The sequence below is a fragment of the Drosophila navojoa genome, chromosome X (genome assembly GCF_054131105.1).
Source record: "Drosophila navojoa isolate 15081-1374.11 chromosome X, UAZ_NAV_1.0, whole genome shotgun sequence".
NCBI classification, from domain to species: domain Eukaryota; kingdom Metazoa; phylum Arthropoda; class Insecta; order Diptera; family Drosophilidae; genus Drosophila; species Drosophila navojoa.
In genome coordinates this window covers 30,952,505-31,240,862 of record NC_142895.1, presented here as the reverse complement: position 1 = coordinate 31,240,862, position 288,358 = coordinate 30,952,505, and the positions used below count along the sequence as shown (strand labels likewise).

The 288,358-nt window shown below is 39.1% G+C and overlaps 5 protein-coding genes and 9 long non-coding RNA genes across 18 annotated transcripts in view; 8 read left to right on the top strand and 6 right to left on the bottom strand.

Annotated features, from left to right (window-relative positions):
• LOC149090834 (uncharacterized) overlaps window positions 1-3,355 on the bottom strand; it is a 177,718-nt gene extending 174,363 nt beyond the window's left edge. The window contains exon 1 of the long non-coding RNA XR_016197474.1: window positions 3,245-3,355. This is a non-coding gene — a long non-coding RNA (uncharacterized LOC149090834). The remainder of the gene's footprint in view (window positions 1-3,244) is intronic.
• An 18,640-nt stretch (window positions 3,356-21,995) lies between these two features.
• On the top strand, window positions 21,996-29,249 carry LOC149090833 (uncharacterized). The gene is made up of 2 exons (XR_016197321.1): window positions 21,996-24,425; window positions 29,099-29,249. It is a non-coding gene; the product is annotated as an uncharacterized LOC149090833 (long non-coding RNA).
• Window positions 29,250-52,347: 23,098 nt separating this feature from the next.
• Window positions 52,348-57,212, top strand: LOC149090832 (uncharacterized). Its single transcript, XR_016197279.1, has 2 exons — window positions 52,348-52,474; window positions 54,325-57,212. It is a non-coding gene; the product is annotated as an uncharacterized LOC149090832 (long non-coding RNA).
• Window positions 57,213-63,618: 6,406 nt separating this feature from the next.
• Window positions 63,619-216,111, bottom strand: X11Lbeta (amyloid-beta A4 precursor protein-binding family A member X11Lbeta). Of its 3 annotated transcripts, XM_089264596.1 has the most exons (15): window positions 214,272-214,425; window positions 101,885-101,931; window positions 76,648-78,431; window positions 76,015-76,224; window positions 75,683-75,939; window positions 75,123-75,620; window positions 74,324-74,825; window positions 74,045-74,257; window positions 73,334-73,624; window positions 72,032-73,219; window positions 70,004-70,134; window positions 67,546-67,551; window positions 66,621-67,388; window positions 64,466-64,606; window positions 63,619-64,403 (listed from the first exon to the last, which is right to left on the bottom strand). In XM_089264596.1, exons 3-15 carry the CDS (start codon window positions 78,413-78,415, stop codon window positions 64,332-64,334), a joined length of 6,045 nt encoding a protein of 2,014 aa, XP_089120722.1. In that variant the 5' UTR covers window positions 78,416-78,431; window positions 101,885-101,931; window positions 214,272-214,425; the 3' UTR covers window positions 63,619-64,331. The 3 variants fall into 3 exon arrangements, with proteins under 3 accessions (XP_089120722.1, XP_089120720.1, XP_089120721.1); XM_089264594.1 differs by lacking the exons at window positions 63,619-64,403; window positions 64,466-64,606; window positions 66,621-67,388; window positions 67,546-67,551 and adding an exon at window positions 215,971-216,111 and having other exon boundaries at window positions 69,409-70,134; window positions 214,272-214,322; XM_089264595.1 differs by lacking the exons at window positions 63,619-64,403; window positions 64,466-64,606; window positions 66,621-67,388; window positions 67,546-67,551; window positions 214,272-214,425 and adding an exon at window positions 215,971-216,068 and having other exon boundaries at window positions 69,409-70,134.
• LOC149090831 (uncharacterized) lies at window positions 98,216-99,783 on the top strand. The gene is made up of 2 exons (XR_016197518.1): window positions 98,216-98,561; window positions 98,794-99,783. It is a non-coding gene; the product is annotated as an uncharacterized LOC149090831 (long non-coding RNA).
• Window positions 101,658-177,172, top strand: LOC149090828 (uncharacterized). Its single transcript, XR_016197471.1, has 2 exons — window positions 101,658-101,744; window positions 177,128-177,172. It is a non-coding gene; the product is annotated as an uncharacterized LOC149090828 (long non-coding RNA).
• Window positions 111,724-112,691, top strand: LOC108658243 (uncharacterized). The gene has a single exon (XM_018110898.3). It carries the CDS (start codon window positions 111,874-111,876, stop codon window positions 112,630-112,632), a length of 759 nt encoding a protein of 252 aa, XP_017966387.1. The 5' UTR covers window positions 111,724-111,873; the 3' UTR covers window positions 112,633-112,691.
• LOC149090830 (uncharacterized) lies at window positions 158,945-160,332 on the bottom strand. Its single transcript, XM_089264147.1, has 2 exons — window positions 159,197-160,332; window positions 158,945-159,141 (listed from the first exon to the last, which is right to left on the bottom strand). The coding sequence occupies exons 1-2, from the start codon at window positions 160,151-160,153 to the stop codon at window positions 159,130-159,132; spliced, it is 969 nt and encodes a 322-aa protein (XP_089120273.1). The 5' UTR covers window positions 160,154-160,332; the 3' UTR covers window positions 158,945-159,129.
• On the bottom strand, window positions 163,815-164,513 carry LOC149090829 (uncharacterized). The gene is made up of 2 exons (XR_016197437.1): window positions 164,363-164,513; window positions 163,815-164,326 (listed from the first exon to the last, which is right to left on the bottom strand). It is a non-coding gene; the product is annotated as an uncharacterized LOC149090829 (long non-coding RNA).
• LOC149090825 (uncharacterized) lies at window positions 205,011-250,496 on the top strand. The gene is made up of 2 exons (XR_016197472.1): window positions 205,011-205,328; window positions 248,943-250,496. It is a non-coding gene; the product is annotated as an uncharacterized LOC149090825 (long non-coding RNA).
• LOC149090827 (uncharacterized) lies at window positions 227,126-230,354 on the top strand. The gene has a single exon (XM_089263889.1). The coding sequence runs from the start codon at window positions 227,156-227,158 to the stop codon at window positions 229,004-229,006; it is 1,851 nt and encodes a 616-aa protein (XP_089120015.1). The 5' UTR covers window positions 227,126-227,155; the 3' UTR covers window positions 229,007-230,354.
• LOC149090826 (uncharacterized) lies at window positions 245,859-246,712 on the bottom strand. The gene is made up of 2 exons (XR_016197438.1): window positions 246,333-246,712; window positions 245,859-246,073 (listed from the first exon to the last, which is right to left on the bottom strand). It is a non-coding gene; the product is annotated as an uncharacterized LOC149090826 (long non-coding RNA).
• An 8,966-nt stretch (window positions 250,497-259,462) lies between the features above and the next one.
• On the bottom strand, window positions 259,463-260,565 carry LOC149090824 (uncharacterized). Its single transcript, XR_016197378.1, has 3 exons — window positions 260,169-260,565; window positions 259,724-260,110; window positions 259,463-259,648 (listed from the first exon to the last, which is right to left on the bottom strand). It is a non-coding gene; the product is annotated as an uncharacterized LOC149090824 (long non-coding RNA).
• Window positions 260,566-267,162: 6,597 nt separating this feature from the next.
• Window positions 267,163-288,358, top strand: part of LOC108657947 (uncharacterized) — a 24,290-nt gene continuing 3,094 nt past the window's right edge. Inside the window, exons 1-6 of one of the 3 annotated variants that reach the window (XM_089264575.1) lie at window positions 267,164-269,420; window positions 280,337-281,955; window positions 282,334-282,690; window positions 283,926-284,127; window positions 285,366-285,529; window positions 285,602-287,481. In XM_089264575.1, the coding sequence (XP_089120701.1) occupies window positions 267,772-269,420; window positions 280,337-281,955; window positions 282,334-282,690; window positions 283,926-284,127; window positions 285,366-285,529; window positions 285,602-287,481 (5,871 nt within the window). In that variant the 5' untranslated portion in view covers window positions 267,164-267,771. Of the gene's footprint in view, window positions 269,421-280,336; window positions 281,956-282,333; window positions 282,691-283,925; window positions 284,128-285,365; window positions 287,482-288,358 lie in introns of all 3 variants that reach the window. The other 2 variants (XM_089264574.1, XM_089264573.1) reach the window with 2 other exon arrangements.

Sequence of the window (288,358 nt, the reverse complement as noted above, 5' to 3'; positions counted from 1 at the left end):
CGCTAGGTGGGGAGTTCATACCTACTAGTGAATGCGTTAAATATTTGGGTCTTACGCTGGATAGAAGGCTTACATGGCGCCAGCATATCAAGATTAAACGCCACCAGCTGAACCACAGGCTTGGACGACTGTACTGGCTTATAGGGAGGGAATAAGTGATAAGGGAATACAAGGTTATGCTGAAACCAGTATGGACATATTGTCTACAAATTTGGGGAACGGCCAGCAATTCCAACGTGCCAATAATCCAAAGAACAGAGCACTAAAAATAATCACCAAGGCTCCGTTCTACATGAGGAACAGGTACCTGCATCGCGACCTCAACATCCAGACAATCCACCAAGCCATACGTCAAACCTCAGAAAAATACACAACAATGGCTGGATGAACGCCAATCCACTCGCCATTAACCTCCTCGACAACAGTCAACATTTGCGTCGCTTGAGGAGACCTCATCCACTTGACCTGCCTTTCAGAATAGAGCATACTATTTAATTAATTCAACCCTCCCTACACCCCCACCACATAACTAATTAAGTAGCGCCCTGAATGTGTACTATCCAATTTATTGAATGTTCAAGAAAGAACAGATTATAAATAACCCATTGAAAATGGGAAATGAGGGTATAATGGTTTTGTTAAAATGTATGTAACAGGCAGAAGGAGGCGTGGCAGACACCACAAAGTATATTCTTGATCAGAAGATATAAGAGCTAAAGATTTCAAATTTGTTTGTAAATGTCCGTATATATCGCGCGCATATCGAGTGTACCAGTAAAAAACGATAACTCATTCCGATATTTTTTATCGATAAAAAACCTTGTTGAAGATCAGTTATAAAATCATATCTCTCACATCCTTAAAGCGTATATACAATTTCGGTTTTTGTTAAAATTTGCCCCCACCCCTATATCCATCCCCTCACCATCATATTTGTAAAAGGCGTACTTCAAAAACTAGAAACTTGTGCTTCGGAGTATACACACAATTAAACAATATAATTACGTTCTGAAAGTTGCATTATGATCGTACGTCTAGAATATATTATTCAACAAATAAATTCTCAAAATATTGCCAACACTGCAGCGCAAACCAAGCGCAATCGCCTGTATATGTGCGTGTGTGTGTGTGTGTGCTTGTGTTTGTTTTTATGCGTGTGTGTGCTTGTATGCGTGAATGTGTGTGTGCGTGCGTCTGTGCGAATTATTATTGAAATATCAGTTGCTCGAAGGGTTCAGGGGATCTCGTAGTCGAGAAGTGTCGACTAGAGCTTTCTCACTTGTTTGAAGTTAAAAGTGTTATGCCCTGATCTGTTAATGCTTTGTGTTTAGAAAATCTACAAGTTAGTTTGTTTCGTCCATTTTCTTTTCTGAATACAGTGTCGCCTGAGTCTACAGTCGGGGGCTCTTGTCTATTTTGATTGGCTTTTCGGATTCTGAATTTCATCTTGTTCTTTAGTTCTTCGGTTATTTTGAGATAGAGGTTTGCTTGAAAGGGGTTTAGTTTCTGTAAATAGTCATGCTGGTTGTCGAAGGTTGAGTCTTTGTTGAATAGATGGGTTCTACCTTGAAACACTTCGTAAGGCGTATATTTAGTCGCTGAAGGTATAGCTTTATTATATGTGATGAAGGTTTCAGTTAGAATCTCATCGTGGTCGCTGTGTTGTTGAAGCTCTTTCTTGTTGTTTATGATTATGCGATATATTTCAGCTAGGGTTGAAGGTAATCTCTCGACTGGGGAGGTGCTCGAGGATTGTTGAAATGAGGTAGTGCGGAGTTCAATAGAATATTGAGTACAAAAATCGTTATTGTATTCTATTTCGTAATCGTATTCTAATAACTGCAGTTTCCATCTAACTAGTTTCGAGTTGGGTTCTTTTAACCATGTTAATGGTCTGTGGTTTGTAACTATTTTGAATTTTTGGCCATATAGGTACGGTCGAAAATGTTTCGTAGCCCACATAATAGCTAAAATTTCTTTTTCTATTGTGGAATAATTTAGCTCAGTATCGGTTAAAGTTCTACTGATTAAAGAAATTGATCTTTCAGTCCTGTTCGAGTCTTGTAATAGCACGGCACCAATTGCAACATTGCAAGCGTGATAAATTCGTTACTGAGTTTTACGGAAGATTTGCCTTTTAATTGCTGGGTCAATGGTTTCGTGATATTAGCAAAGTCTCTAATAAACTTACGATAATAGCCCAACAAACCGAGAAAAGTTTTTATTGGGATTGGAAAACCCTTTATCGCTTCTATCTTTTTATACCTTGAACCTATTGAAAATGGGAAATCAGTCTCCAAATTTTAAACATATATTAAGGTGCATTTTACCCCTATATCCACCCCATCACTAACATAATTATAAAATGTGTATTTCAAATACTAGAGACTTGTGCTTCAGTATATACATATATAAATGTGGGATTCCCAAAAGTTGCAGCATCCCTGGCAGATGCACCAGAGAGTAATTCGGAGTTAAAGCAAGCTTAGAGTTAGATGAGCCATCGCTAAGAAAGAGAGTCGTAAGAAAGTCGTCAACTAGAGCAGTTGCGCAGCGGAATTAGATAATGAAGAACTGAAGTCGTGAAAGTCAAATAGAGGTCACATGAAGTGATCGAAATCGCACATAAAGATCGCGTTATGCGTTCAATTACTTAAAATATATACGAGTGTAACTAAAACTAATCCATAATACTAAATGAAATATATTGTAGACATTTATTGCGAAACTCGCCATAGTTATAATTAAGAGGAAATCGTAAAATTGACTTTTAATCTGCTCAATAAATAATAAATCCTACAAATTGGGGGCTCAACCGCGAAGTTAACAATTATCACAAAAGTATGAGCGAGACAGAAGATACGCTCAGTGCCATTTTTTAAGTTGCTTTACAATTCAAATTTTGCTGATACGCAGGCAGATACGCAATCAAGAACGCAAGCAAGGTGGCTGTGCGCTACGATTGATACCGAAGTTGGCGCTGAGATTCATCGTTGGAATCGCAGGCGGACCATCAGGGCAAGAGGAACTGGACGCAACCGATCAGCAACGCAAGCAAGGTGGCCGTGCGTGAGGACGAAGTGCGTCGAGTAAAGTTAGAAGTGTATCAGTAAATTGTGCAGTTTGAGTAGAAAATCTAAAGTCATAGCAGCGAGCAATTGTAAGCAAGCAAAGTTATAAGTGTTAAGTAACATAAAATAATCTGTTAATCTAGCATCAACTAACATAACATAGTATTTGTTACTCGATATGCAAATTCACAGCTGATTGGGCTGCTGAATAATTTAGAAACCGAAAGAAAACAAGTGCCGAATTTATAGTTAAGTAAACTAATTAATAATTGCGATATGGAACGAAACGAGATCCTAGGGCTTGTTATTAGCCAATTACGAGGCAAGTTAGAAGAATTACAACTGAGTACGGCTGGACGAAAGGTTGAATTGCAGATCAGGCTTTTAGAATATTATGGCTTGGGAGCGAAGGAGGAGGACTCAGAGGATGAAGCAGTGAATGCAAGTCCATTGGCGCGTAATTTTGAGCAAAGCAGATCGTGGTTTACACTTAAAGATGTCGAAGATAGTGTAAATAAGTTTGATGGCTCGAGTTCAATGGATGTAGAGCAGTGGATTTCAGAAGTTGAAGAGTGTGCAGTTACAGTTCGGTGGTCAGAGTTGCAGTTGTTCGTGTACGCAAAGCAATTACTTGAAGGTGCTGCTAAGTCGTTTATTCGCAGTCAGAGAGGTATCAATAACTGGGAAAAACTGAAAACAACATTGATAAGCGAATTTGAGGTAAAAGTGACATCGGCAGAAATTCACAGAAGGTTGAGAAAGAGGCAGCTGAAGAAAGGGGAGACCCTTCAGGAATATTTGTATGCATTGATGGAGATAGCTAGGAGTATCGATCTAGATGAAGATAGCTTGATCGAGTATTTTGTTGAAGGGATACCAGATTCTAGGATAAATAAGACACTTTTGTACCAAGCTCGATCGATTAAACAGTTAAAAGTACAGTTAGAGAGTTATCAGAGGCTGTGTAATGCAACATCGAATACTTTCGTTACAAGAAGTAATGCAATCAGAAGAGACTCTTCAGAAAAAAAGCTGTAAAATGTTTTAAATGCGGCGCCGACTCGCATACCTTGAAAAATTGTGTCAAGAAAGAATTTTGTTGTTTTAAATGCGGTAAGCCAGGACACCGTGCAGCACAGTGCAAAGGTGAAATCGTAAACGAACCAATGAAATCAGCAAATCTCGTGAACGAAGGCAATTTAATCAAAAAGATGTCGAGTACATTTACGCCTTCCGGATTAGAACTGAAGAATATAGTTTGTGGTGCAGTGATTTGGAAAGGCTTAGTCGATACTGGAGCAGATCTGTGTCTCATGCAAAAGCGCGTATATTGAAAATTAGGAATAAGAAAATTTTCAGGCCCTGGTAAATCTTTGAATGGTATAGGTGATGGTCAGATTCTGACATTTGGAAGCTTCGTAGTAGAAGTGAGTATTCGATTCAAAGGTTTCTTAGAGACTAAAAACTACATAAGCATATACGCTGCATCGCAGGCAGCCGAATATGGACTTAAAGCATAAACGAAAGAATGTCCGTTACAATTAACAGAACCTAACATGAGAATAATGTTAGCAAAAGAGATAGACATTCATAATTTTAACACTCCCCCTCAACGCAATGTCTACTTTACAAAAATGTATCATTTTAACCCTAACATTCCTGTGAATTTCTCATGTTTAACTTTACATAAATTCTTCGTTAATACATCTGATATCATTTCATCTGTGGGAATGTACCTTATATCTATTACATTATTTTTGTACATTTCCCTTACAAAATGGTACTTTATTTCAATATGCTTGCTACGCGAATGAAATTTTGCATCTTTAGCAAGGCATTGTGCGCTCTGATTATCGCTATAAATCAGCACCTTTGCGATTGGCCCGAGCTCCATTTTGGTTATCAATTTTCTAAGGTATACCGCCTCCTTGGCTGCCGTAGAAAGTGCCACCTACTCGGCCTCTGTGCTACTGAGAGCGACTGAATTCTGCTTCTTTGACTCCCAAGAGACTGCTGCTCCAGCAAGGTAGAATGACCAACCCGTAAATGACTTCCGGTCGTCACTGTCGCCAGCCCAGTCTGCATCAACAAAACAGTGGATAGGCACACCCGTTTTGTTATAGTGTAGTCTCAAATCTGAGGTACCTCTTAGATATCTCAATACCCGCTTAGCTGCAACCTCATGCTCCTTGTGCGGATCTGCATTTCTCTGCGCCAGCTTAGCCACAGAGTGTATTATATCTGGCCGTGTAGTCAACGCCAAATACAATAACGAACCAATGAGCGATTGTTTTATCCACCTGGCCGCAGTCAACATCATCGCACCTCGTCTGGAAGCCAATTTCCAACGGGGTAGCGCTTGGCTTGCACTCTTGCATGCCGTAATCCTTCAGCAGGTCTTCAATGTACTGCTTATGGCCTATGGAGAGACTACCAGTCTTTCCATTTCGCTTAATCTCCATTCCCAAAAAGTAGTGCAGCTCACCACCATCGACCACATCGAATTTGTTTGATATGAGCTGCTTAATGTGGGCCACATCTTCTTCTCTGGTACATGCAAGTAAAAGATCGTCAGCATATACAACAATAATATTTAAATACCCTTTGATTTTGTTTGTATAAATGCATGGCTCACTAGCACATGGAACGAAACCAATCTCCAAAAGAGTGCTCTCCAGCTTTTGGTTCCACTCCCGACCGCTCTGTTTCAAGCCGTACAACGATTTCTTCAGCTTCAGTACGCGCTTGGGATAATCAGCGTCGATAAAACCCTCTGGTTGTCGCATATACACGTCATCGTGTAGCTCGCTGTTCAGGTATGCTGCAGAAACATCCATCTGATGCATCGCCGATTTCCAGTCTTCACAATGTTCTGATCGAAATGCCTCACTAACACATGTGGGGACAACAACATTTCGAGCGTCTAGTACATTCAGAACATTGTACTCCTTTCGTGAACGACCTGAACGCCCAGTGCGAACAATTCGGGGTCTCCCTGGACCTCTTCTTCCTGTCACTTGCTCCTCCTCAGCATCTTCTTCGTTATCACTTTGCCTCTGCCTATCAATAGCTGGACTTTGCTGCTGCTCATCAGGGTCGTGACTTTCATCATTTTGCTCGCAATCAAGTTTTTCCCCTGGCTCAAGGATTAGCACATCTGACTCACGTGATGATCCTTGGTCGTGCTCCAATCCTTTCCTGAATTTGTGCTCTAAAAACACAACATCTCGGGGTAACACAACGCTTCTCTTGACAGGGTTGTACAGACGATAAGCTTTGGCGGTTTCAGAGTAGCCTACCAGTATATGCTGCTCGCCTTTTGCTGAAAACTTGTTTTTATGGTTTTTATTTAATACAATGGCTTCCATACCAAATACTCTTAGATGAGAAACGCTCGGTTTTTTCCCATACCAATCCTCATATGGAGTTTTACCAATCAAAGCTGCGGTTTCAGCCCTATTGCGTATATACGCAACCGTCATTATCGCCTCGCCCCAAGAAGATTCACTAACTCCAGTGTTCTGTTGGCGCGTTCCGCCACACCATTTTGTTGTGGAGTGTGGGGAACAGTTAGTTGTCTTTTTATACCATGGCTCAATAAGAATTTTTCAAATGTACCGCTCAAGTACTCACGCCCGTTGTCGCTTCTTATGGCCTTTATGCGTTTTCCAGTTTGATTTTCAGCTAATCTTTTAAAATCCTTAAACTTCTCGAACACATCACTTTTATTTTTTAGCATGTATACCGACATATAACGCGATTTATCGTCAATAAATGTTGCAAAATAACGCGCTCCACCTTGTGATGTCGTACGCATAGGACCACAAATGTCTGTATGAACTAAAGCTAGTAATTCTTTCGAGCGATTTTCTGACACTTTGGGAAACTTCTTCACGCAAATTTTGCTTTTTGCACACGTTTCGCACACAAAGTTATTTGTATTACACACACTAGCTGTAAGTCCATTAACTATGCCCTGTTTAATCATTTTGTTTAGGCTATCAAAGTTTGAATGACCGAACCGATCATGCCATTTCACCAACTGAAACTACCTTTTTCATACTACTTTCAAATAAAAGCAAATCGTTATGTTTTTCTGCAACTAATGACCCTTGGCTAGTTGCAGAAAAACCGTCTTTAACAAACACTTTGTTTTTCTCAAAAATTACTTTTAACCCTTTTTAAGTTGCTTTTGACACAAATATAAAATTGCATTGCAATTCTTTCACATATAAAACGTCGGCCAATTCGATCGTTTTATTTTTCCACTTAATCAACACATTCCCGCAACCTTCAGTTTCTATGTAATTATCGCCTGCTAGTTTTATTTTCTCTCTGTGCTCACGCATATTAATAAACATTGATTTGTCCGCACACAAATGAGCTGTAGCACCACTGTCCACACACCAGACATTTTTTGTCAATTGGATTTTTCCAAGAAAAGAGAACATCGAAAAAACCGTTTTACTGTTCTTTTCCGTCGTTTTTTCGCTTTCGTTGTATTTATCAACCTTTCTCTCTCTTAATCTGCACTTCGCCGCGAAATGCCCGTTTTGCCCGCACAACCAACACCTCACGTCTTTCGGGTCTTTCTTTGTCTTGTTCCTTTTACCGTTTGTTGGACGCGAGGAAAAAATTTTATTCTCGCCCTTTTCACCTACTTCGCCTATGTTGCGCCTCTCCTTCTTCCAACAATTTGATTTTTAGAGCGCTAAATGAAGGCAATGTGTCCCGTGTTTCGATAGCGACTACGAAATTGTCCAACTCTTCATGTAAACTTGCTAGTAATATTATTACAAGCATTTCATCAGCCACCTTCACTTGTATTTCATATAACTTTTCTACGACATTAAAAAAATTATCCAAATGTTCACGAACACTGTCTGTAGCTGACATTTTCATATACAACAATTACTTGAATAACTGTACTTTACGCGCGGGTCCCGAAGGCATGTGGATCTCGGACAATTTTGTCCAAGCTTCTCTCGCGGTTCCACAATGCGTGCTACAGTTTATCTGCGATGCTTTTACAGACAACAAAATGCTAGCTAGAGCCTTCTCATCTTTGCTATCAAACAACGCTTTCTGTTCCACTGTATCGTTCTCATTTTTCAATAACCGGCCACATGTCACCGACCACAAGTCAGAATGAATTAACAGACTTTTCATCTGCACTGACCACGCACTATAGTTTTCACTATCTAGTTTCTCAATTGCAAACATTGAACTCATTTTGCACAAATTAGTTTAACACACGCTTCAACTAATAAATCGAGTCTCATATGTGATTTTTCCAATCACCAGCACAGCTTTCACTTTCCGCTGCCTGGGCCCATAACCTATTCGATTCAAAGGTTTATTAGAGACTAAAAACTACATAAGCATATACGCTGCAGCGCAGGCAGCCGAATATGGACTTAAAGCATAAACGAAAGAATGTCCGTTACAATTAAAAGAACCTAACATGAGAATAATGTTAGCACAAGAGATAGACATTCAGCGTTGTTTACATACATAATTTTAACAGTGAGGATAGACGATATAAAGATAAATATCGAATTTCACGTCGTACCAGATGAAGATATCCCTTTCGAGGCCATTCTTGGCTGAACAATCCTAAGTTGTGTCGATTTAGTAGTGACTGAGGGTGGAACCATATTAAAATCTAAAGTTAATCAAGTATCCGCTGAAAAGGAAGTTGAAAGTAGTTCTTGCTCAGCAGTGCTAAGGGAGTTTAAAAACATGTACATGCTCAGTTTAGATCAGTATGTTGGAGCAGTGGATCTAGAGTTGCCACACTTGACTAAATCGCAACAAGAAGAAGCGAGACGAATAGTAGATTCTTATCATCCGATCAAAAATCCAAGCTCCCCGATTAAGATGAAAATTTTGTTAACCGATAATTTGCAGGGTATCGACATCCGAGACGAATAGCCGACTGCGATTAGAAGATCGTAGATAAACAAATAAAGGAGTGGCTAGCGGAAGAAATTATTAAGCCTAGTGTTTCAGAATATGCTTCTCCGATTGTGCTAGTTTCCAAGAAGAATGGTAAAAAGCGCTTATGCTGCGATTACCGGAAACTGAATGAGAAAGTGATCCGTGATAATTTTCCAATGCTGAATATGGAATGGGTGATAGATAAGTTGCAAGAAGCGTCGGTATTCACTACATTAGACTTGATTAATGGATTTTTCCATGTTCCAGTTGAACCAAGTTCGCAGAAATACACTTCGTTTGTTACTCAGAAGGGGCAGTATGAATTCCTATATGTACCTTTTGGAATTTTGAATTCCCCAGCAGTTTTTACAAGGTTTATAATGTCAGTTATGAGTGAACTAACCAAGAATAACGAGGTCGTCGTTTACATGGATGACGTCATCATTCCGAGCGTTAGTTTGGATGAAGGCGTGATGAAGCTCAAGAAAGTATTGAGTGTTGCAGAGAAAAGCGGTTTACGTATAAATTGGTCGAAGTGTCAGCTATTGCAACAAAGAGTAAATTTTTTAGGATATATCATACAAAAGGGTACAATAAGTCCAAGTAAGGAGAAGGCACAAGCTGTATCGAATTTCCCAGAGCCACAAAATAGGAAGGCTATTCAGCGATTCTTAGAGCTCACTTCTTATTTTAGAAAATTCGTCGAAGGGTATGCATTAATAGAGAAACGATGTAGCGTTTAAATTTAAAGAGTTAGAGCATGTCGCATTTGAGCAATTAAAGGCAGCGTTGTCAAATGGACCAGTGTTGAAACTGTATAATCCGAAGTTTGAAACTGAGATTCATACAGATGCAAGCAAGTATGGATATGGGGGAGTATTATTACATAGAGACCCCGAAGATTGTTTGTTTCATCCCGTTCAGTACATGAGCCGGAAGACTAGTGAAGCTGAAGAAAAGTATGACTTTTATGAACTAGAAGTTTTAGCCGTCATGTGTGCTTTGAGGAAGTGGCATGTGAATGTGCTAGGCATTAAGTTCAAAATTTTAAGAGATTGCAATGCATTCACAATGACAATGAAAAAGAAAGATGTTCCTTTGCGGGTAGCCAGGTGGGCAATGTATTTACAAAATTTTGATTATAGCATTGAGCATCGTTCCGGAACAAAAATGCGTCACGTTGATGCATTGAGTCGTGTATCATGTTACATGTTGAGTGATAGTTTATTGCATCGTTTAAAAGAAGCACAACTGAGAGATGAGTGGATTAAGATCATAAGAAGCATTGTGGAAGAGAGAAGTTATGAAGATTTTTATATAGAGAATGGAATATTGCTTAAAGATCCAAACCGCAGATTAATTGTTGTTCCGTCACAGATGGAAGTCGAGATCATTCAGATCGCTCATAAGCAGGGACATTTTTCATCCGCAAAGACTCAGGATCTAGTCGAAAGAGACTATTTCATTCCGAAATTGAAAGAAAAGATAGTCAGCGTTGTTGGAAACTGTATAGAGTGCATAATCTTGAATGCCAAGAGTGGAAAGAGAGAGGGGTTTTTGTCCTCGATTGATAAAGGTGATAGACCATTGTGTACCTATCATATCGATCACGTGGTGCCAATGGAGGCGACTAATAAACGTTATAATCACATTTTGGTCGTGGTAGATGCTTTCTCAAAATTTTTTTGGCTATACCCAACTCGCAGTACAGGTGTCGAGGAAGTTATTTCATGTTTAGAAAGGCAAGCTTCGGTGTTTGGAATAGTGTCAGATAGAGGAACGGCGTATACCTCGCACATCTTTAAAGATTATTGTCAGAACCAAAGCATTACGCACTTGCAGATTACTACTGGTGTACCTCGTGGAAATGGTCAGGTAGAGAGAATGCATAAGATAGTCGTACCAATGCTTTCCAAGCTAAGTCACGATTGCCCGGCAGGCTGGTACAAGCATCTTGGGAGGGTTCAGCAAATAATCAATAACACCGCACCAAGAAGTACTAAAGTGTCTCCTTTTGGAATTCTAACAGGCTTAGAAATGCGTTTGCCCGACGATCTTGAGTTGAGGAAATTAATTGATGAATGTTTGATCGATGAGTTGAGTGTTGAACGATCTAAGGTGCGGGAACGAGCCAGAGAAAATATACGAGAGTTACAGGAAGAAAACAAACGAACTTACAATCTGAGGAGGAAGGCAGAAACTCAGTACGATATCAATGATTTGGTAGCTATAAGACGTACCCAATATGGTACTGGCTTAAAACTAAAAGGAAAATATTTAGGACCGTATAAAATATTAGAAAAGAAGGATCACGGCAGATATGAGGTGGAAAAGGTAGGAATCGGAGAAGGACCACATAGAACGACAACAGTAGCGGAATATATGAAAATGTGGGATTCCTTCGGGTCGAAGGACTTGTCAGAAGGGCCGAATGTGGGATTCCCAAAAGTTGCAGCATCCCTGGCAGATGCACCAGAGAGTAATTCGGAGTTAAAGCAAGCTTAGAGTTAGATGAGCCATCGCTAAGAAAGAGAGTCGTAAGAAAGTCGTCAACTAGAGCAGTTGCGCAGCGGAATTAGATAATGAAGAACTGAAGTCGTGAAAGTCAAATAGAGGTCACATGAAGTGATCGAAATCGCACATAAAGATCGCGTTATGCGTTCAATTACTTAAAATATATACGAGTGTAACTAAAACTAATCCATAATACTAAATGAAATATATTGTAGACATTTATTGCGAAACTCGCCATAGTTATAATTAAGAGGGAATCTTCAAATTGACTTTTAATCTGCTCAATAAATAATAAATCCTACATATATATAATAAGACCGACGTTATAGTTTAAATAAAAAAACATGTATTTCTTAAAAAACTTATAACGGAGTTCAATTATTCTTACGCGATGTAAGAGTGGTCTTAGATCTGAATTGAAACTGAACTGATGATTGAAAATTGGTTTGTCTTATATAGCTAGAAATGTATATCGATGGTGGCGTGATTTTGGTGAAGTGAGTGGCCTTATCGCTGCCAAATATGCTGAATATGCAGTTCCCACGAGAAGGGTTCAATGCGTTGGAGTGCGACTTGTTTACATGAGTGGGCGATCGGATGATTGTTTCTAAGCGGACGCTTGGGCGATTTGTTTATAAGTGGCCGATTTGTTTATGAGTAGTTGCTAGGGCGATCGTGGCTCTGGTGTTGAATTACTTGACCTTATGGCTATTTCATGTCTTATGATAATTTGCTTAGATACTGTCTTAAATTTAATGATTACAAATAGTATTAGACTTATAATAATAATTATAAAAGTTGTAGTGATTATAATATTGAATGTCTTATTATATTTAATATTTTCTAAAACTATTTGCTTTGTTTGTAGTAATGATATTGGTTCTGTTTTTGTGATATTATTTGTTACATAGATAGTTTGTGTGTAGTCTGATAGTGTGCTTACAATTGAGATGTTATTTATTTGAAGGCTACAATCGTATATCTTAATTATGTTATTACCTTGAATATTAATATTATTTGTATTACAATTTTGAGTGATTTTTGTTTTTGGGTAGTTCCAAGTTACAATAATGTTTGGTTCTATATAATTAATTTGGTAAGCTTTAAATGTTTTGGTATATTTGCATTCTGCTGATGTTTGAGTTATTATACTACTTATACATTCGTTTGTTTCTTGTTTTTTTTTGTGGTTTTTACATATGCTTTATTATTTAATGTGTAGTAAATCTCATAAGTATTTTCAATTAATGTGTTATTTTGATCATCTGGATAAGGCAAAATCTTATAGAGTGGGGTTTCGGTTATTTTTTCGGCACATGCGAAATTATAAATATTTCATTTGTGTCTGATTTAAACCAAGTAGAAGTTTTTATGTTTAGAATTTTTTCAGAACTTATATCTAACATATGCTGATGTTGTAAGAGTTTGGGATTGAAAATGCCTAGTCTGGTTAGTTGCATGCCTAATTCAATATCTTCTATGTATTCTGTGAAATGTTCTATGTTAAATATGAGATAATCTAGTTTTTTATCTGCTTCTTGTGGGATGGTTAAGTTATTGAGCAATTCTATGTTTTTGTTTACTGCGTCTATTAAATAGCTTAAGTTATTGTTTTGTGCTAACTTGTTATTTTTTTGCTCTAATTCTTTTTTGCCGTTTGGTCTAAGAAAAAGATATTTATTTACTGTTCCTATTGCATTTATTAAACCTCGTTTATTTCTTTTAACAATTTGTATACCACTCATTTGGCGATTTAGTTTTTCTATTAGGTACTCTATGTGGGTAAAGTCTTTGAACGATTCTGTTTGTTTAAGTAAGTTGTTATATGTATTTTGTATTTTTGTTAGGTTTACTGTTAAGTAATGGTATTCGTAGTCCGATGGTAAGTCCATTGTTCCTGTTTTGAAAACTAGGTAACCGTTTGGTGCTTTGATTGGGTTGATTTCGATACTTTGATTTAGAGTAGGGGATTCCATTGATAAAAGTGATAGTAATAACATGGTGATTTCTGAAATTAGGTGTCGAATTTACTTTTGTTAGTCTCCTTTTTTCTTTTGAATTTTGATTTATAATGTGTGGTTTGTCTTCCTCTATTAGTTTCTATGTAATGTTTTACGTCAGTTTGCGTTATTTGACCTGTTTTCTTGAATGATGTAGATGTTTTAGTTTTAACTAGAGGGGCGTGTTTGTAGTCTGTGTCTATTTCGAAGTCGATTTGGTTTTTGTTGAGATTTTTTATTTGATTCATCTTGTTTGCTTGAGTGTCATATTCAGGTGTACCTGCGTATATAAAAATGTCTGCTGGGGCTATGTTCGTTGTCAAGTGTTTTGTCTTATGGTTATAGATGTATAGAATGGTTTAGAATTTCATCTGTTTGTTTTCTATGTCTGATTCTGTATTTATAATTCTTAGTTTTTCGTTAATTGTACGGTGAAATCTTTCTATGTCGGAAATACCATTTTTGCTAGTAGTGATATTGATTCTTACTTTTTCAGATTGTAACCAAGCTTGGAGAGCTGCGCATATAAATGCTGAATCTTTGTCTGCTTTGATTTCGATGGGTTTTCCCATGTCATTGAAAATTTTTATGATTGCTCATTTAGTTTCGAGCCAATCACGACTGTTGATTTCTACTAAGTTTCCGTATTTCGAATATATGTATGTCAATGCAAGATAAAAATTATTTGTTGTCGAATAAATAAAAGTCCATGATGTATTTGTTTTGGTGGTCTGGAAAGTAATATTTTTCTCTGAACCAGTTAGTCGTTTTTGTAATACCGGAGTGGAGTAATTTCTTATGATCTGATAGGATTATTTCTTTAAATTCTGCAAAAGTTAGGATATCTTGTAATTTTGATGAAGTTCTTAATGTTTTCGTTCTACTATCGGGACTTATGATTTCAGCGTAAGCTTTTTGGAATTTCGGGAAATCTGAGAGGTGATGAAAGTATAATGCATTATTCTTTAAACAAAGATATTCTTTGATTATGTCGTTGGCAAGTGTATCTGTCATTTTTATACCCTGAACACATTGAAAATGGGAAATCAGGGTATAATGGTTTTGTCTAAAAGTATGTAACAGGCAGAAGGAATCATCGCAGACCCCACAAAGTATATATATTCTTGATCAGCACGACGAGCTGAGTCGATATAGCCCTGTCCGTCTGTCCGTCCGTCCGTCCGTCCGTCCGTCTGTCAGTCTGTCCGTATGAACGCCGAGATCTCAGAAGATATAACAGCTAGAGAGAAATTTTGAAATTTTGTGTGCGTACTCGTGTCTACCATACGCAGTACGAGTTTGCTTTATTTTTTCGATAACTCATCCGATAACTTTTTTATCGAGAATAATCGAAAAATTGATTTTGTTTTTTGAGCCTCATCGGAGTATTATTAGACGTGGAGACTTCAGATTTACTGTGTATATACATATGATGAATACAAACATTTTGTAATCAACTGATTTTGGATACCATGCCCCCTTCGCCCCCAATTTGCAAAAAACGTATTTCAAGTACTAGAGACTTGTGCTTTGTAATGTACACACATTTTGACCATATAATTACTCCCTAAAAATTTCATTAAGATCGTGTGTTTACAAAAGAAGTTATTCACCAAGTAAATTCTCATACTATTGCCCACAATGCAGCGCAGCCCAAGCGCAGTCGCTGCTTACTGCGCAGTTAGCAGAGCGCGGGCGCGTGAGGGTGGATGCATGTGTATGTATGTGTGCGTGCCTAAATGAAGTGCAGAATGATAAGGAGGGTTCAGGGTATCTCCTAGTCGAGCAGTCTCGACTTTCTTCTTTTTGTTTAATGGAAATAATGTATTATGTCGATTTTGTCTTCGTTATCTTTTATGAATTCAATTTGTCTGTCACTTATCTGGCTTAAAGGTCTTTCTGAAATAGGTATTAGGTTTTGGTTGTCTTCCTGAGCACTTGAATGGTTGCTCGGGAGCTGCTAATTTCTTCTCCTAAAAGATTTTCTTCTTTTCCTGGTAGATATCTAATACTATAGTCGTATTCGTTTAATTTAATCTTCCATCTTTGTAATTTCATGTTTGGTTCTTTTATGTTGTGTAGCCATACTAAAGGTTGATGATCGCTTAGAATTGCGAATTGTCGACCGAAGAGATATGGTCTGAAATATTCGGTAGCCCATACGATGGCTAATAGTTCCTTTTCTATTGCTGAATAATTGAGTTCATGACGTATAAAGTTCTGCTTGCGAAACAAATTGCTTTGTGGTCCTGTGAGAGGACTGCTCCTATAGCTACATTACTTGCGTCTGTGGTTAGAGAGAAAGTTTTGTTGAAATGTGGATAAATTAGTATTGGGTCATTTGTAATAAGTACTTTCATTTTCTCGAAGGCTGAGATGAAATCTTGATTGGATTCCTTTTTCAATCCTAGAATCAGTGGTTTTGCTATTTTGGCAAAATTTGGAATAAACTTGCGGTAAAATCCGCAAAGACCTAGGAAAGATTTAATTTCTTTAGGTGTCTTTGGAATTGGAAAATTTATTATAGCTGCTACTTTTTCGGGGTTAGGTTTGATTCCTTCTGTTGTTATTATATTATTCATACATCTTTGGAAGGTTGCAGGGGCGTTTTTTAACCCGAAAGGCATACAGAGTGAATTCATAATGCCCTTGTTTCGTTGAGAATGCAGTTTTTGCGATTGATTGAGGGTCCATTTGAATTTGATGGAAGCCCTTTGCTAGATCGATAGTGGTAAAATATTGGCATTTGCCGAGTTTATCAAGGTTTTCATCCATGATGGGTATTGGGTATTTATCATCTATTGTGACTGCATAATTAATGATAGCTTTGGATGCCGAGAGGCACCTAATAGTATATCGTAACTGTCTGAGAAATTGTGACAATAGAATTTTTGTATAGTGGGGCAGAGTTTGCTACTTGCGAATGAAACGCTTTTATTGAGTTCTATTATACCTTTAATGGTTTGGACTTTTAGATGTTCTTTAGTTTCTGGGAAATTGAAAAAGTTTTTATTAACAAGATTTATGGAAGAACCTGTGTCTATTATGCATTTAAGGGGCGTATTATTTAAGATGAGTCGGATGTAGGGATTTGTTCGGTTGGTGTTATTGGTCTGGTTTGATCCGAAGCAGATTGATGAAAATTTTCTGACCAGTCCATTTTAGTCTGTCCTCTGTTGCTTTCTCTAATTCGTTTAGTTAGTTGGTTAGGGAAGGGACTTTGAGTGGTCTTTTGATAGTTTAGAGGATTTTGTTGTTTTTCGTGATTTAATTTGTTACGGAACTCAGTATATAGCTGTTGGTTAGTAGGATTATTCTGTCCTGCTGAAGTGGATTGTTAGTTATTTTGTTTGTAATTCGTTTGAGTTTGAGTTGGTTTGTAATTTGTTTGAGTTTGATTTTGTTTAGAATAAGTTAGGAATCGGTTGACTTTGAAGAGTACTTAGGTTTGTCTGCGAAACTATTTTCATATAAGCCTTCTCTTTGGGCTACTTGCTTTAAATTAGACACTGTTGAAATATCAAACTTCGCTAAAGTCATATAGAGTCTATCTAGTAACTTTCTAGTAATAGTTTCCTTTACAGTATTATTCATTGCATTTATATAAAGTGTAGCATTGGCGGGATCGCCTTTTAACGTTAACTTATTTAAAATTATGTATGTCTTATGTTCTAATTCTTCGATAAACTTACGAAAGCTTCCATTGAAATCGGTGTTGTATGAACGCCGTAGAAGTTCCTCGCAAGGTGTGTGAGTTTTGAATTCACTAATCAAGGCGGATCGAAGGCTAGTCCCACCTGCGGTTTGTGTGAGTTGTGCTGCTCCAGTTAGTAGCATCTCGATGGTTCCATACATTAAGCTATGCTGGCGGACGTCCTTTGTTGGATATAGTTGCATTATGTAGTTGATGCGTCTGATGAAAGCACTTAATCCATTGGTGTCGAATATAGGCACCTGCCTTAGAAGAGTTAGGGCCTGATTGAGGTGGGTCTCCAACCATTCCAGAGTCATGGTGGAGCCGTTTAGTAGGTTCTTAAGCACTTGTTTGTTTGAGAGTTTTTTTTTTAAATAGTTAGCTTATATACCCAGACTCATGCATAATTTCAACCCTTAAATCTAATGTATCTATTGCTGTGTGTGTAAGGCTCAGCATTGGGCTATTACATATTCTTATCTTATCGCTGAGTGTGTAAGACTCCGCGTTGGTCTATTAACTATTCTTATCCTATCGCTGAGTTTGTAAGGCTCAGCGCTCGTCTCCTTCGTAATCTGACTCTGGGGTTGCAAGGGTTGGTCTTCATTTGTATATTTATGCAGTCCGTACATGTGGCCCTTATCGCTATCACAGCGCACTACCTGCTAGTCGCTGAGTGCGTCGGAGGCATGTATACGATCATCGTATATTCATATGTTCATGCCTGAACCTTCTGCGGGGGGCCAAGTGTGTGACTTCCGGAATTGCTGACTGTGGAAATCTTAATAATATACAGAACAAATACAAATTTGATAAATGTTAATATTCTTGACGAAATGATCATCAATCCAATCCTTATGTTCGTGCCTGAACATTCTGCGGGGCCCAGAGTGTGTGACATCCAGATAAACCGAGTGTGCCACCAGTACCTTGTACTCTTGCTTGGGTGGCGGCTCCCATGCCAAGTGAAGTTGAGCCTCTTTGAAGAACTTCCGCGGCTTTTGGGTGTCATCATTTGTTGCATTAGTATAGCTGAGTGCATCTGTTGAGGAAGTTGTCAATCGTTTCATTGTTGCCGAAGCCAAAGCCTCCAAATGGTAGATATCCTTCGTTTGATCCTGATGCTTCAGAACAGATATTGATTCGCTTGTAGTGGTTATGGTTGTTTCCCTTAAAATGTTGCTGCTACTTCCAATTGAATCTCTTTCCGATGTAATTGTACTTACAGTTTTAGTGTCCACAGTTGGTAGCGCTGCTGTGGTCATCACTGGAGAGTTTGAGTCGGTATTGTCGCTGTTCTCTTCACCTGCACATCCAGCCGCTGTTGCAGTCTCCGCAGAAGTTTGCTCTTCCGTCGTGCGGCCAACTATGGAAATATCATCCATTGGTCGAACTTTCAATTGGATATCTGTTGATGTATCTTCAGCGATACTCAACGTCGATGTCGAAGTTGTGGCAGAAATTCATTCTCGTCCTCATCTTCTATGCCCTCCGAATCCAATATCGGAGTTGGTGGAGCCCAGATCTTCTTTATTGGTCTCTTGTCTTCACCCAGCTTTGTTTTTGTTGTTACTACTTGAAGTTTATTTTCTTGTTCTGTAGATTCAGCTATAATTCTTCCCATGTGTGGGCTTGCCGGCGGGTTGAAATCCCATTTTAGCAAGTGTATCTGTCATTTCTATGTATGTTATATTTATTTTTGTTTTATGGAAATAATGCATTATGTAGATTTTGTCTTCGTTACCTTTTATGAATTCAATTTGTCTATTATATAAGTTTAAAGGTCTTTCTGAAATAGTTATTAAATTTTGATTGTCTTCCTGAGCACTATGAATGGTTGCTCGGGAACTGCCAATTTCTTCTCCTAAAAGATTTTCTTCTAGGTTGATTCTAGAGAGGGCATCTGCTACGTGGGTTTCTTTTCCTGGTAGATATTTAATAGTATAGTCATATTCATTTAATTGAATCTTCCATCTTTGTAATTTCATGTTTGGTTCTTTAATATTGTGTAACCATACTAATGGCTTATGATCGCTGAGGATTTGGAATTTTCGACCGAAGAGATATGGTCTGAAATATTTGGTAGCCCATACGATGGCTAATAGTTATTTTTCTATTGCTTTGTGGTCCTGTGAGAGGACTGCTCCTATAGCCACATTACTTGCGTCTGTGGTTAGAGAGAAAGTTTTGTTAAAATCTGGATAGATTAGGATTGGGTCATTTGTTATGAGTACTTTCATTTTTTCGAAGGCTGAGGTTAGTTATTTCAATTTTGGATTCCTTTTTTAATCCTAGAGTCAGTGGTTTTGCTATTTTGGCCAAATTTGGAATAAACTTGCGGTAAAATCCGCAAAGACCTAGAAAAGATTTAATTTCTTTAGGTGTTTTGGGAATTGGAAAATTTATTATAGCTGCTACTTTATCGGCATTAGGTTGGATTCCTTCTGTTGTTATTATGTGTCCTAGGAATTGTGTTTCTTTTCTTAGAAATTCGCATTTGTCTAATTAGAGTTTTAAATTGGCTTTGCGTAATCTGTCAAATACCTTTTTTATGGAAGTTAAGTGTTCATCTAGTGAAGTTTAGAATATGATTATGTCGTCGAGGTAAACTAGACAGTCTTTGAAAATTAAGTCTTCTAAAAGGTTATTCATACATCTTTGGAAAAGGTAGTATATCGTAACTTATCATATTTAGCCTCCAAATCGGTAAGCGTTGACTGGACTTTATTCCAGAGGAACTCTAGCGTTTCTTTGCTGTCTAGAGCATCTTCCTGGTTGCTGATCTTAATGTTGGCCTGCACTTCTTCAATGTGCAGGCATACTCTTTGAACTCTTTTGTCCAAAAGGCTAAGCAGCTTCACCATTGGACCATTCGAATAAAAACATCTCATGCTTTGATGTTTCCGGTCTCGTTTCCCAGCTATAAAGTTGGGCTGTGTCTATGGCGTGATCGGTAACTTTGGTCCTCATTTCTGCCATTATGCCATCAAATATTTCTCGTTAAATATTGATGGTTGACGACACAGTTGTTTGCTTATTGTAGATCCATTGGCTTTTCCCGTTGGAGGCTTTTTTGATTCGATCACTAGGTTGATCTTGCTGTGCCTTGACTCATAGCTTGGGTTGGTAAGCCAATGCAAAAATCTACAATTATTTAGAACTTCACTTTGTACTAAACACAAACACTTTTCCTTGTGGACTGCATCGAAGCATTAAAATACTTAATCCGGCTCGAGGAACCATGAACGAATACACTTGACTAAGATGGTGTTTAGTTTCGTATTGATCTTTATTATTCTGAGCCTGGGTTTATATACCCAGACTCATGTATAATTTCAACCCTTAAATCTAATGTATCTATTGCTGAGTATGTAAGGCTCAGCCTACTATTACATATTCTTATCTTATCGCTGAGTGTGTAAGACTCCGCGTTGGTCTATTAGCTATTCTTATCCTATCGCTGAGTTTGTAAGGCTCAGCGCTCGTCTCCTTCGTAATCTGACTCTGGGGTTGCAAGGGTTGGTCTTCATTTCATCAGCGCTCGTCTCCTTCGTAATCTGACTCTGGGGTTGCAAGGGTTGGTCTTCATTTGTCTATTTATGCAGTCCGTACATGTGGCCCTTATCTTTTCACAGCGCACTATCTTCTAGTCGCTGAGTGCGTCGGAGGCATATATACGATCATCATATATTATATGTTCATGCCTGAACATTCTGCGGGGGGCCAAGTGTGTGAATTCCGGAACTGCTGTCTGTGGAAATCTTAATAATATACAGGACAAATACAAATTTGATAAATGTTAATAAATATAATAAATAATACCCAAAAACAAAAATCAATCAAAATTGTAATACAAATAATATTAATATTCAAGGTAATAACATAATTAAGATATACGATTGTTGCCTTTAAATAAATAACATCTCAATTGTAACCACACTATCAGACTACACACAAGCTATCTATGTAACAAATAATATCACAAAAACAGAACCAATATCATTACTACAAACAAAGCGAATAGTTTTAGAAAATACTAAATATAATAAGACATTCAATATTATAATCACTACAACTTTTATAATTACTATTATAAGTCTAATACTATTTGTAATCATTAAATTTAAGACAGTATCTAAGAAAATTATCATAAGACATGAAACAGCCATAAGGTCTGTAATGGTTGCGAATCTCTAAGATTGCAAATTGCAGCGCATATCGTTTGCGACAACATTGTCGCCTGCGCTGCAATGCAAGAGAGAGAGAGAGAGAGAGCGGAGCTTTAGAGATCGAGCTTTCGCTAAGCTTACGCTAAGCTTACGCTAAGCTTACGCTTTGCTCGCTCGTCGGAGACAGTGGGAGAAATCCACTCAATCACATCCCGATACCCAAAGCTTCGCTGAGAGCGAAACGCCGAAATAGAGAACACTGGAATGTGGGCGTATAAAAAGCGGCCACATTGCCAGCTCGATCTTTTTCCGGCCCACATTTGCCACAAAACACCTTTCGTGTAGAGTTCTGCCCAACTCCAATTTTTCATAAATTTTGTTATAATCATCATATATATACATATATAGTTAACAAAAAAAAAAAAAAAGACAAATTTTGCTTACAAAAAATTGGCAGTCGTAAAAGAATCTGGCCCACCGTGACCAGCTGAGCTGGTCGGTTAATGACTTTGGTGCGCGCAGCCGCACGCGTTTTTATTAGTGGAAAAAAAAAGTGTGCAAGCAGACCCCCAGGTATTTAAATTAAATTTAAACTTAGTTATTTGTAAAGACTAAGTCGGTTTTTTTATATTTCGCAGCCTATATAATAACCCTAACCTCTCGGCCAGCAGAAGGCCACATGCACATATGCGCTGTGCAGAGGTTAGGGCTATATAAAAATAGCCACCAAAAAAAAAAATCTGTCCCCAAACCAAAAATGTACAGCAGATCGCAGAACGGCGAGGGATTATCGACGACAATAAAATATAACTAAATATTAGTAAATGTGCGGTTGAAAAAAAAAGAAAAATTAGAACAAGAATATATATATTTGCATGTGTGCGCAATGTGTATGTGACGAAAAAAAAAAAACAAAAAAAAAAAACTACAAAGACAATTCCATCAAAGTGAGCGTGCATAAAACTGCAAGTACACAGAAAGAAAAAACTCTAGATGCTTAACTAAATACTCGTTTTTTTTTAAGAGCTAATTATGCATATATAAAAGAATTATATATACCTATCTATATAAATATATATATATATAGAAAAAAAAATTGAAATTAAAAAAAAAAAAAAAATCTAAAATCATGATAATGCACCACCTAAGATAATATTCAATAACACCCACATCCTCCATATAGCAGCAGCAGCAGTCACCAAAAGAAAGGCCTTTCAGCGGTGGACATAAACAAAAAATGAACTGTGAGTGCTAAATTAACCCTTGTCTTCCCCTCCCTATCACGTCCCCGAAACCTATAATGAAATGAAACTTAATAAATAATTAAAGAAAAAACCAATAGCAAAAGTTGGAAAAAAAGAAAAAAAAAAAGAAAAAAAAAGGAAAAATGTTGAATAAAGAATGAAATACAAACTATGAAATAAGAACTATGAATTAAAACTAAATTTGTAAATTTATACATTCACTGATATTCCCCAAATACCTAAAATATGATTTAACATTTTCTTTATTATATTCCTATACTATTATATTATTATATTATTATGTTACTACTATATTGTTAACCTTTTATTTCACTTATGGTTTTTTTTATAGTATGTAGTTTTTTTTTCATTTCACACATGCGAACTAAATATTATCCACATGCACATACATATATATAAACACAAGTAAGCACGGAAAAAAAAACATGAAGCGACAGTAATTAAGTATAAATGCAAATGTAATAGAATAGTTAGTTAGAATAGTTAGAGTTAAATTAACGAATAAATGTATCTTTTAGAATTTTTTGAGTTTACTTAATGGATTAGTATGGTAGGCTAGGAGTATAGCGTTGGCATAGACGAGAGAGAGAGTCGAGGCAATCTTTATTTGGGGATCTTCACCAATCGGTTAAAGCTGAAGATCATGGTTGGGTTTGGGTAAAGACAGCGAGAAGCCAACACCACCTCGGCTTCCGCGTCTTTCTAACTGTCCGTGTTTGTTTCGTTTTTTTCTTGTTGTCCGAATGTTTGTGATCGATAGGAATCCTAAAAATTTTAAAGTTTGTGTGTATTGGTGACGGTTTGGCAAGACCCACCCCCCCGCCGACAGAGCTAAGGGAACCAGAGGATTCCGCCCGCCATTACCCGATCCACGTCTTGTGTATGTTTGGTTATGTATGTGTGTATGTATGTATGTATGTGCACGAAGATCGCATTCATACCCGAGCATGAACATTACATAAATTTTATGGCGCCCAACGTGGGGCACTGTGAGTTAATACGCTTTCAGTGAACCAAAATTTTTCTTGTATGGCCACTTCTTCTATATGGAGTAGTAGTCATACAAAACACCCCTTTTGTGAGAATATTAGTTGTCTCAGTAGCCTGTATTGCTGAAATAGACTTAGACTTGGTTGGTCTAGCTATCGCAACAGTGACTGCTGAGAGGAATAGATTTGTTTTCATAGGTACTACGAAGCTGCTGGATTCAAGCCTGGATCGCAGACCGAGACACCTTGAAGAATCTTTCAACTTAAATGAATTAAAGCATCTCTGCTTTGGAAAAGAACACCTTCCCTCACAATTGTAGCTCGTTTTTGTTTGCTGTGGATGAAGCCACAATTCAATCTAGTTCTAGAAAAACTTCTCTAAATAATTCCAGAATATTGTGTATTCGGCCAGGATACCAATACTGATTATCACTGGAGGGTATTCTTTACTTAAATGAAGAATGGTAGAAGCCGTAAGCAATGCTAGTTGTGTGTTGATAAGTTGTTGTCGTTGCGTCTTTAAGTGTACTATTGTCTGGAACTCGGAGATATGCTGCCTGTGCATTCCCTTGCCGAATAGTATAGTTTTTGATGGTAGCGATAGTCAATTTGTAAATACCTGCTAGATTTAGTTTCAATAGCCCAAAATGAAATAGTTCGGAACAGTTAGAACTAATAAGAATACGTCGATTCTCTCTCTCTATGCCATTAACAGTCAAATTTAAACACACATTTTAGTAACTATGCCAGTTATAAATACACCGCCGCACGTCGCATCTGTAGGTAGTACAGAGAACAAATGCGCACTATGTGCGACAGAAATGGATGATACATATCCTTGCTATTTGTTAGCGTGTCAGCATATTTTCCATAAAAACTGCGTGGAAGCGTGGTTAACAGAAAATACCGTCTGTTATACTTGCCAGACACCAATAGATAAGCAGCAAATGAAGCTAGTAGTAGGCAACTGCTCACCCCCTCGGAGGCACGAGATAGCCCCACCACCAGCACCAGTAACTCGTCGAGTTACAACTAGAAATCTTGCCAGAACTTTAGCATTAGCAGAGGCCAACAATACAGCTAATGTACAAGAAGCTGCCTTGTTGAATGCTAGTGGCGCACAGTCATCAGCTTTAGATGCGAGTCAAAGCCCGAGTCAGGCTGAAGCTGCGCGACCCAGAACTACTAGGGGACGACCCAGAGCAACTCGACCATTCCGTGGCGCGAATCCTCAAAGATCACAGCAACCGGACTACAATGTTATTCAGAACATGATTGAAGAAACAGTCACTAGGGTCATGTCCTCGTTAGCCATAAACAATCGCCCTTCGCCAATCGAACCATTGCCGGTAGCGAACAGTCGCGATTCCCCATCAATAGGCGCTTGCTCCTTGAATAGTCGAAGGATCGTTGACATTATGCAAAAGTGGGGAGTTCAATTTGATGGTTCATCAGATGGATTAGGGGTTAATGAATTTATCTATCGCGTTAAATCGTTAACAGATGAGACCTTAGATAGTGATTTCACAGGCATGTGCAAGAATATGCATGTGTTATTTACTGGAAAGGCTCGATCATGGTATTGGAGATACCACAAACAAGTTGATCATATTATTTGGTCTGACCTCTGTGCATCCCTTCGTCAACAGTACGATGATTATCGGTCAAGCTTTATGAAGATGGAGATGATCAGAGCTCGAAAGCAAAAACCAGGAGAGTCCTTTTCAACTTTTTATGAATCTGTAGCCTCTCTTATAGATAAATCTTCACTCAAGGTAGCAGAAGAAGAATTAATGGAAATTTTAAAGAATAACTTACTCCCTGAAATACGCGAGAAGCTATTATATCAGCCAGTTCACTCGGTAGGACATTTACGCCGCTTAGTACAAATGAGCGAAAATTTAGCGTATGAGACTAGCTGTCGTTTTAATCAGGCAAAGCCAGTAGTACAGCGTAGACAAGTTTATGCTGTCGAAGAAATAGCTGATGATGTAGAAGGCGATCCACTAGATGCAGAGCTTGCAGCTATACGCGCCTCTCATCAGAAACTTCGTTGCTGGAATTGCGAAGAAATAGGCCATATCTGGGAAAATTGTCTATCTGAACGTCGCATTTTCTGCTACGGTTGTGGACAGCCCAATGTATATAAGCCACAGTGCAAAGTCTGCCTACAGAGACAGTCGGAAAACCGGCAGAAGGCATCCGTCAGCCGGATGCCCACGAAAATGTAGAACCCAAAAGCACAGATACAGATACACCCGAGTTGCAAAACTTGCACTCGAATACGTCTGCAATTCGTTTTCGTCCCTACGAAGAACGCTTACAAAATTATGTAGAGGTTCGAAATCGAATATTTCAAGATAACCCGCCTGCTATTAGCAAGCGAACTCAAAGATTAAAGACATATTATACAGAGGTAAAGAAAAACCGGAATTTGCAAATATCTACGATTTTCAATAATGCAACCGACCTTCGTAGCTATGCTGAAGTTTCGTTCTTAAATTATACAGAACTTGGTCTGTTAGATACTGGAGCAAATATTAGTTGTATAGGTTCGAAATTAGCAACACAAGATTTTTCGAAGTTGTCAGAGTTTAAGCCTATAAAATCGAAAGCAAAAACAGCCGGAGGCGAAAGTCAAACCATTATTGGATATTTAGACGTAGAATTGACATATAACTCTGTCACCAAGCCAATGACATTATATATTATTCCCAGCATAAAGCAGAATCTCATTTTAGGACATGATTTCTGGAAATCCTTTCGTCTTGCACCAAACATTATTAATGCTATCGAGATATCTGATACAAGCAAGAATGATTCCCACGAACAGTCATATCCTTTAACGAAGACAGAGATTCAACAACTTGAGCTAGTAAAAGGATTATTTCCAAATGCATCTCATAGTTTGGGGCGTACAACACTTATAGAGCACCATATAAATATTGGAGACGCAAAGCCAGTGAAACAAAGATTCTATCCAGTCAGTCCCGCTGTAGAAAAGCTCTTATATCAAGAAATTGATCGAATGCTTCAGTTGGATGTTATTGAACCTTCTGTTAGCTCTTGGAGTTCACCTATGCGCCTCGTAGTAAAGCCTAATAAAGTTCGCTTATGTTTAGATGCTCGCAGACTCAATGATGCTACTAAAAAGGACGCGTATCCTTTGCCCAGCATTGATGGAATATTTTCGCGATTACCTAAAGCTAATCTTATTTCGAAATTAGATTTGAAGGATGCTTTTTGGCAAATTAAACTCACTGAGGAGTCTAAGCCTTTGACTGCATTCACAGTCCCAGGCCGCCCTTTATACCAGTTTAAAGTTATGCCTTTTGGTTTATGCAATGCCCCCTCCACAATGTGTCGTTTAATGGACCAGCTTATTCCACCAGATCTGAGGCATTGTGTGTTTGGATACCTGGATGACCTTTGTGTCGTCTCAGAAGATTTTCCATCACATTTATCAATTTTAGTCCGTCTAGCAGATCAATTTCGAAAAGCGAATCTAACTCTGAACATAGATAAAAGTCACTTTTGCGTTACAAGCATTAATTATTTAGGCTATGTAATTGGAAGTGGAGGTATTAGCCCAGATCAATCTAAAATATCTTGTATAAGTAATTGGCCACCGCCCAAGAACTTAAAGCAAGTTCGTGGATTTCTAGGAGTGTGTGGGTGGTACAGACGATTTATACATAACTTCGCAGATCTTACTTGCCCAATTACTGACGTACTCTCAACAAAGTCAAAATTTGTATGGTCTCCCGAAGCACAAATGGCTATGGATAAGTTAAAGAAAGTATTGACTACTGCTCCCATTTTAACAAATCCAGATTTTAGCAAGAAATTTTATTTACATTGCGATGCAAGCGATTTTGGTATTGGTGCCGTGCTTGTGCAACTCTCAGATACAAATGATGAAAAGCCAATCGCATTTATGTCGAAAAAATTAAGTCGCTCCCAACGCAATTATAGTGTTACCGAGCGCGAGTGTCTCGCAGTGATACTCGCAATTGAGAAGTTTCGATGCTATTTAGAACTGCAAGAATTCGAAGTGGTTACCGATCATTCTAGCTTGCTTTGGCTTATGCGCCAGCAGAATATCTCTGGTAGACTAGCTCGCTGGATTTTCCGTTTACAGCAGTTTAAATTTACTTTTAGTCATCGAAAAGGTAAAGACCATGTAGTCCCAGATGCATTATCTCGATTAAGCGAAAATGAAATATTAGAACTTGATATGAACCCGATTATAGACCTCACATCAAATGCTTTTTCAGAAGACTCTTATTTAGATCTCATAAAGAAATATTCTGAGCAAAAGTCTCGATTGCCCGATCTGAAATTGGTTGGAAATTTTTTATACGTTCGTACCGAACATGCAAATGGTCAGCAAGAACAAGAAAAACTATCTTGGAAGCTATGGGTCCCCGAGAGTCTTCGAGCAAGTGCTCTTAAACAAGCCCATAATAGTTGTACTTCAGCCCATGCCGGAATGCAAAAGACCATAGAAAAGCTACGTAGGCATCTCTTTTGGCCAGGTCTAGCAAAAGATGTGAGAGACTATATTCGTTCATGCGATACTTGTAAAGAAAGCAAAGCCCCTAATTATACATTGAAGCCCCCAATGGGTGATCATATCCCCTCATATAGGCCGTTTCAAAGACTTTACATTGACCTCCTTGGACCATATCCTCGTAGTAAACAAGGTCATATAGGGTTGCTTATAGTTTTGGACCATTTTAGCAAGTACCATTGGCTATGTCCATTAAAGAAGTTTACATCTGCAAAGATTCAAGAGTATCTGCTAAAGCACATATTTCATAGTTTTGGGGTCCCTGAAACTATCGTTAGTGATAATGGCACTCAATTCAAATCGAAAGAATTTAACGCCTTTTTGACGGAATTAGGCATCAAACACGTATACACCGCTCTTTACTCACCACAGAGTAATGCGGCCGAACGTGTAAACCGATCTTTGTTAGCAGCGATTCGTTCATACTTGCAGAACGATCAAACTGAATGGGATGTTCATCTCACGAGCATTTCATGTGCGTTACGCTCAGGACTGCATCAATCGCTAAACTGTTCGCCATACCGAGCACTTTTTGGACTCGATATGATAACACACGGAGCGGACTATAAATTATTAAAAGATTTGCATTTGCTCCAAGAGCCAATAATCCCGATCTCTAGATCCGACAATCTGGCTCTATTGAGACACGATATCCAGATCAATATTCGTCGAGCCTACGAACGAAACGCAGGCCAGTATAATCTTAGAGCTAAATCGGTTACTTTCAAAGAAGGACAAGAAGTCTTCAGAAGAAATTTTGCTTTGAGTAAATTTTCGCAAAATATTAATGCCAAACTAGGACCACAATTTCTAAAATGCCGAGTCAAGAAAAAGCTAGGAAATTGTTACTATCTGCTTGAGAACCTGCAAGGCCAAGAAGTAGGTACTTACCATGCCAAAGATATTAGAAGCTAATTCCCGCTAATATACTGTCTAACGTGGTATATTATCGGGTGGTGTAATGGTTGCGAATCTCTAAGATTGCAAATTGCAGCGCATATCGTTTGCGACAACATTGTCGCCTGCGCTGCAATGCAAGAGAGAGAGAGAGAGAGCGGAGCTTTAGCGATCGAGCTTTCGCTAAGCTTACGCTAAGCTTACGCTAAGCTTACGCTTTGCTCGCTCGTCGGAGACAGTGGGAGAAATCCACTCAATCACATCCCGATACCCAAAGCTTCGCTGAGAGCGAAACGCCGAAATAAAGAACACTGGAATGTGGGCGTATAAAAAGCGGCCACATTGCCAGCTCGATCTTTTTCCGGCCCACATTTGCCACAAAACACCTTTCGTGTAGAGTTCTGCCCAACTCCAATTTATCATAAATTTTGTTATAATCATCATATATATACATATATAGTTAACAAAAAAAAAAAAAAAGACAAATTTTGCTTACAAAAAATTGGCAGTCGTAAAAGAATCTGGCCCACCGTGACCAGCTGACCTGGTCGGTTAATGACTTTGGTGCGCGCAGCCGCACGCGTTTTTATTAGTGGAAAAAAAAAGTGTGCAAGCAGACCCCCAGGTATTTAAATTAAATTTAAACTTAGTTATTTGTAAAGACTAAGTCGGTTTTTTTATATTTCGCAGCCTATATAATAACCCTAACCTCTCGGCCAGCAGAAGGCCACATGCACATATGCGCTGTGCAGAGGTTAGGGCTATATAAAAATAGCCACCAAAAAAAAAAATCTGTCCCCAAACCAAAAATGTACAGCAGATCGCAGAACGGCGAGGGATTATCGACGACAATAAAATATAACTAAATATTAGTAAATGTGCGGTTGAAAAAAAAGAAAAATTAGAACAAGAATATATATATTTGCATGTGTGCGCAATGTGTATGTGACGAAAAAAAAAAACAAAAAAAAAAAAACTACAAAGACAATTCCATCAAAGTGAGCGTGCATAAAACTGCAAGTACACAGAAAGAAAAAACTCTAGATGCTTAACTAAATACTCGTTTTTTTTTTAAGAGCTAATTATGCATATATAAAAGAATTATATATACCTATCTATATAAATATATATATATATATATAGAAAAAAAAAATTGAAATTAAAAAAAAAAAAAAATCTAAAATCATGATAATGCACCACCTAAGATAATATTCAATAACACCCACATCCTCCATATAGCAGCAGCAGCAGTCACCAAAAGAAAGGCCTTTCAGCGGTGGACATAAACAAAAAATGAACTGTGAGTGCTAAATTAACCCTTGTCTTCCCCTCCCTATCACGTCCCCTAAACCTATAATGAAATGAAACTTAATAAATAATTAAAGAAAAACCAATAGCAAAAGTTGGAAAAAAAGAAAAAAAAGAGAAAAAAAAAGAAAACAAGTAAGAAGACTCTAGTCGAGACTGCTCGACTAGGAGATACCCTGAACCCTCCAAGCTGATATTCTTATCATTCTGCACTTCTTTTATGCACGCACACATACATACACATGCATCCACCCTCACGCGCCCGCGCTCTGCTAACTGCGCAGTAAGCAGCGACTGCGCTTGGGCTGCGCTGCAGTGTGGGCAATAGTATGAGAATTTATTTGATGAATAACTTTTTTTGTAGACATGCAATCTTAATGAAATTTTCAGAGCGTAATCATATGGTCAAAATGTGTGTACATTCTAAAGCACAAGTCTCTAGTACTTGAAATACGTTTTTTGCAAATTGGGGGCGAAGGGGGCGTGGTATCCAAAATCTGTTGATTACAAAATGTTTGTATTCATCATATATATATACACAGTAAATCTGAATCCTCTATGTCTAATAGTATTCCAATGAGGCTCAAAAAACAAAATCAATTTTTCGAGAATTCTCGATAAAAAAGTTATCGGATGAGTTATCGAAAAAATAAAGCAAACTCGTACTGCGTATGGTATACACGAGTATGCACAAAAAATTTCAGCTCTCTAGCTCTTATATCTTCTGAGATCTCGGCGTTCATACGGACAGACGGACGGACGGACGGACGGACGGACGGACGGACAGACGGACAGGGCTATATCGACTCAGCTCATCGTGCTGATCAAGAATATATATACTTTGTGGGGTCTGCGATGATTCCTTCTGCCTGTTACATACTTTTACACAAAAACATTACACCCTGATTTCCCATTTCCAATGGGCTCAGGGTATAAAAAAAAGGAAAAATGTTGAATAAAGAATGAAATACAAACTATGAAATAAGAACTATGAATTAAAACTAAATTTGTAAATTTATACATTCACTGATATTCCCCAAATACCTAAAATATGATTTAACATTTTCTTTATTATATTCCTATACTATTATTCTATTATATTATTATATTATTATGTTACTACTATATTGTTAACCTTTTATTTCACTTATGGTTTTTTTTTATAGTATGTAGTTTTTTTTTTTCATTTCACACATGCGAACTAAATATTATCCACATGCACATACATATATATAAACACAAGTAAGCACGGAAAAAAAACATGAAGCGACAGTAATTAAGTATAAATGCAAATGTAATAGAATAGTTAGTTAGAATAGTTAGAGTTAAATTAACGAATAAATGTATCTTTTAGAATTTTTTGAGTTTACTTAATGGATTAGTATGGTAGGCTAGGAGTATAGCATTGGCATAGACGAGAGAGAGAGTCGAGGCAATCTTTATTTGGGGATCTTCACCAATCGGTTAAAGCTGAAGATCATGGTTGGGTTTGGGTAAAGACAACGAGAAGCCAACACCACCTCGGCTTCCGCGTCTTTCTAACTGTCCGTGCTTGTTTCGTTTTTTTCTTGTTGTCCGAATGTTTGTGATCGATAGGAATCCTAAAAATTTTAAAGTTTGTGTGTATTGGTGACGGTTTGGCAAGACCCACCCCCCGCCGACAGAGCTAAGGGAACCAGAGGATTCCGCCCGCCGTTACCCGATCCACGTCTTGTGTATGTTTGGTTATGTATGTGTGTATGTATGTACGTATGTGCACGAAGATCGCATCCATACCCGAGCATGAACATTACAGGTCAAGCAATTCAACACCAGAGCCACGATCGCCCTAGCAACTACTCATAAACAAATCGGCCACTTATAAACAAATCGCCCAAGCGTCCGCTTAGAAACAATCATCCGATCGTCCACTCATGTAAACAAGTCGCACTCCAACGCATTGAACCCTTCTCGTGGGAACTGCATAGTCAGCATATTTGGCAGCGATAAGGCCACTCAATTCACCAAAATCACGCCACCATCGATATACATTTCTAGCTATATAAGACAAACCAATTTTCAATCATCAGTTCAGTTTCAATTCAGATCTAAGACCACTCTTACATCGCGTAAGAATAATTGAACTCCGTTATAAGTTTTTTAAGAAATACATGCTTTTTATTTAAACTATAACGTCGGTCTTATTATTATATATATACATATATATATACTGAAGCACAAGTCTCTAGTATTTGAAATACACATTTTACAATTATGTTAGTGATGGGGTGGATATAGGGGTAAAATGCACCTTAATATATGTTTAAAATTTGGAGACTGATTTCCCATTTTCAATAGGTTCAAGGTATAAAAAGATAGAAGCGATAAAGGGTTTTCCAATCCCAATAAAAACTTTTCTCGGTTTGTTGGGCTATTATCGTAAGTTTATTAGAGACTTTGCTAATATCACGAAACCATTGACCCAGCAATTAAAAGGCAAATCTTCCGTAAAACTCAGTAACGAATTTATCACGCTTGCAATGTTGCAATTGGTGCCGTGCTATTACAAGACTCGAACAGGACTGAAAGATCAATTTCTTTAATCAGTAGAACTTTAACCGATACTGAGCTAAATTATTTCACAATAGAAAAAGAAATTTTAGCTATTATGTGGGCTACGAAACATTTTCGACCGTACCTATATGGCCAAAAATTCAAAATAGTTACAAACCACAGACCATTAACATGGTTAAAAGAACCCAACTCGAAACTAGTTAGATGGAAACTGCAGTTATTAGAATACGATTACGAAATAGAATACAATAACGATTTTTGTACTCAATATTCTATTGAACTCCGCACTACCTCATTTCAACAATCCTCGAGCACCTCCCCAGTCGAGAGATTACCTTCAACCCTAGCTGAAATATATCGCATAATCATAAACAACAAGAAAGAGCTTCAACAACACAGCGACCACGATGAGATTCTAACTGAAACCTTCATCACATATAATAACGCTATACCTTCAGCGACTAAATATACGCCTTACGAAGTGTTTCAAGGTAGAACCCATCTATTCAACAAAGACCAACCTTCGACAACCAGCATGACTATTTACAGAAACTAAACCCCTTTCAAGCAAACCTCTATCTCAAAATAACCGAAGAACTAAAGAACAAGATGAAATTCAGAATCCGAAAAGCCAATCAAAATAGACAAGAGCCCCCGACTGTAGACTCAGGCGACACTGTATTCAGAAAAGAAAATGGACGAAACAAACTAACTTGTAGATTTTCTAAACACAAAGCATTAACAGATCAGGGCATAACACTTTTAACTTCAAACAAGTGAGAAAGCTCTAGTCGACACTGCTCGACTACGAGATCCCCTGAACCCTTCGAGCAACTGATATTTCAATAATAATTCGCACACACGCACGCACACACACATTCACGCATACAAGCACACACACGCATAAAAACAAACACAAGCACACACACACACACACGCACATATACAGGCGATTGCGCTTGGTTTGCGCTGCAGTGTTGGCAATATTTTGAGAATTTATTTGTTGAATAATATATTCTAGACGTACGATCATAATGCAACTTTCAGAACGTAATTATTATTGTTTAATTGTGTGTATACTCCGAAGCACAAGTTTCTAGTTTTTGAAGTACGCCTTTTACAAATATGATGGTGAGGGGATGGATATAGGGGTGGGGGCAAATTTTAACAAAAACCGAAATTGTATATACGCTTTAAGGATGTGAGAGATATGATTTTATAACTGATCTTCAACAAGGTTTTTTATCGATAAAAAATATCGGAATGAGTTATCGTTTTTTACTGGTACACTCGATATGCGCGCGATATATACGGACATTTACAAACAAATTTGAAATCTTTAGCTCTTATATCTTCTGATCAAGAGTCTGCGGGGTCTGCCACGCCTCCTTCTGCCTGTTACATACATTTTAACAAAACCATTATACCCTGATTTCCCATTTTCAATGGGTTATTTATAATCTGTTCTTTCTTGAACATTCAATAAATTGGATAGTACACATTCAGGGCGCTACTTAATTAGTTATGTGGTGGGGGTGTAGGGAGGGTTGAATTAATTAAATAGTATGCTCTATTCTGAAAGGCAGGTCAAGTGGATGAGGTCTCCTCAAGCGACGCAAATGTTGACTGTTGTCGAGGAGGTTAATGGCGAGTGGATTGGCGTTCATCCAGCCATTGTTGTGTATTTTTCTGAGGTTTGACGTATGGCTTGGTGGATTGTCTGGATGTTGAGGTCGCGATGCAGGTACCTGTTCCTCATGTAGAACGGAGCCTTGGTGATTATTTTTAGTGCTCTGTTCTTTGGATTATTGGCACGTTGGAATTGCTGGCCGTTCCCCAAATTTGTAGACAATATGTCCATACTGGTTTCAGCATAACCTTGTATTCCCTTATCACTTATTCCCTCCCTATAAGCCAGTACAGTCGTCCAAGCCTGTGGTTCAGCTGGTGGCGTTTAATCTTGATATGCTGGCGCCATGTAAGCCTTCTATCCAGCGTAAGACCCAAATATTTAACGCATTCACTAGTAGGTATGAACTCCCCACCTAGCGAGACTTGTGGGCATGCACCTCTTCTCATAATGAATGTTGTGTGTGCCGATTTGCTGGTGTTGATCGTTATACACCACCTTTTCAGCCAAGGGCTCAGTAAGTCCAGTTGGGATTGCAAGATCCTGGATGCAGTCACAGATGACTCCGATGTGGCCCAAAAAGCGGTATCGTCAGCATAGATCACGATCATCAGTGAGGGACTCCGTACCACTGGAACATCTGCAGTGTATAATGTGTATAGCACCGGTCCAAGCACGCTGCCCTGAGGTACTCCTGCGCAAACCTGGAGAATGTTGGAATCCTCTTAGCCAACTCTAACAAAGAATATTCGTTTTGTGAGATAGCTCTCCAGAAATAAATAGTACGGCGCAGGCAATTGGTTTTTTAATTTAAAAAGCAGGCCTCGGTGGCAGACTCTGTCAAAGGCTTATTTCACATCTAGAAACATGGCAGAAGAGTAGATTTTCTATTCCAGCACCTCTAGGATACAGTTCACCCACCACTCTGTGGCACTGCTCAGGAGTTTCGTTTTTCACACTAAATCCAAATTAGTGGTCTGGTATGATTTCCTTTTCAGCCAGTATAGGGAGCACTCTACGGCAACAGGCTAATTGGCCTATAGGAACTCAATTGTTGTTCTGGCTGGGATAAGCACAACTACAGCACATTTCCATTGGGTAGGAAAGTGGCCAAGTTGCAAACACCTATTGAAGATTTTTGCTAAGGCTGCCTAGGCACTTTTTGGTAACGCTTTGATAGGTGCAGCTCCAATGTTGTCACACCCTGCTGATTTCGGTGCTTTAAACTCCTCTGCTATTTCTATAAGCTCCTCCGGTTCAACCTCAGGAATAGGCCAGTCAACTTGGCATGGGGAGTCTATAAAGACTTCTTCACTCTCATCTATTTCCTCTGCTGAGCAAGTCACGATTGGGGTGAATGTTTGGCGAAGATGCTCTCCAAAAGCATTGGCCCTGTCGGCATCACACCTGAGCCATTGTCCATTAGCATCCTGAATGGGAACTCCTCTTTTAGCTGGTGTCTTGTTGACAGCATCTCCTTGTTCAAGGTTTTCGACGAACACAGAAAGCGCTTCAGTGCGAAGGTTTGCACGGAGATCTTTCAATTCCCTGAAAGCTCTGTTTAGTGCAGTTTCATCAAGCGGGTTGCGTGTGTTTGGCCAGACTCTACATAATCCCCGCTTTTTTCGTACCACCAATGCTACCTCAGGAGACCAAAAGTGGCGTTCCCTTTGTGGATGCAGGTTTGGGTTATGCCGTCTGGGTGGAGAGGCCACGGATGCCGCTTCAATATTCGTGCTCCTCCTAAATACCAGTGTTGGGCCCCTATTAAGTTCTGTAGGGATGTAAAGCAGTAGCATTACTGCGCAATGATCAGAACATAGATCCAAACAGTTTTTGACATAGACTCTGTTGGAGTCTATGCCCTTGATGAGGGCTATATCTAGAACGTCAGGTATGCATGCTGGATTAGTTGGCCAAAAAATAGGTTCACCAGTTCGCTCTGCACACGTCCGAGAAAAGCTTTTCCTTAAGGGTTTGAGAGTCTCGATCCCCACCAAGGATCTTTAGCATTTAGATCCCCCGAAGCCAGGAATCTTGGCCCCAGGTCCAAGAAGTATTGTTTCAGCATTTGTTGTGTAACTGCATGAGGCGGTGGGATATAAATAGCGGCTAGTGTAATATTCCCAGGGGACTTCGATAGAAGCTAAGGGTACACATTTTATGGCTTGTTTTATTATTTTTACAGACCCTCCTCTAGCTCTGCCATTAGGAGTATTCGCCACTATTGTATCATATCCATTGATTTGAAAGTGTGTTTGTGCGTTAAAATGCGCCTCGGATATTAGTGCAACATCTATGCACTGTGTTTCAATAAATTGTTCAAATTCTGGCCCTCTTAAGCAGAGGCCGTTAGCATTCCAATGGACGTTGCGAAGACTTATTTGCATAGCTTCGTTATGCCAGTCGTTAGTAACTGCGTTAACTGTCCGAATTGGTTAAACATTTTCACCATCATGGCTTCCATCCGTGTTAAGATAGAGTTGACGTTTACGGTTTCATTGGAGTAGTTATAGCTGTTGTCGTTGTTGTTGCTGGCACTTTGTGTGTGGTTTTTGCTGTTCACATCTCTCAATAAGTTGGCAAAAGTTACTCCGGCTTTTATGAAGGCTTGGTTGGGCGATTGGTGAATTGTTGAGGGCGTTGGGTGCGTTGGAGTTTTATTTTTTGGGCCATTTCGCTGTTTGGCTGCCAGATATACCTTGCATCCTTTGTAGGAAGCAGTGTGTGCCTCTCCGCAGTGCAGGCAGTTGGGTGTCGCATTACTAGTTTTGGTGCAATCAGTCGAGTTGTGCTCTCAACCGCATTTAACGCACTTAGCTGGGAGACGACAGTATCGTTTGGTGTGTCCAAAGTCTTGGCATCGGTGGCATTGAACTAGGTCATCAGATTTCCTAGGTGGCTTGATAGTTACAACTGCGTCGCATAATCTGTTTATTTTGAACGCTTCCTTGTTGTTGGATTTGGGTTCCAGGTTCACAAACAATGTGGAAATCGGGGTTTTGTCGAATCTGTTCATTGCAAATGCAATGTCCCTCACATCATGCCCTTTGTTGTAGAGTTCTTCTTTGTTGATATTAATAGATTCAGTGTGATGTAATCCCTTCACGACGATTCGATACGCACGTTCCGACTTTGGCTGGTACGTGCGAAAGCACAGCTCGGATTCATCCAAATAATATTGAAGATTCTTAAAACACTCTATATTGTTGGCCATGATACGGATTCGGCCTTCTCGTCCTCTTTTATAGCAGAAGCGATCTGGTCGACTCTTTTAAATCGTCGACTATTTCCTTGATGTTAGTAATGTCCGGCAAGAATATTAGCGGTGGTCTTGGCATAAGAGCCTCGGCAGTTGTTACAGCAGACTTTTTCCTAGTTTCAGCTGATTGATCATCAACATTCTCTTCGTCAGTATTTGCAAGAAGTGCAAATCTATTTGATTTCCTCGAGGTACTAGCAGTTTCTCCGAGCGCTTCCAATTCACGAGCAGCGTTGGCTCTAGCTGCTGCTCGAGGCATTGTCTTACTATTATTACTGCGTCTTATTTACCCTGGTTCAAACGACATTTCGGAGGAGGAGGATTTTTTTTTTCCTTCAGGCGACTTTCCAGCCATCATTGGGTGTTGGAGAAATTCTCCTTTTATTGGTCATTTAAACCTTAATAGCCTGCCAGGTTGGTTTGGCGCGGTTATTTGTCAAACACGTGACCCCTTCCTCTGTCGTGCTACCGACAGCGATGGGGCGAGATCCAAAGTCCAATATTCCGCTTACAAGGTGCTTCTAGTGGGAAGGGATGGCATTAGTACAGCCTGACTAGTCAGAAAGGCTAAATTTATGGTGTGATTAAATCAGCCAATCACAATACTGCGTCTGTGTTCTCGCTCTCAGAGAGCGCAATCAGTGTGTAACAGTGTGTAAATCCTCCCCTCGAAAAGATAAGCTGCGTGCGTTCACCGCTCACAATTAGGCACGTCTGCACACGTCAAGTGCACGGATTTAACTGATTGCATAACATTTGTGCACAAAAATTTGATTACCTACAATTTTCGGAAAACAATAAAGTCTTGATAAAGTCCTTGATAAATTTAGGAAATGTAAAATTTGTTGTAACACATAAATACTTAATCCACAAAATTAATTTACAAGACTCGTTAAGTAATATTAAAAAATTCGAAATTTTTCTAAATGAACTTACGAAATCGCATCTGTCTAATGAAATTGTAAAGTCTATCAAAACTAAACTAAAACTAAACCAAGTAAAATCGAAAATATTCTCACTACCTAAGAATAGAACCAAAAGGGGCGTAATAAATGGGTTTGGCAATGTAATAAAAGTAGTCACAGGCAATATGGATGCCGATGACGACATAAGAATCAATAACAAAATTAATGAATTGTCAAAAAATAAAAACAACATAATAAATAACATTAACAAACAAATTATTGTCAATAATGAAATAGAAACTAGATTTAAGAACATCTCTCAACGTATTAATAAGGAACAAGACATAAATAACAATTTTATCAGAAATTATAAAAATAACATATTCAAAACGATAAATGATGAGCATAATGAAATCCATCTACTCAAATTTACAGAAAGAATTAACGTGAATATCGATATACTTTACAATCACATTAATAATATTGTCGAAAGCGTTCTGCTAACCAAATTAAATATAATACCTAGGTTTATATTAAACGAAAAAGAGATGGAATTAATTTACAAAAGTATTAAAGAAAAAGCAATCGAAATTGAATCAGACGAACATATACATATATAGTTTGTTAAATTTAGAAACTGAAATTAATGACACGATTGTTAGCTTTAAAATTAAGATACCAGTTTTTGACAAATACATTGTTATTACACATTGTTCCATTAGCCGTAAATAACTCCAAGATACTAATTGTACCAAATTTTGCTATCCAAAGCCAAGCGGCCAATCTAAATACTTTAACAACAAATGCACGAAAATACATAAAGCATTCATTTGCGAAGACTCCCCAACACCAAACAACCTACCGGATCAGCAATGCCTAAAAGGCATAATATACAATCAATCGTCAACATACAATAGCAGAGACATCGGCAACACAGAGGTAATTCAAGGTCGAACCAAACTACTACTACTTCTACTTCTACTACTACTATTACTACTTCTACTTCTACTACTACTACTACTACTACTACTACTACTTCTACTTCTACTACTACTATTACTACTACTACTACTACTACTACTACTACTACTACTACTACTTCTACTTCTACTACTACTACTACTACTACTACTACTACTTCTACTTCTACTACTACTATTACTACTACTACTTCTACTTCTACTACTACTACTACTACTACTACTACTTCTACTTCTACTACTACTACTACTACTACTACTTCTACTTCTACTACTACTACTACTACTACTACTTCTACTTCTACTACTACTACTACTACTACTACTACTACTACTACTACTACTACTACTACTACTACTACTACTACTACTACTACTACTACTACTACTACTACTACTACTACTACTACTATTACTACTACTACTACAAAGTGTATGTTAAAGACAGTAACAATGACAATTGGCTGTTTGCAGAAAAACACTATAACTATTTGATTTTATTTGAAATTAGCATGAAAACAGTAGTTTCAGCTAATGTAAATGCAAATATGAATCAATTGGTGAAATGGCATAGTCGGTTCGGACATCTAAATTTTGATAGTCCAAATAAAATGATCAAACAGAGCATGGTTAATGGACTTCCAGCTAGTGTTTATAATACAAAAAAATTACTAGCTTTAGTTCATACAGACGGTGGAGCGCGTTATTTTGCAACATTTATTGACGATAAATATCTGGTTGTACATGCTGAAAATAAAAGTGATGTATTTGAGAAATTCAAAGACTTTAAAAAATTAGCTGAAAATCAAACTGGAGCCATAAGAAGCGACATTTGAAAAATTCGTATCAAGCCATGGTACAAAAAGACCACCAGTGCACTAGTGGAGATGGGGCGAAGTATGATGGTGCATGCTGGAGTTGGTGAATCTTTTTGGAGCGCGGCGATAATGACGGCTGCGTATCTCCGCAATAGGGCTGAAACTGCAGCTTTGAACGGCAAAACTCCATATGACAATTGGTATGGGAAAAAACCGAGCGTATTTTATCTTCAGGTTCAGGTCATCCACGAAAAGAGTACAATGTTCTGAATGTACTAGACGCTCGAAATGTTGTTGTTCCCACATGTGTTAGTGAGGCATTTCGGTCTGAACAATCTGAAAACTGGAAATCGGCGATGCAGAAGGAGTATGACAGCCTGAAATATATTGTGACATGGAGTTAGGTCGATCTTCCTGCAGGCGACAAAATTATTGGTTGTAAATGGGTTTTTACCACCAAGCGTGTTGAGCATTGCAATGTCCAGCGTTTTAGAGCTAGATTAGTCGCGAAAGGGTGTGGACAGCAATACAGAGTTAACTACACGGAAACGTTCTCTCCAGTTGCACGTTACTTCTGAGTCAGATTAGTGATTGCGTTAGCTGTCGAGCGCGAGATGCACCTGCATCAGATGGATGTCTCTGCAGCATACCTGAACAGCGAGCTATTCGATGACGTGTATATGCGACAACCAGAGGGTTTTATCGACGCTGATTATCCCAAGCTTGAAACAGAGCGGTCGGGAGTGGAACCAAAAGCTGGAGAGCACTCTTTTGGAGATTGGTTTTGTCCCCTGTGCTAGTGAACCATGCATTTATACAAACAAAATCAAAGGGTATTTAAATATTATTGTTGTATATGTTAACGATTTTATATTATTGTATATGTTGACGATTTTATACTTGCATGTACTAGAAAAGATGTGACCCACATTACGCAGCTCATATCAAACAAATTTGATGTGGTAATCTCCACATAGGCCATAAGCAGTACATTGAAGACCTGCTGAAGGATTACGGCATGCAAGCCTGCAAGCCAAGCCCGACTCCGTTGGAAATTGGTTTCCAGACGAAATGAGATGATGCTGACTTCGGCCAGGTGGATAAAACACGCTATCAATCGCTCATTGGTTCGTTATTGTACAATATTTGGCGTTGACTACACGGTCCGATATAATACACTCTGTGGCTAAGCTAGCGCAGAGAAATGCAGATCCGCATAAGGAGCACGAGGTTGCAGCCAAGCGGATATTGAGATATCTAAAAGATACCTCAAAGGAAGTCCTTTACGGATTGGTCATTCTACCTTGCTGGAGCAGCAGTTTCTTGGGAATCAAAGAAACAGAATTTGGTTGCCCTCAGTAGTAAAGAGGCCGAGTACGTGGCACTTTCCACGGCAGCCAAGGCGGCGGTATACGTTAGAATATTGATTAACGAAATGGAACTCGGGCCGATAGTAAAGATGCTGCGCATATTCAAATAAAATTCCATTTTGTAAGGGAAATGTACAAAAATAATGTAATAGATATAAGGTACATTCCCACAGATGAAATGATATCAGATGTATTAACGAAGAATTTATGTAAAGTCAAAAATGAGAAATTTACTGGAATGTTAGGATTAAAATGATACATTTTCGTTAAATAGACATCGCGTTGACAAGCAGTGTTAAAAATATGTATGCAAACACCGCTGAAAATCGATCTCATTTGCTAACACTATTCTCATGTTAGGTTCTGTAAATTGTAACGGACATTCTTTCGTTTATGCTTTAAGTTAATTTTTCAACTGCCTGCGCTGCAGCGTATATTCTTATGAATTTGTGTACCTTGAACCCATTGAAATTGGGAAATCAGGTTATAATGGTTTTGTGTAAAAGTATGTAACGGACAGAAGAAATCATCGCAGACCGCATAAAGTATATATATTCTTCATCAGGACGACGAGCTGGGTCAATATAGCCCTGTCCCTCTGCCCGTCCGTCCGTATGCATACTCGTGTATACCATACGCAGTACTAGTTTGCTTTATTTTTCCGATAAATCATCCGATAAATTTTGTATCGAGAATAATCGAATGTACACACATTTTAACCATATGAAAGTTTCATTGAGATTGTACATATAGAAATTAAATTATTCAACAAATAAATTCTCATAATATTGCCCACACTGCACCGCAGCCCAAGCACAGTCGCTGCTTACTGCGCAGTTAGCAGAGCGCGGGCGCGTGAGGGTGGATGCATATATATGTATGTGTGCGTGCATAAAAGAAGTGCAGAATGATAAGAATATCAGCTTGGAGGGCTCAGGGTATCTCCTAGTCGAGCAGTCTCGACTAGAGTCTTCTTACTTGTTAGGCTTGTGCTACGAAAATATGGGAACATAAAATCATTTCTCTTCCTGCGCTCGACCGAGATGGTCGATTGTTAAACGAAAGATCCCTCTATGCTAAATGTTTCCCTTGCTCTCTCTCTCTCTCGATGCTCTCTGCTCTCTCAAATGTGTATATGTGTGTATGCATGTGAGCACAAGCAGCTGCTCTGAGCTGCCAGCTCACGAAAATGGAAATTTCTTCGCAGCAAGAACCCATGCCTTCCCTTCTGTGTGAAGAGTATACCGAACTTATCAAACCGTTTGCCAAGCTCGTACAAATATGTATATGTGTTTTCGATATTATTTGTGGAAAGGGTATGAAAGCGTTGGTGCTCATAGTGAAAATGCTTTCGCGACGAGCCTGCACGCACACACTCTCCCTTGCTACATGTACTATGAGCATTTGTGTGCCTGTGTGCGAAGCTCTTGCTGCCAGTAGCAATTTTAAATCCCAGCATTTGCATTTGGTTGATCTTGTGAAGTGCTCACAAACATACATATGTATGTATGTATGTATGTATATACATTTGATTGTGTGTGTATGAATGGGATCTGAATCGAACAATTGTGGGATATCACTTGTAGAAGCATTTGTATGCCTATGTGCTCTTACATGTCGTGTGTGTATGTGCCTGTGTGTATGCATGGGACGTAAACATTGGCTGCCTACCTCAACTAAGAATTGACTGAATGATTTCGGGTTCGAATTGAAGAGGCGCGCTTATACATTTTTATGTAAGTAGCTGATTAACTAAAGTGACAAATGCACTTGCCAATACTGTTTATAAGTTTTTTTTACTTGCATGCTTCTGTGTATGCTTAAGCGCTCCCACACTAGAGTACTAGTGATTGGGGACGCTGTGTTAGGTTCTTGTGAATATATAACAACTTTGTGTTCAATTAAATAATATATTTTATATAATTTGGAACAATACGTCTAAACTCTCTCTAGTCCGAATATAAACTGAACTAAATCTGTTCTACTCGTTAGGTTCTCCCCTTGAATGTCTGACTGGACTCTCCAGCCTCCTTAGATTGTCGAAAGTTTTAACTCTTCCCCATCTAAATATCTGTGTCTTTTCAGTTTACCACTTACAATTTTTCCTTAATAAAATTAAAACAAACTGATCAATAATAAATTTTAGGTTCTGGCAGCAAGGATGGGTGGGGGAAAACCATTCCGTATCTAAAGATAATTTTGCTGTAGCGTGCATGCAGTACAGAACAATTTTCTCTTTAATGCGAGCGATGTATGGCTTCTTTTCGAAAATAGTCCTAAATGTTTCGAAATGCAGCTTTATCAAATTGTAAAAATGGTCGGAAGGGGCCTTCAATTTAAGATATCTACTTATATAATTAAAAGTTTTATTGAGTATCAAATACTCAGAGGAACACTGCATTTCGTCTGATAATTTTAGAAGATTTGTACAAACTTCGCAATCAGTGTTTTGCATCAGTTTGTACAGTTGTTGTTTGGTCAGTGGTACAAATGTATGGTAATTTTCGTTGATAGCTTTCGGTCACACCTATTGTAGATTCTTAAGCGTTTGCTTACATTACAAAAGCGCGCTAATTAGCATTCTAAGAATTGCGATTGATTTCTGGATTTTCTAGCTGTTATTGTAGTTTTGTCAGATTACGCTCTGTTATTACCTTATTGTATTTTAGCTACCAGATTGTCAAGCAAAGAGATAGCCTGGGTGCTTAAGACGTCGCAAGTTATGTTACAGCGGCGGAGGTTCAAAACCCCTGTTGTTTGTTGTTGTTTTTTTTTTTATACCCTGAACCCATTGAAAATGGGAAATCAGGGTATAATGGTTTTGTTAAAATGTATGTAACAGGCAGAAGGAGGCGTGGCAGACCCCACAAAGTATATATATTCTTGATCAGGGCGACGAGCTGAGTCGATTTAGCCCTGTCCGTCTGTCTGTCCGTCCGTCCGTCCGTATGTTTGAACGCGTCGATTTCAGAAGATATAAGAGCTAGAGACTTCAACTTTTTTTAAAATGTCCGTATATATCACGCGCATATCGAGTTTATCACTAAAAAACGATAGCTCATTCCGATACTTTTTTATCGATAAAAACCTTATCGAAAGTCAGTTAAATAATTATATCTCCTACATCATCATAGCTAGAGTGTCCAAATATATATTAAGACGTATTTTATACAATTTCGGTTTTTGTTAAAATTTACCCCCCGCCCCTATATCCACCCATCACCCTCATCTTTGTAAAAGTCGTATATCAAATACTAGAGACTTGAGCTTCGGTGTACACATACATTTTAACATTATGATTACGTTCTGAAAGTTTCATTACGATCGTACGTCTAGAAATTAAATTATTCCACAAATAAGTTCTCATAATATCGCCAGCACTGCAGCGCAACCCAAGTGCAATCGCCTGTATGTGCGTGTTAGTGCGTGTGTTTGTTTGTATGCGTATGTGTGTGCGTGTGTATTCGCGAATTATTATTGAAATATCAGTTGCTCGAAGGGTTCAGGGGATCTCGTAGTCGAGCAGTCTCGACTAGAGCTTTCTTACTTGTTTTCATACATATTTCGTTTTTTATAAAATAGATATTTATTTTTGATGAATAATTAAACATTTCTTTATTTAATATGAACTATAACAGCCAAGTGCTGGTACGCTCAACTTGTCCGTTCGTTTGCTTACTCAATACTAACATAAGTGTTGGGCCAAATTCACTTATCTTATTGTTAACTTGAATTGTATACCTATATTTTTACATTTGGGTTCACCCTAATTACTCTATCTCTCTTGCGTGGTGAACTCTTATTACTTGCATTAATTCGCCTAGCTCTAAGCAAGCTGCGCTTGCTCATACGTTTGTACTTTTAGTGTATATCAAGAACTCTACGAATAAACGTTGCACCTACGATGCGCTGAATTTCATATACGGCTCATTTGTTTAGTTAGAACAGCATCCCCATACTCTGAACTCATGCTAGACAGAAAAACGCTTCTGATCTTACATTTTGGCGCCCAACGTGGGGCCTTGCTGTTCAAGTTCCGTGCAACGCATTTAGAGTTATAATTTGGCTTATGTACAGACATATTCTGCATACATACTTCTGTGCATAAGTGGGATATATCAGCATACAAGCTATTAGTTGTGCATGCACTCGCTTGCCTTGCTGTTCGCACCGGTCATTCGCTTTGGTTGACTTCGCTGTCGCTCTGTGACCCCCGTCGTCGCATCACCGAGTCATCTTCTTCGTTTCGTCAATCTCTCGCAGCAAAGCAGCTTCTGCTTTGCAATCTTCGTCACTTCGCTACCCCTACGATCCCCCCGCGATCGCAGCAGCAAGTTATTGGCAGTGCGCTTACCATCATATTCGTCAAACGTTTGGATAAATCATATTCGTCGAATTCGAAATACATAAGTGCGGTTAATCACAAACGCACTTACATACACATATACATATACAATTCACCGCTGGAATTACTCTTCTCACTTGATATTATTGAGTGAAACTCATCGCCGAATTTCTGCAAGCTCAGTTGAGTGGAACTTGTCTCTTGCATTATTCGTCGCTCTTATATTCATCACGCAACATTAGCTCAGTTGAGTGAAATTAGTCACTTGCATTTTTCTTCGCGCTAATAAATATTTTGTGCAATTTGGGTTTAACTCTGGTAGTGAATTTGATCATCGTTATTTAAATAAACCCATAAAGTTGTTGTTGATCGAATAATGTCTCTGGAGAGCCTTAAAACACAGCGCGCGAATACTCGCCGCAATATTAGCCGCATCCGCAATGTTGTCGATCCCAAATTAAGAGAAGGGAAATCTGCACCAGTTCAAGCTGAATTAAAGTGTCGCTTGGAAATTTTGGAAGCTTACTTTAAGCAAGCAATGGTATTGCAGACTCAATTGAAAAGGAATGTTCGACCAATACAGGACGCACCGGATTGGAGGAACTGTATGTAGAAATAAAGGTTTGCATTACAGAGCAACTCACGGAGGATATACACGAATCAACATTCGCTGCGGTATCTGGGCCCACATTCTTATCGTCGGCCAAGCTGCCCAGACTTGCGTTACCTACATTTGATGGCAATTATGCGGACTACAAGAATTTTAGTGCGCTATTCAACCAAATGGTGGATCAACAGAACAGCTTATCAAACATCGAGAAGTTTAATCAACTAATCAGCTGCTTAAAGGGACCAGCATTAGAAACGGTAAAGGCATTTCAGATCACACCTGAAAACTACCGAAAGGCACTTGATCGCTTGAATCAACGCTACGACAATCCAACATTAGTGTTCTTGGACAATATCTCGTCATTATTTATGTTCAAGAGTGTATCAAAGTCAAACAGCCACGAAATTCGAAGTTTGATTGACAACTCTACAGCATTGTACAACTCGCTAAAATCATTAGGCAACGAGGCACAAATCGCACAGGCAATGTTAATAGCCATTGTTATGGATAAGATGGACATGGAAACTAAGCGCAAATGGAACGAGTCATTGGATTATTCCAAGTTGCCTACGTGGGATTTATGTGTACAGGTAGTTGAGAGGCATTGCCAATATTTGGAATCATGCGGTAAGTCCGAATCGAGCCAGGCCCGTACAGCGACTGCTAGCAAACCACGAAGCCAGACAACCACGCGACATGGTTTGTCTTTTAATTGTTCAACTCACTCATGTCCTCTTTGTCTTAGCTCAGAGCATCGAGTCTCACGTTGCAGTCGACTTCAAGAGATGTCGGTTGCAGAGCGCTATGAAGCAGCGAAACGACATGGTCTGTGCCTAAACTGTCTTGGCAAGGGCCACCAGGCATCCAAGTGTCCTTCTACTCAACGATGTCGATGTTGCTCGAGACTTCATCACAGCTTACTACATCGAGAGGCAGCTGTGAGTAGATCGACAACTATGTTGCCCAGCGGCTCGAATTCAAATGATGTGGTGACACATACACACACCAATCGAACAGACCAAGTCATTCTAGCAACGGCCATCGTTGAGGTCATGGATGCATCTGGAAACTACAGGATCGGTCGTGCTCTATTGGATTCTTGCTCACAGGTGAACTTCATCTCAGAACAGTTCGCACAAGCACTACGCTTGCCAAAGGTCAAACGGCACATGCGAATCTGTAGCGTTGGTGAGTCACACACATACATCAAGTTTGGCACTTCGGCCACAATCAAATCACGCTTGGAGGATTTCAAGATGCCCATTGATTTCTGCGTAACGTCACACATTGCCTATCAGCCAGAATTGGACATCGACACTTCATCATGGAACATACCGAAGAACACACCTTTAGCTGATGAGAAGTTTCACAAAACTCGTCATATCGATTTACTTATTGGCACCGAAACATTTTTTGAAATTCTTGCAGTGGGACAAATCAAATTGGGTCCCAACCTTCCTATGCTTCAGAAAACGTTACTTGGATGGATTGTGTCTGGACGCTATAAGGGAGGACAGCAACAGACGCACTGCTACTCGCTCTCACAGGAGGAGTCAATAAACAACAATTTGGAACGACTCTGGCGTATCGAAGACTTGAGTAAACCAATCGACAAGTTCATACCTGAGCAACTGCAGTGCGAACAAATGTTTACTCGCTCTGTACGCCAACAAGCAGATGGTAGAATTATTGTTCGGCTACCATTCAAGGATGACCCACGACATCTAGGATCTTCATACGAGTCTGCTAAGCTGAGATTCGAGTCACTGGAACGGCGCTTAAATCGCAATCCCGAGTTAAGGGCAACATACATAGCATTTCTGCGCGAATATGAAGATTTAAATCATATGAGTTTGGTACACTCACCAAGGCTTGACGAGCCACATAATTACATACCACATCACTGCGTCTTCAAGCCAAATAGCACTTCAACGAAGCTCAGAGTTGTCTTCGATGCCTCAAATCGAACTTCATCGCAACAATCACTCAATAATTTGCTAATGGTTGGACCGACTATTCAGACTGATCTATATACGCTTCTGCTACGCTTTCGAACGTACAAATATGCACTGACTGCAGATGTTGTGAAAATGTTCAGGCAAGTATTGGTGGACTATCGTGACCGCAAGTTCCAATACATTCTTTGGAGAGATTCAACAGACAAACCACTACGGACATATTCACTAAACACAGTCACATATGGTACGGCCTCAGCACCATATCTCGCCATACGCAGTATGAAATATTTGGCTGATCTACATATGCAAACTCACAAATTGGGATCACAAGCTATAAATTCATCATTCTACGTGGATGACTTTCTTTGTGGGCATGACACAGCAGAAGGCCTGCAACAACTCAAGGCAGAGGTCATCGAAGTACTTGGCAAGGGCAAATTTGAATTAGCAAAATGGCATTCGAATCATCCGGACTTTGTCGACGACAGCACGATCAAAGATTTGAACCTAGAAGATGGCTCAGTTACTAGCACATTGGGCTTAGCATGGAGCCAACGTCTGGATGTGTTGCTATTTGCCTTTCGACCCAAATGCTCCGTTGATGCAATCACCAAGAGGACAATTTTATCTGTGGCATCTTCACTTTTTGATCCATTGGGATTGGTAGCGCCAATCATTGTGACAGCAAAGATCATTCTACAGGAACTGTGGATAGTTAAATTACAATGGGATGAGTCTGTGCCGCAAAACCTTTATTTAGCTTAGAAATCGTTTGCTGCATCACTTACTTCACTAGAGTCGCTGAAAATACCTCGATTCTGTATGCAGCCGAACACCAAGGAGTTGCAGTTGCATGGATTCTGTGACGCTTCCATACGTGCATATGGATGCTGCTTTTACGCACGCACAGTTGCAGCGGACGGCGAGGTTCAAGTTCACCTGATCACGTCAAAGTGCAGAGTAGCACCAACTCGTAAGTTATCGCTACCAAAACTGGAACTCGCTGCTTCTCACCTACTGGCCCAACTCTACGTGAAAATCAAGGGGATTTTCACATCGAAACAAACCTATCTGTGGAGCGACTCGTCGATAGTTCTTCATTGGATACAGCAACATTCGTCGACACTATCAACCTTTGTTGGAAACCGCGTTTCTGACATACAAGAAGCTACACCGGACTGTCATTGGAGACATGTCCCAACTAAATTGAATCCCGCCGATCTGGTCTCGAGGGGGTGTACACCCATCGAATTGAACGAATCAATCTGGTTTATGGGGCCGGCGTATCTAAAGCAGAGCTCAAACACTTGGCCAAGAGACAAACATCATGAACCAGATCCTGCGATTGTAGCACTTGAGATGCGCAAGTCAGCTTTCAAGGCTACGACGGATATCAACCATCTACTCGACACACTCAGAAACATAAGTTCGCATCGTCGTTGTTTGCGAATTGTTGCTTGGATGCTGCGCTTTATACACGCGCTTCGGAAACCCGTTGAGCTGTCTACGCCCTCGCTATCACCTCAAGAGCTACAGCGTGCATTTAATTGCATTATTTGGAATCTGCAGCAGCAACACTTCGCAGATGAAATTCACGCTTTGAACAAAAATAGGCAAATATCAAGTCATATAAAATTTCTAAATCCATTTTTACAGATTACAGACGGATATCAACTATTAAAGGTTGGCGGCCGTCTCGAATTGGCAAATGCTCCGGAGGTTCAGAAACATCCAATCATACTTCCCAGCAAAGATGATTTTGTTCGTCACTACGTGCAGTTTCTTCATGTGCAACACTATCATGCTGGCTCAAAGGCACTTGTCGCGCTAATTCGTCTGCAATTCTGGATCGTAAATGCTCGAGACCTGGCTCGCTCTATTGTCAGAAGGTGCGTGCACTGTGTGCGCTACAAGCCAAGGTTGCAACAGCAACTCATGGGAAATCTGCCTGTAGAGCGATTGACGCCATCGAGACCTTTCGCTCACTGTGGAGTTGACTTTTGTGGACCAGTCAACGTCTATCTCCGCATTCAGGGCAAGGCTCCTCGCAAGGCCTACATTGCCATATTTGTATGCTTCGCCACCAAGGCTGTGCATATCGAAGTGGTATCTGACCTTTCAACGGATGCTTTCTTAGCCGCGTTGAGGCGCATGATTGCACGACGAGGATTGCCTGTGGATATATTTTGCGACAATGCCACGAATTTCACTGGAGCAAGCAATCAATTAAAGGAACTGCGAACCTTCTTCTTCAAGCAAGAAAATCAACAGTCAATTATTAGTTTTTGCACAAATGAATTCATAAACTTTCGTTTCATCCCACCCAGAGCACCACACTTTGGCGGCCTCTGGGAAGCCGCAGTTAAAAGCGCCAAGGGGCTTATGACGCGCAGCCTTATGAACGCCCGCTGCACGTTTGAGGAATTGGCCACAATCACAGCAGAAGTAGAAGCCATCCTCAACTCACGCCCACTCACACCACTATCATCAGATCCAAGCGACTTGGGTGCTCTGACACCTGGTCACTTTCTAGTTGGAGACTCCCTGCGAGCATTGCCTGAACACAATATAGAAGATGAACAGTTGAAATCTTTGGATCGCTGGCGTTTGATAACTGGTATCAAACAATATTTTTGGCGACGCTGGTTGACAGACTACTTCAATGAGCTGAACGTGCGCCACAAGTGGACCAAACCATCACCCAGTATCTCTATCGGGGACATGGTTCTCATACATGAAGACAACGTACCTTCTCAGAAGTGGATAATGGGTCGCATTACAGCTACAATTCCTGGACGAGATCAACGAGTACGAGTGGTAGATGTCCGCACTACCAAGGGCACAATCCGGAGACCAGTTCACAAAATAGCGATTCTTCCTGTCTCTTGAAAGACTTCGTCATTCAATGGGGCCGGGATGTTGGGCCAAATTCACTTATCTTATTGTTAACTTGAATTTTATACCTATATTTTTACATTTGGGTTCACCCTAATTACTCTATCTCTCTTGCGTGGTGAACTCTTATTACTTGCATTAATTCGCCTAGCTCTAAGCAAGCTGCGCTTGCTCATACGTTTGTACTTTTAGTGTATATCAAGAACTCTACGAATAAACGTTGCACCTACGATGCGCTGAATTTCATATACGGCTCATTAGTTTAGTTAGAACAGCATCCCCATACTCTGAACTCATGCTAGTCAGAAAAACGCTTCTGATCTTACAATAACTTTATCGACTTACCCGATAATTGATCTCGATGCGGCTCTTCATACGCCGATAATAATGAAAGCTACAAATTATGCTAAAAAATGACAAATATGCTAAAAAATGATAAATGTGCAAAAAAATGACAAATGGTTTCTCAACATCCCGCCCCCCCCTGAAACTCCATTTCAGAATGTGGTAGAGCTGCTATCTTCGTGATGGGTCGTATAATCTCTCCAGAAACGACCTTGAGTTTAACTGCCCGTACTAATCCATCCTCTCCTGGGTACACTTCGATTACGCGTCCTAAGTTCCATGTTGCTGAAGCGTATGCGAATCCTTGATGAGTACAATGTCTCCAAGGGATATGTTAGGCATCTTGGTAGACCATTTTGGTCGTTGCTGCAATGCTGTTAAGTGTTCCTGCTGCCAACGTTTCCAAAATCCTTGAAGCATTGCCTGAGTATGTTGCCAATATCCCAAGCGATTGGTTGGCACCTCTGCGTAGCTCCCATCTGAAACTGCAGTGTACGTCCGTCCGATCAAGAATCCAATTTCTGTGTCCGAAGTTGCGCATAATGGACGGGAGTTCACGACTGCTTCTATTTGTGTAAGCAGAGTGCGCATCTGTTCAAATGTAATCACTGTGTTTCCGATCACTCGTCGCAAGTGTAGCTTCACGGAACGTACAGCAGACTCCCATTTTCCACCCCAATGTGGAGTATATGGTGGGATGAAATTCCACTTGATGCTTTGCTCCGCCAATTTCCGCGCTACCACTTCATTATGCTCGCGTGAAGTATGTAGTTGTGACATCTCATTTAATGTGCGCTTAGCACCGACGAAGTTACGTCCATTGTCGCTGTACATTTCGGCAGGCTTCCCACGGCGGGCCATAAAATGTCTGAGGGCTGCCAGAAAGGTGTCTGTGCTTAGGTCAGTTGCCAATTCTAGATGATGTGCTGATGTCACCATGCATACAAAGAGACAAATGTAGCCCTTCTCTTTACGCGGGTTGCGTCCCTTGTGTACCTCTAGCAAGATAGGTCCAGCATAATCGACTCCAGTGTGTTCGAATGTAAAGGCCTGCCGCACGCGAGTGGCAGGTAAGTTAGCCATAAGCTGCTGTGTAGCATGATGACGCTGCTTGAAACAGTTTAGACATCCATGCGTGATTCGTCGGATGAGGTTTCTGGATCCAAGTATCCAGTACTTCTGACGAATTATAGCAAACATTGCCGAAACTCCAGGATGAAGGTTGAACTGATGCTCATGCTTCAGTAACAGCTCAACTAGTCGATGATGGTTAGTACAATTGGGTGTTTGGCATCTCTAGATAGGTAAGAGTTTTCTAAGCGTCCTCCAACTCGAATAAGGCCATCCTGGTCAACAAATGGAGCTAACTTGCTCAACTTGGCACGGTGCTGCAGCGGTTGCTTCTTCAACAAGCTCTGCCGATCAACATCAAATGCGTTTTGTGCTTGCCCTAGACAAAACTTTCGTGCTGCGTCAATTTCATGGAATGTCAAGGCTGCTGAATGAAGTGAGTTTCTTGATCGGACGCGATGTACAAAGCGCCGGACGTATGCGATGATTCGAATCAGTCGCAGCCATGATGATACTCTAGTAAGTAAAGCATCAAAGGGGGACGATGCCATGTCCTCCGTTACCGTTGGCCTTGAATTCCGCTTCTGCTGCTGGCGGCACGATGGAACAGCAGAATTTTGATCGTCGAAGCATCTCCAAACACTCCTGGGAATCATGTAGCCAGGACGGTCCCTTCCACCATAAGTCAAATTTAAGAAGGTCACCGGCGAGCATTCCTCGGGATGCACAATCTGCAGGATTTTCCTTGGTACTCACATGCCTCCAAGCGTCCCGTGGGATTGTCTCGAGTATTTCTGCCGTACGATTGGCTACGAACATCTTCAATTTACAGGGTTGATTTGACAGCCAGGACAATACGATTGTAGAATCGCACCATGCATATACCTTCACTTCCTTCTTGCCCAAACTAGCTTGAATTGCCTTAACAAGTCTAGTCAGGAGTAGAGCTCCACACAGTTCGAGGCGTGGCAGCGTTGCTAGTTTTAAAGGTGCGACGTGAGTCTTAGCAGCAACAAGATAAACTCCTATAGAGCCGTCACTATACTCAACTCTGCTGTAGACGACCGCAGAGTAAGCCTTAAGCGAAGCGTCTGAGAATGCATGTAACTCGATGTGATCCATGTGACTGTCTATGAAGCGAGGTATCTTTAGTTGTTGTAAGCGACGAAACGTCCTTGCGATACATCTGCCAAGAGTGCGCCTGTTTCATCGGAAGTTCAGAGTCCCAATCCAAATCAAGCAACCAAAGTTCTTGCAGTAGAATCTTGAATTGGACTACCACTGGTGCCAAAATGCCCAGAGGATCAAAAATGTGTGCTACATCCGATAGCACTTGTCGCTTTGTACAGCTTGCAGTTTCCGATAATACAATGTTGTATGCAAGGTTGTCTTCTCCAGGATCCCAATGTAGTCCTAATACCTTTGATGTTGCTGTTGACATGTTGACTCTATCACCTTGCGCGGTGCATAGTCGTGTGCTATTCGAGATCCATTTTCCCAATTCCAATTGCGCACCTTCACAATACCACGTGACATGAGTGCAACCAGCTCAGTTTGAATGTCAATAAGTTCTTCCTCTGTCATGGCTCCTGTTAATACATCGTCCACATAGAAATCCTCAAGTAATATCTTAGCTGCTCTAGGAAACTCATGCTCGTGGTCCTTGGCAAGTTGTTCTAACACCCGGACTGCGAGGAATGGCGCAGACGCAGTCCCGTATGTAACTGTGCAGAGTTTGAAGTGTTTCAATGGTGCTGATGGATGTTCTCTCCATAATATTCGTTGAAAGTCCTGATGTTTAGGTGCAACCAAAATTTGTCTAAACATCTTCACAATACCAGCCGAAAATACAAACTTGTGCATTCGAAACCTCATGCATACGTTAAACAGATTGCGTTGTATCCATGGACCAATATGAAGCGCATCGTTTAGAGACCGACCATCTTGGTCTTGAAATGAGCCATCAAATACCACACGCAGCTTTGCACCTAGCACCGGATGGTGCGGCATGTAGAAAACCTTCTTCGAAGTGGCGTCTTCTTCCGCATCTACCTCCTTCATGTGATCCAGTTGTATGTACTCCCTCATAAATTGCAAATACTTCGATCGTAAAGCTGCATCCCTCATTAAACGACGCTCAACTGCCAAGAAGCGAGACTTGGCTCCATGATAGGTGTCTGCAAACTCTCGGTTTCCTTGCGTGAATGGTAGCTCGACGATGTATCTCCCTTCGGCATTACGGGAGTGTGTTTGGACGAAATGAGTCTCCACTAACTCATCTTCTTTATTGGCAGATGTGCACGAAGGATGTTCTTCCAGTTCCCAAAACCGTTGCAACAATGTGTTGATGTCCATGGTAGCTAGGAGTGACGTAGTTGTAGTTGTACACGCTCCTGCCACTGATGTGATGATCCATCCAAATATTGAATCAATAGGAATTGTGTTCCCCTGGAGATTACACAACTTATCTCCAGTAAGAACCGTCCAAGTGTGATCGTTGCCAAGTAAAATGTCGATTGGAGCGTTGGTATTAAATGCGGCGTCTGCCAGGGTGTGGCCGCTAAACATAGAGAGGTCTGCTGCATTTATAGTTTCTCTCATCAGTGTCGAAGTAATATTTCCAAGCACGTGTGCCTTGACCACAAGAGATGCATCTGACACTCGCGACTTGATGTGTAGTGAACAGAGCCCTCTTGTTGTTTCTGCCTTGATTGATGATATTCCAGATATAGAGATGCGAGAGTGTGAACGGGCCAGACCCAATGTCTGGATACACCGTTCCGAAACGTAGGACAACTCCGAGCCGCAGTCCAATAATATGCGGCAAACAACGTCTTGTCCTCGAGAATTGCGCACATACACCTGTGCCGTTGGCAGTGTACTTCTCATATTTGCACCCTTGCCACCCTTTGAAGTATTAACGGCGTTCGTCAGTGCTACTACTGTGCTAGTACCTGATGCCTCATTTGAATCATCCTGCTGATGTTGCTGTGGGTCACCTTTGTCCTTAGTGTTACGTTGGTCGAAGTGCAAGAGTGAGTGATGTCTGCGCTTGCAATGCTTACAAGATGACTTCGATGTGCAAGCGCTCACTCCATGGCCAAGTCTCAAACAATTAAAGCACATGTGTTTGGACTTTGCAAAGGCATATCGCTGCTGAATAGATAAATCCAAAAATTGTGTACATGCCATCAATGCGTGTTCCTTGTTGCACCTTGCACAGCGCTCTGAAGTGGCGAGTAGCGCATGTGCGTTCCTGGTACCTCTGTCCTGTCTAGGCTTGCTGCTTGTCGTAGTTGCAGATTGACTGAGCTCCAGTCGATCACAACGTGCATCCAGGAACTTGAGCAACTGCGTTATCGGAGGATTTCCTATATCTTGACTCTTTTCATACCATTCACGACGTGTGGTGTCATCAACCTTTGCCATGAGCAAGTAAATCAGCCAACAATCCCGATCCGTTTGTCCAGAGGCGTCTAATGCCCGAATTACGGTACCAGCTTCGTTTGTTAGCGATCGAAGCGATGCTGGGTTTTGATCCGCAACCTTGGGCAGTCCAGTAAATGTATCCAACAACACGTTTACCAAATAGCGAGGCTTCTCGTACCGATCAACTAATGAATTCCAAGCTATTTCATAGTTGGCATCGGCTAAGGACAGATGCTGAATAAGTTTCGCAGCTTCTCCTTTTAAACAAGATTTTAAGTGATGATACTTCTGGATATTCGTCAACGTTGTCTTGCTGTGAACGGCACTGTCGAATAGACCCTTAAATGCGTGCCATTCCTTATATTCTCCATCAAATGGTGTGATATGAATCCGTGGCAGTTCCCAATCCTTCACAGATGGTCCTGCGCCTTGCTGTGAGCCTGACGGTGACTCGTTATCCACCTGCTGTGGTAGCAGTCGTTGCATTAAGGCCTCCATAGTCTCCATTTGCATCTGCTGCATTTGTTGCATTTGCATCTGAGACTGTTGCTGTAATTGTTGTATTCGTATATGAGACTGTTGCTGTATTTGTTGTAAAATGCCTTGGATGGGAGAATTATCTACTTCCCCAAGCACATTAGATGTGGTATTGGCTTCTTCCAGTTTGTGGGGTTTGTACTCAGCATGCAATGTCTTAAGAAGAGCACAAGCTCGTTCAAAGCGCTCCTCATATACATTGTTGTCACTTGCTGGATCCACATATCCCTGCACATCTTCATATTTATAAAGTTCGTCACCAAGGTTGACAAACTGCTTCCAAACTTGAACCAGCGTGTCCAATTTTGTATCAATATCATAGAAGGTGCAGCCCTCAGGTGGATGCTCCGCATATCCAGAAATACGGGTAATTGTTGCCTTCAATCTACCTCTGGCTCCCAGTAAAGTACGTAGATTCTCCATTGTAGCGTGCTGCGTTGCCAGCAGTCAATCCAAGTTGTCCAAAATAGCCAGGTGTTAAATTAATGTGATGAAATTGCTGCGTCTCTAGCAGCCGAACAAACCATTAAGACAAATCACCGCAATTTTCCAATAGTGCGTACTGCGTATTACCACTAACCAGAGAACACATAGACTAGACAACTAGTGGAAAGCTTTTTGCACGCTTTTTCTGGGACTTTAGCGCCCCAGACTGCTTTGAATTCGCTCGGCGAATTGCTTTTAGGCTCGAGCAACGAAAATATACGAAAGCACAATCATTTCGCTTCACGCGCTCGACCGAGATGGTCAAATGTTGAACAAAAGATCCCTCTATGCTCAATGTTTTCCTTGCTCTCTCTTTCTCGATGCTCTCTGCTCTCTCAAATGTGTATATGTGTGTATGCATGTGAGCACAAGCAGCAGCTCACGAAAATTGTTCAACATTTGACCATCTCGGTCGAGCGCGTGAAGCGAAATGATTGTGCTTTCGTATATTTTCGTTGCTCGAGCCTAAAAGCAATTCGCCGAGCGAATTCAAAGCAGTCTGGGGCGCTAAAGTCCCAGAAAAAGCGTGCAAAAAGCTTTCCACTAGTTGTCTAGTCTATGTGTTCTCTGGTTAGTGGTATTACGTATGATGCCAAATATCGATACGTAATTCCAAGAATTTGCAATTGCTGCGTCTCCAGCAGCAAAAACACTACAAGACAAACACGTCACTTTTCCAATAGTGCGCGCTGTTTCCAACAACTCCAAGTGAGCATTCAGTAGCAATGCCCAACGGATCCGGCTCGAAGGACCAAACTTATGATGAATAATTAAACATTTCTTTATTTAATATGAACTATAACAGCCAAGTGCTGGTACACTCAACTTGTCCGTTCGTTTGCTTACTCAATACTAACATAAGTTTATCGACTTAACCGATAATTGATCTCGATGCGGCTCTTTATTCGCCGATAATAATGAAAGCTACAAATTATGCTAAAAAATGACAAATATGCTAAAAAGTGATAAATGTGCAAAAAAAATGACAAATGGTTTCTCAACAATTTTATTCTTTTTTCTAATTGAACAATTTTATAAGTTTAAATTTGTTTCTTCTTAAATAGCCCTCATATATGTGTGTACGCATATATGCATGTATATGTATCTACATAAGTCTGCACGCATATGTACGAGCTCATTTGTATGTGTGTATGTATGTACTTATAAATGCATACTCTAGCGTTGAAATGAGACTGATTTGTTTTTGCTTTGTTTTTGAATTTATCATCCGCTACTCTGGCTTTCTTTTCTATAATGCGTCATAACAAGAATCTCATTTTTGGATTTCATTATACCCTGAACCCATTGAAAATGGGAAATCAGTGTATAATGGTTTTGTTGAAATGTATGTAACAGGCAGAAGGAGGCGTGGCAGACCCCACAAAGTATATATGTATATTCTTGATCTGGGCGACGAGCTGAGTCGATTTAGCCCTGTCCGCTTGTCTGTCCGTCCGTCCGTATGTTTGAACGCGTCGATTTTAGAAGATATAAGAGCTAGACTCTTCAACTTTTTTTTTTAAATGTCCGTATATATCACGCGCATATCGAGTTTATCACTAAAAAACGATAATTCATTCCGATATTTTTTTATCGATAAAAAACCTTATCGAAGATCACTTAATTATATCTCCTACATCTTTCAAGCTAGAGTCTCCAAATTTAAAACGTATATTATACAATTTCGGTTTTTGTTAAAATTTACTCCCCACCCCTAAATCCACCCCCTCACCCTCATCTTGTCGGATATCAAATACTAGAGACTTGTTCTTCGGTATACACATACATTTTAACAGTATGATTACGTTCTGAAAGTTTCATTACGATCGTACGTCTAGAAATTAAATTATTCAACAAATAAGTTCTCATAATATTGCCACACTGCAGCGCAACCAAAGCGCAATCGCCTGTATATGCGTGTATTTGTTTGTATGCGTGTGCGTGTGTGTGTGCGAATTATTATTGAAATATCAGTTGCTTGTAGGGTTCAGGGGATCTCGTAGTCGAGCAGTCTCGACTAGAGCTTTCTTACTTGTTTTAATTACAATTATTGATAGTAGGTGGTAGCGCTGTCGGCAAAGGCGCCGGATAAATTTGTTATTTTGACAAACATGGCTTGGGTGCGAGTTCAAATCCCACGGAAAAATCTTTTTTGTAAATTGCAAATTTTGTTATTTTAGCTTCTTTTATATTTATTAAATATTTAAATTTTATTTTTAAATTTTTTAAAAATCTTTCCTTCCGTGTTATCAATGCTTATTAAGCCTATTTGTATATACATGTACATAGCTCAAGTATATAAATGCCGCAATTTGATACTACAAATGACGATTTCCAGGCCCCTAGTGGCCGTAGACATCTCATTTTTGGCCAGTTCTTAGAAAGAGCTAACGGTAACATATATGCGAATGAATGAATGCTTACACTCAAAAAATGTGAAAATTACAGGGTATTTTTCGATATGCCACGCCCCCAAAAAAGGCGTGACAATTATTTTTGGGGCATCGATAGAGGAGGTTCCCAGTAACTCAACTATCCAAATTTGAAGCTTCTAGCTCTTAAACTGTAGGAGATATAGTTTTGCGGTTTGCCACGCCCTCTTTGGGCGGACATATATCCACTATAGCTTGTTGGACTTGGGAGGTCAACTCGCGTATATATACCAAATTTCAAGTCTCTAGCATCAATAGTGCCTAGAATATAGCCAAATTAAAAAAATCACTATATCTTCAGGTCCAATTTGCCACGCCCCTAGTGGGCGTAGACATAAAATACAGTGTTATCTGATTTGCCACGCCCCCAATGGGCGTAGATATATCCACCATAGCTTTTTGGTCTTGGAGGGTCAACGTGGATCTACATACCAAATTTCATGATATCTGGTATATCGGAAAATGCATTTTCCGATTTGCCACGCCTCTAGTGGGCGGATCGGGAAAATTTTAACACTTTAGGAGTTATACACGAGTATGTGTTCCAAATTTCAAGTCTCTAGCTTCAATAGCGGCGAAATGAACTGCGTTCATACGGACGGACAGCAAGACGGACATTGCACAAAACCAATATACTAATTCACTTCGTGAATGAGTATAAAAAAAAAAAAAACATTTTAATACTTCGACAAAACGACTAAATACCCGAAATATGGCAAAATTCCCCATAGCGCACTGCAGCGCAGCCTAAGCGCAGTCGCTGCTTACTACGCAGATAGAAGAGCGCGGCGGGCTACTGCGTGAGTGTCGATTATATCAGCTTGGAGGGTTCAGGGTATCTCCTAGTCGAGCAGTGTCGACTAGAGCCTTCTTACTGGTTCTTTTATAATCTCTCGCTTTCTTTCTCTGCGTTCTTTATCTCGCTATCTTTAACTCTTCTCCTTCTCCTTTTCATTTTTTTTTTTTTATTTTGCGTTCACACCTTCTTACGATAAAGTGCAACATTTTTATACCCTGAACCCATTGAAAATGGGAAATCAGGGTATAATGGTTTTGTTAAAAGTATGTAACAGGCAGAAGGAGGCGTGGCAGACCCCACAAAGTATATATATTCTTGATCAGGACGACAAGCTGAGTCGATTTGGCCCTGTCCGTCTGTCTGTCCGTCCGTCCGTCCGTCCGTCCGTCCGTGCGTCCGTCCGTCCGTCCGTATGTATGAACGCGTCGATTTAAGAAGATATAAGAGCTAGAGACTTCAACTTTTTTTTAAAATGTCCGTATATATCACGCGCAGATCGAGTTTATCACTAAAAAACGATAACTCATTCCGATATTTTTTTATCGATAAAAAACCTTATCGAAGATCACTTAAATAATTATATCTCCTACATCTTTCAAGCTAGAGTCTCCAAATTTAAAATGCATATAAAGATGTATTTTATACAATTTCGGTTTTTGTTAAAATTTACCCCCCACACCTAAATCCACCCCCTCACCCTCATCTTTGTAAAAGTCGTATATCAAATACTAGAGACTTGAGCTTCGGTATACACATACATTTTAACATTATGATTACGTTCTGAAAGTTTCATTACGATCGTACGTCTAGAAATTAAATTATTCAACAAATAAGTTTTCATTATATTGCCAACACTGCAGCGCAACCCAAGCGCAATCGCCTGTATATGTGAGTGTGTGTATGCGTGTGTTTGTTTGTATGCGTGTGTGTGTGCGTGTATTTGTATGTATGCGTGTGTGTGCGTGTGTGTTTGCTAATTATTTTTGAAATATCAGTTGCTTGTAGGGTTCAGGGGATCTCGTAGTCGAGCAGTCTCGACTAGAGCTTTCTTACTTGTTAATTTCTTAGCCCATGAAAAATCTGTAAGCATTTATCATCAATGCTCTTTCCCTCGCTCTTTCCCTCGCTCTTTCTCACTTTTTAAGTATCCTTTTCACTCAATCTCAATCTTCCTTCATTTCTTTTTCCCCAAGAATCGATTCACTAGTGAATTACGTACCATTTAAGAAATCATATATATAAAAAAGAAAGTTTCTTTTTTTTTGGTTCTTCGTTTGTTTATTATGCTTAATATTTGGTTTGACTCTTGTTACGCATGCGATTATACATATGTATATAATTTACTTTATTGTGGTTTTTAGTTTACAAATAATCATGATTGCTCCTTATATAATTTCTATGCAATTTGTTTAATAAATATGTCCATATATACCCATTAATTTTATGCATACACATACATAATGTATACATATAAACATGCATGAATAATTTACACCACGAGAAAAAAAGTAAACAGTTATCCTCTTATATATTTGTTTATATGTTTCCTATAATAGTTGCTGCTGCGTTAGTTTTTACTATTTCAGTGTATCTTTTTGGTTTTGACTCACTGCTGTATGCGCCTTAGCCGGCTGAAGCTGTATAAAGCTACATAAATATACATATACATATATTGATTTATTTATGTGTGTATATATATGTTTGAATATATTTTGGTTTTCAATTTTTATTAAATTTAATTTTTTTGTTGTGTTGGTGGGCGTGGGCATGGCAACCCCGTCAACCGGATCAAGCCAAAATGCAAACATGTCACTTGAAAATTTCTCTATATTTTAAACACATTGTTATTATTCAATATAAATAGTTAATTACATTCAGTTATCTTCTTTCTATTTTTTATTTTTGTCGAGCGAGTATATTACATCATGCCAATATATGTTTGCTTATCGGATATACATATATATATATATATATATATATATATATATATATATATATATATATATATATATATATATATATATATATATATATATAATTTATTATTTACTTTGGTTTTACATTTTTCATTCTATCAACTTATTTAAAGAGTAGTAGCACAATGTTTGGACGAAAATGGTTGAAATCGAAGCGCCTAGTATCAATAGCTGTGTGGGCGTGTGTGTATTTCTGTGTCTGTGTAGTGGTAAGCTTTATAATTTAACCAAGTCCACAAGAGTTTGAGAGTCGGAAAATAAATATACATAAGTATGTACATATATAGCTAAAGCGGCTCAAGTCAAGGTCAATTTTTAGGCCAAAAATCTGTAAAGCGCTTTACATTGAGTATTAGGATGTATCTTATACACACTTGCTGTATATAGACATTTATTATATGTATACATATGTATGTACATACATACATATATGTATGTGCTAAGGCTGATGGAAAATATGTATGTATGTATATGTTAAATATATGTATAGTTACATAAATATCATATATGTATACATCATATATACGATTAGCCCCGACCCTCCTCCACCCCTTGATTCTTTTTATACAATATGGTGATTTAGCATATATGTATATATACTAAATATATATATATATATATATATATATATATATATATATATATATATATATATATATATATATATATATATATATATATATATATATATATATATATATATATATATATATATTTTTTTTTTTTTTATTTATTTTTTTTTTTTTATATAAATCGCAGTTAAATATCTGCATGTGTTAAAGCTTTAAGCAATGTATTATATGTATATGTATTTCTGATGTGCCATGAAGCTTTCTTGCGCGCATTTTTTCCTGAAAATGCATATTCAACGGTATTTATGTATGTGATATTAAAAGCGGGCACGATAGTCAGTGCGTAAGAGGTTGGCAAACACCTTAACTTTCACTGTGTTCTGTACGATGCTAAGGACGTTTTCATAAAAAGGTCATCGTGTTTATATTGGTAATAAATATACATACATATGGATATATTTTTTCATTTATGTATTTCCCCAACAATCGCAAGGGAGTTGCAACAAATTCCCTGCTTGTTATTAACTAGTGTTCTATGGTTAGTGCTAGTGTTCTAAGCTTTGCAAACTGGCGTGGAAATTCACTCATTTTCAATAACCTTACTTTTGGACTTTTATTTTTTTATTTATTTTTTTTTTAAATTTTTTTTTGGTAATGTTTGTAGGTATACATATGTACATATACATACATATCTGTTATTTGCTTGCAGTTCATGTACTGGAACAAAATATTTACTCTTGTTATTTCTCGTTGAATATATGTACATACATACATATATATTTTGTAACTCTTTCCCACTGTAATATTTAATCTAGAGTAGTCAATAAAATAAATAAATAAATAATATGTAAAAAAAAATATTAAAACAGCAAACAAAACAAAGCGTGCACAATCGATAGCTAATAAGAAGGTTCTTATTGCCTATCGATAGACATAGTTTAAATGTATATGGGGTTTTCCTGGCCTGTCAACAAGCGAAACATTGAAGTGGGCATCGTTTTCATGAGGATCTGTTAATGATAACGAATGCATTAGAATTACAGATTCAAGCATTTCCGTGCTCTGCTCTTACCTCGCCCACCGATGTGGCCAGCAAATTGACGATCTTCTCGTGCGGCACAGCCACCACGCTCTGGTTGTTGATCTCGATGATTCGATGACCGACACGAACCCCTCCTCGCTCCGCAATGCCACCACGGAGAAGACTGCAGATCTATAAGTGAAATATTGTCAGTCCATACATCTTAACACGCACACCCAAGCTTTCCTTCTGTGAGAATTGAATATTAACCATTGCACTATGGTCCAGATTTAGTTGTTATACTCATTCACGAAAGTGAATGTCTGTCTTATGAAAGCAGATTATTTCAGCGCTATTGAAGCTAGAGACTTGAAATTTCGAAAATAAATATACATCTCCGTTAAATGTTAAAATAGCGACAAATGGGGATGGGTTTTTAATTTTCCATTCAAGATTAGACTCGAAAGTACAATCTGGATCAATTAGTTGCTTTCAGCAGGAAACAGCTTATTAGTTATTGTCCACAAAACACGGAGAACGCATATCAATTTTCTGAAAAACTACTTACTACCACTAACCAGAGAACACATAGACTAGACAACTAGTGGAAAGCTTTTTGCACGCTTTTTCTGGGACTTTAGCGCCCCAGACGGCTTTGAATTCGCTCGGCGAATTACTTTTAGGCTCGAGCAACGAAAATATACGAAAGCACAATCATTTCGCTTCACGCGCTCGACCGAGATGGTCAAATGTTGAACAATTTTCGTGAGCTGCTGCTTGTGCTCACATGCATACACACATATACACATTTGAGAGAGCAGAGAGCATCGAGAAAGAGAGAGCAAGGAAAACATTGAGCATAGAGGGATCTTTTGTTCAACATTTGACCATCTCGGTCGAGCGCGTGAAGCGAAATGATTGTGCTTTCGTATATTTTCGTTGCTCGAGCCTAAAAGTAATTCGCCGAGCGAATTCAAAGCCGTCTGGGGCGCTAAAGTCCCAGAAAAAGCGTGCAAAAAGCTTTCCACTAGTTGTCTAGTCTATGTGTTCTCTGGTTAGTGTTACTACATAACACAAAACTTAGATCCTCAAAGTATTCATAAAATACTGTAGAAAATTCTGTTGTTCCGGATTTGCCACACACCTACTGGCACAGGCACCTTTGGTCAGTTCTTAGCACGAGCTAACAGCACGGTAACCTAACTGTAAGATTTGAATGCTTACGCTCAAAAAATGTGAAAATTACAGGATATTTTTCGATATACCACGCCCCTATTTTTTTGGGTAATCGATAGAGGAGGTTACTAGTAACTTAACTAATGCATTTTCCGATTTGCCACACCCCTAATGGGCGGACCGGGAAACTTTTAAAACTTTAACAGACGGACAGACAAGAAGAAGATTGCCGAAAAACCTTTTCGTGACTGAGTATAGAATTCAGTAACTTAAAAGTTACATTCATGAATATCTACCCAAATACAACTGCACACATACATACATATATGCTTGAACGGTTCATGCTTAAGCATACGTCTAACTACTACATAAATTTGGAAAATTCAAGTGAAAAAGAGCTGCAGTGTGATTCTGATGACGATGGGGATAATAAAAATAATAAATGAGATGAAGAAGATAATGAAATCTGAATAAGTAAGCAATTGAATAGAATAGCAAACAAAAAATATTTCTTTTAATTCTACTAAAAATATGTTTCGTCCAGTTTGCAAGAGTGTAAAATGAATTTCGGATCATACAACTAAATTTTTCAACTTTACGCCGAAAAAAAATTATTTATTATAGACCATAGTGCATGGGCAGGAATTAAGTTAAATAAATTCGAAACAGCTGATAATTCATTTATTACCACGCTAAGTCTTTGATTTGTGTCGTATGTAATGAATAAATGGACATAATTAGATTGTCTTATTTCAGGTAATATAAAATAATATATAAATACAACTTAAGTAGTTAAAGATTTATCTAAATGTATGGGATTCTTGTTGTCAGCAAGATATTCTTCTTCGTTTATGAAATCAGTACGATTACGAACTCAATCAGGCAAGTTATGAGTCCATTAATCCCATGTTTCGTCAGGTAGTCAGTCTGTCAATTAGTTACAGAATAAGTCAATGTGTCTCCAGGCAGATCGGAGGAAGTGAATCAATCAAAACTACTATTATTGTAATTAAATGTTTTCAGCACTTACCACTCCATTTTGGACGCTGAATCCGAGTTGATATTTGGTCTCGGGCCGCTTGATCTTGACCTCGACGACTGGTGCACAGGGCACAACTGTGAATTTGACAACGGTCTGGGTTTTGGTATTCTTGATGTATGTTTGGCAGGTGGAGAGCGGCAGACCGACCAGACTCAGTCCGTTGATGGCGATTAGCTGATCGCCGATATTCAATTGGCCGCAACGTGCCGCAGCCCCAGAGCTCATTAGATTCGCAATGACGACTGTGGGAAGCATGGAGCCCCAGCCGCTTTCGACAATAACCACTCCAAGTATTTCGCCCTTGGCCTTGGGCACAACTACCTCTTTTTGTAACTCTTTTTTGGCGAAAATCTCGAGCTCATCACCAAAGATTTCCTGGCTGTTAAGCACTTCCTGGTAGTCCATTTCCTTAACAAACCGGTGATCCTCAATGCCATTGGCCTTTAAGAACTCCATGTACGCCACTTGGAAGGCCTGCCCGATTGACTGTGCTATGAACTGCGCCTCGTCGCTCTCAAACACATGGCATATCATTTTGGGTGTGCGATTTGGTTTTGGTGCATCATCAATATCCTGCGGCACGAAACGTCTACGAGCCATCAGTACGACCAAATCCCCAATGTCGGCTATATATGAAATAGTGCGCAGCGCATGATCCATCATAATCTCCTTGAGATCGGTGTTTAGCACCATTATTTTTTCCGTCGAGATGAACAAATCCACCTCTGTACTAGGCTGAACATCGCCATCCGGTGCCTGTTTAGAATAGTTAAAGTATATATAGGTTAAGTCCATATATCGGTTGTCGTAATACAGAGTTTCCATAGTGTTTCGCCCAAAGACTTGTTTAATTTGCAGCAAAATAGATCATATATATGTTCAGCTTAAATAAATTATTCTTAATACTACTTACCAGAGCCTTTTGTATGCGATTTTATATGGATGGCATAACGTGAGTTCGTTTAGCAAATTCATCACATTCAAAAGTAGATTGGGTTGTTGCGTCAATGTACATGGCGACAAATTGATGTATGGAAAAAATTATACAAACTGTTCATGATTGTTCATCTTCAAATATATCTAGCCATAGTTAACTAAATAAGTAACTTATCAATTTAATGAATTATTGTTTCGAAAATTTTATACGAACCGGTAAAATGAATATATGTAATATTAAATTGAGTGAATATATATATAATTATTGAAATCGGATACCTGCTACCTGCTACCAATTGCTAAAATTTTATTGAAGCCCCATTTCATTTAGTAGAGACTTGGACTTCAGCTAAGACAATTATTGCATGGGATGTTATTATTACGCTATAAAATTAACGTTCGGAAAGTACACCTAGAATATTGTAATAGCTATAGTCGTTTCCTTGAAAGCACCTGTTACGTAAAAAACCCAATTATATGTGTGTATTGAGTGTTGCTGTTATGCATTTATTAAAGAAGCTTAATACTATTGAAATATTAGCTATCCGCTAGGATCCAGGTATCTCTTCCTAGTCGATCGCTGTAAATTTATATAAAGGTTAAAGATGCCCGAAAAAATAGAAGAAAATATTTTCAAACCGTTTCTGTTCATATACAACAAAAGTTAAATAATAGATCTATCTTATTTTTTGTATGCTAAAAATTGGAATTGAAATTAATACTGATACATATTTATAATAGAATCGATTGTTAGAATATTAAGTCAAATAATTAATATCATAAAGTGACCTTTTTATACCCTGAACCCATTGAAAACGGGAAATCAGGGTATAATGGTTTTGTTAAAAGTATGTAACAGGCAGAAGGAGGCGTGGCAGACCCCACAAAGTATATATATTTTGATCAGGGCGACAAGCTGAGTCGATTTGGCCCTGTCCGTCCGTCCGTCCGTCCGTATGTATGAACGCGTCGATTTCAGAAGATATAAGAGCTAGAGACTTTTTTTTAAAATGTCCGTATATATCACGCGCATATCGAGTTTATCACTAAAAAACGATAACTCATTCCGATACTTTTTTATCGATAAAAAATGTATATATCCTACACCTTTCAAGCTAGGGTCTCGAAATTTAAAATGTATATTAAGATGTATTTTATACAATTTCGGTTTTTGTTAAAATTTACCCCCCACCCCTAAATTCACCCCCTCACCCTCATCTTGTCGGATATCAAATACTAGAGACTTGTGATTACGTTCTGAAAGTTTCATTACGATCGTACGTCTAGAAATTAAATTATTCAACAAATAAGTTTTCATTATATTGCCAACACTGCAGCGCAGCCCAAGCGCAATCGCCTGTATATGGGAGTGTGTGTGGTTACGTGTGTTTGTTTGTAAGTGTATGTGTGTGCGTGTGTTTGTTTGTATGCGTGTGTGTGTGTGCGTGTGTTTGTTTGTATGCGTGTATGTATGTATGTGTGTGTGTGTATGTGTGTGTGTGTGTGTGTGTGTGTGTGTGTGTGTGTGTGTGTGTGTGTGTGTGTGTGTGTGTGTGTGTGTGTGTGTGTGTGTGTGTGTGTGTGTGTGTGTGTGTGTGTGTGTGTGTGTGTGTGTGTGTGTGTGTGTGTGTGTGTGTGTGTGTGTGTGTGTGTGTGTGTGTGTGTGTGTGTGTGTGTGTGTGTGTGTGTGTGTGTGTGTGTGTGTGTGTGTGTGTGGTGTGTGTGTGTGTGTGTGTGTGTGTGTGTGTGTGTGTGTGTGTGTGTGTGTGTGTGTGTGTGTGTGTGTGTGTGTGTGTGTGTGTGTGTGTGTGGTGTGTGTGTGTGTGTGTGTGTGTGTGTGTGTGTGTGTGTGTGTGTGTGTGTGTGTGTGTGTGTGTGTGTGTGTGTGTGTGTGTGCGTGTGTGTGTGTGTGTGCGTGTGTGTGTGTGTGTGTGTGTGTGTGTGTGTGTGTGTGTGTGTGTGTGTGTGTGTGTGTGTGTGTGTGTGTGTGTGTGTGTGTGTGTGTGTGTGTGTGTGTGTGTGTGTGTGTGTTTGCTAATTATTATTGAAATATCAGTTGCTTGGAGGGTTCAGGGGATCTCGTAGTCGAGCAGTCTCGACTAGAGCTTTCTTTCTTGTTTTGTATACGAAAGTCAAAATCAAATCAGGCAATTACAAATTTGCATGTATATATATCAAGAAGCAGGACGAAATGATTGTAATGAATGTTTAAAGTTGAGCCTAGGTTAAACCTTAACAAAACTAAACTAGCACTAAGAGATTCATTGAACAATGATAAAAGAGAGTAAGTAATACATATAATGAAATTTATGTGGCTTTGCGGGCTATCCACATAAGTAAGGAAGCCACATATATATCGCTTATCTTATATCATACTTTATCATACTTTTGTTTATGCTTAAGTTAATTGTAGGTAATATATGTAGGTTGTTCACCTTGATGCGAGACACGGCTTCCTCAGCTTGCATCATTCGTGTTGATTTTGTGGGTTGACCCTCGCAAACCAACTGCGTGGAGCCCAAGTATTTAGCCCGAAATAGAACGCCTTCGATGAGCACTGCACCGCCTATCAGTCGAATGAGTGTTTTTGTTGTTGTTGATGGAACAGAATAAATCGATTAGTAAACCAAGTTATATGTGAAATCGTATATTCTGGGTACATATAAATGTCGCGAGGACGTGTGTGTTGCTGCACTTCCAAAGCTAATAAAATATATACATACATACATACTATATGTTTATAGTAGGATCTACAACTAGGATTGTTGAAAATATATCGATATATTAAAAATATTCGATAGCTCTATCTATAACAACTAACATTAGATATAGAACGCATATACATTAAAACAAGTACGTAGACTCTAGTCGAGCCTGCTCGACAAGGAGATACCCTGAACCCTCCAATCTGATATTCTAATCACTCTGCGACTACGCTTGGGCTGTGGTGTGGGCAATATTATAAAAATTTATTTGTTGAATAATTTAATTTCTACACAATTTTAATGAAATTTTCAGATCGTAATCATATGTTCAAATGTTATGTATTCCGAAGCTCAGCGCCATTCACAAAGGTGTTAGTGAGGGGGCGGATAAAGGAGTGGTAAATTTTAACGAAAGCCGAAATTGTATAAAATGCATCTCAATATATATTAAAAATTTGAAGACTCTAGCTGGTCTGTCTGTTCATATGAACGCCGAGATCTCAGAAGATATAAGAGCTATAAGAGCTGCTCGTGTATAATATATCATAGTTTTTCGATAACTCCCCCGAAAACTTTTTTATCGAGAATAGTCGAAAAATTGATTTTTGTTTTAGAGCTTCATTTGAACACTTTCAGACCTAGATACTTCAGATTTACTGTGTATATACATATGATGAATACAAACATTTTGTAATTAACGTATTTCAAGTACTAGAGACTTGTACTTTGGAATGAACATATGTATGTACATGTTCACCATATGATTACGCAAAATAAATTATTCAACAAATAAATTCTCGTATTATTGCCCATACTGCAGCGCTGCCCAAGCGCAGCTATGCGTGAGTGTTGATGCATATGTATGTACATACGTACATATGTACATATGTACATATGTATGTGTGCTTGGGGGGTTCAGGGGGGACTAGGAGATATCCTGGTCGAGCAGTCTCGACTAGAGCTTTCTTATTTGTTATACCTTGAACCCATTAAAAATGGGAAATCAGGGTATAATGTTTTTGTTAAAATTATGTAACAGGCAGAAGGAAGCGTGGCAGACGCCACAAAGTATATACATATGTATATTCTTGATCAGGACATTCAAACTTCTTCTAGCACATTCTTAGAATCACATCAGCAGTTAGTTTCGTTTAGTTCTGCTAGATGGCGCTGTCAGTTTTGCCACCACATTTTTAAAGAGTGAAGTGGCGTCCTGATCACCGGTGGGAAGCTCAATCGAGAAGTCCAGGGTTCGATTCCGGACCGCCGCACTTGATGTTTATTTTTTAATTGTTTCAAAATATTTATAGATTTAATTAAATGAGTTTTCTATTTCTCTTATATTTTTTATAAAAATCGAAATTGAAATTTTAGCCATACTATATGTGCGTTTTTATTAGTTTTGTTCAGGGTAGTATCTAGTCGAGCACTCTCGACTAGAGTTTTCTTACTTGTTTACTTTGTAGTACTCACGAAAGGTATATGAAAAGGTATGTATACTGTCGATAATAGTTTTAGCCGCATAGTAATGTTTTTAAGACTATTTTTTATTTAATAACCTATGCTACGGCAAGGGTATAACAGTTTCGGCATACCGAAACTAGTATATATTTTGGTCTTGTTTTCAGTTTTTCTTTGCTGTTCTATGCTGTTATGGCTCGTTCTGCTTGAGCAATGAAGAGTAACAGCGTATATAGATTTTGATATTGATGTCTAAAATTGCCACAATTGAACGACAGATATACCCAAAACATTTACCTTCTTTGCTCTTACTCTTTTTCACTTTTTTCTCGCCGCTGTTGCTGCCCGCGCCGCTTCCGCTACTGTTGTTGCTGCCAATGGCAACGTTGTTGTTGTTGTTATTATTAATGTTGGCGGAGCCGGTGATGTTGCTAGTGCCATTACTTATAACAGCATTGGCTACACCGCTGGCAACAGCCACAACGCCCGCGCCATTGCCCTCACTTTCCGTGTTTGCCTTGGCAATACCCGTAGCCGACCGCTCCAAGTCTCCGCCATTGTCGGGACTACCGTTAGACGGTACTACGCCAGCAGCTACCACAGCAGAGGCTATTACATCAGCAGCTGTTGTGGCTGTCAAGCCACATATATCATGCCCAGCACCGGATACATTTATAGGTGATTTATGGCTGTGCTCTGAAGAGTTGCGTGAATCGCTGCGCTGTGCGGTTCCTGCGCTAATACCGACGCCAATTCCGACACCGATACTACCACCGACCAGATCGAGCAGCTTGCTAGCCCCCGATCCGCTTAGGCTGGTCGAGCTCTTTGGAGGAACCGGCGGTGGCAGTTCGGGAGTAGAGCTGAGTAATGCATTATATCCGTTACGCATCTTAGTGCTGGGCGTCTGCTGTTGCTTGGGCGATATTTTGGATAGCAAAGAGCTCCGTGGCTTGCGATCCCAGCTTTTGTTCTCATTGTAATAGCCCTGGTCGTCCAGACGCTGATGGCCCAGTAGGCGATCCGTTTCGAGATCCGTGTCCACATCTTCTTCATCAGCACTGTGATTCTTCGAGTGGTTGTCGGAGCTCGATTCGAGCAGTGCCTTGCCATCACTTCCTTCCAGATGCCGTGACAGCCATACGGGCGAGCTCATTACAGGCGATGGCGAGCGTTGCACAGGCTGCATGTTGCTCCTTTCTGGTATGTGTGGTGGTCCGCCAGCCCCACCAGCACTACTAGTTCCACTACCGCCCACGCTATTGCTGCTACAATTGCTACCAACGCTACGTGGCTTTGCAGTGCCACTACCATCGCCTATGCAGGCTGTTGGTGAGCTACGTTGCAACGTCGACTCGATGGCCTTACTGCTCTGCCCGATAATTTGCAGCAGATCAACATCGGTGTTGCAATTCGGCTTGCGATGCGGTGCTGGCGCTGGTGGCGGCGGCGTCATCTGCACCATGTCTGGACGATGGAAAACACCTGTGAAGCATTGAGAAGAATAATATTGATTGACTGCAGTTTTTAAGGTAATATATTCACAGCTTATCTTTAAGTATTTTTAATAAATAAACTCATTTCTTTTTATTTACTTACTGATAGAGTAGAGGGAGTCCAACTCTGGATCTATGTTCTTAAACACTTTGCTATTGCTATTGCTGCTGGGGCTCTGGCCGAGCAGTTCTCGTTGGTGTGACAGCAGTGATGGTTGCTGCTGGTGTTGTCCTTTACTGGGACTCGTGTGACTTAGCTGATGGCCGACCTCGTTGCTGTCTATGGAGACGGTCAGGTTGTGCATGCTGTTTAGGCTGTTGTTAGCTGAGATCCGTTGCATATCCATTAGCATGGAAATGCCGCCGCCAATGCTGGTGCCTGTGCTGAGATTGCCTTGACTCTGATCCTGATTCTGATCCTGACCCTGACCCTGACCCTGACCCTGACCCTGACCCTGACCCTGACCCTGACCCTGACCCTGACCCTGACCCTGACCCTGACCCTGACCCTGACCCTGACCCTGACCCTGACCCTGACCCTGACCCTGACCCTGACCCTGACCCTGACCCTGACCTTGACCCTGACCCTGACCCTGACCCTGACCCTGACCCTGACCCTGACCCTGACCCTGACCCTGACCCTGACCCTGACCCTGACCCTGACCCTGACCCTGACCCTGACCCTGACCCTGACCCTGACCCTGACCCTGACCCTGACCCTGACCCTGACCCTGACCCTGACCCTGACCCTGACCCTGACCCTGACCCTGACCCTGACCCTGACCCTGACCCTGACCCTGACCCTGACCCTGACCCTGACCCTGACCCTGACCCTGACCCTGACCCTGACCCTGACCCGCATTTGCTTGGACACCTAGCTGTATTTGGTTCTTGTTATTATTGTTCTCTGTGTCACTTGTGTGTCCCGAGGAGAGGCCATCCTCCAAAACGGGCATAGCCGAGGAATAGTACTTGGCATAGTTTGAACAAGATGTGGACACGCCGCCATTCATCTCGCCTGAGAGGCCTGTGATTCAGATTGGAAAGTAAATGCTATAGTACTTGTAGGATAGACTAATAGCAAGATATTTACTGTCAAGGTCGCCGCAGTTGGAATCATAGTCGGTGGTCTCCGGCGAGTAGCGATAATTATGAGTGCCGGTCAAGCCAACACTCACGCCCTGGCCACCGCTTTGACCCAAGCCGCTGCCACTACCGGTGCTGAGTAACTGGTTGTGGTTGAGCCCATCCTGTTCGCCCTCTCGTTCGCCGCTGCTGCGACTTGCTGATTCAAGGAAAAAGTCAAAGTCCCGCATTAATGGACTGCCGCTGTAATGTCGTGGCATCTGTGCGGGCCGTGATTGCAGCTGCGCCTGTAGTTGTAACTGCGACTGTGTGTACGTGCCATAGACATGGCGATCGGATGTATGTGGCTGTTGCATCAATTGTACTTGTTGATGTTGCTGACGATAATCCTGTTCGATATGATCATCCTCGTCCTCTATCTCCTCGTTTTCGTCACCTTCCTCTGCGTCGCCATCCAGATCCTCCTCCTCGTCACGTTCAAAGTTTCTGTGAAATTCGTATTGTATGTCCTGCATAAATACAAATTCAAAGTTTAATTATACTGTGATTCAGGTTAAATACTATATATACACATATATACCACCCCCTTCAATCAAACTTACAAAGAACGTATTTCAAATAAACTTTAGATTTGTGCTTTGGCAAATAAACAAATTATAATGTAATTGTCACCTCGCTGGGTGTATGTGTGTGCATGTGTATGTATGTGTAAAGATATTTGAACATCAGCTCTTTGCAGGGTTGAGCAGACTAGTTGAGCAGTTTTGCTTAGAGCGCTCTAACTTTATAATTTCTTGTATACGTACAATACTGTCCACATCGCTGCCATTCTCCAAAATGGGCTGTTCGTCGTTCGACGGACACTTGAAGAACTCTTCTAGTACTTTGCGCGTCTCCGAAAATTCGTAGAGGTAATCAAATGTTGAAGATTTGGTGTGCAGGCCTAATGGACCTGGAGTTGTATCGATGGCCGAAGAGTTGCTGGCAATTTCTGTTGTTGTGGTTCCCGCCAACGTGGTTGTTGCTGCTATCGCGGTTGGTGTTGGTGCTTCGGGTGGCGGTGAAGTGGCCGCACAGCTCGTGAGTTCGTTGGGCGTGGCCGTAATGAGTGCCTCTGGCGTAGTTAAGTCGGATATGGTGCCAATTTCAGAGACATCATTACTTGTATCTTCGGCATTGTTGTCACTGCATCCTGCCTTGTTGTTGTTGTTATTATTGCTATGGTTACTACCATAGTTATAATGCTGTTGCTGCGGCTGTATGGGGGAGCTGCTGTGCAGCTCACGCGGTGACGATAGTATGCGCTGCAAGAATATATGCAATAATAAATGAAAACTGAAGGGATTTTAAAAATGGCGAACCTTACCTGTGGGAAGCCGGGGCGAACAGGATATGCCTGTGGCTGTTGCGACGGCTGGCACTGGGCAAGCGCAGCAAGTGCTGTACGAGCCGATGTCTTCTGGAAGGAGTTGGCTCCAATTGTACTGCAACTGATGGGCTGCAGAAGTGCCATTGTTGGCGTAGTTGCAGTTGCTTTTATTGTGTCAGCTGGTGGCTCAGGCTCGTCTTCAGCGGAACTGTTGCTCATCGCAACGCCAATGCGTCTTGGGGAGCCCTCGTATTCTGCGGTATTGTGAGACCAGTTGATCAGCTGTTTTAATATATACATAAATATATGTGCATGATTGGCCTACTCACCTATGATGCCATGACGCGACTCAACGGCCAGCGTGTAGTTGCTTTCCAGCTGCCAGGCTTCGTCATCATCCACCATGCGTCGCGTAGCTGGCTCAAACATGATATGAGCGTGATCTTGGCTGCCTGGCTGGGTTTTGTTAGCTGTTTGCTGCTTGCTGCTTTTGATCTCCCCTGGCAGTAGGGCGTTCGATTTGGTCGTTACCCGTAAATCTGTTGAAAAAACATGAGAATGAGTGGCGAAGGAATAGCTCGCAATTAATATTGGAGTTAATATTGAATTAAATTTTGGAATTAGTTTGGAACTGATTTTGGACCTCAGAAACTTTTTGGTCAGGAAATTAATACATGATTTTAATTTAATTTAATGAATTCGTGGTCATCCCCATTAAATGCAAGCTAATAGACCGGTAGGACTTGAAGGCATAAAGGCAGTTGAATTAACTCATACATGTTATTGAATTATTACAATTGAAGCATAATATTATTAGTATATAAATTCCCCAAAGAGGGAAGGACGACAAGCTGGAAAAATGTACTCAGGCATAGATTAGATTAATTAAGTATATGCCTATGAAGAATCTAATTGTTTGTTGATCAAAACCGAAAGTTATGTTGATGCTGTCAGCTACTTACGTTGCCAACTCTCTGAGGTATCGGCTACTCCATAGCTGCTGACAGTTGATTCATTGGCAATGCTGTTAATCAATCGATGATCTCGATCATTGCTGTTGACGTGACGTTTACATTGTTGCTGCTGCTGTTTTTGTGCTGAAGCAAGGTGGGTCAAGTGGTTATCGCGAGTTGTATGCGCATCTTGCAGTTGCAGATGCCGTTGCTGTTGTTGTTCTAGCAGCAATTGTTCATGTTCTCGTTCCCTATCTCTTTCGCGTTCACGTTCTTCACGCAACCTTTGCTTATGCTGCTCACGCGGCTCACAATCGGTTGGATGCTGATCTAGGGACAATTTGCTGCCATACAGATAGTGGCTAGCCAATGGAGTTAGCCCCTCGGCGCACGGATTGCTGGTGCTAAGCGTCGGCTGCTGCTGCGTATCAAAAGCAGCAGCTGACAAGTTGCGAGTAACGGGACTGCGACCCGCACGTAAGGAGCGTGGCGCTTGAATGTTCTCCGGTTGTGACTGAGATTGCGATTGCGATTGCGACTGCGTTTGCGTTTGCGACTGAGCTTGTGTTTGCATTTGCCTCTGTCCGATGCTATATAATTGAGGCGCAAGTTGTTCCCTTTGTTGATGATAGGCTCGTCGTGCCGAGGCGTACATATGCTGTTGTTCGTGATGTTGCTGCTGCTGCTGCTGTTCTTGCCGTTTCTTCTGTTGATACTCATCATGATAATCCGTAGGCGATTTCAACAACGAGCTAGCACGTGTAGTGGGCGGCTCCCAGTAGTTCTCCTTGATAAACGGATTTTGACTGTTTGATGTAGTTCCGTTTCCGATGTTGTTGCTGCTGCTGTTGTTGCTGGAGGCGTTGAGTAGCGCATGATGTTGGTGTTGCCTGTTGACTGATAAGGCGCTATTCCGTTTTCGCGGCATATTTGTATAGCTGTGGCTACGCCTTGTATCGCCCGTGTGATAGTAGAAGGATGCGGGATATGGCGTCTGTGGCACCGATTCTTCAATAAACTGTTGCTGCTCTGGTGGCTTGAGTAATCCCTCGTCCTCTGTTAATAGAATACCGTCGACGTTCGTATCGCCACCATTCGCTGTAAAAGCTGGCGGTGTTGGTAATGTCAGTGGTGCGCACAAAAATGGATTTGTCGATATGCGCGGCGTGACCGATGACAGCGACTCCGATGAGCGGGACGAAGTTGAATGCGGTGGAGGAGACTGTGTTATTATGTTCACACTTTTATAGTAGCTAGGCGTGCTGATGGACGTGACAATGGGTGGGCTGCTTCCAGTTATCTCTGCTGTTGCTGCTGCTACTGTTGTGTTGTTCAAATTTACATCAACACTGGCTTCATGTTGCTGTCGATTGCTACTGCTCGACAGCTGTTGCTGTTGTTGTTTGGGTCGGCACTTGGGAAATAGCAAATTTATTTGATCGTCCAGCGGTGGCGAAGGCGAGAGCAGCGCTTGTGATAAATTCAATGGCTGCTGTTGTTGATAGCCGCTATTGCTGTTGGAGGTGTTGCTGCTGTCACAGTCGTTTTCCAATCCGCCGTGCGCGTAATGATTGCGCTGCTGAGCACCAGCTGCGACTGTAGGTGATGGGGCTTTCAGGCGCTGGTAGCTGCTATTGCTGCTACCGGTACTGCTGTTATGAGGCGGTTGCTGTTGTTGGTGATGTGGCTGCAGGTGCTGCTGCTGATGATGATGGTGATGATGATTAGTGCTACTAGTTGTTTGTCCAGCCAATGTTGTCAATGTTGTGCTGACCATTATTGATGCCAATAAACTGAAAATAGAGAAGCGAAAATCAATTGATGAGTTTCTTAGCTTTACCATTGAGCATATGTTGCAAAATGCAAAATGAAATAAGGGGCAAACAAACTATGGTTAGCCACTGACATACTCCCATGTCGTTTTGCTCATACGCTTCACATCCAGCTGGCAATTGTTTTAATAAACACAGGCACACTTTTAACCTTTTTCATGCCCCAGCGGCAACAGGGCGTGTTGAAATGTATGTAACAAGCAGAAGGAGGCGTGGCAGATCCCACAAACCATATCTATTCTTGGTCAGGGCGATGAGCTGAGTTGACTTAGCTCTGTCCGCCTGTCATTCCGTATGTTGAACGCGTCGATTTCAGAAGATATAAGAGCTAGAGCTTTTAAACATTTTTTTTAATATCCGTATATAGTTTAGTGGTATGTCTAGACTAGTTCGTTCTTCAAGCCAGTTCTTAAATACATTTATGTTTGTTTTTGCATTTTTTTTTCCTGTAAGGTCTCTGCTTGAAACAAACTGTAGATCCGTAGGTCACAATAATTGGTGAATGATCAGAGCTCAGATCGAAATTCTCCTCTATTTTAAAATTGTTCTGCGGTAGTCCAGAATACACACTTAAATCCAGTAAATCTGGGATCTTATACAGATCATTTGGCCAATATGTTGGCTTTCTGGTAGATAATGTTGAATAACTATTCACGAAAGTGAAATGAGTATATTGGTTTACGGCGATGTCCGTCTGTCCGTATGAACGCTGTCTATTTCGGTGCTATAGAAGCTAGAGACTTGAAATTTAGAACATGTGTATCTCAAATTTATAAAATGTTGAAATTTTCCGAATCCGTCCACTAGGGGCATTGCAAATCGAAAAATGCACTTTCTGATATGCCAGAAATCATGTTAGTTGAAGAGCTAGAAAGCTGAAATTTGGTATGTAGATCCGCGTCGACCACCCAAGATCACCAGCTATAGCGGATTTATCTCCGCATATTGGGGGCATGGCAAATCGGATAAATCTGTATCTTCCAAAATTGTAAATCTAGAATGCTAAACTTTTGCACGTGAATTAATGTTTCGATTCTTTATATATAGGTGATAAAATTATATATCAACGCCTACTAGGGGTGTGACAAATCAGACCTGAAGTGAAGTGATTTTACAAATTCTGCTATATCTGAGACACTATTGATGCTAGAGACCGGAAATTTGGTATATATACGCAGGCTGACCACCCAAGGATTTATCTCCGCCCAAAAGGGGCGTGGAAAACCGCAAAAGTTGATATCTCGTCAGCTTAAGAGCTAGAAGCTTCAAATTCAATAATCTCCTCTATCGACTTCCCAAAAATAATTATTATGGGGAGTGGCATATCGAAAAATACCCTGTAATTTTCACATTTCTTTAGCGTAAGAATTTGAATTTAGGTTACCGTTAGCTTGTTCTATGAGCCGGGCAAAAATGAAGTGTCTACGCCCAGTAGGGGCGTGGCAAGTCGAGAAAAACTGAACTTTCTACAGTATTAGAGCTAAACTTAGCTACTAAATTGCTGATGGAATGTAAATAATTTCAAATTTTCAATGGGGCAGGGTATAAAAATCAAGCAACAACTATTGCCAACTGCAATGAGAATCACGCTGCTAGCTAAAAAGGTTGTAAAATTTACCAAGAGATCAACATAAGAAAATCTAGCGTACTGATCGTGATCGACTGACTGCAACAGGCAACATACAAGCAAAACCAAATCAAGAGAATATATACTCAAATCAAGTTAGCTATGCACAAGCACTACGAGGAGAGACAATTACATAAAAAAATCAGAACTGGACAGAATCGAACGACTAGTAAAACAGTCTGAGTTTACACCTCAAATACAAAATATTGGACAGCATCAGCACAAATATAAAGCAAGCTGTTGCTGGTGGCGACTCTAATGCTAAACACCCCTGGTGAGGTTTAGTTTTGTTGAAATGTATGTAACAATCACCAGGCGAGGCAGTCCGTCTGTCTGTCCGTCCGCACGTCTGTAGTGCACTACAGCGCAGCTCAAGCGCAGTTAGCAGAGTGCGTTCTAATACGTGCGTGTGTGCCTAAAAGAAGTGCAGAGTGATTAGAATATCAGATTGGAGGGTTCAGGGTATCTCCTTGTAAGCAGGCTCGACTAGAGTCTTATTACTTGTTTAACGTCGATTGATTTAACGGAATTTAATGAAACTTTCAGCACGTGTTCTACATACTCTATTGAGATTTTAACATAATTAAACAAATGCCAAATCATTCACAATTGCTGTACTGGTATCTGACCTGCACTGCAGAGTTTGCTGAATTTGGAGCCGGTATCCAACATTTTAAATGTTGACCAAGAAATCCTAAAAAAATTTTATATAATATTAACTGCTATCTCTTGCGGAGCATAAGGTAAACTCTGGGAAATTTAAAGTTCTGTATTAGAAAGCATTCAATTTGTGTTTGTTATACTATATTATATATATAATATTTTTGCTCTCCAATGCCCCCACAATATTTTGGTGCATGGGTAACAAATAATGGACACCTGTATCCAGTTAGGGTTTTAGGAGAGCACGCAACTGAAGTCGAAATAAAATGTACAAAAACGATCGAAAATCACATGCTAAGAAGTGCAGGCGATTACATAATATAAGTGGCGTATTCAATAATGCACTAGACTTATCTGACCCACTTATTTAAGGTCTCAGTTTGAAAGAAGGAGCTCGTTGAATGAAAAAAAGAGAACTGCATACAGAAGTTATTGCACTTCTAGAGGCAAATAGTTTTGAGCCTTCTGAAACTATATGCCTCTAGATTAGTTAGCGTATAAAAGTTTGTCTGGGATTAGAATTTTTGTTGCGAACCGTATGGACGCTATAAGCGAAAGGGGTGTGGGCGTGGCTCTATTTTAAAAATACAAAATCTGAAATTATAAAAAAATCGTATTAGTATGTATTTAAAATTTCAAGCTTCTATGCCAAAAATTCGGGCCTTTTATCCATAGTGCAATCTGTATCTAAAAATTCCCATTGAAAATGGAAAATCAGAGTATAATGGTTTTGTTAAAAGCACTGTGTGTGGATGATGAAAGTGTGTGCTTGTTGCTCTCGCGTGAACTGCTTGCGGCGTAACATGCTGTTCTTACCGGCACTCTATATTTGAGCTACCATTTGGCATGCAACGGCCTCTAGCATTTGTTGTATGGCTACCCCATACTATGGCCCATGAATTAAAATCTCTTGCTACCGTAGTTACCGTATCGGCCACGTACGAGCCCATTGAACGAGAACATTCGAAAGTACCCACAACATAGGTTTGCCATTAGGTCCTACAGTGATGAGGTTCACTGAAAAAGGCTACGTCTATATATTTTTCCCTTATGGTCTCTAGTGGATCTTTGGCAGCAATACAAAGATTTAAGTTAGCTGTGTATCTGTGTATAATCAGAAAAAAAAGAACTTAACGATCTTAACTGAAATTAAATATACCCTGAACCCATTGAAAATGAGAAATCAGGGTATAATGTTTTTGTGAAAAAGTATGTAACAGGCAGAAGGAATCATCGCAGAACCCATAAAGTATATATATTCTTGATCAGCACGACGAGCTGAGTCGATATAGTCCTGTCCGTATGAGCGCCGAGATCTCAGAAGATATAAGAGCTAGAGAGCTGTGTGCATACTCGTGTATATCATACGCAGTACGAGTTTGCTGTATTTTTTCGATAACTCATCTGATAACTTTTTTATCGAAAATAATAGAAAATTTGATTTTGTTTTTTTAGCCCCATTGGAATACTATTAGACCTGGAGACTTCAGATTTACTGTGTATATACATAGGATGATTACAAACATTTTGTAATCAACAGATTTTGGATACCACGCCCCCTTCTCCTCAAATTTGTATAAAACGTATTTCAAGTATTCGAGACTTGCGCTTTGGAATGTACACACATTCTGACTATACAATTAAAATGAAAATCGATAATTTCATTAAGATTGTTTGTCCACAAAAGAAGTTATTCACCAAATAAATTCTCTTACTACAGTCGAGTCTCGATAATTCGTAATGGTAAGGGAACCGAATTTTTTACGAATTATAGAGGTTTTCGATTTACCGAGGTTTCCATTTAACGGGGTGTAAGAAATCAAAATACGAATTGAAGGGGTTTTTATATTTAACTTTATTACAACAATTTTAACTTATTAAAAATAAAAGTAAATTAAATACACTTTCATTTCAATATTATGTAACTAAAAAAAAATTTTTCAATAGCTGCTATTATGTCTTGTTTTTGAGAAATTGATAGTGTTTTATGAGAACGGTTGCTTGCCATTTTTACGTCTGCACGCTTCAAATAAAATGAGCAAACTAATGTAAATCCAATAGAGAGAACAACGAAATTTCGCACATGAAGCGACATAAAGGCGCCATGCATAATAGTCTGCGAGATCTCATGTGTAAGGTTGCAAACAAAGCTGAAGACAAGACAAGTTGCATAGTGCGAAAAAATTCGTTGTCCAAACAGCAGCGGTTGAAGCTTGCGTTTCGTCTTCATCTTTATCTTCGACTCAGCACGCACTGTTTGCAGCCTAACGTTAGTTTAACAGAAAAACCAAGAATTACGAATTACAAGAGGTCTTTTTTTCAGCGCAGCCCAAGCGCAATCGCCTGTGCGTGTGTGTGTGTGTGTTTGTTAACACTAGAGCTACAGCTGAATGGATATCATGACTCTTTTAATAAGCAAGGCTTTTTGGGATATAATAAATATAACATAATAGTAAGTCTCTCAACTGTGTTTTGTTGCTCAATAGTAGCTTGTGGAAATGTTTCCGAGTTCTGTTAAATACAGGCGACATGACAAACTCGGAATGACTGATACTGCACTGCAACAACAACTGTGGCCATGCTGATGGCGAGGGCAATAAATCAAAGCCGATTGCAACTGCTGTTAGAGCCAAACCTGCCAGCGACAACGGAAGGGCGCGAGTTACCCGCCAGTCACTCTACCACACACAGATATACATATACGTACTCACTCACTTACTTGTGCACACGTGTATAAGCCGCAGAGTGACCACTTTTACATATATATATATACATGTATGTACATACTCACTGCTGCTTGTCCTTAGCATGAACACGAATAAAATTGAGTGTATTGTTCATTCTTGACGTACCAAGACGTGTTTCAATTTATGTATAATATTGATAGCTCGCGCAGCGAGCACTGCCCATCCGAAGTGGTCCGCTGCGCCAGGCCCCAGGCTCCAGGCCCTAGGCCCCAGGGCAAGGGGCTATGGGAGCTATGACCGTCATTACGGCAGGACAACGATCGGGCGCGTGTGCCACGTGTTGGCTGGATGACGGGCTATGTAGGGAATTGCGGCCGTCTATGATGACATAATTATGCAAAAAACAAGTAAGAACGTTGCAGTCGGGCGTTACCGACTACGGAATACTCATTCACACCTCATAAGCAATTTAGTAGCAAAGTTTATCTCTAATACTGTAGAAAGTTCAGTTTTTCTCGATTTTCTGGTAACCTAACAATCTAAATTTGAAGCTTCTAGCTCTTAAGCTGTACGAGATATCAACTTTTGCGGTTTTCCACGCCCCTTTTGGGCGGAGATAAGTCCGTGGGTGGTCAGCCTGCGTATATATACCAAATTTCCGGTCTCTAGCATCAATAGTGCCTAAGATATAGCAGAATTTGTGAAATCACTTCAGGTCTGATTTGTCACGCCCCTAGTAGGCGTTGATATAAATATTTAGCATTCTAGATTTATAGCTTTGGGAGTTACAATTTTATCCGATTTGCCGCGCCCCCAATGGGCGGAGATATATCCGCCATAGCTGGTGATCTTGGGTGGTCGACGCGGATCTACATATCAAATTTCAGCATTTTCTGATTTGTCACGCCCCGAGTGGGCGGATCCGGAAAAGGTTAACACTTTATAAATCGGAGATATACACGAGTGTATGTTCCAAATTTCTCTAGCTTCAATAGCGCCGAAATAGACTGCGTTCATACGGACAGACTGATAGACGGATAGATGGACGGACGTAATAACCCGGTACTTTCAATGAAAACACTTTATTTTCAAAATAATAATATATATAAATATTTCCGCTCCAATGTGGCCGCTTCGCTTGTCACAAATGTACTAAAAACTAAATCCGAATAGAGAGAGAGAGGTAATAATAGATTATAAAGAAAGAGAGTTAACGGGCTCTGCTTTGTAGGCGTCGATTGCTGTTTAGCATCTCGGCGCTGGTTCCCACAACGGACATTGCACAAAACCAATATACTCATTTCACTTTCGTGAATGAGTATAAAAAGTGTTGACTGTGCGAGCGAGACAGACCTTTTGAGTGCGAGTGAGTGAGATAAACTAGTCCGGTCAAATGCACGCAAGCTACCATGGAGCTGGGCTCGTGACACGAGAGTGAAAGCGATAATCGATGGAACTAGATATCACGTTGCAAAGAAAGATCCCACTTATTTCGCAAATAACCGTTGAACTATGACCGTTACCTAACGTCTGCCAATGCATGTATTTTATTGACAGTCTCAGAACAAGGTCAGAGAGTAGCAGATAGCGTTGGTTCTTCATTGAGTTCGTTCCCAACCGGATCCGGAGTTTGGCTGAGTTTGGTTGAGGCAAAAAGTTTTTTGTGTTTGTTTTGGTATGTATGCGAGAGCCGTGTTCGCTAAACACATCGAAGCAAGAGTGAATTGAGTGTGTTTATGTTAAAATTGTTAACAGGTTTTTGATAGCTATGCCCACATGTGATTATTACGATATTTATCTAGTTTCTATAAATAACCGAATCGAATAATGAACACAAATTATCGTGTGTTAAAACAAACATGTAATATCCACTATTCAGATTTTTTATACCCTGAACCCATTGAAAATGGGAAATCAGGGTATAATGGTTTTGTTAAAAGTATGTAACAGGCAGAAGGAGGCGTGGCAGACCCCACAAAGTATATATATTCTTGATCAGGGCGACAAGCTGAGTCGATTTGGCCCTGTCCGTCTGTCTGTCCGTCCGTCCGTCCGTCCGTCCGTCCGTCCGTCCGTCCGTCCGTCCGTCCGTATGTATGAACGCGTCGATTTCAGAAGATATAAGAGCTAGAGACTTCAACTTTTTTTTAAAATGTCCGTATATATCACGCGCATATCGAGTTTATCACTAAAAAACGATAACTCATTCCGATACTTTTTTATCGATAAAAAACCTTATCGAAGATCACTTAAAAAATTATATCTCCTACATCTTTCAAGCTAGAGTCTCCAAATTGAAAATGTATATTAAGACGCATGTCATACAATTTCGGTTTTTGTTAAAATTTACCCCCCACCCCTAAATCCACCCCCTCACCCTCATCTTTGTAAAAGTCGTATATCAAATACTAGAGACTTGAGCTTCGGTATACACATACATTTTAACATCATGATTACGTTCTGAAAGTTTCATTACGATCGTACGTCTAGAAATTAAATTATTCAACAAATAAGTTTTCATTATATTGCCAACACTGCAGCGCAACCCAAGCACAATCGCCTGTATATGTGAGTGTGTGTATGCGTGTGTTTGTTTGTATGCGTGTGTGTGTGCGTGTATTTGTATGTATGCGTGTGTGTGTGTGTGTGCGTGTGTGTTTGCTAATTATTATTGAAATATCAGTTGCTTGTAGGGTTCAGGGGATCTCGTAGTCGAGCAGTCTCGACTAGAGCTTTCTTTCTTGTTAAAACTTTCTTTCCTTTACAGAAAAGCGAATTTTTTTTTTAGCACACGCCACACCCCATCCCTAGGAAAACGGGTGAGCCTCCATTTGTAGTCGTGTGGGTGACTGCGGCCACTTCCTGAGGATTGCATGTCGGATTACGAACATGAAACATGCAATTTATTTTACCTACATTTTTATTTTGCAATTACGCGAAACGCAACCGTGCATGCAGATAAACTGATCCAACAAAACTCTATACTCCTTCTACAGTATATTAATAATATATAAACTATAAATTTATTAAGCTCTTATTTCCTTATAAACAAGTATTGCACAGTGGTTCCGTCCATAGGCCAAAAATCAAAAAGTCGTAAAATAATATGACCGAACGCACTCTCATTGTCTCTAAAATGCTCCAACTTCTTGATTGCAAACAAGTTTTTGCGGGAATCTAACGGGATTTTCTATTATTAGCATTGAAAGCTTCGTAGCGAAGTGAATTTTTTATTACACTGTGAGGAGCAATATAGGTATGCACGTATTAATGTATATGAACGTACGTATTTGCTGTGCGTTTATATGCATATACGTGCATATATATGTTGCTCCACACAGCGACGCGAATACGGTAGGAGCGACCCTCGCACTGGAAAGGGGGTCAAAGTCCTGTTAGAGGCGGTCTCTTTCGCTCCTACAGATTCAGCAATGGGTTCGCGTCGCACGCACGACGATCATCGGGGACCGTTAGCCGAGGTGCCGTTCGTGCCGGGTGATAGTAGTGATCACTTTCACTCGCAGGGCACCAACGGTACTTCGGCCAATGGGAGGCTGCCACGCAATTTGGCGGGAAAGTGGCGTCACCCGGATCACGCCACTTTACCGTTTCTATGGGCACGAGCGGCTGAAAGGCCCCGCTCCAGAGCCGAACGGGCCCCGCTATCACCCGAAGCAGGGCCTGTGGCTGGGCTATAAAAGGCCACCGGCGGCTCCATACGAGGGTGGATAGGCTGGAAATGTTTGAGAGGCTGATATGTTTGAGAAAAGTGAGAGGCTTGAGAAAAGTTTGGTGATTAAAGTGATTAGTGAAAGTCAACGCGAGTGGTGAATCAGGACTCCCAGGACTTCAAAGGACAGCAAGGACATCGTGGGAACAGCAAGGACATCGTGGGAACAGCAAGGACAACCAGTGGGAATCCTTGCGACAACAAAAGAGGCAATCAGCAGCATCAGCGGCACCGATCAGGACATCGGTGCATATCAGCGGCTTAAGCGAGGCCTGCACATCTGAGTAAGTTCGCGTAGCCGTGCGCAAGAGAAGTGTTTGTGAGCGAAAACGAAGCTAGTGTTGTGCTGTGAGCGAGTGGGATAGTAGGCGAGGCCTGCATATCTGAGCGAACCGCCAGAGTTTTGTTCAGACCGAAGTCCTGGCGTTTCCCGAATCGTCCCGGTAACTAGCGTGTTTTTAGCACAATACTCTCGCAGCCGGAGTGCGTTGAACCAGCGCTCGGTAGGTGTGCTTCGCTAAAGCCAACCAGCGAGTCAGCATAACTTTAAGTGACGTGTACATTTTAACTTATTCAAGAGAATATATTTACGCTATAAAACCTAAAATCACAAGTGACTAATTATTATCGCAGGGGCTTCAACAAATAAATTTGTTGGCACGAATCCACAGTCAGCTGAAACTAGCCCAGCTTAGACTCGGGATAAACCGAAGGTTCGTTACAACACCAAAGGCAAACATTAAAATGGTAAAACGTTTGATTGATTGGTCCAAATTATTTAAAATGGGATTTAGAGTTGAAGGTATTTATTATGAATTTATAGCTTAAAAATTATATTAACAAATAAGTTCTTTTTGAGAATTTGTTTTGAACAACCAAAATAGCTGTTTTTAATGGGAAGATACTTTAAATAAAAAAAAGCCGGACATTTTTGAAAATCGGACAAAAAAGCATATGTTTTTTTTTTCTAATTTGATTGATGTAAATATATTTTTAACAGCTTGTAATCATGGCAGCATTCCTTCAACCGCCCCAAGACGTATCTGTGAAGTTTTATAATATATATGCATATGTTTTACCTGATGCTTGAAACTGAGTTAAGTATTGACAAAACAGTATTGACATCACAGTATTGACAAAACTAAAATAAAAACAAAACTAAAATAAATCAACATTTTTCACTATTTGAAAATTTGTCGGCAACCTTTAACACATAAATTATTGTACTACACACTATCAATTGAGTTGCATACATTTTTTTAATGCATAACATTTGAACATTATGATTATCTTCTGAAAGTTTCATTAAGATTGTAAGTCTAGAAATGAAGTTATTCAACAAATAGATTCTCATAAAATTGCCCACAGTGCAGAGCAGTCGTTGCTTACTGCACAGTTAGCAGAGCAATTATTATACGTGCGTGCGGATGCATGTGTATGCATACATATGTGTGTATAAAAGAAGAGCAGTCTCGGCTAGAGCACTCTTACTTGTTTTTATACCCTGAGCCCATTGAAATTGGGAAATCAGGGTATAATGGTTTTGTTAAAAGTATGTAACAGGCAGAAGTAGGCGTGGCAGACCCCACAAAGTATATATATTCTTGAACGGGGCGACGAGTTGAGTCGATTTGGCCCTGTCCGTCCGTCCGTCCGTATGTATGAACGCGGTCCGTGTATATCACGCGCATATCAAGCTTATCACTAAAAATCGACAACTGCTCTCGATATTTTATTATCGATTAAAAACCTTATAGAAAGCTGGTTATATAATTATATCTTCTACACCTTTAGAGCTAGAGCTTCCAAATGTTATATGTAGATTCATGTCTATTTTATATAATTTCGGTTTTTGTTAAACTTTACCTTTGGTCATACGGTCGGACGGACAGGCGGAGGGACAGACAGATGGACATGGCTAAATCGACTCAGCTCGTCGTCCTGATCAAGAATATATATACATACATTTTAACAAAACCATTCTACCCTGATTTCCCATTTTCAATCGGTTTAGGGTATAAAAAGGTCAAGTCTCTAGCTCTTAAATAGACGCGTTCAAACATAGGGAGAGACGGACGGACAGACAGGGTCAAATCGACTCAGGACGTCACCCTGATCAAGAATATTTGTATGTACAATGTGGGGTCTGCCACGCCTCCTTCTGCCTGTTACATACATTTTAACAAAACCATTATTCCCTAATTTTCCATTTTCAATGGGTTCAGGGTATAAAAATCAAATCGTAGGTACTCTGCTCTCATTCAAATATTTCGACTGTGTAACAAACGAAGAAAATGCCACTATGTCTGTCTAAGCCGCTGTGTCTTTTTACTTTTATATTGTACTTCTATCTATATTAATATTGTTCAGCTAAAAGGTAACACGACATTCTTTGACTATATCTTCAGGTCCGATTTGTGACTCCCTTAATGGGCGTAGACATATAGTTTTTTCATTAATCTTTATAGATCTATAACATAAGCTCACATATAACTTGGCATATCTGAAATTGCATTTTCCGATTATAAAGCATAGGGTTTTACACAAAAATATCAAATTGATCATGATGAAACATTTGCTCCTGTTACTAGGATTTCTAGTTTTTGAGTAATATTTTCCATTACAAATCAATATAATATTGTGTTAAAGTGTTTTTCTTAATGCTACACTGAAGGAAGATATAATTATGAAAATTCTTCAAGGAAATATTTGCAATAATGTAAATGTATGCAAATCAAATAAAGCTATTTACGGGCTTAAATAAGCAGCAAGATGCTGATTTGAAGTGCTTGAGCAGGCCTTGAAAAATTGCAAACTAAACAATTCATCAGTTAGTCTCTGAATATATGTACAATATAATGGTGGTACAAAAAAACAGTATGAAAACTCTAGTCGAGAATGCTCAACTAGATACTACCTTGAACCAAGCTAATAAAACCGGTCATTCCGTATGGTTCAAGTTTCAACTTTGATGTATTTAAAAATATAAGATAAATATAAAACTCATTAAATCACCTATATATATACATATATGTTTAAACAATTAAAAAATTCGAACCCGAATCTTCTTTATCAAGCCCCGCGCCGCTAGTGACAACTCCACCCCGCTTGTGAAAATCATGATGGCAAAACTGAAATAGGTTCACTGCTGCAGCGCCCTCTAGCAAACATAAACCAAACTGCTGATATGATTCAAAGAATGTGTTATAACCAAACTAATAAAAACGCTCAGTTAGCATGGTTGAAATTTAAACTTCTATGTATTTAAAAATATAAGAGTAATAGAAAACTCATTTAGTTAAATATATAAATATTTTAAAATAATTATAACAATTAAGAAGGCTCTAGTCGAGACTGCTCGACTAGGAGATACCCTGAACCCTCCAATCTGATATTCTAATCATTCTGTACTTCTTTTATGCACATATATGTACATACACATGCATCCAAACGCGAGCATAAGCCCGCGCTCTGCTAACTGCGCAGTAAGCAGCGACTGCGCTTGGGCTTCGCTGCAGTGTGGGCAATATTATGAGAATTTATTTGTTGAATAATTTAATTTCTAGACGTACGATCCTAATGAAACTTTCATAACGTAATCATAATGTTCAAATGTATGTACATTCCAAAGCACAAGTCTCTAGTATTTGAAATACGTTTTTTACAAATTGGGGGCGAAGGGGGCGTGGTATTCAAAGTCTGTAAGTTACAAAATGTTTGTATTCATCATATGTATATACACAGCAAATCTGAAGTCTCCAGGCCTAACAGTGTTTCGATGAGGCTGAAAAAACATAATAAGTTTTTCGATTATTCTCGATAAAAAAGTTATCGGATGATTTATCGAAAAAATAAAGCAAACTCGTTTTGCGCATGGTATACATGAGTATGCATGTCGAGCTGCAAGCTTTCGCGCGTCGTTCCTCGTTGCAGCGATCACCGCAGCAACAACAGAGGGCGCTGCCGCAGCCGTCGACCTTTAATCAGTCCACAGTGGCTGAGTGCCAGGCACCCAACTCACTAAAAGAAGCGTTAGCCCAAATAGGATTTACGTTAACGCTTAAAAACTGCGAGGTGCAGACCATGCCGCTCCAGAAAGTATTGGAGAAAGCGAGCACTAGCGCGATCTCAGGTAGCAATACGCCCAAGCGGTAGAGGGAAGCTGCCACCGATCAGAGGAAAACACTCACAAAAAAGCCGAGGCCCAATAAAGGCGCAGCGAACCCAAAAGAACCAATGGCTCTACAGGCTACAGCTGAAAATTCGAATCAGGCAGGTCGACAGACGAACCCAAACAGCTGGACAGTCGTTAAAGGACGCGAGCCCATCCAAAAACGACCCACAAGTGCCGCAATCGCGATTTCAGGGGTGGGTGGTTGCAGCTATGCGGACATGCTTCGTGTAGTCAAGACCGACCCAAATCTAAAGCATCTGAGCGGCGACGTTCAAGGCAAAAATGGGGTAGCCACACAACAAATGCCAGAGGTCGTATCCTACTGGAGATCTTCGCGATACTAGATGTTGCCCTGCTCAACACTGGCCATGAGTTCACCTTCAGTCGGGCTGGATACGGATCTGTAATTGAGATTACTTTTATCACTTCATCCCTTTTTCGGGAAACAACATGGAGCCATTGCGATAGCTATACGGTCAGCGTTCATTCAGTCCTTCTGTTCATAATAGGTGAGCCACCTGCCAGGGTGCTAACCTTGTGGAGGGAATCGTATAGGTTGGATACTTTTGATCCCGCGGCCTTTTCAGTGGCCATTCAGTCGCTGGGAACAGTTGGTAATGCTGAGGCCAGAGCATGCCAAATGGTAGCCCAAATTCAGAGTGCCTACAATAGCAGCATGTTACGCCGCAAGACAACAAGAGCCTACGTATTGGTGGAATACACAAATAGGTGACATTCGATACAAATGCATCCAGGCGAGAAGAAGCTACCAACGAGCTCGCGGTAGGTCTACTTTTCACGAAAAACAGTTATGCAGCTAGAAGACAGTTGAAGAAGGCCATTCGGGCAAGCAAAAGAGAATGCTTCTTAGAATTGTGCGACCCTTGGGGCAGGGCATATAAGATTGTAGTTAAGAGACTATACGCAGGTAAACAGATGGAGCCTACGGATCGTCTGGAGCTTAAATCGCTCCTTCCAGAAAGATTAGGCTCCATTCATGCCCCTGAGTCCTTGTCTGCTAACCAGGGCTCAACGAGCACCCACATTGTTTTTGTTACGGACGAAGGAATATTAGTAGTTCTCAGAAGTCTTAGATCTAACTCAGCTCCAGTGGCGGATGGGATCCTAAATCGTGCGCTAAAGCTAGCCCTCGTCTTGCACCCAAGTACATACGTTTCCCGAGCTATGCATACAATGCATGTTTAATTCAGAAATCGTTCCCTACAGCATGGAAAATCCAGAATCTCTCACACACCACGGGAAAGGTGTTTGAGAAACTGATTTGCTCTAGACTGGAGACTGCTATTACTAGTGTCTGTCACCAAATCAATATGGTTTCCGGAAGACCCGGTCAACAACAGACCGCCATCCAGGGCACAAGATGAAAGCACGGGACGAAGCAATACTGCATTATTGCGACTCTCGACGTTAAGAATGCTTTCACCACAGCTAGTTGGGATATGATACTGGATGCGCTGTCACAATATAATATCCCTAAATATCTAAAAGAAACAATAAAGAGCTATTTCAGAGGAAGATCACTGGTATAGAACACGGGTGAGGGTCCCCAAGCTCATACAGTGTCAGCTGGAGTATTCCAAGGCTCAGTGCTGGAGCCTCTCCTGTGGAATGTCATGTTAGACGGCGTACTGCGCGTGGAACTACCAGCAGGTGCGCACACCATTGGCTTTGCTGATAATATAGCTGAAGTCACCATAGGCAAGGAGCTTAAAGATACAGAGGATATGTGCAGCGAAAGGATCAATCGCATACGAAACTGGTTGACAGGAGCTGGGCTCGTGCTAGCGGCGCACAAAACGGAAGTCGCAGTCGCAAAAAAGTGGAAATTGGCAATAAAAAGATAGGCAACGTCACCATCGCATAAAAGAGGGCGATAAAGTATCTTAGCGTCATGTTAAACACAAGATTAACTTTCCGCGAGCACTTAAAATATGTGAATATGTAGAGCTCTCCCATGAATTATGCTTAACACGCAGGGACGTAAACACCAACGACGTCTTCTTCTAATAAGCGTCATTGGGTCAGTCATTCTCTATGCTGCGGCAATATGGTCAAGAGCGATGGCAACGCTGAGCTACAGCCGGGGCATTTACGCGACCTACAGACTGAGCGCAATCAGAGTCAGCTGCGCTTTCAGGACTGTTTCCGATGACGCGTCGCTCTTCATAGCCGGCATGGTGCCACTGGAGGATTTGGTCGCCGAAACCCTGGAGCGGAATTAATAGATTCAGTGTGATGTAATCCCTTCACGACGATTCGATACGCACATTCCGACTTTGGCTGGTACGTGCGAAAGCACAGCTCGGATTCATCCAAATAATATTGAAGATTCTTAAAACACTCTATATTGTTGGCCATGATACAGCTTCGGCCTTCTCGTCCTGTTTTATAGCAGAAGCGATCTAGTCGACTCTTTTAAATCGTCGACTATTTCCTTGAAGTTAGTAATGTCCGGCAAGAATATTAGCGGTGGTCTTGGCATAAGAGCCTCGGCAGTTGTTACAGCACACTTTTTCCTAGTTTCAGCTGATTGATCATCAACATTCTCTTCGTCAGTATTTGCAAGAAGTGCAAATCTATTTGATTTCCTCGAGGTACTAGCAGTTTCTCCGAGCGCTTCCAATTCACGAGCAGCGTTGGCTCTAGCTGCTGCTCGTCTTGTCTTACTATTATTACTGCGTCTTATTTACCCTGGTTCAAACGACATTTCGGAGGAGGAGGATTTTTTTTTCCTCCAGGCGACTTTCCAGCCATCATTGGGTGTTGGAGAAATTCTCCTTTTATTGGTCATTTTCACCTTAATAGCCTGCCAGGTTGGTTTGGCGCGGTTATTTGTCAAACACGTGACCCCTTCCTCTGTCGTGCTACCGACAGCGATGGGGCGAGATCCAAAGTCCAATATTCCGCTTACAAGGTGCTTCTAGTGGGAAGGGATGGCATTAGTACAGCCTGACTAGTCAGAAAGGCTAAATTTATGGTGTGATTAAATCAGCCAATCACAATACTGCGTCTGTGTTCTTGCTCTCAGAGAGCGCAATCAGTGTGTAACAGTGTGTAAATCCTCCCCTCGAAAAGATAAGCTGCGTGCGTTCACCGCTCACAATTAGGCACGTCTGCACACGTCAAGTGCACGGATTTAACTGATTGCATAACATTTGTGCACAAAAATTTGATTACCTACAATTTTCGGAAAACAATAAAGTCTTGATAAAGTCCTTGATAAATTTAGGAAATGTAAAACTTGTTGTAACACATAAATACTTAATCCACAAAATTAATTTACAAGATTCGTTAAGTAATATTAAAAAATTCGAAATTTTTCTAAATGAACTTACGAAATCGCATCTGTCTAATGAAATTGTAAAGTCTATCAAAACTAAACTAAAACTAAACCAAGTAAAATCGAAAATATTCTCACTACCTAAGAATAGAACCAAAAGGGGCCTAATAAATGGGTTTGGCAATGTAATAAAAGTAGTCACAGGCAATATGGATGCCGATGACGACATAAGAATCAATAACAAAATTAATGAATTGTCAAAAAATAAAAACAACATAATAGACAACATTAACAAACAAATTGTCAATAATGAAATAGAAACTAGATTTAAGATACATCTCTCAACGTATTAATAAGGAACAAGACATAAATAACAATTTTATCAGAAATTATAAAAATAACATATTCAAAACGATAAATGATGAGCATAATGAAATCCATCTACTCAAATTTACAGAAAGAATTAACGTAAATATCGAAATACTTTACAATCACATTAATAATATTGTCGAAAGCGTTCTGCTAACCAAATTAAATATAATACCTAGGTTTATTTTAAACGAAAAAGAGATGGAATTAATTTACAAAAGTATTAAAGAAAAAGCAATCGAAATTGAATCAGACGAACATATACATATATAGTTTGTTAAATTTAGAAACTGAAATTAAAGACACGATTGTTAGCTTTAAAATTAAGATACCAGTTTTTGACAAATACATTGTTATTACACATTGTTCCATTAGCCGTAAATAACTCCAAGATACTAATTGTACCAAATTTTGCTATCCAAAGCCAAGCGGATAAATACTTTAACAACAAATGCACGAAAATACATAAAACATTCATTTGCGAAGACTCCCCAATTAGTTAATCTAAATAGTGCGAGTCTAATCCCGCAAACCTTATCGTAATGAGCTTGAACTGGGAGTGGATTTTGTAGTAAATTGTGTAATTCATACAATAGAGTAGGTTCGTCTCTCTTGTCTGCACAATGCAGCAAGAGTGCGTGAACGAATCACTAAACACGTAAGAGGACTCTAGTCGAGACTGCTCGACTAGGAGATACCCTGAACCCTCCAAGCTGATATTCTTATCATTCAGCGCTTGGGCTGCGCTGCAGTGTGGGTAATGGTATACGAATTTACTTGGTGACTAACTTCTTTTGTAAACATACGATCTTAATGAAATTTTTTAGGGCGTAATTATATGGTCAAAATGAGTGTACATTCCAAAGCACAAGTCTCTAGTACTTGAAATACGTTTTTTACAAATTAGAGGCGAAGGGGGCGTGGTATCCAAAATCTGTAAATTACAAAATGTTCGTATTCAACATATATACAATATACACAGTAAATCTGAAGTCTCCAGGTCTAAAAGTGTTCAAATGAGATTGAAAAAACAAAATCAATTTTTCGATTATTCTCGATAAAAAAGTTATCGAGCAAACTCTTACTGCGTATGGTATACACGAGTATGCACACAAAATTTCAGCTCTCTAACTCTTATATCTTCTGAGATCTCGGCGTTCATACGAACAGACGGGCGGACGGACGGACAGACGGACAGGGCTATATCAAGAATATATACACTTTATGGGGTCTGCGACGATTCCTTCTGCCTGTTACATACTTTTACACAAAACCGTTATACCCTGATTTCCCATTTTCAATGGGTTCAGGGTATAAAAACGATAACTCATTCCGTTATTTTTTATCGATAACAATTTTTATCGAAAATCAGTTATAAAATTATAGCTCCTCTTTAAAGCTAGAGTCCCCTAATCTAATACACACATATATTAAGATGCATTTTATAAAATTTCGGTTTTTGTTAAAATTTATCCTTCACCCCTATATCCACCCCTTCATCCTTGCTTCGGAAGATACACACATTTAAACATTATGATTATGTCCTGAAAGTTTCATTAAGATTGTACGTCTAGAAATTAAATTATTTAGAATATAAATTCTCATAATATTGCCAACGCTGCAGCGCAGCTCAAACGCAGTTTATGTGCGTCTGTGTGTGTTTGTGCGTGTGCGAATTGTTATTGAAATATTATTTGCTGGAAGTGTTAAGGGGATCTCGTAGTCTTGACTCTGTTACCGACCGGTTAAAAACTGCGAGGTGCGAACCCAGTAGAAGCAATGGCTCTATGGGCTGCAAATCAAACCAGGCAGATCGACAGACAAATGCGAACAGCTGGGCCTAAACGCTGTTTCAAATGCCTCGATTATGCAAGGGCAAGTGCACCTGTTTCAGATGTGGAGAGATGGGTCACAGTGCAAAAGCATGCACCAAGCCACCAAAATGTAGCCTCTGCGTCCGGAAAGGTGAAAAGCAGACGGACCACTCTGTGCGTAAAATGAAATGTTAAGGTTCCTTCAGCTTAACTTAAATTATTCAATGGGTTCGTACGTGGCCGATATGGTAACTTATAGGTCTACAGTTGCTACCGGGCCCCAACATGCAGCTCAGTGAATTCACAACGGTGCTTGACGAGCTTGCCGAAGATGCTAGAGGTCGAAAGGCCATTATAGCAGGAAATTTTAACTAATGGGCGTAAAAATGGGGTAGCCACACAACAAATGCCAGAGGTCGTATCCTACTGGAGATCTTCGCGATACTAGATGTTGCACTGCTCAACACTGGCCATGAGTTCACCTTCAGTCGGGCTGGATACGGATCTGTAATTGACATTACTTTTGTCACTTCATCCCTCGTTCGGGAAGCAACATGGAGCCACTGCGATAGCTATACGGGCAGCGATCATACGGCATTTCTGTTCACAATAGGTGAGCCACCTGCCAGGGCGTCAACCTTGTGGAGAGAATCGTATCGGCTGGATATTTTTGATCCCGCGGCTTTTTCAGAGGCCATTCAGTCTCTCTCTCAACAAGAGCCTACGTATTGGTGGAATGCACAAATGGGTGACATTCGACGCAAATGCATCCAGGCGAGAAGAAGCTATCAACGGGCTCGGGGTAGGTCTACGTCAACTCGGGCAAGCAAGAGAATGCTTTCTAGAGTTGTGCGACTCAGCCGAATATGACCCTTGGGCAGGGCATATAAGAAAGTTGTTAAAAGACTATACGCAGGTAAACAGGTGCAGCCGACGGATCGTCTGGAGCTTACATCGATTGTGGAAACACTCTTTCCAGAGAGATTAAGCTCCATTCATGCCCCGGAGTCCGAGTCTGCAAATCAGAGCTCAACGAGCACTCAAATTGTTTTAGTTACAGACGAAGAAATCTTAGTAGCTCTCAGAGGTCTTAGAACCACCACAGCTCCAGGGCCGGACGGGATCCCAAATCGTGCGCTAAAGCTAGCCTTCGCCTTGCACTCTAGTACGTTCGCCGAATTATTCAACGAATACTTACTACAAGAGACGTTCCCTACAAAATGGAAGACCCAGAACCTGGTATTGCTAGCCAAGGCTGGCAAACCACCAGACGAGCCATCATCATACAGACCGATCTGCCTCTTAGACACCATAGGAAAGGTGTTTGAGAAATTGATCTGCTCTAGACTGGAGACTGCTATTGCTAGCTCCTAGGCGCCATAGGCCTATCACCAAATCAATTTGGATTCCGGAAGGCCGGGTCAACAATAGATGCTCTAGAAAAAGTTGTTGGCCTGGCAACTTCCGCCATCCAAGGCACCAGATGGAGGCACGGGACGAAGCAATACTGCATCATCGCGACCCTGGATGTTAAGAATGCTTTCACCACAGCTAGTTGGGATATGATACTGGATGCGCTGTCACAATATAATATCCCTAAATATCTTAAAGAAACAATAAAGAGTTACTTCAGAGGAAGAACACTGGTATACAATACGAGTGAGGGTCCCCAAACTCATACAGTGTCAGCTGGAGTACCCCAAGGCTCAGTGCTGGAGCCTCTCCTGTGGAATGTCATGTTAGACGGCGTACTGCGCGTGGAACTACCAGCAGGTGCGTACACCATTGGCTTTGCTGATAATATAGCTGAAGTCACCATAGGCAAGGAGCTTAATGATACAGGGGATATATGCAGCGAAAGTATCAATCGCATACGAAGGTGGTTGACAGGAGCTGGGCTCGAGCTTGCGGTGCACAAGACGGAAGTCGTCCTAGTAAGCAGTCGCAAGAAAGTAGAGACTGCCAATATAAGGATAGGCAGCGTCAGCATCGCACCAAAGAGGGCGATTAAGTATCTTAGCGTCATGTTAGACACAAGATTAACTTTCCGCGCGCACTTAGAATATGTGCATAAAAAGGCAGCTGATTCTTGTACAGCTCTCTCAAGAATTATGCTTAACACGCGGGGACCTAAACAGCAACGACGTCTCCTTCTAATGAGCGTCATTAGGTCTGTCATCCTCTGTGCTGCTGTTGCGATGGCAACGCCGAGCTACAGCTGGGACATTTGCGCGATCTACAGACTGAGCGCAATCAGAGTCAGCTGCGCTTTCAGGACTATTTCCGATGATGCGGCGCTTCTCATAGCCGGCATGGTGCCACTGGAGTACCTGGTCGCCGAAGCCGTGGAGCGGAATTCGCACGCGCATGTGCGACACAACGCTACCAGGACGAACAGCATTGCACGATGGCAAAGGAAGTGGAATAGCTCAGCCAAAGGGCGGTGGACGCACAAGCTCATCCCGGAGCTCAAACCATGGGTTAACCGCAAACACGGCGAGGTTAACTTCTATCTTACGCAGATCCTCTCGGGCCATGGATGCTTTCAGAGATATTTGAAGCGCTTTGGTCACGAAGGAACTGACGAGTGCCCCTGGTGCGGGCGAGGGCATGTGGAAGACGCCAACCACATCCTTTTCGTATGTGGACGGAGGAGAGGCGTTGTCTAGAAGAGGCACTGGGCCGCTCCATCAGAGCGGACAACATAGTCAACGTCATGCTGGAATCGGAGGAAGCTTGGGAACTAACAAGCACTTTCGCGGCCACAGTGAAGATAGAGCTGCGCAGGTTCGAGCGAATAAGAAGACGAGCTGTACCAGGCTAATGTAGCGCATACTGCTTGCGAAGCAATGCTTTACGGCCGTCTCGCAAGCATCGCGCGCTATCCGAGCCAACACTCTTGCAACTTGTTGTATAATAAGATTGTAAATAAACGAATATAAAAACAAGTAAGAAAACTCTAGTCGAGAGCGCTCGACTAGATACTACCCTGAACCAAACTAATAGAAAAGCACATTTAGTATGGTTCAAATTTTAATTTCGATGTATTTAAAAATATAAATTAAATAGAAAGCTCATTTAATTAAATAAATAAAAATTTTGAAACAATTAAAAAAAAAGAATTACGACACGCTCTGGGTTTGAACCCGAGACCTCGTGATCAAGCGCCGCGCTTTCTACCTTGACGCTACCCTTCTGTTTTAATTCTCATTGTCAAAACTGAAATAGATTCACTGCTACAGCGCCATCTACCAAATCTAAGTCAAACTAACTGCTGATGTGACTTTAAGAATGTGCAAGAACAACCAAACTAATAAAAATGTTAAAATTTCAATTTCGATTTTTGAAAAAATATAAGAGAAATTTAATCACAAATATATAAAAGTTTTGAAGCAATTAAAAGAAAACTACAATACGCCCAGCAGGATTTGAACCAGAGACCTCGCGATCAAGCGCCGCGCTCTCTACCATGACTCCACTTCTCTGTTATTATTTGCAATGTCAAAACTGAAATAGATTCAGTGATGCAACGCCATCTAGCAGAACTAAACGAAACTAACTGCTGATGTGATTCTAAGAATGTGCTAGAAGATGTTTGAATGCATTTGTGCACACGTATTGGAAAACTGCTGTTGCTGCAGCACGTGCGTTTGTTAATTGGCCAAACATTTTGTTATTTTTTAACGTCGATTGACTAAACCGAATTTAATGAAACTTTCAGCATATGATCTACATATTCTATTGAATATTTGGCATTTTAAAAAAACATGTCAAATCATTCACAATTAGCTATACTAGAATCTGACCTTCACTGGGGATTCTGGTGAATTTGGAGCCGATATCCAAAATATAACAAAAACCGAAATTGTATTGCATTGGAATATATTTTTAAAATTTTGAGACTATAGCTCTAAAAATGTAGGAGATATAAATTTATAACCTATTGCGCTTGGGTTGCGCTGCAGTGTTGGCAATATTATGAGAACTTATTTGTTGAATAATTTAATTTCTAGACGTACGATCGTAATGAAACTTCCAGCAAGTAATCATAATGTTGAAATGTATGTGTATACCGAAGCACAAGTTTCTAGTATTTGATATACGACTTTTACAAAGATGAGGGTGAGGGGGTGGATTTAGGGGTGGGGGGTAAATTTTAACAAAAACCGAAATTGTATAAAATACATCTTAATATACATTTTAAATTTGGAGACTCTAGCCTGAAAGATGTAGAAGATATAATTTTTTAAGTGATCTTCGATAAGGTTTTTTATCGATAAAAAAGTATCGGAATGAGTTATCGTTTTTTAGTGATAAACTCGATATGCGCGTGATATATACGGACATTTAAAAAAAAAAGTTGAAGTCTCTAGCTCTTATATCTTCTGAAATCGACGCGTTCAAACATACGGACGGACGGACGGACGGACGGACAGACAGACGGACAGGGCTAAATCGACTCAGCTCGTCGCCCTGATCAAGAATATATATACTTTGTGGGGTCTGCCACGCCTCCTTCTGCCTGTTACATACATTTTAACAAAACCATTATACCCTGATTTCCCATTTTCAATGGGTTCAAGGTATAAAAACAGTTATAAAACTATACATCTTACATCTTTAAAGCTAGAGTCTCAAAATTTAAAATGTATATTAAGATGCGTTTTATACAATTTCGATTTTTGTTAAAATTTACCCTCCACCCCTGTATCCACCCTCTCACCATCATATTTGTAAAAGGCATATTTTAAATACACATATTTAGGCATATTTAGACACTTGTTCATCGGTATATGCATACATTTAAATATTGTGATTACGTTCTGAAAAATTCATTAAGATCGTACCTCTAGAAATGAAATTATTCAACAAATAAATTCTTATAATATTGCCAACACTGCTGCGCAGTGTTGTAGTGCTCTTTTTGTACGACTGCATCATATTCCAGCCAAATGTTGTTTGCTCAACTGGAGGCTACTTTTCAGCTTTGGCTCCAACTCCCGAATATCTACATAATCTCCTATATGTATGTTATGGTGAATAACTTACCGACAGTATTTGAATTACAATATGAAACAAGTCGATAGCGTCGACACCTGGAAAAGACGGTAGGGAAAATATCATTAGTAGAATATAGGGCAACAAGATCGGGTAGTTCAAACGCCAATACCTTTCAATCGTTTTTATACCCTCAACGCATTTTAAAATGGTTTTATTAAAAGGATGTAGTAGGAAGGAGACGTGACAGATCTCATAGAGTTTATATATATATTCTTGATCAGGCTGACGAGCTGAGTCGATTTAGCCTTGTCCGTTTGTCTATCCTTCCATCCTCCGTATGTATGAACGCATCGATCTCAGCATATATAATAGCTAGAGACTTGCAGGGGCGTTCTTATACGTGCGTTTGTATGCATGTGTATGTATGTGTGCATAAGAAAGTGCAGAATGATTAGAATATCAGATTGGAGGGTTCATGATATCTCTAAGTCGAGCAGTCCCGAATAGAGCCTTGTTACTTTTTTTTTTATACACATTCACGAAAGTGAAATGAGTATATTGGTTTTGTGCAATGTCCGTCTTGCTGTCCGTCCGTCTATCCGTCTGTCCATATGAACGCAGTCTATTTCGGCGCTATTGAAGCTAGAGAAATTTGGAACATACACTCGTGTATATCGCCAATTTATAAAGTGTTAACATTTTCTGGATCCGCCCACTAGGGGTATGGCAAATCAGAAAATGCTGGAATTTGATATGTAGATCCGCGTCGACCACCCAAGATTACCAGCTATGGCGGATATATCTCCGCCCATTGGAGGCGTGGCAAATCGGGTAAAACTGTATCTCCCAAAGTTGTAAATCTAGAATGCTGAAATTTTGCACGTGAGCTAATGTTTCGATTCTTTAAAGATGGGTAGAAAAATTATATATCAATGCCTACTAGCGGAGTGGCAAATCGGAACTGAAAATATAGATTCTTTTTTTTTTAATTCTGCTATATCTTAAGCACTATCACTGACCAAACAACACATAGACTAGACATGTAGTACAAAGTTTTTCAACACCGAAAAATCTGTCTAGCAGGTCCCGGCCAACTTCGTATTCGCTCGGCTTGGTATTGGCTGGCTCGGGTAATGAAAGATAGCACGACGAAATCAGTGCGCTCTAAGCACGCAAACGAAATGGTCATGTATGCGCTTTTCGTTTTTTGTCTTACTCTCCCTCTCTCTCTCTAACTCTCTCTCTCTCTCTGTGGGCTCTCAAATCATGAAGCTCAGCAGCGCACAAAAATTGAAATTCCTTCGCGACGGTCCCAGCTCTTTTCTATTGAATGAAGAGTATACTGAAATCTTAAAATCGTTTGCGACATTCATGCAAACAAAATGTTAGCGTTTCGATATATATTTATGGGAAGGGTATGAATGCGTTGAGGCGCATAAAGAATATGATCTCGCGACAGGCATGCACACACACACTTGTAGTCCCTTGCTACATGTATGAGCATTTCTGACCTGCGTGCGTTACTCTTGCTGCTTGTAGCAATTTTAAAGCCCAGCATTTGCATTTGGTCGGTCTTGTACATGTATCATTTGATTGTGTGTGTGTGTTCACATAGAATGCGATGCTCACAATTATGGAATAAATAAATTTACCTATTGAAGTCATTAATTTATAAAAACAATTGTTTCAAATAAGAATTTGTTTAATTTCATATCATTAATATAATTAGAAATAAAATAATTAATATTAAGTTAGTAGCTGACCTACATACAAGCGCGCCTCTTCAACTCGAGCCCTAAATTGGTCAATTAATTCTAAGTTGAGGTAGGCCCACGCCAATGTTCATGTCCCATGCATACACATATGCACATACACACACGTACATGTAAAAGCCCACAGGCATACAAATGCTTCTACAAGTGCTATTCCATAATTGTGAGCATCGCATTCTATGTGAACACACACACACAATCAAATGATACATGTACAAGACCGACCAAATGCAAATGCTGGGCTTTAAAATTGCTACAAGCAGCAAGAGTAACGCACGCAGGTCAGAAATGCTCATACATGTAGCAAGGGACTACAAGTGTGTGTGGGCATGCCTGTCGCGAGATCATATTCTTTATGCGCCTCAACGCATTCATACCCTTCCCATAAATATATATCGAAACGCTAACATTTTGTTTGCATGAATGTCGCAAACGATTTTAAGATTTCAGTATACTCTTCATTCAATAGAAAAGAGCTGGGACCGTCGCGAAGAAATTTCAATTTTTGTGCGCTGCTGAGCTTCATGATTTGAGAGCCCACAGAGAGAGAGAGAGAGGGAGAGTAAGACAAAAAACGAAAAGCGCATACATGACCATTTCGTTTGCGTGCTTAGAGCGCACTGATTTCGTCGTGCTATCTTTCATTACCCGAGCCAGCCAATACCAAGCCGAGCGAATACGAAGTTGGCCGGGACCTGCTAGACAGATTTTTCGGTGTTGAAAAACTTTGTACTACATGTCTAGTCTATGTGTTGTTTGGTCAGTGGCACTATTGATGCTAGAGACCAGAAATTTGATATATAAGTTAAGCTTTCCCACACTAGAGCGCTAGTGATTGGGGACGCTGTGTTGAGTTCTTGTGAATATAAACAACTTTGTGTTCAATGAAATAATATATTCTATATAATTTAGTAACAATAGATCTAAACTCTCTCTAGTCCGAATATAAACTGACCCCAAATCAGTTCTACTGATTGGGCTCTCCCCTTGAATGTCTGACTGGACTCTCCAGCCTCCTTACATTGTCGATAGTCTTAACTTATATTTACGCAGGTTGACCTCCCAAGTCCAACGAGCTGTGATGGATTTATCTCCGCCCCAAGGGGGCGTGGCAAACCGCAAAAGTTGATGTCTCCTAAAGTATAAGAGCTAGAAGCTTCAAATTTGGATAGTTAGGTTACCAATAACCTCCTCTATCGATTCCCCAAATAATATTATTACGTCTCTTTAAGCGCGTGGCATATCACAAAATACCCAGTAATTTTGTCATTTTTTGAGCGTAAGCAATTTAAGTGTCTACGCTCAGTAGGGGCGTGGCGAATCGAGAAAAACTGAACTTTCTACAGTATGCAGTATATAGAGTATTCTGCAGTTGGTAACGCCCGATTGCAACGTTCTTACTTGTTTATACCCTGAACCCAAACAAACAACGGTTAGCCACTGACATCCTCCCATGTCGTTTTGCTCATACGCTTCACATCCAGCTGGAAATTGCTTTAAAACACAGGCACACTGTTAACCTTTTTCATGCCCCTGCGGCAACAGGGCGTGTTGAAATGTATGTAACAAGCAGAAGGAGGCGTGGCAGACCCCACAGGGTATATATATTCTTGATCAGGGCGACAAGGTGAGCTGATTGTCCGTCTGTCTGTCTGTGCGGCCGTTCGTCTGTCAGTATGTAAGTAAGATATAAAAGCTAGAGACCTGAAATTGTTTTTCCTAGGTCCGTGTATACCAGTCGCTGTCAACTGCGCAGTTAGCAGAGCGCGGGCCTTTACGTGTATATGCATGTGTATGTATGTATACATAAAAGAAATGCAGAATGATTAGAATATCAGAGGGTTCAGGATATCTTTCAGTCGAGCAGTCTCTTGTTTCTCTTGTTGTCGGACTATCTCTATGAGCCTATCAGAACGTGATCATAAGATTAAAACAGCATGTTTTATTTGCAGTGCGCAATGCTCAACACACTATATTATCAGTACTACTAGAGATATCGCATACCAATGTATGTATATATGTATATCTTAAAGAGAATTCTACTTTCTTAATTATAAATAGCAAAAGGAACAAAAGTAACAATAATAATAAAGCTCCTATACGAAAGTTCATTCAGTGGCTTGTGCCACGGAGCTTTCTATGTATGGATCGCCTTCCACAGAAAGCTCTCTTGGCACGGATCTCCACACCTACCATTCTCCGCCTTGCTCAAAATTGAGAGATAACTTTGAGTATTACTTATATTTTTATTTTTGTTGCAGATGTGAAAATTGTTTTTGCGAGAAAAAAAAAAAAAAAACAAAACTGAAGTTATTATTATTATTAAACCAAAGTTATTCATCACCTACGATAATAAGACTTGCATCGGTTGATTTGGTGCGATCTGCTTAGCCTTACGCACGTAAAAGCGCATCGCGAAAGAGACATTCTTTAACTTTCATTTTCATGAGGTTTTCTATTTTTTTGTTGTTCCCCAAATAATTATGTTATCGCATATGCCATGTGTCATCTATGTAAATAAATATCGTAGCAGAAAAGGTATATTTTCTTAGCCTAAACTTTTGAATTATTGTACTTCAAAACAAGTAAGAACGTTGCATTCGGGCGCTACCTACTGGGAATACTCATTCACAGTCCGTATACATGATGCTATGTTTACAAAAAGGCACTTATTCTTATTTCAAATTTAATTTGGCTTTAAAAAAATTGAGTACAAAACAATTATGCTTTTTGATTAAATTGTAGCCTTTGGTAATTTTTATCGAGTAATCGATAATTATTATATTGATCGTACACTTTTTGAGTACAAATGTATGGTAATTTTCGTTGATAGCTTTCGGTCACACCTATTGCAGATTCTTAAGCGTTTGCTTACGTTACAAAAGCGCGCTTTTTAGCATTCTAAGAATTGCGATTGATTTCTGGATTTTCTAGCTGTCATTGTAGTTTTGTCAGATGACGCTCTGTTATTAGCTTATTGTATTTTAGCTACCACATTTTCAAGCAAGACGATAGCGTAAGCATGATGCTATGTTTACAAAGGGGCATTTATTAAAACAAATTTAACAAGAATTTCATTTTTGGATTTCATTTTAATTACAAATGTTGACAGTAGGTGGTGGCGCTGTCGGCAAAGGCGCCGGTTCAATTTGTTTTTGTTCTTTTGACAAACATGACTTGGGTGCGAGTTCAAATCCCGCGGAAAACTCTTTTTTGTAAATTGCAAATTTTGTTATTTTAGCTTCTTTTATATTTTTTTTATTTTAAAATTTTATTTTTAAATTTTATAAAAATCTTTCCTTCCGTGTTATCAATGCCTATTAAGCCTATTTGTATATACATGTACATACATAGATAGCTCAAGCATATAAATGTCGCAATTCGATACTACAAATGCCGATTGCCACGCCCCTAGTGGCCGTAGACACCTCATTTTGGCCAGTTCTTAACGGTAACGTAAATGCGAAATTTGAATGCTTACGCTAAAAAAATGTGAAAATTACAGGGTATTTTTCGATATGCCACGCCCCCAAAGAGGCGTGACAATTATTTTTGGGGCATCGATAGAGGAGGTTACCAGTAACTCAACTATCCAAATTTGAAGCTTCTACGCCCCCAATGGGCGTAGATATATGCACCATCGCTTTTTGGACTTGGGGGGTCAACGCGGATCTACATACCAAATTTCAACTTTCTAGCTCTTCAACTAACATGATTTCTGGTATATCGGAAAATGCATTCTCCGATTTGACACGCCCCTAGTGGGCGGATCGAGAAAATTTTAACACTTTATAAATCGGAGTTATACACGAGTATGTGTTCCGAATTTCACTTCGTGAATGAGTATAAAAATAAAAACTGTACTGTATACAAATGCTTCTACAAGTGCTATTCCATAATTGTGAGCATCGCATTCTATGTGAACACACACACACAATCAAATGATACATGTACAAGACCGACCAAATGCAAATGCTGGGCTTTAAAATTGCTACAAGCAGCAAGAGTAACGCACGCAGGTCAGAAATGCTCATACATGTAGCAAGGGACTACAAGTGTGTGTGGGCATGCCTGTCGCGAGATCATATTCTTTATGCGCCTCAACGCATTCATACCCTTCCCATAAATATATATCGAAACGCTAACATTTTGTTTGCATGAATGTCGCAAACGATTTTAAGATTTCAGTATACTCTTCATTCAATAGAAAAGAGCTGGGACCGTCGCGAAGAAATTTCAATTTTTGTGCGCTGCTGAGCTTCATGATTTGAGAGCCCACAGAGAGAGAGAGAGAGGGAGAGTAAGACAAAAAACGAAAAGCGCATACATGACCATTTCGTTTGCGTGCTTAGAGCGCACTGATTTCGTCGTGCTATCTTTCATTACCCGAGCCAGCCAATACCAAGCCGAGCGAATACGAAGTTGGCCGGGACCTGCTAGACAGATTTTTCGGTGTTGAAAAACTTTGTACTACATGTCTAGTCTATGTGTTGTTTGGTCAGTGGCACTATTGATGCTAGAGACCAGAAATTTGATATATAAGTTAAGCTTTCCCACACTAGAGCGCTAGTGATTGGGGACGCTGTGTTGAGTTCTTGTGAATATAAACAACTTTGTGTTCAATGAAATAATATATTCTATATAATTTAGTAACAATAGATCTAAACTCTCTCTAGTCCGAATATAAACTGACCCCAAATCAGTTCTACTGATTGGGCTCTCCCCTTGAATGTCTGACTGGACTCTCCAGCCTCCTTACATTGTCGATAGTCTTAACTTATATTTACGCAGGTTGACCTCCCAAGTCCAACGAGCTGTGATGGATTTATCTCCGCCCCAAGGGGGCGTGGCAAACCGCAAAAGTTGATGTCTCCTAAAGTATAAGAGCTAGAAGCTTCAAATTTGGATAGTTAGGTTACCAATAACCTCCTCTATCGATTCCCCAAATAATATTATTACGTCTCTTTAAGCGCGTGGCATATCACAAAATACCCAGTAATTTTGTCATTTTTTGAGCGTAAGCAATTTAAGTGTCTACGCTCAGTAGGGGCGTGGCGAATCGAGAAAAACTGAACTTTCTACAGTATGCAGTATATAGAGTATTCTGCAGTTGGTAACGCCCGATTGCAACGTTCTTACTTGTTTATACCCTGAACCCAAACAAACAACGGTTAGCCACTGACATCCTCCCATGTCGTTTTGCTCATACGCTTCACATCCAGCTGGAAATTGCTTTAAAACACAGGCACACTGTTAACCTTTTTCATGCCCCTGCGGCAACAGGGCGTGTTGAAATGTATGTAACAAGCAGAAGGAGGCGTGGCAGACCCCACAGGGTATATATATTCTTGATCAGGGCGACAAGGTGAGCTGATTGTCCGTCTGTCTGTCTGTGCGGCCGTTCGTCTGTCAGTATGTAAGTAAGATATAAAAGCTAGAGACCTGAAATTGTTTTTCCTAGGTCCGTGTATACCAGTCGCTGTCAACTGCGCAGTTAGCAGAGCGCGGGCCTTTACGTGTATATGCATGTGTATGTATGTATACATAAAAGAAATGCAGAATGATTAGAATATCAGAGGGTTCAGGATATCTTTCAGTCGAGCAGTCTCTTGTTTCTCTTGTTGTCGGACTATCTCTATGAGCCTATCAGAACGTGATCATAAGATTAAAACAGCATGTTTTATTTGCAGTGCGCAATGCTCAACACACTATATTATCAGTACTACTAGAGATATCGCATACCAATGTATGTATATATGTATATCTTAAAGAGAATTCTACTTTCTTAATTATAAATAGCAAAAGGAACAAAAGTAACAATAATAATAAAGCTCCTATACGAAAGTTCATTCAGTGGCTTGTGCCACGGAGCTTTCTATGTATGGATCGCCTTCCACAGAAAGCTCTCTTGGCACGGATCTCCACACCTACCATTCTCCGCCTTGCTCAAAATTGAGAGATAACTTTGAGTATTACTTATATTTTTATTTTTGTTGCAGATGTGAAAATTGTTTTTGCGAGAAAAAAAAAAAAAAAACAAAACTGAAGTTATTATTATTATTAAACCAAAGTTATTCATCACCTACGATAATAAGACTTGCATCGGTTGATTTGGTGCGATCTGCTTAGCCTTACGCACGTAAAAGCGCATCGCGAAAGAGACATTCTTTAACTTTCATTTTCATGAGGTTTTCTATTTTTTTGTTGTTCCCCAAATAATTATGTTATCGCATATGCCATGTGTCATCTATGTAAATAAATATCGTAGCAGAAAAGGTATATTTTCTTAGCCTAAACTTTTGAATTATTGTACTTCAAAACAAGTAAGAACGTTGCATTCGGGCGCTACCTACTGGGAATACTCATTCACAGTCCGTATACATGATGCTATGTTTACAAAAAGGCACTTATTCTTATTTCAAATTTAATTTGGCTTTAAAAAAATTGAGTACAAAACAATTATGCTTTTTGATTAAATTGTAGCCTTTGGTAATTTTTATCGAGTAATCGATAATTATTATATTGATCGTACACTTTTTGAGTACAAATGTATGGTAATTTTCGTTGATAGCTTTCGGTCACACCTATTGCAGATTCTTAAGCGTTTGCTTACGTTACAAAAGCGCGCTTTTTAGCATTCTAAGAATTGCGATTGATTTCTGGATTTTCTAGCTGTCATTGTAGTTTTGTCAGATGACGCTCTGTTATTAGCTTATTGTATTTTAGCTACCACATTTTCAAGCAAGACGATAGCGTAAGCATGATGCTATGTTTACAAAGGGGCATTTATTAAAACAAATTTAACAAGAATTTCATTTTTGGATTTCATTTTAATTACAAATGTTGACAGTAGGTGGTGGCGCTGTCGGCAAAGGCGCCGGTTCAATTTTTTTTTGTTATTTTGACGTGGCTTGGGTGCGAGTTCAAATCCCGCGGAAAAATCTTTTTTTGTAAATTGCAAATATTGTTATTTTAGCTTCTTTTATATTTATTAAATATTTAAATTTTATTTTTAAATTTTATAAAAATCTTTCCTTCCGTGTTATCAATGCCTATTAAGCCTATTTGTATATACATGTTCATACATAGATAGATAGCTCAAGCATATAAATGTCGCAATTCGATACTACAAATGCCGATTGCCACGCCCCTAGTGGCCGTAGACACCTCATTTTGGCCAGTTCTTAACGGTAACGTAAATGCGAAATTTGAATGCTTACGCTAAAAAAATGTGAAAATTACAGGGTATTTTTCGATATGCCACGCCCCCAAAGAGGCGTGACAATTATTTTTGGGGCATCGATAGAGGAGGTTACCAGTAACTCAACTATCCAAATTTGAAGCTTCTACGCCCCCAATGGGCGTAGATATATGCACCATCGCTTTTTGGACTTGGGGGGTCAACGCGGATCTACATACCAAATTTCAACTTTCTAGCTCTTCAACTAACATGATTTCTGGTATATCGGAAAATGCATTCTCCGATTTGACACGCCCCTAGTGGGCGGATCGAGAAAATTTTAACACTTTATAAATCGGAGTTATACACGAGTATGTGTTCCGAATTTCACTTCGTGAATGAGTATAAAAATAAAAACTGTACTGTAACAAAGAGTGAAATAAATTGAAATTGAAATTTTATTTTTGTATACACTATTTATGAATATAGGATTCTCATTTTGATGATAGATTAAGATCGATTGGTGGCTAATTAGTAATTGTCAATCTATGTATTTGTGTCTAAAGGCTGCAGTGCTGTGTCAATCGGTATAAAAATTCGCTCAGCAGTTGAGCAGCTTGAATGAGTGAGTCATGGTGGAGAGATCCAGCTCAGCTGCAGCAGTGCAAAAAGTAGGAGTCTATGGCATTTATTGTTGTTGTTTTTTATCAACAAACGACAATGCAATACTAATGCTACGCAGGCGTAACCATATATCAACCATTTATTTTATTCCGTCAAGCATACTATTAACAAATTTGTATTTGTCCCATATATTATTAAGAAAGAAAGAGGAAAAGCAACAATTACTGGATGTTACACACTGCCACTTCTTGCTAATATGTGGTTTTTTGTTCAGTAAAGTTGGCTTTTATAAAGCAGTTGAAAGAGTCTTAATCAGGTTATGCCTAATACTTCATATAACTTTCAAATTAAATACACTTGCTTTGTATCCCTGTAAAACTCAATAGAAGATCAAAATCTTTTGAAAGTATTACGCTATTCTATTTCTCTCGCGGTTGTATCATTAAAAATAGGACTTTCTTATGGATAGGCAAGCTTATTCTTGGCGCCAGTTACCATATCCGGGCGATCAAAGCGACACCCAATGGGTAGAGCCATGCATGATCGTCTTGTGTCAGGATGGGAATATCGACGAAGCAATCGTTCCGCTTTTGCAAACTTTGTACGAGCCTATTGGCAGGAATCTGATTGGGGCTGTGTTTGTGCACGAGACGATGCGGGAAGAGCTGATCGAGAAGGTGCGTGATCGGATGACTGTGATGCATCGTCAGGTGAAGAGCCATGATTTCTATTCCAAGGCGCTGCTTCGTGCCGAGTGCCTGGGCGCCGAGCTGATTGCCATGATGAAGCCTGATGACATTGGCTTCAAGTACAGCATGGTCGAGGGTTCACCGCTTGTCGTATGCGACTTCAATCAAAGCTATTTCAGCGTTAATCATCCCAGCACTGTGGTTACCCTGCATACATTCCGCCACACCCAGGAACTGATCGAGTTGGCTGCCAAGGAGAAACTGTCATTTGACAGCGCTTCTATCTGGTGCCCGAAAACGGCAACTGCCTACGAGATGGCCCTGATTCTTTCTGTACCAGTTATTCACATCAACTGCGCAAGAGTCAGCTTGTTGCCCATTGCCGAGAAGTACAAGGACCAGGAAGCTCATTCAATGCTCATGGGCGGATATCATTTTGAGGTGGTAATACAGAAGAATCGCGGCAAGATCATTGTCTTTCCGGCACCAGTTCAATTGTTCTCCAAGTCCCAGAACCTCGCAAAAGCTTAGTAGTCCAACCAATCAATGAATCTAGTATGTGCTTTTTGAAATATGTATCTGTTGAGTGTTTAATTATCTCTCTCGTGCGTCATTTGAGTAGCTTGAATGGTCACGAGTCGTGCAAATGCTTTTATACTTGAGTGCAACTCTATGGTTGATATGCTTACAATATGCTTACAAGTGGCTGTTGCACTGCTCTAACCACTCACCTTCTCTCCATACCAGCAGTAGTTGCGATTGCAAACTGCCAGGCCGTTACTCATGGCTACGATTTACACAATGAGTTTTACTTAACTTTTGCGTCACTATAATTTGCTAACCGTTTGGCGCAGCCTTTATGCAAGTGTATGTGGGTGTGCTTGATGTAGGTACTTGCTCGATTGCATTTTTTTCTGTGCCGTTTACCTTCATGTTCCTCTTCTTTTGCCACTTTTGAAGCTCATATTGCTGTAATCAAGCGCCTACTCGAATAGGCCCACTCTGCATCCAGTTGCAGTCGCAATTGGAGCGCCTTTTGTTGTAGCTGCTTCATTGACGATGGTTTTCGGCCACCTACTTTTGTAGCAACGTCAAACGCTATGAATTTAGATTCTGTATTTGTGTTTCGGTGTGTATGTATGTGCAGATATGCGAGTGTAAGTCAATTCTGAGTGTGCTAGCGCCCAAAACGTTTTTGTTGTTTCGCCATATTCATTCAATGTGGCAGCTTTTATTTTTGGCTGGTAGCAGCCAGCTTGGCTGTTGAGTAGCGTTTGCTTCGAATCAGTTATTTTTCTGCTGATGGAAGCGGTACTATATATATTATTATACCCTGAACTCATTGAAAATGGGAAATCAGGGTATAATGGCTTAGTTGTATGTAATGTACATACATATGTAAATCTATGCAACAGGCAGACCCCATAAAGTATATATATTCTTGATCAGGGGGACGAGCTGAGTTGATTTGGCCCTGTCCGTCTGTCTGTTCGTCCGTCTGTATGAACGCGTTGATCTCAGAAGATATAAGAGCTAGAGATGTTTTTTTTTTAAATGTCCGTGTATGTTTACAGCCTGTATATCGAGTTTTTCACTAAAAAGAGATAACTCATTCCAATATTGTTTTATCGATGAAAATCCTTATCGAAAATCAGTTATATAATTATTAGAGGGCTGCATGAGTGCCAGAAAAAACGTACTCGAGTTAACAATGCTCGTATTGAATTGAGTGGAACCGAGGCCAACTCAGAAATGGATGAGTAAGTGAGTGCGCTCATATATGACTCAGAGGCACAATATTCCATTAAACGAGAAAGGGTTGAATAAATATGAGGCCGGGTATATGAGTTGCTTCACTGAGTTAATGAGTGGCGTCGCTGCTAGCAGAGAAAAAATATTAGCGAAAAAACGAAGAGCAATGTAATCGTGTGTGTGCAGGCCAGACGGCCGACCAACGGCAAATTTGCCGTTACAATTTCGTAGCGAATACAGCGTACCAACGCTTTCATACCCTTCACACAAAAACGAGCAAACGAAATCCAATTTATATCTGTTATGCACTAAACTCGTTAGGAGTTTTATTATTTGCTTAATTAGATATATTATATAAAGCAATTATAATTAATATAGAAGTTAATAAAATTATGTATAGATCGATATATAAGATAATGACATGAAATCACTAACATTTTACATGAGCATGGCAAACTCTTTCAAGGGTTACATATGTATACTCTCTAAAAGGAAAGGGCATAGAAAGAGACAGAACATGAAAAAATAGGCGCGCAGTTAAGCTTCACATTAAAACGCATGCTTTTCGTTTGAGGGTTCGCAGCGCACTGATTTTGGTTTGAGATTTTTTCACTGATCGACAAGGTTGCCAATTTCGCTTTTTTCCCGTCAAATCTGGCTGTTTTTGAAGACCAATTGCGGGATAAATTTTAAAATGGCCGGAAGCGGGTATTCTGGCTTTTTAAGAAATATTTTTGGCTTTTTTCCGCTTTTTTTAAATTTTGCCAACAATTATTAAGAATTTATGAAAAAGTTGCAACCTTTCAATATCGATATTCTTAAGCAATATTTATAAGCAAATTACCAATATTTTGTTAGCAATATTTGTAAGCAATTTACCATCTCTACATTAAAAGCGCGCGTAATGAATGTATACAAGTAAATGCCAAAATGCCAAAAGACTATAAGCAAAAGTGCCGCGACGCTTGGCTAAAAAGCGACGAATTTAAGGCTTGGTTTCGCTAGGATGAAACGGACATGTGGAGAGTCTTTTGTAGCTATGGCAAAAGTTCAATTACAGCAAAGCTAAGTGTTCTTCGTGCTCATGCTACAAAAAAAAAAAAAAAAAAAAAAAAAAACACATTAATGCTACTGGCGGCTACCAGCAAAAAAACAATATTGATTTTGTTAGCTTGCCCGCTAAAAAGATGGAGCTTTTTTTTCCGCTTTTTTCTGTAATTTTTTTTTAATAAAAAGTTGGCAACACTGCTGATCGAGCCTCAAGCGACAGAGCCGAGCAAATACGAAGTGTTGACACGAACATATGTGTGCACTCAAAGACTCGAGTCACTCGACGACAATATGCTTCGGATAAATGTTGTATTCCTCTTTAGGTCATATTTATTCTTATTCATTATACTGAAGGCAGCGGGTTATGAGTCATAGAGTCCATGCGAACTCCAGCTCACTCAACCATATTCTGCCTCGGACTCACTCACTCAGTCTTATCTCGAATGGACTCTATTTTGCTAGGTTATGAGTGCGGCCATGCAGCCCTCTAATAATTATATCTCCCACATCTTTAAAACTAGAGTCTCCAAATTTAAAATATATATTAAGATGCATTTTATACAATTTTTTGTTCAAATTCACCATTGACCCCTATATCCACCGTTTACCCTCATATTTGTAAAAGGCGTATTTCTAGAGACTTGTGCTTCGGAATATACACACATTTAAAAAGTATGATTATGTTCTGAAAGTTTCATTAACATTGTAAGTTTCAAAATTAAATTATTCAACAAAGAAATTATCATAATATTGCCAACACTGCACTATGGAGAATTCTACTATTTTTTTATTTTTATTTTTATTTTTTTTTTTTTTGGGTATTTAGTCGTTTCCTCGAAGTATTAAAATATATTTATTTTTTATGCTAACATCTTAATAAACCTCCAAACTTTAAGGTACTGTACCCGAAATGTTGAATAACAGTGCACTGTTAAGCCTAACAGCTGTTAGAGTCAAGTGTTATGTTCGAAAAGCACGTGCCTTCCCGTTTTTATACCCTGAACCCATTGAAAATGGGAAATCAGGGTATAATGGTTTTGTTAAAAGTATGTAACAGGCAGAAGGAGGCGTGGCAGACCCCACAAAGTATATATATTCTTGATCAGGACGACAAGCTGAGTCGATTTGGCCCTGTCCGTCTGTCTGTCCGTCCGTCCGTCCGTCCGTCCGTATGTATGAACGCGTCGATTTCAGAAGATATAAGAGCTAGAGACTTCAACTTTTTTTTAAAATGTCCGTATATATCACGCGCAGATCGAGTTTATCACTAAAAAACGATAACTCATTCCGATATTTTTTTATCGATAAAAAACCTTATCGAAGATCACTTAAATAATTATATCTCCTACATCTTTCAAGCTAGAGTCTCCAAATTTAAAATGTATATTAAGTTGAATTTTATACAATTTCGGTTTTTGTTAAAATTTACCCTCCACCTCTAAATTCACCCCCTCACCCTCATCTTTGTAAAAGTCGTATATCGAATACTAGAGACTTGTGATTCAGTATACACATACATTTTAACATTATGATTACGTTCTAAAAATTTCATTACGATCGTACATCTAGAAATTAAATTATTCAACAAATTAATTCTCATTATATTGCCACACTGCAGCGCAACTCAAGCACAATCGCCTGTATATGTGAGTGTGTGTGTATGCGTGTGTTTGTTTGTATGTGTATGTGTGTGCGTTTGTTTGCTTGTATTCGTGTGTGTGTGTGTGTGTGTGCGTGTGCTAATTATTATTGAAATATCAGTTGGTTGTAGGGTTCAGGGGATCTCGTAGTCGAGCAGTCTCGACTAGAGCTTTCTTACTTGTTATACCCTGAACCCATTGAAAATGGGAAATCAGGGTATAATGGTTTTGTTAAAATGCATGTAACAGGCAGAAGGAGGCGTTGCAGACCCCACAAAGTATATATATTCTTGATCAGCACGACGAGCTGAGTCGATTTGGCCCTGTCCGTCTGTCTGTCTGTCCGTCCGTCCGTCCGTCCGTCTGTCCGTATGTATGAACGCGTCGATCTCAGAAGATATAAGACCTAGAGACTTCAACTTTTTTTTAAAATGTCCGTATATATCGCGCGCATATCGAGTTTATCACTAAAAACGATAACTCATTCCGATATTTTTTTTATCGATAAAAACCCTTATCGAAAGTCAGTTAAAAAATTATATCTCCTACATCATTATAGCTAGAGTGTCCAAATTTTAAATATATATTAAGACGTATTTTATACAATTTCGGTTTTTGTTAAAATTTACCCCCCACCACCACCACCTCACCTTCATCTTTGTAAAAGTCGTATATCAAATACTTGAGCTTCGGTGTACATATACATTTTAACATTATGATTACGTTCTGAAAGTTTCATTACGATCGTACGTCTAGAAATTAAATTATTCAACAAATAAGTTCTCCTAATATTGCCAACACTGCAGCGCCACCCAAACGCAATCGCCTGTATATGTGAGTGTGTGTGTATGCGTGTGTTTGTTTGTATGCGTGTGTGTGTGCGTGTGTGTTTGCTAATTATTTTTATACCCTGAACCCATTGAAAATGGGAAATCAGGGTATAATGGTTTTGTTAAAATGTATGTAACAGGCAGAAGGAGGCGTGGCAGACCCCACAAAGTATATATATTCTTGATCAGGGCGACAAGCTGAGTCGATTTGGCCCTGTCCGTCTGTCTGTCCGTCCGTCCGTCCGTCCGTCCGTCCGTCCGTCCGTATGTATGAACGCGTCGATCTCAGAAGATATAAGAGCTAGAGACTTAAACTTTTTTTTAAAATGTCCGTAAATATCACGCACAAATGTATATAAAGATGTATTTTATACAATTTCGGTTTTTGTTAAAATTTACCCCCCACCCCTAAATCCACCCCCTCACCCTCATCTTTGTAAAAGTCGTATATCAAATACTAGAGACTTGTGCTTCGGTATACACATACATTTTATTACATTATGATTACGTTCTGAAAGTTTCATTACGATCGTACGTCTAGAAATTAAGTTATTCAACAAATAAGTTCTCATAATATCGTCAACACTGCAGCGCAACCCAAGCGCAATCGCCTGTATATGTGAGTGTGTGTATATTCGTGTGTTTGTTTGTATGTGTATGTGTGTGCGTGTGTTTGTTTGTATGCGTGTGTGTTTGCTAATTATTATTGAAATATCAGTTGCTTGTAGGGTTCAGGAGATCTCGTAGTCGAGCAGTCTCGACTAGAGCTTTCTTACTTGTTCAAATTGCCGTTTTTCAAAGACAAGATACAATTTTTGAAAAATTAAAAAGGATATGAGTTATTATGATATCTACTATGTGTTGGTTTAAATAACATTTGATGTTTTAGCTTTTTCTATTAATTATTTGTAAAATTAGCAAGTGTTGTCAAATGTAATTTGCTGTAAATAAAATTCAACTTTGCAAAGTCATATAAAACAGTCATTAAGGCGCATCATTATAATTCCAATTGTATGTCGTAGAGCCATTAATTGTGATTATAATGCCTTTGTCTCAATATGCACTCAATGTGCAACTTATTAATCATATCAAACAAGTATGAAAGCTCTAGACGAGACTGCTCGCTTACGAGATCTCCTGAACCCTTCGAGCAACTGATATTTCAATAATAATTCGACACACGCATACAAACAACCACACGCATATATACAGGCGATAGCGCTTGGTCTGCGCTGCAGTGTTGGCAATATTTTGAGAATTTATTTGTAGAATAATTTAATTTCTAGACGTACGATCGTAATGAAACTTTCAGTACGTAAACATAATGTATAAATGTGTGTATATACCGGAGCACAAGTCTCTAGTATTTGAAACATGAGGGTAAAGGGGTGATATAGGGGTAGGGGGTAAATTTTGACAAAAATCGAAATTGTATAAAATGAATCTTAATATATATTTAAAATTTGGAGAGTCTAGCTTTTAAGATGTGGGATATATAATTTTATAACTGATCTTCGATAAGGTTTTTTATCGATAAAAATATCGGAATGAGTTATCGTTTTTTAGTGATAAACTCGATATGCGCGCGATATATATGGACATATTAAAAAAAAGTTGAAGTCTCTAGCTCTTATATCTTTTGAGATCGACGCGTTCATACATATGCTGTACAAATAACTCTATGTGTTTCTTTCGTTACGCTCTGTAACGGCTGTTTTTGTTGTTGACTATCTCTCTCAACATAATCTTTCGTTCTGCTCTTCAACGGCTGATTGTTGTTGGATTCGCTCTGTCAACATATTTTACTCTCTTTGTTTTTATTTCTGCTGCTTTTCTTTAATTTCTACTTTGATCCCAATTGCCAATATGAGCTGCTGCAAAAAATCTTGTACGTTCAGGCAGGCAGTGGACTCTGCACAAGCGCAATTTGTGGATTGCTGGTTGTGCGATAATATGATGCATATTAAATGTGCAGGTCCCACTGGCCGTGATTATGACAAGATTATGTCCACGGTAAAAATTGGTAGTGGGGGTGTACGCTGGTCTTGTCCGATTTGTTTAGAAAGACAGATCAACTTTTCTAAAATGTACAGCGCTGTAAGGGCTCAGTTTTTATACCCTGAACCCATTGAAAATGGGAAATCAGGGTATAATGGTTTTGTTAAAATGTATGTAACAGGCAGAAGGAGGCGTGGCAGACCCCACAAAGTATATATATTCTTGATCAGGGCGACGAGCTGAGTCGATTTAGCCCTGTCCGTCTGTCTGTCCGTCCGTCCGTCCGTCCGTCCGTCCGTCCGTCTGTCCGTATGTTTGAACGCGTCGATTTCAGAAGATACAAGAGCTAGAGACTTCAACTTTTTTTTAAAATGTCCGTATATATCACGCGGATATCGAGTTTATCACTAAAAAACGATAACTCATTCCGATACTTTTTTATCGATAAAAAACCTTATCGAAGATCAGTTTAAAAATTATATCTCCTACACCTTTCAAGCTACAGTCTCCAAATTGTATATTAAGACGCATGTCATACAATTTCGGTTTTTGTTAAAATTTACCCTCCACCTCTAAATTCACCCCCTCACCCTCATCTTTGTAAAAGTCGTATATCAAATACTAGAGACTTGTGCTTCGGTATACACATACATTTAAACAATATGAATACGTTCTGAAAGTTTCATTACGATCGTACGTCTAGAAATTAAATTATTCAACAAATAAGTTCTCCTAATATTGCCAACACTGCAGCGCAACCCAAGCGCAATCGCCTGTACATATATGTGAGTGTGTGTGTGCGTGTATTTGTTTGCATGAGCGCGTGTGTGGGTGCTAATTATTATTGAAATATCAGTTGCTTGTAGGGTTCAGGAGATCTCGTAGTCGAGCAGTCTCGACTAGAGCTTTCTTACTTGTTAAAACTGAAAAAGATTTCTAAGCAGTTATCCAGTGATATAGCTGCTGCTGAAGAAATACTAACCCAGTATAATTTCGAGAGTCCCCCACCTCATTTGGAGTCTTTATCGTTGTTGGTACCTCCCTCTGTACCAGCACCGCCACCTAATTCGCTTGCCCCTCCCTCACCTTGCGCTTCAGTTTTGTCATCCGCTCCTAACTCACTCGATCATATATCGCCTGTTCCTGAAGCTATTGGTTCTTCTGTTGAGGCTGCTATTGATACTCAGGTTTCTGTTCAAAAATTGGAATCTTCTCCAATTGCTGTTCAAGCCACGAGTGTTAATAATTCAGCCACTCCCGGCATATCCTTATCAGTCGTCTCTCCTCGAGCGCAAGTTTTCTTATCTAGGCTTTCATCTGATACGACCTTTGAGGCAGTATCTGCTTTTATAGCAAGCAAGACTTCGGCTAAGGTTTTTATATCGAAGTTTAGCTTCGCAGCTCCGGATGAAATTGCCTCTTTTAAGATAAATGTGCCGATAGAACATTTTAAAGCTTTATGTGATCCAAACTTCTGGCCACCTCATGTGGTTGTTCATGAATTTAGACCTAGAAATCGTAACAGATCTAATCCTATTTCTGTAAATCTACCTTCGGTGCAATCGTCATCTAACACTGTACCAAAAAACTAAATTCTTTCCTATCTTCTTCTCAGCTGTCTCTGCTTTATCAAAATGTACGCGGCTTGAATTCTAAACTTAAAAGTCTATTCTTACACAGTTTTAGTGTACAATATTATATTATTGCATTTACTGAAACGTGGCTAAGTAATAATATTCATAATAGTGAGATCCTTTCAAATAATTTCACTATTTTTAGACTTGATCGTTCAATGCGCAGAGGGGGTGGAGTGCTAATTGCGGTTAAATCCAGTATCCTCTCTGATGTGTTTACCTTTTCGTCCCTTCATGATGCGGAGATTTTAGGGGTTAAATTAACTCTCCCATCGCGCTCACTGTTTATCACATGTTCTTATATCCCTCCCTCTTCTGATTTACAGGTTTATGCTGATCACATTAATTGTATTAAAGAAGTTTATGAGCATGTGAATGATAAAGACTTGCTTCTTGTGTTGGGGGATTTTAACATTTCCAACACTTCTTGGTCAGCAACTTGTAATACGAATTACTTTATTCCAACAATTGATCACTATCTTTTTGATGAATTGTTTAACCTGTCTCTGTTTCAGATTAACTCTATTTCTAATCACCTAAATAGCACACTTGATCTGGTGTTTACTAATCACGATTCGCTCTTTAATGACGTGAGATCGACTCCTTTCTGTATACCTGAGGATATACATCACCCCACTTTAGAAGTATTATTAGCTGTTGATAATCATCTCAATTATACTCCTTTACCTTCTAATCCAAGTCGTTGTTTTCGTAAATGCGATTTTGTTTTTCCTAATGAATTAATTAATTCAACAGACTGGTCTACTTTGTATGAGTCGAATGATATTAATTTGGCAGCATCGTTTTTTTACTCTACCTTAAACTCTATTCTGGATGTTTGTGTCCCTCTCTGCCGTATTTCGCCAGTTTCAAATAAGCCACCTTGGTTTACCAAGACTCTTTTGAACTTGAGAAACATTAAAACTAAATGTTTTAAAAATTATAAATAGTCTGGTTCAAGTGTTGACTGGTCCAAATATTCCATTGCCAAGTCAAACTTCAATCTTTTAAATTCTAGCTGTTATGAGAATTATCTTATACGTTGCAAACGTCAGTTTGCTCGAGATCCCAAGCAACTTTATTCATTTGTAAATTTGAAGCGTAAATCTTCTGGTTTGCCGTCCTCATATGTCCTTGGTGGTGAACAAACTTGCAAAGACCAGGATTCCTCTGATCTATTTGCAGATTTTTTTCAATCAACTTATTCTTCTGCTAATCTCTACAACAACTCATATCCATATCCTCTTTCTGAATATGGGTCTATAAATACTCCTAAAGTTACTGCAGCCTCTCTGGCTGCGGCCATTAATACGTTGAAATCATCTTTCTCTCCCGGTGCCGATAATATTCCTAGTTGTGTGATTAAAGAGTGCAGTGTTTCTCTTCAGTCACAATTACTAAAATTGTTTTACTTGTCCTTGGATACTGCTGTGTTCCCTTCAGTTTGGAAAGAATCTTTCATCATTCCTTTATATAAACAAGTAAGAATGTTGCCGACTGCGGAATACTCATTCACAGTCCGTATACATGATGCTATGTTTACAAAGGGGCATATATTCTTATTTCAAATTTAATTTGGCTTTAAAAAAAATTTAGTACAAAACAATTATGCTTTTTGATTATATTGTAGCACTAACCAGAGAGCACATAGACCGGACACGTAGTGTAAAGTGTTTTGCACACTTATTTTCGAGGGTAATCTCCCAGTCAACTTCGTATTTGCTCGGCTCATCACTTTTAGGGGTCGGACTACAAAAATATGCGAGAGCACAATCATTTCGCTTTATGCGCTCGACCGAGATGGTCGATGGTTGAACAAAAGGTTCCTCTGCCCTCAATGTTTCCCTTGCTCTCTCTCTCTCTCGATGCTCTTTGCTCTCTCAAATGTGTATATGTGTGTATGCATGTGAGCACAAGCAGCAGCTCTGAGCTGCCAGCTCACGAAAATTGAAATTTCTTCGCAGCAAGAACCCATGCCTTCCCTTCTGTGTGAAGAGTATACCGAACTCTTTAAACCGTTTGTCAAGCTCGTACAAAATATTTATATGTGTTTTCGATTTTATTTGTGGAAAGGGTATGAAAGCGTTGGTGCTCATAGTGAAAATGCTTTCGCGACGAGCGTGCACGCACACACTCTCCCTTGCTATATGTATTACGAGCATTTGTGTGCCTATGTGCGAAGCTCTTGCTGCCAGTAGCAATTTTAAATCCCAGCATTTGCATTTGGTCGATCTTGTGAAGTGCTCACATACATACATACGTACATATGTATGTACATATATACATTTGATTGTGTGTACGCATGGGCTGCGATGCTTACAATTATGGGAGATCACTTGTAGAAGCATTTCTATGCCTATGTGATTTCATATGTGCGTGTGTGTATGGGCATGTGTGCTTGGGAGATGAACATTCGCGTGTGCCTGCCTCAACTTAGAATGATGTGAACGATTTTGGGCTTTTGTAGCTTTATTGACTAGCTAAAGCGACAAGTGCATGTGTGTAGTATATTGACTGGCGAGTAACTCGCGCTTATATTTAAGCACCTGATTTCATTTCAATGAATGCATTTTTTAAAAATATGTAATACCTGATTTAGTTCATTAAGCTAATGGAAAGCAATCCCTTGCACCTGTTATTATATATACATGCATGCAAGTAAAAAAACGTATACGCTGTATTGACAAGTGCATATCAAGTATTAAAAAAATGCATTCATTGAAATGAAATCAGGTGCTTAAATATAAGCGCGAGTTACTCGCCAGTCAATATACTACACACATGCACTTGTCGCTTTAGCTAGTCAATAAAGCTACAAAAGCCCAAAATCGTTCACATCATTCTAAGTTGAGGCAGGCACACGCGAATGTTCATCTCCCAAGCACACATGCCCATACACACACGCACATATGAAATCACATAGGCATAGAAATGCTTCTACAAGTGATCTCCCATAATTGTAAGCATCGCAGCCCATGCGTACACACAATCAAATGTATATATGTACATACATATGTACGTATGTATGTATGTGAGCACTTCACAAGATCGACCAAATGCAAATGCTGGGATTTAAAATTGCTACTGGCAGCAAGAGCTTCGCACATAGGCACACAAATGCTCGTAATACATATAGCAAGGGAGAGTGTGTGCGTGCACGCTCGTCGCGAAAGCATTTTCACTATGAGCACCAACGCTTTCATACCCTTTCCACAAATAAAATCGAAAACACATATAAATATTTTGTACGAGCTTGGCAAACGGTTTAAAGAGTTCGGTATACTCTTCACACAGAAGGGAAGGCATGGGTTCTTGCTGCGAAGAAATTTCAATTTTCGTGAGCTGGCAGCTCAGAGCTGCTGCTTGTGCTCACATGCATACACACATATACACATTTGAGAGAGCAAAGAGCATCGAGAGAGAGAGAGAGCAAGGGAAACATTGAGGGCAGAGGAACCTTTTGTTCAACCATCGACCATCTCGGTCGAGCGCATAAAGCGAAATGATTGTGCTCTCGCATATTTTTGTAGTCCGACCCCTAAAAGTGATGAGCCGAGCAAATACGAAGTTGACTGGGAGATTACCCTCGAAAATAAGTGTGCAAAACACTTTACACTACGTGTCCGGTCTATGTGCTCTCTGGTTAGTGATTGTAGCTTTTGGTAATTTTTATCGAGTAATCGATAATTATTATATTGATCGTGCACTTTTTGAATACAAATGTATAGTAATTTTCGTTAATAGCTTTCGGTCACACCTATTGCAGATTCATAAGCGTTTGCTTACATTACAAAAGCGTGCATTTTAGCATTCTACGAATTGCGATTGATTTCTGGATTTTCTAGCTGTTATTGTAGTTTTGTCAGATGACGCTCTGTTATTAGCTTATTGTATTTTATCTACCAGATTGTCAACCAAGACGATAGCGTGGGTGATAGAGGCGTCGCAAGTTATGTTACAGCGGCGGAGGTTCAAAGCCCCTTGAATGTTGTGTGTTTTTTTCTACGTATTTCGTTTTTTATAAAATAGATACTTATTTTATTCTTTTTTCTAATTGAAAAATTTTATAAGTTTAAATTTGTTTCTAGCCCTCATATATGTATGTACGCATATATGCATGTATATGTATGCACATAAGTCTGCACGCATATGTAGCATCAAGCATCCAGCCTTTCTTATGCACGCGCTCATTTGTATGTGTGTATATATGTACACATAAATGCATACTCTAGCGTTGAAATGAGACTGATTTGTTTTTGCTTTGTTCTTGAATTTACCATCCGCTACTCTCATAACAAGAATCTTATTGTTGGATTTCATTTTGATTAGTAGGTGGTGGCGCTGTCGGCAAAGGCGCCGGTTCAAATTTGTTTTGTATTTTGACAAACATGGCTAGGTGGGAGTTCAAATTCCGGGGAAAACTCTTTTTTGTAAATTGCAAATTTTGTTATTTTAGCTTCTTTTATATTTTTTAAATATCTAAATTTTATTTTTAAATTTTATAAAAATCTTTCCTTCCGTGTTATCAATGCCTATTAAGCCTATTTGTATATACATGTAGATACATAGATAGCTCAAGCATATAAATGTCGCAATTCGATACTACAAATGCCGATTGCCACGCCCCTAGTGGCCGTAGACACCTCATTTTTGGCCAGTTATTAGAAAGAGCTAACGGTTACGTAAATGCGAAATTTGAATGCTTACGCTCAAAAAATGTGAAAATTACAGGGTTTTTTTCGATGTGCCACGCCCCCAAAGAGGCGTGACAACTATTTTTGGGGCATCGATAGAGGAGGTTACCAGTAACTCAACTAAAACTGTAGGAGATATAAAGTTTTGCGGTTTGCCACGCCCCCCTTGGGCGGACACATATCCACTATAGCTTGTTCGACTTGGGAGGCGTATATATACCAAATTTCAAGTCTCTAGCATCAATAGTGCCTAAAATATAGCCAAATTTGAAAAATCACTATATCTTCAGGTCTGATTTGCCACGCCCCTAGTAGGCATGGACATAAAATTTTTTCATCAGTCATTATAGAATTATAGCATTAGCTCACGTGCGAAATTTCAACGTTCTAGCTTTAGAACTTTAGGAGATACAGTTTTATCTGATTTGCCACGCCCCCAATGGGCGTAGATATATCCACCATAGCTTTTTGGACTTGGGGGGTCAACGCGGATCTACATACCAAATTTCAATTTCATTTCTAGCTCTTCAACTAACATGATTTCTGGTATATCGGAAAATGCATTTTCCGATTTGCCACGCCCCTAGTGGGCGGATCGGGAAAATTTTAACACTTTATAAATCGGAGTTATACACGAGTATGTGTTCCAAATTTCAAGTCTCTAGCTTCAATAGCGGCGAAATGAACTGCGTTCATACGAACAGACGGACAGACGGACAGACGGACGGACGGACAGAAGGACAGACGGACGGACAGCAAGACGGACATTGCACAAAACCAATATACTAATTCACTTCGTGAATGAGTATAAAAAGGTGGAAGATCTAATATTTCCAAGTATAGAGGCATTGCGAAATTATCTGTCATTCCGAAGTTATTTGAGAAAATTATAACATCGGCCTTGCAGCATTTTTGGAAATCGATTATTCAACCATCTCAACATGGTTTTGTTCAAAATCGACCAACATCCACTAATTTACTTGAATTTACTTCGCTTGTCAATGACAGTTTTTCTAAAAAAATGCAAACGGATGTTATTTATACTGACTTCAGTAAAGCATTTGACTCAGTACATCATCACATACTAATTCTTAAGCTTGACCGCTTAAGATCTTCGCCTAGACTTGTATCTTGGATTTCATCCTATTTAATTGGTAGAACCCAAAGAGTCCTGCTCAGAACAGCTATGTCTAAAGTTATCTTTGTTTCGTCTGGAATACCTCAGGGTAGCCATTTGGGTCCATTACTCTTTTCCCTTTTTATACCCTGAACCCATTGAAAATGGGAAATCAGGGTATAATGTTTTTGTGTAAAAGTATGTAACAGGCAGAAGGAATCATCGCAGACCCCACAAAGTATATATATTCTTGATCAGCACGATGAGCTGAGTCGATATAGCCCTGTCCGTCTGTCCGTCTGTCCGTCTGTCCGTCTGTCCGTCCGTCCGTCCGTCCGTCCGTCTGTCCGTATGAACGCCGAGATCTCAGAAGATATAAGAGCTAGAGAGCTGAAATTTTTTGTGCATACTCGTGTATACCATACGCAGTACGAGTTTGCTTTATTTTTTCGATAACTCATCCGATAACTTTTTTATCGAGAATATTCGAAAAATTGATTTTGTTTTTTGAGCCTCATTGGAATACTATTAGACATAGAGACTTCAGATTTACTGTGTATATATATATGATGAATACAAACATTTTGTAATCAACAGATTTTGGATACCACGCCCCCTCCGCCCCCAATTTGCAAAAACGTATTTCAAGTACTAGAGACTTGTGCTTTAGAATGTACACACATTTTGACCATATGATTACGCTCTGAAAATTTCATTAAGATTGCATGTCTACAAAAAAAGTTATTAATCAAATAAATTCTATTGCCCACACTGCAGCGCAGCCCAAGCGCAGTCGCTGCTTACTACGCAGTTAGCAGAGCGCGGGCGCGTGGGGGTGGATGCATATGTATGTATGTGTGCGTGCATAAAAGAAGTGCAGAATGATAAGAATATCAGCTTGGAGGGTTCAGGGTATCTCCTAGTCGAGCAGTCTCGACTAGAGTCTTCTTACTTGTTATACCCTGAACCCATTGAAAATGGGAAATCAGGATATAATGGTTTTGTTAAAATGTATGTAACAGGCAGAAGGAGGCGTGGCAGACCCCACAAAGTATATATATTCTTGATCAGGGCGACGAGCTGAGTCGATTTAGCCCTGTTCGTCTGTCTGTCCGTCCGTCCGTCCGTCCGTCCTCCCGTATGTTTGAACGGGTCGATTTCAGAAGATATAAGAGCTAGAGACTTCAACTTTTTGTTAAAATGTCCGTATATATCACGCGCATATCGAGTTTATCACTAAAAAACGGTAACTCATTCAGATATTTTTTTATCGATAAAAAACCTTATCGAAGATCACTTAAAAAATTATATCTCCTACATCTTTCAAGCTAGAGTCTCCAAATTTAAAATGTATATTAAGATGAATTTTATACAATTTCGGTTTTTGTCAAAATTTACCCCCATCCCCTAAATCCACCCCCTCACCCTCATCTTTGTAAAAGTCGTATATCAAATACTAGAAACTTGTGCTTCGGTATACACATACATTTAAACATCATGATTACGTTCTGAAAGTTTCATTACGATGGTACGTCTATAAATTAAATTATTCAACAAATAAGTTCTGATAATATTGCAGTTCTGAAAATATTGATAATATTGCAGCGCAGCCCAAGCGCAATCGCCTGTATATGTGAGTATGTGTGGGTATGCGTGTGTTTATTTGTATGTGTATATGTGTGCGTATGTTTGTTGCGTGTGTGTGTGTGTGTGTGTATGTGTGTGCTAATTATACCCTGAACCCATTGAAAATGGGAAATCAGGGTATAATGTTTTTGTGTAAAAGTATGTAACAGGCAGAAGGAATCATAGCAGACCCCACAAAGTATATATATTCTTGATCAGCACGATGAGCTGAGTCGATATAGCCCTGTCCGTCTGTCCGTCCGTCCGTCCGTGTCCGTGTAATCAACAGATTTTGGATACCACGCCCCCTTCGCCCCCAATTTGTAAAAAACGTATTTCAAGTACTAGTACTTGTGCTTTGGAATGTACACATATTTTGACCATATAATTACGCCCTAAAAGTTTCATTAAGATCGTATGTTTACAAAAGAAGTTATTCACCAAGTAAATTCTCATACTATTGTCCACACTGCAGCGCAGCCCAAGCGCAGTCGCTGCTTACTGCGCAGTTAGCAGAGCGCGGGCGTGTGAGGGTGGATGCATGTAAATGTATGTGTGCGTGCATAAAAGAAGTGCAGAATGATAAGAATATCAGCTTGGAGGGTTCAGGGTATCTCCTAGTCGAGCAGTCTCGACTAGAGTCTTCTTACTTGTTATTATTGAAATATCAGTTGCTTGTAGGGTTCAGGGGATCTCGTAGTCGAGCAGTCTCGACTAGAGCTTTCTTACTTGTTATATATGTATTTAATTAAATGAGTTTTCTATTTCATTTACATTTTTAAATACATCGAAATTGAAATTTGAACCATACTAACCATGTGCTTTTCTATTAGTTGGGTTCAGGGTAGTATCTAGTCGAGCGCTCTCGACTAGAGTTTTCTTACTTGTTATAAATGGCCTTCCTAGTTGTATCTCGTATTCTACTATATTTATGTATGCTGACGATGTAAAACTTTGCCTTCCATACTACAGTGCAAATGGACATCATCACCTTCAAGATGACCTAAATGCATTTCAACTTTGGTGTTTGGCAAACCAGCTGGACTTAAATTGCTCAAAGTGTATGACAATGACCTTCAGTCGTACCGTTCCTCTAATTGTTGATTATAAAATTAGCAATATTTCCTTACGACGCATCCATTCCTTTGATTGTAAACTAAATTTTAATCTTCATATTTCTACCATCATTAATGAAGCCAAAAGTGTGATTGGCTTTATTAAACGTTGGTCTAAGGAATTTACAGATCCTTTTACCACCAAGCGCTTATCTACTTCGTTTGTGCGTCCCATCTTAGAGTATTGCTCTGTTGTATGGTCTCCGCAGCATAAACTGCATCAGGATCGTATGGAATCGGTCCAAAAACAGTTTCTTCTCTTTGCCTTAAGGGATCTTCGATGGGACAGTAATTTACGATTACCGTCTTATCATAGTAGGCTCCAGCTTATTGATCTTCCATCGCTAACCAATCGCAGAACAATTTTAGGAATTGTTTTTCTGCTAGGGATTCTAGGGATTATTCTTTGCACAGTGCGTTTCATAATCTTAGTGGTAATTTTAATAAATATTATCACGTTTTTTCCTTAGAGCTCTCTATTCCTAAAATAAAAAGTTTGCTATTAGCTTATCTTAGGGAAATCACTCACAATGCCCAGACATAGCATTGGTATACATTTTCGTTGTCAATGTTGTGTAGTGATTTCTCAATTCTATCCTATATTCTATTCTGTGCTCTTCCTTTACTCTTTTCTTTTTACTACTTCTTATTTATTTATTTATTTTTTTTTTTATTATTAACTTTTCTTGCAATTTCTTTTAATACCTTACTTGTCTTTTTCTGTACTAATTCTTATTTATTACATTTTTCCTTTTTTTTTTTGTTTTTGTTTTTATTTTTTTATTTTAGGAATTATTTATTATTATACCCTGAACCCATTGAAAATGGGAAATCAGGGTATAATGGTTTTGTTAAAAGTATGTAACAGGCAGAAGGAGGCGTGGCAGACCCCACAAAGTATATATATTCTTGATCGGGGCGACAAGCTGAGTCGATTTGGCCCTGTCCGTCTGTCTGTCCGTCCGTCCGTCCGTCCGTCCGTATGTATGAACGCGTCGATTTCAGAAGATATAAGAGCTAGAGACTTCAACTTTTTTTTAAAATGTCCGTATATATCACGCGCAGATCGAGTTTATCACTAAAAAACGATAACTCATTCCGATATTTTTTTATCGATAAAAAACCTTATCGAAGATCACTTAAATAATTATATCTCCTACATCTTTCAAGCTAGAGTCTCCAAATTTAAAATGTATATTAAGATGAATTTTATACAATTTCGGTTTTTGTTAAAATTTACCCTCCACCCCTAAATCCACCCCCTCACCCTCATCTTTGTAAAAGTCGTATATCAAATACTAGAGACTTGTGCTTCGGTATATACATACATTTTAACATTATGATTACGTTCTGAAAGTTTCATTACGATCGTACGTCTATAAATTAAATTATTCAACAAGTAAGTTCTCATAATATTGCCAACACTGCAGCGCAACCCAAGCGCAATCGCCTGTATATGTGAGTGTGTTTGTTTGTATGTGTGTGTGCGTGTATTTGTATGTATGCGTGTGTGTGCGTGTGTGTTTGCTTATTATTTTTGAAATATCAGTTGCTTGTAGGGTTCAGGGGATCTCGTAGTCGAGCAGTCTCGACCAGAGCTTTCTTACTTGTTTTTTCTCAGTTTTCTTACTATTACTTCTTTTTATAGCATCATATTTGGCTGTGAGACGTGGGCATAGCTGGCCGGACTGGCAAATAAAATACCCCCATCGGGTCGGTGTTACAATTGATATTATCCTGTATTTTTTTAGGCTTTTTTTTTAATTTAATTTGACTCTCAATAGCTGTCAATAGCTTTAAGAAATAAATAAATATGGACAGACGGACGGAAGGACGGCCAGACAGACAGACGGACAGGGCCCAATCGACACAGCTCGTCGCCCTGATCAAAAATATTTGCATACACAATGTGGGGTCTGCCACGCCTCCTTCTGCCTGTTACATACATTTTAACAAAAACATTATACCCTGATTTCCCATTTTCAATGGGTTCAGGCTTTAAAAAGAAAAAAGAGAACAGAAAGAAAACAAAGAAGTGAGGTTAAATACGAACCTACCCATCCAGCGCTCAACGAATCACCGCTGGGTGACAGACGCAGCCAAAAAAAGAAAAATTACAATAATTACTGTAATAATAATACGTAGGCTGAGTGGAGATACTGCAAAGGCGACTCTAAGACAAGCCAAAAAAGAAAAGCAAACAAGTAAGTACGTTGCAGTCGGGCGTAACTCAAATTTCTAGGCCACATTCTGTCGAACCATGGCATTGTAGCGGATCCAGAGAAGGTCAAGCTTCGAAAACTAAGGAGGCGACAAGAAGTTTTCTAGGCCTCGTAACATGCGTTGGGAAACTTATACCGGATCTGGCCAGCACGACTGAGCCATTGAGAAGATTAATAAAGGCAAACACAACATTTGAATGGGGCGACAAGGACCAACGAGCTTTCGATATTTTGAAGAAGCAAGTCGTCGAGGTAACAAATCTGTCATATTTTAATAAAAATTTTCGTACATGTCTCATAGCCAATGCAAGCCCAGTGGCATTGGGAGCTGTTCTAGTGCAGATCGATGACAACGACGTGCATCATATCGTATTGTTCGCCAGTAAAAGCATAAGTGACGTGGAGAAAAGATACTCAGAAACGGAGAAAGAAAGCTTGGCACTAGTGTGGGCAGTGAAGAAATTGTACTACTACCTAGCGGGACTGGAGTTTGATCTGATAACAGACCATAAGCCTTTGGAATCCATCTTCAAACCAACTTCGAAGCCACCGGCACGTATCGAATGCCGATTGCTACGTCTGCAGTCTTACCGATTCCAAGTCATCTATAAAGCCGGAAAAGAAAATATCGCAGATTTCGTGTCGCGGCTTTGCCAAATAGAGCGGAATATTTTGATTGGCAAGATGAGCAGAATATCTTTCAAATTATAGCAAAAGGGGTACCAAAGTTGCTAACCATATCGGAAATCATGGACAAAAGGCAGGATGTGGAAATAATTGATACAATGACCTGCCTTAGCACCAACTCATGGGAGGCAAACGCATCCAGTCCATATTATCCATTCCATTGAGAGTTATCAGCAGTTGGCATTGTACTTTTACGCGGAACCAAAATAGTCATACCAACAATACTAGGAGGGTCACCCGGGCGAATCTGCTATGAAACGAAGACTACAATCAAAGGTGTGGTGGTCAAGGATCGACCGAGAAGCAAAAAGTTTTTGTCAAAGCCTGTAAAGATTGCATCTCCGTATCGTTGGCGAATAAACCAGCACCAAATGGATCGACATGCGTTCCCAGCTGGCCCTTGGCAATAAGTCGCATCCGATCTACTGGGACATTCGCCAATCACCGACCATGTACTGGTGTTAATCGACTACTTTTCGAGATAAATGGAATTTAAATTTATTAAACCTATCGCTTCGAAGGTATTGATCGAACAAATGCAGGAGATATTTTCTCGTTTGGGAAATTTGTAATGCCTAGTAAAACGCCTAAAAATCGCGTGGTCGAAAGGGATAGACTATAAACAAAAGATTCAAAGCTTCGTCATGATGTACAACGTAACACCGCAAGGGACCACAGGACACCCACGTTGTGAGTCATTTGGAAAAGATTACAGTTTCAGGTACTTATGGAGCCGCAGCGACAACCGATAGTGTCCAGGGCACGGGCACACCTAGGCAAACTTCTCATGTACCGGAAAGTGGGCGCCGGCGCGCAGGACAATGAGTTGAAGATGAAGGCGATCCACACACAGAAAGCCCCGCGGCATAAGCCACTGAATGAGCTTTCGTATGCGAGCTTTATTGTTATTGTTACTTTTGTTCCTTTTGCTACTTCTATTCTTCTTGTCAGCGAGCGTGGCTTATCACTGCAAACGACGCTTGAAAAAAATAAATATTAATTTACAAACTAAATAACTATTAAGTTTATTTATTTAAACTCGGGTAAACACGGGTTGATACAATTATCATGATGAAATATCAGTTTCTCGAAGGGTTCAGGGGATATCGTGTCGAGCAGTCTCGACTCATTTAACAAAATTATTATACCCTAATTTCCCACGTTCAATAAGTTCAGGGTTTAAGAATGTGTATTTCAAAGTTTAAGGCAAAATAAAACAAGTAAGAAAGCTCTAGTCGAGACTGCTCGACTACGAGATCCCCTGAACCCTACAAGCAACTGATATTTCAAAAATAATTAGGAAACACACACGCACACACACACGCATACATACAAATACACGCACACACACACGCATACAAACAAACACACGCATACACACACTCGCATATACAGGAGATTGCGCTTGGGTTGCGCTGCAGTGTTGGCAATATAATGAAAACTTATTTGTTGAATAATTTAATTTCTAGACGTACGATCGTAACGAAACTTTCAGAACGTAATCATAATGTTAAAATGTATGTGTATACCGAAGCACAAGTCTCTAGTATTTGATATACGACTTTTACAAAGATTAGGGTGAGGGGGTGGATTTGGGGGTGGGGGGTAAATTTTAACAAAAACCGAAATTGTATGACATGCGTCTTAATATACATTTTAAATTTGGAGACTGTAGCTTGAAAGATGTAGGAGATATAATTATTTAAGTGATCTTCGATAAGGTTTTTTATCGATAAAAAAATATCGGAATGAGTTATCGCTTTTTAGTGATAAACTCGATCTGCGCGTGATATATACGGACATTTTAAAAAAAAGTTGAAGTCTCTAGCTCTTATATCTTCGGAAATCGACGCGTTCATACATACGGACGGACGGACGGACGGACGGACGGACGGACGGACGGACGGACGGACGGACGGACGGACGGACGGACGGACAGACAGACGGACAGGGCCAAATCGACTCAGTTTGTCGTCCTGATCAAGAATATATATACTTTGTGGGGTCTGCCACGCCTCCTTCTGCCTGTTACATACTTTTAACAAAACCATTATACCCTGATTTCCCATTTTCAATGGGTTCAGGGTATAAAAAGTTTTGTGAGCGCTTTATGCACTTTTTGTTTTATACATCCATTTCCTCACTTTCTTAAAGTGTATCAGCAAAATGTTGTGTGCATCAATAAAACTGCATTATGGGCAAAAGCGGAAGCTGTTAGGCAATTGCATATTTTTTTGTTATTTACATGCAAGCAGAATAAAGAACAAAATTGTTAAAATATAAATAATTCGTGTGTAAACTTGATTAATCAATGTAGTCCAAGCTCAAATATAATGTGAGACACAAGAATGTAGAGTATGAATGTACATACATACATATATAAATAGCCTACTGCATTTACATGCTGTATATATGTACATACATATGTATGTACATATGTAGCTTGCAAAGGCTACGAATCGATCTTGTTCATACGATTTTCAAATACTGCACGAAAAATTGTTTGTTTGAATTGTTAAGTGTAAAGATAAATTAGTAAGGGACTAGCTTCTCTATCTATATATCTTGTAAGGCATTATTTATATACCCGAACCCATTGAAACTGGAAAATATGAGTAAAATGTTCTTGTGAAAATGTATGTAACAGGCGGAAAAAGTGTGGTAGACTAAACAAGCAAGAAGGCTCAGTCGAGACTGCTTGCCTAGGAGATATCATGAACCCCACAACTGGCACACTCCCTAATCGTCAAACTTGAAAAGATCAAGAGACTTGGACGAGTATACAAATTTGAATGGGAATCTGCATCGTGTCGAGTAGTCTCGATAATGGGCAGCAAATAATTTAATGACATTTTACAGCCAACATTGCCATAGAATTAACTAGCAGAAGGCGAAACCACACAGTGTCTAGTAGACACGTCCTAAAAAAGAACTCGCGCACACATGAATTATTCTTATAGCCCACAAATCTTGAGCAATCGAAAGCAAATGATAGCAACTCTTAATAACTTATTGACAGCATGTCGAAGATTCTACATCCTTAAACTTAACCAAAGGATATTCCTCCATTCAACCTATTTCAACAAATCTAAGTCGAAAACGTGACCTGCTTCGTTTGTTTACCCAGGCCGGTACCTTGAATGTCTCATTGTTGAGCCTTTTGACCATGTTTGTTTGTTTATAAAACGTTGGGAGTAATCCCAGCGCAACGTGATTTTAAGCTCTCTTCTATTCAGCATAACACCGCGACTCTGGCTTACTTTAATGGATAATTTAGGCTACGGCTTTTTCCTGCAGAAATTATATTTTCCCGCCTACAGTCCATTTGTGTCCAACTGTAATAAAGTCATATTGCCCAAGTTGTTATGCATATATCGCTTTGACAGGCGTCCTCTAATCAAATCAATGTACAACCGTCTATAGTAATACATTTATTCTATAAGCAGCAGGTACTAGCTCTTGCGCTCCAGTTATTTATAGCCGATGCAGTGTCGAATAAGTTTAGCAATTTATTGTTAGCGTATTCCATTCGCGACTTACATTTATCATTGAAAATACAATCTAAGGCTTGCGTCAGAGTGGTCGCGAGAAGTGATGCTATAAGCGATAATAATCGCAGCGATCTTCAAAGCCATGACATGTCAGAGTGCTTGAATTGTCAGAAAGAATATATTTCACCAACTAGTCAACGGTTACTTAAGCTCAGATCGCAACAAAATACACGTATAATACATGTATAAAAAAGCTTTATTACGCGATTACATGTAAGTCTGCATGTATAGCTTTCTCAATAATTATTCGAACATAAAAACGCATTGGCTCCTGCACTACAGCCCCTTATTATTAGATTTCAATTGTTGAATAGCTTTTCTTGTCGACGGAATATCTTCATCAAGCATTGAAATGCGTTGCCAAACGACAAGTCTCTACTATTTAAAGTTTTAACAAAAATTGAAATTCTAGAAAGATGTAGCAGATATAAATTTGGTACTGATTTTCGATGAAATCGATTTTTGGCGAAAAACTCGATATGTGCATATGTGTATATAGGTATAGGGTATTACAAATCAAAGTGATATAATCGGGACTGCACACAATCACATGCATACACGCGTATGTCGCATGCAACGCTCTGTTAACTTCGTAGTTGAGGTAGCAACTGCGTTTGGCCTGCATTTCAGGCTATATCATTACACATTTTTCTTTAATCAAAACTTCACAAAGAAGTGGCATCAAATCGAATATTTTATTGAGGCGAATTCTAATACTAGTTCAATCTATTGGAACTAGAAATCAATTGATTTGATCAAAAATGCAACCTAGTCATTGTGATTAAGCTTTTTGATACATAAGACAAAATTAGCAGGAAATTCTAATTCACTTTGAGCGCTTGGTGAATTTATTAATAGGGGGCGAAGGGGGCGAGGTATCCAAAATCTGTAAATTACATAATGTTTGTATTCATCATATGTATATTCACAGTAAATCTGAAGTCTCCAGGTCTAAAAGTAAGTGAGGATGGAATAACGGAATCAATTTTTTGATTATTCTCCATAAAAAAGTTTTCGGATGTTTTATCGAAAAAATTAAAGCAAACTCATACTGCGTGTGGTATACACGAGGATGCATCCCAAATTTCTCTAGCTTTTGTATTTTCTGAGATTGACGCACTAATACAGACGGACGGACGGACAGACGGACAGCGCTATATCGACCATTTTCAATGGGTTCAGGGTATAAAAAACAACCAAGTAAAAACGCTCTAGTCGAGACTGCTCGACTAGGAGATACCCTGAACCCTCCAATCTGATATTCTAATCATTATGTACTTCTTTTATGCACATATTCATACATACTCATGCATCCACATGCGCGCATAAACCCGCGCTCTGCTAACTGCGCAGTAAGCAGCGACTGCGCTTGGGCTGCGCTGCAGAGTGGGAAATATTATGAGAATTTCTCTGTTGAATAATTTAATTTCTAAATGTACAATCTTAATGAAACTTTCAGAACGTAATCATAATGTTCAAATGTATGTACATTCCAAAGCACAAGTCTCTAATATTTGAAATACGCCTTTTACAAATATGATGATGAGGGGATGGATATAGGGGTGGGGCTAAATTTTAACAAAAACCGAAATTGTATAAAATGCATCTTCATATATCTATTTTAAATTTGTAGACTCTGGCTTTAAAAATGTAGAAGATATAATTGTATAACTAATTTTCTATAACAAATTTTATCGATAAAAAATAACGGAATGAAGTATCGTCTCTCCGACGTGTTTTAAAATGCAGACAGACGTACGGACGGAGAGACAGACAGATACACAGACGGACAGGGCCAAATTGATTCAACTTGTAGCCCTGATCAAGAATATATATACTTTGTGGTGTATGCCATGCCACCTTCTGCCTGTTACATACATTTCAACAAAATCATTATACCCTGATATCCCATTTTCAATGAGGTATGTATCAATGTACATGAGGTATGCATCAATTGACATGATTAACAAAGATTATACATATGTATATATAGTTGAAAAATAAACAAGTTTGAGTGCTGGCGAATATATGAAAATTCAATAGTTAAATATTTTGTGGGTTTGGGGTATACAAAGTAAGAAAGTTCTAGTCAAGACTGCTTGACTACGGGATCTCCTGAACCCTTTAAAGGATCTGATATTTATATAATTCTGTGAGTTTTTCTGCCCACACACCTCAACACATACATAGGCGAGTGGGACTTACTTATCATTACATAATATCTTAACAGAACTTTCACTTATCAAGTAAAAAGCGATTGAAATCACAATCGTGCACAAATATTAGAGCATCTATGTAGCTTTGCCCCAACATACATATGTACATAAAGCGAGATATGCAAGCAACGCCTTATACGTTCGCCCACACTGGCGCAAATACACACACACGCACACATGTGTGCATACTAATGCAAACTAACAAAATTGTGTTGCATTTTAGATAGGTTTTCGGCTCTATTTTCGCCGTTTGAAATTTTCGGTTCTTCCATGCGGCATAATAAGCGCCTTAAAAACAGCAGAGAGTAACATGTGTTTGTATGGGTGGGTGTGCTTATGGCAGTCAGTCATGAGTTCTTAATTCTCAGTTGTGGGTCTAGAAACCCGCAGGCCGCAGTCGTGCGCTTCGTCAGTTGTCAAATGTGCATTGTCAATTGTCACTTGGATGCTTCGTGTGGCCTGCTTATGTGCATTTGCCCTGATGCCCATTTGAATGATGCAACTGGCAGCTGCCAACTGGCGGAGGCCTATTGCCAACTGCCAGCTGGCAACTGCCAACTGCTTGATAGGCGCCCACTAATTACTCGGAAATGGCTAAGCACAACTCACTTGGCAAGGCAAGGCAAAACTCAATGCTACCGTCATGCGTATGGCAGTTGTGCATTCTGAGTTGTTTTATTAGCACAAGCGTTCGCCTGTACTAAAATCTAAAACCCGTCAACAATTGAAAATGATCGATTCGAAAGTAGATTCAGATGCCAATACACAGTGGTTCCACAACAGATCAAAAATAAAAAATTTGAAAGTCAAAATTTTCCAACAAAATAAATTGCAGCCATTTCAGGATAAACCAGATTTTTTGGTGCACAAGTTAATTTTGCTCAGTTTCAATTACTCTCATTGCAAAAAGCGTTTAAAGAGCGAAGAACTAGTCGATCCAATGCAACACTGCATTAATATTGAAACTAAAAGAAAAAGTAAAAGGGTTAATATAAACAAATTGCTTGATAAATGAATTGAAATCAAAATTAATATTAAACAAGTAAGAACGTTGCCGTCGGGCGCTACCGACTGCGGAATACTCATTCACAGTCCGTATACATGATGCTATGTTTACAAAGGGGCATATATTCTTATTTCAAATTTAATTTGGGTTTAAGAAAAATTTAGTACAAAACAATTATGCTTTTTGATTATATTGTAGCTTTTGGTAATTTTTATCGAGTAATCGATAATTATTATATTGATCGTGCACTTTTTGAATGCAAATGTATAGTAATTTTCGTTAATAGCTTTCGGTCACACCTATTGCAGATTCATAAGCGTTTGCTTACATTACAAAAGCGCGCATTTTAGCATTCTACGAATTGCGATTGATTTCTGGATTTTCTAGCTGTTATTGTAGTTTTGTCAGATGACGCTATGTTATTAGCTTATTGTATTTTATCTACCAGATTGTCAACCAAGACGATAGCGTGGGTGATAGAGGCGTCGCAAGTTATGTTACAGCGGCGGAGGTTCAAAGCCCCTTGAATGTTGTGTGTTTTTTTCTACGTATTTCGTTTTTTATAAAATAGATACTTATTTTATTCTTTTTTCTAATTGAAAAATTTTATAAGTTTAAATTTGTTTCTAGCCCTCATATATGTATGTACGCATATATGCATGTATATGTATGCACATAAGTCTGCACGCATATGTAGCATCAAGCATTCCAGCCTTTCTTATGCACGCGCTCATTTGTATGTGTGTATGTATGTACACATAAAAGCATACTCTAGCGTTGAAATGAGACTGATTTGTTTTTGCTTTGTTTTTGAATTTACCATCCGCTACTCTCATAACAAGAATCTTATTGTTGGATTTCATTTCGATTAGTAGGTGGTGGCGCTGTCGGCAAAGGCGCCGGTTCAAATTTGTTTTGTATTTTGACAAACATGGCTGGGGGCGAGTTCAAATTCCGGGGAAAACTCTTTTTTGTAAATTGCAAATTTTGTTATTTTAGCTTCTTTTATATTTTTTAAATATCTAAATTTTATTTTTAAATTTTATAAAAATCTTTCCTTCCGTGTTATCAATGCCTATTAAGCCTATTTGTATATACATGTAGATACATAGATAGCTCAAGCATATAAATGTCGCAATTCGATACTACAAATGCCGATTGCCACGCCCCTAGTGGCCGTAGACACCTCATTTTTGGCCAGTTATTAGAAAGAGCTAACGGTTACGTAAATGCGAAATTTGAATGCTTACGCTCAAAAAATGTGAAAATTACAGGGTTTTTTTCGATGTGCCACGCCCCCAAAGAGGCGTGACAACTATTTTTGGGGCATCGATAGAGGAGGTTACCAGTAACTCAATTATCCAAATTTGACGCTTCTAGCTCTTAAACTGTAGGAGATATAAAGTTTTGCGGTTTGCCACGCCCCCCTTGGGCGGACACATATCCACTATAGCTTGTTCGACTTGGGAGGCGTATATATACCAAATTTCAAGTCTCTAGCATCAATAGTGCCTAAAATATAGCCAAATTTGAAAAATCGCTATATCTTCAGGTCTCATTTGCCACGCCCCTAGTAGGCATGGACATAAAATTTTTTCATCAGTCATTATAGAATTATAGCATTAGCTCACGTGCGAAATTTCAACGTTCTAGCTTTAGAACTTTAGGAGATATAGTTTTATCTGATTTGCCACGCCCCCAATGGGCGTAGATATATCCACCATAGCTTTTTGGACTTGGGGGGTCAACGCGGATCTACATACCAAATTTCAATTTCATTTCTAGCTCTTCAACTAACATGATTTCTGGTATATCGGAAAATGCATTTTCCGATTTGCCACGCCCCTAGTGGGCGGATCGGGAAAATTTTAACACTTTATAAATCGAAGTTATACACGAGTATGTGTTCCAAATTTCAATTTCTCTAGCTTCAATAGCGGCGAAATGAACTGCGTTCATACGAACAGACGGACAGACGGACGGACGGACAGAAGGACAGACGGACGGACAGCAAGACGGACATTGCACAAAACCAATATACTAATTCACTTCGTGAATGAGTAGAAAAAGATATGCTTTAATTATACGTGTTTAAAAAAGTGTTTAAAACTTTATGTCTGTTAGTAAACTGTTTGTTTTGTCTGTGTCTCTATGTGTGCTTTGTCGTCTATATTAATGATTTTCAGGTAAAGTTTTAATTATGATGCCTCCTTCACCTCCTTAGGACTTTTTTGTCGTATTAGTTGACCTTTTAAGATAACAAATCTTTTTAATTCCAGAATTTGCAGGCTTCGTGGCGAAATTCGCAAAACATACATAGCTTTAACTCGACTTTTTTGTGAATGCTTTGTTCATTTGACTGTGTTGTTGAGCTACATATGTATAAGTGCTTGAAGATATGTATGTGCCGTATTGTATGATTTTCACGACATTTCGCTGACGCTGCAACCCAAGAGCAGTCTCTGCTTAATAAGCAGTTAGCCGAGCGCATGCTTAAACAAGCATGTGTATGTACAAACATATGCTCTGTTGTATGTGTGTATAAACTAAGTGCAGAATAATTAGAATATCAGCATGCCGGATTTAGGGTATCTTCTAGTCGAGCAGTCTCGACTATTACTTAATTGAATTCACAAACCATAACCTTGTTTGCTCGTAACTTACAAAAATGTACATATATTAAAATATAAATGAAATGATTACTATTTTAGATCTGATTGTGTTTGAGAATGTCATCATTTCATAATTAAATAGATATCTACTTGGCCTGATTGAAGTTGTCATGGTCCGCATTTCACAAATTCAACGAACACGGCTGTTAGATCATCGGCCCAGAAACCTTTAAAGCATTCACAGAGCTGAGAAAACCCCACTTCACTGTCATTAGCAAGTTATCTCTGCCCCTCAGTCCCAGTCTGTCCTATATTGTCCACGCATATCTTTAGCTCGTAATAATTTAAGAGTTTTTGTGCAGGTATTCGCAATTAAAACACCAATTACAGCTGGGGAAAGAGTTTCGCCAGAGCCGCGCTCATAAATACATACATTTATAAGTGTATGTGTGTATGTATGTTTGCTGTCATATGACCTGGTTACAAGAAAACATACACACACACTCGCATATACATATGTAACAGCACACATAAAAGTAAAAGCTGATATTCTAATCAATCTGCATTCCTTCAATGCACACATGAACACACATAGACCACATGCATATATTCACGGACGGACGGACAGTTACAGTCAGGGCTATATCGACTAATATCGTCGTGCTGATCAAGAATATATATACTTTACGGCGTCTGCGATGATTCCTTCTTTTCATCATAATCAAGTCGAGCAACCTTGTGACGACTTAGCAACATGGGTGCTTTGGTCAGTTTAGACCTCTTCATAATTCCTGAGCTCTTAAGTACTCTACAAAAGATATCGCTGACATAGACTCGCCCATAAGCGATTGAGCTGTTGCTGGCTGTACTAATAATTTTGCGTTTATCGCGCGCAGTTCGTAACGGTTTTCCTCCAGTACATTTTCTTGATCCTTATTCTTGGGGATTATACAACAAAATTTTAATTACTCGTCAACTTCTTTTTAGAATTCGTGAGGCACTCGAAATAGACTCTCCTGACTCAAAAAGTGAGAAAATACGGCCGTTTTCTTAATCAGATAATTATTTTCCAAGCGGATTCTATTAAAAAACTGTCTAAATTTACTTAATTACTAGATAAAAATATATCGAATGTGCTATTGAAAAGTATGATAAATATGGATAAATAAATATAGATATGCCTAATATTCACGAGAATATATGCAAAACTTCAGCTCTCTAGCTCGACATCTTATGAGATCTCGACGATCATACGGACGGACAGGGGTATATCGACTCAGCTCGTCACCCTGATCAAGAATATGTATACTTTGTGGGGTCGACCACGTTACATACTTTTGACATACTTTCTTTTATTGTACCCTCATTTCCTATTTTCAATGGGTTCAGGGTATAATAAGCAAGAAGGCTTTAGTTGAGACTGCTTTAATACAAAGACTCCTGAAGCCTTCGAAGAATTGATATTTCACAATAATTCTTCGCGTCTTCTGGTTACAAAGAAACACTCCCACACAGAAAACATAGGGATGCAAGCATAAACATGCATTGGCCGCAGTGCACTGTGTGGGCTTACAATGGGAATTTAATTGTTTAATAATCCGAATAAGCGCAGTTGCCAACAACGTATTTTTCCCGTTGCTTTCTTTGAGACAATTGCTGCTGAAGGTCCCGTTTTCATTCGCATACTCGTGAAAAACATTTTAGTTGCAAACTCCTTGCTTTTTTAAAACGGCTCTGCTTTAAATTTTGAACACCTTGTAATTTCTATCGAGGTTGCAAAAACGGCATTTTTTGTAGCTCTCTTTGCTTCAATAAGCATGTTTCAACAATTGAATTTCTCTGGCCCTTTTTACATGTTGTTCCTAAAGTTGTAGGACTTCCGTTAAGAATCTACTTAGCAAAAAAAATCTGAGGAATTAGTACATCAGCATTGTTACCAATCTTGGCCACCTTTTTTACGATGTGAATACTCTCATTTGCCGTTGTCGAAAATTGGCGGATTCTGCCTTCATCATCGTTTTCCAGCACAGCATTCACATATATCTTTCGCTTATTTTCGTAGCGCTTGCATATAAGTTCCCACGCCAAATTGTAGCTAGTAGATGATCCAGTTAAGTGGATTAGTTAACAAATGGCTCACTACCATTTGAAACAAATTGAAGAATTTTGGCCACTCTTTGGGATTTCCATTAAATTGGGGAAGATCCGTTTTCGGTAGCTCTGGAACGTCTTCCTTTCTGACATGCAAGCCGTGTAATTTTCTGTCAATTCTAGATAACAGTTCATCGATGTTGCATTCCAGTTCCTCTATTTCGTTGCTATCGCCAGCAGAGTTTCCATATCGTGCCTCTAGATCCGCGAACGATGACTGGACTTTTTCCCATCGGAAGAATAACCTGCCTTTATAGGCATTTTATATCACTTAAAAACGATAACTCATTTCGATACTTTTTTATCGATAAAAACCTTATCGAAGATCATTTAAATAATTATATCTCTTACATCTTTCAAGCTAGAGTCTCCAAATTTAAAACGTATATTATACAATTTCGGTTTTTGTTAAAATTTACTCCCCACCCCTAAATCCACCCCCTCACCCTCATCTTTGTAAAAGTCGTATATCAAATACTAGAGACTTGTGCTTCGGTATACACATACATTAAAACATTATGATTACGTTCTGAAAGTTTCATTACGATCGTACGTCTAGAAATTAAGTTATTCAACAAAGAGGTTCTCATAATATTGCCAACACTGCAGCGCAATCGCCTCTATATGCGTGTATGTGTGTGCGTGTGTATGTTTGTATGCGTGTGTGTGTCTGAATTATTATTGAAATATCAGTTGCTTGGAGGGTTCAGCGGATCTCGTAGTCGAGCAGTCTCGACTAGAGCTTTCTTACTTGTTTTTGTACAAGTTCTTCCAAATAAAACAGTACTTCTTGTTGAGTTTTCTGTTCCCTGAGTACCTCAGTTTTCAAAGGCCAATTTTTGTTAGTGGATGGTTTGTCTGTATCTATATATCGAGGTCGGCAGCTTCGACCTTCATCAGGACCTCTTTGTAGATCCTGACTTTTCCCATAAATCCATCATATATTTTCTCAGCAAAATAATATATTGTAGGGGAACAGGTTTTAGTCAGTGTTGAGTGATTGGCAGTGAATTCTTCTGGCGACTTATCCTTATTAGCTATGTCCTATAAAATAGTGTCATATAAGTCTGATTGCTTCTTTAGCATTTCAATAACCTTTCCTGACAGCATATTGTATATTTGTGATTAATTTTCTTTTTGGCTTAACCCGTTGGAGGTATTTTCGTTTTGATCACACTGTTGATTTTGCTGTGTCTCTACTCACAGCAAGAAATCACTTTTCTTATTTAAAACACAATTTTCCACTTTAATCTACACTTGTTACAGCTTCTAATTTTTGGGAGTCTTGTGGTACGGATCGAAGGACCATGAACGAATACACTTGACTTTGATAGTGTTTAGTTTTGTATATTTATAGAGTAAATGTGACCCTTATCTTTTCCCAGCGGACTACCTGCTAGTCGTTGAGGCATGTATATGATCAACGTATATTCATATGTATGTTCATGCCTGAACGATATGAAAATTTTTCGATATGCCACGCCCCCAGAGGGGCGTAAGAACTATATTTGAGTCATCGATAGAGAAGGATACTGCAAACTCAAATATTCAAAAATTCAAATTCACTGTAGGAGATATAAACATTTGCGGTTTGCCACACCTGCTGTGGGCGCAGATGTATTCACCATAGCTGTTTGGCCTTGGGTGGTCAGCCCGATTATATACATACTATATTATATTTCAGGCCCCTAGCATCAATACTGCCCAAAATATAGCAGATTATGAGAAATCACTATAACTTCAGATCCGGTTAGCCACGGCCCTAGTAGGTGTGGACATACAATGTTATCTTTATAAAATCATAACATCGGAAATCACGCCTCTAGTGGGCGGAGGTATACACGAGTATAAGTTCCAAATTTCTCTCTAGCTAGTTTCTAGCTTCAATAGCGAAGCGAAAATTGCGTTTAACGGACAAACTGACGACTATGACGAACACGCACAGAACCAACAATAGGCAAAATGTCAGCAGAGCACTTAGGCAATATAATGGAATGATGGAATTTTGGGTAGGAAAATGTTGACACCATTAACAGTTGCTGTAGGTTCAAAAAGCCAGCGTGAGTAAGACGAGCACCTCGCAGTCCGAGAATATAATTAATGGGCGTTTTGGGGAATGCAACTATCGAAGTGGCAGCGGCTATGTGTGCAAGAGCAGTTATCTAGGAGGTGGGACAGCCATGCATTGCGAGCTGGGATATTATATGTTACGATGCAAGCCTAGCTGGCCAGCAAGTAGCATCCGCTTCTGATGATGTGTCTAATGACGAGCCAGCCGATTGTATATATGAGTTCCACCATAAATGTGTGTGTGAGAGAGTGGGTGAAGATCACATGCAATTGAAACGCAATACAGTAGAAATTTTTAAATAAATGATTAATGACTCTGGACATCCAGATTTTACGTTGCCAACCAAAAGTGACATGTGTTGCTCCCCATACAAACTTACATATATGAAAGAGCTTCCGCTTAGTACGTTTCCGGTTATCCCGACAATTTTTATAACCTGAACCCATTGTAAATGGGAAATCAGGGCATAATGGTTTTGTGGAAAAGTATGTAACGGGCAGAACGAATCATCCCATTTTCAATGGGCGAAATAATGACAAAACATTTAAGCATAAATAGACGCTGTTGGAAATGTATATATGTATTGTAGTAGGCCTTTAATCTAATTTCTTTATTTCTTAATCTCATAATTTATTAATCTCCTAATTTCACACGTCTTCTCTTGTTCACAGTCAAACCTAAATTATAATTATCGATCTCCCTCTTCTTCTTCTATTACTCAAAATGGCACGTCACATATCGACAACCTCCCCAGCCACCGATATGGTTAACTATCGATCGATGTGTATCTATCGATGGTTAACCATAGTGCTTTTACCTTAAATATAATCACTAACCAGAGAACACATAGACTAGACAACTAGTGGAAAGCTTTTTGCACGCTTTTTCTGAGACTTTAGCACCCCAGACTGCTTTGAATTCGCTCGGCGAATTACTTTTAGGCTCGAGCAACGAAAATATACGAAAGCACAATCATTTCGCTTCACACGCTCGACCGAGATGGTCAAATGTTGAACAAAAGATCCCTCTATGCTCAATGTTTCCTTTGCTCTCTCTCTCTCGATGCTCTATGCTCTCTCAAATGTGTATATGTGTGTATGCATGTGAGCACAAGCAGCAGCTCTGAGCTGCCAGCTCACGAAAATTGAAATTTCTTCGCAGCAAGAACCCATGCCTTCCCTTCTGTGTGAAGAGTATACCGAACTCTTTAAACCGTTTGCCAAGCTCGTACAAAATATGTATATGTGTCTTCGATATTACTTGTGGGAAGGGTATGAAAGCGTTGGTGCTCATAGTGAAAATGCTTTCGCGACGAGCGTGCACACACACAGTCTCCGTTACTATATGTATTATGAGCATTTGTGTGCCTGTGTGCGTAGCTCTTGCTGCCTGTAGCGATTTCAGAGCCCCGAATTCGCATTTGGTAGATCTTGTGAACTACTCACACATGCATACATACATATGTTTGATTGTGTGTACGCAGAAGCCGCGATGCTCACAAATGATGGGGTGATCATTGTAGAAGCCTTTGACTGCCTTTGTGCCTTTATATGTGCGTGTGTGTATGTGCATGTGTGTAAGCATGGGACATGAGCATTGGCGTGTGCCTACCTCAACTTAAAATTGTGCGAACGATTATAAGCGCGCCTCTTAAATTCAAAACCCAAAATCGTTCGCACAATTTTAAGTTGAGGTAGGCACACGCCAATGCTCATGTCCCATGCTTACACACATGCACATACACACACGCACATATAAAGGCACAAAGGCAGTCAAAGGCTTCTACAATGATCACCCCATCATTTGTGAGCATCGCGGCTTCTGCGTACACACAATCAAACATATGTATGTATGCATGTGTGAGTAGTTCACAAGATCTACCAAATGCGAATTCGGGGCTCTGAAATCGCTACAGGCAGCAAGAGCTACGCACACAGGCACACAAATGCTCATAATACATATAGTAACGGAGACTGTGTGTGTGCACGCTCGTCGCGAAAGCATTTTCACTATGAGCACCAACGCTTTCATACCCTTCCCACAAGTAATATCGAAGACACATATACATATTTTGTACGAGCTTGGCAAACGGTTTAAAGAGTTCGGTATACTCTTCACACAGAAGGGAAGGCATGGGTTCTTGCTGCGAAGAAATTTCAATTTTCGTGAGCTGGCAGCTCAGAGCTGCTGCTTGTGCTCACATGCATACACACATATACACATTTGAGAGAGCATAGAGCATCGAGAGAGAGAGAGCAAGGGAAACATTGAGCATAGAGGGATCTTTTGTTCAACATTTGACCATCTCGGTCGAGCGTGTGAAGCGAAATGATTGTGCTTTCGTATATTTTCGTTGCTCGAGCCTAAAAATAATTCGCCGAGCGAATTCAAAGCAGTCTGGGGTGCTAAAGTCTCAGAAAAAGCGTGCAAAAAGCTTTCCACTAGTTGTCTAGTCTATGTGTTCTCTGGTTAGTGATATAATATAACATAGGCTAGTAGCCTGTTACAATTCGGCCATCCTGACTCTGAGATAGCCCTCTATCTCTGTTAATTTTGTATAACTATTTACATATTTGATATTTAAATTCTTAAAAATAATATTGCGCGCATGTTTGATAAAAATTCTTATAGATATATACATATATATATATTTACATGTTTTGAAAATAAAATTATTAATTAAATGTTGCACACTAGTTTTGACATTAATATTCATAATACATTGTCTCTCTTATGCTTTTATCCAATGTCTTAAATTGTTTGCACTCCAAACGCCCTGATAAGGATTCCTGGATAATTGGAAGCCGTCAACGTCTTTTATCAAATACCTATCGTTCTTCAGTACTTTATCTATGACATATGGTCCTTTGGATTTAGGTATTAATTTTCTTGATATTCCCACCGTGCTGTCGAAATTTTTAACCATAACATAATCTCCTGGCTTGTATACTTTTGCAGCTTTTCTAGCATTATTGAAGTTCTCTTCGTTCCTTGCTTGTAATGCAGATTGATAATGTTGTGCCTGTTCTCTAATATCTTCTAAATTCTGTGAACTGTATGTATCTAATCCTGTTATTTTCTCTAATTGTCCTTCTAAACTATCACTAATTTCCCCTTTTTGTGCTATTCCGAATAACATTACGCTTGGCAATTGCTTGGTGCTACAATGTTGAGTGTTATTCAAAACGTATTCCACTTTTTCAATTACCGTATCCCAATGCTGTCCATTATCGACTTCTATTAGTTTAGCTATCATCGGACCTAAACTTCTGTTTATTCGCTCCACTTGTCCATTCGCTTGTGGCGATCCTGTTGCAATCCTGACATGCTTTACTTTTGTTTCTTCTAAAAATTGGTCGAATTCCGTTGACGTGAAACAACTTCCTCTATCCGATACAATACATTCTGGCTTACTGTATGTTCTAAAATATTCTCCCAACGCCTTTACCACTTCCTTAGTGCTTGTTGTTTTAGTAGTGAATAATCTGACAAACTTTGTAAACCCATCTACTACTGCAAAAATGTATTTCTTCGATCTGCCGTTATCCACTGGTCCATAATGGTCAATATGAATTATTTGGAAAGGTTTATTTCCCTTTGGAATGCTATGTAGTAACCCTTCTGCTTTGCCCGTTCTAGGCGAGAATGCTATGCATTTCAAACAATTTTCAATATGTTCTAAAATTTTCTTTTTCATATTGGGGCACCAATATGATTTGCTTATTGCATTAAGCATCTTGTCCCTTCCAATGTGCCCTAATTCATCGTGATATTTGTACAATTCGTGCTCTTCCATCTTTTCTGGCACATAAAATAATAATCTGTCATCGTTTGGCTTTCTAAATATAACACCATTTCTCATTTCAAATAATTTGTGCTCTTGTTTCTCTAACAATTTTCTAATTTCTTGTAACTTTGCATCTTTTGTTTGGCAAATAATTAAATTAGTCTCAAAACTATTTGCTTCTGTTACCATAATGGTATTATTGTATCTACTCAATGCATCTACATGCTGCATTTGACTTCCGGCCCTGTGCACTAATTCGTAATCAAACTCTTGCATTTCCAGTGCCCATCTTGCAATTCTAGGGTTAAGATCTATTTTATTTAATGTTAAAGTAAGAGAATTGCAATCCGTTACTATTTTAAATTTCCTGCCTTGCAAATATATTCTAAATCTCCTAAGTGCATTAATAATGGCTAAGGTTTCCAACTCAAAACTATGATATTTTGCTTCCGTTTCTGTCGTTCGCTTTGAAAAATAAAATACAGGATGCAGCTTTCCGTCTTCTTTTTTTTGTAAAAGCACAGCTCCAAATCCCAACGCACTGGCATCACAATGCAATTCTATGTCATCTTTATGATTATACAACGCTAATACCGGTGCTTCTAACAATTTATCCTTCAAGCATAAAAAACAATTGAGTTCCTTTTCTTCAAATTGAAATTTCCTATCTTTCCGCAATAAGTCATACAACGGTTTTGCCAAAGTTGAAAAGTCTTTTATAAATCTTCTGAAATATGAACACAACCCGAGAAAACTTTGCACTGCCTGAACTTTATTAGGTGTGGGGAAATTTTTTACCGCTTCTAATCCCTTATTATCTGCTTTAATGCCATCTTCTGATATTACAAATCCCAAATATTTAACCTTGCTCTGCAAAAATTCGCATTTATCCAGCCTTAACTCTAATTTGTTCTCTACTAATCGTTTTAGAACCTCTTCCAGTATCTTGAGATGCTCGGACACATTTTCGCTGGCAATCATTATATCATCCATATATATGATTACCTTGCTTTCCTTTATTAAATCTGCAAATATATCATTAACGAACCTTTGAAAAATTTGCGGAGCAGTTTTTAATCCCATAGGCATTCTCAAAAACTCAAACTGTCCTAACGGCGTAACAAACGATGTGTATTTTACGGACTCTTTTTCTACAAAAACATGAAAATATCCATTCTTAAGATCAAGCTTAGTGAAAACACACTTTCCTACCAGTCTGTCTAACAAATCATCAATTAACGGCAAAGGATAATTATCTTTGATCATGATCTTGTTGAGTTTTCTAAAATCAACGCACATTCTTAAGTCTCCTGTTTTTTTCTTTACTAATACTGTTCATGAACATGCATGAACATAGAAATATGATAAGTATGGGAACATACAATCTATGTACTCGACAGACGGAATACATAAAATAGATACCACATGTGAAAGTGTGAACTGTCAAACTAGAAGTAAAATACGACTCTGACCCTTAGCGACAAGATAACGTAAGAGACAAGTGCTGAGCCTTACAAACTCAGCGATAGGATAAGAATAGCTAATAGACCAACGCGGAGTCTTACACACTCAGCGATAAGATAAGAATATGTAATAGCCCAATGCTGAGCCTTACACACTCAGCAATAGATACATTAGATTTAAGGGTTGAAATTATACATGAGTCTGGGTATATAAACCCAGGCTCAGAAGAATAGAGATCAATACGAAACTAAACACCATCATAGTCAAGTGTATTCGTTCATGGTCCTTCGAGCCGTACCATAAGACTACCAAATATCAAAAGTTGTAACAAGTGTATATTAAAGTGGAAAATTATTTTTTAAATAAGAAGTGATTTCCTTTTGGCTTACCAAAACACGCTGTGAGTAGAGGCACAGCAAGATCAACAAGGCGATCAAAACAAAAATACCTCCAACGGGTTAAGCCAAAAAGAAAATCAATCACAAATATACAAATACTACAACAACCGCAAAAAGATGATGTCAGGAAAGGCTATTGAAATGCTAAAGAAGCAGTCAGACTTGTATGACATCATTTTAAAAGCCATAGCTGAAAAGGATTCGCTAGCAGTCGTGGATAAGTTGGTAGAAGAATTCGCTGCCAATCACTCGACGCTAATTAAACTCGGTATCCCAAGCCATCATGCGTATTTTACCCAGAAAATATACGATGGATTAATGGAAAAAATCAGGACCTACAAAGAGGAGCTGATGAAGGTCGAAGCCACCGACCCCGACATAGATGCCGACGAACCATCCACTAGTATGAATTGGCAAATGCAAGCCGAAATATCAATGGAAAAACATACTCAACAGGAAGCAATGCTTTCACGCAGCAAGGCGAGCCCAATGGATAAAATGGTAGAACTTGTGGTTAAAAGAGCTCTAGCATTAAAGCAGCACATTGAAGAGGTGTATGCCGATCTAGAGCTCATGAACCAGGAGGAAACTCTAGACTGCAAAGAAACCCTAGAGTTCCTATGGAACAAAGTCCAGTCAACGCTTATAGATTTAGAGGTGAAATATGATAAGCCCACCCATGAAATCGACGGCATAGACGCTTTGGAAGTTAAAGTCCACACATTGACAAAGAAACTTAACAGAAAGTTAAGTGTCTTTCACAGTATGAAAGAAGACGTTCCAGAGCTACCAAAATCGGATCTTCCCCAATTTAATGGAGATCCAAAAGACTGGAAAAATTTCTTCAATTTGTTCTCCGACATGATTCACAAAAGGAAGGATATCAGTGACACAAAGAAACTGAACTACCTAAAATCATGCCTCAAAGGAGATGCCCAAATGGTAGTGAGCCATTTGTTAAATGGATCGTCTGCTAGCTACAATTCGGCGTGGGAACTTATATGTAAACGCTATGAAAATAAGCGTAGGATATTCGCAAACGCCGTTAACCAGTTAGTGGACATGGAACTGCTGGAAAACGATGATGAAAGCAGGATCCGCCAATTCTTGGATAAAGCAAATGAGTGTATTCACATCGCCAAGGATGTATCCCAAATTGGTAACGATGCTGATGTACTATTCGCTCAGATTTTGCTACGAAGATTCTCGACAGAAGTCCTACAACTTTACGAGCAACATGTAAAGAGGGCCAGAGAAATTCAATCCTTGAAAGATGTACTAGAGTTTATTGATCAATTATATAATTCAATAGACGCAGTACAGAAAAGGGCCGTCCAGACGCTTACGGAAGCGAAGAAAACGAGCTACAAAAGATGCCGTTTTTGCAAACTGGATAGCCACGACATCACAAGGTGCTCAAGATTTAAAGCAGAGCCAGTTAAAAAACGCAAGGAGTTCGCAACTAAAAACGCTCTATGCTTTAAATGCCTAGGCGCCCATTGCATAAAAGATTGCAGAAGAGATTTGGCATGCAAGTATTGCACCAAATCACACAACAATTTGCTTCACGAGGAAGCGAATAAAAACGAGATCTTCAGCAGCAATTGTCTCAAAGATAGCAACGGACAAGATACGTTGCTGGCAACTGCACTTATTCGGATCAAAAATAAGTCCGGAAAATACGAGCAGCTAAGAGCTCTCATCGATGGAGGTTCGCAAAGAACGTTAATATCGGAGGAAGCTACACAACAGCTAAAACTGCGCAGAATCAAAAGGAACGTGGAAGTTCAAGGAATTTCACAAAATGTTGAAATTCTAAAAAACAGCGTTTGTTTGACAATCAAGCCAAGGATGTCGAGCAAATTCGTTACCACCACGCAGGCACTTGTGATGCCAGAAATGCAAAGAGCTCTACCGAGCAAGAAAATTGACATGGATGTCAATAAAGACTGGATGGGCTGTGAACTAGCAGACCCACATTTCAACGAGCCCAGCAGAATCGATGTAATCATTGGCGTTGATTTGCTTCCCTTAATAATGTTGGGAAATGTTAAAAAAGTCAACGAAACACTGGGACAAAAAACGGAACTTGGATGGATCGTTTCCGGCAATATAGCTAGATCATCAAACAACAAGGTGATCAGCGCAACAACAACGATATGCCTGGATGACCTCGAACGCTTCTGGGAGCTGGAAAGTAACTCAAGCGACTCGGAAGAAAATGAGTGCGAGAAAATATTCCAGGAAACAACCAAAAGGGATGAAGAAGGCCGGCTAGTGGTGTCCATACCATTTAAAAAAGAATTCGAGTTAGGAAACTCGCGCAAACGGGCTATGGCACGATTAATACAAATGGAGAAAAAATTCAAGAAGCATCCGCAAATACTTAAGGAATATAAAGACTTCATGGATCAATACCTAAAGCTAGGTCATATGGAACCGGTAGACACTATCGACCAAGGCAAATACTATCTGCCACATCAAGCAGTAATCAGACCAAACAGCCTGACTACTAAGTTGAGAGTAGTGTTCGACGCTTCAGCAAAGACTTCTAATGGATTAAGTCTAAATGATGTGATGCTAGTCGGGCCCAAAATACAAAAGGATATCTTCGATATCTTAATAAAAGATTAAGGTCGCCAAAGCTGATCAGGAATATCAGTACATCCTATGGAGAGACGATCAAAAAATGCCAATAAAGGAGTACAAGCTAACTACAGTGACATACGGGACTGCAGCCGCACCATTCTTAGCTGTTCGCTGTATTCAGGAATTAGCAAACCAACACTGCCAAGGAAACGATCAGCTAATGAGAACAATCAAAGAAGATTTCTACATGGATGACCTTATTACTGGAGGCGACTTGATAAAGGACTGCATCAACACTCAAACAGCAATCTTGGATATCATGGAAAAGGCAGGCATGCATCTAAGAAAATGGGTATCAAATGATGACAGAATCATTGCTGGAATTGAAGATGGCGACTCAACTGAAAAAATAATCATAAACAAAGACGAGTCTGTCAAAACCCTTGGGTTACAATGGGACCCCAAAAGGGATGGGTTTACCTTTGTGGTCGATTGCCCAAAATTAGAGCGCATTACAAAACGTCTAATTTTGTCTCAATTGGCAAGAATCTTCGATCCACTGGGATGGCTTACACCAGTCACACTGCAAGGAAAATGCTTCATACAAGAGCTATGGAAACTACCGCTAACTTGGGACGAAGAACTGGAGCCTAGTCTCGTCAATTACTGGCAAGAATACGCAAGCGCATTACCCGAGCTAGCCAAAATCAATATACCACGCTGGTCGGGAAAATCGAATACTGATCCAACGGAGCTACATGGATTTTGTGACGCATCAGAAAAAGCGTACGCAGCGGTGGTGTATACAAAGGTTGGAGACAAAATCACTTTGCTAGCAGCAAAAAGCAAAGTAAACCCAATAAAAAACAAGAAGACAATTCCCAAATTGGAACTATGTGCAGCCCACATACTATGCAAACTATTAGATAAAGTTCAAGCATTAGTAGGAAATCACATCAAAACGCTAGCATGGAGTGATTCACAATTGCGCTTGCTTGGATAAAGAACAAGCGTAGCAAAGATAAGTTTGTCAAAACTAGAGTAGACGAGATAAACAAAAGACTGCCGAACGTCGAATGGAAATACGTCAAATCAGCAGACAACCCAGCAGACAACCCAGCAGATGTTGCCTCAAGAGGAATTGCCCCGGAACACTTAGCAGCATGCGACATATGGTGGAAAGGGCCTGAGTGGTTGACAAAACAACCACATCAGTGGCCACAACTTGAAGTGCCAGAAACTGTTATAGTAGCAACTATAACAACAAAAGAAAATTACCTGAGCCCACTATTGACAAAGTACTCATCAATAAATAAACTAATAAGTGTGATGGCTTACATATTACGATTTATTGCAAAATCAAGAGGAAAGAAGCATCAGCCGACACACCTAACAGTCGAAGAACTAAGGCAAGCCAAAACAGTCATCATAAAATTGCAACAACAGCTTGATTTTGAGCAAGACATAAATTTACTCAAAGCGAGGAAACCACTGGAAGCTAAGAGTAAATTACAAGCGCTCAACCCATTTCTGGATGGTGACGGGGTCTTACGTGTGGGAGGCCGCCTCCAAAGTGCATTGGTGCCATATAATGTGAAGCACCCAATTGTAGTTGGAAAATCACATCTTTCTTGGCTAATTATAAACCAAGCACATAAGGAAACCCTACATGGCGGACTGAAGCTTATGAGAAACCTCATTCAAAGGGAGTTCTGGATTGTCGGCTTACGCAACACATTGAAGAAATATCTACTCAAATGCGTTACCTGCATCAGGTACAAACAGGAAATGGCCAGTCAGTTAATGGGAAACTTACCAGTGTATCGAGTAACTGGCGATTACCCATTCCAAAACACGGGCATTGATTACGCTGGGCCTTTCCAAATTAGATGTTCCAAAGGAAGAGGCCAAAAGTCATACAAAGGGTACATATGTTTATTTGTATGCATGGCCACAAAACCCCTACATCTGGAAGCTGTCAGTGACTTATCATCAGATAAGTTTTTAGAAGCTCTACATCGGTTTTTTGCAAGACGAGGCAAAAGTGAAAATATGTATTCAGACAACGGCACTAATTTTGTAGGTGCCGCTAGAATATTGGACAAGGAGCTGGTTGCAGCTATAAAGAAAATAGCAGTATCGCACCAGTGCTGGAACGAGAAGGCATAAAATGGCACTTTATCCCGCCGGCAAGCCCCCACATGGGAGGAATATGGGAAGCTGGAATAAAATCCGTAAAACACCACCTTAAGCGAGTCATCGGCGATAACAGCTTCACGTTTGAGGAGTTTTCGACACTGCTATGTCAAATTGAAGCAGTACTAAGCTCACGACCCCTAGTTACCTTAAATAATGACACAGAGGGAGACGACATATTGACACCAGGTCATTTCATTGTTGGACGACCACTAATCGGAGCTCCAGAACACTTTGACGAGCATCGGAAAATCGGATCCTTGGATAGATGGAGGCACATGCAACGAATCAGAGCAGAGTTCTGCAGGAAATGGAAGGAGGAATACTTAACATCACTGCAACAGCGAACCAAATGGCGGCAAGCAAATACAAACCTCACAGAAGGCCAACTTGTCTTATTAAAACAAGAAAACACACATCCCGCTAGATGGCCTATGGGAAAAATTACCAAAACTACAAAAGGACTAGATGATAAAGTTCGAGTAGTCACAATAAAAACAAATATTGGTGAAGTTAAAAGATCAGTAAACAAGATATGTTTACTACCCACTAATGAAAAGGATAAGCAAGACGACTCTCCGAAAGAGCGAAGGAAAACGCGATCGGCAAAGTCTGTGACCGGAAAAGCGACAATTTTAAGTCTGCTAATGATATTGCAGGTAGCAAGTACTACAATTATACCTGCTATAAACACAACCACCAAACTCAAAGTTCAAGATATGGATCCACAAACGGCAATGCTAATGGATAAACTTGGAAAAGTGGAAGTCGTCTCCTCAACCTGGCAGATGCTGTTCTACTATGACATGCAAGCTTACTTCGAAGTGCTAAATCAAGCAGATGAGCTCATGAGTAAAACAAGCGTCATTTGCGAAAAATTGGGCGATTTCAACGAGTACTGCACAACAGATCTAATATCTACAAATACTGCGAAGTACTCTCCACTTTTCCTTAAAATAATCGACCAGAACACCACATGGGATCCAACACCACTTCAACACATTGTCGTAAATAACTCAGTGGAGCTACAACGGGTACAACAGAGTATTAAGGAGTTGCACCGTCATAAAGTACACATTGAGGATCTTCTCCTTCACACAATGAATGGACATATTTCTCTGGGACTAGTAATAATTATAATATCTCTATTTGTCTTGTACCTAATTAAGAAAAGAAACCAGAGACAGCAATTGTTAGCTATCACCTTCTCTGGCCCCCCGCAGAATGTTCATGAACATGCATGAACATAGAAATATGATAAGTATGGGAACATACAATCTATGTACTCGACAGACGGAATACATAAAATAGATACCACATGTGAAAGTGTGAACTGTCAAACTAGAAGTAAAATACGACTCTGACCCTTAGCGACAAGATAACGTAAGAGACAAGTGCTGAGCCTTACAAACTCAGCGATAGGATAAGAATAGCTAATAGACCAACGCGGAGTCTTACACACTCAGCGATAAGATAAGAATATGTAATAGCCCAATGCTGAGCCTTACACACTCAGCAATAGATACATTAGATTTAAGGGTTGAAATTATACATGAGTCTGGGTATATAAACCCAGGCTCAGAAGAATAAAGATCAATACGAAACTAAACACCATCATAGTCAAGTGTATTCGTTCAAATACTATTGGCGAAGCATACTCTGAGCAACTAGGTTGTATGATGCCATCTCTAAGGTATTCGTCTAACATTATCTGTAATTTTTCCCTTTCAGTGTATGATAACCTTCTTGGTGAACAGCTGAACGGTTTTGCTTTCTCAATTCGTATATTCATTTCACATTTGTTCTTAGGTTTCACTGGCTTTTCAGCAGCTACATATGCCACTTTCAGCAATCTAATTAGTTTTTCTCTTACATCATAACTAATGTTTTCACCGATAATATATGTCTCTTTTTCATTGTCTGCTTCAACCATATTAATTTGAAGCATGCTGTTTTCAAAATTATCGTCAAAAATACTTTTGCTATTTATTTCCATTGAATTTTCTAAACACTCTTTTGAACTATCGTTCTCTTCTTTGCCTAATAATTTTTCTTCTAACTCTTTATTATTTGACCATTTAGCTAACAGTTTCTTTTCTAAGTTTTTATTTTCTAACAATTTATCTAACAGTTTCTCTTCTAATTCTTCATTTTCTAACCATTTATCTAACAATTTCTCTTTTAATTCTTCATTTTCTAACAATTTATCTAACAATTTCTCTTCTAATTCTTCATTTTCTAACAATTTATTCTCTAACGTACTTAATTTTCCTTTTGCCGCATCATCGTTTTTTCTAAGTTTTGCTATAATAGGCTTCGATTCGACCAACGTGCTGGCTGTTCTTCCCACTGAAATCATTCTCAGAGCGTTTGGGTCGACGTACAAATTACAAGCTTCCATGAAATCCCTTCCTAAAATTACTCCCCACCTCATAGATTCATCAGGCACAACTATTAACCAAAAATTTATTTTTTTAAACTTCTTGAAAATATGAACAAATGTTTTTCCAATAACATTCAACTGGCTTTCATTTAGCCCAAAGTAATTTTCTGCGTGTGGTTCAAGTTTTATTCCATATGGAACACACGATTTTTTAATAAACGAAATGGGACTCCCTGAATCTATGAGGCATTCTGCAGTAATTGACGTTTTATCTATGGTCTTAAAATATATATTGATTAATCTTACGAAATTGTTTCCAATATCATCCTTCCTCTTCGTGCATTGTGCCACCATATGGTCCTTAGCGCCGCAGTGGTAGCACGTACCCTTCTCCCTCTTGGGCTTCAGACAATCTCTTGCCCAATGTCCCTTATAGTTGCAGTTGAAGCAACGCGTCTCCTTCATCGCATTATCGATCCCTGGTCCCCCTGCTGTTGTCCCTTTTCCTCCAGTAGATCGTTGCCGTGGAAGACGCACCTCTGCAAAAGCCCTTACCAATTTTCTGGGGTCTTCAAAGCACTGTATCCTGGCCTGCGCGCGTAAAACTGCATTTGGGATTCCTTCAATGAGACCATCCAGTAGCTCGTCTACATCTAAATGGATTTCCTTTGCTAAACGCGTTTTTTCTTCATAATACAGGGTAAACTTCTCGTCGACATTCCATATACGTGCCCCAAACTTGCGACGCATTTCGGCTTTGGATATCTTTCTTTCGAAAACTGCTGCCAGTCCATCCAGCAGTGTGCCCAACGGTTGTAGAATCCTCGATGGATCCTCATATATCCACTGCATGGCTTTCCCTTTTAATTTGGCCATGCACAGCAGCTTTTTTTGCATGTCCGTTAGCTGATATAATTGAGATACATTATTCAATTGCGCTATCCAGTTGCTAATAGACTCCTCCCCGGTGAATTCCGCCATAATTTCTTTAGCTAATTTGAACATCATTGACATCAATTCATCATTGTTAGTTTCATTTATTACGCAAATTTCACCGGCGCCCTTTTGGCGCGCGTCAGTAGCGCGTTCCCCGAATTCAGCTTCTGCATCGACGCCATTTGCGTTAATTTCATCACGCTTGCTGTTGCTGTCTCTTTCCAATTGTCGTGTGTGAAAATTTTTTAACTGCTTCTTCGCTGCGTCGATCTGCTCACTTAACTCTCGCAAAACTTCTTCGTTGCTGTCTATTTCCTCTTGTTGCATTTGCAATGTCTGAGATACTCCAGTTTGAGCTGATTCCTCCTCATTCTGTTCCAATTCGGGGGCGTTGCCGCGCAAATTTGCGGGCACGCCATTGAGGCGAGCGACAAGTTCAGTCTTGCACCCTTGGGTCGACAAGCCCAATGCAGCTAGCCAATTCTTTAAGGTACTTCGTCTATGCTTAGATTCATTTTGTTTAACTTGAAAATTTTTGTACTTTATCCCACTTCTGAGATTTTAGTAGGCCTTTAATCTAATTTCTTTATTTCTTAATCTCATAATTTATTAATCTCCTAATTTCACACGTCTTCTCTTGTTCACAGTCAAACCTAAATTATAATTATCGATCTCCCTCTTCTTCTTCTATTACTCAAAATGGCACGTCACATATCGACAACCTCCCCAGCCACCGATATGGTTAACTATCGATCGATGTGTATCTATCGATGGTTAACCATAGTGCTGTTACCTTAAATATAATATAACATAGGCTAGTAGCCTGTTACAGTATGTATATATCAAAGTTCAGTACCCTTTCTTGTGTGCGTAGCTGCGACACAAATGCTGTTAAGATATATATAGAGAGGGAGAGGATTAAAAATTTGTTTGTTTTGATTAAAAAATTAAAATGTTTTATGTTAAAGCAACCGTGAAAAAAAAAATTCCCTGACTCCTGATATTTCAAAAATTATTTGCACATGCACACACACACACAGACATACGCATGCACGGATAAACACGCATTGACTGCAGTGTACGCTTACTATGGAAATTGAATTGTTCAATTACTGTTTTGTGGGTGGACTATCTTCATAAAACTTTTAGATTACAATAATAACATAGATATGCATGCATTTTCCAAAGCACAAGTCTCTAATATTTGAAAGACGCTTTTTACAAGTATAGGAGTGAATGAGTATAAAAATTATATGTCTACGCGCACTATGGGCGTGGCAAACCGGACTTAAAGATATAGTGTTTTTTTTCATTCTGATATATTTTGCATACTATCTATCCTAGATACCTTAAACTTGGTATATATACTCAGGCTGACCACCCAAGACCAGATAGTTTTGGCGGATTTATGTTCTCCTAAAGTAAAAGCTTCAAATTTGGATAGTCAACTTACTAGTAACCTTCTCATTCGATGACCCAAAAATAATTATTACGCCCCTTGATAGGCGTGGCATATCGAAAAATAGCCTGTAATTTTCACATTTTTGGAGCGTAAGCATCCAAATTTTGCAGTCAGGTTACCGTTCGCTCGTTCTAAGAACTGACCAAAAATTAGATGTCTACGCCAGCCCACTATAGGAATGTTGTAGGGCTCTAATGAAATATAGAGTGAATAAAATCAACGAGTGTTACACAGGTAATAAACCGTGTGGGGTATTTGGTGAGCCTGTCATTAAAATTAATATTTTGCTCGCGATGGGTGATAACGGGCACCAGCTGGCTATCGATCTCTCTCGCCCAGCCATATAGCAGCCGGCGTCTAAAGCATTGCCCTTAAGATGACAGCTACACATTTTCCGTACATTTCGGAATACCCTTACAACGAATTGAGTTTCTTCAATCTCGACTTGATTTCGAATATATCCAAATATATTCGAAGCTATCTAGCTTCCTTTGATGAAAATTAAGAATGAAATCTTTAATTACTGTAAATATATACTTAGGATGTGTATCAAGTTTCGCTTGAATAAGGACTATAACACATAATAAGCAATTTACCAACAAAGCTTCAAAACTTCCCTTCAAATCAAATGAAAATAAACAAATAAAATAAAAGAATTACAAGAATTTTTAATCTTTTCGACCATCAATCTGAGAAGTATAATATTTAGAAGTATTATTCATATTCTAAGTAAATAAATATGTTTGTTAAATAGATATGTTTTGACCTTTTAATACTTAATAAGTATCTGTGTTCAATGCATGAATATATACATATGTATGTACTTTGTGGGGTCGTAAAACCTTTATTACCTTTAAAACCATTGTCGAGGGTATCTGGTGTATTTCGACTCCTTGTTGTTTTTTTTGTGGGCCATTTGGAAATACTTGTAGGGGTCGCAAATTTCATTACACCTGCCAGCCAACCAGAAAAGTAGCTAATTAACGTTGACTTACATGTAATTGATGCTATTTCGTTAAATGTAATTGTAATGATTTATATTCTATGAAATTAGGCAATAACAGCAAATGAAATAAAATGCTCGAAAGAGTCCCCAAGCTTTTTAGCATTTAATAATGCTAAACGCAAACATTCTGTTGGCATTCAAGTCGAGAGGAAATCGCTTATGGCATTTGCCATTTGGTATTTATTATGCCACTCTATTTGTGTGGTCATTAAATTAGAAACAAGCTGCCTCAACAAGGGTGCCACAAAACGTGCATCATTTATGGATTACACGCCCTGGATTTGGTTGTTGGACACCGAAAACTGCAACGCAAGCAAGTCTGCTGCATGGCATGTGAACGAAGGCTTAGAAAAAATGTTATGAGAACTTTTGCTGGACGCGAGCCTGAGCCATGTAAGCTAAGTTGATGTTGCCTCAAAGTCCCGGAAAACTCATAAAACTTTGCCATTACTTAAACGTGCTGCATGGGCCGTATCATAAAACAGTAAAAAGCGAACACCCTTACAGGACTTGGCCTGGCCATGGGGCATGTGTTCGAGGTTGGCTAGGCTCTAAAAAGGCAAAACAATTTAACTGTCCGCAAGAATTTGTTTCCTACTTTTATGGGTGCTCTCGAAAGTGCAGTCGCTTGAGGCTGAATGGAAATATGTGGACTGTGGGAGGTGCAAGATTAGTGGGGTGAACGCTAAGGCTACCAATAAGCCCAATAACTTGCATTTGTATCAACCTTGGTGCATTGCTGGCAAAAGTGTTAATGCTTAAACAAAAAAGGAGCTCAAATATGGCAGCAGGAACAGAAGCAACACATGGTCAACCACACACATAGATTTAGACAAGAGAACTGTTTAAGTATGTGCAGGCTGCCACCCCTCCCCTTTCTAAGAGACCGCCTGCCTTGAATTTCGAATGATGTAATAAAACAGCAAACTTAAAAAAACATCAAACTGTCACACATTCTGTTTATACCCTGAACCCATTGAAAATGGCAAATCAGGGTATAATGGTTTTGTTGAAATGTGTGTCAGAAGGAGGCGTGGTAGACTACACAAAGTATATATATTCTTAATCATGGCGACGAGCTGAGTTGATTTAGCCCTGTCCATCTGTTTGTCAGAGATATCGATTAAAAACATTAAAGTTCTAGCCAGTATAGCTAATTGTGAATGATTTTTAACTTCTTTTTAACTTATCAGATATTCAATAAAATATGTAGATCATATGCTTAAGTTTCATTAAAGTCTGTTAAATCAATCGACGGTAAAAAATAACAAAATATTTGGCCAATAAGCAAACGCAAGTGCATCAGCTACAACAGTTTTCCTATACGTGTGCCCATATGCATTTAAACTTATTTTTAGAATCACATCAGCAGTTAGTTTGGTTTAGATTTGCATGATGGCGCTGCAGTAGAGAATATACATATTTCAGTTATGCCAGTACAATTTCGGAAAGAAAAGTGGCGTTGTGACCAGCGGCGACGCTCGATCGAGACACCTCGAGTTCGACTTCAGAGCGCGCAATTTATACTCATTCACGAAAGTGAAATGAGTATATTGCTTTTGTGCAATGTCCGTCTTGCTGTCCGTCCGTCTATCCGTCTGTCAGTCTGTCCATATGAACGCAGTCTATTTCGGCGCTATTGAAGCTAGAGAAATTCGGAACATTTTCCGGATCCGCCCACTAGGGGTATGGCAAATCAGAAAATGCTGAAATTTGATATGTAGATCCGCGTCGACCACCCAAGATCACCAGCTATGGCGGATATTTCTCCGCCTATTGGAGGCGTGGCAAATCGGGTAAAACTGTATCTCCCAAAATTGTAAATCTAGAATGCTGAAATTTTACAGTTGAGCTAATGTTTCGATTCTAGAAGCTTCAAATTTGGATAGTTAGGCTACTAGTAATCTCCTCTATCGATGTTCCAAAAATAATTGTTACGCCTCTTAAGGAGCGTGGCATATTTAAAAATACCCTGTAATTTTCACATTTCTTTAGCGTAAGAATTCAATTTTTGAATTTAGGTTACCGTTAGCTTGTTCTATGAGCTGGCCAAAAATGAAGTGCTTACGCCCAGTAGGGGCATGGCAAGTCGATAAAAACTGCATTTTCTACAGTATTAGAGCAAAACTTGGCTACTAAATTGCTGATGGGGTGTGAATGAGTATTCCGCAGTCGGTAACGCCCGACTGCAACGTTATTACTTGTTACTAGTTGTATTTGTATACCCTGAACCCATTGAAAATGGGAAATCAGGGTATAATGTTTTTGTGTAAAAGTATGTAACAGACAGAAGGAATCATCGCAGACCTCATAAAGTATATATATTCTTGATCAGCACGACGAGCTGAGTCGATATAGCCCTGTCCGTCTGTCCGTCCGTCCGTCCATCCGTCCTTCCGTCCGTCCGTATGAACGCCGAGATCTCAGAAGATATAAGAGCTAGAGAGCTGAAATTTTGTGTGCATACTCGTGTATACCATACGCAGTACGAGTTTGCTTTATTTTTTCGATAACTCATCCGATAACTTTTTTATCGAGAATAATCGAAATTTTTTTTTGTTTTTTGAGCCTCATTGGAGTACTATTAGACGTGGGGACTTCAGATTTACTGTGTATATACATATGATGAATACAAATATTTTGTAATCAACAGATTTCGGATACCACGCCCCCTTCGCCCCCAATTTGTAAAAACCGTATTTAAAGTACTAGAGACTTGGAATGTACACACATTTTGACCATATAATTACGCCCTGAAAACTTTATTAAGATCGTGTGTTTACAAATGAAGTTATTCACAAGGTAAATTCTCATACTATTGCCCACACTGCAGCGCAGCCCATGCGCAGTCGCTGCTTACTGCGCAGTTAGCAGAGCGCGGGCGTGTGAGGGTGGATGCATGTAAATGTATGTGTGCGTGCATAAAAGTAGTGCAGAATGATAAGAATATCAGCTTGGAGGGTTCAGGGTATCTCCTAGTCGAGCAGTCTCGACTAGAGTCTTCTTACTTGTTGTATTTTGCTCTCGCGGCACTCTTTCGTTCTTCGATTCCCTACAGTGTACTTTGTCTTTTAGGTCAATTTTCGCTTGCGCTCCGCTTTCTCGATTTATTCGGTCAGTGGCGATTGGCCCCAAACAATGGACGCCGCCCAGAAATGCAGCGCTTGCAGCTGTATAATGCACATACAGCTAGTCAGAGAAAAAGAGAGCGAAAGAGAGAATGAGTGACTGGCTCATATACTCTATACAATTTTCTGCCTGTTTTCACGTTGCAGGAAACTTGTGAATTTCGCGTCCTTTGTGGCAGCCATGGGGGCATAAAAATGAATGTCGTATTTATTTATTTTTCCTTTCATTTTTCTCATTTTGTCAACTTTTCAATGTTCTGTTTTAGGCGTTGCTGTTGTTGTCCTTGTTGTGTGGTGTGCCAATTTCTGCTCTAGTTACGTGCATGCTGAAGGTGGCTCGTGACTTGAAAGCTTATTAAACATAATTCACAGGGCACATATAGCCCCGAAGCAACCACCCATCCCTCTCAGTCCCGATCTTTATTAGCTTATCGAACTAGGTTTCCAACGCTTTAATTAAGTGGTCAGGCGGAGGGACGGGAACAGTTGCGGATACGGGTAATTAAGCAACTGAGCACGTAATTTAAAACATACTAGAGTTCTTTAACTATTGTGTATGCCATAAAGTGATTTTGAATGCAGCTACCACTAGGCAACCTGCACCCCGAAAGGAAAACCACATCGCATGTTCAATTGTACCAGTAGGTTTTCTTTCGACCGTCCAATGGATAGAGGGCAGCGAGTCGATTACACTGCTTGCTGCTATTGCTGCAGATAAATACATTGAAGCATTCAATATAGATTGAACACCTGCAAATAAATAAAGCAACAATAGAAACAATTAAGAGTGCTCTAGTTGAGACTGCTCGACTAGGAAATATCCGTAACCCTGTAACCCGATATTCTAATCATTCTGCACTTCTTTTATGCACACATACATACACATGCATCCACACTAGCGATGCGATGATGCTATAAGCGATAATAATCGCAGCGATTTTCAAAGCGATGACAGGACAGAGAGAAAGAGAGAAAGATTGCATGAATAACCAAAGAGAATATATGTATTTTACCTACCAGCCAACAATTATTTAAGCTCAGCAAACAACGAAAATATACATATCAGAAAAGCTATATCATGCGATAAGAAATGCTTTCTCTCAACTCGCCTAACATTTCGCTTTGGCTCTTTTCTCGCTTTGCTTGCACTCTGGCAGATACAGATACAGATACAGATACAGATACAGATACAGATACAGATACAGATACAGATACAGATACAGATACAGATACAGATACAGATACAGATACAGATACAGATACAGATACAGATACAGATACAGATACAGATACAGATACAGATACAGATACAGATACAGATACAGATACAGATACAGATACAGATACAGATACAGATACAGATACAGATACAGATACAGATACAGATACAGATACAGATACAGATACAGATACAGATACAGATACAGATACAGATACAGATACAGATACAGATACAGATACAGATACAGATACAGATACAGATACAGATACAGATACAGATACAGATACAGATACAGATACAGATACAGATACAGATACAGATACAGATACAGATACAGATACAGATACAGATACAGATACAGATACAGATACAGATACAGATACAGATACAGATACAGATACAGATACAGATACAGATACAGATACAGATACAGATACAGATACAGATACAGATACAGATACAGATACAGATACAGATACAGATACAGATACAGATACAGATACAGATACAGATACAGATACAGATACAGATACAGATACAGATACAGATACAGATACAGATACAGATACAGATACAGATACAGATACAGATACAGATACAGATACAGATACAGATACAGATACAGATACAGATACAGATACAGATACAGATACAGATACAGATACAGATACAGATACAGATACAGATACAGATACAGATACAGATACAGATACAGATACAGATACAGATACAGATACAGATACAGATACAGATACAGATACAGATACAGATACAGATACAGATACAGATACAGATACAGATACAGATACAGATACAGATACAGATACAGATACAGATACAGATACAGATACAGATACAGATACAGATACAGATACAGATACAGATACAGATACAGATACAGATACAGATACAGATACAGATACAGATACAGATACAGATACAGATACAGATACAGATACAGATACAGATACAGATACAGATACAGATACAGATACAGATACAGATACAGATACAGATACAGATACAGATACAGATACAGATACAGATACAGATACAGATACAGATACAGATACAGATACAGATACAGATACAGATACAGATACAGATACAGATACAGATACAGATACAGATACAGATACAGATACAGATACAGATACAGATACAGATACAGATACAGATACAGATACAGATACAGATACAGATACAGATACAGATACAGATACAGATACAGATACAGATACAGATACAGATACAGATACAGATACAGATACAGATACAGATACAGATACAGATACAGATACAGATACAGATACAGATACAGATACAGATACAGATACAGATACAGATACAGATACAGATACAGATACAGATACAGATACAGATACAGATACAGATACAGATACAGATACAGATACAGATACAGATACAGATACAGATACAGATACAGATACAGATACAGATACAGATACAGATACAGATACAGATACAGATACAGATACAGATACAGATACAGATACAGATACAGATACAGATACAGATACAGATACAGATACAGATACAGATACAGATACAGATACAGATACAGATACAGATACAGATACAGATACAGATACAGATACAGATACAGATACAGATACAGATACAGATACAGATACAGATACAGATACAGATACAGATACAGATACAGATACAGATACAGATACAGATACAGATACAGATACAGATACAGATACAGATACAGATACAGATACAGATACAGATACAGATACAGATACAGATACAGATACAGATACAGATACAGATACAGATACAGATACAGATACAGATACAGATACAGATACAGATACAGATACAGATACAGATACAGATACAGATACAGATACAGATACAGATACAGATACAGATACAGATACAGATACAGATACAGATACAGATACAGATACAGATACAGATACAGATACAGATACAGATACAGATACAGATACAGATACAGATACAGATACAGATACAGATACAGATACAGATACAGATACAGATACAGATACAGATACAGATACAGATACAGATACAGATACAGATACAGATACAGATACAGATACAGATACAGATACAGATACAGATACAGATACAGATACAGATACAGATACAGATACAGATACAGATACAGATACAGATACAGATACAGATACAGATACAGATACAGATACAGATACAGATACAGATACAGATACAGATACAGATACAGATACAGATACAGATACAGATACAGATACAGATACAGATACAGATACAGATACAGATACAGATACAGATACAGATACAGATACAGATACAGATACAGATACAGATACAGATACAGATACAGATACAGATACAGATACAGATACAGATACAGATACAGATACAGATACAGATACAGATACAGATACAGATACAGATACAGATACAGATACAGATACAGATACAGATACAGATACAGATACAGATACAGATACAGATACAGATACAGATACAGATACAGATACAGATACAGATACAGATACAGATACAGATACAGATACAGATACAGATACAGATACAGATACAGATACAGATACAGATACAGATACAGATACAGATACAGATACAGATACAGATACAGATACAGATACAGATACAGATACAGATACAGATACAGATACAGATACAGATACAGATACAGATACAGATACAGATACAGATACAGATACAGATACAGATACAGATACAGATACAGATACAGATACAGATACAGATACAGATACAGATACAGATACAGATACAGATACAGATACAGATACAGATACAGATACAGATACAGATACAGATACAGATACAGATACAGATACAGATACAGATACAGATACAGATACAGATACAGATACAGATACAGATACAGATACAGATACAGATACAGATACAGATACAGATACAGATACAGATACAGATACAGATACAGATACAGATACAGATACAGATACAGATACAGATACAGATACAGATACAGATACAGATACAGATACAGATACAGATACAGATACAGATACAGATACAGATACAGATACAGATACAGATACAGATACAGATACAGATACAGATACAGATACAGATACAGATACAGATACAGATACAGATACAGATACAGATACAGATACAGATACAGATACAGATACAGATACAGATACAGATACAGATACAGATACAGATACAGATACAGATACAGATACAGATACAGATACAGATACAGATACAGATACAGATACAGATACAGATACAGATACAGATACAGATACAGATACAGATACAGATACAGATACAGATACAGATACAGATACAGATACAGATACAGATACAGATACAGATACAGATACAGATACAGATACAGATACAGATACAGATACAGATACAGATACAGATACAGATACAGATACAGATACAGATACAGATACAGATACAGATACAGATACAGATACAGATACAGATACAGATACAGATACAGATACAGATACAGATACAGATACAGATACAGATACAGATACAATACAGATACAGATACAGATACAGATACAGATACAGATACAGATACAGATACAGATACAGATACAGATACAGATACAGATACAGATACAGATACAGATACAGATACAGATACAGATACAGATACAGATACAGATACAGATACAGATACAGATACAGATACAGATACAGATACAGATACAGATACAGATACAGATACAGATACAGATACAGATACAGATACAGATACAGATACAGATACAGATACAGATACAGATACAGATACAGATACAGATACAGATACAGATACAGATACAGATACAGATACAGATACAGATACAGATACAGATACAGATACAGATACAGATACAGATACAGATACAGATACAGATACAGATACAGATACAGATACAGATACAGATACAGATACAGATACAGATACAGATACAGATACAGATACAGATACAGATACAGATACAGATACAGATACAGATACAGATACAGATACAGATACAGATACAGATACAGATACAGATACAGATACAGATACAGATACAGATACAGATACAGATACAGATACAGATACAGATACAGATACAGATACAGATACAGATACAGATACAGATACAGATACAGATACAGATACAGATACAGATACAGATACAGATACAGATACAGATACAGATACAGATACAGATACAGATACAGATACAGATACAGATACAGATACAGATACAGATACAGATACAGATACAGATACAGATACAGATACAGATACAGATACAGATACAGATACATTCACCCGTATGAACACCGAGATCTCAGAGGATATAAGAGCTGGAATTTCGCATGCATACTAGTGTATATTATACGCAGTACGAGTTCATCATATTTATTCGATAACTAACTCGATATATTTTTATCGAGGATAATCGATAAATTGATACTGTTTTTTTTTAGCCTAATGTAAAACTTCTTCGATTTCGAAATATACTGTATATATACAGATCATACATACGACGATTTTTATACCCTGAACCCATTGAAAATGGGAAATCAGGGTATAATGGTTTTGTTAAAATGTATATAACAGGCAGAAGGAGGCGTGGCAGACCCCACAAAGTATATATATTCTTGATCAGGGCGACGAGCTGAGTCGATTTAGCCCTGTCCGTCTGTCTGTCCGTCCGTCCGTCCGTCCGTCTGTCCGTATGTTTGAACGCGTCGATTTCAGAAGATACAAGAGCTAGAGACTTCAACTTTTTTTAAAATGTCCGTATATATCACGCGCAGATCGAGTTTATCACTAAAAAACGATAACTCATTCCGATACTTTTTTATCAATAAAAAACCTTATCGAAGATCACTAAAAAAATTTTATCTCCTACATCTTTCAAGCTAGAGTCTCCAAATTTAAAATGTATGTTAAGACGCATGTCATACAATTTCGGTTTTTGTTAAAATTTACCCCCCACCCCCAAATCCACCCCCTCACCCTAATCTTTGTAAAAGTCGTATATCAAATACTAGAGACTTGTGCTTCGGTATACACATACATTTAAACAATATGAATACGTTCTGAAAGTTTCATTACGATCGCACGTCTAGAAATTAAATTATTCAACAAATAAGTTCTCCTAATATTGCCAACACTGCAGCGCAACCCAAGCGCAATCGCCTGTATATGTGAGTGTGTGTGTGTGCGTGTATTTGTTTGCATGAGTGCGTGTGTGGGTGCTAATTATTATTGAAATATCAGTTGCTTGTAGGGTTCAGGGGATCTCGTAGTCGAGCAGTCTCGACTAGAGCTTTCTTACTTGTTTAATTTACATATTTTCGATACAAGGCCCCTTTTGCCCCAAATTAAAAAAAAAAATTTATTTCAAGTACAGTGATTTAAAAATTGACAATTGCCTTACCCTGCTTCAAGCTTTAATTATTTTCCCCAAACATCATATTACGCAATGCACCTAACCCAAAACTACGAAATGCAGGGAATGGTGCTTCGGTTGTATTCGAGACTTACCTAAAAAGAGAATCAAAAAATTAAAAAGTGAATTTAATAAATTGAACGCAAGCACATTTAATATTGTGGATAGGGACACGATATCGAATGCAAAGTATCGATCATGTACTCATAAGAAGCATCAAAAGAAAAGCATCGTACTTATAAAAATATCAAATCAAAAGCATCGATGTTGCAAGGTATCGGATGAAATGTTTATTAAATCTAGGATATCTTTCATGTTTTTTTTTTAATAAAAAGTTACAAGTAAATTTTCAATATTACATAGTACAATAAAGTTATGTTAAGTTATATATTCCATTCCTCCTCTGCACAATCGCCTAAAAAAATAAGTTTGTCAAGCCTTTTGGGTGACAATCGGCTGCGAGTTTTGGTTATGGTACTTCCAGCTTTGGAGAAAAGGCGCTCAGAGGGCACGGACGTCGCGGGAATTCCCAAATATTTTTGAGCTAAGTTGTATAGTTTGGGATAAACTACTTTCATATCAGCCCATTGTTTTAAAGAGTCGATGGAAAGTGGTAAAACATGGGTAGATAGGTAGCGACCTACTTCGTCATCGTTTATTGTAGATCTTGTTTTTTTGGTCTGCTTCCCTGCATGCGTCCACTTCTTATAATCACTCCAAAGATTGTTTGCTGAATCTATGGAAGTATCACTCTCATTCTCACTGGAGAGAGAATTAGAACTTATGCATGTTTGAGGTGTTTCCTGATGATTTAAGAGTTTTGAAGCAAATTTTGCACTTCATCTCGTCGTTGCGTATTCTGGTGAAATACTGCCAAACACTGCTGTAGCTTGGTGGCATTCTTTTAAAGAAATATATTTAAATAAACTGCATAGAGTAATTGCTTTATTACTTACTTAAACTATAAATCAAATTGACTTCGATAATAATTCACTGTTTTAACCTTTTTTAATGATTCAACTCAAACTCAGTCTCAAATTTTGCGCAAATTGGCTGGCGAGCTTGACTTGATCCCGCGTATTTTTCCTTACTCGATATGGCTCTAGAGATACTCGATAAGTAAAAATATCGAAACCAAAACATCGAGTAAAAAGTATCGGTATCATCGCCCCAATGTATCCGATACCGAAAATATCGATACTTTTTTCGTGTCCCTAATTGTGGATATCCATAAAACATGTAGCAATTAAAATGACATACAAATTATGTGTATACCGTATATCACTGAGCCATAGAGAAACAGACAACTTTTAACCCAGTCATTGCACTAGAAATATTACTTATTTTTCATATTAAAGCTAAAGAATTATAAGGCTATGGGGTGAATGTAATTTTAACACTTTGTAAATTGTTCAAAATTTCACGTCTTTATCATGAATAGCGCCGGAAAAATTGCGTTCATACGGACAGACGGACAAGACGGACATTGCACAAAATCAATATACTCATTTCCCTTTCGTGAATGAGTATAAAACAAGTAAGAAAACTCTAGTCGAGAGTGCTCGACCACGAGATCCTCTGAACGCTTCGAGGAAATTATATTTCAATAATAATTAATCATATTTATTCGATAACTAACTCGATACATTTTTATCGAGGATAATCGATAAATTGATACTGTTGTTTTAGCCTAATGTAAAACTTTTAGACCAGGAGACTTCGAAATGTACTGTATATATAGGGTTGATAAATACGAAGAGTTTGTGATTTACAGATATGGATATGGATATGGATACCACGCCCCTTTCGCCACCCTTTCGAGCAAACGATAATAAATAAATATAATAATTCGCGCAAGCACGCACACACACATACATACACGCACACACACCACACATACACGACTGCGTTTGGGTTGCGCTGCAGTGTTGGCAATATTATGCGAATTTTGTTGTTGAATAATTTAATTTCTAGACGTACAATCTAAATGAAACTTTCAGAACGTAATCATACTGTTTACATATATGTATATACTGAAACACAAGTCTCTAGTATTTGAAGTACGCCTTTTACAAATATGAAGGTGAGGGGGTGGATATAGAGGAGGGGGTAAATTGTAATAATATGTGTTTCAAATTTGGAGACTCTAGCTTTAAAGATGTAGGAGATATAATTTTATAACTGATATTCGGTAAGGTTTTTTTATCGATAAAAATATGGGAATGAGTTATCGTTTTTATACCCTGAACCCATTGAAAATGGGAAATCAGGGTATAATGGTTTTGTTGAAATGTATGTAACAGGCAGAAGGAGTAGTGGCAGACCCCACAAAGTATATATATTCTTGATCAGGGCGACGAGCTGAGTCCGTCTGTCTGCCCGTCCGTCTGTCCGTATGTATGAACGCGTCGATCTCAGAAGATATAAGAGCTAGAGACTTCAACTTTTTTAAAAATGTCTGTATATATCGCGCGCATATCGAGTTTATCACTAAAAAACGATAACTCATTCCGATACTTTTTATCGATAAAAAACCTTATCGAAGATCGCTTAAAAAATTATATCTCCTACATCTTTCAAGCTAGAGTCTCCAAATTTAAAATGTATATTAAGATACAATTTCGGTTTTTGTTAAAATTTACCCCCCCCCCCCCCACCCCTAAATCCACCCCCTCACCCTCATCTTTGTAAAAGTCGTATATCAAATACTAGAGACTTGTGCTTCGGTATACACATACATTTAAACATTGTGATTACGTTCTGAAAATTTCATTACGATCGTACGTCTAGAAATTTAATTATTCAACAAATAAGTTCTCATAATATTGCCAACACTGCGGCGCAACCCGAGCGCAATCGCCTGTATATGGGAGTGTGTGTGTGTATGCGTGTGTTTGTTTGCATGCGTGTGTGTGTGCGTGTGTGATTGCTAATTATTATTGAAATATCAGTTGCTTGTAGGGTTCAGGGGATTTCGTAGTCGAGCAGTCTCGACTACAGCTTTCTTACTTGTTTATTGATAAGCTCGATATGCGCGCAATATATACGGACATTTAAAAACAAAATTAAGTCTCTAACTGTTATATCTTCTAAGATCAACGCGTTCATATATACGGACAGGCGGACGGACAGGGCCAAATCGACTCAGCTTATCGCCCTGATCAAGAATATACATATAAGTTGTGAGGTCTGCCACGCCTCCTTCTGCCTGTTCCATACATTTCAACAAAACCTTTATACCCTGATGTAACAATATTATTTGGGGAATCGATAGAGGAAGTTACTACTAACTTAACTGTCCAATTTTGAAGCTTCTAAACAAGCAAGACGGACATTGCACAAAACCAATATACTCATTTCACTTTCGTAAATGAGTGTAAAAAGGACACAGGCAAGTGTGCAAGTGGACGTGGCGAATGAACCATCGGAGGCCTGCGGCAAGTCATGTAGGTTGGCAGCTCTAAACTTCAAATGGCACATAATTCAGCCCCGTCAGACTCACAAATTTTAATGCACTAAGTAACACGACAGCTTGGCAAATGTTTGGCTTTGCTTTAATTTTAATGTTAATGCTACTCCCACTCTCCGGCGACCCGAAAGAGCGTGAGGATATTCTCATTTGGGCTTGGCCAAAAATCGCGCCCAGCCAAACGACAAGCAAACAAACAAAGTATCCCTAAGAGCATAGCAAGAAATGATTTGTTTGTTTGCGACCGCGAGTGTGAGATAGAGAGAAAGACAAGAGACAAACGTAAAGAGCCACCCGCCGAATAACAGAGAGTGGAACAGTGAGATAGAAACAGAGATATATAGAGAGAGAGCGAGAGAGAGAGAAAGACCGTGTGGGTACGCTGCATTAACTTGGCTAATTCATTAACAATTTGCATTGCAATTCTGCATACAAAACTGAGAAGAGTCAATCCATTTGGGCTTTCAATGCAAAAGTAAGTTACTATTTAACTATGCAAATCTTGATCGACCGTTTGCTATAGGGTGAGACTAAATTTGATAGTCATATCGTTGCTTAAAGATTTTCCATTGATTGAATGTATTATATGATGACCGATGATTTTCCTCTTGAGATCGCCTTTCAATATTCACATTCTAATCATTATTTGAATAGAAAGAAAATAAAACACTTTTGATTTAACAATTGAATTCCATATGGCAAAAGCATTTCTTGAGTGAAAATGGTTAACGCTTAACTTCAATTTTCGTAAATTCGATTGAATATATACATATAAATGTATAATATACATTCTATAGTTGTTTCTTTGTTGGTTCTTGCTTTTTAAGAACATCTGCTTTGGCCCAACAGGCCAGTTTTAAAAGTAATTTATTTTCGTTTCCTTATATTTATTTTGTTATACCCTGAACCCATTGAAAATGAGAGTATAATGGTTTTGTTAAAAGTATGTAACAGGCAGAAGGAGGCGTGGCAGACCCCGCAAAGTATATATATTCTTGATCAGGGCGACGAGCTGAGTCGATTTGGCCCTGTCCGTCTGTCTGTCCGTCCGTCCGTATGTATGTATGAACGCGTCGATCTCAGAAGATATGAGAGCTAGAGACTTGAATTTTTTTTTCCTAGGTCTGTGTATATCACGCGCATATCAAGTTTATCACTAAAAATCGATAACTACTCCAAATATTTTATTATCGATTAAAAACCTTATCGAAAGCTAGTTATTTAATTATAGCGCCTACACCTTTAGAGCTAGAGCTTCCAAATTTTAAATGTAGACTTGTGTTTATTTTATATAATTTCGATTTTTATTAAAATTTACCCCCCACCCCTAAATTCGACCCCTCACCCTCACCTTTGTAAAAGGCGTATTTCAAGTAGTAGAGACTTGTGCTTTGAAATTTACTACATACATTTGAACATTATGATCATGTTCTGAAATTTTCATTAAGATTGGACGTCTAGAAATTATATTATTCAACAAATAAATTCGTTTGATATTGCCCGCACTGCAACGCAACCCAATCGCAATCGCTGCTTACTGCGCAGTTAGCAGAGCGCGTTCTAATACGTGCGTGTGTATGTATGTGTGCCTAAATAAGGTGCAGGTGTTTCTTTCTGCATTCATCAAACAGATGTTGTACAGGCGGCTAGCCCCACTCGTCTCTCTTTAACTTTTTAGAGCACATAGGAGCTTCAACTGATAAAAGACGCACACACACATACACATACGGTGGGCTCAAGTCTAAAGATGGTTTGGCGTATACGCAATGTTGCCTCTAGTCATTAGTTTGCAACTTTAAATAGAAACAAATGCCGTGCACCACATTCATCTGTGTATGTATGTGTGTATGTGGCATAGATAAAACTCTGGCGTTGTTGTTGTGTGCAAATGACGACAGTGGCAGAGACCAGAGATTCCAACGCAGAAAATGCAAGCGAAACTTGCTAAAAATTGTATGAATAATATTAAATTAAATAAAAAGCGTCTGCCAGGGGCAGAGGGGCATTACGACAACGGGGAGACATGACATGATGAGGGTGGGGGAAAATGGCAACAACTTTTAAAACTCATTAAAATTAATGAAAGCCACGCACTTCAGCTCAACCGAGTCGGGGCGATACCCTACACAGAGTGCAGCGAGGGGCAGAGCCGTCGAAACCTGGTCGAAAGCCAATGCAATGGTGCCTGTAATTATGCAAGGGAGCGAGCATTTTGCCGAGGCAGCAATCGAATAAAAGCACATCATAGTTCATTAAAACAAATTAAAAGCAAATACATCTGAAAAACAAGTAAGAAAACTCTAGTTGAGAGCGCTCGACTATATACTACCCTGAACCAAACTAATAGAAAAGCACATTTAGTATGGTTCAAATTTCAATTTCGATGTATTTAAAAATATAAATGAAATATAAAACTCATTTAAATAAACATATACAAATTTTGAAACAATTAAAAAAAAACAAGTAAGAACGTTGCAGTCGGGCGCTACCGACTGCGGAATACTCATTCACAGTCCCTTTGTAAATTTAATTTAATTTGGTTTAAAAAAAAAATTAGTACAAAACAATTATGCTTTTTGATTATATTGTAGCTTTTGGTAATTTTTATCGAGTAATCGATAATTATTATATTGATCGTGCACTTTTTGAGTACAAATGTATGGTAATTTTCGTTGATAGCTTTCGGTCACACCTATTGCAGATTCTTTAGCGTTTGCTTACATTACAAATGCGCGCTTTTTAGCATTCTAAGAATTGCGATTGATTTCTGGATTTTCTAGCTGTTATTGTAGTTTTGTCAGATGACGCTCTGTTATTAGCTTATTGTATTTTAGCTACCAGTTTGTGAAGCAAAGCGATAGCGTGAGCGCTAAAGGCGTCGCAAGTTATGTTACAGCGACGGAGGTTCAAATCCCCATCGGGTTTTTTTTTTTTATCATACATATTTCGTTTTTTTATAAAATAGATATTTTATTCTTTCAATTAGAAAGAACAATTTTATAAGTTTTAATTTGTTTCTTCTTAAATAGCCCTCATATATGTATGTACGCATATATGCATGTATATGTATGCACATAAGTCTGCACGCATATGTAGCATCAAGCATTACAGCCTTTCTTATGCACGCGCTCATTTGTATGTGCGTATGTATGTAATGCAAATTTATCATCCGCTACTCTGGCTCTTCTTTTCTATAATGCGTCATATCAAGAATCTCATTTTTGCATTTCATTTTAATTGCGTTTGTTGACAGTAGGTGGTAGCGCTGTCGGCAAAGGCGCCGGCTAAATTTGTGCTTGTTATTTTGACAAACATGGCTTGGGTGCGAGTTCAAATCCCGCGGAAAACTCTTTTTTGTAAATTGCAAATTTTGTTATTTTAGCTTCTTTTATATTTTTTAAGTATTTAAATTTTATTTTTAAATTTTATAAAATCTTTCCTTCCGTGTTATCAATGCCTATTAAGCCTATTTGTATATACATTTACAAATGTACATAGATAGCTCAAGCATATAAATGTCGCAATTTAATGCTACAAATGCCAATTGCCACGCCCCTAGTGGCCGTAGACACCTCATTTTTGGCCAGTTCTTAGAAAGAGCTAACGGTAACATATATGCGAAATTTGAATGCTTACGCTCAAAAAATGTGAAAATTACAGGGTATTTTTCGATATGCCACGCCCCCAAAGAGGCGTGACAATTATTTTTGGGGCATCGATAGAGGAGGTTACCAGTAACTCAACTATTCAAATTTGAAGCTTCTAGCTCTTAAACTGTAGGAGATATAAAGTTTTGCGGTTTGCCACGCCCCCTTTGGGCGGACATATATCCACTATAGCTTGTTGGACTTGGGAGGTCAACTCGCGTATATATACCAAATTTCAAGTCTGTAGCATCAATAGTACCTAAAATATAGCCAAATTTGAAAAATCACTATATCTTCACGTCCGATTTGCCACGCCCCTAGTAGGCGTAGACATAAAATTTTTTCATCAGTCATTATAGAATTATAGCATTAGCTCACGTGCGAAATTTCAACGTTCTAGCTTTAGAACTTTAGGAGATACAGTTTTATCTGCCCCCAATGGGCGTAGATATATCCACCATAGCTTTTTGGACTTGGGGGGTCAACGCGGATCTACATACCAAATTTCAACTTTCTAGCTCTTCAACTAACATGATTTCTGGTATATCGGAAAATGCATTTTCCGATTTGCCCCGCCCCTAGTGGGCGGACCGGGAAAATTTTAACACTTTATAAATCGGAGTTATACACGAGTATGTGTTCAAAATTTCAAGTCTCTAGCTTCAATAGCGGCGAAATGAACTGCGTTCATACGGACAGACGGACAGACGGACGGACGGACGGACAGCAAGACGGACATTGCACAAAACCAATATACTAATTCACTTCGTGAATGAGTATAAAAAGAATTACGACACGCTCTGAGTTTGAACCCAAGTCCTCGTGATCAAGCGCCGCGCTTTCTACCTCGACGCCACCCTTCTATTCTGATTATCAATGTCAAAACTGAAATAGATTCACTGCTTCAGCGCCATCTACCAAATCTAAGTCAAACTAACTGCTGATGTGACTTTAAGAATGTGCAAGAACAACCAAACTAATAAAAACGTACATATAGTATGGTTAAAATTTCAATTTCGATTTTTGAAAAAATATAAGAGAAATTTAATCAAATATATAAACAAATTTTGAAGCAATTAGAAGAAAACTACAACACGCCCAGCAGAATTTGAACCCGTGCCCTCGCGATCGAGCGCGGCGCCCTCTACCATGACGCCACCTTTCTATTCTAACATGCAATGTCAAAATTGAAGTAGATTCACTGATACAACGCCATCTAGCAGAACTAAACGAAACTAACTGCTGATGTGATTCTAAGAATGTGCTAGAAGATTTTTGAATGTATGTGTGCACACGTATTGGAAAACTGCTGTTGCTGCAGCACGTGCGTTTGTTAATTGGCCAAACATTTTGTTATTTTTTAAAGTCGATTGACTAAACCGAATTTAATGAAACTTTCAGCATATGATCTTCATATTCTATTGAATATTTGGCATTTAAAAAAGAACATGTTAAATCATTCACAATTAGCTATACTAGAATCTGACCTTCACTGGGGATTCTGAATTTGGAGCCGGTATCCAAAATATAACAAAAACCGAAATTGTATAAAATGCATTGGAATATATTTTTAAAATTTGGAGACAATAGCTCTAAAAATGTAGGAGATATAAATTTATAACCTATTGCGCTTGGGTTGCGCTGCAGTGTTGGCAATATTATGAGAACTTATTTGTTGAATAATTTAATTTCTAGACGTACGATCGTAATGAAACTTTCAGAACGTAATCATAATGTTAAAATGTATGTGCGTACCGAAGCACAAGTCTCTAGTATTTGATATACGACTTTTACAAAGATGAGGGTGAGGTGGTGGATTTAGGGGTGGGGGGTAAATTTTAACAAAAACCGAAATTGTATAAAATACATCTTAATATACATTTTAAATTTGGAGACTCTAGCCTGAAAGATGTAGAAGATATAATTTTTTAAGTGATCTTCGATAAGGTTTTTTATCGATAAAAAAGTATCGGAATGAGTTATCGTTTTTTAGTGATAAACTCGATATGCGCGTGATATATACGGACATTTTAAAAAAAAGTTGAAGTCTCTAGCTCTTATATCTTCTGAAATCGACGCGTTCAAACATACGGACGGACGGACGGACGGACGGATGGACAGACAGACGGACAGGGCTAAATCGACTCAGCTCGTCGCCCTGATCAAGAATATATATACTTTGTGGGGTCTGCCACGCCTCCTTCTGCCTGTTACATACATTTTAACAAAACCATTATACCCTGATTTCCCATTTTCAATGGGTTCAGGGTATAATTACCAAATAGCAAATTAGAAAGAAATTATAGCCAAACACGTCGGAAACATTACAAATAGCTTTCAACCCTATTCATATCACAATAATAATGAAAAAGATATCAGGTCATCTCAGCGATCGAACAGCACTTTTTGATCATTTTTTGAGAAGATCAAAGCTCATTTTCTGTCGAACGATGTTCAAACACTGTATTATATAAATCTATTCCAAGTGCATTTCAATCAGATCGGTGTAAATATATTCAATATTGCGGATTCAACGAAAATTAATTACAATAATTTAATGCATGTCGAACCATATCATTTTATAAGCTGGTAGAATGGCTTAAGAATAATCTGAAAAGGTTATGTTTTTTAAATCAATTGAGAAACAGTAAGGATGCTGTTGATCTCAATATGCGTGTGATATATACGGACCTTGAAAACCAATTTCAAGTCTCTAGCTCTTATACCTTCTGAGATCGACGCGCTCATACATACGGAAGGACTCAACTCGTCGCCCTGATCAAGAATATATAGGCTTTTTGGGGCCTGCCATACCTGCTTGTGCTTGTTCCACACATTTTAATAAAACAATTTTACCTTCATTTCCCATTTTCGACGGGTTCAGTCTACTATAAGAAGAATCACCAAGAGATTAGCCGCAGCAGCTCGGCCAAACTGGCTGTTATTCTTGAACCCAGAATAACAATAATTACAGAATTCACACTGCATTCATCTACACATATACTCACATACAGTCACACATGCGCTCAACACGCCCATAAACTTGAAGCTAATGCAGCTGACTTTAGTTCTTTCAGCGCATTTTCCAGCTGCAAGGGCAAAGTCAACAAGCCATGTAATTTACATTTAAGAACTGTCGCAACAAAGAACAGAAAACGGTAGCAACAGCAATTGCAGCTGTTACAACAACTTTCAACTTAGCATAAATGCATTTGGCTTTCAAACTGCTACCCGTTGTAAGCTGCCCTCTGCTGCTGCTTCTAAAGATCAACAAATAATAGGCAACTCTTGGAAAAGAAATGTTTAATTATGAGAATAGAGACAAAAGGAAACGAATACAACAGCTCCTAGACGCAGAGAAAACAAAACTAAGGCTGATCGACAAGGAGATCTTTCGAACCCTTCAAAGCTATCAGATTCCAATCATTCTTTTGTGTATATATTGATACGGACGGACAGCTGGACATGAGTATATCAACTTAACCGGTCGGCCTGACTGAGAATATATATTTGTTTTATGGAATCTGCCACGCCTTTTTTTACCCTAAGCCCATTTTTAATGGGAAATCAGTATGGTTTCATTAAATGTATGTAATAGGCAGAAGGAGTCGTGGCAGACCCCACAAAGTATATATATTCTTGATCAGGGCGACGAGCTGAGTCGATTTAGCCCTGTCCGTCTGTCTGTCTGTCCGTCCGTCCGTCTGTCCGTCTGTTTAAGCGCGTCGATCTCAGAATATATGAGAGCTAGAGACGTGAACTCAACTTTTTCGCAATTTTTTTCGGCGCTTTCCAAGCTATCTCCAATTCATAAATTGTTCAACTTTTCCGGATCCGCCCACTAAGAGCTAAGCAAATCGGAAAATTCATTTTCCGATATGCCGGAAATCATGTTAGTTGAAGACTTAGAAAGCTGAAATTTGGAATGCGAATCCGCATCGACCACCCAAGATCACGAGCTATGGCGCGATGTATCTACGCCCATTAGGGGCGTGGCAAAACGGATAAAACTGTATCTCCAAAAGTTTTACAGCTAGAACGCTGAAATTGTGCACGTAAGCTGTTATAATTCTATAAAGATTAACGTCTACTTCTATTAGGGGCGTGGCAAATTGCACCTGAAGATATAATGTTTTTATACTCATTCACGAAGTGAATTATTATACTCATTCACGAAGTGAATTATTATACTCATTCAAGAAGTGAATTAGTATATTGGTTTTGTGCAATGTCCGTCTTGCTGTCCGTCCGCCTGTCCATCTGTCCGTATGAACGCAGTTCATTTCGCCGCTATTGAAGCTAGAGACTTGAAATTTGGAACACATACTCGTGTATAACTCCGATTTATAAAGTGTTAAAATTTTCCCGATCCGCCCACTAGGGGCGGGGCAAATCGGAAAATGCATTTTCCGATATACCAGAAATCGTGTTAGTTGAAGAGCTAGAAAGTTGAAATTTGGTATGTAGATCCGCGTTGACCCCCCAAGTCCAAAAAGCTATGGTGGATATATCTACGCCCATTGGGGGCAGATAAAACTGTATCTCCTAAAGTTCTAAAGCTAGAACGTTGAAATTTCGCACGTGAGCTAATGCTATAATTCTATAATGACTGATGAAAAATTTTTGTGTCTACGCCTACTAGAGGCGTGGCAAAAAAAATGAAGATATAGTGATTTTTCAAATTTGGCTATATTTTAGGCACTATCGATGCTAGAGACTTGAAATTTGGTATATATACGCGAGTTGACCTCCCAAGTCCAACAAGCTATGGTGGATATATGTCCGCCCAAAGAGGGCGTGGTAAACCGCAAAACTTTATATCTCCTACAGTTTAAGAGCTGGAAGCTTCAAATTTGGATAGTTGAGTTACTGCTAACCTCCTCTATCGATGCCCCAAAAATAATTGTCACGCCTCTTTGGGGGCGTGGCATATTGAAAAATACCCTGTAATTTTCACATTTTTTGAGTGTAAGCATTCATTCATTCGCATTTACGTTACCGTTAGCTCTTTCTAAGAACTGGCCAAAAATGAGGTGTCTACGGCTACTAGGGTCTACGGCTAGGTGTCTACGGCTACTAGGGGCGTGGCAATCGGCATTTGTAGTATCAACTTGCGACATTTATATGCTTCAGCTATCTATGTATGTACATGTATATACAAATAGGCTTAATAGGCATTGATAACACGGAAGGAAACTTTTAAATAAAATTTAAAAATAAAATTTATATATTTAAACAAGTAAGAAAACTCTAGTCGAGAGCGCTCGACTAGATACTACCCTGAACCAAACTAATAAAAAAGCACATTTAGTATGGTTCAAATTTCAATTTCGATGTATTTAAAAATATAAATGAAATATAAAACTCATTTAATTAAATATATAAAAATTTTGAAACAATTAAAAAAAAGAATTACGACATGCTCTGGGTTTGAGCCCGAGACCTCGTATTCAAGCGCCGCGCCTTCTACCTTGACGCCACCCTTCTATTCTGATTATCAATGTCAAAACTGAAATAGATTCACTGCTTCAGCGCCATCTACCAAATCTAAGTCAAACTAACTGCTGATGTGACTTTAAGAATGTGCAAGAACAACCAAACTAATAAAAACGTACATATAGTATGGTTAAAATTTCAATTTCGATTTTTGAAAAAATATAAGAGAAATTTAATCAAATATATAAACAAATTTTGAAGCAATTAGAAGAAAACTACAACACGCCCAGCAGAATTTGAGCCCGTGCCCTCGCGATCGAGCGCGGCGCCCTCTACCATGACGCCACCTTTCTATTCTAACATGCAATGTCAAAATTGAAGTAGATTCACTGATACAACGCCATCTAGCAGAACTAAACGAAACTAACTGCTGATGTGACTCTAAGAATGTGCTAGAAGATGTTTGAATGTATGTGTGCACACGTATTGGAAAACTGCTGTTGCTGCAGCACGTGCGTTTGTTAATTGGCCAAACATTTTGTTATTTTTTAAAGTCGATTGACTAAACCGAATTTAATGAAACTTTCAGCATATGATCTTCATATTCTATTGAATATTTGGCATTTAAAAAAGAACATGTTAAATCATTCACAATTAGCTATACTAGAATCTGACCTTCACTGGGGATTCTGAATTTGGAGCCGGTATCCAAAATATAACAAAAACCGAAATTGTATAAAATGCATTGGAATATATTTTTAAAATTTGGAGACAATAGCTCTAACAAGTAAGAACGTTGCAGTCGGGCGCTACCGACTGCGGAATACTCATTCACATCCCGCGGAAAACTCTTTTTTGTAAATTGCAAATTTTGTTATTTTAGCTTATTTTATATTTTTTAAATATTTAAATTTTATTTTTATATTTTATAAAAATCTTTCCTTCCGTGTTATCAATGCCTATTAAGCCTATTTGTATATACATATACATACATACATATGTATGTAGGTAGCTCAAGCATATAAATGTCGCAATTTGATAATACAAATGCCGATTGCCACGCCCCTAGTGGCCGTAGACACCTCATTTTTGGCCAGTTCTTAGAAAGAGCTAACGGTTACGTAAATGCGAAATTTGAATGCTTACGCTCAAAAAATGTGAAAATTACAGGGTATTTTTCGATATGCCACGCCCCCAAAGAGGCGTGACAATTATTTTTAGGGCATCGATAGAGGACGTTACCAGTAACTTAACTATCCAAACTTGAAGCTTCTAGCTCTTAAACTGTCGGAGATATAAAGTTTTGCGGTTTGCCACGCCCCCTTTGGACGGACATATATCCACTATAGCTTGTTGGACTTGGGAGGTCAACTCGCGTATATATACCAAATTTCAAGTCTGTAGCATCAATAGTGCCTAGAATATAGCCAAATTTGAAAAATCACTATATCTTCAGGTCCGATTTGCCACGCCCCTAGTAGGCGTAGACATAAAAATTTTTCATCAGTCATTATAGAATTATAGCATTAGCTCACGTGCGAAATTTCAACGTTCTAGCTTTAGAACTTTAGGAGATACAGTTTTATCTGCCCCCAATGGGCGTAGATATATCCACCATAGCTTTTTGGACTTGGGGGGTCAACGCGGATCTACATACCAAATTTCAACCTTCTAGCTCTTCACCTAACATGATTTCTGGTATATCGGAAAATGCATTTTCCGATTTGCCACGCCCCTAGTGGGCGGATCGGGAAAATTTTAACACTTTATAAATCGGAGTTATACACGAGTATGTGTTCCAAATTTCAAGTCTCTAGCTTCAATAGCGGCGAAATGAACTGCGTTCATACGGACAGACGGACAGACGGACAGACGGACAGACGGACAGACGGACGGACGGACGGACAGCAAGACGGACATTGCACAAAACCAATATACTAATTCACTTCGTGAATGAGTATAAAAATGTAGGAGATATAAATTTATAACCTATTGCGCTTGGGTTGCGCTGCAGTGTTGGCAATATTATGAGAACTTATTTGTTGAATAATTTAATTTCTAGACGTACGATCGTAATGAAACTTTCAGAACGTAATCATAATGTTAAAATGTATGTGCGTACCGAAGCACAAGTCTCTAGTATTTGATATACGACTTTTACAAAGATGAGGGTGAGGTGGTGGATTTAGGGGTGGGGGGTAAATTTTAACAAAAACCGAAATTGTATAAAATACATCTTAATATACATTTTAAATTTGGAGACTCTAGCCTGAAAGATGTAGAAGATATAATTTTTTAAGTGATCTTCGATAAGGTTTTTATCGATAAAAAAGTATCGGAATGAGTTATCGTTTTTTAGTGATAAACTCGATATGCGCGTGATATATACGGACATGTTAAAAAAAAAGTTGAAGTCTCTAGCTCTTATATCTTCTGAAATCGACGCGTTCAAACATACGGACGGACGGACGGACGGACGGATGGACAGACAGACGGACAGGGCTAAATCGACTCAGCTCGTCGCCCTGATCAAGAATATATATACTTTGTGGGGTCTGCCACGCCTCCTTCTGCCTGTTACATACATTTTAACAAAACCATTATACCCTGATTTCCCATTTTCAATGGGTTCAGGGTATAATTACCAAATAGCAAATTAGAAAGAAATTATAGCCAAACACGTCGGAAACATTACAAATAGCTTTCAACCCTATTCATATCACAATAATAATGAAAAAGATATCAGGTCATCTCAGCGATCGAACAGCACTTTTTGATCATTTTTTGAGAAGATCAAAGCTCATTTTCTGTCGAACGATGTTCAAACACTGTATTATATAAATCTATTCCAAGTGCATTTCAATCAGATCGGTGTAAATATATTCAATATTGCGGATTCAACGAAAATTAATTACAATAATTTAATGCATGTCGAACCATATCATTTTATAAGCTGGTAGAATGGCTTAAGAATAATCTGAAAAGGTTATGTTTTTTAAATCAATTGAGAAACAGTAAGGATGCTGTTGATCTCAATATGCGTGTGATATATACGGACCTTGAAAACCAATTTCAAGTCTCTAGCTCTTATACCTTCTGAGATCGACGCGCTCATACATACGGAAGGACTCAACTCGTCGCCCTGATCAAGAATATATAGGCTTTTTGGGGCCTGCCATACCTGCTTGTGCTTGTTCCACACATTTTAATAAAACAATTTTACCTTCATTTCCCATTTTCGACGGGTTCAGTCTACTATAAGAAGAATCACCAAGAGATTAGCCGCAGCAGCTCGGCCAAACTGGCTGTTATTCTTGAACCCAGAATAACAATAATTACAGAATTCACACTGCATTCATCTACACATATACTCACATACAGTCACACATGCGCTCAACACGCCCATAAACTTGAAGCTAATGCAGCTGACTTTAGTTCTTTCAGCGCATTTTCCAGCTGCAAGGGCAAAGTCAACAAGCCATGTAATTTACATTTAAGAACTGTCGCAACAAAGAACAGAAAACGGTAGCAACAGCAATTGCAGCTGTTACAACAACTTTCAACTTAGCATAAATGCATTTGGCTTTCAAACTGCTACCCGTTGTAAGCTGCCCTCTGCTGCTGCTTCTAAAGATCAACAAATAATAGGCAACTCTTGGAAAAGAAATGTTTAATTATGAGAATAGAGACAAAAGGAAACGAATACAACAGCTCCTAGACGCAGAGAAAACAAAACTAAGGCTGATCGACAAGGAGATCTTTCGAACCCTTCAAAGCTATCAGATTCCAATCATTCTTCTGTGTATATATTGATACGGACGGACAGCTGGACATGAGTATATCAACTTAACCGGTCGGCCTGACTGAGAATATATATATGTTTTATGGGATCTGCCACGCCTTTTTTTACCCTAAGCCCATTTTTAATGGGAAATCAGTATGGTTTCATTAAATGTATGTAATAGGCAGAAGGAGTCGTGGCAGACCCCACAAAGTATATATATTCTTGATCAGGGCGACGAGCTGAGTCGATTTAGCCCTGTCCGTCTGTCCGTCCGTCCGTCTGTCCGTCTGTTTAAGCGCGTCGATCTCAGAATATATGAGAGCTAGAGACGTGAACTCAACTTTTTCGCAATTTTTTTCGGCGCTTTCCAAGCTATCTCCAATTCATAAATTGTTCAACTTTTCCGGATCCGCCCACTAAGAGCTAAGCAAATCGGAAAATTCATTTTCCGATATGCCGGAAATCATGTTAGTTGAAGACTTAGAAAGCTGAAATTTGGAATGCGAATCCGCATCGACCACCCAAGATCACGAGCTATGGCGCGATGTATCTACGCCCATTAGGGGCGTGGCAACACGGATAAAACTGTATCTCCAAAAGTTTTACAGCTAGAACGCTGAAATTGTGCACGTAAGCTGTTATAATTCTATAAAGATTAACGTCTACTTCTATTAGGGGCGTGGCAAATTGCACCTGAAGATATAATGTTTTTATACTCATTCACGAAGTGAATTATTATACTCATTCACGAAGTGAATTATTATACTCATTCAAGAAGTGAATTAGTATATTGGTTTTGTGCAATGTCCGTCTTGCTGTCCGTCCGCCTGTCCATCTGTCCGTATGAACGCAGTTCATTTCGCCGCTATTGAAGCTAGAGACTTGAAATTTGGAACACATACTCGTGTATAGCTCCGCTTTATAAAGTGTTAAAATTTTCCAGATCCGCCCACTAGGGGCGTGGCAAATCGGAGAATGCATTTTCCGATATACCAGAAATCGTGTTAGTTGAAGAGCTAGAAAGTTGAAATTTGGTATGTAGATCCGCGTTGACCCCCCAAGTCCAAAAAGCTATGGTGGATATATCTACGCCCATTGGGGGCAGATAAAACTGTATCTCCTAAAGTTCTAAAGCTAGAACGTTGAAATTTCGCACGTGAGCTAATGCTATAATTCTATAATGACTGATGAAAATTTTTTGTGTCTACGCCTACTAGAGGCGTGGCAAAAAAAATGAAGATATAGTGATTTTTCAAATTTGGCTATATTTTAGGCACTATCGATGCTAGAGACTTGAAATTTGGTATATATACGCGAGTTGACCTCCCAAGTCCAACAAGCTATGGTGGATATATGTCCGCCCAAAGAGGGCGTGGTAAACCGCAAAACTTTATATCTTCTACAGTTTAAGAGCTGGAAGCTTCAAATTTGGATAGTTGAGTTACTGCTAACCTCCTCTATCGATGCCCCAAAAATAATTGTCACGCCTCTTTGGGGGCGTGGCATATTGAAAAATACCCTGTAATTTTCACATTTTTTGAGTGTAAGCATTCATTCATTCGCATTTACGTTACCGTTAGCTCTTTCTAAGAACTGGCCAAAAATGAGGTGTCTACGGCTACTAGGGTCTACGGCTAGGTGTCTACGGCTACTAGGGGCGTGGCAATCGGCATTTGTAGTATCAACTTGCGACATTTATATGCTTGAGCTATCTATGTATGTACATGTATATACAAATAGGCTTAATAGGCATTGATAACACGGAAGGAAACTTTTAAATAAAATTTAAAAATAAAATTTATATATTTAAACAAGTAAGAAAACTCTAGTCGAGAGCGCTCGACTAGATACTACCCTGAACCAAACTAATAAAAAAGCACATTTAGTATGGTTCAAATTTCAATTTCGATGTATTTAAAAATATAAATGAAATATAAAACTCATTTAATTAAATATATAAAAATTTTGAAACAATTAAAAAAAAGAATTACGACATGCTCTGGGTTTGAGCCCGAGACCTCGTATTCAAGCGCCGCGCCTTCTACCTTGACGCCACCCTTCTATTCTGATTATCAATGTCAAAACTGAAATAGATTCACTGCTTCAGCGCCATCTACCAAATCTAAGTCAAACTAACTGCTGATGTGACTTTAAGAATGTGCAAGAACAACCAAACTAATAAAAACGTACATATAGTATGGTTAAAATTTCAATTTCGATTTTTGAAAAAATATAAGAGAAATTTAATCAAATATATAAACAAATTTTGAAGCAATTAGAAGAAAACTACAACACGCCCAGCAGAATTTGAGCCCGTGCCCTCGCGATCGAGCGCGGCGCCCTCTACCATGACGCCACCTTTCTATTCTAACATGCAATGTCAAAATTGAAGTAGATTCACTGATACAACGCCATCTAGCAGAGCTAAACGAAACTAACTGCTGATGTGATTCTAAGAATGTGCTAAAAGATGTTTGAATGCATGTGTGCACACGTATAGGAAAACTGCTGTTGCCGCAGCACGTGCGTTTGTTAATTGGCCAAATATTTTGTTATTTTTATACCCTGAACCCATTGAAAATGGGAAATCAGGGTATAATGGTTTTGTTGAAATGTATGTAACAAGCAGAAGGAGGCGTGGCAAACCCCACAAAGTATATATATTTGTGGCGATCTGGCATCACAATAATTCTCGATCGATACTATCGATAAAACATGATCTCTCAATTACCATCATTAGTAATAAGAATACATATAGACACTTCTTAAGCTTCAGCGCGACACATCACATGTACATATTACATCAACCTTAATCAATACAATTTTAGCAAATCATAGATGTGTTCTAATTTAATACAAATAAATAGTGACGCATACATTCTCCACAAAAACCAACAAACAATATTTTCATAAATGGGAATCCCCACATTCACATACATTCATCAACAAATACCCATAATTGGTGACCCCGAGTTCAAATACGCGCCGTTGGTTTTTCACTAAATGAGCTTCTTGATCAGCAACACACGCTGACGATCACTTCGGTAGCAAACATTTTAGCTACTTATTTTTACATTACCAGTGATCTCAAAAAGCTTTATCAACAAAGAAGTGCAACAATTTCACAGTTCGTCGCAGCCGTCTCGACATACACACACATAGCCAACACGCGCTATTTCACAACGAAGCGACGCGCAAAAAAACTAACTGCGCAACAAGATGGCCGACGAAGAAAATTCAACCGATGCGGAATTACCTACAGAGAATACTTCCAACATGAATGCCATTTTAAGCAAATTACCATTCCCTCAACTAAATTCAACAACATCTATCGAAATGTTTTTCACCAAACTCGAAGGCTGGTTTGAGCTGCAGGGCATCGGTACGCGTAAAGAGCACGAGAAGTACACTGCCGTTATAACCTACGCAGATCCAAAATATCTGGAGCAAGTGCATGATCTAGTAGTGAACGAGCCAACTTCAAATCCATACACCACGCTGAAACAATCAATTCTCGCCAAATTCGCAGAGTCTGAAATGGTTCGTCTTGATAAGCTCGCAACTGGTATTCAACTCGGCGATGGACGCCCTAGCCACCTGTTAAGTCAACTACAGCAAACTAATGCCACTAATGACGAATCTGTTGTTCGACGTTATTGGATCAAACGATTACCACCTTCAGCTCGAGCTGTTATCGTTGGAATTCTTCAAAGTGCACCAAACACCCCACTCAGCCAACTTGCTACCACAGCTGATGCTGTCATAGATTCGCTCAATTACTCAGGTGACAACATCCAAGCAGTGACGTCTATCAACTCTGAGGACACGTCACTGGCGACTCGCATGAGTCGTTTAGAGAAACGAATCGACGACCAAGATAAGTGTCTCCAGGAGATAAGCAAAAAGCTTTCACAAAGCCTTAACAACAACAACAATCGTCGATCTCGCAGCCGCTCATCAAGCAGTCAACGCAATACTTCACAACAGAGCAACGCGAATCAATATTGCTGGTACCACAACAAGTACGGTAGCAACGCTCAACATTGTCAAGCTCCATGCAACTTCAAGTCAAACAACAACGGGACAAAAAACTAATCACTCCCATCGAGGTTTCAAAAGGCAGCGTCGATGGGCAACCCCAACACGCCTTTCAAAATAGCCCAAAACTTAAGGTTGAAGTACATAGCATTTCCACTTCTAATCGTTTGTTTATTCCAGATGCTAAGTCTGGTCGAAAATTCCTCATCGACACAGGAGCAGACATATCTGTAATACCCACCTCAACAATAAACCGACGATTAAATATCTGCAAGGAGAATCCACTATTTGCAGCCAACGGATCCACAATCAACACATACGGCACAACTCGCCTTACACTCGACCTTGGCCTGCGTCGTCCGTTCACATGGAACTTCATCATAGCAGACACCACTATACCAATCCTAGGATCAGATTTCTTGCAGCACTTCAACTTACTCGTCGACATTAAGCAAGGAAAGTTAATCGACGCGCAAACACTACTTGCACGCAGCGGCATCTGCAGTCTACAATCGCCGTCCTCTGTCAAAACGTTTGACACATCATGTCAATTCGCCAAGCTTTTGGAAGAATTCAAGGACATCACTCAACTCAACTTTGCAGCACCCAAGCCCACAACATCGGATGTCACACACTGCATCGACACCCGAGGGCCTCCCACTTTTGCAAAGCCACGTCGACTAACTCCAGACAAATTTAAAGCAGCAAAAGCTGAATTCGAATATCTGCTCAAAATCGGCGTTTGCCGACCATCAAAAAGTTCATATGCATCTCCCTTACATATGGTACGCAAACCCTCAGGCGATTGGCGACCATGTGGCGACTACAGAGCTTTAAACGCACAGACAATTCCTGATCGGTATCCGTTACCTCATATACAAGACTGCACCCATATTTTCTATGGCAAGAAAATATTCTCAAAAATAGATCTCAACCGTGCCTTTCATCAAATTCCAATAGAACCTGGCGACATCCCTAAAACAGCTATCACAACACCTTTCGGTTTATTCGAATTTACATATATGACGTTTGGATTATGCAACGCTGCCCAAACATTCCAACGTTACATGGACACCGCATTCAGAGACATGGATTTTGTTTTCGTCTACATTGATGACATTGCTGTAGCATCCGCCAGCAAAGAACAACACAAACTTCATCTCAAACAAGTTTTCGAACGACTTCGACGCTATCACCTTACAATCAATCCTGGTAAATGTAGTTTTGGTCAAACCTCAATCAAATTTCTGGGACACAACGTTGACTCCAATGGCATAGCACCTCTGCCTGATAAAGTCAAGACAATCATCGATTTCCCGTTGCCCAAAGTAGCAAAGGAACTTCGACGCTTTCTGGCAATGATCAACTTTTACAGAAGATTCTTGCCCAAGGCCATCATACATCAAGCACCGCTGGTACAGCTCATCCCGGGAAATAAGAAGAACGATTCTTCGCCTATATCCTGGACCGAAGATACCATCAAACATTTTGAGGAGTGCAAACAGTCATTAGCCACTGCAACTTTACTGGTACATCCATCACCAGACGCTAGTCTCTCACTCAGCACGGACGCAAGTGACACAGCAGTTGGCGCTGTCCTTCATCAAATCATCAACGAAGAACGCCAGCCATTGGGATTCTTCAGCATTAAACTTACTGATGCACAACGCAAATACAGCACGTACGACCGTGAATTGCTAGCCATCTATCTCAGCATTAAACACTTTCGCTACATGTTAGAAGGACGAATATTCGATGTGCGCACAGATCACAAGCCACTAGTTTTCGCTTTTACGCAAAAGCCCGAAAAAGCTTCACCTCGTCAACTTCGTCAGTTGGACTTCATAAGTCAATTCACAACATCAATTCAACACATAGCTGGAACTGAGAACACTACAGCAGATACATTATCTCGCATATCAACAGTAGATTCAAATATAATCGACTACAACAAAATCGCTCAAGCGCAAATCAACTGTTCTGAACTGAAGACGATTCTCAAAGATAAGACTACAACTCTACAACTCAAGTCAATAAGCTTACCTCACTCTTCAACTCCAATCATATGTGATTTCTCCACTGACACTGTACGCCCATTCATCCCTCAGCCATTGAGAAGTACAATCATCAGCAAAATGCACAACATTGCTCATGGAGGCGTTAAATCAACACTTCACATTATCAAACAACGTTTTGTTTGGCCCTCCATGCACACCGATGTCAAAAACTTTGTTAAACATTGCATACCATGTCAAAAATCAAAAGTTACACGTCATGTCCACTCACCACTTCAACAATACGCACTCACATCTCAACGATTCGAACATATCAACTTGGATCTGATTGGACCACTACCCCAATCAGGACAATACAGATACTGCCTCACTATCATCGATCGCTACACCAAGTGGCCAGAAGCCGTACCTATCGAAGATATACAAGCAGAGACAGTTGCAGCAGCATTAATCAACACTTGGATCTCTCGTTTTGGAGTTCCAGCCCGTATAACTACAGATCAAGGTAGACAGTTCGAATCTAAACTTTTCAACGAACTATCGCAACTCCTTGGCATTAACCACCTACGCACAACAGCCTACCATCCACAAGCAAACGGAATCATCGAACGTTGGCATCGTACTCTCAAAGCTTCAATTATGTGCCAAAATAGGAGCGGGTGGCCCAACAAGTTGCCAATCATATTGCTCGGACTACGATCAGCATACAAGCCTGATATTCAAACCACAGCCTCACAACTTGTCTATGGCACAACGCTACGCCTGCCAGGAGAATTTTTCCACATAAATAGACAGTTTCAACCACAAACACAGTTCGCACAAGAGCTAACAAGGATCATGAATGATCTACGACCAATTCCAACAGCCAACCATGACACTACTAAGCCATTCGTTTTCAAGGATTTAGCAGAGTCGACACACGTTTTTCTACGCAATGATATGGTACGCGAGTCATTGCAACCACCATACGATGGTCCATTTGAAGTTAAAAGCAAGCACCCAAAATTCTTCAACATCATCATCAAGGGACGAGACACTAAAGTTTCTATCGACCGTCTCAAGCCTGCCTACATTGAATCAGAAAGACAACTCACACCTACCATCGCAATCACGCCATCATCATCACCTCCACCACAGCCAGTTCCTCAACATATGCCAAATCAACCAACTGGAAGACCTCGCCGCACAATTAGACTTCCCGTTCGTTTCACAACTTGAAGTCTAGGAGGGAGTACTGTGGCGATCTGGCATCACAATAATTCTCGATCGATACTATCGATAAAACATGATCTCTCAATTACCATCATTAGTAATAAGAATACATATAGACACTTCTTAAGCTTCAGCGCGACACATCACATGTACATATTACATCAACCTTAATCAATACAATTTTAGCAAATCATAGATGTGTTCTAATTTAATACAAATAAATAGTGACGCATACATTCTCCACAAAAACCAACAAACAATATTTTCATAAATGGGAATCCCCACATTCACATACATTCATCAACAATTCCCATATATTCTTGATCAGCACGACAGGCTGAGTCGATTTGGCCATGTCCGTCTGTCTGTCTCTCCGTCCGTCCGTCCGTTTGTCCGTATGTATGAACGCGTCGATCTCAGAAGATATAAGAGCTAGAGACTTGATTTTTGTTTTTTAAATGACCGTATATACAGCGCGGATGTCGAGCTTATCACTAAAAATCGATAACTATTCCCGATATTTTGTTATCGATTAAAAACATTATCAATCAAGGCAGACGCCACTGTAGCTAATTCTGAATGATTTTTCATTTTTTCAAATTTCTCAATTATTCAATAGAATATGTAGGCTCCAAATTCACCAGAATCCCCAGTGAAGGTCAGATGCTAGTATAGCTAATTGTGAATGATTTGACATGTTTTTTTTTTTTTTTTAAATGCCAAATATTCAATAGAATATGTAGATCATATGCTGAAAGTTTCATTAAATTCGGTGTAGTCAATCGACGTTAAAAAATAACAAAATGTTTGGCCAATTAACAAACGCACGTGCTGCGGCAACAGCAGTTTTCCTATACGTGTGCACACATACATTCAAACATCTTCTAGCACATTCTTAGAGTCACATCAGCAGTTAGTTTCGTTTAGTTCTGCTAGATGGCGTTGTATCAGTGAATCTACTTCAATTTTGACATTGCATGTTAGAATAGAAAGGTGGCGTCATGGTAGAGGGCGCCGCGCTCGATCGCGAGGGCACGGGCTCAAATTCTGCTGGGCGTGTTGTAGTTTTCTTCTAATTGCTTCAAAATTTGTTTATATATTTGATTAAATTTCTCTTATATTTTTTCAAAAATCGAAATTGAAATTTTAACCATACTATATGTACGTTTTTATTAGTTTGGTTGTTCTTGCACATTCTTAAAGTCACATCAGCAGTTAGTTTGACTTAGATTTGGTAGATGGCGCTGAAGCAGTGAATCTATTTCAGTTTTGACATTGATAATCAGAATAGAAGGGTGGCGTCAAGGTAGAAGGCGCGGCGCTTGAATACGAGGTCTCGGGCTCAAACCCAGAGCATGTCGTAATTCTTCTTTTTAATTGTTTCAAAATTTTTATATATTTAATTAAATGAGTTTTATATTTCATTTATATTTTTAAATACATCGAAATTGAAATTTGAACCATACTAAATGTGCTTTTTTATTAGTTTGGTTCAGGGTAGTATCTAGTCGAGCGCTCTCGACTAGAGTTTTCTTACTTGTTTTCAATTGGTTCAGGGTCAATTGCAGAAATAAATTTGGCATTACAGCTTTTCGGCAAATGTCAAAAAAAGGCTTCCAAGCAAATAAATGAATACTGGGCCTGGAAATAATCTATTTATAAAGTGTGAATAGTTTAAAAGCTACATTACGTTGAGATACAAGCCGGCATACGCTTGGATGGAATAAGTAAATCAGCTTCTGTATTGTCTTCACACTAACATGACTTAATTGATAGACATCAAGGCAGGGTTTTATCATTTATGTATGTTATAGAGATGCTAAAGTGGTCAAAAACTTCATTTAATTACTTTTGTTTTGATTTGATTATGAATTTGATCAATAATGTTGACAATTGAAGTACACCTCAAATATAGATTTAAATCCGAGCAACCAAGGCAACTCCTTAAACATGCATTTGAAAACTGACTAGCCCGAACTATCTTGCATAGTGAGTAAGTTAAAGTCACTTTTTTTAGGACTTGACAAAAAGATAATATCAAGTATATACGAATTAACGTAACGCAGCATGAGGCGTTTGTTTGTATAACTAGATGGGCAAAAAAGAAAATCAAAGTGGCACAACCTGATGCGTTGTTAGCATACATTCTCAAACGGCGTATGAGCTGCTTCAGTCTGGCTGAAATGATGGAGATCAAGTGAGTTAGTGAGTGCAGAATATGTTGTGTCTTACAGAGTCTGCAGTCTGTACGGCTGCATACTTCATATGTCAAGGGCTTTTGGTCTTTTCTCTTATTGTAGCAGCTTTAACAGTAGCCACTTTCAATGCCGCGAATGCAGAACATTTCTGAGTGCAATTTCTGAGTGAATTTACAGTACCGAGCAAAAATGAGTGAATGTTTCACAACTTTGACTTTCATCACGCATAAAAATGAAATCATACAAGCAAATCAAGATTTTTTATACCCTGAACTCATTGAAAATGGGAAGGTAGAGTCTCCAAATTTAAAATGTATATTAGGATGTAATTTATACAATTTCGGGTTTTGTTAAAATTTGCTGTTAAGATGTAGGAAATATAATTTTAAACCTGATCTTCGATAAGGTTTTTTATCTATAAAAATTATCGGAATGAGTTATGGTTTTTAGTGATAAACTCGATATGCGCGCGATATATACGAACATTAAAAAAAAATATAGAGGTCACTAGCTGTTATATCTTCTGAGATCGTCGCGTTCATACATACGGATAGACGGACGGACAGAGAAGAATATATATACTCTGTGGGGTCTGCCACGTCTCCTTGTGCCTGTTACATACATTATAACAAAACCATAATACCCTTATTTCCCATATTCAATAGGTTCAGGGTATAAAAAATTAAGAATATTTCAGTCAACATTGAAAATAGTGGTGTGTGCCTAAACGAGAAGGACTTTCCTTTGCGTAGTATTGCCGAAAACCTTGGTATCAGCTAATTCGCAGCGATCATAGCTCAAAGGACACCAAATGTGACTCCGAAAACTCAAGTCAAAGGTTGCAAAAAACTGTTGTCGGACTCTGATGCTCGTCTAATTATGTCGAAAATGAGAAAAAACAAGCTGTTAGTACCAAAGGGTGATTCTTTAGCAATTAGAAAATATTATACCGAACGGACTGCTACTAGAGCACTTCGTGGCTTCAAATATGTCTCATTCGTTAAAAAAAAACAGACCTGCATTGTCCGAAAAGAATGTGAAGGCGCTTTTGAAATTTGCAAGGGAACACAAAAAGTGGAGCATTGATGATTGTAAGCGAATAAAAATTTAACAGTTTCCAATCAGATGGAAAACAATATTGGCAATACTGGTGCAGACATGGGGAACGCATTCAACGACAGCATGTGTAGCAAACGGTCAAACATGGCATTATGGTTCGGTGGAACGTTTATCCTCTACATAGAGTAGAAGCTATAAGGCGGAACGAGTAATATATGAATATTCTACCAAACCATTTTCCCAATTTGATTAATAAATATGAAATGGTTTTTCAACGAGATGGCGATCCAATAAATTCTGCAAAAACTATTAAGGAATGGATTGGAAAGCAAAATATTAAGCTAATGGATTGGCCAGCGCAGAGTCCCGACCTCAATCCTATTGAAAATTCATTCACGAAAGTGAAATGAGTATATTGGTTTTGTGCAATGTCCGTCTTGCTGTCCGTCCGTCTGTCTGTATGAACGCAGTCTATCGCGGCGCTCTTAAAGCTAGAGCCTTGAAATTTGGAACATATACTCGTGTATATCTCCGATTTATAATGTGTTAACATTTTCCGATATGCCAGAAATCATGTTAGTTGAAGAGCTAGAAAGCTGAAATTTGGTATGTAGAAGCTTCAAATTTGGATAGTTAAGTTACTGGTAACTCCTCTATGAATTCCCCAAATAATATTGTTACGCTCCTTTAGGGGCATATCAAAAAATACCCTGTAATTTTTTCATTTTTTGAGCGTAAGGATCCTAATTTTGCAGCTAGGTTACCGTTAGTTTATTTTATAAGCTGACCAACAATGAAGTGTCTACGCCCAGTGGGACGTGGCAAATCGAGAACAACTGAACTTTCTACAGTACTAGAGCTAAACTTAGCTACTAAATTGCTGGTGAGGTGTGAATGAGTATTCCGCAGTTGGTAACGCCCGACTGCAACGTTCTTACTTGTTTTATTTCTAACTCTATGAATTTAGCTAACTTATCCTTGCAACTTTTTATACCCTGAACCAATTGAAAATGGGAAATGAGGGTATAATGGTTTTGTGTAAAAGTATGTAACAGGCAGAAGGAATCATCGCAGACCCCACAAAGTATATATATTCTTGATCAGCACGACGAGCTGAGTCCGTCCGTCCGTCCGTCCGTAGGAACGCCGAGATCTCATAAGATATAAGAGCTAGAGAGCTGAAATTTTGTGTGCATACTCGTGTATACCATACGCAGTACGAGTTTATCGAGAATAATCGAAATTTTTTTTGTTTTTTGAGCCTCATTGGAGTACTATTAGACGTGGGGACTTCAGATTTACTGTGTATATACATATGATGAATACAAATATTTTGTAATCAACAGATTTCGGATACCACGCCCCCTTCGCCCCCAATTTGTAAAAACCGTATTTCAAGTACTAGAGACTTGGAATGCACACACATTTTGACCATATAATTACGCCCTGAAAATTTAATTCAGATCGTGTGTTTACAAAAGAAGTTATTCACCACACTGCAGCACAGCCCAAGCGCAGTCGCTGCTTACTGCGCAGTTTGCAGAGCGCGGGCGCGTTAGGGTGAATGCATGTGTATGTATGTGTGCGTGCATAAAAAGAAGTGCAGAATGATAAGAATATCAGCTTGGAGGGTTCAGGGTATCTCCTAGTCGAGCAGTCTCAAATAGAGTCTTCTTACTTGTTTTTATATGTTAAGAATAAACTAATAAACAAGCGAAAGAAAAACAATCTTGATTTGCTTGTATGGTTTTTTATGCGCAATGAAAGTCAAAATTGTGAAACATTTACACATTTTTGTTCGGTACTGTATATACTTTGTTGAGTCTGCCACACCTCCTTCTGCCTGTTACATACATTTCAATAAAACCAATATGCCCTGATTTTCCATTTTCAATGGAGCATACGACCTTTTCGTGGGAATGCGACGATATATTCACATATAAAAGCAATATAGCCGGCATTACAAGGAATTCAAAAGTTTGCTCTCGGCTTCATTGGTGTGCCCAGCCCCAACTTTCAGTTGCATGCAACACTCGACTTCAATTAAAATCAATGCTTTGCGACAACAACAATAATAAGTAAGAATTTTGTAGGCAGTCATTACCGACTACAGAATACTCATTCAGATGGACTATCTTCAAAAACTTCAGACCGTAATAATGATATTCTAGAGTGTGTACTTGTCAAGCGCAAAAGATAGATAGATAGTGGTATTTAAAATAAAACAAAGTATAAATACTAAAACATGCACATGAATCTTAATTTAAAATTGACAGATTTATCTTTTCGTGTAGATAGACTATTGGTATCAAAATGGCAGAACGTGCTTATACAAGTCTTTAGCATATGAAATACTTTTTTTTAATTTTTGACGAAAGGAGTTTGGAGTCCAAAATCTATACATTACAACACCATTGTATTCATCAAATAAACCTAAACAGAAGTTTGAAGTCCATAGAACTAGGAGTCTTCAAATTACGTTTAAAAATCTAAACCTAATGATCGATTATTATCGTTATATAAGATGTGGCATAATCTATAATAAACTAGTACTGCGTACTTTATGGAGTCTGACACACTTCCTTCTGCATGTTACATACATTTACACAAAGCAATTGTACACTGATAGGAATGCAAGCTATAATCAATAAATATTTTCATTCCTATTTTGTTTTATTTTCTTTTATTTGGATTAAGGATGTCACAAAAAATCACTGTGATTCTGCCAAATCTCAATCTCCTCTGAAGTATACTTCAAAAGTCCATGTATTAGCTTGAGTCTTGAGCTACTTTCGACAAGTGTCATCAGCCAAAGCTCTCCATAAGCTTAGACAAACCAAAAGTAATCCAATCATGCAATGAATCAATAACTCCTAAAACCCTTTTCGATATTAAAACTAACTAGTCCTGAAAGTTGTTTGCGAGTTATCGATAAATATGCATATTTTAATGAGGGAAAACGTGCAAAACGATTGCAAAGGCTTTAACCGGGGTTCGCCATTGTGGAGTCAAATAAAAAAGTACTTGTCATTGTAAAAGTTCATTCAATTTAAATTTCACATCATTATGATGCCAGCTAACTGTAGGATATTTAAGCAGCGAGCGGCGAGAGCGGGCGTTCATTAACCATGTCAGCAGCTGCTAATTTATGTAGGCTTCAACACAGACTGCCGGCTGTCTTGCTAGGTTACTGTGCCTGCAGTGACTGATTACAGGTTACTATGATTTATGCGCCAGCATGAAATCGGAGACTGGGTGGCGGCGGCGGTGGCTAGTAGTCTGAAGGAGGCTGGGCTCTTGAGTGTAACTTGTGTAATTAGGCGTTGCAAAACGTGAATGGCACATTGCGAATAAGCATGTGCGGGGTGTGTATAAGTGCTTTAGTCTGTTGTCGACTTGGCTAGGCGCAACTTAGCTTCAAGCGAGGTTCGCAAAGAACCACTGCAACGCCAACGGAAAGCAACAACAATAACTCATTAATGAGGCAACAGCTGCACAGAGATTTGGCCCAGAAAGCTTACGAACTTTGATGCAAACGATGAAAAGCAGGCAAACAGTTACATTCTAATGGACACATTTTCCAAACTGAAATCCTACAGATAGACCAGAGAGACACGTGTCAACACACACACAGAGTGTATCACTAATTAGCCTTCTTTAGTAATTGTGATTTGCTTTTCAGCCACTGTGTAGTTCTAGCTATCTATGTACATATGTATGTATGTATGTATGTACTATGTATGTATATAAATATACGTACGTCTGCCAGGTTAGGACAACGGATCTGAGAAAAAAGAATGGAATTGAAATAACGGCAGTCGCATAGTCATACATACACACAACATTAAACGTTATTGCGAAGTGCTACATTTTATTCGTTCCTTTTTACGCGCTTAATCTGATTAAGATAGATGACACAATGCTTATAATAGTGATAAATTGATATTCATAATATTGCGAAGACACGACATACATATATGTACGTATAAAGGGTATTTCAATAAAGGCGGTTAGATGTTGTTATGGAATAAAACAAGCTATGTGTGATGATGTATTGACAACATTTTTATACTCATTCACGAAAATTAATTAGTATATTGGTTTTGTGCAATGTCCGTTTTGCCCATCCGTCTGTCCGGAGGGGCGTGGCAAATCGGAAAATGCATTTTCCGATATGCCGGAAATCATGTTAGTTGAAGACTTAGAAAGCTGAAATTTGGAATGCGAATCCGCATCGACCACCCAAGATCACGAGCTATGGCGCGATATATCTACGCCCATTGGGAGAATGGCAAATCGGATAAAACTGTATCTCCTAGAGTTTGTAAACTAGAACGTTAAAATTTTGCATATGAGCTGATGTTATAATTATATTGTATAACGATTAATGAAAAAACAAGTAAGAACGTTGCAGTCGGGCGCTACCGACTGCGGAATACTCATTCACAGTCCCTTTGTAAATTTAATTTAATTTAAAAAAATTAGTACAAAACAATTATGCTTTTTGATTATATTGTAGCTTTTGGTAATTTTTATCGAGTAATCGATAATTATTATATTGATCGTGCACTTTTTGAGTACAAATGTATGGTAATTTTCGTTGATAGCTTTCGGTCACACCTATTGCAGATTCTTTAGCGTTTGCTTACATTACAAATGCGCGCTTTTTAGCATTCTAAGAATTGCGATCGATTTCTGGATTTTCTAGCTGTTATTGTAGTTTTGTCAGATGACGCTCTGTTATTAGCTTATTGTATTTTAGCTACCAGTTTGTGAAGCAAAGCGATAGCGTGAGCGCTAAAGGCGTCGCAAGTTATGTTACAGCGACGGAGGTTCAAATCCCCATCGGGGTTTTTTTTTTTATCATACATATTTCGTTTTTTTATAAAATAGATATTTTATTCTTTCAATTAGAAAGAACAATTTTATAAGTTTTAATTTGTTTCTTCTTAAATAGCCCTCATATATGTATGTACGCATATATGCATGTATATGTATGCACATAAGTCTGCACGCATATGTAGCATCAAGCATTACAGCCTTTCTTATGCACGCGCTCATTTGTATGTGCGTATGTATGTAATGCAAATTTATCATCCGCTACTCTGGCTCTTCTTTTCTATAATGCGTCATATCAAGAATCTCATTTTTGCATTTCATTTTAATTGCGTTTGTTGACAGTAGGTGGTAGCGCTGTCGGCAAAGGCGCCGGCTAAATTTGTGCTTGTTATTTTGACAAACATGGCTTGGGTGCGAGTTCAAATCCCGCGGAAAACTCTTTTTTGTAAATTGCAAATTTTGTTATTTTAGCTTCTTTTATATTTTTTAAGTATTTAAATTTTATTTTTAAATTTTATAAAATCTTTCCTTCCGTGTTATCAATGCCTATTAAGCCTATTTATATATACATTTACAAATGTACATAGATAGCTCAAGCATATAAATGTCGCAATTTAATGCTACAAATGCCAATTGCCACGCCCCTAGTGGCCGTAGACACCTCATTTTTGGCCAGTTCTTAGAAAGAGCTAACGGTAACATATATGCGAAATTTGAATGCTTACGCTCAAAAAATGTGAAAATTACAGGGTATTTTTCGATATGCCATGCCCCCAAAGAGGCGTGACAATTATTTTTGGGGCATCGATAGAGGAGGTTACCAGTAACTCAACTATTCAAATTTGAAGCTTCTAGCTCTTAAACTGTAGGAGATATAAAGTTTTGCGGTTTGCCACGCCCCCTTTGGGCGGACATATATCCACTATAGCTTGTTGGACTTGGGAGGTCAACTCGCGTATATATACCAAATTTCAAGTCTGTAGCATCAATAGTACCTAAAATATAGCCAAATTTGAAAAATCACTATATCTTCACGTCCGATTTGCCACGCCCCTATTAGGCGTAGACATAAAATTTTTTCATCAGTCATTATAGAATTATAGCATTAGCTCACGTGCGAAATTTCAACGTTCTAGCTTTAGAACTTTAGGAGATACAGTTTTATCTGATTTGCCACGCCCCCAATGAGCGTAGATATATCCACTATAGCTTTTTGGACTTGGGGGGTCAACGCGGATCTACATACCAAATTTCAACTCTCTAGCTCTTCAACTAACATGATTTCTGGTATATCGGAAAATGCATTTTCCGATTTGCCCCGACCCTAGTGGGCGGATCGGGAAAATTTTAACACTTTATAAATCGGAGTTATACACGAGTATGTGTTCAAAATTTCAAGTCTCTAGCTTCAATAGCGGCGAAATGAACTGCGTTCATACGGACAGACGGACAGACGGACAGACGGACGGACGGACGGACAGCAAGACGGACATTGCACAAAACCAATATACTAATTCACTTCGTGAATGAGTATAACAAGTAAGAACGTTGCAGTCGGCCGTTACCGGCCGCGGAATACTTATTTACATCCCATCAGCGATTTAGTAGCTAAGTTTTGCTCGAATGCTGTAGAAAATTCACTTTTTCTCGATTTACCACGCCCCTACATTTAATCCAAAATAATCGATAAATTGATTTGGGGTTTTCAGCCGAATTTGAACACTTTTAGACCTGGAGAATTCAAATTAAATGTGTATATAAGTTATCATGTAAAGCTCTATAGCTCCAAGGTTACATTCAATACAGAGGCTTAAAAGCTATCACACGAAGCTTTGTTCCCACAAAGTTGATATCACAAACATCAAATCTCCCTGTGGTTATTACTCGAAGCTTTGTTCCCGCAAATAATATTTAATTTTAATAATATTTGGCAAATATCCGTGTGGTTGCTGACGTTGCGTACGATTATTGGCGGGATCGCAAAAGCTTTATGATGGGCAAGCTTTATCTTTTGGAGCAGATCGCGTGGCCGGGCAGTATCAAAAAGAACTCACTTAAGAGCAACACGCACAAGCTGTTGCTAATAACTATTAATTAGAATAAAGTCAAGCTTATACAAATCTTTGTGGATCGCTAAATAAGGCCTCCCTCCACATTACGAAATAAAATAACTGGCACCCAAAGGAAAATCTGTACCATCGGTAAAACTGTACCAACGGAAGCCCCTGTACCATAAGAAAAATCTGTACCAGAGGACCGAGCTATAGGCATTGAAAACACTGGACGAATATATACGAAAAACATCAACGCGACGAAAAGAACTTTGCAGAATAGGACACAAATACATTAAATAACTCTTAAACCAATGTAAGTGATCTGCTCATTTCTGTATGAATTTTCTCACACACGTTTTGAAAAAAAAAAAAAAGCAAGAAAGAAAGCTCTAGTCGAGACTGCTCGACTACGAGATCCCCTGAACCCTACAATAATAATTAGAAAACACACACGCACACACACACACTCGCATATACAGGCGATTGCGCTTGGGTTGCATTGCAATATTGGCAATATAATGATAACTTATTTGTTGAATAATTTAATTTCTAGACGTACGATCATAATGAAACTTTCAGAACGTAATCATGATGTTAAAATGTATGTGTATACCGAAGCACAAGTCTCTAGTATTTGATATACGACTTTTACAAAGATGATGGTGAGGGGGTGGATTTAGGGGTGGGGGTAAATTTTAACCAAAACCGAATTGTATTGTTCAGGGTATAAAAATTCCATGCTGCCATTTAAATCAAGAGCAAAGCTCTTTATGTGCTCTTCTTTGCTTGAATTAGAAAACTTTTTTTATACCCTGAACCCATTGAAAATGGGAAATCAGGGTATAATGGTTTTGTTAAAAGTATGTAACAGGCAGAAGGAGGCGTGGCAGACCCCACAAAGTATATATATTCTTGATCAGGGCGACAAGCTGAGTCGATTTGGCCCTGTCCGTCTGTCCGTCCGTCCGTCCGTCCGTCCGTCCGTCCGTATGTTTGAACGCGTCGATTTCAGAAGATATAAGAGCTAGAGACTTCAACTTTTTTTTAAAATGTCCGTATATATCACGCGCATATCGAGTTTATCACTAAAAAACGATAACTCATTCCGATACTTTTTTATCGATAAAAAATGTTATCGAAGATCACTCCTACATCTTTCAAGCTAGAGTCTCCAAATTCAAAATGTATATAAATATTTATTTTATACAATTTCGGTTTTTGTTAAAATTTACCCCCCACCCTTAAATCCACCCCCTCACCCTCATCTTTGTAAAAGTCGTATATCAAATACTAGAGACTTGAGCTTCGGTATACACATACATTTTAACATTATGATTACGTTCCGAAAGTTTCATTACGATCGTACGTCTAGAAATTAAATTATTCAACAAATAAGTTCTGATTATATTGCCAACACTGCAGCGCAACCCAAGCGCAATCGCCTGTATATGCGTGTGTGTGTGTGTGCATGTGTTTGTATGCGTGTGTGTGTGTGCGTGTGTGTGCTAACTATTATTGAAATATCAGTTGATTGTAGGGTTCAGGGGATCTCGTAGTCGAGCAGTCTCGACTAGAGCTTTCTTTCTTGTTTTTAATTAACTTTAAATTAGACTGGGTTAAAAATGAATGCAGATCAAGTAAAAATTTCTGGTAGACGAAGCTGTTGAAAACACACTAAGAGAGTTTGAGGCCGAATTAAATAATATAAAAAACCAACTTAGTGGTATATATAATAAAACGGCTGCAAAAACGTGGGAAAAAGATAAAATTGTGCTGGGAATAAAATGTGAAAAAACGCTTGATGCTGTGAAATCTCTTCCCGATTTTTCATGGCAGCACGGTACATATGTGTCTTGGCGCGACGCAGCGCATAATGTATATGCGATTTTTAAAGAGTTTCATGGGAGTTCACGCCACTTCCAAGCTGTAACAATTATAAGAAATAAAATTAGAGGTGCTGCTGACGGTGTATTATCATCTTTTAGTACAGTGCTCAACTTCGATGCGATAATTGCTAGGTTGGATTTTACTTACTCGGATAAGCGTCCGGCTTACCTTATTGAACAGGAATTGTCAACATTACGACGAAATAGAGAAAAAAGCAATTAATGAAAAATATAGGGGCGACGCATTGAGAGTTTTTATATCTGCTTTAAAAATCCCCTATGCGATATAGTATTTGCATCTAGGCCCTCTGATTTACCATGCGCACTTGCACTAGCAGAAGAAGTCGGGGCAAACCATGAACGTTAAACTTTTGCCTCGCATTTTGCAAAAGGTTCTTCCGAAACGATTACGAGGAGCAGGCAACTCAAAGAATCACTAACTCAGAATCGGTGACAGGCGTTCGCAACCCAAAGACCAATGACAACCAGAAATTGCTAAAAAGTAAAATCACGCCGGTTGTTACTCAATCTTTGAGCGAGCCAATGTATGTTGACCCTTCTACGTCTCGTTTGAGACAAAACACGTCGTATGCAAGTCGAGGCCAATCGGGCAGGCAACATCTAATTTTAATACGGCATCTGATCGTCAAAGCTTCAAAACTAATCATTTAAGAATTAATCATCTGAGTGAAGAAAAGTCTGATCTTGATGAGGTGTACAACGATCGTGGCGAACAAGAAGTAGCAGAGATTGAAGAAGATCAGGTTAATTTTTTAGTGGATGTTCCCTCCTGCCATGGATAACTAGATATGTAGGAGGGAAAGAAGTAAAACTGCTACTCGATACGGGAGCAACCATTGCCTATGCTGAAAGGTATTCGGCAGACTGATAAAAATAGTTCTGGAAAATCCATACATGGAACTACATTTATAACCCTTAAAAGTAGAATTAATGTATTTGGTGTAACTTCCGTTCTTTTTTATTCTCCAAAGTCTTATATCGTTTGATGGCGCTCTAGGGCTCGATTTGTTGAACAAAATTAATGTGACTTTGAATTTTAAAACCAAACTTATTACTCATGACTATGATAGTGAAACTATACAGTTTCTGGCAGGCCAGGATGTTAGTCATTTGCAGGTTCGATCTGAGGCAGTTTTTTGATGAAATGATGAAGGAGAAATCTGGCCAATATCGTGGCAACAATCCTAACACGTTATGATGAGCCAACACACTATAAACTATATTCGAACCCTATAAGTGTTAGATCGTTTGTAAATAATGAAATACAATCGCTGCTTAACAACGGCATTATTAGACCGTCCAGATCCCCATACAATAACCCCTTATGGGTCGTAGACGAAAATGGAGTTCGGAAACAGCGATTGGTTATAGACTTCAGAAAGTTAAATGCAAAAACTATTGAGGATTAATATCCCATTCCAAACATCGAGGTTATTATATCCAATCTGGGCACAAACTGTTGCTAATAACTATTAATGTTCGGGCATGAACATATGAATATACGAAAATCGTAAACATGCCTCCGACTCACTCAGCGACTAGCTGGTAGTTCGCTGTAAAAAGATAATGGTCATATATACGGACTGTATAAATAGACAAATGAAGACCAACCCTTGCAACCCCAGAGTCAGATTACAAAGGAGACGAGCGCTGAGCCTTACAAACTCAGCGATAGGATAAGAATAGCTAATAGACCAACGCGGAGTCTTACACACTCAGCGATAAGATAAGAATATGTAATAGTCCAATGCTGAGCCTTACACACTCAGCAATAGATACATTAGATTTAAGGGTTGAAATTATGCATGAGTCTGTGTATATAATCCCGGGCTCAGAAGAATAAAGATCAGTACAAAACTAAACACCATCAAAGTCAGGTGTATTCGTTCAATTAATTAGAATAAAGTCAAGCTTATACAAATCTTTGTGGATCGCTAAATAAAATAACATACATTTTATGAATAAACAGATTATGTAATTTACAGATATGGATATTACGCCCCCTTCACCGTGTACAGATAGTCCTACTACAATAGGAATTATTCTACATTGAAATACTATTAGACGTGGAAACTTCAGAGCAGTCTCGACTAGAGCCTTCTTACTTGTTATACCCTGAACCCATTGAAAAGTGGGAAATCAAGGTATAATGGTTTTGTTGAAATGTATGTAACAGGCAAAAGGAGGCGTGGCAGACCCCACAAAGTATATATATTCTTGATCAGGGCGACGAGCTGAGTTGATTTAGCCCTGTCCGTCTGTCTGTCTGTCCGTATGTATGAAGGCGTCGATCTCAGATCTCAGGTATAAGAGCTAGAGACTTCAATTTTTTTTTAAATGACCGTATACACAGCGCGGATGTCGAGCTTATCTTTGAAAATCGATAACTATTCCCGATATTTTATTATCGATTAAAAACAATATCAATCAAGGCAGATGCCACTGTAGCTAATTTTGAATGATTTTTGTCAAATTTTTGTCAATTATGTAGATCATATGCTGTAAGTTTCATTAAATTCGGTTAAGTCAATCGACGTTAAAAAATAACAAAATAGCCAATTAACAAACGCACGTGTTTCAGCTACAGCAGTTTTCCTATACGTGTGAACACATACATTCAAACTTCTTCTAGCACATTCTTAGAATCACGCCTTTTTTCACGACGCCACCTCACTGCTTGAAATTGCAATGGCGCTGCTGCAGTTTTGCCATTGCAATTTCGAGCAGTGAGGTGGCGTCGTGATAAAAGGCGTGGCGCTCGATAGGGAAGTCTCGGGTTCAAATCCAGGGCGCGTCGAAATTCTTTTTAATTGTTTCAAAATTTTTATATATTTTATTAAATGAGTTTTCTGATTCAATTATTTTTTCAAATACATCGAAATTGAAATTTTAGCCATACTAAATGTTCGTTTTTATACCCTGAACCCATTGAAAATGGGAAATCAGGGTATAATGATTTTGTGAAAAAGTATGTAACAGGCAGAAGGACTCATCGCAGACCATATAATTACGCCCTGAAAATTTCATTAAGATCGTGTGTTTACAAAAGAAGTTATTCACCAAGTAAATTCTCATACTATTGCCCACACTGCAGCGCAGCCCAAGCGCAGTCGCTGCTTACTGCGCAGTTAGCAGAGCGCGGCGCGTGAGGGTGGATGCATGTTTATGCATGTGTGCGTGCATAAAAGTAGTGCAGAATGATGAGAATATCAGCTTGGAGGGTTCAGGGTATCTCCTAGTCGAGCAGTCTCGACTAGAGTCTTCTTACTTGTTATTAGTTTGGTTCAGGGTAGTATCTAGTCGAGCACTCTCGACTAGAGTTTTCTTACTTGTTTCATATTGTGTGTGTATTTTTTTGCTCCAATACCCTGTACACCAAGTTTTAATCGGGAATATTGAGGATATACACGAGTATGTGCTCTACATTGCAAGTCTCTACTTTCAATAGCGCCGAAATAAATTGCGTTCATACGGACAAACGGATGGTAAGGCGGGTATTGCACAAAACTAATATATTCGTTTCACTATCGTGAATTGAGTATAACTAGACAGAGCATGTTTTACGTAGGCCTAAAGAAAACTCAAATTGAAAGCCTTGGAGTAAGAGTGTTTGTAAAAACGAGATCTTGTGTGATCTTGGTCATAGTAATCCAATCCAACTATAAGAACTTAATGAGATCGTTGAAATGACATTAAAATGCCTAAACATCATATTTAGCTTGAGCGCATTGTCACTGTCGACTTCCTGCCGCAAACACAAATCCACGCGTCAGTTACCACCTGGCGGCTGCCAGGACAACGGCGATTCGGTTTCGCTTACACACCAAGTCCAAATGACTCATCTGACGGCGAAGGCCATAGCAAAGCCTCATCAACCACCGTTCCAACAACATATACTGTATACATATCATGTACTTCAGCAGCTCCATTCATGTCTTCGTGCGTGCTCAATGTATACTTTGTTCTGTCATGTGTGACGCGAGGTAACAAATTTCATATCCTTGAACGCTTTGTCTATGCGTACAAGTAAGAAAGCTCTAGTCGAGACTACTCGACTACGGAATACCCTGAACCTTTCGAAGAATTGATATTTCACAATATTTCTTCCCAACTTTCTGCTTACACAAGAAACACGCACACTCACACATGGAAAGACATAGGAATGAAAGCACAAGGGATAAAAGGGTGTGGGGTAAATTACAACAAAAATCGGGATTCTATAAAATACATATAAGTCTAAATTTAAAATTTGGCTCTAGCTCTAAAGGTGTGGGAGATATAATTAAATAACTATCTTTCAATAAGGTTTTTAACCTATGATAAAATATCGGGAAAAGTTATCGATTTTTAATGAAAAACTCCATATCCGCGTGATATACACAGACCTAATTTCAAGTCTCTAGCTTAAAAGCTAGAGAGATATAAATATCTTCTGAGATCGACGCGCTTAAAGATACTGACACGCGAACAGACAGGTAGACGTGAAGGGCTAAATCAACTGAGCTCGTCGCCCTGATCAAGAATATATATACTTTGTGGGTTCTGCAACGCCTCCACTTGTCTGTTACATACATTTCACAAAATCATGTGTATGTAGTGTGTGTGTGCTTCTTTTTCATCCCCTTATTAAGTATACCTAAATCTCAGGTTTTTTTTGGAAATGTTTATACACACTGACTTTAAGGCGTTACCACAAAGACAGAATTGACCCCCAAAATTAACAAAACATTGGAGTGTTGACAAAAAAAATAAAATTAAAAATTGTTCCTAATATTTCAATGTATGTTCGATTAAATGAATTTTGAGTTTTTACCAAAACATTCTTTATTCAAGTGTATGCAGCTCAAGGAAGCTAACTAGATGCAAACTGAATTAAAAAAGGAGGGATCTGATGTTAACATAGTGTGATTGTTAACATAGCATATCCAAGGGCATAGCCGATACCGGCGAGGATGATGATGATGACATCGAGGACAACAACAGCATCAACTTGAGGGTCGAGCCGGACGACAATGTCGGTTGGAAGAAATGATCAAAATGGGGTATGCTGAGAGTCTACAGGAGAACGGCCCTGCTGCTGGCGGCCAATGTATTTGGCGATGAATCACATAAAATTGCAACCCAGTCGGCGATGCATCTCATAACAGGGACAGGTTTGATGCGATGAGTAACAAGAAGGCTCTAGACGAGACTACTCGACTAGGAAATACTCAGAACCCTGCAGGCTGATTCATTCTGCACAGCTTTTATTCACATATTCATACACATGCTTCCACACGCACGCTCATATAAGCACGCGCTTTGCTTTGCGCTTCGGCTGCGCTGCAGTGTGGGCAGTATTACGAGAATTTATTTGTAGAAAATTTTCTCTTATAGTAAAACTATCTTCATGATCATAATTTCCGTGATCAAAAGGTAGAAATGTGTGTCATTTCAAAGTCTCTAGTACTTGAACTACGATTTTTCCATATTGATGGCGAAGGGCATGTGGTATTTAAAATCTGTAAATTACAAAATCTTTGTATTCATCAAGTGTATATACACAGTAAATCTTTGTATCTCCAAATCTCTAAATCTAAAGGTATTCAATCTCGCTAGCTTTTATATATTTTGAAATCTCTTCATGCGAACGGATGGGGTCTGCGATGCTTCCTTCTGCCTGTTACATAGTTTTCACAATACCATTATACCCTGATTTCCCATTTTCAGTGGGTTCAGGGTATAAAAGCAGAGTGGGTTTAGCGGTTTTCTCTCTCTGTCTCTCTCTTTTACCAACTGGATGTCTGAAAACAAGTCCCTGACCCCAAAAAGTAGGCAACAAAAAGCGCTGGTTGCTCTGTTCAGCGTCCCAAGCATCCTACCAAACATCCCCGTTATGCTAATAACCAATGTTTTAGAGCTAAGCCGTCGTCTGTTTCCAAGCAAGAAAAGCAACGAAAAGAAAACAGCAACTTTCAGAATCATGAACTGATGATAGAAACAAAAGAACAAGGAGTGTAAAATGGTATGCGAAGAGTATTAAAAAATTGCGAGCTCATAATAATAATTAGTCGCTAGTTGCATACAATATATATTATATACAAATTATATATAGTTTAACTCATTGAAATGGTTAAAGTTAAGCAACTTCGACTAATTTTCTTGCTTCAGTAGCTAGTTTTTAATGGCAGAATAGATTAAAACAAGTGAGAGTGCTCTTTTCGAGACTGCTTGATTAAGATATGCCGTGAACCCTGCCAGCTGATATTGTAATACAAAATATGATAAGCTCGTACTGCGTATGGTATACACGAATCTGCATAGAAAATTTCAAGTCGCTAGCTCTTATTACTTCTGAGATCTCGGCGTTCATACGGACGCAGAGGCGGACGCCCTGCGATGATTTCTTCGGCGCTTATATAATTTTCCATTATACCCCAATATACCATATACAATGGGTTCAGGGTATAAAAAACAAACATTTTGTTTTTTGTTCGATAATATTAGTTCTATTATTTCACTTACCTTCTAGTAAAATCTCATATGCTTTGGTGTAAATCGATTGCTCAGATTTGGCTGCGTATATTTGGATGGATTATAGTTCGATTGTGGTTTGTTGTTGTTGTTTTTATTTTGTTTTGTTTGTGTTCATGTTGTGTGTAGAGTAATTATAGTAAAAAAGAATTTGAGCATATGATTAGACACACTTTCGGCATATTTTTTACTTAATCGATTAAAAAAGTTTCTATTTTATTTTTTGTTTTTCTGTCGCTGGGTTATTGATTTTAATAATTATTTTCAGTTTTTTTTTTAGTTCCTAATTTAATTCGCACAAGCGAACAAACGCATTAAATTAAGAACTAAAAAAAAAAACTGCAAGTAATTATTAAAAAACGTTCATTCAATTCAGAATTCGGACTCATAGCTTGGAAGTATTTGGTTAAGGTTCTTATTGACCTGATTATGAGTAGTGTAAGGCCTTTGTGCTTTTGTTCCGGGAATCCCAATTGATTTTTTGCAAGCTATCATATAACTTTTGCCAGTATATTTTCAAAAAATTCTAAGATTGAGCTGAATCGCAACAAAAAGCCAATTCAAGAGTGATATCCTCCCGAGAATTTTCGAGTTTTTTTTAAATTTATTATTATAATGATATGTACTAGTTTATACACTATGATAAGGATTATAACTTAAAGATACTGATGAGGAACCTATCCAAAAACCGATTTCCACTTTAATAAAATATTGCTGAGTGTTTCACTTTCGATAGCTTTCTTGATGAATATCTAGGGATCTCTTTAAAATATGTTCGCTTTAGCAGACTTTAATATATGTTTCGGTAAGGCACATGCTTCAAGTGGATTATGTGCAATATTGTGTTAATGTTATATATACAGTAGAATACAGTTATAACGACTCCGCTTATAGCGACGAAAATTCTGGTCTCTAGGTAAACTTTTATGAGCAAGCTTATACGGTTATAGAGATTTCCGGGTATAACGACGGTTCTTAGAGTGTCGTTATAACCAGATTCTACAGTATTTATAGAACGTTTGAAATCAAAGAGGGCAGAAATGTATTTACAAGCTAGTTGTCCAAATGTTAAATTTATTTGGAAAACTTGAGCTTAACTCTAACTACAAATAATGTGTTTATGTACAAAAATAAAAAGAAAAAATGGAAAAGTTGAAGGGATAGTTAGATGAGCTATAACAGTATGGCTACATTAAAGATCTGCTCAAAACAAAGTGTTGCACAACGGAGCCTCGGAAAGAGAAAAAATAATTATTGTTGTCAGTCTAGCTAGCTAACTGTAACATAAATTAAACAAGAAACGTTACACAAAAAAATTGCCACTATTTGACAAAATTAATAATTAGTTGGGTAGCAAAATATTCTAGGTTTTCAGTGTGTGAGGGCTTAAGGTAAGGGAGTGTGCGGATGGGCAACTAGTTAAGAATTTTTTTTTATTTTTATTAAAAAGGAGAACGAAAACGAGAACAAGAACGAGAACGAGAACTAGTTTAAGACATATGCATATGGGCATTTGCAAAACTCAGCATAAAGTTGAAGAATAGCAAACTTTTATTTTCGACAACAAGATTAATGATAGATTCAAAAGATTAAAGAGATGGAAATGCCCATATACCTAGATAGGTTGTATCTAAATATTTATCTATGCATCTAGATACGTAGTAAGTTATAACTGTAAAGAATCGCTCACATTTTACAAATGAAAACGTTGACGACATTGTGAGAATCGTCATCAAAGAGCGCGTTGTCTTTGTTCCAAATGATTCAATTTAAGTTGTGTTGATTCGAGTCGAGATTCGAGATTCGAGGCTCAAGCCAGAGTTGAGTTGAGCTTAGTAGAGTTGGTTGCTTGGTTTCATGATTTCTTGGTTGGTGGTTCTTATGTCTATCTAGTATGTCGCGGGTTGGTGGTGGTGGTGGTCGGTATTGGTGGTGGTCGGTGTTAGTGGTCAGTGGTGATGAGAGCGCTAAGCGGTTGCATTACCGGTGAGCAGTGAGCGGTGAACAGTTGTGAATACAACATTGCACTATAGGAAAAAAAACGCGAAATTTTGGCATAAATACAATTTTTTTTTTTGTCAATTTTTGAACTTTTTTTTTATTTTCCAATAATAAATATCTTAACTAATATAAAACGAATTTTTAAAAAAATTTATGAACTGCCCCTACCATATAACGCTGGACTGCAAGTCGGCTGACCCAGAGTTGCTTTGTATGCAAAAAAAGCGCGTGAAAAATTGTGCAACTTTCAAGTTTAGTACTGCGGTAAATAAAAATAAAATTTATAACTTTAAAAATGGAAAACATTACTGATGGTATGCATTATAAATTGTCAATTCAAATTTTTGAGTACATTTGTTTAATTGTCTAATTTTTCAATGTTTTGTTGTTGTGTATTTTAGCTAAAAAATAAACAAATTGTTCTTGTTTCGTGGAGTATAACTTACAAATAGAGGCAATTAGTGATGAAGTTTAAATGCAAACATACTGTCTGAACCCTCTATTATAAGAGACTATTAACAGTTTTTGCTCCTTTTTGCTCCATTTCGAAAAAATAACGTATTTATAGCAGAGTATGAGTTTAAGCGCTCAGAGCTTCTAGACGTATGGGCAAGCAATAATCGCCAAGCAGACGCGGTGAAATTGTTTATGATTGAAAAAATTAATAATAATGTGGATGAAAATGTAGAAAACAGTATTTCTACCCAAGTTGCCCAGTTTATTGCTTTTGTTAAAAGATATTTTGCCCAGATGTAACCGTAATCTGCATAGATTCAAAGCAACACATTCACGGTGGGTCGAGGGCAAAATATTTATCAACTTAAAAGAAGTTAAGTCCTCGCAAGATAAAGCTGGCCGTAAAGAACTTACTTATAAAGAAGCAGGCAGTCGGCTGAAGAGAAAATTAGCTTCTGATCTTGCAAGTCAAGAAGAACACACAACCCAACTGTTTATACATGCTGCATCGGTTTCAGCAAAAAAATGCAAAGAAAATGATATGGCATTCGTTCTACGAAAAACAATGCACAGTGAGAATGCGAGTGAGATAAGAAAGAAAATAGAAGGCAATTTACCAACTTCTATAGAACTATTCTTGGTATCCCATGTCCCCAACTGTGCACAAAGTTTTGATCCATGGATACCAAATAATGGATAGCTGTATAGTTCCTGTTGGTGTTCTCGGAGAAACGCAGAAGGTCGCATGCCAGAAAGAGCAGTAGGCTAAACAACATCACTGATGTTTTTCACAGGGCATTAGATTCATCTGATCCGCTTTAGTCAAGTCTTTGTCTTAAAAAAAGAGAAGCTTCACAGAAAATTAAAATTTTCAAGCGAAGTAATTGATCTGTTGGCTCTGATTGAGCCTCCGCAAATCGCGCATCAAGATGATACAAATGAAACTGAAAGCTTACAAGCTGAAGATGAGGATGAGGATGATGCAAACCATTTCAACCCAAATATCGAATTGGATGAAGAAAATTATGATTATTGATGTTTATTTTTTGAGTATGTGGTAACTATTGTAAAATAAAAAAAAAAAAAAACAAAATTTTTTTTTATATTTTTCTGAATTTTACAGGGTATAAACGGAGTGATAATACACATTTACATTTTTTCATTATATAATAGGCTGTATACATTCATTTTCATCTAAAAAAATATGTAATGTAAGATATATATAATACATTTAAAAAATTTATGTGTAAAGTACACATGATTTCATTAATGGGTAACAAGGAGGCGGGAAGAAGGCATGGTCAAATCGTAAAAAAAAAAATTCGAAATTCTAACTTAATCTATCTTAGGTGTATGTAAAATTTCAACCTCCTAGCTCTATTTTTAGAATTGATGCCAAAATTTCGGGCTTTTTTCCTATAGTGCATTGGCGTATTTTATTCAAATGCAAACTTATATTCTTTGTAATTGTTATATTTATTATTTTTTATTTATTATGTTTTACTTAAAAATGTATTAAATGTTTAATTTTATTTAGATGTGTGTCTCTTCTTTTATCTGCTTTTTGACAGCTGTTACTGTTGTTTTGTTGCTGTAGATATTTTTGTTGTTGTTGCCACCGATTACAGTGGTTGGTAATGAAAGATTAATACGCTTAATGTAGCGCTTTTCTTACTCCCTCTCTTTTTTCCTTTCTCCTACCTGCTTAATTCTCCTTCATTCCTCGCTTTATATGAAGATACATATGTATGCATACACGACTCTTTAATCAATTGATTTTCTGTGCGTGTGCCAAGTCTTATTTTAACTTTATGCGCGTCGAACACGCGATGTCCCAGTGGAAAGTTAAAAAAAAATATATATAAAAATAAGAGTGGAAAGAAGAAAATAGAGTGCCAATGACACCAAATTTTGGTTCGTTGTTGTATGGCTGCCCCAGCAGCAGCAACAGCAGCAGACGGAACAGGGTGCAAAGCGCGGGCGACGTCGATATCGATGACGTACACAGCGTCAGCGACGGCAGCGGCGGTAAGTGGTTGAAGTTGAAGGCGCAACGTGGCAAAAATATAAATAAGAGAGGAAAACGAAAAATGAAAACACAAAAAATAACTACCCTCGCGTAAAAGCGGGCAAGAAATGGGCTGTAGGTTCAAGCGCTGACTCAGACTGACTGCGACTGGGACAGTGACAGTGACAACGAACAACTGCGAACAATAAACGGTGCTCTTGCAACATCCTAAGAATTAACCAGTAGCAATAATGAACCCACAAGCACTTAGCCGTAAATGAAGCGTCCAATACGGACAGCACAAAATCTGCTGCTCCCAAATTAAGTGGTCCCCGATTTGCGAATCGATTAGATTAAACAGAAGAAGTCGGTTTTAATATTGTCTTTCTTCGCATTCTTCAGGTTCAGGCAGCCAACCGCTCAGTATCGTGCCTCAATCCTGATTTCGGTGCCTTTAGATGCTTTCCTTGATTGAATACAACAACATTAGAAGCTTAACAGAAAATGAAAATCTAACAACATAAGGCGGCACTACCGCTTGTGCCTTCTCTCTTTTGTTTTTTGCTTTGTGTTTGCCTGGTTCAGTTACTTCGCGCCTTTGGTTTGTAATCACAGCTTTTGTTCTTGCTTTGCTTAGCTCAAACTTTATATATCATTTTGCTTTTAAAGGCGGCACTGCACATTTATGTGTGAAAATGTATGTTTTTTTTTTTTTTTTTTTTGCTCGGATTGAGTTTGTAAATTTATACCAAGCTTGTTGTTGTTTTTTTTTTATTATTATTATTATTGTATTGTTTGCTATTGCCAGCGCGATGTACACACACGCACATACACAATAAACACGCGTGCGTGTACAACAATCACGGACTAACACATACCCACGCAAATATTTATGTACACATGTACATGTATACTATATAGATACGTACATACACAGAGAGGCAGGACACTGAAAAAAAAATATATTCGATTTGCGCACTTTGAGAAGGCAATTCGAAGGACTTTTCAACTACGCGTATGAGTCAGGACTAAACTTTCAGCCGACATGGAACTTGCTACCGATGACGATGCGAGAGCGCCAGAGTGAGCTCAAATTGAAGAGAGGGTGACACACAGAGAGGGATAAAGCAAAAGAGAGCCGTTATCGCAGTGGTGCCAGCTGTAGGTCTTGTTCTCTCATAGACATTTATAGGGCTGGAGGTTGCCAGGGCACGTAGAGCAAGGCTAAAGTTGAAATGCATGCAGCATGTTAATTTTTCAATTTCGAAATGCCGTCAAATCTGCCATTGCGCAATACAAATGATTTGTAACTGAAGTTACACTTTGAATACATAGCTTGGGCTTTGCACAGTAAAATACTTACCCAGCACATGTATCACTGCTGACATCTGCGCGACTACGTGCACTAGCATTAGAAAGCTCAAAAACATGTGACTTCGCTGCGAAAGTCAAACTTTCAGCTGGCAACGTCGCACTGTGCAGCGCAGCTGAGAATGCGAGTCAAACAATTTTATTTCAGCAATATTTTGACATTTCTAAGGGCAAAAGAGCAAGAGAGTGAGAAAAGAGAGGGCCACAGAAGGAGAGAGAGAGTGTGTGTGTGTGTGGCTAGGCATACGAACGTTACCGATTTAGTCTAAATAATAAATTTATTAAATGAACACGCACTCCTAATGTGTGTGTGTGTATGCGAGTGTTTGCATGTGTGTAGCTGTAAGTAATGGGCAAAAATTACGAGTGCGAGTATCTGAGTCAAAAACATGTTGCTACGACGCGTCGCGACGTCGATAGATAGCGGATATCTTTCTGTGTGTGTATGTGCGTGTGTAACATTGTCCCATGTGAGTGCGAGTGTGTGTATTCGCGTGATGTTGTAGCATACTTATGGGTCTGCATTTATTTAAGTAAACTTTTTAAAGACTTAACACTGAAGAGCCAGTTAACCAGTATAAAAATCAATGCACCTGCCAATTGTCAGTTACCGATTAGTAAAGCACTTTACATAATAGGTACAACACAAACGAATACAGCCAATACAGTCATGCACCCACACATACAAACACACATATCGACACACACTCACATAGTCAGAACACGCGCGCGTTCTGAACAGCATGGAAATTGGATGACGAACACATTGAACACATTTTCACGCAAAAAATAATCAGTAAAAAATATATATAAATAGGAAATCGTGTGTTTTGATTTGAATCAGTTTGCTATCCATCTATATATTAAAATACTTGTCGTATTCGCGAAATACCGTTTTGGAGAATTTTGTACACGCTGTTAAGTGCTCCAAGTGCACAGAAAGCACTGAAACTGAAATCAGGTCTTTGACATTTGCATCTCTTTAACCTCAAAACGGCGAACGAATTGAATAGATAACATCAGAGAGCGTCCACAATAGAGCTGGAGAGCATGTCAGAATGGCAGACCAAGATTGTAGAAGAGAGCGACGCCTGCGCCTCACTTATTCAGTCATTGCCAACCCCCAGTTGCATTAATTATATTCCGAGTTGCATCGGACAGCGCTAGGGGGCGTATTTCATAGCTCAGCTTTTTACTAAAGCCTCTTCAAAGTATCATAAAAGCTCTTATAGAAATGTTCTTGTCCTCGACTATCTTGGAGTATTAAGAATAAAGCTTGAAATTAAGTAGAGCTCGTCAATGCTAGAAAAGCACCAAAGCTGAAAGCTTATATTTAGAATTTTCAATGGGAAACGGGAATTGAACGAATACATTTGACTTTGATAGTGTTTAGTTTTGTATTGATCTTTATTGTTCTCAGCCTGGGTTTATATACCCAGACTCATACATATTTTTCAACCCTTAAATCTAGTGTGTCTGTTGCTGATTGTGTAAGGCTCAGCATTGGGCTATTAAATAGTCTTGTCTTATCGCAGAGTGGCATATCCAAAAATACCCTGTAGTTCCATTTTTTGAGCGTAAGGATCCTAATTTTGCAGCTAGGTTACCGTTAGCTTGTTCTATATGCTGACCAAAAATGAAGTGTCTACGCCCAATAGGGGGCGTGGCAAAAAAAAACTGAACTTTCTACAGTATTAGATCTAAACTTAGCTACTAAATTGCTTATGAGGTGTGAATGAGTATTCTGCAGTTGGTAACGCCCGACTGTAACGTTCTTATTTGTTTGCGACTGCTTTAGTAAGCAGTCCTATTGGACGACTTCCGTTTTGTACGCTGCTAGCTCGAGTCCAGCTCCTGTCAACCAGTTCCGTATGCGATTGATCCTTTTGCTGCACACATCCTCTGTATCTTCAAGCTCGTTGCCTATGGCGACGTCAGCTACATCATCAGCGCAGTACGCTGTCGTAAATGACATTCCATAGGAGACGCCCCAGCGCTGAGCGTTGGGGTACTCCAGCTGACACTGTATGCGTTCGGGTACCCTACCAGTGTTCTTCCTCTGACAATTTTATTTAGAGCTGACCGGGCCTTCCGGAAACCAAATTGATTTGGTGACAGGCACTAGAAATAGCAGTCTGCAGTCTAGAGCAAATAAATTTCTCAAACACCTTTCCCATGGTGTCTAAGAGACAAATCGCTCTGTATGAAGATGGCTCATCTGGTGGCTTACCAGCCTAGGGTAGTAATACCAGGTTCTGGATCTTCCATGCCACAGGGAACGTTTCCTGAATTAAACAAGCATTGTATAGTTCGGCAAACATACTTGAGTGCAAGGCGAGGGCTAGCTTTAGCGCACGATTTGGGATCCCATTCCGCCCTGGAGCTGAGTTAGATCTTAGACTTATGAGGCAAAAACAATGTGGTTGCTCGTTGAGCCCTGGTTAGCAGACCCGGACTCAGGGGCATGAATGGAGCTTGATCTTTCTGGAAAGAGCGTTTCCATAATCGATTTAAGCTCCAGATGCCCTGCCCAAAAGGTCATATTCGACTGAGTCATACAACTCTAGGAGTCACTTTCTTTTGTTTGCCCTAATGGCCTTCTTTAACTGTCTTCTAGCTGCTTGTTAAGCTAATTGTTTCTCAAAAAATGTAGACCTACCACGTGCCCGTTGATAGCTTCTTCTCGCCTGAATGGCGTCGAATGTTACCTATTTGTTAACTTATTCTTCACCTTTATATATACACAGAAGCATAAAGTAAGTTAAATAAACAGCGATGCCCACCAGGCAAAATAGTCAAGGAACGAGTCGCTTTGCAATACTAAGCGATAGCCCCAAAACCAACAGGAACCAATAAGAAAGCTCTAGTCGAGACTGCTCGACTACGAGATCCCCTGAGCCCTCTAAGCAACTGATATTTAAAAAATAATTCGGACACACACGCATACAAACATGCATATACAGGCGATTGCGCTTGGGTTGCGCTGCAGTGTTGGCAATATAATTAGAACTTATTTGTTGAATAATTTAATTTCAATGTTTAAATATATGTGTACACCGGAGCACGTCTCTAGTATTTGAAATACGCTTTTTAAAAATATGAGGGTAAGGAGTGGATATAGCGGCGGGGAGTGAATTTTAACAAAAACCGGCATTGTATAAAATGCGTCTCAATATATATTTAAAATTTGGACACTCTAGCTTTAAAGATGTGGGAGATATAATGTTTTAACTGATTTTCCATAAGGTTTTTTATCGATAAACAAATATCGGATTGAGCTATCGTTTTTTAGTGATAAACTCGATATGCACGCTTTATATACGGATATAAAAATTTGAGGTCTCTAGCTCTTATATCTTCTGAGATCGACGCGTTCATACATACGGACAGACGGACGAACAGACAGACGGACAGAGCCAAATCGACTCAGTTTGTCGCCCTGATCAAGAATATATATACTTTATGGGGTCTGCCACGCCTCCTTCTGCCTGTTACATACTTTTGACAAAACCATTATACTATGATTTTCAATGGGTTCAGGGTATAAAAAGCCCACACCACTGTCAGAAGCATTCCCAGAACTCCCAACCCCGAATTTACCTAATCCCAAATTCATTATTAAGCTAAGACTATCGACAATCTAAGGAGGCTGGAGAGTTCAGTCAGACATTCAAGGGGAGAACCCAATCAGTAGAACTGATTTGGGGTCAGTTTATATTCGGACTAGAGAGAGTTTAGATCTATTGTTACTAAATTATATAAAATATATTATTTTATTGAACACAAAGGTGTTTATATTCACAAGAGCCCAACACAGCGTCCCCAATCACTAGTGCTCTAGTGTGCGAGAGCTTAACTGGCGCCCGAACAGGGACCCACATTCTTCACGGAAATAAAGGTAAATGGTGACGTGTCAATAATTCTATAAAAATAACTTGCTTTATTTTAATGGCTGGCAAAATTACGAAGTACTTCTGCGATTTGCAGTAATGGGGTGAAAATCCTTGCCATAGCATAATGCAATAAATAATAACATAATTTCTAGCAAGTGTTGGTGCACTAAACAATTCTATAACATAAAAGAAATCGTGGCTTAATCCGTGCCGAGACGATTCTAAAACGAAATACAAGAAATTAGCTGGCATAATGGTGGTACGAGATTGATTTTCATATCGAGGTTCAAATCCTTGCCGTAAGACAAATGTCATAAAAATTAAACGTGACAATTTAAAAGGAGCCTAGTGGTCAAAGTTAAGTTTAAAGGACTAACTATATAACAAAATTAAAAGACGATTATCTGGAAATCTCTAATCAACAAGCAAAAATAACAAGTAAGAAAGCTCTAGCCGAGACTGCTCGACTATGAGATCCCCTGAACCCTACAAGCAACTGATATTTCAATAATAATTCGCACAGGCACACACACACACACACGCATACTAACAAACACAAGCACACATACACGCATACAAGCAAACACAAGCACACAACAAACGCAGACAACACAAGCACACACACGCACATACATATACAGGCGATTGCGCTTGGGTTGCCCTGCAGTGTAAGCAAAACTATGAGAATTTATTTGTTGAATAATTTAAATTCTAGACGTACGATCTTAATGAAACTTTCAGATCGTAAACATAATGTGTAAATGTATATACATACATTCCAGCACAATGAATGATTTCCCATTTTCAATGGGTTCAAGGTATAACAACTGTTTGCCGGTTCGGTAACAAAATATAACACACCTAGTAATTGGTAATTCAAGTAATTCTATAACAGACAACGCAATAACACACGTAGTAATACACATAGTGATTCCATACAATTAGTAATTCAATGAAAAAATATATTTTATAAATCGCAATGTGAAAATCAAAACAAAAACTGGAAAATTTTTTCACTTATGAAAAAAATGGGAATATGCTCATTGAATTATATTATAATAATCGTCTTCTTCCTTCCTTAGCTTCCTTAGCACCCATAGCATCCAGAGCATTTTACACGTGGTATATCCTTCCTAGTTTCGAACATTAATGGTAATAGGGATTTCTGGGATGCCAGAGGGAATGAAATAATTGCGCTTACAATGTTGGATGTATCGTCATAATCACAAATGAATACTAAATGTATGAATGCTTTGAATTAACTTTGTAACAGGCTACTAGCCTATGTTATATTATATCACTAACCAGAGAACACATAGACTAGACAACTAGTGGAAAGCTTTTTGCACGCTTTTTCTGAGACTTTAGCACCCCAGACTGCTTTGAATTCGCTCGGCGAATTACTTTTAGGCTCGAGCAACGAAAATATACGAAAGCACAATCATTTCGCTTCACACGCTCGACCGAGATGGTCAAATGTTGAACAAAAGATCCCTCTATGCTCAATGTTTCCTTTGCTCTCTCTCTCTCGATGCTCTATGCTCTCTCAAATGTGTATATGTGTGTATGCATGTGAGCACAAGCAGCAGCTCTGAGCTGCCAGCTCACGAAAATTGAAATTTCTTCGCAGCAAGAACCCATGCCTTCCCTTCTGTGTGAAGAGTATACCGAACTCTTTAAACCGTTTGCCAAGCTCGTACAAAATATGTATATGTGTCTTCGATATTACTTGTGGGAAGGGTATGAAAGCGTTGGTGCTCATAGTGAAAATGCTTTCGCGACGAGCGTGCACACACACAGTCTCCGTTACTATATGTATTATGAGCATTTGTGTGCCTGTGTGCGTAGCTCTTGCTGCCTGTAGCGATTTCAGAGCCCCGAATTCGCATTTGGTAGATCTTGTGAACTACTCACACATGCATACATACATATGTTTGATTGTGTGTACGCAGAAGCCGCGATGCTCACAAATGATGGGGTGATCATTGTAGAAGCCTTTGACTGCCTTTGTGCCTTTATATGTGCGTGTGTGTATGTGCATGTGTGTAAGCATGGGACATGAGCATTGGCGTGTGCCTACCTCAACTTAAAATTGTGCGAACGATTATAAGCGCGCCTCTTAAATTCAAAACCCAAAATCGTTCGCACAATTTTAAGTTGAGGTAGGCACACGCCAATGCTCATGTCCCATGCTTACACACATGCACATACACACACGCACATATAAAGGCACAAAGGCAGTCAAAGGCTTCTACAATGATCACCCCATCATTTGTGAGCATCGCGGCTTCTGCGTACACACAATCAAACATATGTATGTATGCATGTGTGAGTAGTTCACAAGATCTACCAAATGCGAATTCGGGGCTCTGAAATCGCTACAGGCAGCAAGAGCTACGCACACAGGCACACAAATGCTCATAATACATATAGTAACGGAGACTGTGTGTGTGCACGCTCGTCGCGAAAGCATTTTCACTATGAGCACCAACGCTTTCATACCCTTCCCACAAGTAATATCGAAGACACATATACATATTTTGTACGAGCTTGGCAAACGGTTTAAAGAGTTCGGTATACTCTTCACACAGAAGGGAAGGCATGGGTTCTTGCTGCGAAGAAATTTCAATTTTCGTGAGCTGGCAGCTCAGAGCTGCTGCTTGTGCTCACATGCATACACACATATACACATTTGAGAGAGCATAGAGCATCGAGAGAGAGAGAGCAAGGGAAACATTGAGCATAGAGGGATCTTTTGTTCAACATTTGACCATCTCGGTCGAGCGTGTGAAGCGAAATGATTGTGCTTTCGTATATTTTCGTTGCTCGAGCCTAAAAATAATTCGCCGAGCGAATTCAAAGCAGTCTGGGGTGCTAAAGTCTCAGAAAAAGCGTGCAAAAAGCTTTCCACTAGTTGTCTAGTCTATGTGTTCTCTGGTTAGTGATTATATTTAAGGTAACAGCACTATGGTTAACCATCGATAGATACACATCGATCGATAGTTAACCATATCGGTGGCTGGGGAGGTTGTCGATATGTGACGTGCCATTTTGAGTAATAGAAGAAGAACAGGGAGATCGATAATTATAATTTAGGTTTGACTGTGAACAAGAGAAGACGTGTGAAATTAGGAGATTAATAAATTATGAGATTAAGAAATAAAGAAATTAGATTAAAGGCCTACTACAATCTCAGAAGTGGGATAAAGTACAAAAATTTTCAAGTTAAACAAAATGAATCTAAGCATAGACGAAGTATCTTAAAGAATTGGCTAGCTGCATTGGGCTTGTCGACCCAAGGGTGCAAGACTGAACTTGTCGCTCGCCTCAATGGCGTGCCCGTAAATTTGCGCGGCAACGCCCCCGAATTGGAACAGAGTGAGGAGGAGTCAGCTCAAACTGGAGTATCTCAGACATTGCAAATGCAACAAGAGGAAATAGACAGCAACGAAGAAGTTTTGCGAGAGTTAAGTGAGCAGATCGACGCAGCGAAGAAGCAGTTAAAAAATTTTCACACACGACAATTGGAAAGAGACAGCAACAGCAAGCGTGATGAAATTAGCGCAAATGGCGTCGATACAGAAGCTGAATTCGGGGAACGCGCTACTTACGCGCGCCAAAAGGGCGCCGGTGAAAATTGCGTAATAAATGAAACTAACAATGATGAATTGATGTCAATGATGTTCAAATTAGCTAAAGAAATTATGGCGGAATTCACCGGGGAGGAGTCTATTAGCAACTGGATAGCGCAATTGAATAATGTATCTCAATTATATCAGCTAACGGACATGCAAAAAAAGCTGCTGTGCATGGCCAAATTAAAAGGGAAAGCCATGCAGTGGATATATGAGGATCCATCGAGGATTCTACAACCGTTGGGCACACTGCTGGATGGACTGGCAGCAGTTTTCGAAAGAAAGATATCCAATGCCGAAATGCGTCGCAAGTTTGGGGCACGTATATGGAATGTCGACGAGAAGTTTACCCTGTATTATGAAGAAAAAACGCGTTTAGCAAAGGAAATCCATTTAGATGTAGACGAGCTACTGGATGGTCTCATTGAAGGAATCCCAAATGCAGTTTTACGCGCGCAGGCCAGGATACAGTGCTTTGAAGACCCCAGAAAATTGGTAAGGGCTTTTGCAGAGGTGCGTCTTCCACGGCAACGATCTACTGGAGGAAAAGGGACAACAGCAGGGGGACCAGGGATCGATAATGCGATGAAGGAGACGCGTTGCTTCAACTGCAACTATAAGGGACATTGGGCAAGAGATTGTCTGAAGCCCAAGAGGGAGAAGGGTACGTGCTACCACTGCGGCGCTAAGGACCATATGGTGGCACAATGCACGAAGAGGAAGGATGATATTGGAAAGAATTTCGTAAGATTAATCAATATATATTTTAAGACCATAGATAAAACGTCAATTACTGCAGAATGCCTCATAGATTCAGGGAGTCCCATTTCGTTTATTAAAAAATCGTGTGTTCCATATGGAATAAAACTTGAACCACACGCAGAAAATTACTTTGGGCTAAATGAAAGCCAGTTGAATGTTATTGGAAAAACATTTGTTCATATTTTCAAGAAGTTTAAAAAAATACATTTTTGGTTAATAGTTGTGCCTGATGAATCTATGAGGTGGGGAGTAATTTTAGGAAGGGATTTCATGGAAGCTTGTAATTTGTACGTCGACCCAAACGCTCTGAGAATGATTTCAGTGGGAAGAACAGCCAGCACGTTGGTCGAATCGAAGCCTATTATAGCAAAACTTAGAAAAAACGATGATGCGGCAAAAGGAAAATTAAGTACGTTAGAGAATAAATTGTTAGAAAATGAAGAATTAGAAGAGAAATTGTTAGATAAATTGTTAGAAAATGAAGAATTAGAAGAGAAATTGTTAGATAAATTGTTAGAAAATGAAGAATTAAAAGAGAAATTGTTAGATAAATTGTTAGAAAATGAAGAATTAGAAGAGAAACTGTTAGATAATTGTTAGAAAATGAAGAATTAGAAGAGAAACTGTTAGATAAATTGTTAGAAAATAAAAACTTAGAAAAGAAACTGTTAGCTAAATGGTCAAATAATAAAGAGTTAGAAGAAAAATTATTAGGCAAAAAAGAGAACGATAGTTCAAAAGAATGTTTAGAAAATTCAATGGAAATAAATAGCAAAAGTATTTTTGACGATAATTTTGAAAACAGCATGCTTCAAATTAATATGGTTGAAGCAGACAATGAAAAAGAGACATATATTATCGGTGAAAACATTAGTTATGATGTAAGAGAAAAACTAATTAGATTGCTGAAAGTGGCATATGTAGCTGCTGAAAAGCCAGTGAAACCTAAGAACAAATGTGAAATGAATATACGAATTGAGAAAGCAAAACCGTTCAGCTGTTCACCCAGAAGGTTATCATACACTGAAAGGGAAAAATTACAGATAATGTTAGACGAATACCTTAGAGATGGCATCATACAACCTAGTTGCTCAGAGTATGCTTCGCCAATAGTATTAGTAAAGAAAAAAACAGGAGACTTAAGAATGTGCGTTGATTTTAGAAAACTCAACAAGATCATGATCAAAGATAATTATCCTTTGCCGTTAATTGATGATTTGTTAGACAGACTGGTAGGAAAGTGTGTTTTCACTAAGCTCGATCTTAAGAATGGATATTTTCATGTTTTTGTAGAAAAAGAGTCCGTAAAATACACATCGTTTGTTACGCCGTTAGGACAGTTTGAGTTTTTGAGAATGCCTATGGGATTAAAAACTGCTCCGCAAATTTTTCAAAGGTTCGTTAATGATATATTTGCAGATTTAATAAAGGAAAGCAAGGTAATCATATATATGGATGATATGATTGCCAGCGAAAATGTGTCCGAGCATCTCAAGATACTGGAAGAGGTTCTAAAACGATTAGTAGAGAACAAATTAGAGTTAAGGCTGGATAAATGCGAATTTTTGCAGAGCAAGGTTAAATATTTGGGATTTGTAATATCAGAAGATAGCATTAAAGCAGATAATAAGGGATTAGAAGCGGTAAAAAATTTCCCCACACCTAATAAAGTTCAGGCAGTGCAAAGTTTTCTCGGGCTGTGTTCATATTTCAGAAGATTTATAAAAGACTTTTCAACTTTGGCAAAACCGTTGTATGACTTATTGCGGAAAGATAGGAAATTTCAATTTGAAGAAAAGGAACTCAATTGTTTTTTATGCTTGAAGGATAAATTGTTAGAAGCACCGGTATTAGCGTTGTATAATCATAAAGATGACATAGAATTGCATTGTGATGCCAGTGCGTTGGGATTTGGAGCTGTGCTTTTACAAAAAAAAGAAGACGGAAAGCTGCATCCTGTATTTTATTTTTCAAAGCGAACGACAGAAACGGAAGCAAAATATCATAGTTTTGAGTTGGAAACCTTAGCCATTATTAATGCACTTAGGAGATTTAGAATATATTTGCAAGGCAGGAAATTTAAAATAGTAACGGATTGCAATTCTCTTACTTTAACATTAAATAAAATAAATCTTAACCCTAGAATTGCAAGATGGGCACTGGAAATGCAAGAGTTTGATTACGAATTAGTGCACAGGGCCGGAAGTCAATTGCAGCATGTAGATGCATTGAGTAGATACAATAATACCATTATGGTAACAGAAGCAAATAGTTTTGAGACTAATTTAATTATTTGCCAAACAAAAGATGCAAAGTTACAAGAAATTAGAAAATTGTTAGAGAAACAAGAGCACAAATTATTTGAAATGAGAAATGGTGTTATATTTAGAAAGACAAACGATGACAGATTATTATTTTATGTGCCAGAAAAGATGGAAGAGCACGTATTGTACAAATATCACGATGAATTAGGGCACATTGGAAGGGACAAGATGCTTAATGCAATAAGTAAATCATATTGGTTCCCCAATATGAAAAAGAAAATTTTAGAACATATTGAAAATTGTTTGAAATGCATAGCATTCTCGCCTAGAACGGGCAAAGCAGAAGGGTTACTACATAGCATTCCAAAGGGAAATAAACCTTTCCAAATAATTCATATTGACCATTATGGACCAGTGGATAACGGCAGATCGAAGAAATACATTTTTGCAGTAGTAGATGGGTTTACAAAGTTTGTCAGATTATTCACTACTAAAACAACAAGCACTAAGGAAGTGGTAAAGGCGTTGGGAGAATATTTTAGAACATACAGTAAGCCAGAATGTATTGTATCGGATAGAGGAAGTTGTTTCACGTCAACGGAATTCGACCAATTTTTAGAAGAAACAAAAGTAAAGCATGTCAGGATTGCAATAGGATCGCCACAATCGAATGGACAAGTGGAGCGAATAAACAGAAGTTTAGGTCCGATGATAGCTAAACTAATAGAAGTCGATAATGGACAGCATTGGGATACGGTAATTGAAAAAGTGGAATACGTTTTGAATAACACTCAACATTGTAGCACCAAGCAATTGCCAAGCGTAATGTTATTCGGAATAGCACAAAAAGGGGAAATTAGTGATAGTTTAGAAGGACAATTAGAGAAAATAACAGGATTAGATACATACAGTTCACAAAATTTAGAAGATATTAGAGAACAGGCACAACAATATCAATCTGCATCACAAGCAAGGAACGAAGAGAACTTCAATAATGCTAGAAAAGCTGCAAGCGTATACAAGCCAGGAGATTATGTAATGGTTAAAAATTTCGACAGCACGGTGGGAATATCAAGAAAATTAATACCTAAATCCAAAGGACCATATGTAATAGATAAAGTACTGAAGAACGATAGGTATTTGATATAAGACGTTGACGGCTTCCAATTATCCAGGAATCCTTATCAGGGCGTTTGGAGTGCAAACAATTTAAGACATTGGATAAAAGCTTAAGAGAGACAATGTATTATGAATATTAATGTCAAAACTAGTGTGCAACATTTAATTAATAATTTTATTTTCAAAACATGTAAATATATATATATGTATATATCTATAAGAATTTTTATCAAACATGCAAGCGCAATATTATTTTTAAGAATTTAAGTATCAAATATGTAAATAGTTATACAAAATTAACAGAGATAGAGGGCTATCTCAGAGTCAGGATGGCCGAATTGTAACAGGCTACTAGCCTATGTTATATTATATTTAACTATCGACTATGGATGTTCAGGCATGAACATATGAATATACGATGATCGTATAATGCCTCCGACGCACTCAGCGACATGCACGGACTGCATAAATAGACAAATGAAGACCAACCCTTGCAACCCCAGAGTCAGATTACAAAGGAGACGAGCGCTGAGCCTTACAAACTCAGCGATAGGATAACAATAGCTAATAGACCAACGCGGAGTCTTACACACTCAGCGATAAGATAAGAATATGTAATAGCCCAATGCTGAGCCTTACACACTCAGCAATAGTTACATTAGATTTAAGGGTTGAAATTATACATGAGTCTGGGTATATAAATCCAGGCTCAGAATAATAAAGATCAATATTCATGTGTATTCATTCATGGTCCTTCGAGCCGGAGGAAGTATTTTTAATACTTCAATGCAGTCCACAAGGAAAAGTGTTTGTGTCTAGTACAAAGTGAAGTGCTAAATAATTGTAGATTTGTGCATTGGCTTACCAACCCAAGCTATGAGTCGAGGCACAGCAAGAACCTGGTGATCAAAACAAAAAAACCTCCAACGGGAAAAGCCAATGGATCTACAATAAACACAACTGTGTCGTCAACCATCAATATTTAAAGAGGAATAATTGATGGCATAATGGCAGAAGTCAGGACCAAAGTTGCCGATCACGCCATAGACACAGGCCAACTTCATAACTGGGTAACGAGACCGGAAACATCAAGGCAAGAGATGCTTTTATTCGGTTGGTCGAGGCCAATGGAAGAGTTTGTAAAACTTGTGGATAAAAAAGCTGTAAAAGTAAGGAAAGAAATGGCAGAAGGGACTGCTATCCTGGAGAGCAAAAACAGCGAAGAAATTTTTTTCTATAAAAACAGGTTATCTCTCCGATGGAAAAAGGTCCAGTCAGCGCTAGCAGATTTAGAGGCGAGATATGGAGAACATTCCTCTTGCAGTGATGAAATAGAAGAACTGGAATACAGCCTCGACGAACTGTTAAACAAGCTTAACAGAAAATTAGAGGATCTGCAAATCGTAAAAGAAGACACTCCAAGGCGACCGAAACGACCGACCGACGTGGCCAACGTTCTTCGAGAAGTTCGCCAAAATAATCCACAACTGTAGATATTAACATGTAGTAAGAAGTATTTGATGTTGCTTCTTTGCAAGTTCTTTATTCAATGATCGAATCATAAGTATCAAAAAATGTCTTAAGCTAAAAGTACATAGATTTCTTATTATATATCTCTGCCGCTGAAGGCAGCAGAGCGAGAGAGCGCAGTATGTATTTATGTATGTACATATATGCAAAGGGCATATACATTAGTTGTCTATATGAGCCGTTGGGTTGTCAAGCGGTCAAATGCTGACACGGCTATATGAGCCGATGCTGCGGAAGGCAGCAGTGGACATATATGTAAATATATACAAGCGGCAGCCGTTGGCTTGCCAAACGATCAATTGCTGACGCGGCTATTCCCATGCGTCTTGCATATGAGCGGTCCACTTATGTGGCCGATAATATTTGGAGTACATTTATGTTTACTTGATCGCTTCTTGTATATGTGTATATAGTGTATGTGTTGAATATACATATATTATTATTATATGAGACATACTACACCTCCCCTTTTTTTAAAAAATAACGTAATATATGGAGTTATTTAAGTATAATATACATATATATACTAGGTAAAAATATATATTTTTGTTAATCTTAACCTAAAAGTAATTGAATATGTAATTTGTTTGTGGCTTTATGAAAATAGTTAGTTCAAAAAAAAAAAAAGAAAAGAAAAATCAATTTATTCATATAAAAATAAAAATGAAAAGTATTTTATTATACCCTGAACCCATTGAAAATGGGAAATCAGGGTATAATGTTTTTGTGTAAAAGTATGTAACAGGCAGAAGGAATCATCGCAGACCCCATAAAGTATATATATTCTTGATCAGCACGACGAGCTGAGTCGATATAGCCCTGTCCGTCTGTCCGTCCGTCCGTCCGTCTGTCCGTCCGTCCGTCCGTATGAACGCCGAGATCTCAGAAGATATAAGAGCTAGAGAGCTGAAATTTTTTGTGCATACTCGTGTATACCATACGCAGTACGAGTTTGCTTTATTTTTTCGATAACTCATCCGATAACTTTTTTATCGAGAATAATCGAAAAATTGATTTTGTTTTTTGAGCCTCATTGAAGCACTATTAGACATAGAGACTTCAGATTTACTGTGTATATATATATGATGAATACAAATATTTTGTAATCAACAGATTTTGGATACCACGCCCCCTTCGCCCCCAATTTGCAAAAAACGTATTTCAAGTACTAGAGACTTGTGCTTTAGAATGTACACACATTTTGACCATATGATTACGCTCTGAAAATTTCATTAAGATTGCATGTCTACAAAAAAAGTTATTCATCAAATAAATTCTCATACTATTGCCCACACTGCAGCGCAGCCCAAGCGCAGTCGCTGCTTACTGCGCAGTTCGCAGAGCGCGGGCGCGTGAGGGTGGATGCATGTGTATGTATGTGTGCGTGCATAAAAGAAGTGCAGAATGATAAGAATATCAGCTTGGAGGGTTCAGGGTATCTCCTAGTCGAGCAGTCTCGACTAGAGTCTTCTTACTTGTTTTTATTTAAATTTATGGTATTTTGAAATGTAAAATTTTTTTTTTTTTTTATTTGGTTGATTAGACCGATTTCATGAAACCTTTTAATTATTGTATCTTTTTAGCCTATCCTTATGTACTTTCTGTTTCTTATTCTTACTATCCTTAATGAAAACATTTTCTTTATCATCTATTTTATCTATTGTATATGGTCCTATATATGCTGGGTCTAATTTATGCCTTGTTTTGTTTCTTATTAGTACTTTATCTCCTACATTTAAATCCAAATTCTTAACATTTCTATCATATTCTAATTTCCTAAGAGCCTTGGCTTTTTCTAACATAACTCTTGTTCTTTTATATGCAACTTCTAATCTAAATTTTATTTCCTTAGCATAGTTGTTCAGGCATGAACATATGAATATACGATGATCGTATACATGCCTCCGACGCACTCAGCGACTAGCAGGTAGCGCGCTGTGAAGAGATAAGGGCCACATGTACGGACTGCATAAATAGACAAATGAAGATCAACCCTTGCAACCCCACAGAGTCAGATTACGAAGGAGACGAGCGCTGAGCCTTACAAACTCAGCGATAGGATAAGAATAGCTAATAGACCAACTCGGAGTCTTACACACTCAGCGATAAGATAAGAATATGTAATAGCCCAATGCTGAGCTTTACACACTCAGCAATAGATACATTAGATTTAAGGGTTGAAATTATACATGAGTCTGGGTATATAAACCCAGGCTCAGAATAATAAAGATCAATACGAAACTAAACACCATCATAGTCAAGTGTATTCGTTCATGGTCCTTCGAGCCGGATGAAGTATTTTAATACTTCGATGCAGTCCACAAGGAAAAGTGTTTGTGTTTAGTACAAAGTGAAGTGCTAAATAATAGTAGATTTGTGCATTGGCTTACCAACTTAAGCTGTGAGTCGAGGCACAGCAAGATCAACCTAGTGATCGAATCAAAAAAAACCTCCAACGGGAAAAGCCAATGGATCTACAATAAACAAACAACTGTGTCGTCAACCATTAATATTTAACGAGAAATATTTGATGGCATAATGGCAGAAATCAGGACCAAAGTTACCGATCACGCCATAGACACAGACCAACTTTATAGCTGGGAAACGAGACCGGAAACATCAAAGCATGAGATGTTTTTATTCGGTTGGTCGAGCCCAATGGTGAAGTTGCTTAACCTTTTGGACAAAAGAGTTCAAAGAGTATGGCTGCACATTGAAGAAGTGCAGGCCAACATTGAGCTCAGCAACCAGGAGGATGCTCTAGACAGCAAAGAAACGCTAGAGTTCCTCTGGAATAAAGTCCAGTCAACGCTTACCGATTTGGAGGTTAAATATGATAAGCGTGCCCATGAAATCGATGGCATAGACGCACTGGAAGTCAAATGTACACAGTGTCTAAAAGGCTGGAAAGAAAAATAAGTGCACTGCAAAACATAAAAGAAGACACTCCAAAGCGGCAGAGACCAACACTTCCTTACTTTAATGGAAGTCCTAAGGCGTGGCCGACGTTCTTCGAGCAGTTCACCAAAATAATCCACAACAGAAAGGATGTCAGCGACAAAACGAAACTGCTATACTTGCAAATGTATGTCAAAGGAGAAGATGTACAAATGATAAGCAATTTCGCAATGGGAGTAGGTAACTACAAGTTAGCGTGGGACTGTTTATGCAGACGCTACAAACGTTATTTGTCAGTGGACAAGGAACTGCTGAAGAATGATGATGAAGGCAGTATCCGAAATTGCGTGAGCTCCTCCGATAACAGTGACGAGGTCACCGCTGATGAGATGCTAGCATCTCAGGCAGCTTTGGATGCAATTGTGTTCAAAAAGTGGGATTTCAACCCGCCGGCAAGCCCCCACATGGGAGGATATATAACTGAATCTACAGAACAAGAAAATAAACTTCAAGTAGTAACAACAAAAACAAAGCAGGGTGAAGACAAGAGATCAATAAAGAAGATCTGGGCTCCACCAACTCCGACATTGGATTCGGAGGGCATAGAAGATGAGGACAAGAATGGAATTTCTGCCACAACTTCGACATCGACGTTGAGTATCGCTGAAGATACAACAACAGATATCCAATTGGAAGTTCGACCAATGGATGATATTTCCACAGTTGGCAGCACGACGGAAGAGCAAACTTCTGCGGAGACTGTAACAGCGGCTGGATGTGCAGCTGAAGAGAACAGCGACAATACCGACTCAAACTCTCCAGTGATGACCACAGCAGCGCTACCAACTATGGAGACTAAAACTGCAAGTACAATTGCATCGGAAAGGGATTCAAATGGAAGTAGCAGCAACATTTTAAAGGAAACAACCATAATTACTACAAGCGAATCAATATCTGTTCTAAGGCATCAGGATCAAACGAAGGATATCTACCATTTGGAGGCTTTGGCTTCGGCAACAATGAAACGATTGACAACTTCCTCAACAGATGCACTCAGATATACTAATGTAACAAATGATGACACCCAAAAGCCGCGGAAGTTTTTCAAAGAGGCTCGACTTCACTTGGCATGGGAGCCGCCACCTAAGCAAAAGTCCAAGGTACTGGTGGCACACTCGGTTTATCTGGATGTCACACTTTCTGGGCCCCGCAGAATGTTCAGGCACGAACATAAGGATTGGATTGGTGATCATTTCGTCAAGAATATTAACAATCATCATATATGTATTTGTCCTGTATATTATTAAGATTTCCACAGGCAACAATTCACACACTTGGCCCCCCGCAGAATGTTCAGGCATGAACATATGAATATACGATGATCGTATACATGCCTCCGACGCACTCAGCGACTAGCAGGTAGCGCGCTGTGAAGAGATAAGGGCCACATGTACGGACTGCATAAATAGACAAATGAAGATCAACCCTTGCAACCCCAGAGTCAGATTACGAAGGAGACGAGCGCTGAGCCTTACAAACTCAGCGATAGGATAAGAATAGCTAACAGACCAACTCGGAGTCTTACACACTCAGCGATAAGATAAGAATATGTAATAGCCCAATGCTGAGCTTTACACACTCAGCAATAGATACATTAGATTTAAGGGTTGAAATTATACATGAGTCTGGGTATATAAACCCAGGCTCAGAATAATAAAGATCAATACGAAACTAAACACCATCTTAGTCAAGTGTATTCGTTCATAGTCTTCTAAATTATATAATGGGTTAACTAAATTATTTTTATTAAAGTTTACGAAGGGACTCGGTTGCCTACCAAAAACTAGTTCGTATGGACAATACTCATGCGTCGCTGATGGTGTAGTGTTGAAACAATATGTAAAATATTGTATCCAAACATCCCAATCAGTTTTGTCTGCAAATATGTATGAACGAACGTATTCGTTGAATGTTCGATGACTTCGTTCTATTGTCCCTAAAGTCTGGTGGTGATGTGCAGTAGATGTTATGTTGTCTATTTTCAAATATTTGCACAAGTCATTTATAATGGAGTTTTTATATTCTGTTCCCATGTCCGTAATGAACGTCTTCATTGGACCGTACTTCAGAATAAAATTTTCAAATATAGCTTTGGCAACAGTTGTTGCACTTTTATTCGGAATTGGAATGGATACAAAGTATTTTGTTAAATCACATATTAACGTAACTGCGTATTCATTAGCATTTTCCGAGTGTGGTAGTGGACCTATAGTGTCTACTATCACTCTGTCAAAAGCATGTATCGGGGTTTAACTTATTGTCATTGGAGTCTTTACCTCTGTTGTTATTTTTGATTTTAGGCATTTTGGACATTTCTTAATGTACTCTTTGATATGACGTATCATATTTTTCCAATAATAATGTCTTTTTACTTTGGCCAAAGTTTTTGTAATGCCTGTATGACCTCCTTGAATTGGATCATCGTGGTATGTAAACAGTATCGCTTCTTGATCTCTCTTATTATTTATTAGGGTCACCGGCTTGAGTAGCGCTACTCTTAGTGTTTTTTATACCCTGAGCCCATTGAAAATGGGAAATCAGGGTATAATGGTTTTGTTAAAAGTATGTAGCAGGCAGAAGGAGGCGTGGCAGACCCCACAAAGTATATATATTCTTGATCAGGGCGACAAGCTGAGTCGATTTAGCCCTGTCCGTCTGTCTGTCCGTCCGTCCGTCCGTATGTATGAACGCGTCGATCTCAGAAGATATAAGAGCTAGAGACTTAGACTTTTTTTTTAAATGTCCGTATATATCACGCGCATATCGAGTTTATCACTAAAAAACGATAACTCATTCCGATACTTTTTTATCGATAAAAACCCTTATCGAAGATCACTTAAAAAATTATATCTCCTACATCTTTCAAGCTAGAGTCTCCAAATTTAAAATGTATATAAAGATGTATTTTATACAATTTCGGTTTTTGTTAAAATTTACCCCCCACCCCTAAATTCACCCCCTCACCCTCATCTTTGTAAAAGTCGTATATCAAATACTAGAGACTTGTGCTTCGGTATACACATACATTTTAACATCATGATTACGTTCTAAAAGTTTCATTCTGATCGTACGTCTAGAAATTAAATTATTCAACAAATAAGTTATAATTATATTGCCAACACTGCAGCGCAACCCAAGCGCAATCGCTTGTATATGCGAGTGTGTGTGTGTGCGTGTGTGTTTTCTAATTATTATTGAAATATCAGTTGCTTGTAGGGTTCAGGGGATCTCGTAGTCGAGCAGTCTCGACTAGAGCTTTCTTTCTTGTTATACCCTGAACCCATTGAAAATAGGAAATCAGGGTATAATGGTTTTGTTAAAATGTATGTAACACGCAGAAGGAGGCGTGGCAGACCCCACAAAGTATATATATTCTTGATCAGGGCGACGAGCTGAGTCGATTTAGCCCTGTCCGTCTGTCTGTCCGTCCGTCCGTCCGTCCGTCCGTCTGTCCGTATGTTTGAACGCGTCGATTTCAGAAGATATAAGAGCTAGAGACTTCAACTTTTTTTTAAAATGTCCGTATATATCACGCGGATATCGAGTTTATCACTAAAAAACGATAACTCATTCCGATACTTTTTTATCGATAAAAAACCTTATCGAAGATCACTCTAAAAATTATATCTCCTACATCTTTCAAGCTAGATTCTCCAAATTTAAAATGTATATTAAGATGTATTTTAGACAATTTCGGTTTTTGTTAAAATCTACCCCCACCCCTTAATCCACCCCCTCACCATCATCTTTGTAAAAGTCGTATATCAAATACTAGAGACTTGTGCTTCGGTATACACATACATTTCAACATTATGATTACTTTGAAAAGTTTGAAAGTTTCAGTTCGATCGTACGTCTAGAAATTAAATTATTCAACGAATAAGTTCTCATAATATTGCCACACTGCAGCGCAACTCAAGCGCAATCGCCTGTGTATGTGAGTGTGTGTATGCGTGTGTTTTTTTGTATGTGTATGTGTGTGCGTTTGTTTGTTTGTATTCGTGTGTGTGTGTGTGTGTGCGTGTGCTAATTATTATTGAAATATCAGTTGGTTGTAGGGTTCAGGGGATCTCGTAGTCGAGCAGTCTCGACTAGAGCTTTCTTACTTGTTTTAATATCTTATTGTCCATTCTTTTGAAAGATTCTATTGAAGTTATTTCAAAGATCTTTTCGCTCGGTGCCACTTTGAGTTGGCTGATTCTAAGTATACCGGCTTGCTTTTCAAGCCTTTGGAAGAATTGACCTAAGTCAAGGGTTCCATTGGTGAACAGATCGTCAACATCAATTCTTGCTATAACTTTCTTTCCATGCTTTAAAAAACATGTATTATTCGTTATGTGCAAGGTCACTACTTTCCGTATTTCGTCATTGCAAATGACTTCATATACGTTGGGCTTAGAAGCGTTGTCAAGTGTTTGCATAGGCAAATCTTGAACATTCCCCGCGCGGGATTTTTTCTGTTTAATTTGATATCTTGTAGTGACTTTACATATACTTTTAGTAATGTTTTTTAAATCTTCAATAGTGATGCGTGAGAGTGCATCAGCTACGAAATTGTCTTCTCCCTTCAGATACTCTACAGTGAAGTCATATTCTTCTAGTTCTAATCGCATTCTTGTAAGTTTTGAGCTGGGGTTTGTCATTGAGAACAAATATGTTAATGGTCTGTGATGTGTTTTTACAGGAAAGTGTTTGCCGTAAATATATGGTCTAAAATATGTAATCGCCCAGAGGATTGCTGCTAGTTCCTGTTCTGTAGTTGATTTGTTGCTTTCACCTTTGGTGAATGAACGTGAAGCGTATGCAACTGGGAGTTGTTTATCTCCATAATTTTGTGTTAGTACAGCTCCACATACGTATTTACTTGCATCTGTAATTATGCAAAATTTTTTATTGAAATCAGGGTATTTCAACAAGGTGGGCTTAATTAATTAAGGCTTTCTTTAAATATTCGAATGCATTTTGGCATTCCTCGGACCATTGGAAATTGATATTCTTTTTACATAATCTAGTTATGTGCCGTGAATGCTCGGCGAAGTATTTAATGAAACGTCTATAATAGTTGCAGAATGCAATAAATCGTCTAGCGCTATCAGCGTCCGTGGGGACTGGGTATTTTTCGATGACATCATATTTTTTGTCATCTGGTAAAATACCATTATCAGTACACTTATAACCTAGAAATGTCACTTCAAGCATGAAGAAAGAACATTTTTCTGGATGTAGTTTTAGATTGTGTTTTCTGCACAGGTCAAAAACATCTGTTAAGTTTTTAATCATGTGTTTTTCAGAACAACCGATGACAATTAAGTCATCCATATACAAGAAAGCTTGTGAAGGATTTAATAAAGAAAATGCTATAGTCATCATTCTTTGAAAAAAATTTGGCGCTATTTTTAAACCGTAGGGTAATCGTGTAAAACGATATGAACCATTGCTAGTTGAAAATGACGTTAAATTTCTAGAGTGTTCTTCTAATTCTATTTGATGAAATCCAGACATTAAGTCTAGGCATGAAAAATATTTAGCTCTCCCTAGTTGGTCAAGAATATCATCAATTCTTGGAAATGGAAATTTGTCAGATAATAGCTTTTTATTAATTTGACGATAGTCTATTACTAATCGCCATCGTTTTTTATCTGAGCCTGGTAAACCTTTTTTGGGTACCAGTAATATCGGACTGTTGTATTCGGAAACTGAAGGCTCTACTATTTTATCAAGAATGAGTTTATTGACTTGCCTGTCTACTTCTTCCTTATGCGCGTGTGGTATTCTATAATTTTTTATATACACTGGTTCTTTATCTTTTAATCTTAGTTCTTGTTTATAAAAATTATTTGTAGATATCGATTCGGTTTCTAGTCCGAATATATCTGTATATTTTGTGCAGAGGTTTGTTAAAGTTTGTTTGAACAGAGGCGGAAAGTTCTTAATTAGTTTTTTCATGACTTTATTTTGTCTCTCTTCGCTAATTTCTTGGACTATCTCGTAGTCACTTAGCGTTTCTACTTTTATCTTGTTAAGGTTTATTACTCTAATTGAATTAATTGTATTTAATATTCGGACAAATGTATTATTTTTATTGGAAATAGTGTTTCCAATAAAAATTCCTTCTTCGATTTCCTGGTTTGGAATAAGAACATTTTGTTCTTTAGTTATATTAATTTGACGGACTACTTCAGCACGAGCTGGAAGTATTGTGGCATTATTATCACATGTGTGTATGATTGATATATGTATTGGATAATTTAGATTATTTGGCCTTAGTATTAGAGAATCACTTGATTGTGTGAAATCTAATTGGCAATTATATTTTTTAATGAAATCTATACCGATAATGCCATTGCTTGGAATTGGGAAGTCTTTATCGACTAAATGGAAATTATGTGATATTACATTTTTGCCTGTAGATAATTCTACGAATGCTAAACCTTTTGAAAAAACTGAACCTTCACCAATGCCTATTATTTGTGTTGAAATGTTGTTATTTACATTACCAAAGATATCTATATTTTCTTTTAAAATTGATATATCTGCACCTGTGTCTATTAGTAGTGTATAAACTTTTCCTGTATCTTCGTTGTTAATTTTTATAAAGATGCTAAAACTGAGATTGAGTGTATATATTTTTTTGTTTAATTGCTCTGAGTATCTGAAGGGTTCTGTCCGTTTCCCGAATTACTTTGGGTAACTCGGACATGGCTATTGCCATAATTATTATTATTATTATTATGGTAGTTTTGGTTGTTGCCTCGGTTGGAATTATATCTTCCTCGATTGTAACCTCGGCCTCTACCATTATTTCTGTAATTGTTATTGTTGTTATTATTGTTGGAGTTGTAGTTACCGCGGCTACTGTTTTTACCTCTTTGGTATCGGTAACCACCTCCTCTATTATTGCGGCTTTGCTGGAATAATACTGTGCTGGCGTTTCCAGTCATTTCAGTGCTGCAATGGATATATTTACCCATCACATCGTTGAAAGTAACGAAGTTTCCTGCTTCTAGATTATTCTCAGTTTCTCATGCTCGCAGTTCTTAGTCTTTGCAGTAATAGGTTCTTTCGTTGAGAATTTTTCTGCATTGCCCGGGTCTAGACCATTGTCAATATAAGCTGATTCTAACTGCTTCCGCAAGTTATCAATTTCAGCCGTATACTGGGATGCTGTTTTGCCTTTTTGTTTTATGTTTAACAATTTGGCTTTTCAAACATCGGTTGATTCCCCTTTTACATTGTCAGTTAATTTTTGAATATTTCCGGAATAGTGGTTTCATTTTGTATTTTGTATAGGATTGTTCCGGTTATTTTTGATTTAATAACCTCAACCGCTATATCCTCTTGATCGCCTTTAGTTCTTTCAACGAGCCTCAAAGCTGAAGAGGAAACCTGCTTCACATATTCCCTATCTAATGCGACCTGATTTGCCATGATCGTTTGTGGTATATTAAATGATTCGCTTTTTATGCCCTGAACCCATTGAAAATGGGAAATCAGGGTATAATGGTTTTGTTAAAAGTATGTAACAGGCAGAAGGAGGCGTGGCAGACCCCACAAAGTATATATATTCTTGATCAGGGCGACAAGCTGAGTCGATTTGGCCCTGTCCGTCTGTCTGTCCGTCCGTCCGTCCGTCCGTCCGTCCGTCCGTATGTATGAACGCGTCGATTTCAGAAGATAGAAGAGCTAGAGACTTCAACTTTTTTTTAAAATGTCCGTATATATCACGCGCAGATCGAGTTTATCACTAAAAAACGATAACTCATTCCGATATTTTTTTATCGATAAAAAACCTTATCGATGATCACTTAAATAATTATATCTCCTACATCTTTCAAGCTAGAGTCTCCAAATTTAAAATGTATATTAAGATGAATTTTATACAATTTCGGTTTTTGTTAAAATTTACCCCCCACCCTTAAATCCACCCCCTCACCCTCATCTTTGTAAAAACCGTATATCAAATACTAGAGACTTGTGCTTCGGTATACACATACATTTTAACATTATGATTACGTTCTGAAAGTTTCATTACGATCGTACGTCTAGAAATTAAATTATTCAACAAATAAGTTTTCATTATATTGCCACTGCAGCACAACCCAAGCTCAATCGCCTGTATATGTGTGTGTGTGTGTGTGCGTGTGTTTGCGTGTGTTTGTTTGTATGCGTGTGTGTGTGTGTGTGTGTGCGTGTGTGTTTGCTAATTATTATTGAAATATCAGTTGATTGTAGGGTTCAGGGGATCTCGTAGTCGAGCAGTCTCGACTAGAGCTTTCTTTCTTGTTTCTTCTAGTGTTTCAATATCACTATCAGATTCTGTGTCGCTCGACTCTATTGATTCGTCTAAATCTTTTAATTGAAAGGGATTGAATTCCGCTAATTGGTTTAGACTTTTTGGCACATTTATTTAAATGTGTCGTCTATTAGCGACAGATATAAGTCTTGTGTTTAAAGATTTTAAAACTCTTAAACATTTGCTTTTGTGTTCATTTGTAAATCGTTTCTCTATCTATCTATTTACTGTTGTTACTATATTTTATACTTTCTTATGATAATATCTATGTTTTTATTAATGTCTTAGTTTTTATAACTGCATCTTTGTTGATGCACTTGTATGATTTTTCAAATTGGAATTTTGCAATTTCGTTCCATTCCATTCTTTAATGGAAATGATTTTCGTTTAGCGATGCAATCGCACTAATAATATGGTTGTTGAACCAAGTATTGGATGTTTCTCCTCTTTGGTTTTAACCATTACGTAAGGCAATGTACTTAATACTATGCCCTTTTCTATTTTAGATAAACCGAGTAGTGGGCTTGTGATACAGTGGTATGTGTTAATGTATTCGTTTTCGAATTCATGAAGTTTGATAAATTCTTTGTGCTTATGCAAAATATTTAGGGAGTTTATTATGATATTTGGGTTCTCTCTTAAAATTAGATCTATTTTGTCATTCATTTTAAATGTTGTCTGCCCTGTTCAAGTATCTACGTTTAATTAGTTTGTTGTGTTTGACGTAAACTGTTAATAGAAATTGACATACAGTTACTATTGTCATGATTAATAGCAATATCCAAATAGCGTTTAAATCATCTGCATGATCGACGATTTTAACGTTATTTACGACATTCGTCGTATTATCCTTAGCTTGGGTATCGTCGCTTCCGAACCAACCCATTTTGGAAATTTAATTTTTTGGTAATTTCATGAAATTGGTTTTATAAAGGAATTAAAATTTCTCTTTTTATTTTTTTTTTTTTATACTTGAAAATGCAAAGATTTGAAAAACTATCCTTTCATTTTCATTTGATCATACAAAAAATTATTATTATTTTTTTTATATATATATATATATCAATCCTATCTTCCCTACTCGATCATCGCAGTGATCTTCCTGCTTATTAGGTGTATGGCTTCACGGGCCATACGCTAGCGGGCAATGCAATTATCGCTTCCGCTTTACAATTGTTTTCTTAACATTAATTATGTTTATGCATCACAGTACAAAAAAAAATTTTGTTCTGAGTTTTTAGTTAAACTAACATCAGCTGGTCGTCACCGGTTGGTTCGCTGATGTTCCCTCGATGGCGTAAAAGGCGGCCTGCCTTTCACGCTGTTGTTTCTGCTGCTGATGTCCGGGGCCTATGGGCTCAGGCGGTACCGGTGCTGGCCGCACAGGTTGTCGTGCAGTGTTTGCACGTGTAATTGCAATGTGGGCTTCCTAGAGGTCCCTCGCAGTCATTTGGGCACGTCTTCTTCGGTTTGTCTATGGTGACTTTGGGCAGTGTGGCATTCCTGGTTTCAGAAGTTTGATTAATAATTGGAATCTGTTTGTAAATAGTGGTAGAGGTTGAGTTTTTGGTCTTTAAATGTTCTTGTGCTTGTTGAATTTTATCAAGCTCATTTTGTAAAGCTATTGTTGCCTGCCAACGTAGAGGTGGGTTGGTGGCGAACAATAGTTTTAAAATTTCTGCCTTTATTTTCTGCAGGCGTACTCTCAAGCCGCTTCTTCCGGCTTTCTTTCTTTGATCCTCACTCATTGACCTCTACTCACTCAGATTTTCCAATTCTTGTTCTCTTTTTCTTTTATTTATCAATATAAATCGCAGTTGCTGTTGTGTGGCCACTGGTGCTCTTGCTCATTTTTGTTGTATTTGTTGCTGCTGTCGCTGTTGACTTTCATTTTCACTTTCTTTCATTTTGATTGTGACGAGTCTTGTATGCTATCAATGCTTTAAATTATTAGCACAACACTGATGTAGATACTGGCGGGCAGACCATGTCACGGTCGCCATGTAGATATTAACATTTAGTAAGAAGTATTTGATGTTGCTTCTTTGCAAGTTCTTTATTCAATGATCGAATCATAAGTATCAAAAAATGTCTTAAGCTAAAAGTACATAGATTTATTATTATATATCTCTGCCGCTCTGTACATATGTATATGCAAAGGGCATATACATTAGTTGTCTATATGAGCCGTTGGGTTGTCAAGCGGTCAAATGCTGACACGGCTATATGAGCCGATGCTGCGAAAGGCAGCAGTGGACATATATGTAAATATATACAAGCGGCAGCCGTTGGCTTGCCAAACGATCAATTGCTGACGCGGCTATTCCCATGCGTCTTGCATATGAGCGGTCCACTTATGTGGCCGATAATATTTGGAGTACATTTATGTTTACTTGATCGCTTCTTGTATATGTGTATATAGTGTATGTGTTGAATATATATTATTATTATATGAGACATACTACACAGCAGAAAGGATATCAGCGACAAGATGAAACTGCGATACCTGCAAATTTATGTCAAAGGAGAAGATGTACAAATGATAAGCAATTACGCAATGGGAGTGGGTAACTACAAGTTAGCGTGGGACTGTTTATGCAGACGCTACAAACGTTATTTGCCAGTGGACAAGGAACTGCTGAAGAATGATGATGAAGGCAGTATCCGAAATTGTCACCGCTGATGAGATGCTAGCATTTCAGGCAGCTTTGGATGCAATTGTGTTCAAAAAGTGGGATTTCAACCCGCCGGCAAGCCCCCACATGGGAAGAAATCTAACTGAATCTACAGAACAAGAAAATAAACTTCAAGTAGTAACAACAAAAACAAAGCTGGGTGAAGACAAGAGATCAATAAGGAACTCCACCAACTCCGACATTGGATTCGGAGGGCATAGAAGATGAGGACAAGAATGGAATTTCTGCCACAACTTCGACATCGACGTTGAGTATCGGTGAAGATACATCAACAGATATCCAATTGGAAGTTCGACCAATGGATGATATTTCCATAGTTGGCCGCACGACGGAAGAGCAAACTTCTGCGGAGACTGCAACAGCGGCTGGATGTGCAGCTGAAGAGAACAACGACAATACCGACTCAAACCCTCCAGTGATGACCACAGCAGCGCTACCAACTGTGGACACTAAAACTGCAAGTACAATTACATCGGAAAGGGATTCAATTGAATGTAGCAGCAACTTTTTAAGGGAAACAACCATAACCACTACAAGCGAATCAATATCGGTTCTAAAGCATCAGGATCAAACGAAGGATATCTACCATTTGGAGGCTTTGGCTTCGGCAACAATGAAACGATTGACAACTTCCTCAACAGATGCACTCAGCTATACTAATGCAACAAATGATGACACCCAAAAGCCGCGGAAGTTCTTCAAAGAGCCGCCACCTACGCAAAAGTCAGTCGTCGACTAGACCTTGTACCGAACGGTTGTGTTATCGTAAAGTAAACGTCAGTCCACAGCTTATCAATTTTTTCAAGCGCCTGTTCTCTTTCTTATACACTTACTCTTCACCTTCCAATACACATAGAAGCATAAAAGCAAATAGTAAGTCGAACACACCGCTATGCCCACAGGGCATTATAGTCAAGGGGCGAATCGCTTTGCAATGCTAAGCGATAGCCCCAAAACCAAAAGAAAAAAGCCTACACCACCCTCAGAAGCCTTCCCCGAACTCCCAACTCCCAATTTGCCTAATCCCAAATTCATTATTATGTCAGCCACCGACACTAAAAACCCAATCTCCACATACTCCTGTTTCGCCGTAGAGCGTGCAATTAAACTTATCAGCAAAAATATATTAAAAATCAACGAAATGCGTGACGGTAATCTTCTACTATTTGTGGAAAACGCAACAGTAGCTGAGAAATTCATTGCTTCTAAGGAGCTCCATGGTATCTGCCAAATATCTTGTGAATATCACAAAAATCTAAATTACTGCAAAGGCACAGTATATGTCCCATTCCTTAACAACGTCACAAATGATGAAATACTTAAAGAACTTAAGTCTCAAGGAGTTGTAGATGTATACAAATACACCAAACTCATTGATGGCAAATCCATCCCGTCTGGCGTAGTGCAACTCACCTTCAATTTGTACAATCTTCCCCCAAAAATGCAAATCTCATGGCACGTTGTAAAAGTCAAGCAATACATACCTAACCCAATGCGATGCAAAAATTGCCAAATTATAGGTCACACAGCAAAGTATTGCAAAGCTACAGCAGTTTGCGACCCATGTGGTCTACCACTTCACAAACCAGCTCAGTGTACTCGCACTTGCTGCGTGAACTGTAATGGAGAGCATGCAGCTAGCAGCAAAGACTGCCCAAAATTTAAAGAGGCACAAGAAATAATAAAAATAAAAACCACAGATAAATGCACCATGTACGAAGCCAAAACGAAGTATTACAAACAACGCACACAGACACCGACAATTACGAAAAAAAACTTTCTCAGAAATAGCCGCTAAATTAACACCGCAAAAAAGAGACGAGACAAAAATCTTACCATCCACCTCCAATAAAGAAAATAACTCTAAAGACAAAATACAAACTAAAAGCACACCCGAAAGACCCGTTGACTTCACAAACACAAAATATACAAAAGAAACGCCGGAGCATAGCATACACAAACCAAATAAACAAACACTCAACACAACGAAACGCTCAAATCACAAAGACAAGATTACCTCAAGCGACTAAGAAACAGACATAGACATCAATTACTTAATAAATAAATACAAGACAAACAACCAAAATCACTCAACGATCTCTGATACGGACAGTATCATAGAGGACGTTGAGTTATAATAAAATCTCTCAAAGCTCGCTCTCTCTCTTGTTCTCTGCGAAAGCCTATAATGATTTACTGCATTAAAGCGCAATTTCGCTAAACGAGAGGGAGAGCGAGCAAGAGAGAGATTATAAAACTAGCCCAAAAATCAAAACAAAACCGATTAACACAACCCATTCACATACATAATGACTCTAAAAATAATACAATGGAACATAAATGGATATAAACACAAATACCATAATCTCTCTCTACTAATAAAAAACCATAGCCCACATGCTTTACAAGAAACCCATATAACCGATCCCAGCCAAAAAATTCCAATACCAAACCAATTTTCGCTTTACCAAAAGAATGATATTAATTTGTCAGCTCCTAAAGCCAACAGAGGAGTAGCTCTCCTAATTTCAAATAATGTACAACATAGAATAGTAGATCATCAGTCCAACTTCCTAGCAATATGTGCCGAAATACAAGCTAAATCACCGTTTGTTATTATTAACATTTATCTTTCTCCTACGGACATGTTTACAGAGCAAGACCTTCACAACCTGATAGACAGTTTTAATAGGCCAGTTTTACTCCTAGGAGACTTTACCGCGTGGCATTCTCTCTGGGGTTCACCCTCAAACAATCCAAGAGGAAAAATCATAGCAAATTTCATTCAAAACAGTAATCTAATAGTTCTTAACAAAGGAGACCCTACACACTACACAACCCATAATACTTTCACACACGTTGACCTAGCCTTTTGTTCACCACCACTTAACCTTAACGCCACCTGGGCTACATATGAAGATCTATATGGAAGCGACCACTATCCAATACGAATACAAATATTTCCCACAGCAAACTCAAAAACATATTATAAAACACATAGATATAAACTCCATTCTGCGAACTGGGAATTATTCCAAGTAAATATAGACGTACTAACACAAAGACGAACCATAACACACAATACCAATCAATCAGCCGCTAAATTTCTCAAAGCAATCAAGGCATCTGCTAACAAAGCAATACCCACATCCAACCCCAACAGAAAGAGAAATATTCACATATACTGGTGGAACCCAGAACTTGAAATATTAAAAAAAGAAAAAATAAAATGTTTAAATATTTTAAGAAAACACCTTAGTACAGAAAACATGCTAGCCTACAAAAAAGCAAACGCAAAGTTTAAATATACAGCAAAAATAGCCCAAAGAATAAGCTTTGCTAAATTCACAGAAGATATAAACCCTAGCACAACAACTAAAATACTCTGGGACAAAGTTCACAGGCTCTCTGGGATTCATAAAATCACACACATTCATTCAATACAAATAGAAACAGGAAACACATGCGATCCGAAAAAAATAGCCGAAGCATTTTGCAAAACCTGGTCAAATTATTCGAATGATTCGAATTTCTCACACACCTTCATAAATAACAAACAACTGCACATAGCCCAAACACCCATCACATACACTCCAAGAAATAGAGCTAAAATCATCGAGCAACCCATAACTCTCTTAGAATTGCAATCTTGCCTAGGCACCCTTAAAGGATCCACCCCCGGGCAGGACAATATCACTTATCAAATAATAAAAAAACTCCCTCCATCTGCAATAAACAAACTCTTAGACCTCTATAATGTAATACTTCACACCAGCAATATTCCCCAACAATGGAAAATTGCAACAATAATACCAAAAAACAAACCAAATAAACCAAAGCACTTAATTAACAGTTATCGCCCAATATCACTGCTCCCTTGTATTTCCAAAATCCTAGAAAAAATCATATCAAAAAGAATTATGTGGGTGCTTAGCCAAGAGAACCTCCTGTCTCCCAACCAATATGCATACAAGCAAAACAGGTCGACCACGGACCCCTTACTTATATTAGATAACTTTATCTGTAACAGTTTAGGCACTAAAAACCACATATCGTTTCTCTCAATCGATATGGAAAAAGCATTTGACAGGGTGGGAGCTCAGCAACTTTATGATTGGAAATTTGGTCCAAAAATCGTCAATTACATTCGAAGCTACCTAAACAACCGTAGAATACGAGTCAAAGCTAATAACACCTTGTCTAGTGAAATGAGCCTAAAAAACGGCATACCACAAGGTTTCAGTCACGCTTTTTCTCATCGCTTTTAATAAATTAAATCACTTGATAAACCAAAATTCATTCTTCAAACACACTATGTACGCAGACGATCTTTGCCTCTTCTTCAAACCAAACCCCGGATATAACACCCAAATAAATAATTTATTTTCTAAAATCCACCACTGGTGCAATATCACAGGAACAAAAATATCAGCGGAAAAATCCATACACCTTCATATATGTAGAAAACATAATTGTACTAACATAAATATTACATTAAACAATGTACATACCAAATACACAACACCTTAAAATTCTAGGTTTAATATTCGACGGTAAATACAATTGGAACGAGCATGTCAAATCTCTAACAAACTCATTAAATAATAGACTAAATATAATTAAATGTTTAAGTAGCAATAAGTTAAAAAGCAATACCTCATCTCTCATTAATATAACTAAATCAACAACACTCGCCAAGATTGACTACGGTCTCTCAATCTACGGCAAAACAAGCAAGACAAATCTCGCAAAACTTTCCACTCCCTACCATTCCTCCATAAGACTCTCATTAGGCGCCTTCCGCACTACCCCAATAAAAAACATGCTGGCCAAAACAGGACTCCCCGATTTAGAAACTAGATTCCAATGGTGCATTGGACGACTTATTAAAATCATCACAAATACACATGGTTCCACTTTACAAAACACACTCCTCAAGCAACTTAAACGAAAAAGAGCAACCAAAAAGCCATCAAGCCTAGAAATGATAATCAATAGGGCTGCAGCTAGGGACACGATATCGAATGCAAAGTATCGATCATGTACTCATAGGAAGCATCAAAAGAAAAGCATCGTACTTATAAAAATATCAAATCAAAAGCATCGATGTTGCAAGGTATCGGATGAAATGTTTATTAAATCTAGGATATCTTTCATGTTTTTTTTTAATAAAAAGTTACAAGTAAATTTTCAATATTACATAGTACAATAAAGTTATGTTAAGTTATATATTCCATTCCTCCTCTGCACAATCGCCTAAAAAAAGAAGTTTGTCAAGCCTTTTGGGTGACAATCGGCTGCGAGTTTTGGTTATGGTACTTCCAGCTTTGGAGAAAAGGCGCTCAGAGGGCACGGACGTCGCGGAAATTCCCAAATATTTTTGAGCTAAGTTGTATAGTTTGGGATAAACTACTTTCATATCAGCCCATTGTTTTAAAGGGTCGATGGAAAGTGGTAAAACATGGGTAGATAGGTAGCGACCTACTTCGTCATCGTTTATTGTAGATCTTGTTTTTTTGGTCTGCTTCCCTGCATGCGTCCACTTCTTATAATCACTCCAAAGATTGTTTGCTGAATCTATGGAAGTATCACTCTCATTCTCACTGGAGAGAGAATTAGAAATTATGCATGTTTGAGGTGTTTCCTGATGATTTAAGAGTTTTGAAGCAAATTTTGCACTTCACCTCGTCGTTGCGTATTCTGGTGAAATACTGCCAAACACTGCTGTGGCTTGGTGGCATTCTTTTAAAGAAATATATTTCAATAAACTGCATAGAGTAATTGCTTTATTACTTACTTTAACTATAAATCCAATTGACTTCGATAATAATTCACTGTTTTAACCTTTTTTAATGATTCAACTCAAACTCAGTCTCAAATTTTGCGCAAATTGGCTGGCGAGCTTGACTTGATCCCGCGTATTTTTCTTTACTCGATATGGCTCTAGAGATACTCGATAAGTAAAAATATCGAAACCAAAACATCGAGTAAAAAGTATCGGTATCATCGCCCCAATGTATCCGATACCGAAAATATCGATACTTTTTTCGTGTCCCTAGCTGCAGCTCTTAACATATTATTGTCACCAGAACGCAAGTACAAAGAAAAACTCCCGCCTTGGACAAGAAACAGTCACTCTATACTGTTAGAACTGTCGGAATTTAAAAAAGACAATACCCCAGACGAAGTCTACAGGAAAAGTTTCAACAAAATCAGAAACGTACACATGGACTTTCCTCTACACGGACGCTTCCAAACTGCACCACATAACTGCCTTCAGTGTTGTCACTGAAGAAAATAAAATATTAAAATCAGCAGTCACACCTTGGCACACTTCGATTTTCACAGCAGAAGCAGAAGCGATCCACTGTGCGATTGAAATAGCCCAAAAAGACACAAAAACTAAATTTGTCATCTGCACAGACTCTCTCTCCACCTTACTAGCTGTCAAAAACCCAAACACCTATCAACCCAAAATAACAAAAATTAGGGACAAACTTAATTCGAATCAAAAAAGAATTAAGCTACTTTGGACACCTGGACATGTTAGGATAAAAGGAAATGAGCTAGCAGACACAGCAGCTAAAATGGCTACATATTATATAAAAATTATAAAATCATTAACATAACAACCAAGGAAACACTTAAAACAATCTGGAATGACTACACTCACTTCTACAAAACGATAAACACTGCAAGAGAACCTACACATTTTCCAACTAAAACAGATAGGAAACACGTAATAAAATATACAAGATTCAGACTAGGACACACAAAACTGACTCACGAATACATATTTAATAAAACACCTGCTCCCACCTGCCCATTTTGCAGCGACACCTTAACAACAAAACACCTACAACTCCAATGCCGATACGTAATGAATATCTGCAAATCCTTTAATTCTCCCACTCTCAATACCCTTATCTTAGAACCTAATAAAACAAATATAGAAAATTTTATAAAAATTATAAATAAACTCAAAATAGAGCTATAATGTATATAATGTAAATATATATGTATATACATATATATAAATAAGTATCGAATGTAAATAATGTATATAATATAAATAATTTATGGAATGTAAATAATGCCTGAAGGCCGTTGTCGCTCTGGCTTAACACATTGTTATTTAGAATTAATTCTTGATAACAATAAATAAATAAATAAATAAATAAGCAAAAGTCCAAGGTACTGGTGGCACACTCGGTTTATATGGATGTCACACTCTCTGGGCCCCGCAGAATGTTCAGGCACGAACATAAGGATTTGATTGGTGATCATTTCGTCAAGAATATTAACAATTATCAAATTTGTATTTGTCCTGTATATTATTAAGATTTTCACAGACAGCAATTCACACACTTGGCCCCCCCGCAGAATGTTCAGGCATGAACATATGAATATACGATGATCGTATAATGCCTCCGACGCACTCAGCGGCTAGCAGGTAGTGCGCTGTGAAAAAATAAGGGCCACATGTACGGACTGCAAAAAAGACAAATGAAGACCAACCCTTGCAACCCCAGAGTCAGATTACGAAGGAGACGAGCGCTGAGCCTTACAAACTCAGCGATAGGATAACAATAGCTAATAGACCAACGCGGAGTCTTACACACTCAGCGATAAGATAAGAATATGTAATAGCCCAATGCTGAGCCTTACACACTCAGCAATAGATACATTAGATTTAAGGGTTGAAATTAAACGTGAGTCTGGGTATATAAACCCAGGCTCAGAATAATAAAGATCAATACGAAACTAAACACCATCATAGTCAAGTGTATTCATTCAATGGATAATAAATTTATATTGGATAAATATCATTATATTTGGCAATTTATATTGGATAAATCTCATTATATTGGACAATTAATATTGGATGAATATCATTATAATGGACATATGCACCTTGATCTGCGGAACGCAAACACTTAGACGGGGAAGAGTTAAGACTATCGACAATCTAAGGAGGCTGGAGAGTCCAGTCAGACATTCAAGGGGAGAACCCAATCAGTAGAACTGATAGTTTATATTCGGACTAGAGAGAGTTTAGATCTATTGTTACTAAATTATATAAAATATATTATTTCATTGAACACACACAGCGTCCCCAATCACTAGTGCTCTAGTGTGAGAGAGCCCACCGACACTAAAAACATCCACATGCTCCTGTCTTGCCGTAGAGCTTGCCATTAAAAGCATCAGCAACAAGAAAGAAAGCTCTAGTCGAGACTGCTCGACTACGAGATCCCCAGAACCTTATAAGCAACTGATATTTCAATAATTAGCAAACACGCACGCACACACACGCACATACGCATACAAACAAACACACGCACACACACACACATACAAATAAACACACGCACACACACACGCATACAAACAAACACACGCACACACACACTCACATATACAGGGCACTGCGCTTGGGTTGCGCTGCAGTGTTGGCAATATTATGAGAACTTATTTGTTGAATAATTTAATTTCTAGACGTACGATCGTAATGAAACTTTCAGAACGTAATCATAATGTTAAAATGTATGTGCGTACTGAAGCACAAGTCTCTAGTATTTGATATACGACTTTTACAAAGATGAGGGTGAGGGGGTGGATTTAAGGGTGGGGGGTAAATTTTAACAAAAACCGAAATTGTATAAAATAAATATTTATATACATTTTGAATTTGGAGACTCTAGCTTGAAAGATGTAGGAGTGATCTTCGATAACATTTTTTATCGATAAAAATATATCGGAATGAGTTATCTTTTTTTAGTGATAAACTCGATATGCGCGATATATACGGACATTAAAAAAAAAGTTGAAGTCTCTAGCTCTTATATCTTCTGAGATCGACGCGTTCATACATACGGACGGACGGACGGACGGACGGACGGACGGACGGCCGGACAGACAGACAGACAGACAGACGGACGGACAGACAGACGGACAGGGCCAAATCGACTCAGCTTATCGCCCTGATCAAGAATATATATACTTTGTGGAGTCTGCCACGCCTCCTTCTGCCTGTTACATACTTTTAACAAAACCATTATACCCTGATTTCCCATTTTCAATGGGTTCAGGGTATAAAAACATATTAATAACAAGTAAGAAAGCTCTAGTCGAGACTGCTCGACTACGAGATCTCCTGAACCCTACAAGCAACTGATATTTTTAAATGTATTCGTATGCCGAAGCACAAGTCTCTAGTATTTGATATACGACTTTTACAAAGATGAGGTTAAGGGGTGATTTAGGGGTGGGGGTAAATTTTAACAAAAACCGAAATTGTATAAAATGCGTCTTAATATATATTTAAAATTTGGACACTGTAGCTTTAAAGATGTGGGAGATATAAATTTTTTAATGGTTTTCGAAAAGGTTTTTTATCGATAAAAAAAATATCGGATTGAGTTATCTTTTTTATACCCTGAACCCATTGAAAATGGGAAATCATAACAAGTATAACAAGTGCGAAGGCTCTAGTCGAGGCTGCTCTACTAGGATATACCCTGAACCCTCCAAGCTGATATTCTTATCATTCTGCACTTCTTTTAGGCACGCACACATACATAAATATGCATTTATCCTAACGCGTCTGCGCTCTGCTAACTGCGCAGTAAGCAGTGACTGCGCTTGGGCTGTGCTGCAGTGTGGGCAATAGTATGAGAATTTACTTGATGAATAACATCTTTTGTAGACATACACACTTAATGAAATTTTCAGAGCGTAATCATATGGTCAAATGTGTGTACATTCCAAAGTACTTGAAATAAGTTTTTTACAAATTCGGGGCGAAGGGGGCGTAGTATCCAAAATTTATTGATTACAAAATGTTTGTTTTCATCATATGTATATACACAGTAAATCTGAAGTCTCCACGTTTAATAGTATTCCAATGAGGCTCAAAAAAAAAAACAATATCAATTTTTCGATGATTCTCGATAAAAAGGTTATTGGATGAGTTATCGAAAAAAAAAGCAAACTCGTACTGCGTATGGTATACACGAGTATGAACACAAAATTTCAGCTCTCTAGCTCTTATATCTTCTGAGATCTTGGCGTTCATACGGACAGACGGACGGACAGGGCTATATCGACTCAGCCCGTTGTGCTGATCAAGAATATATATACTTTGTGGGGTCTGCCACGCCTCCTTCTGCCTGTTACATACTTTTTCACAAAAACATTATTCCCTGATTTCCCATTTTCAATGGGTTCAGGGAATAAAAAGGCATCAATAAATTGTTTAACATAACAACCAAGGAAAACACTTTAAACAATCTGTAATGACACACACATTCTACAAAACTATCAACCCTGGCAGAAAACCTACACATTTTCAAACTAAAACAGATAGGAAACAAACACATAATAAACAAGTAAGAAAACTCTAGTCGAGAGCGCTCGACTAGATACTACCCTGAACCAAACTAATAGAAAAGCACATTTAGTATGGTTCAAATTTCAATTTCGATGTATTTAAAAATATAAATGAAATATAAAACTCATTTAATTAAATATATAAAAATTTTGAAACAATTAAAAAAAAGAATTACGACTCGCTCTAGGTTTGGACCCGAAACCTAGTGATCAAGCGCCGCGCTCTCTACCTTGACGCCACCCTTCTGTTCTGTTTTTTAATGTCAAAACCACTAACCAGAGAACACATAGACCGGACACGTAGTGCAAAGCGTTTTGCACACTTATTTTCAAGCATTGGTTCCCAGACCGTTCGTATTTGCTCGGCTCCTCACTTTTTAGGCTTGTGCTACTAAAATATGGGAACACAAAATCATTTCTCTTCATGCGCTCGACCGAGATGGTCGATTGTTAAACAAAAGATCCCTCTATGCTAAATGTTGCCCTTGCTCTCTCTCTCTCTCTCGATGCTCTCTGCTCTCTCAAATGTGAATATGTGTGTATGCATGTGAGCACAAGCAGCAGCTCTGAGCTGCCAGCTCATGAAAATTGAAATTTCTTCACAGCAAGAACCCATGCCTTCCCTTCTGTGTGAAGAGTATACCGAACTTATCATATGTATGTATGTATTTATGTAAGTAGCTGATTAACTAAAGTGACAAGTGCATATGCCAATTCTTTGTGGCACTGTGACCGTCGAATAACTCATACTGTATGTGTATGTGTGTAGTATAGTTACTGGCGGATAACTCGCGCTTATATTTAAGCACCTGGATTTAATTTTAATGATCCTGGGTTGTCTATCAGAAGGAATTAAAAAAAAAAAAGTTTAGTGCCTTATTTGGCTCAGTATACAAATGGGATGCGATTTTCGATCCTTTGTACCTGTTCATATAGTTACATACATATACAGGTGAATGCCAATAAAAAAAAAAAACTTCTAAAAAGAATTGGCATATGCACTTGTCACTTTAGTTAATCAGCTACTTACATAAATACATACATACATATGTATGTATAAGCACGCCTCTTCATTTCGAACCCAAAATCATTCAGACAATTCTTAGTTGAGGTAGGCAGCCAATGTTCTCGTCCCATGCGTACACACATGCACACCAATGTTCACGTCCCATGCATACACACAGGCACATACACACACGCACATGTAAAAGCACATAGGCATACAAATGCTTCTACAAGTGATATCCCATAATTGTTCGATTCAGATCCCATTCATACACACACAATCAAATGTATATACATACATACATACATATGTATGTGAGCACTTCACAAGATCAACCAAATGCAAATGCTGGGACTTAAAATTGCTACTAGCAGCAAGAGCTTCGCACACAGGCATACAAATGCTCATAGTACATGTAGCAAGGGAGAGTGTGTGCGTGCAGGCTCGTCGCGAAAGCATTTTCACTATGAGCACCAACGCTTTCATACCCTTTCCACAAATAAAATCGAAAGCACATATACATATTTTGCACGAGCTTGGCAAACGGTTTGATAAGTTCGGTATACTCTTCACACAGAAGGGAAGGCATGGGTTCTTGCTGCGAAGAAATTTCAATTTTCATGAGCTGGCAGCTCAGAGCTGCTGCTTGTGCTCACATGCATACACACATATTCACATTTGAGAGAGCAGAGAGCATCAGTGCTGCCAACTTTTTACCAGAATAAAAAGCTGTTTTTAGATGGAAGAAACGAAAAAAAAAGCTGAAAATTTTTACAAAAAAGCCTAAAAAAAAGCGGTTTTTATGGTTTAATTGTTTTTTTTTTTTTTTTTTTTTTAATTCACAAGATTTTCAGCATGCTATCTAATTCTTCGCGACTAGCATCGGTTTCAGAATCGTACGACCTGTTAGTACCTATCATGCGAAGATAATTTGAAGGAACTTTGTATTCATAGCAGCATTTGCCCAGTCTTCGCAAACCATATCTGTGTGTTATATTAAATAAAAAAGTAATATACATATATATCGGTATCATCTTTTCACTCTCAATAATATATAACCTTATGCTAAGAATACTGTTTATTGTGCTTAGGCTCATTGAGTTCCTTAACTTAGACTTTACCAAGTTAAGCTGGCTAAATACGCGTTCCACCTGCGCGTTGGACCATGGTAATGAAAACATTTGCAGGGCAACAGCTGCCAAGTCAAGGAATCTGCGGTTGCCGCCAGAATCCTTGTAATTGGAGACTTCATTCCAAAATTTGGAGCTGTCATTAACGTTTTCCCACTTATTTAGATTAATATCATAGTACCGCCGCTCAATGTCGGCTATTCTGTCTACTTGGAGGTGTTCCAACAATTCTGTAATTCCTTTTTTTTTAGTTGACAGAATTTTATCAACGGAAAAAACGTCAATGTTTTTTAAGATTTTAAAATTGTCGGGGAGCCTGCAGATAAAATCAAAATTATTTAACGGTCGGTAGAAGAATCAGAAAAATTGGTTACCTCTGCTTTAGCTGCTTGATAAGTTCAATAACAAAAGAAGAGCAGCGAGCACGAATTTCTTTTTCGAGGCCTGCATCGATATTTAAAGACTTGATTTTCTTTTCAAAATCATACCCTTTGTACATATCGGATTCTACATGCTCTTCAAAGTTTTCTATTTCCAATACGTCAATTTCCTTGATAGGTGGAACAATTAAATTTTTTAACGATTTAATGGCAATTCTGTGGCATTTGTTTTATTGCTTTGAAAGCACTTGTTTACTTTCTGCATGTCGGACAGAATTGGTTTTAAAAAAATTAAATATAATTTATTAATTTGGTCATTATATAATTCATAGAGAATTTGCGACTTGTAGCATTTTTCTTTTGTCGCGGCCAATTCGAAATGCAATTTGAGCTCGTCCTATTAGTCCAAAATGCGTGTTACAGCTAACTCAATGGATAGCCATCTGGTGTCGCTCACAGTATTTTAAATGGAGCCTTCGGATATATCAGATTTATCGAAAATGGTAGATTTAAATACCAAACTTTTCTTACAAGTGGCAACCGCGATGCTACATGTTTTCAGTATTAAAAAAAATCGAAGTATTAAAAAAAATCGAAAAAAGCCTAATTCATTTTCAAAAAAGCCAGAATTCCCGCTTCCCGCAATTCTTAAATATTTCCCGCAATTTGTTTTCGGAAAAAGCCAGATTTGACGGGAAAAAAGCTGAATTGGCAGCAGTGGAGAGCATCGAGAGAGAGAGAGAGAGAGCAAGGGCAACATTTAGCATAGAGGGATCTTTTGTTTAACAATCGACCATCTCGGTCGAGCGCATGAAGAGAAATGATTTTGTGTTCCCATATTTTAGTAGCACAAGCCTAAAAAGTGAGGAGCCGAGCAAATACGAACGGTCTGGGAACCAATGCTTGAAAATAAGTGTGCAAAACGCTTTGCACTACGTGTCCGGTCTATGTGTTCTCTGGTTAGTGTCAATTTTTTTTTTTTTTTTTTTTTTTTTTTTTAACATTTTTATTAGGAAGCGCCAGAGCATCTTTTTGCCCTATAATCTCCCTTGAAACAAAATTTACATCACAGGTTTAACATTTACTACTAAATTTAAACATATATATTTAGGTAAGTTAATTACTATTAGCGATGAGGTTTTCGAACTGTCGTCTTTTTAATCGACGAATGGGTTTCGAATTTGGCAGCTTTCTTGCCAGCCGGTTGGCGTGGGACTTGAGGCGGTCATTATACCGGCTTGAATGAAATGAGATCTGTTCTTCCACTGAATCCATTTTGAGATCTCTATGCAGGTTAGTGTCAAAACTGAAATAGATTCACTAATGCAACGCCATCTAGCAGAACTAAACGAAACTAACTGCTGATGTGATTCTAAGAATGTGCTGGAAGATGTTTGAATGCATGTGTGCACACGTATAGGAAAACTGCTGTTGCTGCAGCACGTGCGTTTGTTAATTGGCCAAACATTTTGTTATTTTTTAACGTCGATTGACTAAACCGAATTTAATGAAACTTTCAGCATATGATCTACATATTCTATTGAATATTTGGCATTTAAAAAAAAACATGTCAAATCATTCACAATTAGCTATACTAGCATCTGACCTTCACTGGGGATTCTGGTGAATTTGGAGCCGGTATCCAAAATATAACAAAAACCGAAATTGTATAAAATGCATTGGAATATATTTTTTAAATTTGGAGACTATAGCTCTAAAAATGTAGGAGATATAAATTTATAACCTATTGCGCTTGGGTTGCGCTGCAGTGTTGGCAATATTATGAGAACTTATTTGTTGAATAATTTCATTTCTAGACGTACGATCGTAATGAAACTTTCAGAACGTAATCATGATGTTTAAATGAATGTGTATATCGAAGCACAAGTCTCTAGTATTTGATATACGACTTTTACAAAGATGAGGGTGAGGGGGTGGATTTAAGGGTGGGGGTAAATTTTAACAAAAACCGAAATTGTATAAAATACATCTTAATATACATTTTAAATTTGGAGACTCTAGCTTAAAAGATGTAGGAGATATAATTTTTTAAGTGATCTTCGATAAGGTTTTTTATCGATAAAAAAGTATCGGAATGAGTTATCGTTTTTTAGTGATAAACTCGATATGCGCGTGATATATACGGACATTTAAAAAAAAAGTTGAAGTCTCTAGCTCTTATATCTGCTGAAATCGACGCGTTCAAACATACGGACAGACGGACGGACGGACGGACAGACAGACGGACAGGGCTAAATCGACTCAGCTCGTCGCCCTGATCAAGAATATATATACTTTGTGGGATCTGCCACGCCTCCTTCTGCCTGTTACATACATTTTAACAAAACCATTATACCCTGATTTCCCATTTTCAATGGGTTCACGGTATAAAAAGTAAGAAGGCTCTAGTCGAGACTGCTCGACTAAGGGATACCCTGAACCCTCCATTCTGCATTTCTTTTATGCACACATACATACACATGCATCCTAACGCACGCATAAGCCCGCGCTCTGCTAACTGCGCAGTTAGCAGCGACTGCGCTTGGGCTGCGCTGTAGTGTGAGCAATCGTATTACAATTTATTTGTTGAATAACTTCTTTTGTAGACATAAAATCTTAATGAAACTTAACGTAATCATAACGTTAAAATGTGTGTACATTCTAAAGCACAACTCTCTAGTACTTGAAATATGTTCTTTACAAATTTGGGGCAAAGGTGGCGTGGTATCTAAAATCTGCAAATTACAAAATGTTTGTATTCAGCATACACAGTAAATATGAAGTCTCCAGGTCTAAAAGTGTTCAAATGAGGCTGTAAAAACCATATAAATTGTTCGATTATTCGCGATAAAAAAGTTATCGGATGATTTATCGCAAAAATAAGGCAAACTTGTACTGCGTATAGTATACACGAGTATGCATACCAAATTTCAGTCTTCTCTCTCTCTTATAACTTCAGAGATCCAAGCGTTCATATATCGACTCAGCTCGTCGTACTGATCAAGAATATATATACTTTATGGGATCTCCGTTGATTCCTTCTGCCTGTTACATATTTTTCACAAAACCATTATACCCTGATTTCCCATTTTCAATGGGTTCAGGGTATAAAAAGATATCGGGTAAGTTGTCGAAAAAATATGATAAAATGTCAGCTCTCTTGCTATTATATCTTCTGCGATCGTAGCTTATCTCTCTACAATAAGTCTCTAGCTCTAACGGTAGAACGAAAAAATGAATGAAATGAGTTAATGGACAAAAATGATATAGTGATACTACGTATGGTATACACGAGTGTACAGGTGAAATTTCAAATCAAATGTTTTGTGGATTACAAGATCTCGAGTATGTTTCATACATTTTCGCAAAATCATTAACCAATCTGATTTCTCATTTTCAATGCGTTCAGGGTATACAAAAAAGTGAACTGAATTTAGATTTAAAAAATACTACTTTATTACTGTATTTGGTTAGCTAGCCGTTGCACTAAAAAAAAAATAAAAATAAAAAAAAATTTTAAAAAAATCCTATAAAAAATACTGCCGAAAAAATTATTTGCGCAAGTTCAATAAGTAAATCAAAAATTTAACAATCGTAAGTATTTTGTTGTGGCATTAGGAATCACCGTTTTCGATTCATCTATTCATAAGTTTTTTCTCCCAGCAAGAATTTTATTTATTTATGTATATTTTTTGGTATTAAATTTATGAAAATGTAACGAGTCAACATGGGTAACGAGTAAAAGAATCGAGTAACGCATATATAAACACTCACGCACACACACCCACACAGCACATACACCCTTCGATATCTGTCTCGCACATTTTGTTTTCACAACATTTTCCCACACACAGGCGCACGAAAGAGAAGGAAATTTAGTTTCGCAACCCCCTAGCTCGGAGAGAAGGAAATCCGAAAGAAAAAATCATTGCATATGTTCGAGGGGCGCCAAAAGCTACGAGCGCCGCAAGAGCTGCGAGTTGCGAGCAGGAGCAAGCGCATAAGCATAAACGTTGCAGCCCCCTCACCGCCCACAGAGACGAGGACGATGTGCTGCCAGTTGCCCATATGGACGCCGGCAGAGCAACCACCCTGCACACACACACCAATACTGACCCACCCAGCCGCAGGGAAGGTATCGCAAAACATAACAAACCGTAAAGCATTCGCGCCGCAGTCATTGCTGCTGTCGATGTCGCAGTCGCAGCCGCAGTCGCTGCCAACGTCCGCAGTGGCATGGCAGGCAAGCTGGATGTGAACTGAGAGCAATGGGCACAGTAAGAGGTAGCTCGGGGATCGTCAACTGCTTCGCTTCCCAGCAGCTCACCACTACGTAAACAAAAATTCGATTTATGACCACTGTGAGTGTGGGGCGGGTAAACACGACCGCGCCTCCGTCTTCGTCTCCGCGTCCGCCTCTAACTCCGACTCTGGCTCTGAGACTATCTCTGACTCTAGCTTCGATACGGACCATTTTTTGGGGGTGGTGTCATTTGCTTCTATTTTCCAACCCCAATATCATTCGGTGCTGACTGTGACAGCAGCGACGGCCGTCGTGGCAATAACGACTACGATAACGTGGATACGGTGGCAAAAGACAAATGCAAAGGCAACGCAAAAACAAAACCAAAGGCATAGGCAAACGCAGGGGCAAAGGCAACGGCCAAGGCAGAGACAGCAAAGGGCCGGGATAGTGGATGGAACGAAGGCGACGCGAGTACGAAGGCAGCTATATAGTATATAGATGACGATATGTATGGCGATGTCAGGCGCCAAAATGCATACACTGAGCGAAATTTCGTTCGCAATTGTAATTTGTTGACTTGATTGATTTAATTAATTTAGAATAATATTATTAGGCTTGCAAACCATTCATAATTCATAATATGAACATGAACAAGTATAAATAATTTAAAATCAATTTTTACCTTTCTTATAAACTGAAACTCGTAGATACTGCTAGATTCTGCAGATTTTGCGGTTTATATCATTACTTTACTTATATACATTGTATATGTATGTGTTGGTGTATGAGTCATAATATAATAGTTATAATAATGTTCACAATAAAATATCAATTAAATAGTATCGATAAAACAAATTCGATTGTATGTCAACTGACACTATGCGTTCTTTTGCAGTGTAGCTAACAATATCCTTGTCCTCGCATTCAGTGTTGTCGTCGCTGTCGCTGTTGTCGTCATCTCAATTCGCGTGTATCAATACACACGCACACACACACACACACATATATATATATATATATATATATATATATATATATATATATATATATATATATATATATATATATATATATATATATATATAATTTCACATATATATATACATATATATATAGCACACGTACAAGGGCTCTCCACATAGACGATGGCAACACCGCGACTTAGCTGAGCTTCTGGACTGCGAGAGTTTGTTTGCCTGTCTGTGTGTTCGGGAGACAGTCCGCCTGTGTGGCGTTTTGGCGGCATCGCTCGCAGAAACTTTTTCACACTCCTATACGGGCATACACTCCCAAAAGCAAAGCACATACAAATATATGCACATATATACATATGTGTACATGTACATGCATACATAGCAAGCGCGCGCAGGCACAGCCATAGACATAGAGAAATTACTGGAGCCCCGGCAGCGACGTGACTGCGGCAGCGACAGCGACGACGACGATGACTGCAACGAGGACATACACATAAATAAAAAGTCCTTCATTCCGACGCGACCAGCGAGTAACGGCATATGAAAGCTACGGAGACAACGCTCGAAACAGGCACCAAACGTCAGATTCTCAAACAACAAAAGTAGCCTTAAATTTATTACACAAATAAAAGAAATAAAATAACAGTAACAACAACTCTATTATTAAACGCAGAGCTACTGAAAAGATATGCAAAAATTACTCTACATTTTTTTTTAAACATATTCTTTTGAAGTGTGTGCAAAATTAAGTGAAAAGTGAATTACCATACATTATAAAACAAATAAGAACAAAGCGAATTCGCAACGTAGTAAGCAAGTGACAAAAAGTGCAGCTGCAGCGAAGGCGAGGCGTCTATCGCTCCACTGCCCAGCACATTGAGCACACATTGTGTTGGGTGTTATACTCCCAGACACACGCACACAGACACCCGCGCAGTCACAAGGACAGCGAAACAACAACAACAACGAAAACAGCAACAAATAATAGTGCGACTGGCCCCCTCACAGATGTTCTTTACATTCTTCCATTCTCTTTTTTCCCATCCTTGGGCTTATGTTATTTTTCTTGCTTTCAAATAATTTTTCATATGCTATATTCAACATTATCTTCTTTGCCTATTTGGTCACATTGTGTATTTTATAACGGCGGCTCTGTCGTCCTGCTGCACAGTGGGGCGTGGGCGTAAAAGCTGCGACTGGCGAACATAGCCAATCAATTTATAAATATGTATGTTATAAATTCATTTGCCGAAGCAGCCAACAAGATTAACAATTAGTGGAACAAACTTGGAAGAAAACAGCGGTAGCAGCAGGAGCAGTAAAAAACGGCTCACTTGTGACTTTGATGCACAGCGTTGCCACACGGAGAAACGAAACGCACGCAGGCAACGTGAAAGCTGCAACGAGTAACGGGACCTCATTTCCAACGAGCTTCTGCGTTTTCTTTGATTTTTTTCGTTCTTTTTTTTTTTTTTTTTTTTTTTTTTTTTTACTTCTTGCGCTTGCTAATTTTTGCTGCCTCTGCTGCTCGCTCACTCGCGTTTCGCTGCCAGCGTTAATACGAATCTTAACGCCAACGTCGACGTCGCCGTATGTGTGTGTGTATTTCTGTATAACTGATGTACATGAGTGTAGATAAAACAACATATTCCGCTTAATATTTTTGTACATCTCATAAAAAAAAAACAGCAACAGCATCAATTACAAAAACAGGATAAAACAGCAACAACAACAATAATAGTAATAATAATAACAATAATAATAAGATTAGAAATAACTGTAATAAAAACCACAGCGGCAGCAATGCAACAGCAACATCAGGAGCAGCATCAACGACAACAGCAACTGTAGTGTGCCTGTGTGTGAGTGGAAGTTTGAGGTGTGTGTGGGCGTGTGTGTGAGTGCGAATCTCTCTTTGCGCGTGTGTTTGTGTGTGCAGCTCGCACGCGAATCGTGTGTGTGAATAATGAAGAAGAAGCAAAAGCAGAAGCAGCAGCAGAGGCAAAGAGAGGCACCAAGAGAAGCATCGCCAGCAGCGACGGCAGTAGCGACAGCGACGGTAGCAGAAGCCGAGAGAGGTGTAGTTAGCAGTAGTAGTAGTAGTACTTCGCGCCGCAGCAACAGCAGCAACAACAACAAATAGCAAAAACTGATCAGCGTTCGGCAAAACGCAACACTAACAGCAAGAACAGCAACAGCAACATCATCAGCAGCTACAACAACAACGGCTTTAAAGCGCTGCCAGGCCGCGACGCCACTTAGCGGCGGCGGCAGCAGCAGTCGCAGTAGCAGCACCAGCAGCACCTGCAGCAGCAGCATTGCCAGCAGCTGCAACAACACCAACCAAAACAGCAGAAAAGTGAACACAGATACAACCATGTCGAAAGCAACGACAGCATCGTTAGCAACATCAACATTAGCAGCACCAGCAGCAACCAACAGTAGCAATGCGGCCGATTTTAGCGCATTCGATTTCAATGATAGCTCTGATAATTCCGATACGCCTTTAGTGCCACGCGCGCCCTTTCTCAGTCGCGCCGCCGCAGCCGCAGCGGCAGCTGCAGCAGCAGCACTGGATGCCAGTAGTGGCAGCAATAGCTGTAGCAGTAACGGAATTAATACGGGCAACAATAACAATGCCAATAGCAACAACAATACCAACAGTAACAACAACATTAATAACAGCGAAGGCAGTGGAAATGGCTTGCAGCACAACAGTAACAACAACAACATCAGAAGCAGAAGTAGCAGGAGCAGCTCGCAAAGCAGCGACGACAGTAACAGCAGTGCAATAGCAGCGCAGGCAGCAGCCGCAACGGCAGCTGTTGCTGCCGCTGTCAAAGCATTGCACAACGGCAAACAGCAACAGGCGCAGCACCATCAAAATCATTACAACAATAACAATAACAACAACAATGACAGCAGCAGCAACAATAACAAGCAGCGCGATCAAGAAAGGGATGCGGAGGAGGAAGACGAGGAGCAGCTGCTGGACGAGGACGACGATGACTACGATGACGAGGACGCTGATGATGAGGATGCTATGGAACAGCAACTAGTCAACAACAACATTAGCAGTAACAACATTAACAGCAACAACAACAACAACATTAACAATATGCACAGCCTAACCACCGCCACAGCAGCACCCATATTGCCCGCCGACTTACGCCACGGACTTCACCCGCACGATCACAGTCAAACGGAACAGGCGGACTACGATGACGAGGATGAAGACGAGGATGATGACGACGAGGACGATGAGGATGTGGACAGTCGCACAGCGTTAACATCGGGGCATTTGAGCGGGGCCAATGTCGCTGAAAGCAGTCTGCATATCAGTGCTGTGGCCGCTGCCGCAGCGGCTGCAGCAGCTGCCGCAGCAGCAGCAACTGCCGCCAAGTTGAATGCAGCAAGCGTGCCAGCGGCTCATCTGGAAAGTGCCTCAGTGCTGGACATGGTTAACAATGCAGGCAATCTCGGAGTGGGCAGCGGCAGCGCCGGTGGTAGTGGTGGTAGCGGTGGTGGCGGTGTTGGCGGTGTTGGCGGTGGGAGTGGCGGCAGCAACAGTTTTCCAGCGGCGAGTAACAGCCTCATTGGTGGCAACAGCAACACTAGCTTTTCCACCAACAATAACAGCAATCATGCACTCAGCTCGACTCTCGGCAGCGCCATCAACGAGCCGCAGCAGCAGCTATCGCTGCACAGCGGCAACACACATCACCATCAACAGCAGCCGCAACAGCAACATCAGCATCAGCAGCAGCAGCACCACCACCACCAGCACCACTTGCAGCACCAGCAACAGCTGCACCATCAGCAGTCGAGCAGCGGCAGCGGTAGTGGCAGCGCAGCCAGCGAGCGACGCAAATATCGCCACCAGAATTACAGCAAAAACATTTACATCGGCACAAAGAACGCAGAAAAATGGGAGCACATGCGCACCCGGCTGCAATTCAAAAACGACGTAGAGTTCGTAGCCTATCTCCTCAACCTGGCCGACAACGACACGGATAGACTAAACAAGTGAGTCCAAATTGAATTAAACTTACCAACATCACACCGATCCAAACAGAAGCCTAAATCCCCATCATTTTTCAAAAGTAACTCTTCAGACTCATCGCAGTGCCTTTGTTAAATGCCAGATCAGCTAGATGAAATGAGAAAAACCAATATCTAATTTATCAAGTAAGAAAGCTCTAGTCGAGACTGCTCGACTACGAGATCCCCTGAACCCTTCGAGAAAATTATATTTCCATAATAATTCGCACACACACACTCATACACACAGGCGAATGCGCTTGGGTTGCGCTACAATGCTGGCAATATTATGAGAATTTTTATGGTGAATAATTTAAGTTCTGGACGTACAATCGAAATGAAACTTTCAGAAATCAAAATGTTAAAATGTATTTGCATTACAAAGCACAAGTCTCTAGTACTTGAAATACGCCTTTTACAAATAGAGTGGATATAAAGGTGAGGGGTAAATTTTAACAACAATCGAAATTGTATAAAATGCATCTTAATATATATATTTTAAATTTGGTGACTCTAGCTTGAAAGATGTAGGATCGTCGCCCTGATCAAGAATATATAACTTTGTGGGGTCTGCCACGACTCCTTCAGCCTGTTATATAAATTTTAACAAAACCATTATACCCTGATTTCCCATTTTCAATGGGTTCAGGGTATAAAAACCATATTTCCATCCCAATGGGTACAGCATATAGACCTATGATCTATGTGAAGAAAGGGAAGAAGTCATAAGATGAGTTTATCATAGCTCAACAATCTTAAACAAAATATAATTTTATCCAAAACCGCAGTTTATTGTATTACAAATTATATCAGTTTTTGAGCCACAAACGAAAACAACGCGGTCTTTAATTTGTAATTTATTTTCCATTCTTGTCCAGTTTGATTTTCGTGGTACAGGCTTAAGTATTAGTTTATATGAGCAATATAGAGTACACACATACGTTTATGCATTGCCGGAATGATCAATCTGGAGCAACGAATCTCGAATCTTCGAGAAAATCTTAGTGGAAATGGAAATGGAAATGGAACTAGTTAAAGTGGATCCAAAGTTATCTAATCAACGATCAGCTCTACATAGGCTGACGCCAAATGATATGGAGGCCCAACTTGAAATTACTTTAGCAAACTTAACTTTATTTGACAGATCTAACAGGCTTAGCAGCTAACGGATCTGTGTCCATGAATGAAGATTTGTGGTCACAAGAGACGGTATTTACAGAATACAATAGCGCAGCTACATTTGAATCGTAAATTATAGCGAATCACTGTGGCTTGAATTCATGTTGAAAACAGGAAAAAATTAGATCGCTAATCTGAGTGGAGCTCGCTCGAACATGTGGCACACGTCCGGCAGGACTCTGTTGATTCCGCGTGACTTGCTGAGCTCGAGAGCTGGCCCCGTGGTTGTTGGTCGGACGTGCTGACAAGCAGGCGAACTTTGGCTATGATATTATCATAGAGCTCGACAGGCACCGCCGTTTGCAGTTTGCATAGCAATATGTTCGGATCGGCACATAACGTGATCGCGTTGACGAAATAGTGGACAGCACTGTCCCAATCCTTGCTGCGTACGCAGGTCTCTCCCAGATACACCTGCCGCAAAAAGTATTCGACCACCTCAGCGCTCAGCGGGGACTTACGTAGGGTGTTTTTTTGCAGTCGGCGCTGGCGTCGTTCGTGCACAAGCCGCTTGTACTGTGGATCTGTGCGCCGTTTGTGATCGAAGTAAATACAATAACTTACAAACACGAGTGCTGCTAGACCAAAGAAAGTTACCGTCTGTCCACTCAACTCGACCATTTTTATTTCCTTTGCAATTCACCACACTCGGTACTTCAAATTTCGTCCTACACAAGCTTTAAACAAAACTTTGCCAAAATAAAACATTTGATCTATATTTTCTCTGAATGACAAATCCATTCAGAGCTTGCTAAGGGCCACATGACTATATAGACGAGTCGTTTTCAATTTTCCGTCTCTCTCTCTCTCTCTCTCTCTCTCTCTGTATCCCTCTCCTTGTCTGTGTATCTTGTACTATATTTCCCTGTCTCACTCTCTCTTTATCTCTGTCTGTCTGTTTCTCTCTCTCTCTCTATGCCTGTCTCTCTATTTCTCTCTCCCTCTCTCTATTTGTTACTCTTTCTCCCCGTGTATTTCTCTCTTACTCTCTCTCTATTCCTGTCTGTATCCCTATCCTTCTCTATATTCTCCCTCACTCTCTTTCTCTGGCTCTCTCTACTTATAAACATATGTGTCTCCCGTCTATCTCACTCTCTCCCTCTCTTTGTCTGAGTCTCTTTTTCTCTATCCCTCTCTTTCTTCGACGAAATTTCTCTCTCTATCTCGCGCTCTATTTCTCTTTCATCCCCTTTCTTCTTCTTGACTGTGATCGTTAATAATTTGTTTTGATACCGTTAACATTGCTTATGCTCGCTGCTCAACAGTGGATTTCTGCAAAAAAGCAAAAGTAAAACTAAAGGCAGCAAAATATAAAGCGACGTGGCGTTGCGTGCGTGACGAGAGCTGCGGCGAGTTAAGTTAAAGCGAATTGAGTTGAATGAAGAACAAGAACGAAAGCCGCAATAGGCGGCCAAAGATATGCCAACGCTTCGTTGCCCAAGATTGTTGCTTGCTGAAACGGCAAAAGCACACATAGAAATACGCATGCAAAGAGAGGGAGAGGGAGCGAGCGAGCGAGACAAACGAGTTTTGGGCACTGCTTGGCACCACGTCTGCCGAGTCCTGCGAACTCTGATGTTGGGGTGGCAAAACGCAGGAGAAGCGACGCGGCACAAAAGCAAACGTTGTTGAAGCGATTCATGCCCGACTGCATTATGGTGTAGCTCAACCATACCCATTCCCGTTCCCATTCCTTTTTACATTCACATTTCCACTCGCATATCACTCCCATTCGCTTACTCGCTGTAGCTCCACAGAAATCTACAAACAACTGCACTGCGCCCCTGTACCAGGCAGCTACAAAAGCACAAATGCGGCATTCGTGCGGTTGCATGCAACGGCGCTTTCATGTTGCCCGTGTCGCTGCCTGAGCCACAGCCGGAGCTGAGGACGCAGCCAGAGCCAGGGCCAGGAATTGAGCCGGAGCCTGAGCCGATGCCCGCTGGGTTTTCTGTGTATGTGTGTGCGATGGCAATGGCGACGACGTGGCTGCAGTCGCCACGATGTCAGCGGAAGCGGAAGATGCAACACACAAGCACACAACAAACAGTGGAACATGTACACACATGCAACGGCGTTTTGCATACATTTGCATGCTATGCGGCCAATTCCCATGCGCAAATGCTTGGGTGTGTGCGTGTGTTTATGTATGAGTAGTTGTGGTTATGTGTGTGTGCCTGCATTTCATATCATATTCACCCCTCTTGTTCTCCTATACAAAAACAAACATGAAACGAAAATGCGCGGCGTGTTTTTCTTGAAGTTACTGTTGCCTATGTTGCCAGTTGCAACGTTGCAGCGTTGCAGTTGCTGTGTTCGATACCTTGTCATGCCTTGGCTTGTTCTCGATGTCGTTGTTGGTATTGTTGTTAGCCCGCCACTCGCAGTCTCGCACATTCCCACATTGAAGTCAATGGTTAAACTGATTTCATTAACCTTTGACTTTGCTTCATGTACTACTCGAAGTTTCCCTTACAAGATATACGTATCCGGGTATAGGCAATGTCATTAGATAATTCGTAATTCCCATTGAAAATGGAAAATCAGGGTATAATGAAGTACTTAACGGACAGAAGGAGGCGTTGCAGACCCCACAAAGTATATATGTATATACCTGATCAGGACGACGAGCTGAGTCGATATAGCCCTGTCCGTGTGTCCATCCGTATGATTGCGTCGATCGCACAAGATAAAAAAGCTATAAAGCTGAAATTTGGCATGCATAATCATGTATACCATACGCAGTATAAGTATGTCTTATTTTCGATAAATCATCCGTTAACTTTTCTATCGAGAATAATCGAAATATTGATTTAGTTTTTTGCAGCCCTTTTTGAACACTTTTAGACCTGGAGACTTAAAAATTACTGTGTATATACGTATGATGTTTACAGATTTTGGATACCACGCCCCTTTCGCCCCCAATTTATAATTTCAAGTACTAGAGACTTGAGCTTTGGAATGTACATACATTTGAACATTATGATTACGTCCGAAAGTCTCATTAAGATTGTACGTCTAGAAATTAAATTATTCAACAAATAAATTCTCATAATATTGCCCACACTGCAGTGCAGCCTAAGCACTGTCTCTGCTTACTGCGCAGTTAGCAGAGCATCAGCTTATGCGTACATATGGATGCATGTATGTATGCATAAAAAAGTGCAAAATAATTAGAATATCAGATGGAGGGTTCAGGGGATCTTGTAGTCGAGCAGCCTCGACAAGAGCTTTCTTACTAGTTTTTTTTTTTTTAAATTAATTACAGCACAGAAAGCTTCCTAAATCAACTTGTTTAGCAATGTGATTAAGCTCAGCTTTAAAGGGAGGTATCCACAGACGAATTTGTTACACGAACATGTTCGCCGAGTTTGCCTACTATCTATGTGAACATTTTCACGAACATGTTCACGAACATCATTTTAAATTAAATTCAATGAAATTTTGGACTGAGAATATGCCAGCGGAAGAAAACAAAACGTGGCCTTAAAGACAACATATGTTTATTTAAAACAAAAGAAAGGACCTGACTTTACGTTCCTTTTTATTTTTGCCAGTTCCCGTCAATTTACTTTTGCATTGACGACATCGATTGTGGCGTTTTCTTCGACAGCTTTTTATGTTAATTATAGTTTGTCCCAAGATTTGTTTCGCAAATTTTTATGTTGATAGTTTTCGCTTTTATTTTGTCAGAAAGCCGGCTCATATTGAAACCAATCAAGAAATTTCCGGTTCATTTTGGCCTATGTTGACTGTCCGAAATATTTCTAGAAATGATGTTCGTGCGAACACTCGATCCATTGTCGAACATGTTTGCACTAACACTCGTAAACAGAAACATTTCTATTTTTATGTGAACACAGTCGACGGACAAAATGTTCGTACGAACACTGCTGTCTACATTCGAATATTTGACGAATACAACAGGTTCCTGTAACAAATTTGTCCGTGTATACCCCATTGCAAAACGAGATTTTATTAAATTTCTGTAAAAAGATACGGTTAAAAAAGTTTTTTTTTTTAGCTGAACTGTAACTTTGGCCATGTGCCTCCCGGGCTCCATTGCAGCATTCCCATGGCTAATATAAACGGTAGCAGCACACACTCAAAGTCGCACGCACACGCATTCAAACAGTCACACACAGTCTTAAACAACTGTGTACGGATGTCCACACATTGCTTGTCTTAGCTTTTCGTTCATTTCTTGTTTATTTGGTTTCTCGTATTTCGCTCATGTCGCCAATTTCTGCGCATTTTCGACTTTTCGCGTGTGTATGTGAGTGTGCTGCTGTTGCTGTTCCTGCTTTGCTATTAATGTGCTGCTTCAGGTCGTCGCATGGGGTTGGCCCGTTTCGTTGGCTATGAGCTGTGAGCTGATGCGTTTCAATGGGGGCTGATTCGGAATCTGATTCAGTTTATGGCGTCTCGCCTCGTGTTCGTTACTCATTGGCGCATTAAATACACTCATCCTTTCTACTAATACTTGCACAAACACACACCCACACCCACACAAATATATAAACATATTTATATATCTAAGAACATTGGAAAATAGACTCTTCGACTACGAAATCCCCTGAACCCTTCGAAGGATTGATATTTCACGATAGTTCTTCTGCTAAAACACACACCCACACACAGGGAAGCATAAGGATGCAAGCATAAAAACGTATCACAACAAAAATTGAAATTATATAAAATACATATGAGCCTACATTTAAAATTTGGCGACTCTACCTTTAAAGGTGTTTGAGATATATATGAATAACCAGTTTTCGATAAGGTTTTTAATCGATAATAAAACATTAGGAGTATTTATCGATTTTTTGAAAAGCTCGATATGCGCGTGATTTACACGGGCCTAGGAAAAAAAGTTACAGGTCTCTAGTTCACATATCTTATGAGATCGACGCGCTCATACATACGGGCGGTTAGACAAACGGACACGGCCAAATCGACTCAGCTCTTCGCCCTAATCAAGAATATATGTATATACTTTGTCGGGTCTGCCACGACTCTTGTTACATAAATTTCAATAAAACCCTGATTTCTCATTGAAAATGGGTTCAGGGTATAACAAGAACCGAGCACAGCAGAAACAGGAACAGCAACAGAAACACAAACCGCTAACTGTAAACTCAGTCGAGACCGACACAGTTGGCGAAGACGAAAGCGAATGAAAAAGGAAGGGGGGAGTGGGAATGGGAAAGGTAAAGAGGGCATATATTTTGACTTGGTTTCGGGGTGTTTGGTTTGGGAGCCACAAAGTGGAGCAGGATAAGTAGTGCGAGAGATGACTATAGATGGCTTCTATATATGTTTTTGTCTCTATGTGTGGGTGTGTTTGTGTGTATTTATGTGTAAGTGTGGATAGGTTGGGTCGCTGATTGACTACTGGTTGTTTCTGTGGCGTTGCCGCTGTTTTAGATATTGTTGTTAAGGTCCTAAGGTGGAGGATTTAATGAAGGATAACGCAAATACATACAGGCACAGAGAAAAAGAGAGAGAGAGACGCACAATGTACGAGTTGCTATGGACCATGTGCAATTTTCAGCGATACTAACAACAATAGAATAGAATAGCAGCAATAAGTAGAAGAATAACAACAAGTAAGAAGGGTCTGGTCGAGAATGCTCGGCTAGGAGATACCCTGAACCCTCCAATCTGATATTCTTTTTTATGCAAACATACATACTAATGCATTCACACTCACGCATAAGCTCGCGCTCTGCTAACTGCCCAGTAAGCAGCGACTGCGCTTAGACTGCGCTGCAGTGTGGGGAATACTAAGAGAATTCATTAGTTGAATAATTTCTTTTGAAGTTGGACTATCTTTATGAAACTTTCACAACGTAATCATGTGGTAAAAATGGGTATACATTCCATAGCAAAAGTCTAGTGCTTGAAATATGACTTTTTTAGAAATTTGGGGCAAAGGGGGCGTGGTGTCCAAAATCTGTAAAGTATTATCGTATTCATCATATGTATATATACAATAAATCTGAAGTCTTAGACTGCAAAAATAATATCAATTTATCGATTATACTCGATAAAAAACTAATCGGATGAGCTATACGAGTAGGCATGCAAAGCATTCTAGCTCTCATATGTTCTGAGATCTCGGCGTTCATACGGACGAGCGGACTGGCGAACAATCCTACATCGGCTCGGCTTGTCGCCCTGATCAAGAGTACGTATACTTTATGGGGTTTGTGATGCTTCCTTCTGCCTGTTAACTACTTTTTCACAATAAAATTATATATTATAATAGCACACTTAACGTTCGGCATTCTGCTGATCAATTTTCAGTGCAGAAAACACAGCTGAGAGTAGTTAATACTTATGGAGTACAAAGAGGTGGGGAACAAATCACAAAACCGCGCATATCTACGTGTCGGTAAATAGATATGCATACCTACATACATACCCTACCTACCTACTATGATATATGCAAGTGCAATATATGAACGTGGAATGGAACTGGCAATTAGAGCGACCGAGTGGCGTCCGTGAGAAATTTAAGTAAACCGGAGTGAATTTTATATCTAGGTTGAATATAATGAAATTTCGAATATATTTTATGATTATAGATGAGTACAAAGAACCTGAAGGCCTCTGAACTCGTTATTCAAATAGATTTTGCCGAAAATTACAGGCTAGCACTAAATAATGACATCCAAAGTGCTCATTTTAGCTACCGACAGGTAACAATTTTTACTTGATGTAATAAGTGACAAACTTACACATAAACCAGTAAGAAAGCTCTAGTCGAGACTGCTCGGCTACGACTACAAGCAACTGATATTTCAATAAAAATTCGCACACACACACGCACATATACAGGCGCTTGAGCTTGGCTTGCGCTGCAGTGTTGGCAATATAATGATAATTTATTTGTTGAATAATTTAATTTCTAGACGTACGATCTTAATGAAACTTTCAGAACGTAATCATTTTGTTTGAACGTAATCATTTGTGTGTATGTTCCGAAGCACAAGTCTCTAGTATTTGAAATACGCCTTTTACAAACATGAGTGTGGGGGGGTGGATATATAGGGGTGAGGGTAAATTTTAACAAAAACCGAAATTGTATAAAATGCGTATTAATGTATTTTCGATAAGGTTTTTTATCGATAAAAAATATCGGATTGAGTTATCGTTTTTTAGTAATAAAGTCGATATGCGCGCGCTATATACGGACATTTTAAAAACAAGTAAGAACGTTGCCGTCGGGCGCTACCGACTGCGGAATACTCATTCACAGTCCCTTTGTAAATTTAATTTAATTTGGTTTAAAAAAAAAATTAGTACAAAACAATTATGCTTTTTGATTATATTGTAGCTTTTGGTAATTTTTATCGAGTAATCGATAATTATTATATTGATCGTGCACTTTTTGAGTACAAATGTATGGTAATTTTCGTTGATAGCTTTCGGTCACACCTATTGCAGATTCTTTAGCGTTTGCTTACATTAAAAAAGTGCGCTTTTTAGCATTCTAAGAATTGCGATGATTTCTGGATTTTCTAGCTGTTGTTGTAGTTTTGTCAGATGACGCTCTGTTATTAGCTTATTGTATTTCAGATACCAGTTTGTAAAGCAGAGCGATAGCGTGGGCGCTAAAGGCGTCGCAAGTTATGTTACAGTGGCGGAGGTTCAAGTCCCCATTAAGGTTGTGTTTTTTTTTATCATACATATTTCGTTTTTTATAAAATAGATATTTTATTCTTTTTTCTAATTGAACAATTTTATAAGTTTAAATTTGTTTCTTCTTAAAAAGCCCTCATATATGTATGTACGCATATATGCATGTATATGTATGTACATAAGTCTGCACGCATATATAGCATCAAGCATTACAGCCTTTCTTATGCACGCGCTCATTTGTATGTGTGTATGTATGTAATGCAAATTTATCATCCGCTACTCTGGCTCTTCTTTTTGCATTTCATTTTAATTGCGTTTGTTGACAGTAGGTGGTAGCGCTGTCGGCAAAGGCGCCGGCTAAATTTGTTTTTGTTATTTTGACAAACATGGCTTGGGTGCGAGTTCAAATCCCGCGGAAAACTCTTTTTTGTAAATTGCAAATTTTGTTATTTTAGCTTCTTTTATATTTTTTAAGTATTTAAATTTTATTTTTAAATTTTATAAAATCTTTCCTTCCGTGTTATCAATGCCTATTAAGCCTATTTGTATATACATGTACATACATAGATAGCTCAAGCATATAAATGCCGCAATTTAATGCTACAAATGCCAATTGCCACGCCCCTAGTGGCCGTAGACACCTCATTTTTGGCCAGTTCTTAGAAAGAGCTAACGGTAACGTAAATGCGAAAATTGAATGCTTACGCTCAAAAAATGTGAAAATTACAGGGTATTTTTCGATATGCCACGCCCCCAAAGAGGCGTGACAACTATTTTTGGGGCATCGATAGTGGAGGTTACCAGTAACTCAACTATCCAAATTTGAAGCTTCTAGCTCTTAAACTGTAGGAGATATAAAGTTTTGCGGTTTGCCACGCCCCCTTTGGGCGGACATATATCCACTATAGCTTGTTGGACTTGGGAGGTCAACTCGCGTATATATACCAAATTTCAAGTCTGTAGCATCAATAGTACCTAAAATATAGCCAAATTTGAAAAATCACTATATCTTCACGTCCGATTTGCCACGCCCCTATTAGGCGTAGACATAAAATTTATTCATCAGTCATTATAGAATTATAGCATTAGCTCACGTGCGAAATTTCAACGTTCTAGCTTTAGAACTTTAGGAGATACAGTTTTATCTGATTTGCCACGCCCCCAATGGGCGTAGATATATCCACTATAGCTTTTTGGACTTGGGGGGTCAACGCGGATCTACATACCAAATTTCAACTCTCTAGCTCTTCAACTAACATGATTTCTGGTATATCGGAAAATGCATTTTCCGATTTGCCCCGCCCCTAGTGGGCGGATCTGGAAAATTTTAACACTTTATAAATCGGAGTTATACACGAGTATGTGTTCAAAATTTCAAGTCTCTAGCTTCAATAGCGAAATGAGCTGCGTTCATACGAACAGACGGACAGACGGACGGACGGACAGAAGGACAGACGGACGGACAGCAAGACGGACATTGCACAAAACCAATATACTAATTCACTTCGTGAATGAGTATTATGAAAAAAACTACTGAATATTTTTTAATCAAATGAAAAGCACTGTAAAGACGTGCCAATTTCTAATAATTTAAGATTATTCGTAATAAATTGTCACTTAAGGTTTCGCTAAAATCTCAGGTTGAACTGTTCATTTAAAAAGCGACTTACGTTGTTTGTAGCCTGCGAACCTCTTGGTTTTTAGGGATTATCTTGAAAACTAGCATTTGCTGAAAATCAGATTTAGCACCATTTATAGATCTAATTAAGAGCTATAAGATTCACTATTCGTCAAAAAAAAAATGTTTTGGCATTCGTTTTTTTAACCTAAATACGTACGAATGTCACATTCGCCACTAGAGAATTGCCCATATGTCAATTCCAATTGGAGATGTATCGGTGGCATTCTTGAACTTGAATTTAGCAACGAACACGGAATTTGGGCAACCCTATATGTGACACAGCCCTGGCACCTGGCTCCTGATCGACCCACACTCGGCTGCATATCACTCATCAGTTATCTATGACCACTCATGAAGAAATCCTTAAACTTACTTTATTTCTGTGCTTTTGCAGTTTGCCACCTCCGTCACCGGCGAACACACCCACTAAAGGATTCGATGGCAACTTCAAACTAGAGCCGAATCTGAGCGTCAAGGACTTTGCGACACCGTCCGAGAATGGCAACGGTAATGGCAACCTGGAGTCAGTTGCTAGCATGCCCGCTGCCATGACCACGCCGACACCGCCGCAGCGCAAGCGCTACAAGAAGCGGGTCCAGTTCACGACCGATGCGCTCAATGGCTATGCAGGCGCTAAGGGTAAAGGCGGCCCAGCAGCTGGTTACAACAACAACAATAACAACAACAGCTTCGGCAGCACCTCTAAAACAAAGAAACCTGAAGCGAAGGCAGCAGCAGCTGCCCTCAAAGCAGGCGCAGCAGCGGTCGCCTCATCGGCGCTGCCGGAGGTGCTAGACTGCCGCATCGCAGAGAAGATTAAAAGCGAGCTGGAAGCATGCAGCAAGGAGTCGCTACCAAGTGCACTTTGCCTCAAGAAAGCAGCAGCTGCTGCTGCTGCAGGGGCACAACACAGTGACGCGGATGAGGACGAGGAAGACGAAGTTCAGCAGCAGCAGCTAGCAGCGGCAACAGCCGCTGCTCATCCGACCACGGGGGCACCGACGGTGCTGGCTAACGCGGATACGGTTGATGCCAACAACGCCAGCAACGGCCAGCTAGGAAGCTTTCATGTGCGCTCCAAGAGCCAAAACGGCAGCAAGAAGTCCCAGTCCGCAAAAGCAGCAGCAGCTGCTGTGGCGGCAGCGGCTGCAGCTGCAGCGGTTATGATGCCACCGAACAGCTATGACGAGCCTGAAGACGATTCGGCCGCAGGTCAGGGCGATGATGATGAGGAGGACGACGAAGAGATGGATGAGGAGGCGCTGGCGCGTGAGATGAAACTGGAGCAGAACTTTGTGGAAGAGGAGGATGAGCATGACATCGCGTTCAGATCGCAGCAGTCGTGCCGCGAGTGCTCCATCTCGCATGATCACAAGCTATGCCCGCTGCGCAATGCCTGTGGCAATGTGACGGACGCAGTGGACCTGGCCGAGTGGATTGAACGCCGCAATCTGGAGGCGCTAGCCAAACTGAAAGCGGATGCCCAGCGGCAGGCGAAGGTGGGCAGACCGCGCCACGTTGACGACGAAGATGATATGGAGGACATGGATATGGACGAATCATCTCAGCTGTCCGAGCTGGAGACTAAGCCACTGATAACATTCGCCGAGGCTTCGGTGCCCGCCGAATTCGAGCTTCATAACGTCGAGCCGAATGTCACCGGCGTCTTCGCCCGCACTGAGGTCCGAGCCTACACGAAGCTTGGGCCCCTCATCGGACAGCCGGTGCAGACCGGCGAGGTGCGTGAGGGCAGCGACATGAAATGGATATTCGAGATGTGCGAGGCCGGCGCTGACAAATCCTATCTACTCTGCTGCGATAACCCCAATGCCTCCAACTGGCTGCGCTTCATCCGCCCAGCACCCAGCTACGAGGAGCGCAACGTGAACCTCGTCTCCATCGACCGACAGGCGTACTTTGTGAGTTGTCGTGATTTACGCAATGGTATGGAGCTGCTCTACTGGAGTGATGACTGCAACACCATGTGGCGGAAGAAGCACACCGAGAAGACAAGTAAGCCTCTCACTCAGCCGTCCATCATATAAATTCTTCTCCTATTGTTTTTTGTTCGCAAAATCTTCTATCGTGGGTTTGCTGACTCAACTCCTTGTCCACGGGTATTTGCTGACTCTCCGATTAGACATTCACTTAACAATACTGTCAAATCGAATCTAAGCAAAGCTCTCTTATAAATGTCTCAAAGATTGTTCGCTTTAGGCAAGCTATCAATATCCGAAACAACAGTGTTAGCGACTTCACAGCTAATCCGTTATGTTTATTCCGTCGCAGCCACATTTTGTTTGAGCTAATGGCAGTTGGATCTATTATCAAGTGTTTGGCTTACATTCAAATCATAACCTTCTCCATTTTATCCTTCCTTCCTAAAAACAGACTGCGGCGGCTGCAACTTGAAGTTTGAGCACCCGCTCTACTACCGTACGCACTGCTCAGTTTTTCACGATCCATCGATGAGCCTCACCATACGGAAGTACCACTGCAAAGTGTGCGGCGAGGCGGTGCTGGGTAAGGACAACATTATGAAACATGCGGCCGAGAAGCACGATGGCAAGGGAGCGTATCAGTGTCAGTTCTGCAACAAATTCTTTCTACGGCTTAACTATCTGGAGATGCATCGCACCTACGGCTGTGCCTCGAATCCAAATCGTTCGCGGCCCGTTTGTGATTTCTGTGGTCGCAAATTCTGCCAGCCACAGAAGCTCAAGGCACATATTAAGCGTATCCACAGTGGTAAGTCGGGCATGATACTCCCCCAACACCAACCCAACCCTAATGAGAATCCCAGCCCCAACTCCAGTCCCAATCCCTTTTCCGCAATCCCACCTCTAATCATCAAAAATAGACCATAAACACTTGCGTAAATGTCTGTATATCGTAATCGTATGCAAGTCTAGCGACGTACAATGTAAATCCGTTATCGTATATCGCATATCGTATATCGTAAGCTCGTATAATAAACAAATACACCAACCACAACTAGATTGTGCCGCTTCTACACACTCCTATTATAAATAAGCCCTTACATTAAAAAATGTCGTATCGTATGTACTAATATCGTAAAATAACGCAACCTGCTTAGCCGTAATTACTAACCAACCATTCAAGCGCACAGACATTCACCAACATCAGTTATCACTTAAACACACACACACACACACACACACGCACACATACATATGTACACATCTATGATTACTCATTCTCATGCTTTTTCATTTGGATGCCGAATTGGACGAAACCTTTTTCTAAGAGCTTGGTTCATTTGGTTTACTCTCTTTAGTTGACACACATCATAGAGATCATATAATGTACATGGTCCTTCTATATCATTATCAAATAGTGTCAACTTTTCTTTTGGACGAGTTGTGTAATATGTCAAACAAAGTAACTAGATTGTTATTGTAATCAAATAATTAATACATATATCAGGCTATTATTATATGCATATGTGATGAAAGGAACCCTTACAACAACGATTTCGATTTGGTACAAATTTTAAATGTTGCCATACAGCAACCAGAGTGCTTAGCTGCATAGAAATAAATTATTGACAGTCATAGTGTGATATCAAAATGTTCGACAGCTCACTTTAAGTGTCTATTAAACATCTAGAAACTTATAATTAGACACTTAGAAGCACTAATATAAAACAACATTCACAGCATTCGTAAACCGCATCATTGTATAATCGCTTTTAGTGAATGATTTGCTTTGTATTTTGATTTGTGTTTGATATTTGGTCTTTGATCATAAGTTTTTAGCAGTGACTATTTGGTTCATTCGATCTAGTGACTTATGCTTTCTGTGTATTTTTGTAAATGGCTTACGTTTTGTGATTTGTGTTTTGTGCTTTGGTTAGTTGGGTTTGTCGATTTACCTATAAATTCTATTTCTGTACTCACTAATTTTCTTTCAAAATCACCACAATCCGAAAATTTCATTTTCTTCATACAATTTCATTTTAGATATGGCTGAAGTTTTACGAGATTTTCAGTGTAAATTATGTTCAAAACTTCTAGGATCTCGTGCGGCACTGCAGCGCCACTCGAAGGAGGTGCACAGCCGCAACTCGACTGTGGTCAGTTGTCCGCGCTGCCAGAAACTCTTCCAGAATCGCAGCAACCTGAAGATACACATGCTCACACATTCGGGCGTGCGGCCTTTCAAGTGAGTAAGCTGATTATCGATATCAATAATATTAATTATATATTATTCCTTTCGTATCCCATAGATTCGAATCCCCAGACTTCATAGCATTTCAGCTTCCTTTCTCTAAGTTTCTGTCTATCTTGAGGGCTAATTAAGCACAGTCTTCGTTAACTCTTCTAAGCCCAGTCTTCTGAACCCATTGAAAATAGAAAAACAGGGTATAATGGTTTGGTTGAAATATATATAATAGGCAGAAGGAGGCGTGGGAGACCCCACAAAGTATATGTAATCTTAATCAGCGCGACGAGCTGAGTTGATTTAGCCCTGTCCATCTGTCTGTATGTTTGGACGCGTCGATCTCAGAAGATATAAAATCGTGAATTTTTTTTAGAATGTCCGTATATATGCGCGGATATCAAGTTTATCACAACAAATCGACAGCTCATCCCGTTATGTTTTTATCGATTAAAAATCTTATCGATAGTCTGTAATAAAATTAAAATCTGCTAGAGTCTTCAAATTTTAAATAAATATAAAGATGCATCATAATTATGAAAAAAGTATTTTAATGACTAGAGACTTGTGCTTTAGCAAAAGCATGTGTATGTTATAATCATAATCTGAAAGTTTCATGAGGATAGTCCATCGACAAGAAAAGTGATTAAGCAATTAAGTTCCCATAGTAAGCTTATCTGTATCTGTTCGCTTGTGCTACCGTCTGTTAGTCAGCATGTCCGTATTTCGTGATGGCTAAGCACTCAATGCATATTATATGACCCCGTCAAGCAACTAATAATCGATAAGCCTGGCTACCAAAAAATCGATCCAAACCCTTAAAAGTTTAAGTTATTTCAGCATTTACGATAGAGCTTTACAGTTGTGTCCAAGTACACCAGATGGCATTAATGAACACGTGTCACGACTCGCTGGCATCTTCTCCATGCATGTACCCTTGCATACGTGTCATTTTTTCCTAATTGTATAAATAGAATAATCGCGGGCGCTTTTTTTTTTTTGCATAATTGTCAGCTAGTGGAGGGGGAAGTGGATTGAAATGTTGAAATATACCCAACTGACTTTAGATATCCTCTAGTACTATTAGACTATGGTTCGAAAAAGGATCTAGGCGAGACCAGGTCAGCTTTGACAGATTGGAACTATGCCTTAGATTTTGCATTATGATAATATATGTATAGCCAAAGTAACCTAAGAAAGGCACATGTTTAATGATATTGATCATCGATTGTTATTTGCAGATGCGCGGAACCAGAGTGCAATGCTGCTTTCACCACAAAGCAGTGCCTACAGTTCCATTACAAGAAGGTGCACAACTATACGCAAGAACAGATGCCGAAGATAGAGCGGAGTGTGGCCTATACTTTCGATGCTTATTCGGGCGGCATGAAGGTGGACTTTTTGGGTAAGCCAGTGGGGCAGGCGCTGTTGGGTGCATCACAAGCGCCACGCCCTAACGCTGCCGTCTCCTTCACAGAGCAAGCACCTCGCCGGAGACGCAAGAGCCTAGAAGATCAGAATCAAAACTCAATGCTCAGCAGCTCCATGCAGAGCGATACAGAATATAGTGATGACAACATTTTTGAGGCCATCAAGAAGAGCGGAAAATCGATTAAGGACTTATGCCGCAACGAACCAAATCTGTCGCTGCTCAGCTCCAAAATCTCCAGCATATTTGCCGAAAAGGTGCCCCCTGTACAGCAGGCGGCCCTGGTGGTAAGCGCCGCGACTGGCAACGGCCGTAAGCGTAAAAGAAAGAAGGATCCGGCCTCTGCGCTTGTCGTCCAGCAGCAGCATCAACAGCAGCAGCAACAGCAGCAACAACAACAACAACAACAACAGCATCACCAGCAGCAACAGCACCAACAGCAGCAGCAACAGCAGCAGCAACAGCTGCAGCACCAGCAACACGCACAGCAATGCCACCAACAGCAGCAGCAGCAACAGTTGCATGGAGGCCATTTGGATCAGTCGCCCTCGCATTTATCACACCCACAACAACAGCCCCACTATCATGCCCATGCGCACACGCACGCCCATCAGCAGCAACAGCAGCAGCAGCAGCAACAACAACAGCAGGCTGCCGCGCATCACCAGCAGCAGCAACAGCAATTGCACGACGCCGATGTGGAGGAGGAGAGCGTACGCCTGGAGCAGGTGCGGCGCAAGCAAAACGCTCAACTTAGCCTGGTCGAATCGTTCCTGACCACTACCGCGCAGCGTCTGAGTGCCCAGCAGCAGGTGCAACAAGTGGTGGCTGCGGCAGCCGCTGTTTCCGCCATGGCCGGCGCTGGCGAGGATCCCGCCAAGCTTGGCCATATGATGGGCCACATGAGCGGCGTGGGCGTAGGAGTGGGCGTGGGCCTGGACGAGGACGATGACGATGATGAGGATGACGACGATGCCACAGCACATCACTTGCATCACCAACAACAGCAGCAGCACCAGCAGCAACACCACTCGCATCACCACGGCCACACGCATCCTCACCCGCACGGACAGCAATCGGCACAGCAACCGCACAACGACACCGGCTATCGCCATACCGCCGCCATGAATGCGGCTCTCGGCCAGAATCTGGTCGTCAGCAAGGGCAGCAAGAAGTGGATCGGCGCCGACGATCGTCATCTGAGCGAAAGCGGTGATGTCGCCAACGATGCCACTGTCAGCACTGGGGCTGGTAGTGGTGGTATTGCTGGCTGTGGTCAGTTATCGGGCGGTGCCGGAGCTGGCCAGGATCTTGGGTTCGCTGTACCGCCCATCGCCGTGGACGAGCATAGCAAACTGCTGGGGCAGAACCGTGACTTCTTGGCGCGTCTCATGAGCAGCGCTTCGGCCAGCCATGCCAGTCACCAGCATCAGCATCAGCATAGCTCACACAGCCGCGAGGAAGATGAGAACAGCTCATTCCTGGATGTCGTTGAGTCCAATAATAATGCGGCTGCTGCGGCCGCTGCTGCCGCTGCCATGTCTCAGTACCATCATAGTGCGGCAGCCAATGGTGGAGCAACGGGCGCTGGTGGTGGTGCAGGCAGTGGCGGTGGTGGTGGCGTTGGTGGCGGTGGAGGCAATGGTGGTGTTGGTAGTGCTGCTACCGGCAGTCATACACCGTCCGGTGCGCCCACTGCGCCCAGCAGCGTGGAACCGCCGCAAATGCAAATGAACTCGCTAAGCCACTCGCAGTCATTCATGAGCTCCTTCTACAACAATGCCAACGCAAGACTGAGCGGCGCTGGCGCTGTCGCTGGCGCTGGCGTCGGCGTCGGCGTCAGCACCAACTCCTCAGCCAGCATGCTGGTGGAGGCAGCCCTCAACTCCGTTGGCAATATGATTGACAGCGAGAGCAGTGATCTAAAGGTGAGTTTGGCCGCAAGTGAAGCCACTCAATGTTTTGCCTCGTGTAGGGGAATACCTCTACTATCTGCTGTAAATGTATGGAGGCTCAGCTTACGTACTGCATAAATGAGTGACAAATCAGATGGCTAGAAACCAGCCTAGGCTACCCTTGTAGTATATTTGCAGCAGACAATTTATGAGAATAAGTAAACTTTGAATTTTGACCTAACCGATCTCATAATACTCGTTTTCAATCCATACACAAAGTCAATATATAGAAAGAGCCAACAGTAATATTAGATTTGAGCACATATATTTCAAGTAAGGAAAATTACCACGACCCCAAAGATAATATAAAACAAGTAAGAAGGCTCTAGTCGAGACTGCTCGATTAGGAGATACCTTGAACCCTCCAATCTGATATTCTAATCATTCTGTACTTATTTTATGCACATATATATATACATACACATGCACGTATAAAACCGAGCTCTGCCAACTCCGCAGTAAGCAGCGACTGCGCCTGGGCTGCGCTGCAATGTGTGCAATATTATGAGAATTTATTTTTTGTAAAATAATTTAATTTCTAGACGTACAATCTTAATGAAACTTTCAGAACTTAGTCATAATGTTCAAATGTATGTATGTACATTCAAAAGCACAAGTCTCTAGTATTTGAAATGCGTTTTTTACAAATCGGGGGGAAGGGGTGTGGTATCCAAATTCTGTAAATTACAAACTGTTTGTATTCATACACACCAAGTCTCCAGGTCCAAAAGTGTTCAAATTAGGCAGAAACAAGTAAAAAGACTCTAGTCGAGACTGCTCGACTAGGAGATACCCTGAACCCTCCAAGCTGATATTCTTATCATTCTGCACTACTTTTATGCACGCACAC

Bases quoted from the DNA above. Each gene is read 5' to 3' on its own strand.
- X11Lbeta (XM_089264596.1), bottom strand. From the start codon at position 78,415: ATGGTCAGCACAACATTGACAACATTGGCTGGACAAACAACTAGTAGC. The intron at 75,940-76,014 runs GTGAGTAGGCCA...ACAATACCGCAG, and splicing joins GTCGCGTCATGGCATCATAG to AATACGAGGGCTCCCCAAGA. The intron at 73,220-73,333 runs GTAAGTAAATAA...AATGCTTCACAG, and splicing joins GGACTCCCTCTACTCTATCA to GTGTTTTCCATCGTCCAGAC.
- LOC108658243 (XM_018110898.3), top strand. From the start codon at position 111,874: ATGGATAGGCAAGCTTATTCTTGGCGCCAGTTACCATATCCGGGCGAT.
- LOC149090827 (XM_089263889.1), top strand. From the start codon at position 227,156: ATGAGATTAAGAAATAAAGAAATTAGATTAAAGGCCTACTACAATCTC.
- LOC149090830 (XM_089264147.1), bottom strand. From the start codon at position 160,153: ATGCAACAAGAGGAAATAGACAGCAACGAAGAAGTTTTGCGAGAGTTA.